Source organism: Petromyzon marinus, chromosome 2 (genome assembly GCF_048934315.1).
Source record: "Petromyzon marinus isolate PM22_M1 ecotype Great Lakes invasive population chromosome 2, UKy_Petmar_22M1.pri1.0, whole genome shotgun sequence".
Classification (NCBI taxonomy): Eukaryota; Metazoa; Chordata; class Hyperoartia; order Petromyzontiformes; family Petromyzontidae; genus Petromyzon; species Petromyzon marinus.
Genome location: NC_133668.1, coordinates 7,549,985 through 7,824,651, shown reverse-complemented (window position 1 = coordinate 7,824,651; position 274,667 = coordinate 7,549,985). Strand labels below are relative to the sequence as shown.

Genomic DNA, 274,667 nt, shown 5'->3' with positions numbered 1-274,667 from the left:
TCTCATCTATACACACACACTCACCCTCTCATCTACACACACACCCTCTCGCCGACACACAGATTCACCCTCTCATCTACCCACACACTCACCCTCTCACCTACACACACACACCCTCTCATTTACACACACTCACTCACCCTCTCACCCACACACACACACTCATCCTCTCAACCATACACACACACTCACCCTCTCATCTACACACACACACACCCGCTCGCCTACACACACACACTCACCCTCTCACCTACACACACACACACTCACCCTCTCATCTATACACACACACACTCACCCTCTCATCTACACACACACACACTCGCCGACACACAGACTCACCCTCTCATCTACCCACACACACTCACCCTCCCATCTACACACACACACTCACCCTCTCGCCTACACACACACTCACCCTCTCACTGCACACACACTCACCCTCTCATCTACACACACACACTCATCCTCTCGCCCACAAACACACTCACCATCTCACCTACACACACTCACCCTCTCACCCACACAAACTCACCCCTCATCGACACACACACTCGCCCACTCACCTATACACACACTCACCCTCTCATCTACACACACACTCACCCTCTCACCCACATACACACTCACCCTCTCACCTACAATCACACACTCACCCTCTCACCCACACACACACTCACCCTCTCACCTACACTCACACACTCACCCTCTCACCCACACACACTCACTCACCCTCTCACTACACACACACTCACCCTCTCATCTACACACACACTCACCCTCTCACCCACACACACTCACTCACCCTATCACCCACACACACTCACTCACCCTCACTCCTACACACACTCACTTACCATCTCACCCACACACACTCACTCACCCTCACTACACACACACACTCACCCTCTCATCTACACACACACTCACCCGCTCACCCACACACACACCCTCTAACCTACACACACACACACACTCACCCTCTCATCTACACACACACTCACCCTCTCACCTACACACAGACACTCACCCTCTCACCCACACACACTCACCCTCTCATCTACACATACACACTCACCCTCTCATACACACACACTCACACTCTCATTACACACACACTCACCCTCTCACCCACACAAACTCACCCCTCATCTACACACAGACACTCACCCTCTCACCCACACACACACACATTCACCCTCTCACCTACACGCACTCACTCACCCTCTCACCTACAAACACACTCACCCTCTCACCTACACACACACACTCACCCTCTCACCTACACACAGACACTCACCGTCTCACCCACACACACTCACCCTCTCACCTACACGCACACACTCACCCTCTCACCCACACACACTCACTCACCCTCTCACTACACACACACTCACCCTCTCATCTACACACACACTCACCCTCTCATCTACACACACACTCACACTCTCATCTATACACACACTCACCGTCTCACCTACACACACACACTCACCCACTCACCTACACACACACTCACCCTCTCAGCTACACACACACTCTCCCTCTCATCTACACACACACACTCACCCTCTCATCTACACACAGACACTCACCCTCTCACCTACACACACTCACCCTCTCTCCTACACACACTCACCCTCTCACCTACACACACACACTCACCCTCTCACTACACACACACTCACCCTCTCATCTACACACAGACACTCACCCTCTCACCTACACACAGACACTCACCCTCTCACCTACACACACACACTCACCCTCTCATCTACACACACACTCACCCTCTCACCTACACACACACACTCACCCTCTCACCTACACACAGACACCCACCCTCTCACCCACACACACTCACCCTCTCATCTACACACACACTCACCCTCTCATCTACACACACACACTCCCTCTCTCACCTACACACACACACTCACCCTCTCACATACACACACACTCACCCTCTCATCTACACACACACTCACCCTCTCATCTACACACACACTCACCCTCTCATCCACACACACACTCCCCTCTCATCCCCACACACACACACTCACCCTCTCACCTACACACACACTCACCCTCTCACCTACACACAGACACTCACTCTCTCATCTATCCACACACACTCACCCTCTCATCTACACTCACCCTCTCGCCGACACACAGACTCACCCTCTCATCTACAATCACACTCACCCTCTCATCCACACAGACACTCACCCTCTCGCCCACACACACACTCGCCCTCTCACCCACACACACACTCACCCTCTCACCTACACACACACACTCACCCTCTCACCCACACAAACTCACCCCTCATCTACACACACACTCGCCCTCTCACCTACACACACACACTCACCTCTCACCTACACACACACTCACCCTCTCATCTACACACACACTCACCCTCTCACCTACACACGCACTCACCCTCTCATCTACAAACACACTAACCCTCTCATTTGCACACACACTCACCCTCTCACCTACACACACACTCCCCTCTCATCCCCACACACACTCACCCTCTCACCTACACACAGACACTCACCCTCTCATCTATACACACACACTCACCCTCTCATCTACACACACACCCTCTCGCCGACACACAGACTCACCCTCTCATCTACCCACATACTCACCCTCTCACCTACACACACACACTCACCCTCTCACCTACACACACACACTCACCCTCTCATCTACACACATTCACTCACCCTCTCACCCACACACACACACTCACCCTCTCAACCATACACACACACTCACCCTCTCATCTACACACACACTTACCCTCTCGCCTACACACACACACTCACCCTCTCACCTACACACACACACTCACCCTCTCACTACACACACACTCACCCTCTCATCTACACACACACTCACCCTCTCATCTATACACACACACTCACCCTCTCATCTACACACACACCCTCTCGCCGACACACAGACTCACCCTCTCATCTACCCACACACTCACCCTCTCACCTACACACACACACTCACCCTCTCACCCACACACACACACTCACCCTCTCAACCATACACACACACTCACCCTCTCATCTACACACACACTTACCCTCTCGCCTACACACACACACTCACCCTCTCATCTACACACACACTCACCCTCTCACCTACACACACACACTCACCCTCTCACCTACACACACACACTCACCCTCTCATCTACACACACACTCACCCTCTCATCTCCACACACACACTCACCCTCTCATCTACACACACACACTCACCCTCTCGCCTACACTCACCCTCTCACTGCACACACACACTCACCCTCTCACTGCACACACTCACTCACCCTCTCAACCATACACACACACTCACCCTCTCATCTACACACACACTCACCCTCTCATCTACACACACACACTCACCCTCTCACCCACAAACACACTCACCTTCTCACCTACACACACTCACCCTCTCACCCACACAAACTCACCCCTCATCGACACACACACACTCACCCTCTCACCCACACACACACTCACCCTCTCACCAACAATCACACACTCACCCTCTCACCCACACACACACTCACCCTCTCACCTACACTCACACACTCACCCTCTCACCCACACACACTCACTCACCCTCTCACTACACACACACTCACCCTCTCATCTACACACACACTCACCCTCTCACCTACACACACTCACTCACCCTCACTCCTACACACACTCACTTACCATCTCACCCACACACTCACTCACCCTCACTACACGCACACTCACCCTCTCATCTACACACACACTCACTCTCTCACACACACCCTCTAACCTACACACACACACTCACCCTCTCACCTACACACAGACACTCACCCTCTCACCCACACACACTCACCCTCTCATCTACACACACACTCTCACGACACACACACTCACCCTCTCACCCACACAAACTCACCCCTCATCTACACACACACTCGTCCTCTCACCTACACACACACTCACCCTCTCACCTACACACACACTCACCCTCTCATCTACACACACTCATCCTCTCACCTACACACACACTCACCCTCTCATCTACACACAGACACTCACCCTCTCACCCACACACACATTCACCCTCTCACCTACACGCACTCACTCACCCTCTCACCTACAAACACACTCACCCTCTCACCTACACACACACTCACACTCTCACTACACACACACTCACCCTCTCACCCACACAAACTCACCCCTCATCTACACACACACACTCGTCCTCTCACCTACACACACATTCACCCTCTCACCTACACGCACTCACTCACCCTCTCACCTACACACAGACACTCACCCTCTCACCCACACACACTCACCCTCTCACCTACACACACACACTCACCCTCTCACCTACACACAGACACTCACCCTCTCACCCACACACACTCACCCTCTCACCTACACACACACACTCACCCTCTCACCTACACACAGACACTCACCCTCTCACCCACACACACTCACCCTCTCACCTACACGCACACACTCACCCTCTCACCCACACACACTCACTCACCCTCTCACTACACACACACTCACCCTCTCACCTACACACACACTCACCCTCTCATCTACACACACACTCACCCTCTCACCTACACAGACACTCACCCTCTCACCTACACACACACTCACCCTCTCACCCACACAAACTCACCCCTCATCTACACACACACACTCGCCCTCTCACCTACACACACACTCACCCTCTCATCTACACACTCTCATCCTCTCACCTACACACACACTCACCTTCTCATCTACACTCACCCTCTCACCCACACACACTCACCCTCTCACCTACACACACACACTCACCCTCTCACCTACACACAGACACTCACCCTCTCACACACACACACTCACCCTCTCACCTACACGCACACACTCACCCTCTCACCCACACACACTCACCCTCTCACCTACACACACACTCACCCTCTCACCTACACACACACTCACCCTCTCATCTACACACGCACACTCACCCTCTCATCTACATACACACACTCACCTACACACACACTCACCCTCTCACCTACACACACACTCACCCTCTCATCTACACACGCACACTCACCCTCTCATCTACATACACACACTCACCCTCTCACCTACACACACACTCACCCTCTCATCTACACACACACTCACCCACACACACACACTCACCCACACACACTCACCCTCTCATACACACGCACACTCACCGAGGCTGACCCGACACCAACTTGAAGCTGAGTTCACGATTTAACAAAGTCTTCGCGTTGCGGGTCGTCGTGGGTTATTTTACCACACTTCGCCACGCCGCGCAGTGCCATTTGGTGGTTGCAGAGTGCATGTGTATGCCCGGGGTCATAGCGGAACAGCACAACAACTGATGTTGGTGCGCTTTCCTGCACTGCTTCACACGACGTCGCCCCAGAGCCTATGACACCTGCAGCTGTCAGCACGTTCGAGATCGGGTGCAGCTTGGTTTTACATTCAGGGGCCGTCCATAAATGACGTCACGCACCTGGGTGTGTGTGGGGGGGGTCAGACATTTGTGACGATGTGTGACGAGGGGGGGGGGTTCTGATTGAGAAATGTGACGTCACGTAAAAATGCGCAACTTTAAATAAATATAGACAACACGTTTTACTTAATTAAATAGACTTTTTAATAAATGTTTTCTCCTACAACATCAGAGCGCAGCTCGGCACATTAAATACGCACTACAATGACAAAAGTTTAAAGCGATTTGAAGCATATTTTATATATTTTTTTTTGGGGGGGGGGGTGAGCAGAGCTTTGTGACGTCATATTTGAGGGGTGTTCTGACTTTTTGTGACGTCGTGTGACGAAGTGGGGGGGGGGGGTCAAAAATTCCAAAATCGCGTGACGTCATTTATGGACGGCCCCTCAGATAGAACGCAGTCTCTTGCTTTGCGAACACAGTTCCGTGGTGACTCCGTTAGAACTTTGCGAGTTCCTTCCCACGCCTTCACCATTAATATCATTTCATATCCGGCAGAGTTCTGCACCTTATATATATGTGCGTGTGTGTACTTAGTTAAAAACCCGTGAGAAATCTTGCATCTATGTGTGGGCGAATAATTCGATTAGCGACTCTGCTCCGTGACAGTGAATGGGTTACAAAGCACAGAGGTTGTAATCTCCACGCAAAACTCAAAAAGAGGCCACCACTTCTTCCACAATAGCATCGCCTTTTATTTCTCTCTCTCTCTCTCTGCCAAGCAGCAGATCTTTGGCTCAGACTCATTGATTCCTCCACCCGGTCGAACAGACTCTGTTCATCCACTCACTCACTCATCCTCCCACTCACTCATCCACTCACTCACGCAACCACTCACTCACCCACTCATGCACGCACGAACTCACTCAACCACTTACTCATCCACCCACTTATCTACTCACTCACACACACTCACCCACTCACTCATGCACTCACTCACGTACTCACTCACGCACCATTCGCTCACTCACTCACCCACCCACTCACGCACCCACTCACTCACGCATATACACACTCACTCATCCACCCACTCACTCATCCACCCACTCACGCAACCACTCATTCACCCACTCATGCACGCACGAACTCACTCACCCACTCACTCATCCACCCACTTATCCACTCACTCACGCACACACTCACCCACTCACTCATGCACCCACTCACGCGCCCACTCATTCACGCACCACGCACCCACTCACTCACTCATGCACCCACTCACTCACTCATGCACCCACTCACACACCCACTCATTCACGCACCACTGACCCACTCACTCACACACTCACTCACCCACTCACTCACACACCCACTCACTCACACACCCACTCACGCACCCACTTACTCACACACCCACTCACTCACACACTCACTCACCCACCCACTCACACACCCACTCACTCACACACCCACCCACTCACACACCAACTCACTCACTCACACACCCACTCACACACCCACCCACTCACACACCCACTCACTCACACACCCACTCACTCACTCACCAACTCACTCGCTCACACACCCACTCACACACCCACTCACTCACACACCCACTCACTCACACACCCACTCACACACCCACCCACTCACACACCAACTAACTCACTCACCCACCCACTCACACACCAACTCACTCGTTCACACACCCACTCACACACCCACTCACTCACACACCCACTTACTCACACACCCACTCACACACCCACTCACTCACACACCCACTCACTCACACACCCACTCACTCACACACCCACTCACTCACACACCCACTCACTCACTCACCAAACTGCGGGTCACCTCACGTCTATTTCTGTTTCTTCCCTCGCACTGTTCCACTCTGGAGTTCCCTCCTCCCGTCATCGTCTCTTTTCCCCCAGTTATTTTCACCCTGCTCAATTCAAGAAATGTATCAAGTTTTATTCATTCTAAATGTAATAGTGCTGCTTGTTGCTGGCATGCTTGGGCTGTGCTCAACGACCGTGACGACTCCATCCTGCCCCGTCCTTGAAAGTTCGTAGTGACGTTACTGTCCCTTGCCCTTTTGCACCAAATCCTTCCGGAACGTCCTTCGTCAAACTCGGAGTGTGCCCAACGCGCAGGCTTTGCCTCTTCTGTATTCCACTGTTCGTACTTCTACCCAGCTTGCATAACCATGCAACTCACTGCAACCGGCAACGCTTGAATTCATTGCAATCCGTTGTCAATTGACTGCTGTGTGAAGGCCCTGTCCCACGCCGTGTCGGCCCTGCAGGTTGATTGGCCGTACCTTCAACACGCCGGTCCGTGCGTATTCGATGAATTCCCAGGACGGGGAGGGCAAATATATCACTCGCCACTGGTGTTAGTCGTGGCTGGGAATCGAACCCAGGTGACTGAGGTCGTAATAGCAGAGCGCTAACCGTTGAGTCATCGTTACAACCCCACCACAGTCAATGATCGATATCCCATCTGCAATCCCATTACGGTGTTTATATGAATTCTGACCTCAGTCCAGACTTTAACGTGTGGAGTAAAATGCGATTTCGAGATAAACGTGTTGAGAGCGGACGAAATTATGCCGCGTATGTTTGCTCTGGGAAGGTAAACGGGGTTGAGCCTGGGTAGTTGCCTTGGATGGGTGATGACCACGCACAAACTAGTTGTTATAGGCGGCTGTTAGCGAGCACCTATTACGGTCGGCACGGCACAAAAGGGGGTAGAATTGCAAACCCCACAATCGGAAAGTGCCATCTTCCTAGTGACCAATTTTACACTAAACCGCGTACTCATTTACGGCCGAGTCGACCTAGGAGAGGACCTGGACAGGTTTAGATACAATTTGCCACTGATGTTAGTCGTGGCCGGAAATTGAACTAGGTTGGTCGGGTTCAGAGGGCAGTGCGCTAACCACACAGCGTTTTTTTCCACACACACACAAATATCTCTAATAAATCTTAATTGGAAGCTTTCGTGACTGCAGGAATCCATACTCTTTGGTTCTTTCGGTAAAGTCACGTGGGTAGAAAATAAATCACGACGTTTCGGGCGCAACAGAAGCGTCCGTCATCAGGTGGGAAAAGCATGGTTTGCTGCTGAGGCAGACTGTTTTGAAAGGTTTGAAATGGGTGTAGCCCAAGCGTCATAAAGAAGTGGGCGGGGCTAGTGATGTTAATGTGAGCAATTAGCGTGTTAATGTAAGATAGGAGAGCGGCCTCCTGGACGAGGGCACGGAAGTGGCTATGTTAATGTGAGAGATTAGCATGATGTTAATGTGAGACATTAGAGGGCACGGAAGTGGCTATGTTAATGTGAGAGATTGGCATGATGTTAATGTGAGAGATTAGAGGGCACGGAAGTGGCTATGTTAATGTGAGAGATTGGCATGATGTTAATGTGAGAGATTAGCATGATGTTAATGTGAGAGATTAGCATGTTGTTAATGTGAGATCGAAGAGCGGCCTCCACGAGGCGAGGGCGTCAACGCAAGAGAACCACCGCAACTGTGACCATTCCAGTGAGAGACACAGCCCCATAACGCAGTAAGAACCAATTATACATCGAGGCTAAGGGAGCAGAAGTGGCCATGTAAGTGAGACACCAGCCCGTTAATGCAAGGCATCCCACAGAGCAATGCAACTCAGAGAGTCGGAGATAACAGCCAAACGGCAGGAAGGATGGAAGCATCACAGCGAGTTATGACTTTACCTGGTTAATAACGTTCAGTGATTGTGAGAGATGGACTGTAGGGCATGTGAGCATGAGAGTGCAATCCAAAGGACATGTGAGTGCAATCCAAAGGACATGTGAGTATGAGAGTGCAATCCAAAGGACTTGTGAGCATGAGAGTGCAATCCAAAGGCATGCGAGTGAAATCCAAAGGACATATGAGCATGAAAGTGCAATCCAAAGGCATGCGAGTGAAATCCAAAGGACATGTGAGCATGAGAGTGCAATCCAAAAGACATGTGAGCATGAGAGTGCAATCCAAAAGACATGTGAGCATGAGAGTGCAATCCAAAGGACATGTGAGCATGCGAGTGAAATCCAAAGGCATGAGAGTGCAAAGCAAAGGACATGTGAGCATGATAAATCTAAGAGAGAGGCATAGAGAGAGACAGAGTCGGAAATAACAGCTGACATAGGCAGGTAGGATGGAAACATTACAGTCAGTTAATACTTTACCTGGTTAATAACGTCATTTCAATGATTGCTCAGTTTGTACCCATCATCTCGGTTGAAGTTGTGTCTGTGTTTATATATCTGGATGGCTTCATGAACAAATCTCTGAAGCTAGCCGGTAGGTTTGCAGAGTACCTCCGTCTTGGAAAAATCAATTTAGTGTGAGCCCACAGCGTTAAAACAATTATCAGCAACGTCAGAGGTATTGGTCCTACCGTGTTTCAGACCTGCCTTGTGTTCACGAACGCGGTCCGAGACATGTCGTTTCGTTTCCACAATGTAACTGCTGCCGCAGCCACAACTTAGTTTGTAGACACCAGGGTATATTGCATGTCAGGAATCACATCCTTTACAGATGGGATTAAATCACGGAGTTTGTGTACTATGTTGAAACGAACCTAGATCTTGTGTTTGTTTAAGATTTTGGAAATCTTTTTGGTAACCCCTGCTATGTATGGTAAAGTGATGGTTTTGGTTGGATCCTCAGAAGGTTGTCTCCCCATGGCTGGGGAGACAGCTTTGCAGATTGTACGGTCAGAGTATCCGTTCATCCTGAGGGCTTGGTGTACGTGCTCCAGCTCACTGGCTAGGTGGTGCTGGTCGGAGATGCAACGGGCCCTATGGTGTAGTGTTTTGATGAGGGAATTCTTCTGGGCTGGATGGTGGTGGGAGTCAGGCTTTAGATAGGCATCCGTGTGGGTGGCTTTCCTGTAGACAGAGTGTCCCAACGAGCCATCAGGTCTCTTCTCAATCAAAACATCCAGGAATGGTAGCCTGCCATCCTTTTCCACTTCCATGGTGATTTTGATATACGGGTGTATGGAATTGATGTGGTTGAGAAATTGGTTCAGTGCTGGCAGGCTATGTGGTCAGATGACGAACGTGTCATCTACATATCTCTTCCACAAGAAAGGACGTAGGGTGGATGTCTGGATGGCATCTGTCTCAAATTTCTCCATGAAAACATTCGCTACCACTGGCGATAAGGGAGAACCCATTGGGGTACTCTAATTTTGTTTGTAGAATGTACCATTCCAGGTGAAGTGTGTGTTGGTAAGGCAGTGCCTTACCAAAGTTGGTACATCTGGATTCAGTCCTTGTTAGACCAAGTCTTCAATGATTGCAATGGTGTCAGGTACAGGTACATTGGTGAACAAAGAGACTACATCGAAACTGATAAGCAATTCATCTGGAGACAGTGAGATGTCCTTGATTAGAGAAACCAAGTGAGCTGAGTTAAGTACAGCTGAGGTGGACTTGCCGGTGAAAGGAAGCAGGGTCTCAGACAGAAATCGGGCCAGTTTGTAGGTGGGTGAGTTAATGGTGGAGACCATAGGACGGAGCGGGGTACCTACTTTGTGGATTTTAGGAAGGCCATTTGGCTTTTATCTCCGACTCTCTGAGTTGCATTGCCCTTTGGGATGCCTTTGCATTAACGGGCTGGGGTCTCACTAACATGGCCACTTCTACTCCCTTAGCCTTGATGTATCATTGGTTCTTACTGTGTTATGGGCTGTGTCTCTCACTGGCATGGCCACTGTTGCGGTGGTTCTCTTGCGTTGACGCTCTCGCCTCGTGGAGGCCGCTCTTAGATCTCACATTAAGATCATGCTAATCTCTCACATTAACATCATGCTAATCTCTCACATTAACATAGCCACTTCCGTGCCCTCTAATGTCTCACATTAACATCATCCTAATCTCTCACATTAACATAGCCACTTCCGTGCCCTCTAATGTCTCACATTAACATCATGCTAATCTCTCACATTAACATAGCCACTTCCGTGCCCTCGTCGAGGAGGCCGCTCTCCTATCTTACAGTTACACGCTAATTGCTAACATTAACATAACTAGCACCGCCCACTTCTTTATGACCCTTGGGCTACACCCATTTCAAACCTTTTAAGACAGTCTGCCTCAGCAGCAGACCATGCTTTTCCCACCTGATGATGGACGCTTGTGTTGCGCCCGAAACGTCGTGATTTATTTTATTTTATACCCACGTGACTTTACCGAAAGAACTCTTGGGGTAAGATGCTGTTAGCGGTTACCTATGAAGGCCGGCACAGTACGAGGGGGTGGGTGGCCAGCACCACGCCCGGACGCCTTTGTCTCCCCAGGGCTGATGTTTACACACTGCACCAGGTACTCATCTGAGGCTGAGTCGAGCTAGGGGAGGCCCATGACCGGTTCAGATAATCGTCACTGGTGTTGGCTGTGAGCGGTAATCGAACTCGGATTGCCTGGTTCGTAGCACAACGCAGTAACCGCTGCACTATCACTAATGCATGTGGCTAAGATCTCTCAACTTGTTAAGCTTAATTACACATTCATAATATAACGCACCAACTCCATCTCTTCGCCCTGAAGAAAGGCCGTTGCCTACCACGTCAGCCAACTATGTGCGCTCGTTCATCCGACTTAAATGTGCTTTCGTCAAATTATTGGACGCTACGCCACACCACCCTACGCCACCCGTGCCATGCCACCCATCCCGTGTCACTGAAGCTGTACCCACACCACCCAAAGCCAGCATGCCACCCATGCCGTGCCACTAAAGCTGTGCCACACCACCCAGAGCCACGAGTTTTGGCTCCCCCTTTTTTCTGAGTGGGAGCAACACCACCACGGCCATCCCGTTTGTCAAAGAGACGTTCGGTCTCGCCGGGCACTCAGCTGCTTCTAAAGGAGCCGGATTGAGTGATTGGAAGGAGCTGCTCCAACTTTGCCTCTTCATCTCCCCCCACGATCACGGTCGGAAACAAACGCGCTCTTTCACACCTCTGCTGTTCTGGATTCTTTATTAGCACTTTACCCCCAGGGGCAGCGGCCAAGACGCGAACAAACGGAGCCACACACGACTGCCGTTCTTCCGCCTAATAACGCCATCTGTCATACCCTCACATTTTGTCTCTCCCTCCACTTCACCAGCTGCCCTCTTCTCTCATCTTATTCCATCCCCTTCTTCCTCCATCCCCCCCCCCCCCCAACCTCCCACAGTCCCACAGGGACTCGCGCCATGATATAATTTAATGCTCTTACAGGAGCGAATATTACTTATTAAAGCAACCATGGGAGAGATCACCCGCGGCGAGAGTCGATGCAGTCTCGACCGCGGACTCTCAATGGTAATCTCCTCTTAACATTCAGGGGTATTGCCACACGAACCGGCGAGGCTTACGGAGGCTTTTGATGGAATTTAGGCGATTTTTTTTAATAGCCAATTAATACGCTATATTTTTAGATGGGAGATTTAATGTGGATCAGATATTATAGGTTCGCTTGGCTGCCAATCAAGAGGCGCCGGAAAAGTGGCCACAGATGAGCCCCTTCCATAAGAATGCAAAAATTTCGCTCATCCTGCACGCGGCCTTGCGCAGAGCAGCCCAGGGCCACTGCTTCAGACTTCGGGTTAGCCCGCCACATTGGCTAAGTTCAGCCCACTTCTACACGCACACATCCCCTTGTAGCAACAATCCACTGCTGGATTATAAGCCTCCCCACGCCAGAGGATGAGAGGACAGTTATTAACAACCCACCCAGCAGCCAGTCCCGGATATCGCCCTCCTCTTATGTATATAGCTGTCCTACTCCCCCCTACTTAACCAGGTAAAGTGCCCCCCCCCCACCACCCCATACGAACGCATTCCCTAGAGGGAGAGTCACGAAGCCAGAGGACACAATTCGCACGCCGTCTCCCGCCGCGTGTCTTCTCGCCTATAACCGTCGGACATGCAATGGGGTTCGATATATATATGTTTTTTTAAAGACGTCTCCCAACGCCGTGCGGGTCACAGGCGCGTTACTTGACTGTCATTTCACACACGACAAAGGATGGATAATGAACACCACCCTGTTAGCAGTCTAACAACACCCGTTATTCGCGGCGGTCGCACCGCCCCACGTCGAAGCTCTGCGAGATGTGGAGATGAGGTATCGATGCAGCTGTAAACACGCAATCCCGGCCCGGCTGTATTCCCCACGCTGCATTTAAACTGCTGTCCGCTAGACGCCCCCCCCCGGTATTGGCGGATAAGCCACGCGTGCTAATAATGCCCCTTCGCGGGCCGCGACGGAGACACGGAGGGCAGAGCACCGAATGTATTTTGGTGTTGATTCATTTTTAAAGCTAGGGTCACACACGCGGACGGGATTATAAGAAGACGCGTCCTCATATTATGCGTTGAAATAAAGGAGAGGGGAAAGTGCGTCTCATAATCCGGAGATTACGGTAGCAACCGACGCTATATGTATATACATATATGGGACAATGCAACAATAGACATGTCGGGGCAAGTGGTGTTCGCGAGTGCCTTTTAAGGTCAGCACGGCACACGGATGAGTGCTGGGCGTCAGCACCGTGTCACCTACTCACCTTTGTTTCTCCTGCCGTGCGTATAGGGCTGACTACATCGCGCCTGTTGCTCGTTAAGACGCAGGATAATTCACCCAATTATGCGAAGCATGGCCAGAAACTGCCCCCGGAATTGCCAGGATCGCAGTTCGTTCAGCGCAACAACACCGACTCCCCCTCCAACCAACAAAACACCCCACCCGCCTGCCTACTCCACCCCTCTCCCCACCGGCCCTCCGGCCTTCAATCTTAGAGCCCGTAGCTCAGTGTGCTTCATTGCAAGGCCCGCGCGCCACTGGCAGCCCCTGGTGGCCTTTAGTGTGACCCCTGACGTGTGGCACCAGACAATAAACGAATGTGAAAACACCTCCCATCATCATCGAGCTGGCTAAACCCCCAATGGTTTCAGACGTGTGGCGGAACCTCACACTGGTGATATCTTATCGGCAAAAGTGGCCCCCCTTCTAAAAAATTGTGACAAAAATAAATGTATCTTCTTGTTGTTTTGGTTGCCGACCTCTGACCCCTTCCGCCCCCCACCCCCCCCCCCCCCCCCCCCACGTGCGCCGTGCAGCAGGTGGAGCGCTCTCTTCACGAGAGTCTGGCACGCCTCGCCAAGCGCTCCTGGAGGAGGAAGCCTCACCCCAAGGAGTTCGTGGCCCTCATGGGGAGGCGGGCTGTGGGTACGTCAAGAGCACTCGCTCGCCCGCTCACTCGCTCACCCGCTCACTCACCCGCTCGCTCACCCGCTCGCCCGCTCGCCTGCTCGCTCGCCCGCTCGCCCGCTCGCTCGCCCGCTCGCCCGCTCGCTCGCCCGCTCGCTCACCTACTCACTCGCTCGCCCGCTCGCTCGCTCACTGACTCACCTGCTCGCTCGCCCGCTCGCTCACCCGCTCACTCACCCGCTCGCTCGCCCGCTCGCCCGCTCGCTCGCCCGCTCGCCCGCTCGCTCGCCCGCTCGCTCACCTACTCACTCGCTCGCTCACTCGCTCACCCGCTCGCTCACTCACCTGCACACTCGCTCACTCACCTACTCAGTCGCTCACCTGCTCACTCGCTCACCCGCTCGCTCACTCACCTACTCAGTCGCTTGCTCATTGATGTACTCAATCGCTCGCTCGCTCATTCATTCACTCACGTATTCGCGCGCTCACCTACTACTCAGTCGCTCACTCATTCAGTCGCTCACGTACTCGCTTGCTCGCTAACCTACTCATCCGCTCGCTCATGCATGCATTAATTCACTCACCCTACCCAATCACTCACTTGCTGACGTACTCGCTCATTCATTCACTCACTCAAGTGCTCACCTATTTGCTCACTCAGTGACGTGCTCACTCAGTGACGTGTTCACTCGCGTACTTGTTCGCTTACGTACTCACGCGCGTGCCCATTCACTCGCTCGCAGTACTCACCCGCGTGCTCAAACATCGATGCTTATGCTCACGACAGAACGCCCGTCGAATCGTGCGTGCACGAATCTATCATTTTCAACGCGTGCATGCCGTGTGTCGGCGTGGTGAAGTATGGTCAAACAACCCCCTCATCCAGCAGTGGATCTAGAGTGCTGTGCACGTAGACATGCACGTATGCTGCGTGCAATCAGATCAGCTGAGCCCTGTAGCAAGGAGAGGCACGACTACAGTCGCCACGATGTAATGTAAGTATTGCGGGAGTAGATGCGTTCCAAAAAAAAAGGGGGCTGCACAATGCGAAACCGCACAAGACACTTGCCTGCCGAGCAGCCCTTACAATGTTGCCCCCACGTGCGACCGCACAGCCGCATATCAGTGAATGAAAACCGCATATGGCGAATTTAGGAAGAAATAGGTTAGCCGCGTGTACGCGAAATCGCACGGACCGAAGCCGCATAAAGCGAGGGAGACCTGTGTCTAATCGATTATTGATATCGTGTCGCGAACAAACCATGGGACTCACGACGGCGAATGGTTACGGGCACCGTGTTTAATAAGCGGCGGGCATCTCTAATAGACAGAGTAGGTGTGATGACGCATTGAGGGTGCTGGTGTGTCATGCCCACCACGTGCACCATCAAGCAAAGGCACAGGTGTTGCCTGCGATACTGAAGGGCGGATAGGTACCAAATGCACCTTTCGATTAACACGGTTGGCTACGTACGGTGCGAAGAAAGTTCAACATACATACAGGGGCGCCACGGAGGCAAGATGTTAACTACCTCGCCGAGTATGCAGGAGGTCGTTGGTTCGATCTCGACCTGACGCCTGTATATTTGGAATTTGCGTGTCTCTCACCCCGTGGACGCATCGATTTTTCTCCGGGTCGTCCGGTTTTTCCCCCTCCACATTTATCATCAACGTGCGTTTCGAGTATTTGGCTGCTATAAATGGCCACGTGATAAGCCACTTCGTTGAGCTATCATTTGTGGCCAGGTCGCTTCTGAAAAAAGACATATATAGCTCAGTGGGCCTTACCTGGCAATTTTTTTTTTTTACAAATTGTTGAGTTAAACAGTTAGTTACTGCAGCCTCGCCGAGTCTCAAGGGGGCTGTTTGTTTTCAGGAGGCTGCTGCATTGGGCCAATCGAATCGATGTTCAGCTTCGTGTTTGGGGGTGGCTGGGGGGCTGACGCTCCATTCAACCCATTGTTGTGGCTGACATTTGCTGGCCACCTCGCAATGCAGTAACCCAAGCCTACAACACGGTGTTAAGACACCGTAGGCTTCCGCCAAACAATGCTGCACGGTTGCCCCCTAAAGCAGCCAGTCGCCCATCCAAGTCGTAACCACACTCAATCTCGCTTAGCAGTCAGGCGACGAAACGAGATCGGGCGCATTCAGTGTGAGCTTTTCGGACTGTACCACAAAGAGGAGTGCGGAGGGGGTGTAAACTTCCACGTGATAGCCCTGTCCTGGAGGATATTGCACCATGTCGGCGGGGCCAGGGTGAGTTACTAGCGTCACCTGGAGGGAAATGGTCTGATCCGCTTTTTGTGGCTACGGTTGCGCAAGTTAAATAAACCCAGCACCTGGCACCTTGATGAAAGTCAAATAAACGCACAATAACATTCGTTGTTCCCCGACTGTGCTCCTCAGGCTTTCAGAATCTCATGGAGGGACAGTATGACGGTGAGTGTCAACATACCCATCCACACACCCCCCCACCTCCCCCGGCACCTGTAACTCTTGTGTCCACACATGACACGCGTGTATACACACAGGAGTAAGAACGCGACACGCAACGGTGAAAAACCCACAGGCCAGAGTTTCTCAAACTCCGGTCCTTGCGGCCCACTCGGCACGGCTAGCGTCGTCCGCGTGTACCGGTCTTCTCCGTGCAGGTGCAAGTTAAGTCGCGTCACACGCGCTGCACGTGCCCGATGATTTGTAAACACGCCCCTCGTGATTTTAATGAAACGGCGTTTTCTATTAGTCACGTGGGACAACGCACGCACGGACAACAAAGACGACGATTCCCCGCGTAGCCTGTACACAGACTGATAATAGGGGGTTTCCCTCCTTTTTTCTGGCAACAAAACAGGTGTTAAGATGTTAAAACACCAAACTGAAACCTTTTACAAGGAATCATGTCTGCATTAACCACAATACTTGTGATCAGAATGCAAACATATTATCAGAGAATGCAAACCAAAAACATGCTCTGATAAATTTTGATTTAAAGCTTTCGTGACTGCAGAGATTCATATTCTTGGTTCTTTCGGTAAAGTCACGTAGAAGGGAAACAATAAAATAATAAAAATATACAACAATAAAATTCTCACGACGTTTCGACTGCAACACAAGCAATCATCATCAGGTGTGAAAACCACAACAAGAAAATGTGAAAGAAAAAAGAAAAGCTGTCTCTGGTGTGGACCAATCAGTTTCAAGGACAATGCATAAATGATCAGAGTATTGTTTTTTTGTTTGCATTTGACTGCAAGTATTGTGGTTAATGTAAACATGATTCCTTGCAAAAGGTGTCAGTTTTGTTGCCAGAAAAAAGGGGAAAACCCCTATTAGTAGGGGAAAACCCTATTATTATATGTTGGTACTGGCGAAGGAGGTCCCATGATGTACATAGACTGTTGGGGCGAGTCGTGTTAGCGAGCACCCGTTAAGGTCGGGAAAGCGCACGAGTGGTTGAGGGTGGTCAACAACACGCGCGGCTGTCTCCACCTTCCCGGTTATGTTTTGCACAGCGCAAATGGTGCTCATTTAAGGCTCAGTCGACCGAGGAGGGGGCCAGAATCGGTTCAGATATCACTCACCACCACCGCCCACCACTCCCCAACACAGAGACAGAGATCCCCCGTATAACCTTTAACAACCTGTTGGGGCAAGTGTTGTTAGCGAGTAACACATATTAAGGCCAACGCAACACATGAAGGGGTTGCGTGGTGAGCACCTACGCCCGGAAGCCTTTGTCTCCCCAGTGGTGATCTTTACACACCGCAGCAGGAACTCAATTAAGGCTGAGTCGAACTAGAGGAGGCCCAGCACCGGTTCAAATATTTGCCATTGATGTTGACCATCAGTGTAAATCGAACGCGCGTACGCAGGCGCACACAGTAACAGGCATATGGCCCCATTTGCCTTCCCGGCCGACGACTGCTACATTAACGTTCGGCTCAATCCTATCTGCATCGCATCGTAGGTCTGGCGCACAACGCGCGCGCTTTTATCTGGAATGTTAATGTAAGTTGTCTGGTGGTTGTTGTTGTTGTTGTTTGACTTGCATCCCACTGGGAATTTTGCACAGCGTTGGTGTACGGTGCTTTTTCAGGAATATGTTGCTGTTTTTTTTTTACTGGATGTTCTGTTTGCACAAAGTCACGTAGTCACTTTAAGATGTTTTCTTGTTCATGTTTTTTGTTTGTTGTTTGTTGTGGTTGCACCCGATTCAAGAGCCGAATGGCTCACAGGGCTATACCAAATAAATGAAACTGAAAACTGAAACTGAACCACGCATGTATTCCGGGTCAGTGCCGGATTAAGCTAGTGCGGGGCCTATAGCATATGTTATAAAGGTGCCCTAAATAAATAAACCGTAAATATTAAAACACACATTTTTTAAATCTAGATTTGAAGTTTTCGTGGCTGCAGGGATCCATACTCTTTGGTTCTTTCGGTAAAGTCACGTGGGTATAAAATAACATGAATGAAATTAAATCAGATACAGCAGTTCCACCTGATGACGGTCGCTTGTGTTGCGATCGAAACGTCGTGATTTATTTTATCTTATACCTACGTGACTTTACCGACAGAACCAAAGAGTACACATTTTTAACTTGCATAGTAAAGTAATTGTCAGATAATACGACAAATCGCGGACCTTAAACACCCAGTCGTTCATAAAAGTTGAAGGCAGTATAGTACTATAGTAATAGAGCAAGTGCAGAATCACTGAACCGGAATTGATGGCTTGAAAGCATTTAGCACGGGGCCCTTGAAAGTGCTGAGCCCGTGGCTACTACTACATATGTAGCTACTTTTGCTACTTGGATAATCCGGCACTGCTCCGGGGGGGGGGGGGGGGGGGTGGAGTCCCACAATATTGACAACGATTTCGGAAAATGATGGTAATCTAACACTGTGCTTCATAATTCATGAGCGTCGCCGTCAGCCGCGATCATCCCAGGGCTGGGTGGTGAAGGCCGCCTTCCCAAGGCATCGCCATCGCGCCGCGGTCCAGCGATGCAAACAACCAAACCAGATACTCAATCTGCACACGCACTGATGTGCAGGTTTCATTATTAAACACGTGTGTGTGTGTATACATACGTAGAGCAATGAATAACAATCCTAATAATAATAATGGGTGATTTACATATGTTGTCAATTACACTGCTTCATGAAGGCTGCTAGCAAAAAAATACATATAAACTAAATAAAATGTGGAATAGGTTTTTTTGTAATTTTAATTAAACTAAATAAAATGTGCGTGCAAACGAGATTTGTTTTTGTTATATATTTCAGTTCTTTTTACAATTACGCTTGGGCATAATCTCATGAGGCCAAATACCCATTCTGTACTCCTGCATAACAGCATACATCACCCAAGGAATTCGAGAGCTGTCCGTGGAAGGCGATATCCCAGAACTACTTCTGAGATCCTAAGTGACATTTTCATCCACTCTCTAGGCGGCGATACGATTTCCCACAAGCCCCTGCCTTGCTACAGAGGATGGTAGTCAACCCTGTATGATATAATTCTCAGGGCTGGAACTTAGGGAAAATTAAGTAAAAATATTAATTTGATGTGCTGTGTGTGTAGTGAGTGTACTCAAGTACTGTGACTCTCTCATGAGGTGGCCGTGTGGCTCAGAGGTCAAAGCACGGAGCTGGAACCACCGAAGGTCAATGTCACGAATTGATGCAGTTGCCTGTGATTAAACCGGGTTCTCAAGTCTCCAGCGAGTCGGTGGTTTCAGCCCGATCACCAATTACTTAACAAAAAACACCCATCACTTTAAATGCAGTGTTGCAATTAATTTAGCCAATTGTCAGCTCCGATCATTCAAAATGTCAGTTTGTCATGCGATAGACAAGCAATAACTCTCTGCAGCAGGGCAGATGGGAGATATCGTGCTGCTGTTCGGACGAGAGGTCACCTGAAGGATTCCCAGATATTAGCTCTGTCATATTGTATACGCGGTATGTTGAACTTCTGTTGCACCGCACGTAGTCAATCGTGCTGATCGGAGGTGCGCGGGGAGGACAACAAACTAAACACAAAAATCAGTTCGAAAAAAAATGAGTTTTCAATTTAGATTATTTAAAAGTGCATAGCTCCAGTGGCTTCCTAATATCGGAAGGAAGAGCGTTCCAGACGGCCGGCAGAAGCGCACCTTAAAGTGCGCGATGCGGTGACCATCGTCTTTGTGCGATTGGCCGGCCCAAAGCCGCTGCTGTGGCGAGGATGATGACCGGAGTTCGGATGATGACCGAAGTTCGCGTGATGGCTTATGCTCCTTGACGATAGCAGCGAAGTATTTCGCTTCCGTGGGCCATTCTCCAACGCGAAAAATGTTTTCACTGCCTCTGCTCGCGAAATGCGAACGGATTCATCGACGTTCTCGTGACGCGACACCGGTGGCGGACATCGGGATGACTAAATGAGAAACAAGACGGATAACATCGTTGAGAATGGCAACTCATCCGTGCTTGTGTGTGTGTGTCTGTCTCTCTCTTTCCACAACCTTCGCCAATTACCCCCCCCCCCCCCTTCCCTCCGCCATGCAGGTGACGAGACATCGCCCATGTACTGAGAAATGCCCAACCAGCGCGTGCTCACCAAGACCGCTCTCACATATTACACAAAGAAGACCGAAACCCCGCCACACTGTATGTGTTAAAAGCTTATTTTTAAACGAAACAAAATGTTAGACAAAGCGTGATTGCCGTTGTTCGTGTCCACGTTATTGCATGCCGCCATTCGAAGCGCCATAGACGTTACACAGGTAGAATGCTGTAGATGTCACCTCCTCTCCACGATGCAGTGGTGTTTGTACCCAGCCAGAAACACACATTCCCCACCCATCCACTCACAATACGCAGAGCAGAGCAGCGATGCTGTTGACCGTGTAACTTATTCGATGTGTAATGGAACTTGGTTGTACTTCGTGTCCTCTCTCACAGACATGTCACTCATGATATTTTCATATTTAATGTAATAAAGGCCATTTGTATAATGCGCAGACGTTTGCTATTTTTTTCCTCCTCTAAAAGGGCGTTACTTTGTTTTGTAATTGAAAGGAAACCCACGAAACAAACCCCGCTTATATCAAATAATGCTCCTATGTCCGTTGCAAGTGTCAAGATTAAAATCATAAACTTTACTTTGAACGAACGCCGAGTTTTGTCACTTCATACCTCTGGGACCGGGTGGCAGTGATTCTCCCATCTCGCTACAAACCTGGTGATCCGAGTTGGATCCCCGATCACGGCTGACGTTGGTGGCGAGTAACATCTTAACCGGTCTCCCTTCCCCCACCCCTGCCTCCGTCGTCATAGCCCCCCCCCCTTCCCCGCCGGCAAACCCCTTCACCAAGCCACACGATCAAGTATGGTCAAACACCACCCCACCCCAATGACCCTTGAGAGCGACGTACACGGTACGACCACGTTGTAACCGACTTCGGACCACCAGATGACTCTAACTCAGTGTCACCGGCGGCCCCTTGGTGGCCTTTAGCGCGTGGCCGAACGTGCGGCTCCCGACAATACACCAATGGTGAAACACCCCCACCCCATCCCCCATCATCATCGTGCTGCTGTCAAACCACCAATGGTTTCAAATGTGTGGCGGCCCTGACACCGATGATGTCTTTTTGGCGAAAAGTGCACCGTGCTCCCCCACCACCCTTCTGAAAAATGTGTGAAGAACACTGATATCGCTTCTCAAAAACGTATGTGTCTACAGACGGGCTGAATGATTCTATGTCATAAACGATGATCTCTTCATACCAAAAAAAAACTCTATTGCACTCGTGGCCTAACTTGTGCACATCCAGAGCAGAAATTAATGCCACAAAAATGTAGGGAAAATTGAATACTGCGGTACAGACTTATATTCAAATGGCCAATAATAGTAAACTACAGTACTGTGCTTGATAACACCCAAATGGTTCAAGTGTTTTGCCCACAATCTCTGTTATTGGCCAATTAATGCTGTACACGGCTAAGCCGATTACAATTAAGACCGAGATCTGTGTGCGCGTGCACGTGTTCCACGTGCGCGTGTTCCACGTGCGCGTGTTCCACGTGCGCGTGTTCCACGTGCGCGTGTTCCACGTGCGCGTGTTCCACGTGCGCGTGTTCCACGTGCGCGTGTTCCACGTGCGCGTGTTCCACGTGCGCGTGTTCCACGTGCGCGTGTTCCACGTGCGCGTGTTCCACGTGCGCGTGTTCCACGTGCGCGTGTTCCACGTGCGCGTGTTCCACGTGCGCGTGTTCCGTGTGACGTTAATTGCTTAGCACGTGGAGACGTGTCTCACAATCATTGTGCGCGTGCAGGGTGGTACAAAATAATTTGTATTTAAAAGGATAAGGCGTAGCGTGGTGGGGGTCGCGAGCAGGGCGCCACGGTGGCGAGATGTTCACTACCTCACCGCGTATACCAGACGTCGTGGGTTTGATCCCGACCCTGACGCGTGTATATTTGGAGTCTGCATGTTCTCCCCGCGGTCGCGTGGATTTTTCTCCGGGTTCTCCCTCCAAATTTAGAAACATGCGTTGAGAGTAGTCTGCTATAAATCCCCACATGACAAGCCACTTCGTTGAGCTATCGTTTGTGGCCAGGTACCTCTGGAAAAAAAAGCAATATAGCTCGGTGGGCTTTACCTGGGAGAAAAAAAAGTAATAGTTTAACTGGAGTTTGGGAAACCTTAACTTGGACGTTCGTTATCCGTCAGCCCGTACAACCCAGCGCATAGTGCAATGTTCGAGGCTGTATTGCTCTCTAGTGGCGAACAGTAGGCGATGCACCCACGTGTTCACGTTTGCCCCAATTCGCTGGATCTTCCAAGAATTTGCCTTGATGGATGTTCTACGACTGCGTTTCATTCTCAAACACACACGCCACGTGCCACGTGCCACGCTTACTTCCGCCACCCTTTCGACGTCATCGCCAGCCGCTATCTGGGTGAAGGCCTCGCCACGCCATCCCTCGCGGTCCTACGATACAAATCCATTTCGCTCATGCGCACGAGCGGATTGATCCGCATCGCTCCGTCACCTGACATGGACGGCGGACCCCCAGCAACCCCTTGCGAGAGTCATTCCTTCACCAGTCTCGAACCAACGGCCAGCCTTCATCCCTTCCGGCGATGTGTCCAACTCGAGCACACTTACTTTTATGAACTACCTCTCCTGCCTCTAGATGGCGTGAAGTTAGTTGCATTGCCCAAAATGTCACCTATTCATCATTACGATCCATGGGCAGATCAGCCCGTAGATGCCCACTACGCATTTCGTAATGTTTCCACTTTGCTCCGTCTTTGTGCCAATATACTCAAGTTGTGCCACATATTTCTGGCACCAATAATCGATATCAAGGCATTCTGTTAGGTCTATTTTTTTACTGTACCTTATACCTTGCTAGAAACACACACTTCGTGTGTTAAATAACACGCCTAAATTATTTAGATAATGTACCATGGTTTAATTTCCTAATGAGTATTTGGTTAAGGTGAGGGTCAGAAGAAAGAGGGCTAGATCTCGTGGCTGTTTGGCTAGTCTTATGATGCAAGTTAGGGTTATAGGTAAGGCATGTGAGTAACGAGTGAGCACATGGCTTAATTGCCCACTGACCATTTACCAGATAGCTGGTATACTGCTCAAGGCACATGCCAGTCAATAAAACTCAACACCATTGGTGGACGAGCTTTCTCATGCGCAGCCCCTACAGTCGAGTACAGTATAGCCTCCCACTCCACATCCCATAAACAAAAAATGTCCAGGCATATGCCGAGGAATATAACATTTGGACGTTTGACCGATTGGCCTCAATTGGCCATTACTTTTTGGCATTCTACCACCTCTCTTGTTACGGTTTGCTGGCTGTTGAGAAGTTGGGATTGTGCTCTGGAATGTCACTTAGTAGACAAATTGCTCTGTTGTGATACATTTGTGTATACCATGTTGTTATTTTTCTTATTTTGGCGTTTCATTTACTTGTTATACGTAGGATGAAGCCCTTATATATCATGATTGTACAGCATTGCGACATGCAATTGGCATGAATTACACCATGTTAAATTAAAATATACATTTCCAATAAATTAATTGCACAATTACTTGTACGATCAGGAGCACCATGGTGGCGAGATGTTAACTCTCCTGGTATTTAAGAGGTCGTGGGTTCGATCCCAACCCTGACGCCTGTATATTTGGAGTTTGCATGTTCTCCCCGTGGTCACGTGGATTTTTCTCCAGGTCCTCCGCTTTTTCCCTGCACATTTAGTCAACATGCGTTGAGCGTTTGTCTGCTATAAATTTCCACGTGATAAGCCACTTCGTTGAGCTATCATTTGTGAGTCAGTTCGATTCGGGGGAAAAGAGCTATAGAGCTCAGTGGGCCTTACATGGTAAAATGAAAAGTGAAAGTACTTTGTTTATAAGATAACACATTGCAATCAAACTCATAACACAGATAATATAATCTGGATTTATATAGCGTCTAACTGCAACATGAACGTTCTGGGCATACTTCTGTTGCTGACATTAACCCTATGGCTCAAAGCTTTAGTGAGATGTGATGTTGCAGCAACAGGATTTTGAGTAACTTCATTCCACTTTCCTCTCACTGGTAAGTTTTACGGAAAAATTACCTTCATTTACGCATACATCCCAAATGAAACCGAACAGAAGTTTCTAGCTTTGGGATTATTTGGCCAATTCCATCAATGAGTGTTTTATGTGAGTGGGTGATAAAACCAGGTGGTCCGGAGAAGACTCAAGCAAAAAGCGATACCCCGCTTAATGTTCCGAAAGAGGTGCATCCATGGACGCATTGCTGTAGTGCCATCTTCTGGTCATCAACGAGCACACCCTTGCAACAACAGCAATGAATCTCCCATCTAAGTACAGGGTTAAAAATAGAGGGTATTTTTGGGATTAGATCGCGTAAAAATGCGGCGTTAAACCGCACCACCACCCGACAACCAATTAATTAGGTTTGTCACATAAACAAAACGTGCCAATTCCGTTACTAGTTCAGCACACCGGTGTGTTGGAGAAAAAACCTACATCTACAATTCGAGTACTGTTTCACGGGTTTAACGACATATATATACGCGGTCAAACAAAAAAAAACCTCCATTATTGGTCGCGAAAGCCAACGTGTTAAACTAAGTACAGGCTGTTAACCAATCCACCCTGCCTAGGTTTAGCGATCTGACAATACCAGGCACATTGAAGAACATTTTACGACAGACAAAGTGTTGTTGATTGCATAATAATAATGCACAAATGTTTGTTGAGACACTTTATTTTTGAACAAGGGCAACTTGTAACTACAAGCCACTAGTCTGCAATTCCTGGTAGTGGACGCAGCATATGAAACAAGCGTGTTGAAGTTCCGAGTCCATTTCTGTGGCACGAGTCAGGAGCGACAGGATTTTAACACGTTTTTGATGTAAAATGTAATACGTTTTGCAAAACGTTACTCGACCCAGTATGCAAGCATCTAAAAAAAACCCACACGAACGCTTTCAACATCATTCAGTGCCTATGACAATACTCGTTTAGAGTAAAGGTTACATTTTCGTAAGGAGTTAAAGCCCGATCTTTACGAGGGACATCTAGGCAAAGCACTTCACGCCCATTTCACAGTCTGACATCATCTATCGCTAATGGAGTGTAAATCTGGCTGCACAGTTCTGATACCAACTGCCAGATAAGTGTGAGAGAAATCATTAACACGTAAAAAAAAGTGAATGGCTCGCAGGCTTCGAAGGGTTAATCGTTCCGTACAAAAAAACGTGCAACCACAAACATAAAAAACCCCTACACGACCACAGTACGTATACGCAGGTTTGTAGTTTTACACGGTGACAGAAACCCGAGTCCGTGACTTGGTAAAGCCGCGGTCTGTGTAGGCGATGGCACCACGCCCGCCGGAGGCCTCTTAGATGCTCATGGTGCACTGGATGAACTGCGGGGGAGAGAAACGCGGCACAACGCGGTTAGTGTCGGCGACAGAGTGGGCGTCTGTACATGTATTTGTATACGTATGTATGTAGAAATTATTTCGCACCGTACATTAGCCAACCGTGCTGATTGGAGGTGTGGGGGAATGACAACAAACTAAACACAAAAAGCAGTTCGAAATATATTATTTTCAATCAAGATTTCAAAGTACATAGCTCCAGTGGCTTCCACAATCGGAAGGAAGAGCGGGGCGTTCCAGACGGCCACAGAAGCGCATCTGAACCAGTGACCGTCTTTGCTCGATGGCTAGCCAAAATCTGCTGCGAGGATGACCAGAGTTCGCGTGATGGTTTATGTTCCTTGACCAGTTCAACAAGGAGCAAGCCAAAAGACTTTTCAAGATAAAACGTCATCAGCGTCTCCCGTTACTCATGCACCGCTGGATGAGATGCCTCGCTCAGGCCTGCGATACAATAATTTAAGTAGCACCTCCACACTGGGGCTTGATTTTAATCGCAACATCGAAATAGATAGAGGTGGATATGCTCACGGGCGCATTTCCTGCTTTGGTTGGCCACTCCTATCATAAGTCCTGACCACCGGACATCAACCCTTCAAGTGACGTATTCTGACCAAGCCCACATTACGTCTCTTAACAGTCAATCATGTTCCTAACTAGTGTATGTTCTCAGAACTATGCGTTCCTCTTCGTGCCTCTCGGTATAATTCCAAGACACTGTTTTCTCTACTCAACTACACTGTTGCTTGCTACATGAAAACCGGTTCTAGTCTGTGACACTTATACGGGAGAACTACATTTACACCATGTATGTCTCTTGGCAGAAGCATGCAAAAATATAGTTCCGAATTCGTCGCAAAATGTGCAACCCCAAAAGGGGCAGCTTAACATCTGTCGGCGCCAAACGCTTGGTAGCCTCTCGAGTTTCCAGGGATAATTGGGAGGATGGCCACGATAAAATGAAAACGTGAATAACGCAACCGTATTTATTGTTTTGATTGTTTATATTTGTTGTTTACCTATATAGAATGGTGTGCGGGGGGGGGTCAAAACGTAGAATGCTTAGTCTGATATTATTGTTTCTAATATAAATCGGTCATCAAGCGAGTAGCTACTAGGGTCGCCACAGGCGCGTTGGTCCTCCGACGTGCGCGTGGTACACCACTTTTATCTATTTCGCTTCCTTTTTCGCGAGCACAGCTAATCTGCAACTTGGATAATCGAGACCAAACTGTATAAAGGAGAAACGCAAAACAAATTAAAGAGAACCCCAAGCGGCTGCTGTATACTCACACCCTCGGGGGCAGTGAGATATAACCAAAACAAGTGCACTACTTCGTAACGTAGCACATTCACAGTTCTTGCCGATGTTCAAAATTAATTTAAAACAGCCCCGCCACCAACTACTTGAGTCAATTTCATATCGGGCCCATTGAGCTAAGCAGTTCAATTCCAATTGTAATCCAGCCAACACAGACTTTTAAGCACCATATAGTTTTTGTTATGCAGATAGAATTAATAATACGCAACAATTATACGCAAGTATGTCAGTGTTATTTGGTGATTTTAAAAAAATACCAACTCTAAGTATGAACACAGTATAACGTTGACCCGCAAAAACCTTAACAGCACCAGGGCAAAACGCCGGCACTCACATCATCGTAGGCAAAGTTGACGTATCCCTGCTGGGCAGTGTCCCGCCGCCGGAAGGCATCTGTGGGCAAGAGGTATCTCTCGTCAGTGACTGCTCGCACGCCGCCTGCACCCCCCTGCGGCCATAAGGTCTCCCTGGAGGATTTGGCAGCAGCAAGATCACAACCAGGCTTACCAAGAAGTTAAAAGAGGTTGAATGATAATGCAAAAAAAATCAAATGGGGCCAAACACACCGAAGTCGAACCCTTCTGAAAATGTAATAATACAATTGTAATGTACAGCCCCTGCTCATCCACTGCTGAGTGAAGGCCTCCTCCCAAGGCGTATCGGTCATACGGGTTGTTTGACCACACTTCACAACAGCAGATTGGTGAAGACGGGACCCATAACTGGCTCAGATACCACTTGACACTGAAGTCCACAGTGGCCAGGGACGAACTCGGGTAGCTGGGTTCGTAGCGCAGTGCACCTGCTACTGTGCCTGCCTGAAAGGAAATTTGCAATTCAGCGATGCTTCCTGGGTGAATAAAGAATATCATTACAGCAGTCTGAAAATCTTATGGCGTAAGTGTATTTTTATTACTAGCCAAAATTCCATTTGAAATTATTTTGAAAACATCTTTAAAGATCAGAAAATATAAATGAACACATTTAAATGCATGCACTCTAACACAACACTCCAGGGAAATTCCGTATAATTGATCACTCATGAATATTAAGGAGGCAAATTATGCTAATTAAGACATTCCTGTTGTATTACAATTAGGTAATTTTGAAAATAGAACAAGCACAAACGATCACCACAGTATGAATGTCAACATCTCGTAAAACCCACAGACAACGAGGGAGCAGAGATTACCAACAGTAACAATGATGCACGCAAAAATGTGATCTCAGATTTTATGAGTCTACGGTGAGGAAGGGGGCATAGAAGATGTGGGGCATTGCTCAAAGCCAAGAACATTAGGTGAACAAATTAACCACCAGCAGCAACAACTGTATGGGAAAAAGCCAAGGGTGAAAGATCATGGTAACATCATTTAAACTAAACTATTTGTATTTTACCAGGTAAGGCCGACTGAGCTATATAGCTATTTATTAGAAGCGACCTGGCCACAAATTATAGCTCAACGATAGTAGCCAAATACTCTAAACGCATGTTTTTAAATGGCGAGGGAAAAACCGAAGGACTGAGAAAAATCCACGTGACCACGGGGAGAAATTGCAAACTCCAAATATATAGGCGACAGGGTCGGGATCGGACCCACGTCCCTCCTGAATACCAGGCGAGGTAGTTAACATCTCGTCACTGTGGCACCCAATAATCACTGCAGCAGACCTTGACATCTGGGTTAGCTCCACAGAATAGGAGCACAATGTACAGATCCAGCAGCCAGAGCCTCGAGCAATGCTGCTGAAACGTACAAGGGCTGTATGGAAGAGAGTGGCCATCGTATACACATACAGCCCTTCATCAATACACTTCCAAATGAGGGCCCCCCCTCGTGCAGCGTAGGTCATAAGATTTACTTACTGACGCTGGTTAGTAAGGGCTCGGCAAAGCTGAAGAGCATAGACGTGAGAGCCAGAGTACATAAATTTATATTTCTGCGCTGGGGTCGGCACGCCCACAACGTAGCCCCCCCCCCCCCCCCCACAAGTCTACATGTTGTTATCCATGGCGGTACACCATTCAAAAACCCCTCCGTCGGGCTCAGGCCCGCTTAAGCCTCCGAGATCTGACGAGATCAGGTGCCCTCCCAAACGATACGGTCCATAGTCACTGCCATCAACCCCGTAAGCTTGCGCGATTGCACCGCTCTGTCAGCGTCCTCCTGTATTCCGCCATTAACCGCAGCCTACCTCGCCATCGCGCAAGCACGACGATCCACTCTCTCATTGGCCTCCTCCTTTTAAGCAGGCCCTCTCTTTTTGGAAGGTTTGCATTACCTCAATGTTTAGTCGAGAGCGGTGTTGCATGCTACGAAAAGGTTAAAACAAAAAAATTCGCTCCCTGGCACTCCCAGGAGGGTTGCCCTAATTGAAACAGAAAAACACCGTAGCAAAAACGGCCACTCAGCCCATCGAGCGCTCAACACTGTGGATTAGGAAACTGGATTCAGCCAGTGTGCAGGCCTCCCCGCTGTTAGCCCTTCTCTTAGCCAATATCTCATCGGGATGACAGATCATTTCTCTCCGAATGTCTCCCAAAAGAGGCTCGCAACATAACCTCTCTGAGCGAAGCCACACACTCCCCTACATACACATTAGCCACTGTGCTAAAAACGGTAAGCTTGGTTCTGCACTAAATTTGGCTAAATCTCAGCTCTGAAAATTACAATTATCAGTTTGAATCTCAAACGATAAACAATAGCCTCAATGGCATAGTGGGTAAGAAAAGGCTGACCCTGACTTGTGCGGAATAGAAGTCATTTGAAGAGATTTCTGGAGGTAGCTCTGTGGTGTCCTTTTACGCAGGCCAATCTCTAACATGAAGGGTTGCTGCTCTATGAGAGATGCAAACGGATACCTCTTCATGGCATCGCATCGAGAGCAACCTCATATTGGAATAATCCAAAATGAAAAGCTAAAAAGCTACTCAAACGTAACCCCGAAGTTTAAATGAAGCGACACTACACGTTAGCCACGGTGTGCTGGTTTTCAAACACCACAGCTGTAGTGGTAAGGCAGAACAGCAGGATTGTGTCGCAATTAAAATGTTTACACAACCAGTTGAAATGATAATGGTGAAATATGGTCAAGTAACTCCCACTAGCAAAACTGCATAGGGGGAGGGGCCCTTCAATCCAGCAGTGGAATTATGCAAGGGCGGTACATGTTTGCTTAAAGGCAGAGGCTGGAATGGTTAGAACGATAAAAAAATATTACATTGCAATTTCCACTACCGTTTTAGTACCTCTGACTAATTAAGAAACGCAAGGCCGAAAATTCCATCGTCTGCTGTTGCCGGAAAGGATGTCATTGGTGGTTGGCCCCCTTCTGACATGAGAGCAGTGCATTAGCCTTGAGCTGGCACGAAAAAAAGCACTTGTTTTATGACCACTTTGCACATTGCCACGATTTATTATCCTACATTCCCTATGCTCATGAGCTGAACATTTTGAAATTTCCCAACTCAAGAGTGCATACTAAAAAGTGGAAGTATTTGAACTCCCTCCTGGCAGTCCATTATCAAATCCCAACACACTGCGCTTTTCATGAATTCTTTAAACTAACACAGCATTAAGTATTTCTTTTACAAGCCATCGGGATAACTACAGCTTTAACCTGGTGTCTGTGCGTTCAACGAACAAGCTATCTATTGCAACCAGTTTTCATTAACAGGTAGGCCAGAGATCTTCATCTAGATTTTCCAGCAAACCGCATATCATAAATAGCGTGCGCCAACGGACAAGGTGACATAGTTGTACGTTACCGCAATGCATGCGCAACATCACGGTGTCGCGCGTACAGGTGACACATTATGTCATACGGCGTCATATCTCTACATGTGACCACTAATTCGTATCACTTGCCTCCAGGTCACTTGCCTCTTTTGTTTTATCTCACTTATCCCTCACTAGTCTCTCTTTGAATCTCAGCACGCATGTCCAGAAGTGAACCAGATGTGGGCCCCCAGGCGTACACAGTTAAAAACACATCTAATGTAGGCCAAATATTTTTCATTACGCCAATAAAGGGATATACCGTACAATGCCTCTGAAACAAACTCCGCCAAACAAAGATAGCTGAACACCAATTAAATCGATTAAAGTTAAAATTATTATAACAATATGAATGTGAAAATCGCTTTTGATTAAAGCTGATGGAAGAAAAGTCGACGGAACATACGACGATATTAGAAATGTGGCAGCGCGAACGGGACAATAAATCGATATTGAATCCAACCGTCACTTCAAATGATGACAACGAATTGTAACGCAGTGGAGGTACGAACTCCTTTTCACGCCTCACCAAAAGCCACCGAGTTCCACAGTCCGAATGCCGAGGAGTTGAGCACCAGCCGAACGAACATTCCAAAGACCTCATTTAACCGCAAGTGGGTTTCCCCGTGGCGAGCCGTACCGGTGAGCGCACGCAGCTTGACGCAGCAAGCCACGTAGTCATCGAAGAAGATCTTGCAGTCACGGCTGAACCGCTTGACGATGTTGTTGATCGCCTGTGGGCTCAGCCGGTAACCTGCAGCAACACGGCCGAGACTCTCGTCGAGGGGACTCGGCAATGGTGCCGCGGTGCACCAGAGAACAACGCGTGGACTCATGGGCAAACAGGCGGGACCCCTGCGTTATGGATGCGGGGGGGGGGGGGTTACTCGTATGGGTTAATGTTTTAAAAATTATCGAAAATTGTTAATAATGTAAAAAAATAGCATCTGGTCAGTTAGTTATGGTGAAAAGGCATTAATAACCAATGTTAAAGAAGCAGTTTTATTGTTTTCACATCAGCCACTTTTTTTCATGAAAATAAACGATTTTAGGGAACCATTTTAAACCACTCATTGCCGTCAATTATAACGTTGCGACTGTTTTGGGAAGTTAAATGCTTCATCTTATTTTAAATGTAAGGATTTTGTCAAAATTGGAAGCACAAAGCCGATTTGTTTCATTTCATGCAAAAAAGGGCCATGCAATTGTGCGAGGCGTTAGTCATCCGAGCAAGCCACAAAAACAAGGGGAAATTGAAAAAAACACTCCACATTTCAATTAGCCACGTGCCAGATCGCATGCCCGCCCCTCAACCCCTTGGACACAGAGTGTCAGCCGTGGACCAAAACCAAATCCACGCAATCGTTTTGGAAAGGTGGCGTCCAGCTCCTCATTCTCGGCACATGACGGTGCAACACTCCGTCCCCGAGGGAGGTCTGTTCCCCGTATTCCACTTGCCATTGCGGCTTGTTCGACCGGCCGTGCTCATGTGGTGAGGGTCGCGCGCGCGCATCGTGCAGTCCTTTTTGCGGGTACGCAACCGTTACCCATTGACGCGAGGGCCTGCGACAGCTCCCCAGGATCCACCGTGCCGCTCATGTCCCGGTCAAACGCCATGAAGTTCTGCTTCCAGCCGTTGAGTGCCGTCCACAGCTCCTTGAATTCGTTGAAACCCATCTTACCGGACATGTCGCGCTGCGCCCGTCAGTGAGTGGCAAATCAAGGAAAACATTGAAAAGACACCCGTACTTTCATTTGTGGGGCACCAGGGTGGTGAGATGTTAACTACCTCTCCTGGTATGTAGGTCGACATGGGTTCGATCCCGACCTCGACGCCTGTTTATTTGGAGTTTGGATGTTCTCCCTGTAGTAGTGTGGATTTTTCTCCAGGTCCTCCAGATTTGCACTCCACATTAAGAAACATGCATTTAGAGTATTTGGCTGCTATAAATGTCCACAAGATAAGGCCAGATCGCTTCTGGTAAAAAGAGCTATATAGCTCAGTGGGACTTACCTGGTAATTTTTTTTAAAATACTGCTCACAATCCTCTTGCCTCTACATCACCATCAGCCTTGATCCATCCACTGCTGGATAAACGCTTTCCCCTCCCCCCTAAGCTGTCGACCGATCTCACAGGGTTGGGATGTAATAAGCCATCAAAGCACCTGGACACGAGTGGATTTAATCGCAGCGAACGCCTCTCAAAAGCGTTCCTTCCTTTACTCGCTACTCCGCAGTTGGTCTCCAACAGCAGCAATAATCTCTTTTGGTGACGTGTTCTAATCAAAGCCCTGGCCCTACATACAGCCTGTGCTCTAATCTATGCCAATTGTTATTGCTCACAAGCTTTTATATACAAGGATTTTTTTGAGAGCATTTCTCTATACATCAAGCCATGAACACTTACATCAATACAAATATATATTTGCCAAGCAAAGATAAATACAGAGAGGATACATCCAACATGGAAATCATGATCTTGCAGGTCTCAAAGCTGAAAGCTGTAATGACAATGGGACAACAGTAAACATCAATTTCAATCCGCACAACATAAGATTTTGAATTAAATTCGCTGTTCAGAAGCAACACTGCACAAAATGTTAACCTACCGTAAATATTCAGTTACAAAGCAGTGTTACTAACAAAGGCAATAAAGTGTCGTTTTCCCTTTGAAATTGAAATATCTTAAGTAAATTACTGCAGCGTAAAAAGGACTTACAGCTGTCGATATGTTTATTATAAATAACATAGGACGGCAAACATACAAATGAAGGTGAAAATATAGCAATAAACAACAGCACATGGGTATCTGAAACAGCTGTAAGTAAATGAGCAAAATAACCGTCGCATAAAACATCAACCAGCTTACAATAACAATCTCGTACACACGCGAAGGGACTTCAAATTAACGGCAGTTACTCATACAAGCGGATCGGCTGTGCGGCACGTACGCTGATAGGTGCCGCTGATGCCCGACTGGGTCAGACACCGCTGGAGTTCCTCCGCATCAATTTGACCATCCTGTTGAAAAACCCACGCGCACTCACCTCTATAGAACCACACGTTACGGCCCACCCACAACAACTTTGGCCACGAATGTGTTAAAAGTGCGCACATACACAAATACAAAGACACCCCCCCCCCCCCCCCCCGTATATCCTTTAACAGACTGTCGGGGCAAGTGCCGTTAGCGAGCCCTTATGAAGGCCAGTAAGGCACACGAGGGGGTGGGTGGCCAACAACACGCCCGGTCGCCATTGTCTCCCTAGTGGCGATGTTTACACACCACGCCAAGTACTCATTTGAGGCCGAGTCAACTTAGGGGAGTTCCCAGATCAGTTCAGATACTGATCATTTGCGTTGACCGAGAGTGGGAATGGAACCCGAGACAGAGCAGGTTTGCAACGTGCTAACTGCTGCACTACCACTCCCCACGCACACACACGCACAAACACATTGGGAAAGGACATGTATTAAACCTCTGCAGAAATCAATCATAATTCAATTTAGTGCCCAATGTAGCTCGGAATGCAAGCTTCCACGTCAGCATGAGCAACCGCAGGCGAGGGGCTAGACGAGAACGTTTAGGGAACTAATGTATCACGTTGTGGAACAAAGCCAGTAAATTACACAGGTGCTCAGGTTCCAGGATAAGAACCAAATAAAGAGTTAGTATTTATATCTATAATGTCAAACCCTTGTGTAAATCCACTGCTGGATGAAGGCCTTCCTACACTGTCACTCAAGGGGGTTGTTTGAGCACACTGTGCTTCACCACGCTGGGCAGTGCCGGATGGTGAAGGGAGGTGGGGGGTGGGAGCACTGATCAGATATCACTCGCCACCGATTTTAGTCGTGCCCACAAACTGAACTCAGGTGACCGGCTTCATAGGGCAGTGGCCTAAGCACTACCACCACTGCAGGTCGGTTAGCTCTTGAACTCCATAAACGTAATCATAGCCAAGTCACCTTCAACGTAATGGACAAAATGAAAATATTAAATCAAGTAAAAACTCATCAACTTATATATAAACTTTCATCTCAAACAAAGGCAGCATCTGTAGCAAAAAGGGACAGTCATGTATTATTTTACCAAAGACAAATTTCAGGACAGATCCCTACAGGGCATCTTTTTACTGGCGCCGGTGATGATATCAAAATGTGGACACTTCCATCCGCCCGAGTGACGGCTGGCATGATTTATGCCGCTGGTGGAAGAACCAGCCTTTCGGGAACTAAACGCCCATCCACATTTTTTTTATTAACACCCCTTCAGTCAAGCTGCACATGAGTTATAATTTCTGGTATAAATAACAGCATAACTCCCTTTATTTATCCAGAAAAGCCTCCCCCGAGCCTCATTTCCTGATTTTCTTCAGAATTTGCTTGGTTTGTTTGATCCGTCTCTATTGTGTGTTGGGGACAACCAGAACACCCGGAGATAATTCAAGCAAATGAGAGAAAAACACTCGAACTCCAGATAGATGGTCGGCAACCTGCTGGATGTATTACCCCAAAGCAGGCACCTCAGTACCTGCAGATGTGAATCTCACACACCACCAGACAAAGCTTTATCTCAGCATGATTCACCAACCCCACCTCCAAATCACGGGTTTATAGGTGTGTGCATTGGCACTACTTTAAGTGCCTGAATTGCATAGCATTTGATAAATCCACTGCTGGATGAATGGGAGGGGGTTGTTTGACTATGCTTCACCAAGCTGTTCAGTGTGGGTTGGCAAAGGGAGGCCTAGGAGAACCGGGTCAGATGTCACTCTTCACTAGTGTTAGCCGTGGCCGGAAATCAAAAGCGCAGGGTTCATAGCGTGACACCACCCCATAAGCGGATTTAATTTTAAATGCTCATGTGAGCCAATTTAAGGCAGGGCTTCACAAACTCTATCGAGGCTAGCATGAGCATGAAATGACAGTGGAAGTTGGCCTTCCAGATCACCGGGTGAGATAATAGGGACGGGGCATACGCACCTGCCCGGCAACTGCCGAGAAGTAGCCGAAAAGCGGATCCTGTTGCGGGAAGCCCCCAGGGAATCCACCAGGGTACTGGCCAGGAGCACCGCCCGGCGCTCCGTACCCGGAGAACTGCTGCTCCCAGTGCACGTGGACAGAGACACACACACAGATGCGCGCACACACACACAAACACCCACACGAGTTCTACATGAGCACCAGTTTCGGTACGCAAGTACAAAAAAGGAATAAACACAAGATCACACGTGTGCACCTGTGTGGGTACATAAACTGACAAAGATTCCCCCTAGAGCCTTAAACAGACTGCTGGGGCAATTGCTGTTAGCGAGCACCTTTGAAGGCCATCGCGGCGCACGAGGAGGAAGTGTTGTAGCTAATACCACACCCAGCCAATTTCGTCTCCCAGTGGTGATAAATCAGGTACTCTTTTAAGGCCCAGTCGACCTAGGGGAGGCCCAGAACTGGTTCAGATAATCGTCACTGGTGTTGACCAGGAATTGAACCAGGGTTGCTGGATTCGCAGCACAGCAAGATAACCACTGCACTACCGCTCTCCACAGGCACAATGTTACACATATGTATATGTAGCGACATAGAATGGGTCATTACAGCGCATAGCGCTAGTTACTGGCAGAGAGGGGAATTGTGGGCACAACAGCCGACCTGCCAGCAGAGCAGGGTGTAGCAGCCGCTCTGCCAGCAGAGCATGCAATGCCAGGGAATGGGTCACTGGGGTGCGTAGCGCTTGTTGCTGGCAGAAAGGGGCATATGAGGACGTAGCAGCCCGGCCAGCTAACAGGGCACGTGATAGGCCAGGGTAAGGGGATGTGGGTTAAAGGTGACCAAGGGGACACGTGGGGTATAGCCCAGAGCCTTCTGGTAGGTTCCAGGAGGGGGCGTGGCCGAGGGCGGAGCTAGGCCATGCCGGGGGGCATAAAAGGGAAGTCCTGAGGCTGTATAAGGGCTGTCTGTCATTGGAATGGAACACGTCGAGCTAGGTATTCGTCTCCGGCGTCGTGGGTCAGGCAGCGTGCCGGCTGCCCTGACCCGGTTGTAGTTGTCCCGTGTGTGAACAAGTGTCTAAAGTGTAGAATAAACGTGCTGTCTCTCAAGTCACCCACTACACATGGATAAACATTGAAGCACATAGGCACACACACAGGAGCAAACATTGATGCACATAGGCACACACACAGGAGCAAACAGCGTTTCGCAGTTCAGCACACAGATGAGTACACATACTGATGAACAGCGGCAGACGTCGTGGGTGGACACAGGAACATGCGCTTAGAGTAATTTGGCTGCTATAAATTTCATCGTAATAAGTCACTTCGTTGAGCTATTATTTGTGGCCAGGTCGCCTCTGAAAAATAGCTATATACAGTGAGGGAAAAAAGTATTTGATCCCCTGCTGATTTTGTACGTTTGCCCACTGACAAAGAAATGATCAGTCTATAATTTTAATGGTAGGTTTATTTGAACAGTGAGAGACAGAATAACAACAGAATTCCAGAAAAACGCATGTCGAAAATGTTATAAATTGATTTGCATTTTAATGAGGGATATAAGTATTTGACCCCCTCTCAATCAGAAAGATTTCCGGCTCCCAGGTGTCTTTTATACAGGTAACGAGCTGAGATTAGGAGCACACTCTTAAAGGGACTGCTCCTAATCTCAGCTTGTTACCTGTATAAAAGACACCTGTCCACAGAAGCAATCAATCAGATTCCAAACTCTCCACCATGGCCAAGACCAAAGAGCTCTCCAAGTATGTCAGGGACAAGATTGTAGACCTACACATGGCTGGAATGGGCTACAAGACCATTGCCAAGCAGCTTGGTGAGAAGGTGACAACAGTTGGTGTGATCATTCGCAAATGGAAGAAACACAAAAGAACTGCCAATCTCCCTCGGCCTGGGGCTCCATGCAAGATCTCACCTCGTGGAGTTACAATGATCATGAGAACGGTGAGGAATCAGCCCAGAACTACACAGGAGGATCTTGTCAATGATCTCAAGGCAGCTGAGACCATAGTCACCAAGACAACAATTGGTAAGACACTACACCGTGAAGGACTGAAATCCTGCAGCACCCGCAAGGTCCCCCTACTCAAGAAAGCACATATACATGCCCGTCTGAAGTTTGCCAATGAACATCTGAATGATTCAGAGGACAACTGGGTGAAAATGTTGTGGTCAAATGAGACCAAAATGGAGCTCTTTGGCAACATCTCAACTTCGCCGTGTTAAGGAGGAGGAATGCTGCCTATGACCCCAAGAACACCATCCCCACCGTCAAACATGGAGGTGGAAACATTATGCTTTGGGGGTGCTTTCTGCTAAGGGGACAGGACAACTTCACCGCATCAAAGGGACGATGGACGGGGCCATGTACCGTCAAATCTTGGGTGAGAACCTCCTTCCCTCAGCCAGGGCATTGAAAATGGGTCGTGGATGGGTATTCCAGCATGACAATGACCCAAAACACACGGCCAAGGCAACAAAGGAGTGGCTCAAGAAGAAGCACATTAAGGTCCTGGAGTGGCCTAGCCAGTCTCCAGACCTTAATCCCATAGAAAATATGTGGAGTGAGCTGAAGGTTCGAGTTGCCAAACGTCAGCCTCGAAACCTTAATGACTTGGAGAATATCTGCAAGAGGAGTGGGACAAAATCCCTCCTGAGATGTGTGCAAACTTGGTGGCCAACTACAAGAAACGTCTGACCTCTGTGATTGCCAACAAGGATTTTGCCACCAAGTACTAAGTCATGTTTTGCAGAGGGGTCAAATACTTATTTCCCTCATTAAAATGCAAATCAATTTATAACATTTTTACATGCGTTTTTCTGGATTTTTTTGTTGTTATTCTGTCTCTCACTGTTCAAATAAACCTACCATTAAAATTATAGACTGATCATTTCTTTGTCAGTGGGCAAACGTACAAAATCAGCAGGGAATCAAATACTTTTTTTCCCTCACTGTAGCTCAGTGGGCCTTACCTGCTGACGTAAAAATTGTTTAAAGTGAGTAGTTATATGCAGACATCTGTACACAAATGGCGAGCATGTAAATTACTGAGATCACATACTGTATACAGATCAATCTTGATTTGAAGCTTTTGTGACTGCAGCAATCCATACTCTTTGGTTTTTTCGGTAAAGTCACGTAGGTAGAAATAAAATAATAAAACAAATCACGACGTTTCGATTCCTGACATGCAATACCCTGAAGTCAACAAACTAAGTTGTACCTGCGGTAGCAGTCGCATTGGGGAAACGAAAATACATGTCTCGAACCGTGTTCGTGAACACAAGGCAGATCTTAAACATGGCAGAACCAATACCTCTGCCGTAGCTGACCATTGTTATAACGCTGTGGGCTCGCATGATATTGTTTTTTTCCGAGACCAAGGTACTCTGCAAACCTTCGGGCTACTATCAAAGGTCTGTTCATGAAGCCATCCAAATATATAAACAGACAAAACTTCAACCGATAAAATGGATACAAACTGAACAATCATTGGAAGGATGTTATCAACCAGGTAATGCCTTAACTGGTTGTTGTTTCCATTGTACCTGCCGGTTTACTAGCACATTTGTATCTGTTCTTCCCCAGCTTCCCACTTCTAGCCCCGCCCACTTCCCCCCCCCCCCCCGTCTCACGTCTTCTTCCCCTAGCGCTCACGCACCCCACACCCCCCTCTCTCTCTCCCCCCTTGCCTCCTCCCCCCTTTCTCACCTATATAACCTCTTGCCACGGCAGCTCTCCCGCCGACTTCAGCATTTTCTTGCTGTGGTTGTCCCACCTGATGAGGATCGCTTGTGTTGCGATCGAAACGTCGTGATTTGTTTTATTTTATTTATACCTACGTGACTTTACCGAAAGTACCAAAGAGTATTATACAGATCAATCAGTCAATACACTGCAATCCTGTGTTTCAAGACAGATGGGAAATGTGTTGAGATAATATGCTGCTTGGCAGCGGGGGACCTAAAAAAATAACGAGATTAACAGCTATCAGAACATTTAAAAAAGCATTAAATTGTGACATTTATAGGTAGCCGTGCTTGAAATAATGCAAGCATAATAACCTTGACAATTATGAACGGAAATATATGGATAGTTTACCATCTCTCACCTAGAGTCGACAGTGAATGCACCGAAACATCCAATCCACCCCCCAAAGGAAGAATAAAACAGTGCTGTGGTTACACGTGTTTATGACAATGTTACACTTAAAGAAGCAATTTATTTAAAAGCATTACTCTCAATTGTTAAGAGCAATGTATGAGATACGGTAGCAGACCTGCAGTGTGTGGCAATTTTATAAACCACAACTCTTCAGTCAATTTTACGCATACTACGCCTGACAAAGCAGTAAGCTTCGGCAAAGACGTACCATTACTATTAAATTCTCATCTCCCAATATAAATGTGTGACTGCTGTCAATTTCATTAGATTTAAAGGTACCGTTAAATGGAGTCTTATTCGGTCGTCTTCAAGGTCCAACCAAATTGAGGCACTTAAACCAGGAGCAGTGGTGAACACAGTAGTAAAGTCCACAACATCATCACTGTCTTTGCGAGTTTACCAGCATACATTATGGGTTGTGTAAGCACTACTTGTATTTTTTATGCAGAGAGACAGATATATTAAAGAGACTGTCTTACACATGCCGAGGTCAACTTCCGCAATAACGTCAAACATAGCGAAGAGGTCATCAAACCTCACAAGGCACAATGTACAAAAGTATGACTAACTTGTCACAACACGCATACATAGGTGTAGCTAACAGGTGACTACAAAGACAAATATCGCCCTTAGAGCCTGAACAGACTTTTGGGGCAAGTGCTGTTAGAAAGCACCTACAATGGTTAGCACTGCACATCAGGGGGTGGGTGGGCAGCACCACGGCTGGCCGCCTTTGTCCCCCTCGTGGAAATGTGTATACACCAGGTACTCATTTGAGGTTGAATCGACCTAGGGGAGGCCCAAGATCGGTTCCGATAATCACTAGTGTTGGCCAAGAGCAGGAATCGAACTCGGGTCGCCGGGCTCGTTGCGCAGCGTGCTAACCACTGCGCCACCACTCCCCACTAATTTGTTCTCCCGCACCTCCGATTAGTGCGGTTGGCTACGTATGGTGCGATAGACGTTCAACATATGTACGTTCAACATCCACACCAACATGGCAGGATGACACAAGCACAAGATGGCCTATTTTTTAAAATGATACATCAGCTGCTTTCTAACATCTGCATTGTATTTTTTTATTTAAAGCTTTCGTGACTGCAGTGATTCATATTATTGGTTCTTTCGGTAAAGTCACGTTAATTTTTCGTCTCCCCCCTCCTCTTTTCCGAACATAGATGGACTCGTCCATCTAAACAAACTGTCAAATCGCTATCCGTGCTAACGTTTTAAAAATAAAGAAATAAACACAAACCGCCACTTCTTTCAAATGTTTCTTGCCGTTGGTTTTTCACACCTGATGATGCCTGCTTGTGTTGCAGTCGAAACGTCGTGAGAATGTTATTGTTATATATTTTATTGTTTCCCTACAACGTGACTTTACCGAAAGAACCAAGAATATGAACATCTGCATTGCAGTCGAAGGTCAACTTTGGCAGTGACACTTCGTAACCTCACCTCGGCAAAAGCTAGTCAAACCGTGAACCGTGTACAAGTGGACATTGTGATGAGAACTCATGGTTGGGCCGACCGACCACTGGCAATGCAACACCTACTCTAGCACAAGTGGGAACCGGACAGACACATGGCAACGAGTAGTGGCTCCACGCTTGCCAAGATCGTTGCTGTGCTGCATTTTATTTGGTTTGCTTTTGTCATTTGTGGTGGCCCAGCTCACTCTTGCAAATGAGACCCATCCTGGTCTCTTAAGTTCTCATCCGGTTAAAAAAAAGTGTCACTTCAACTTGTTGAATAAACGTGTGTATGTACAGCCCTTTTAGACATACAACCGCCATGTTGGTTATGGGAGTTAATTCACCATCATTCAAGCAAAGCTGGTCAGTGTTGGTTAGTTAAATGCGGGGAACATTGGGACCATTGTAAGTACAGTAAATCAAATGCCATTTTCTGTACTGTCTGCGGCCCGCCACGTAGGCCCGCAACAGAATACAACGACCAGACATTTGTGGTGGTCGCCCGCCCAAGCACTAGCCAGGCTTAAACCTGCTTGGCTTCCAGGATCTAACGAGGTCATTGGCAGCAACAGCATGGCACAGTGTTAATGAGTTTCAATTACCAACCGTCTACACAAAAAGGCTATTGAGTCTGATTTAGGTGGTAATTTCAGGAGATCTTCATACCGTGTCTTACACGTGCATGTTTAAATGTCCTGCAGTACTCACAATAACAAGTGTTCCGTTGTGGCCACTGCACAGCTAATGAAACTTTAATTACACGCATCCATTTATGCTGAAATTGTAATTCACTAGTCACACCGTTGTGTACAAACGGCTCATTAAAAAAACATATGAACATCTGCACAGCCACGTTGGAGTTCCTGTTAATAATGAGTCTACACGCAGAGCACAAACACAACAGAATTGCATGTTACAGTGTTACATTGACATGGCAATCTGTTAAATATGAGCTCAAGTTTCGGCAGCAGCATATTCCGCGCGGCCATTATTCATTCTAGGAGCTACATATTGAAATGTAAAAATGTCACATCCAACTAAACATCCGTAATATTTTGATCTCCACTTCAACGCTTCAATTACTGTATGTCAATAGGGTTGAGCATAAAAAAGAAAGCCTCTGCATGTACTTTTAACACCCCATTTTCCACAGAAATAGCCGAGCGACTTATCCAGAACACTGCAGGAATTACCAAAGTATCCACAAGTTTCGGAAATGTCCCCGAGTCGAGAGAGACGGCAAACATGAGCTGAAAGGGGATATACTGTGGCTGTGTGCAGTGCAGTGTTCAGCATGTTTTCCCCAAGCAGGCATCCACCAACAAGGGGATTGACGTTTCAAAACTCACCTCTGCCCCATAACGCTGTGGGGCAGTAATCACAGCATGTTTGGCACTGCTATGAAATTACCTTTAAAAATATTACCTTGCATCTTTTGCAACGGATAAGCCACTATATTTTACTTACTACTGGCGTGACCAAAATTTCGCTCAAATTGAAAAGTGCTCATGATCACTTAATTTGAAAAGCCAACTCAAACCCCCTTTTGCGATCTTGCCAAACCTGCGAGGGAGCCAATGCGTGCATCTCTGTAGACCCGTCCATAATAATTGTGCCGAGTAAATGCGTTCTAGAAAGTTAACCCCCGACCTTTGTCTGTTACATATTCGCTGCTTTCAGCCAAGCGAAAACTGGTGCAATCTGTTTTTTTTCTTATGCAATGCGCGAAGCAGGAAGAGCCCCAACCGCCGTTTGTTTGTCTTAGGGGGGCGTAGCAAATGGCACACACGCCAAAAGCACACACCACACAGTAAACGCGCGCGCACACACACACTTCAGTCTTTGAACGTTCACCATGGCTACGGCAGTTATATTTCAATTCCAAGGGTTTGTGTTTAGTCACGTATCTGCATAGGCATTTAACCCCTTAGGCATCGCTCACTGAAGTCACACCAAGCATGCGAGAACTTAAGTGTAAATGTCACCTGGGCTGGCTCAGCACTGACCCATCAACCGTGGGTTCATAGGTCATGGCCAGGGTGTTTATTGGCAGGCAACAGGGTCACTAAACTGTACCGATCCATCATTGAGGACTCCTAAAGCAGGATAAAATAGATGTCACACGACATGCAAGGCATGGGAGGAATGATTCAATAGTTACACGCCATCTACAAACCAACTTTTGCGTGGATTTGCAGTCCTAAAAATGGTCAGAAACCTGACGGCGTGCTTGAGCAATCTGAACATGAAATGTGGAGTAACACTTGAAGCAGCTAAAATTAAAATTTACAACGTAAATTCTAAAGTTATGTGTGCGAGGTTGACAGTAGTTGTGTAATCTTAATCCGAGCTACAGAGTTAAAAATATTCGGCACGTCACTCCACAGCCTAACCAACAGGCCATTTTGTCCATCCCCCTGGTGCGTAAAGGCATCGCAACGTTGTTGCGGGTCAATGGGGTTATTCAACCACAACGGACAGTTCAGTTTTGTTAAGGTAGAGAGCATAGGAGTACCGTACAACAATAGATGTTGCTGCATTGCCCTCCGCTGTCCACCATGCAGCCCCTTCAGTCTAAAGCCTACAACACCTGTCATCCATCTCGTCATCCATCTGGTCAGCCAGCTGACAGATCGGGCACATTCTGATTCTGGACGACTTGGCCATAGACTTTAACAGACCCCGCCTAATACCAATCATTTTTGTGCAATGTAACTTGACATCAGCACAGGATTACTGTGTTACCATATTTATATGAATCAGCAGAGTTTAGCCTGTGGGTCGTTTCAGTACAAACAACATTGGTCAAATTGTACAATTTTCTCTTATACTCAGTAAAATGCTCTGCTTGGGCTCATCTGCACTTGACCAATTTATTCTTGATTAGCCAACCAGCCAATAACCACACCCATAATTGTGTCCAAGGGCATAAATAGGACATGGCATCTAAATGGGCCCAATCGACCAACACGTGATGTACACTGCACAAGGTATTAAAGGCTGGGTGGACCGATGGCGCACTGCACCACAAACCCAGCGACACAAATTCAATTCGCGACCATGGTTAACCAAAGTGACAAATGATGATAGATCCAGTGTTGAGCTCCCCCCTTTCACCATACTTCACCAGAGTGGTGAAGTATGGTGAAACAACCCACACGACTAGGTGGAGGTCTTCATCCAAGCTATACAGTATATCACATTAGCTTTACTACCCGGCTTCGCCCGGGACTTGGATTCACCACGACCGGCCGCCTTTGTCTCCCCAGTGGCGATGTTCACACACCACACCAGTTACTCGTTTGAGGCTGAGTCGACCTAGGGGAGGCCCAGGACCGGTTCACAGAATCGTCACCGGTGGTGGCCGTGAGCAGGAATCGAACTCGGGTCGGCGGGTTCGTAGCACAGCGCGCTAACCGCTACACCACCGCTCCCCCCACACACACACGCGTGCGTCCATAGGTACACATAGACGCGCTTGCTGCAGACAACGTTTAGGGTGCGTACGGCAGTAAACGACTGAAATAATAAACCAATGCTGCACGAAGAACGCCTTGGACCTGCAACACAATTGTATGGCACTTTACTCGCAGAGGGTTGCGGGGGGGGGGGGATTGACATCAGCAGGCACACTCCGTTACGCTTCCGCATAGGGGTCACATGACAAGTGACGTCACAGCTCACTTGCCGTGCGAAAAATAAATGCATTATTGAGCTCCCCCCCCCAAAAAGTGTATTTTTATAATTTTTGCATGGTGTACAGTCTGGAAAGTACCCACATGGCAAATTTCAAGTTTGTTGCATGTCGGAAAGTACGCTAAACATTTTGAACAGACACATTCACAACTTTGCCTTTTATATATATGGAGATGACCGTGTGTCCATCCGAAACGCACCGTAAAATAGAGGAAAAGAAGATAAAACAGGTTTGGCTGGGTGGGGAGGTGGGGGTTATATGTGAGGGGTAGGGGAGGGGGTTAATTGAGCTGAGGTGGAGGGGAAGTGCTGATGACCTCAGAGAAACTGGGCTGTTGAGAGTAGTACAGTACACCGACGTCACGCCAGTTTGGGGTGAGGCTGTGAAAAAGGCGGAAGATGACGTCACGACACGTTGAGCGTGTTGGAGGAGAGGGAGTGATGACGTCCAGAGACGCAGGAGTGGTGAGGACGGGCAGGGGGGGGGGGATCATGACGTCAGGCGACACTGGTCAGGTGAGAGGGAGTGATGACGCCAAGTGGAAAACACTAATTGCAAAAACATACTAAAATAAAAATGTTAAAATAACATGAAGACTAAAAAAACTAACTTTTAAATTAAGATACTAAAATATTCCAATGTCTAAAACATCAAAACCAAATGATAAAACGTACATATTCACCATTCCTTTTACAGGGGAAGTTCCACGGGTTCCTGCCTAGTCAGAGTATCAAAGGAAGCCAAGAGGCTTAACAGGTCCCTGCAGGGTGGGCTGGTAGGAACATTGGAACTTTGCGCAATTTTATTTTTACACCCCAACAGCACGAGATTTCACTTCGTTAAAGTATTGAAAGGGGACGGACGGACACATTAATCTATTGCAGGCTGGTACACTCAGTTTACAACTTCGTTCCTACCAGTATAAACGAAACTTTCAGTAGTATACTTGGTGCTACCACTGCGGTAGCTTACGCCGTCTGAACTAATAAAGTAATGGTGCAAGGTCCATTTCAAATGCAATAAAATGACAAGTGGCTTCTGCATGAACAGATAAAAGAGATGCCTCCGTCCAACCTTTGGGCTTTTGTCAACTGTAATTTACATGCCATTTGTCAATCCACTACTGGATAAAGACCTCCCTCCCCCCATTCCATAGGAGTCATGAGGGCCGTTTGACCATACTTCGCCATCATATGATGATCAGTTCGGGTTCAATAAGGTTTCAGACCCCCAACACTTGGTTCATACAAAATCGCTCGCCATTGATATCAACCATAACCAGGAATCACACTCAGGACAACCGCTCTCACAGCACGGTGCGCTAACCGTCGCGCCACTCACCACCCCCCTCCACCCCCTTTGTCCAAATCAGTGAAATGAATCACTCGTCACCTGCGGCCCCTGACCCCACTCCGCTCTCGTGGCCACCGATGCCGTTGGCAATCTCGCACGTGCACGCCATTCTAATGGGGGCGGCTTCTCCTCCTGATCTACCCGGTCGTTAAAAGTAGTCCGCGGAGCGCGGCAGGCTCAAAGCGGCGGGCCCCGTGCCACGCGGCGTGGCGCGGGGTTGCGCGCGCTCCGCCTTATCCTGACGGCGGGAAAACAACCGTGGCGACGCATCGTCCTGTCGCCAGCAAGCCAACAGGGATGGGAGCCAAGCGGGCGATGTGTGATCGGTAATTAGCGGCATGCACGATGGATGGGTTGGCATGTACACCGAGCGGAGGCTGACAATTGTCATTGCTAGTTGGCCAATTCAAGCATGCTCCAGGAGCATATTTAGGTCAAACAGCTGCTGCACTGAGTATTCTGGCAATTGAGATACTGTGGGGTGCAAGCCAAAGGATGTAATGCACACAAGAGGACCCCGTCCACAGCCGAGACGGAACAGTGAAATCGGCTAGCGTGCCAGGTGCTACATGGAATGTTGCGCGTCACAAGATCGTGAAAGATGGAAATGGCTTGGGAAGGTCTTCAGCCAGGAGTGAATAGAGATCATCGTTGAGGATGATTACGGAATCTATTAAGTGTTGCTATTTATAGACGTTATGAGCAATGGAGTACAACTGCGGAGGTCACATTTAAAACACAAATGCCAAACATGAAAATTAAAAACAACTAAATTATACAAGACATTGAATGTCAATAGCATATCACTGGGCTAAATACGTATTGATTTATTGATTCATCAATTATTTCAATAGAACAGACTTATACATTGCACTTAATCCAGTTAAAACGCAAGATTCCTTTATGCACTTCAAATACATCACCGTGGAATAAAGTTGACGCATATGCGCACTTTAAAATGAAACATTCGATTAATTTTGAAAACCCAACTGATGGGATGTTGTTCTCTGGTAAGTCACAGTTAACTTTTCCCCTCATATGCCCTCTCGGATCTATTGAACCGCAAACCACACCACCCCCTCTGATGACAAATCAACCTGACAAAAGCCCCCTAAAAACACGCGACCATCAACTCTGCAGAATATATTTCACAGAAAGCTACTCAATTCATTCCGGGGTAGCTGCAGTCAGAAATATCACATCTACAGAGGTAAAAAAAAATATTTTATTCGCCATAATATTCTGCTGCGATTGACAAAATCACCCAGAATGCAGATCTCAGAAGCCAAGCAGAATCGAGACTGGACAAGCACTTGGATGGGTGCCGTCTACGCACGCCCGGTTGTCATATAGGTGGCTGTAGAGTTATAGTGGACAGCACAGTTAAATCTATTGTTGCACTGCATTTTCTATGCTCCCAGGTTACGCTCCCCATCTTCACCAAGCATGCACTTACGAGCGTGATGAATTATGGTCAAATAACCCGCCACGATGCAGTGTGGTGGCCCTCAACCAGCAGTGTATTGAAGCAAGGGCTGTAACATGCACATGCACAACATTCTGCTATCGCGACACGCTCAAGCGAGCTCTCAAGCACACTAAACTCTCGCAAACGGGACATGTGAAAAACGCCCAGGTGCACACCAATCCGTGGCCACGTATTGATTATTACATTTTAATTGAAACCTTATCGTACACAGCAGCAGCTTAGCCATGTGTGGTGCACAGCAGTTGGCCTCTAGTTCCCGCACGTCACAATTCAATCATTTCTACAGTATGTTGCTATGCAATACCTCCTGGTATCTAAGCAACTGAGAGCACTCTGCTAGCAAGCAAAGCTGACCCCTGTCATTGAGCAAGAAGCATTTGCTCTTGTGAATGCAGCGTGGTACACAATACACCCTCAGCAATAAGGACCGTGGTGCAAACACCCGTGACACGTGTATTCTCAATGTACAGAAAGGTGATTATGAATCACCATTTCCACACCAGGGGAAGGACTCTTATTCAGAATTGGCAAGCAAGTGGTGACAAATAATAAAAAATGCATTCATACAGACAATCTCCTCTGTACGCAATGGGAGCTAGAGGCATTACTCGATTAACCCCCTCCATGAAAATATGACCTAAATGACAACTGGTAGTGCGGAGACAGCACAATTCATGATCGCTTTGTCTCCTCTGTACCGTATGTACTATTTCATTCGTATCGTTTTCCCTATTATCCTGAAGCTGGCACCTGCATATAATATGCGTAAATAATCTATATATATAAAAGATACATTTGTGAATGTGTGATAGTCGAAATGTTTAGAATACTTCCCGACATGCAACAAACTTGATGGCATGTGGGTAGCTTCCAGAATGTACACAATGCAAAAAGTAAAAAAATACACTTTTGTAATTTTTTTTTTTGGGGGGGGGGGGTGCTGCAATAATGGATATATTTTGCACGGCAAGTCACATCACCCGAATGCGGCAGCGTTACGCAGTGTGCCTGCTGACGTCACGCATCCCCACCCTCCACGTAGGCCGTGTATTAAGCCAAGACAAGAATCCAAGTCTCGGGCGAAGCCGGGTAGTAAAGCTAGTTAACATATATTCTGCATGACTCAAAGCGTGTTTTATGAGTGCAAGTATTGATTTTAATCAATTAATACGTGCCAAGCGAGAACCGACAGAGCATTCTCTAAGAAATTCGTTTGATTCACAAACACGAGTTTGATTCTCACTAAAGTGCCAAGTGAAATCTGAAATAGCCATATTCCCCCCTCCCCTCATTTCACCAGCTTGCTCTAAACAGAATGAAGTATGGTCAAACTCCAAGACCACAACAGTGTGGAAAGACCATCACATCCAGTAGTGAACCTACTATGCATTATATTGTATTAAACTAAACTTTTATTTACCAGGTAAATCACACCGAGCTATTAAGCTCCATTTCCAAGGCAACCTGGCCACACATGACAGATCACCGAAGAGGCTTATCATATATGGGAATTTATAGTAGCCAAATAATCTAAACACAAATTCCTAAATCTGAATGGCAAAACCAGAACACCTGGAGAAAACCCCACGCAACCACAGGTAGAACATGCAAACTCCGAATATACAGGCGTCAGGTTCAAGATGGAACCCATGACCTGCTACATACCAGGCGAGGGATTGTACACAACATTTACAACGTGTACAAGCGTACTCTTCACTCAGTGAACATTCATGAAAATATCAATGGCACTACAAAAAATGTTGTGTATATTCTATGTCTCCGGCTTTGTTTCCCAACCTGTGCGTGGTCAGAAAGGCCACGGGAATTGGTCTGCAGAATTGCCCGTTGCACAACTACTGCCTATTGCACAACTATTTACATTGTGTTAATGATTCATCAACACAGTTGGCTATTGCCTGAATCTGTTGATTGCTAGCATTGGTTAAAGTTAGAAAACATTTTACTGGTGCTCCACAAAGTATTAGGGGTTGACAGTAGTCCACTGGGATCTAGAAACATTGAGATGCCTTGCTTTTACAGGTTTTATTAGATTGATTGCAATGAGTCGTGGAAAGGCTGTATTTGGTACTTTTCATTTTAACGGGTCCTAATGTGGCTCAAAGGGAACTTATGAACCACATTACGGACACTGGTTGATATAAGCTACTACGCCACAGCCAGTGGCATATCACAGTTGGTATAGGCCCTACTGAAATAAGTGTTTATACACGTGGGAGAAAATCAGAGCACGCGGAGAAGAGCTACGCATGCGAGGGGACAACACGATCCCATACATAAGGGGGCAGATGATGCATTCTGCTGTCAAGCGAGGGTATGGCACCTCGATGTCCACAGCAAGGGAATTTTTGCAACATTTGTCCGATCCACTAACCCTCACCTCCACAATGTCGGATTCCAGACACGCACCATTACTGCCCATGTTAATGTAGCACGCTTTTTTTGAGCTACAATCTACAGGAGTTGGCAGAGTTTTAGCATATCATTTAACATTCCAACACTAGGGTCTATTTTTTATCCCCGAGCTCATCTTCTCCTTTATTATATTGTAAAATCGTGCAGAACCACGTAGTTATGCTGGTTCAGACGCCTCCAGAGATCGAGGTGTAATGTGTATTACACACACCTGCCTTTTAATTACAGTGAGGGAAAAAAGTATTTGATCCCCTTCTGATTTTGTACGTTTGCCCACTGACAAAGAAATGATCAGTCTATAATTTTATCGGTAGGTTAATTTGAACAGTGAGAGACAGAATAACAAAAAAACGCATGTCAAAAATGTTATAAATTGATTTGCATTTTAATGAGGGAAATAAGTATTTGACCCCCTCTCAATCAGAAAGATTTCCGGCTCCCAGGTGCCTTTTATACAGGTAACGAGCTGAGATTAGGAGCACACTCTTTAAAGGGAGTGCTCCTAATCTCAGCTTGTTACCTGTATAAAAGACACCTGTCCACAGAAGCAATCAATCAATCAGATTCCAAACTCTCCACCATGGGCAAGACCAAAGAGCTATCCAAGGATGTCAGGGACAAGATTGTAGACCTACACAAGGCTGGAATGGGCTACAAGACCATTGCCAAGCAGTTTGGTGAGAAGGTGACAACAGTTGGTGCGATTATTCGCAAATGGAAGAAACACAAAAGAATTGTCAATCTCCCTCGGCCTGGGGTTCCATGCAAGATCTCACCTCGTGGAGTTGCAATGATCATGATAATGGTGAGGAATCAGCCCAGAACTACACGGGAGGATCTTGTCAATGATCTCAAGGCAGCTGGGACCATAGTCACCAAGAAAACAATTGGTAACACACTACGCCGTGAAGGACTGAAATCTTGCAGCGCCCGCAAGGTCCCCCTGCTCAAGAAAGCACATATACATGCCCGTCTGAAGATTGCCAATGAACATCTGAATGATTCAGAGGACAACTTGGTGAAAGTGTTGCGGTCAGATGAGGCCAAAATGGAGCTCTTTGGCATCAACTCAACTCGCCGTGTTTGGAGGAGGAAGAATGCTGCCTATGACCCCAAGAACACCATCCCCACCGTCAAACATGGAGGTGGAAACATTATGCTTTGGGGGTGTTTTTCTGCTAAGGGGACAGGACAACTTCACCGCATCAAAGGGACGATGGACGGGGCCATGTACCATCAAATCTTGGGCGAGAACCTCCTTCCCTCAGCCAGGGCATTGAAAATGGGTCGTGGATGGGTATTCCAGCATGACAATGACCCAAAACACACGGCCAAGGCAACAAAGGAGTGCCTCAAGAAGAAGCACATTAAGGTCCTGGAGTGGCCTAGCCAGTCTCCAGACCTTAATCCCATATAAAATCTATGGAGGGAGCTGAAGGTTCGAGTTACCAAATGTCAGCCTCGAAACCTTAATGACTTGGAGAAGATCTGCAAAGAGGAGTGGGACAAAATCCCTCCTGAGATGTGTGCAAACCTGGTGACCAACTACAAGAAACGTCTGACCTCTGTGATTGCCAACAAGGGTTTTGCCACCAAGTACTAAGTCATTTTTTGCAGAGGGGGTCAAATACTTATTTCCGTCATTAAAATGCAAAGCAAATTATAACATTTTTGAGATGCGTTTTTCTGGATTTTTGTTGTTGTTATTTTGTCTCTCACTGTTCAAATAGCCCTACCATTAAAATTAGAGACTGATCATTTCTTTGTCAGTGGGCAAACGTACAAAATCAGCAGGGAATTAAATACTTTTTTTCCTTCACTGTATAGTCACGTGAATGGGACCTCTGGGATTCACACTTATGCTGAAAAAGCAGCTTTATAATCAAATCAGTCATTTACAGCTCTATGACAATCCAATGCTGGATGAAGGCCTTCATTTGAAATGCCTGCTATGTGGGTTGTTTGACTGTACAGTCCTACTCCCTGGTGGTTTACTGCAGATCGGCCAAGGTGGGGCCATGACCACGCCAGATGGAATCTTGCCATTGATGTTAGCCACGGTCAGGAACCAAATTCAGATTTCTGGTTTCACAGTACAGTGCGCCAAACGCTGCGACAGCGTTTTATTTCTGTTCAAAAAAACCATTACAGTTGTTCTCAGATTAAATATACCCATACCTGTCAACCCCTTATCACTGCCCTATCTTATTACAGCCCAATTCAGACCTTATTGGTCACCCCGTGCCCTTATAAATCTAAACGTTCATCCTACAAAGTCCCATCACAAGGGAGAAACAAAGACAAAAATTATGTTACGAAACAAAAACTGTTTTATCTGTTAATTTTGATTATTTATGTTAATGATGCTACTTATTATGCTGTCTGTGATCTGGCATACTGATGCTTGCTTGATATGTGGATGCGCACACACACTCATGTTGTAAATGTACAAAGTAAACAGAAAATGACGGGTTAAACAATACACTTTTTATTATTTGGCCGCATTTTTTTGCCCATATTTGAAACGGCTGTATGCCACGTGGTCCTGAAAACAAAATTTTCCTGTACAATAATACGGGTAAACCGTATATGTTGGCAGGTATGTATAACCATTACAAAAGATTAAATACAATTCTCACTTATGAAAGTGGTAAAATATGACTCACTCATATTGGTTAAAAAAAAACCTTAAGCCTCAAGGACTCGCTCAACGTACCTGGTCCCACAACACGTCGGGATCAATTGCAAAACTAAAATTACTGAGCCTACAACAAAACTGATAGTTGGGACAAATAAATGTGTACTTCTATCGTGTTTAACTGTACCTATTTTGTTGATAGATGCAGTCAAGCAGAGAGAAAGAGAGAAAGAAAACAAATTAAGGTTTGAAGCCTGGGCCTTAACCAAAATAGGAATAAATCGTGACTTAAAGCTTTCGTGACTGCAGGAATTCAAATTATTTGGGTCTTTCGGTAAAGTCACGTAGATAGGTTCAAAGAAAATAACAAAAAAAACACGACGTTTCGACCGCAACACAAGCGATCTTAACGTCGTAGGGTTTTTGTTATTTTATTTGAACCTATCCACGTGATTTTACCGATAGACCAAAATAATACAAAATAGGAATACGACTTGGTGGGGGGTACATCCAATGGCGTGAAATACTCCAATGCCGTCGGTCCCACACAAACCATCAACTCCACAAAAACACGAGAAAGCGATGTCAGGAGGATAGAGGGGACTTGGCATGCCACCCCTCCCCATCACCACTGCAACATGGCTCCTGACCCTCCCCCCCCACAGTACGTGCTTCATCAGTGCTGAATACTGTATACATAGTGGAAAGAAAACCTACATCTTCCCCTGCACACTCCTCCCGACCCCCCCCTCCCCCACAATCGTGGCCATATTCATTCCTGGCTTTACACGTCCGGCTGCGCTTGGGGGCCAATGTGGTGTTGAATGCAGAAAAACCAGTGAATCCACTTCACGCACTAAAGGGCGTTCGTTGCAACGGCCAGTTGGCTTGCCGGTTCGCAAAGCACACGTGTCCACGGAGTGGCCGGTCCAAAGGGTGGCGGGGCTCTAGGAGCCCTGACATTTTGTGGAAAGGATCTCATGCAGTGTCAGCGTTTTTATTTTAGTCTCGTCAATGACAACTTGTGGGATTTTAAATCAAAGCTGTAAATTCATGTAGTCACTCCGAGTCCAGTGTACCAAAAGCATCCCAAAACATTAGCACCACTTCGTTTATAAATGTCGGGTGTTGTGTGAGGCATGCCATTTTCCCCAAAACTCCCAAATATTTTGAGGTCAGCCAATCCAGAAACACAAAATAATTTCACTATATACATAAATAGCCGGTTTTACATCAATTGGCATTCTCCAGTACATAGCAGTATCTAATAACGTGACCGAATTATCTTGCATTTTAATTCAGACTATTGTAGTTAATGTTGTCTCGTTGTTGTGACGCTTTGGTGGGCAGTGGCAGAGCCACCATTACGCTTTAATGATTTTTTTTGTCCAACCGGCAGTACAAGTAAAACGCTTTGATTTACACATTTTCGTCCCGTTAACAAGATTAACGCTGTGGCACCACGTTCAACGCATGCATGAATCACGGAGAGTTACTCAACACAGGATGTCGGTGAAGGCGCCCAGCAGAATCGCTGGAATACCACAGCGGTCTGGCTCCCCTTATGCACTGGGGCCACACCCAGCCGAGCTAAACCCAGCCCAGTCCAACCGAACACAACGTCAACCCCACTGCTGGACGAGGTCCTCCCTCGCACCGTGTGGATCTGTGGGTGGTATTTTTTTTTGGGATCATATTTCACCATGCTATTCAGTGTAGGTTGGCGAAGGCGGAGGGAATTGGATCGACAGTACAATGGGGTTTGCTGCACTTGCCCCTCTGGCTTCCCACACCTCCATCGCAGCCTATGACACACCTGTGTTACACAATGTTGTGGCAAATCCAAGCACGTCAGGCGTCAATAGCTTGGCTACCGACATCTGATGCGGCGCATTCCAGGATTGTTTGACTATAGGCTAACCCGAATAACTTATCAGGCCTCCCCCACGCAGTGTCAAACTCTGAGGCTTGGTTTGACCATACTTCACCAAGCTGGTCATTCAGGCGTTGAACGGTTCAGATACCACTGATAAAACTCCTTTTTTCGGGTTCATACTCCATAGCGCAGTGCGGTAACCACTGCACTACTCGTCCAATACACAGGACTAACATAACCCAGCAAAACCCAACACGTGTACAACTCACAAGTTCAGCCCTGTTTTACGAAACTAACCAAGCACTAACGCAGCCACCCATTTACCCGTACCCAGAGAGAGTGAGAGAGAAGAAAAAAAACCCAATTTGATGACGAAGGTTGACCACGAAGTCGGGCACTGAGTCAGCATCAAAGGGAAGAGGGAGAGAGCGCGCTTTGACAAGAAGGCGGCCATTACAAAACCCCCTAATTAAAACAAACACGCGTACTGCAACGAAGACAACCCCCACCCACAGCAACCGATCCCAAAAAAATCACTACAATAGCGGAAACATCACTGCTTTCTTGCAAAGGACCGCATACGTTCAACATTCACGCGCGCGCACACACACACACCTGTCCGTAGCCTGGATACGCCATGAGTATATCAGTGATCGCCGCCGTTCGAGTTCGACTTCGAAGTCCGACTAGCCGCCGCTGTTGCTGCTGCCGCTGCTTGGGGTGGATTCTGAAGCGGGGGGGGGGGGAAGCAACACGGAAGCGTCAGCCAATGACGCGAGGCGACACCCCTCCGCGTGACGTCACTGCGATCGGAGCCAATGGGCAAAGCGTCGTAGCTGCGTAGAAACGCGCCCATCGGTGAGAGGACACGCCCACAACTCTATATTAGGGAGCCGCTTGTTTGACATCGGTGGTGGTGGGGTTATTTGACACAATTGCTGGGTACGGCTGGTGGTACATCTACCGGTGCATTTACCGGTCATCTCAGTCCGCAAAACAGACACATAAGTAGAGAGAGAGAGAGAAAACAAACTGCAGGAAATACTAGAGAGAGAAAACACACTTGATATAAACAAACTTAGTAAAATTATATTTCTAAGTTTACTAGGTTTATATTCTTGGTTCTTTCGGTAAAGTCACGTTGAAGGGAAACAATAAAATACTAATATATATAAAACAATAAAATTCTCACGACGTTTCGACTGTAACGGAAACAGTCATCATCAGGTGTGAAAAACCAACGGCACACCTGATGATGACTGTTTGCGTTACAGTCGAAACGTGAGAATTTTATTGTTTCATATATATTATTATTTTATTGTTTCCCTTCAACGTGACTTTACCGAAAGAACCAAGAATATGAATCACTGCAGTCACGAAAGCTTTAAATCAAAACTTACTAGGTTTATTTTCTCATTCATTCGGACCTGATGATGATTGCTTGTGTTGCAATCAAAACGTCGAGGGAGTTGTGTGGAATTCCACACAATTCCCCCTCCCCAGCCTCTCTCTCTCTATTTAAGACCTCGACACAGAGACGTTGTCTTTCTGTGTGCCTATGTGTCTCTCTCTGTTTGTCTCTGTGTGAGTCTCTATCTGCTTGTGTGTCTGTCTGTTTGTCTCCGTGTCTGTGTTTTGTCTCTCAAATTTAGCAAGAAGAACGTTAATCAACCAGGTGGGATATTGACTGCTTTGATAGCCGACTCTCTGTGTTGTATTACATTATATTTCCAAGTTTACTAGGTTCGTTTTCTCATTCATTTATACCTGACTAGCTGGACTACCCCGGCTTCGCCCGGAACTTGGATTCACCACGCCCGGCCGCCTTTGTCCCGCCAGTGGCGATGTTGACACACCACACTACTTACTCGTTTGAGGCTGAGTCGACCTAAGGGAGGCCCAGGAGCGGTTAAAATAATCGTCACCGGTGGTGGCCGTGAGCGGGAATCGAACTCGGGTCGCCGGGTTCGTAGCGCGGCGCGCTAACCACTACACTACAATGCGTTACGCTTCCACACACACACAGACACACACACAGACACATACATACACACACAGACACATACAGAGCGTGCTAACCACTACACTACAATGCGTTACGCTTCCACACACACAGACACACATATTTTCAACTTTGCCTTTTATATATATGGAGATGATGGTTGCTTGTGTTGTAATCAAAATGTCGTATTCTATTATTATTTTGTCTTTCTACGTGACTTTACCTAAAGAACCAAAGAGTAATTCCTGCATTCACGAAAGATTGGAATCTAGTTTATCTGTGAAAACTACTGGACATCTGTGGAAAAAGAGCTTTTTAGCTCATCAGATTCCTCCAGCATAAATAAATATCATGGTTCTGTACAATATAAATAGCGATTAATAGGTTTTTTTTCGGGTTGCCACCCGTTTCCGCACGCGAATCCAGGAAATGTGCAACACAATGTCCCCACATTTCGGGTATAAATCAACTCTTGCCGCTGAAACGGATGCCAAATCCGGGACCGTCTGGGTCAAATCCGGACAGGTGGCAACCCATGCATGCGTTAAATAGAAACGTTACATAATCGAGTTCTTTTTACGTTAGATCGCGTAAATATAAATGTGTGGTTAAACCCGCTACCACCCGACACAACTAGATTAGGAAGGATTGTCACGAAAAAAAAGTGCCAATGAGTTGCTACTTCAGCACACCAGTGTGTTGGAGTACATACCTTATCAGTGCCTAGCTTATTACAGACCAATTAAGACCTTATTGGTCACCCCGTGCCCTTATAAATCACAACGTTGATCCTACGAAGTCCTATCACAAGGAAAAAACATTTAAAAAAAATAGACAAAAACAATTGTTATTCTTTGGATCTTTCGGTAAAGCCACGTAGATAGAAAACTGGGTGGGGATGGTGGGGCAGGGTGGGGAGGGGAGGGTGGGGAGGGTAGGGAGGGGCTGGGTGGGGAGGGTGGGGAGGGGCTGGGTGGGGAGGGTGGGGCAGAGTGGGGAGGGTGGGGAGGGGCTGTGTGGGTAGGGGCTGGGTGGGGAGGGTAGGGAGGGGCTGGGTGGGGATGGTGGGGTTGGGTGGGGGGTGGGAGGGGTGGGGCTGAGTGGGGAGGGGCTGGGTGGGGAGGGTGGGGAGGGGAGGGGCTGGGTGGGGAGGGTGGGGAGGGGCTGGGTGGGGAGGGTGGGGAGGGGCTGGGTGGGGAGTGGGGCTGGGTGGGGGGTGGGAGGGGTGGGGCTGGGTGGGGAGGGTGGGGCTGGGTGGAGAGGGGAGGGTGGGGAGGGGCTGGGTGGGGAGGGTGAAGAGGGGCTGGGTGGGGAGGGTGGGGCTGGGTGGGGGGTGGGAGGGGTGGGGCTGGGTGGGGAGGGGCTGGTCACCCCGTGGTGCCCTTATAAAACTCAACGTTTAACCTACTCACGCCGGCTTGTGCCCGCCCTCACAGTCGGGCATATTGTGCGGAATACACCACGTGGTGCCGCCGTTGACCCTGGACATTGACCGAGCAACCCAACGTTCCTACCAGCCCCCTCCGCAGGAATGTGTTAAAGGTTTGAGATGGGTGTAGCCCAAGGGTCAGTGGGCGGGGCTAGAGATGAAATTTGCATGTAAATGTAAGATAGGGGAAATCTTGATAAACGAAGCTGTGGGGGTGGCCATTGTTGTATTGTGAGAGATTAGCATGTCAATGTAAGATATTTGCTTGTCAATGTAAGAGATTAGCATGTCAATGTAATAAATTTGCTTGTCAATGTTAGAGATTTGCTTGTCAATGTAAGAGAGTAGCATATCAATGTAAGAAATTTGCTTGCCAATGTAAGAGATTAGCATGTCAATGTAAGAAATTTGCTTGTCAATGTAAGAGATTAGCATGTCAATGTAAGAGATTTGCTTGTCAATGTAAGAGATTAGCATGTCTATGTAAGAAATTTGCTTGTCAATGTAAGAAATTTGCTTGTCAATGTAAGCTCGGAGAGAGCTCGGAAAGGAACGTCGCCACATGGAGGTGGAAAAGGACGGCAAGCCGCCATTTACTAACACAGCTAACGGTGGCTGTGTTAGTGAATGTAACTCAGAGAGTCGAAAATTAACTGCTAACAAAAACAATTGTTGCCCGTATTGAAACGGCTGTACGCCGTATGGACCTGAATGGGTTGACAGGTACGAGAGTAAACCCCCAAAACATTTACAATTTTAGTCCGGTACCGCACGACGTTTTGCCGGTAATTACAGATTGTTATATATTTTTTGGATATCAGAAGCGTGAAGAAACACAAATTTTGGCGGGAAAAATACAGAGCGGTGACGTCACGCGCGGCTTCAAGCCGAGCAAAAGCGCGCGAAAATGACGTCACCGCCACGCAGCCCCTCCCCGTGACGTCACCACCCCCGCCCATACCCCACTGTTAACCGCAGACGAAACAGACCTTGGGCTTCCCGTCACAGCGTGAAGATAATTTTTGTTATAAATTTTGACTTAACTAAACTGAGTGCTGCTCTTATAATTACAATTACACTGTTGGTGGTTGTGAGTTGTTTTGCTTTTGATAGTTGATAAACAGGTGACGCGTAATTTTTTTTGCCTCACCTTTGCCCGTCTGGGATATTTTTCCCCTCACGACGTGGGATGAGGTGTGTCGTTGTTTTTTTTATGTTGACCTCGGACATTTAAAATGATGCTTAACATTGTATATAATCAAATGCCTTCCTTCAGTAAGTAAAAATGGCAATTGGGTGTCTGATTAAAGTAAATTAAATGATTGGATTCGAAGAAGCGTTTTTTTTTGTTACCTCCTGAGGCAGATTTTAATTGTGACCTGTTAGAAAGTTAGAATGTTTTAAACTATCAAACCTTGCAAGATTAACTCAAATAATGTCCTTCCGAATGAGGCGTCAGGCCTAAGAGACGTATCAAAATGTTACAATTGCAGTGTGTTAAAGTTTTTCATTCCTTGCAAGTTACCCTCGCTACCAGTAATTTTATTAACGCGGTCTTTTTCCTCAGATGGAGAAAACATTAAGCTGTGTCGGCTTGACAAACTCGCAATATGAAGACATATTTAAGGCTGCAATTAATGGTGAGAAAAATTACGAGATTTTTTTTTTTAAAAAAATAAGAGTTAATATGCAAACATTTCACTTACAAGTCAAGGGCTGCTTTTCACCAAACCACAATGAGTCACTTGAATTTTATTTATCTCATAAAGGTGATCAAAAAGAAGTTACAACGGATGATCCTGTGTTGGATGGTACAACGGTGGTGGTTGAAGCTAACCCTAAAGCTGACTTTGAAACAGACGAGGCGAAGCTTTGCACTGCTGCTTTAAAAGTTGACCACTCAGAGTCGAGTAAAAGAAAGCAAAAAAAATCTAAGGTCAGTACGATTGTAATGTCAACTCTTCATTGCCTGCAAATAAATAACAAGTTCGTAACTCGGTTCCATCTACAGGACGCAAAACAAACATTGTTCATCTTTTTTGCAATGGTAAATTTCCCCCAGTTTTGATCGGAATCTGAATATTTACTTAAACTGCGGGAGGAATTCGATGAGCTATAAAGCTTTTTAAATTTTGATTTAAAGCTTTCGTGACTGCAGTAATTCATATTCTTGGTTCTTTCGGTAAAGTCACGTTGAAGGGAAACAATAAAATATATGTAAAAGTATATAAAACAATATATTTTATTGTTTCCCTTCAACGTGATTTCACCGAAAGAACCAAGAATATAAAGCTCTTGTTTTTTCACAGATGCCCATTAAAGGGCCACGGGGTAAGAACGTAACAAGCACAATACAAATACACGATATCTTCTTGGTTCTTTCGGTAAAGTCACGTAGAATGAGAATAAAACAAAATAAGACGATAAAATTAATGCCTCTCACACCACGGTTAATGGTATGGTTTATAACATGGAGTATAACAGCGCATCGTGGCTGGTTTTCCCCCCTCCTCCGTTCCGAGCATAGATGGACTCGTCCGTCTGAACAAAGCTCGCCGTCGTCCGTGGTGCTAACGTTGAAAAATAAAAAACCGCCACCCATTTTTTTCGCCATATGGCATTGTAATGTATAACGACTTATTGTTAGTAGCTCAGCTGATTGGAGAGTATATAGAGTTTATTGATAACATTGATGTATATACTTAGTTTTTTCGGTAAAGTCACGTTGAAGAGAAACACCTGAAGATGACCGTTTGAGTTATGGTCGAAACGTCGTGAGAATTTTTTATTGTTATATATATTTTATTATTTTGTTGTTTCTCTTCAACGTGACTTTACCGAAAAAACTAAGAATATGAATTACTGCAGTCACGAAAGCTTTAAATCAAAACATTGATGTAGTTTATATTTTTTTTATTAGTTTACTATATGGTATTCAATATATAGTGTAGTGTGTACCCAGTTACTTTATATTAATAGCTCAACTTATTGAAGAATATATTGAGTACATTTATTATATTGATGGAGTTTATACTTAGTTTTTTCACATCGGTTTATTGTATGATAGTTGGGTCGTTGCAGTCCTTTAGCGTCCATATACTAAATGCCTCTGTTCATATGTAAACTTTGACTTTAACATAGCTATTTTCGTGACCAGTCACATGCTAATCCCTCACATTAACATCATGCTAATCTCCCTGCTGATCCAACACTTTAACACAGATATTTCAATGCTAAATTCTCCTGTTTGATATGTAAACTCCTTTGTCAAGGCGCTTTACTTCTCCCACCTAGCTTAAAAGACGCTGCGAATCTTAGCGTTCATTGAAGCGCTGTCGTCCCGACAGTTCTGTTCCTTCACCTGAAGAAGGCTACTTGTGTTGTGGCCGAAACGCCGTGAGAATTTTATTGTCTTATTTTGTTTTATTGTTTTATTCTCATTCTACGTGACTTTACCGAAAGAACCAAGAAGATGAATCCTTGCAGTCACGAAAGCTTTAAATTGCAATTAATTTAGTTACGTGTTGGATCTTTCGCTTTGTTACAGAGCCTAACGTGACTTTTCGTTGTTTTTTTATCGCAATTATCCTGCGTGCAGGCTGAACGTCTCAATATCAGTGATGCACTGTTTAAGCGTAACGCTACCCCTAAGTTGAAAAATTGTGACATGAAAGGTAAGAACAAACATTTTCTGAACTGGGACTCTTTTTGCACTAGAAATATATTGTGAAGAAAGCAGTGTAGAATGAAGAAATACATTTGACAATATACCTTTTGACATGCGATACCTTTAAATTGCTCACAGCCACTGTATTCTTTGATAAATATAAATGTGTCATTAACCCTCCACCACCCGACACAGCCAGTATGGTTTATCACGTTAATAAAACGTGCCAATTAGTCACTACTTCAGCCCACCTGTGTGTTGGAGAAGTAACTAATTGGCACGATTTATCACATTAACATCACTAGCCCTGGCCACTTATTTATGACCCTTGAGCTACACCCATTTAAAACCTTTTAAAACAGTCTGCCTCAGCAGCAGACCATGCTTTCCCACCTGATGATGAACGCTTGTGTTGCACCCGAAACGTCGTGATTTCTTTTATTTTATACCTACGTGACTTTACCGAAAGAACCAAAGAGTATGGATTCCTGAAGTCACGAAAGCTTCAAATCAAGAATCAACTTACAACCCTCACAACAAAGGCAGCACCCTCACGTCACGCGATCTCCATAACGCTGTTGAAACATCAAAGTAAAAAGGACGTCATGATGAACATGGGATTATAACCTTAAAATTAAATAGGTCTGTGTCACCGTGCCCTTACAAATTGCACATGAATGGATGCAATGAATATCACGTCGCGGTCTGCTTTTCGCTTGCAAGTTTAAGATTTACTGCAATACACCCATACTTGGACGGGCAAAAGGCTAGTCACTTTATAGTTACCCCATGGCGTGCGTGCGTGTGGGTTGATACGGGGCGCGGTGGTGTAGCGGTTAGCGCTATCCTGCGCTGCGAACCCGGCTATGACCCGAGTTCGATTCCTCCTCATGGCCACCAACACCGGTGACTGATTATCTGCACCGGTCCACAGGGCCCCTCCCCTAGGTCTACTCAGCCTCAAATGAGTACCTGGTGCGGTGTGTTAAACATCGCCACTTTGGGGGGAGACAAAGGCGGCCGGGCGTGGTGATGGCCACCCACCCCCTCGTGTGCCACCATACCAGTCTTCATAGGTGCTGCTACTCACTAACAGCACTTGCCCTGACAGTCTGTTTAGGCTATACGGGGGATCTTTGTCTTTGTGGGTTGATGCAAAAAAAACCTGACTGCACGAATGTTGATGTTGCCAATCTCGGTTGTTGAGAAACATGCATTGAGATGAATTACTACGATACTGAGCCAACACTCCACATGGGGGGGCGAGGCGCCTCCTCCCCCCTCCTCAGCGTCAACTTATAACCCTTACTACAAAGGCAGAACCCTCACGTCACGCGATCTCCGTAACGCTATTAAGACATCGAAGTAAAAAGGACGTCATGATGAACAAGGGATTTTAACCTTTAAATGAATTAAGTCTGTGTCACCGCAGCCTTACAAATTACACACGAATGGATGCAATGAATATCACGTCGCGGTCTGCGTTTCGCTTGCAAGTTTCAGATTTACTGCAATACATCTGCCCTTGGACGGACAAAAGGCTAGTTTAGAATATTTGGCTACTATTAATTTTCACGCAATAACCCACTTTGTTGAACTCTCATTTGTGGCCAGGCTGCTTCTGGGAAATAAGTTAATACCTCCAATGGGCTTTGCGTGCTTGGATGGTTTCGTTTTATTTATACGTGTTTGAGTGATTTGTTTACATTTCCTGTACTTGGCACTCCTATCGTCTCTTTGTATTGTGTTTGTTGTAACGTTCTTACCCCGTGGCCCCTACTGGGTATCTGAAAAAAAGAGCTTTATAGCTCATCAGATTCCTCCTCGGCAGTATAACATAAATATGCTGATTCTGAAGTGAAATGGGTTTTTTTTTCATTTGGTTGATTTCAGAGTATGGATATGAAATATGGGTGCAGTGCAGCAACCAAGCATGCAGCAAATGGAGACGTCTCCATAATGCCTCGGATACCTCGGTGCTCGTTGACGTGTGGACGTGTGACATGAACAAGGGTATCGACGAGTCGAACTCACACCCTTACCACCATTTTATAATCTACAGAGCATATACTCCTACGTACGGCCACAATATGTTTCAAACTGAATCTTACATATTTATTTTGGTTTACCACATCACTGTACTCGATATATTTCAAATTAATTAAATGCAAACTATTGCAATGCTTCTCAGAACAACAGGCGTTTCCATAGTTCTAGGAAATGTGCTTTCAAAAAATGTACAAATATACCACACCAGCTTGCATAATTACACACATTTTATGCTGTGTTTGTGGTATTTTTCTTTAATTTTCCATATGTTTAATTGAATCCATTTCCCCCTCTATCCCCTAGATACAATGTACAACTCATGCAGCACCGCAGAGGAGGACTGTAGCTATGAGAGTGATGTGGAGACAGACTTGCAACCTGGTTCCCTCGTGTGGGCAAAGCAGTTTGGTTATCCTTGGTGTGTCACTATGAAATAACACGTCTAAGTAGAATTTTAACTTAAAACTTTCATGACTGCAGGAATTAATATTCTTTGGCTCTTTCGGTAAAGTCACTGAGATCGAAAAAAATAATAATAAAAATTAAAGTGAATAAAAATTTAAGTAAAATCATAAAAAAACACTAATGTAGACTGTAGCCTGGTTCTTAAGTTTGGTGAGTTGTACTGGCAGTCTATAATGTAGACTGTAGCAATGGTTATTAATCTGAGTGAGTGTACTGGCAGTCTATAATGTAGACGTTCGCCTTGTTCTTAACCTCGTTGAGCGTACTGGCAGTCTACAATGTAAACTGTAGCCTTTTTTTATTTTTCACATTTTTTTACGTGACTTTACCGTAAGAACCAAAGAATACGTCTAGGTAGACTGAATGTTTGAGAACATGAAGCGTGGTTCATGTTTGAGAACATGAAGTGTGGTTCATGTGTATCAAATGAGATGATTCATAACTATCATGTTCCAGACATTGCTATTTTTTTTCAGAACGATTAGACACGGAAATACTGTAACATACAAATTGAAATATGACCTCTGTGTAAAATGTTCATTACATATGTTAAAATACCGAATGTCGTAAATACAGTGTGCCATCTAAAACTTAATCAATTGTTTTAAGGTGGCCGGGTATGGTAGAAAATGATCCAGAGACGGAAAAGTATTTTCTTGCCTCCAAGAAAAAGGGTGTGGTAAGTGATATCACAATTTTGATTTTAATACCTGCTTAATGTATTTTTTCACTTACTCTTTCTTAACTATTTTTGGATTACATTAACAATGGATAGTTATAAACTGTGAATATATTGAATGTGCAATAGTTACGAAATTGGTGTCAGCTTTCAAATAAAATGGCCAAGCCGGAGCGCATTTGCCACTTGTTGCAGAAGTTGGTGATTCGAGCCCTGTGGCTGCCCTAGTTAATACACATGTTGGCGTCACGTTCTAAATTTGAAATCAGTAGAATGCCTTATTTGGATAACATAGCAATGTCACCTGCTCCTGACAAACTATACTCAAAATGGGACCTTTGTGCCAGTATCAAAATATGAATAAATAAGAATAGGTTTTACCCTTTCTAGCAATTAAATAGGTGTTAAGATGTTCAAACACCAAATAGAAACCTTTTGCAAGCACCTGTTTTCACCTGTTTTGTTGCCAGAAAGGGTAAAACCTATAATTTTTTCAAACTTTATACATTCGTGAAACAGCGCCTTTTTGATAGCCATGCGCAATAAGAATGGTATGAATATAAAATGTACTGTTATGAGTTGATTTAACAATACAAATCTAACATCAAGTGAAACCTGTGCCTTGTCAAGGTTGATATGAGGAAAATTAGTTAAATGCTTTTCTTCGTGTATGTAAGGCTGCATTTTACACAATCCAATTTATTTTTACAAAAATCAGAGGCAGATATTTGATTATTGATGATGTTAGGAATGTTTTGTAACGTTAACATGTGGTTAATCTAATAGGTTGTCTTTGCTGACCGTATTGTTTTGTGTGGTTATGTAAAAACAATTACTTGTAAAAATTAAGTCACTGCACTTGATGGATTTCTTATTTTCTCAATTACAAATTCAAACCTATTACACTTATACAATTGGAAATATTGTGCATTCAAATAATTTACCGTTTCCATATTTACTGGACAATGTGTGCAGATGAAATACCACGTGACATTTTTCGACAACGTAAGTTCTCGATCATGGATCCCCACCTACTTCATCAAACCATTTGAAAACTCCATGGAGAATATGTTTTCCACGAAGGTTGGTGGCATACAAGCATGAAATGTATTGTTTGTAATAAATATTCACATTTGAGAGAGTACGTGCCTGTGCTCCGATTTTCTAACAACTTCCACATATCGATGTACATACTGTATGTGGCTACATTACCTTACATGTTATTTCCAGGGTCAAAATGGTCGATATTTCACAAAAAGGATTGCTGATGCTGTACGGAAAGCAAACTGCGCCACGAAGATGAGTATGCAGGTGAGGTTCCCTTTGTTTTTGTTCCGGCTTCATTACATATACGCTATATTATTAATAAGTATAACTCATTAGCTTATGCTGTTGTTATTCCCAGAAACGCCTGGATGAGTTTGGATTTTCAGAAACGTATAACCAAGATGCAGAAATGGAATACAAAGATACCGATAGTTCCCAAGGTACTCAACTATGGTTCAAGTATCTTGTAGAGTGTTGGTGAATCTTCCATTGCAGCTGAATAAAGGGTAAACATGTGTAGTGGGTTCTACGGAGGCACACTTGAACTTGGAGGCAACACGTTTATTACACAACCCCAACAGGGTAACTACATAACGTAACAACGGTTAACTATACCACGACGAGGTAAATACAGAACTGGGTCAGTCAGCCAACACACTGCCTGACCCACGATGCCGAACGTGATGACCGAGGATCGAAGAGACGTAGCACCGACGGGTTCCATTCCAGCAGACAGCAGTGATTGCTCTCGGAACCTCCCTCTTATGCTCCCGAGTGTGGCCTCGCTCTGCCTTCGGCCACGCTACCTTCTGGATCTCACCAGAAAGTTCTCGACCGAGCATCACGTGTCCATCATGCCACCCTTTGGGCCCCCTCGCTACCCTGTCCCGGTCACGTGCCCTCTCGGGTTCACCCAGACTGTCACATCCTTACTTGCCCTCTCTCTGACCGTCACCAGAACCATGCCCCCTAGGGCCCGCTTCCATGCCATACCTACTCTGGTGCCAGAGAGAGGCTCAAGATGCACAGTTCCACTCTTGTGACAGTAGCTGGCGCTAAACTCCATAGTGACTCCATTTACGTCACTACACATTTAATGATTCAGCCACTTGCAGTTTGATGAATTCTCACAATGTGGAGTTGCAATTCAATTCCATAATGAATTTTGCCATTCCTGTATTGGCTTTGAAGTTTTTATAAACCAATTACACGCAAAATTTACTAATGTTTTCATTTTTAAGGGATGTTTAGATATATAATAGTATGTCTCATCAAAAATCTACATTTTCCATTCACACTTCATTGCAAGGTAAGAGGGCAGAACGATTACATAGCACCACTCAAAAAATCCAATAGTTTTTGTATGGTAATGAAAAGTACTTTTCTGAAAACGAAAATCGATAAATAAACAATTTTATCTGAGGTAAACTTGAGTAGACTAAAACACATGTTTTGACTTTTCTGAAACAACCCGAAATCAACTGGTGTATGAAGTTACTGTATCAATGTTTGAAATCTACTTAGACTCTGAAGGTGAACTTTCACGTAAAAGGAAGACATCAAAGGAGCTCAATCAGAAGGCCAAACGGGGAAAGGTAAAATGTTTAGTTTTTTACTTTTGTATTGAATGATGTATGAAATATATTAGGGGCCGTCCATAAATGACGTCACGCGATTTTGGCCGATTTTTGACCCCCCCCTCGTCACACGGCGTCACAAAAAGTTAGACCCCCCTACAAATAAGACGTCACAAAGCTCTGCCCCCCCCCCCCCCAAAAACCATATTGCCATTTTGAAAATAAAACATGCTTCAAATCACTTTAAACTATTGTCATTGTAGTGCGTATTTAATGTGGCGCTGCACTCTGATGTTGTTGGAAAGCTGAAATTTAGCATAAAATTCACTTGAAAATATTGAACGTCTAACTAAAACTGCAGATGTTCAGAATATAATTAAATTCTCTTATAATTATAAAATATTAAAAGTAATTATAACTATAAAAAATACCTTAAACTTTAGTAGAACAAAGCAAAATGGAGAGTCAATTATAACAATCACATTAATTCCACAGAATGAAAAGCCCTGGTAGAATCATTAGAATCTAAATGTTTAATAACAATCATTCAAAAAAATTACAAAAATGTATGCTTCTCCATTCTCCCATGGAGAAGCAAAATGCTCCTTCATGGAATAAATAACAGGTGACTTTAGTACATTTAAATAATAAAATCGTTAATAATGAAAATTAATCCAAATTTGTGTTATCACAGTTCTATCTAATTAATAGTTATTTAAGGTTGCGCATTTTGATATGACGTTACATTTCTCAAATCCCCCCTCGTCACACATCGTCACAAATGTCTGACTCCCCTCCCCCCCTCGGTGCGTGACATCATTTATGGATGGCCCCTTATATAGATAATAGATGATGGCATTTTATTTTAAAGGAATACATAAAGCTGACTGTAAATGTTACTTTTAATTGATAGATTTTGTACACTGTAAATCATCAGTTGGTTTGTGGTTATATATTGATTCCTCGTCGCATAAATTTGCTAAACTGTCTTAGATTTTTGATAATGAGAAAACAATTTGACGTAAGATTAGACAATGTTCCTTTGGTACAGAAAACAGCTAAGGAGAGCACTGAGGAGGAAGAGCCTTGTAAGAAACCACCACGCAAACGTAAGTGTTACTGTGGCCTGGGCACACGGGCGTTCATAACATTTCCCCCAACACCTTCCGACGATGTATTTTTTAAGCTCTTCCCAGGAGACCCATGATTATTCTTATTTAAGAAATGGAGAAAAAAAGTAAAAATTACTAAATAATGCCATGACATTTGGAAAATGAATTCAATATACGCAATACAAATCTATTCAAATAAAGCCGCATCATTTTATGCTTTTGCAAGGAATCAAGTCTGCACTTTTGTCATACATTTGAAAGTAACTTCTATTGGGTTGCATTAATCTTCCACAGGAAAGAAGGCATTAGATAAATCAAATAAAGATGACATACAAAACAAACAGCAGGCTAAACCTACATACATGAAAGAGGAATCTGCTGAAGAGAATTTTAATAGAGGCCAGGAGACTCCTAATTCAAATGCAGATATGAAACATGTTGAGGATGAAAAGGATACAAGTAATATTCTTCAGTGCACCACCAGTAAACATATAAGCCCCATAAACAGGGATATTATCTTTGATAAGAAAGCAGAGAAAACAAAGAAAACAGCTAAAGAAGGCAAGTGTTTTACTCAACAACAAAAAATATATATTGTTTATGAATTAAATGTTATATATTTTTAAAACTGTTAGGTGTTTCTGTTGAAATTCGAGAATATTTTTATCCACGTTTTACATGTCTATTGTGGTCATAGTAATGCACTATATATGAAGATCCGTTTTATAATTGTAATTGAATACATTTAAATCCGTTATTATGCACACAAACAGTATTCAATGGCATGCATAACAGGTTATGAACACCAACTAATTTTATATTTAACAACACAAAGGTTTGCTCACAAACAGCAGGATGGCACAACCTTGATCATGCCTTGTACGCATGTCATGTGACCACCACATTGCATGCATAATGCTCTCAGCTTTGTGGAAGCAATGCTCGGTAAAGGTTTGGCCATGCTGCCCAATGGGCAGCAGGAAAACAGACAACTATAGACTGGCTTCGCACTCATTAGGACTTATCAGTACGGTATTGTAATAAATGTTCACTGCTGCCTTTTGTCTTTGGAGCCTAAATATGGATAGACCACTAATAGTACTTGCCTGCCATCTGTTGTGATGGCTTTATTATAATTAACAAATGTGCTGGAATTAAAAAAAAATACTTTCGTAGTCTGTAAGTGCTTAAGGCTCGCTGTTGTGCAATGTTTCACAAATGTACTTTACTTCCATACAAAATGTGACATTTAGTTGTAAAAACTAGTGAAATATGACTAGTAATTGGTGAATCAATATTTATTCCCAGATGAAAAAGATGAACATATTACATCTCGGTATAATGCTGACAAAACACTAAGCCATGATAAGAGTAGCAATGACATTCATAAAGATACTGATTTCAACAATACGAATAAAATGAAATGCATTGTGGTCAAAGAAATAGATGAACCTTCTGAAATTAATACAGATGCTCGTATATGCATAAAGAACAAACTTAGCAGATCAGCTAAATACAATAGAACTGATATTGCGAATAAGACGAAATCAGTTTTTGCCAAGGAAAGTGGAAATGTTAAAAACGTCAAAGCCATGGAAGGAAAAAAGATGAATTGTAAGTTGTAACAATTACAATCGTTCTTCATAACAAGTGTTTCTTACACATGATTTACAACAACAAAAAGTTCCCCATTGCGTAATTGTGTTCTGAGATTACAGGAGGCTAGACACCAGACATTTTTGCCAGATTTTGTTGTTTAAGGTCATGTCTTTTTTGGTGTAAATGTTCAGTTTTGTAAAATATTTTCACATTTCAGCTTTAAACCAGACCTAAATGGGTTGTTGCTAATTAATCATCCTGATATTTTGACGTGGCTGCGCTGACGTGAAAACAAGTTACAGTATTGTTATGTTCCATACAATGTTGAACATGAATGTATACAACACTCAGTACAGTAGAAGCTGGATACAGTCTTTGGGAGCAGGTCTATGTTTGTTTTATACCTGTATCAGAAATTGACCATTGCCTTTGCCCCCAGAACTATGCTTACACACAATAAGGTATACTTACATCCAGTTTCCACTGTATAGCATTGTATTAAAATGTTGTCTACTGTACGTTTTCTTTCACAGTAAAGAAATAATATTGTTTTTAAACCAGGTGACACATTCAAGAAGAAAGGCGTTCCTGCAGATTTGGAAAAAGGAAACAAAGAGAAGACCTTTGGGGAAAAAGTAACCACACTTCAATTTCCCAGCGCAAAAGCAACATCTGTTGATGTAAAGTTTGTGATGTCTAAACTGGAAAATGAAGCACCAGATGGAGTGGACATTGCAATGAACTGTGAGTCTTATAAATAACAATTTAGAATGATGAGTATATATTAAACATGTCATAAAAATGTATATTTGGTAATTTCATACCTGTCAACCCATACGGTTTACCCGTGTTCTTGTACAGGGAAATTGACTTTTCAGGTCCATACGGTGTACAGCCATTTCAATACGAGCAAAAAAAAGTGTATTTGTGTTTCTCCCTTGTGAGGGGACTTTGTAGGATGACCGTTGAGATTTATAAGGGCACGGAGTGACTAATACGGTCTGAATTGGTCTATAATAGGGTAAGCACTGATAAGAGGTTGACAGGTATGAAATCTATTCGTCTTGGCCTACAGTTATAATTACTGTAAACACTGGTTCTACCCATAACCTTTAAAAAAAAAAAACCTCCACAGATTATGCATAAAGACCATAAATTATTATAATTTCAGTTATTTTTCTTTTCATCTGTGAAATGGGCTCAGATAGGCGCACACAACTTCTTGGGAGGCAACACTTTATTAACACCAACACGTTACACTTAACATCACTCGCTAACATGGACTCTCGGATACACTAGCGTGACCCAGCCAGGTGGGCTACTGGCGGGTCCGCTGACTGGAGGCTTGACTTTTCTTAGGAGACGTCTTCACGATGCATCTTCATTCTTGACACGGGCAGCCTCGAGTCCCGTGAGGAGGCCGCTTATATCGGCCTCGGCGTGTCCGGGCCCCACCCCGGTCACGCCTTCCTTCCAGAACCCTCTCGAAGCTGTCCGGCTTGATCCGGTCACGTGTCCAGCCGGGTTCACTCAGAGTGCCACGGCCTTACACAACCTCCGTGGCCTCACCCACGTCCTCCCGATCACACATCCGGCCCTGACGTCATTCCCGCCTCCAGACGGGATGACGTCATGTGTGTGTTTAGACCCGCGGGGTAGTGACGCTCCCCCGCATAGTGACGTCAGTGTATGTAGCCAGTAGTGACACTGCAAGTCACTACATTTGTATACTGAGTATACTGTAATATTGTTTCTGTTGGATATTGAATGGTACAAGCATTATAGATGTTACACGTTCAACTATTAAAATTGCTTATGCTAATGATGTGATATGGGTCTATTGAAACTTGCAAGTTATAATTAGGTCTAATGCTGTAAATGTAAATATTTGTATACCGCTATGAATTATTTATATTCATACAATTATATATGTTAAATGTACCACCAGACATGAATTGCGAAGCAGAATTGATTCATGATTGAACCACACCTGTGACAGTTCGTAGAATCATAGAAGAGGTGAATTCATATATGCCTACTAAGCAGTTTGGTTTATTTTGGCACAGGTAAAAACCCATTGAGCAATGAATGCCCATTTTTGATGGGGACCTGGTTACACAATTATACCTGAACAATTGTATTCAATGAACAATTGTATTCTATTGTACTGTATTCTCTTACGTAAAGTATTTTTCATTTTGGAATTTGCACATTATTTTCCTGTTAGGTAACAAAACTGAAAACACAACATCTGCACAGATGACAAAACCAAGAAAAAATAGAAAATTTCAAATTCCTGTTTCGAAGCCAAAGAACAACAGCAACAATGAAAACAATTCAGTCAAAGCTAGAGACAGCAAGCGTGATAAGGAAACTACCAACATTGTAAAAAAGGACATACTTGATGTTTTAATGCCACAGTTAGGCAAACAAGTCGAAGAGAATGACAGCTCCAGTCAATCCACTGTACAGAGTGGAGAGGTGGTTAATGTAAATGATTACACCAACGCTTTGGAAAGTAATTCAAGTGAAAATGAATATGTCAACTATATTGACTTGGCTTCTGTCACTAATCTTGTAGAAAAGCCCAATTATGAGGGTATGGTTGTGACCAATGAGAAAAATAAGACGTTCAGCAGAAGCAGCAATACGATGCAAAGAAAATCTATATGTGCGACAGAACTGTATCAAGCTGAATTGTGCAAAGGGCCTTATGAGAACCTGGAAAAAGTTCCAATCGGAGACAAAGTGGAAGAACGTGCTTGGAACAAGAAGGAGTCAATGAACAATGCGGATAGTTCTGACTTTGAGTTTAATTTAAACGATTCTGACATTAACAATGAACATGAGATAGAAGCATCACGTTCCCCATCATTTATATTTAAAGAATGACCAATATACTGGGGGTTTTCAACATCTTAAAAAGTTACAAATGTACATACCTAAAATGTATTAAAATAAAAGCTACATTGATATAATTATTTTAAAAGTTAGTTTTAAGTAGTTTAATGTTCATTCGAGGTTTGCCCTCGAGATGTTTAGGATAACATCTAAATAGTTAATCCGACTTGAATTTGTACAGCCACTATTTAAGGCTGTTTGGAAACCTGCATTCTATTGCAATTTAGAATCTTGACTTAAAGCTTTCGTGACTGCAGGAATTCATATTCTAGATTTGAAGTTTTCGTGGCTGCAAGAATCCACGTAGGTAAAAAATAAAATTAAATAAAAATGCATTTTTATTTTATTTTTTACCTACGTGACTTCACCGAATGAAACCAAAGAGTATAGGAATTCATATTCTTTGGGTCTTTCGGTAAAGTCACGTAGATAGGTTCAAAAGACCCAAGGAATATTACAATTTTAATCACATATATTTGGACGTTGTGTTGTACATTTTACAATGGTTCAAACAAATTATAAAATGTTTGCCCCGTAACATGGTACATTGTTATATGCAGTGATACATTGACAATTATATTTCTCATGTCAGATTAAGTAAAAAATATACTTAAACAGTTATGTCTGCAATGAACTACATTTTTCGTTACACATTCATGTTGAACCATGAGTTCGAAATGAATAAATAAAAAATGTATGCTTATATGCAACATTTATACTTCGTCGTGTCATTTTCCACGTGTGCATATTACTGAGAACTACACAAGACGGCTTTTCCAAATGTGCGTAAGCTTCATTAAGCATCATGTACTGTAAAGGGTTCAAATCAATTTCACAATTCTCGTGAGATTTTTACAAATATTTTTGTGTCTCGTATATGTTTTATATCTAATCTCAATGAACATTCGTTTATAAGGTTCCACTTATTACATCCATCGCAAAGGCCGTGCTGTACTCTACAATATTTCCACAAAGGACAATTCGATCCACGTATAACGCCAACGTGGTAATCGATTAGGATCTGAATCGTTACGCCCACTGCCGTTCAGTCGAGGCATGAGATTCAATTTGCCGCGTCTCTCTTTATCGTTGGCACCGGGTGAACTATGGGACGCAAGAAAGGTGGGCAAAAAGAAATCACTTGTGATGTAATTAATAATAATGCAGTATTAGTTTGTTTGTATTGTTTGCTGACTCGGCCTGGCTGGCGGGGCCAACAGGCTTTACGACTACAACACGTGGTTTCCACGAGGGCCGCAGGATGGGACACGCGGTTTACCCCTTTTTTTTTTTAGCGAAATCACTTTGGTAACTTCAGAAGAACAAAACCCACGGGCATTTAAGGTGTATCTTGTAAATGGGGTGAGTTGCTTGATTTTTGTTTTTTTATGGGTTGTATTTTATTGAGGAACTTCGTTTCCCCGTTTCTGCGGCCTGCAGCACAGAGTGATACCGGCGTTTCCTAGATTCCACCGGCCTAATGGCCTTGGGCGACTAGCTGCTGCGCGCATTGGGACCCGGTCCGTACGAACACGGAACAGGCATTTATGGAGAGGATGGGCCTCGTGGCAATGTTCATGGTCAAGTGAAGCTCCCTGTGCATACGGTGATATCCAGAGCCAGTCATGGAAATGCCATGCACATGGCAGGGGCCGGCGTTCTCGGTTAGAACAACCAATCACTGTCTTATGTATTCAATCGTTGAAAATAATGCCACGTTCAGTCCACTGCTGATGAAGGCCTCCCAAAGGCGGTGCCATCTCAGGGTCCTGTGGAACCAACAGTCCACCAAGCAAGTGGTGGACTTGTTGGACATTTGTGGAGGGGGGGGGGAGGAAGAGCTTTACGGCTCATCGGATTTCCTCCAGCGTGAATAAATATTCTGATTGTGAAGTGTGATCGGTCTGGTCGACTAAATCGCTGCGCCACTGCTCATGCAAGTCGACGTTTCTCCTCCAGCAGGGAACAACAGGCCGCCGCAGCAGATGAGCACGAGGGAGCGGCTGCAGTATAAGGTGAAACAGAAGGGCAAGAAGAGAGACGAGAGCAAGTACACGGTGGAGCAGCTGCTGGAAAAGGTGCGGATTTACAAGAGTTATGGAATACGTTTTTTAAAATATGTAGAAATGTATGAGGCTGAAACCGCGGTCTTTATTTTCACACCGGCTGCTTTTTTTGTGGTCGGAATCGCCAACTTTTACCATGAGCGCTCACTTCGAATTGTATTTATGTTTTGTTAAACTTCTTTCGCACCGTACGTAGCCAACCCGCAGATCGGAGGTGCGGGGGAAGGACAAACTAAACACAACATTGTTATAAAGAAATTCGATTTCAATCTGGATTTCAAAGTACAAAGCTCCTGTGGCTTCCTAACAGAAGGAAGAGAATTCCAGACGGCCGCAGGAGCGCATTGTTTAGCACGCGATGCAGTGGACGTCTTTAGTTCGATGGCTAGCCAAAGACAGAAAGGGACTTACGTGTCCATTAGAGTCGGACTTGTATATTTTCCGTGGTAATTGAATGCACGGCCGAATGCTGTTCAGGCCTGCTGTGGCCTGGACATCCAGACACCGTGCCAGAATATCGTTCTACCGCCCCCTGGGTCAGTAACTACGGGTGGAGTTTGCTCATAGCCTCACCTGCTGTTGGCACAGTGCTGGGACAAAACATCTTCACTGGCGACATAGATCCTTTGTATTGATGTTGAAGTTATTTCGCACCGTGTGTAGCCAACCGTGCTAATTGGAGGTGGCTAACATTCCGTGAAAGAATATTTTTTGACCCCAGAATGAATTTGTTGAATGATTGGGTGGATTTGCTTATGCAAATATTAGCTTGGAAGTGATTATGCCCTTACAATGAAACCTAATTTTAAGGAAGACCCAATGTTTGAAATTTGTGTGAGAGAAAAAAATCGTGTTTTTTATTACAAACATGTTTTTTTATTAATCTGTCAAACGCATTCAATCTTGCCAAGTAAAACGTATTAGAGCTGGAGCAGTGGTTAACGTATTACGTCATGAACCTGGCCACTTCGAATTAGATACCTGGCCACTTCGAATTAGATACCTGGCCAAGGATAATGCCGGTGGTGCATAATACCTTAACTAGTCGTGGACACCCCCTACATCATCCCACACTGACCAACTTTGTGCAGTATGCTTGCACAACACTCCACAACCGACGTGGTGTGGAGAGGCCAACGTCCAGCAGGGGATTAGCCAGTGGGCTGTAAATGATAATATAAAAAAAAACAGATGGACCTTTCTTACATATAAACACATTACAATATCTCTCGAGACATGTAAGCCTATAGGCACACATCCTTTGTCATTGCCCTGCTGTTGTAGCCTTTGGCGTGCGTGTGCTGGCTGCGCCGGTCCGGCTGTGTGCAGTACAGGCGGGCGAGTGTGCCGACAGCTGCAATGTGGAGCTGGCCGCCATGTTCTGCCAACGAGCGCTGGAGATGGAGCCCGACCATTTGCAGGGGCTGGACATGGCAGGCAGCCTCCAGGCCGAGCTAGGCAACGTGGACAAGGCGCAACGCATATCCTCTCACCTCGCCGCCCACACTGGTGTAACCAGAGTCTTTTTTTTCCCCCGAATTTTTTTCGGGTCAATTGGTGCCCTGGAGTGGGTGGCATGTGTGAACACTCAATTTTAAGAAACATTTCCATTGATTCAGCTGCCATGCTAAGAATTTGAACCGGCAACCTCTGGATTACAGTTCTGTTGTGCTAATAAGTATTACTTTCTGGCAGCATCATATGAAGCGTAATTATTACCAAGTGATGGAGACGGTTGAGTGCAACGGTGTCTTCCTTGACTGCGTGGTCCACTGCCTCCTGCGTGCCGTGGAGTTGAGCCCTGACGAGGGCCACGCCAAGTACATGTACCTGGGCCAACTGAGCACCGGCGCAGATGCCGTCGGCTTCTTCAGCAAGGGTGTGGAGATCATGGCACGCACGCTGCAGGCGCAGCCCGCACAGGCTGCTGTGAGTTTATATATAAGAACCAAACCCTCATATGGAAACTTGAATTTAATCAAAATATGATGAATACGTGTCCACCGATTACCCCGTGAACATTTCAATCTTATAACCGCTGTTTGCATGGCCGAATGCTGCGCAGGTCTGCGGTGGCCTGAGCATCCAGACACCATGCCAGAGTAACATCTCACCCACGCCAGTGTGTGATTCCTGTGTGCTGGGCGTGACTCAGCCCAGCACCTGTCTGCACATACAGTGGGACATGCATCCTTCCTCTAGAGCGGTGATGGGCAACCCATACGAGTTGGTGGGCCACTTGAGCGGCCCTCCTGCACCTCAGTGGGCCGCAAGTGTGACATCATGCTTGTGCACTAATCATGATCCCACACACCACCCTGGACACATTTAGAGCAGGCCACCACAAGGGGCTTCGCGGCCGCATGAGGCCCGCGGGCCGTAGGTTACCCACCACTCGTTCTAGAGGCTCCTGTGCATCGCGCACTATTAGGAATAATTATTACGACTTAGAATATTTTTACATTTCATGACTTAATTCTGAAGGATACTTTTTGTGTAATATTAGACAAGCGATTACACCAAATGATCTGTGTGTATTATGTATGAGAACAGAGGTTTCCACATACCTCCATGCCAATCCATACTTGTTTGTAATTATTCTTTGCTAATTTTGTTCTCTTTCACTTAGTTTTTTCAAAATATCCATTAGCATCTCTCACAGAGCAGTGCAAATGCTCCATGTCAATGAATCCCCCGTGAAGCAAATATCACAGAACTGCTTCTGAGGTGACTTGAAGTGATCTCTATTCCACACAGTCGGGGCCAGCACTTTCCCACCAGCATAGCCACATTCAGTAATATTTGTCACCTGATTGCCAAACAAACATTCTCAGAACTGGAATATAGCCCAAGTAAGTGTAGAATCCAATAACTTGTTTTGGTGTTTTTTTTATGCATTCACTGGTGTCCAAACAGAAACTGTGAGCTCGCTGCACTTGAGAACCCCGTTTAATCACGGTTGGTTGTCAGGTTTTGAATTAAATCTTAGTGGTGCCAACTCTGCTGTGAACTGGCACCACTTAGCCACCATGCCACTTTTCCTGCCGACCCAGTTCCCTCGTGGTGCTGTACCCATTTAGTTTCCTGTTTTAATCCTCAAGCGGTCAGCTGCCTGTGCTCTTTCTGGCCTAAACTGTAAGAGGTACACGCACAACGCTTCATTTATGCCACTTCCACCATCGTCTGTCTGCTTCCAGGCTGCCAGCCTGGATGATGGAGCCGAGGTCACTCCCAGGGACGTGTCTGCTGCTTACTGCTCCATCGCTGAGATTTATCTCACAGACCTGTGGTGAGTCCTTGCATCGACACTGCTACGGTGGCAAGATGTGTGAAGTACCTCGCCTGGTATACAGGAAGTCGTGGTTTCGATCCCGATCCTGACGCCTATAAATTTGGAGTTTGAACGCTCTCACCGGGTCGTCCGGTTATTCCTTTCACATTTAGAATCAACTCGCGTTGAGATTATTTGGCTGCTTCTGTAAAATTCCTCATTTGCCCAGATCTCTTCTAAAAAAGATCAATAGCTCAGTGGGCCTTGCCTGATCAAATAAAATGCATAGTTTAGTTTGCTACCCTAAGAGACGCGCACCCAGCTGCAGAGCATGGCACCATGGATGCGCGTGCTGCGGAAAGGTCATGCATGTCTTTTCTGTAGATTGAAAACAGCTTCCTGATCAATGTGTTCTGTAGTACACGGGCTATTGCTGATATTAGAGCCTTTGACTCGCCTTCGAAAGGTTGCGAGTTCAAATCGTGGTCGGGGAGTTTCCTTTTTTCCGTGGCGCAGACGAAATGTACCGATTTGCGGGAAGTCACCAATAGTTCTGGACATCCCTGAACAATAGCTCATCGGATTATTTCAGGATAAATAAAGATTCTGAATCTGTGTGCATAAAAATAGTTTTCCTAACTTGCTCTGGGGAGATGAGCACCCCTCTCTACTGATTTGAGTTGGAAAACACCTTGAGTTTTATGTACAATTCTGAAAGTATTTTTTTAAATTAATTATGCCCTCATTGCATGTATCAATTCCTGGACACAACGTCTGTCGCCAGTGATACGTCAACTGGTCCTAGCCCCTTCGCCAACCTTCATTGATCAGAATTGTCGATTTATTATTAGACAAACCCCATGACCATCAGTGGAGTACTGTAACTTAACACATCACCGTAATGTATGAAGTCACCAAGCGAATACAAGAACACAGTGTTTCATTTAGCTATTGTTTATGTAAACGCTTACTGCCCTACAAACACAGGGTGTGGTCCTATGAATTTGCACAATAACAAGTGCAACTAGTTCTGAACAATAATTAGGGAGAAGTTGCACCTCATGCCAACTTAACATTTAATCAAACTACATCTAAAGCCAAAATTGTATGTGCTCTTCCGCCAGAGTACAAAAGGCCACTAACGCATCAGTTCTGCTCAAAATTATTTGTCATAAATGCTCACACCCGTTTTGTTTAAAGTGTTGTGAGTAAAGGCGTTGTGGCTTGCTTACATGCGCTTACAGCATGGAGGAGGGGAATCTACGACAGGTTACGTAATTTCATATGGCCAGTGGCCACATGCAGCCAGCAAACGAAATGTATCCCATCACTGCACGTATCTCGGCTGCACTAATCGGGTACTAGAGAGGAATATTTCCATCCAGGCAACACTGTTTCCAAGTCTAGCGTGGCGAGTCACATCTATCGCTGCGAGGGCCCCCCTGTACACTGGGACATCACGCACGCTGTTTTCGCGTCATTGTTAGAAAGCTTGAAGGTGTGCGTTAATTGTATTGTCCCGCAACATTTTTGAAAGTGCTTTTTGGCCCTGGGTAAGGAAAATGTTGCCCCCCCCCCCCACCTCTGCTGTGCAGCATGGAGGAGGGGTCGTCCGAACGGTGCAAGCAGACCCTGGGACAGGCCCTGGAGGCCGACTCCAGCAACCCCGAGGCCCTGCAGCTCATGGCCAGCTACCTCTTCAGCACTGAGCAGCCACAGGTTCGTGCTTTGCCTCCCCCCCCTCTGCCTTTACTGGGTAAACAAATCAAAGCTATAACAAATAAAAAATACCAGGTTAGGCCCACTGTGCTATTTAGGTATTTTTTTTCCCATAAGCGACCTGGCCCACAAATGATAGCTCAACGAAGTGGCTTATTTCGAAATTTATACTCTTTAATGCATGTTGATTATAAATGTGAAGGGGAAAAACCGGAGGACCCAGAGAAAAATCCACGCAACCACAGGAAGAACATGCTAACTCCAAATATACAAGCGTCAGGTTCAGGATCGAACCCACAACATCCTGTAAACCATGCGAGGTAGTTAACATCTCACCACCGTCACAATGATAATTACTTACGATGATAATTATTTATCATCGTACCATGGCTGGGGCTTAATTTTTCACCAATTATTTTATCGCTGCGTCCACCGCTCCACCCATTTAAGATCTGATGGGATGGGGACACGTAGGTGATTTGTTCGTTGGCTTGTTCTAATCAAACACAAAGAAAACGTTCACCCTGTGATTGTTCACTTGATTAATCGCTCACACTGAGCGACGCTGCTTTCACCCCCTGCTGTTGCCCCTCGCATGACGCAGGAAGGGAAGGTTTACCTGCTCCAGTCTCTCTCTGCCTGGCTGCCCAGCCGGCAGCAAGGCCAAGAAGCAGAGAACCGGACAGAGGCACCAGACGATGCCACGGAGATGCTGGTGAGTAGTTCTCTCCCAGTTCCAGGTCTACCAAACACTGGTCTCCATGTCTCCCCCACAGTCACTGTTGCACGTTCACCAGGCTTGTTTACATTTACCCATTTAAGGGACGGAGATAATATTTCACGCCAGGAATATTTTCGACTACATACTGGGGTAATGCAGGCATTTTAAAATCAAGGTTATAACCCCCTTTGGCTGATTGGCCTCTAATTTGTTACATTTTTGGTACCCAATGAACTTGAATAATTCACTGGATGCTAATAGGTCTGTGATTCTTCAAGTCAGTTTTGTCTCCAAATATGAATAGAAGAATGACTGAGGCATGATTCCATAATTGAGGTATTTAATGTGTTTAATACCATCCACCAATAGTTTTTTTACATGAAATCATCTTTCGCATAGTACCGAATGTAGCCAAACATGCTAATTGGAGGTGCATATTATTACTATTATTTTTGCATGGCCGAATGCTGCACAGGTCTGCGGTGGCCTGGGCATCCAGACACCATGCCAGAGTAATATCTCACCCACGCAAGTGTGCACCTCCTGTGTGCTGGGCGTGACCCAACCCAGCACCTGTCTGCACACACAGTGGGACACGCCCCTTCCTGGAGAGGTTTCTGTCTATCGCACAATATTCAGACTTGACAAGTTAATTTGTTTCTTAGCATTTTCGAAAGGACACTTTACAAATGGTTGTCTAAAGCTTTCTACACATTCTAACGCATTTTAAGTGTGAATTTATAAACAAGAAAACAGGTTAATCCACCCTGACTCATCAGCCATCATCAACCCACTGCTAAAGGCCTCTCCAAGCCATCGCCAATACTCAATCCTGAAATGGAACGATCTACCTAACACCTGCACACCCTGGCTGATTTCATTGCTCCGTCGCCGTGATTTACATACTCTCGGGCTGCAGTCCCTGCTTTGGCGCTGCCACTCCATTGTTAGACTCAACCACCAGCCATCCCTTCAGGTGATGCATTCTGTCCAAGGCTACTGTTCTTAACATTCACTAAGATGTCTCTGATCTGCCTCGTGTCTACGTACCTGATTGCACTGGTCACTTCATCTTGCTCCCGGAGCACCCTTGCGATGTACTGCGATATTATTGTCTTCTTTACCGATTCCATCTTTCTGTAGGCCCAACTCCCTCCCTATGAGAGCAGAATATCAACAGCGAAACTCCTCTCCGAGGTTGAAGAGTATGAGGTAAAGGAGTGATATTTTTACCTTTCACCATGTATGAACTCTCGTTTATTGGCTCAAAACATTTTAATCTGTGCGCCTCCATGTTTGCGGATTGTGAAGCGTGTGATACGGTTACATGAATGACTATAAAAACTTATTTCATTACCTTATCCACAGTCACACCCACGGGCGCTAATCATATTTGGTAACATGATTAGTTTGTATGCCCTGTGTGGATCCACTTCTGAATTAAGGGGCTCCTAAAGCAGTGGAGTTCGCTGTGGTTTTGACCATACCTCATCAAGCTGGCGAATGCGGATTGGTGAAGGCGGAGAGCCCGGGTATATATTTGGAAAATGCATTTAGCTGGTGTCCGCATCTTACGCAAACGATGGAATCGTTATTTCAGCACAGGCGTTATTATTCAGTGTGTTACAAAAGAGTTGCCGAAAAATAAACCCCTCTCCTTGGTCCTGTGCTCATCATCCTCTTAAGACCACGTGATCCATGACCAAACACAAATGTCATGTCACCCCCTATAGTTGGCGTCCGACGTGCTGGAGGGCTTGCTGGAGGAGGACGACGAGGTTGTGCAGGTTGGTGCTTGCGTCTCGTTCTTTGCCACTCACAAGGGAACGTCTTTTCATCTTGAGGAGGGGCGCGGTTGGGGGGGGGGGAAGTCGTGATCAATGCAACGTTCGATGATGCAGGCCGGTTTGCTCGGCAGTTTAGTCTCGTTTGCAGTGGTGGAAATTGGCCGGAATGCCGTGATGGGAGTGACATTTTTAACCCGGACTGCGTTCCGCAAGGAATCCAGGATTCATCTTTTTTTTATTTGACTAGCAAGACAGCTATACTAACAGAGAGATTCACAGACACGCATAGATACTCGCACAAGAAGCAAAGCTCCGCTTCGTCTTCCTCAGATCTAGTGGGGATCTGGGGAACTATTTGAGTTACCCCAGTAATTTCCCATTTCCAGCCCTGCTCGTGTGAGATACAAAGAAATTCATTATCCTTGAAACGATATGGATTATACATTGCAGAGTTGCCCAGGTCGAAGCAGCATTGGGGGTGGCGCTCCTCTTCATTGGCGGCACTGAACCAGTGGTGGTAATTCCACTTCATTATGGCAGGGGTCGGTCTCACTGGAGGTTGATTTTAATTAACATTCTCTCTACCCTGAAGAGATGATTGGCCGAGTTGATGCCCAACCCAGATTTTTACAAGATTGACAACCTTACAATTATAAGTCAAGTACTGTACTGGTAACCAGTTTAATCTGGCCATATATTAACATTCATCCCTGTTGGTAATATCGTCATCATATATTAACGAGTTTCATGTTACCGTAAGACCTCGGTGTCAAAACTACGAACGTAATTTGGTCAAGATAAATTATACGAGGATCAGCATTACGGGGACGGGTGCTAGTTCCGTGTGTGGTTGCGGTATTTTGACTGGCTGTCGGCCCTGCACAGGTGTGGTACCTGCTGGGGTGGGTGAGCTACCTGCAGGCCAAGTGTGCGCCTCCAGATGAGGCCGCGGGACAACAGGACTCGGCCAGGACGTGTTTGCACAAGGCCAAGAAGGTAGCCACCCACACGCCTTGAACACCGCGACTTGAGTGCGGCCGCAAACGTTTCCCTTGCCTGAAGTCCAGAGCACGCAAGGGAAATATGAGTCCTTTAGAAGGATGTGGATGTTTTCATTACTTTTTTTTTCCTTCAAAAACGATCAGCACACATTGTTGGGAAACTTTTTAGAGCAGTAGTCACATGATCGATGACTCGGGCTTGGAGTCAATCCTGAGATTGGTTACCTAAATAAAAGGCCTGTCTACTCTGGGGAACATGTTTTGTTTATAGAAACGTTGAAGCCCAGAAAACTCGAGAAAAATATTTGACCTGGAATCTCGTGTCTCCCGTGTATTTTGGGATTTGACCTCTTATAAACTCCCAACTGGGCCGTACTGAGGCAACATGGTGTTACTTTGTAGGTGCCAGGCCTTTTTTCCACTGCAGAAGTTGAGCTGTGCCGAGTTGACGTCCTTGTCAAAACGTTCGGGGGTGTACCTGGCTGGTGCAATGTATGATGACAATTATTAACCTTGCCCCCTGGCCTTGTTTGGCCTGAGTAAAGTTCACCTGTCTTGTGGGAGCCAGAGGTTTCACGGTTTGGTTCCAGGTTGACAGGCAAATAGCCATAAAAAAACACCCATACCATGAGGAGGCCCCATAAGTACTGGCGCACCTCGGATATGCCGTTAAATGATGGTTATTTGTCAAACGCCAGCTAGGTGATTTCACCCAGCAAGAGTAGCGAATCTGAACGTCACTAACCGCATGCCCACCCTGCGCGCCCCCCACCCCGTGCCATCCCCTTTTTGGTCTTCCTCTGCATCCGTTCAAAGCTTGCCGCCAAACTGGGGTGCGACGACGAGGCCATGATGGCCCACGTGGAGGAGGTCATGGCGGAGCTGGGGCCCGGCGACGGGCCCCCAGACAGTGAGGACGATGACGCGGCACCCATGGAGGACGGTGTCGATGATGAGGAGGAACTGCTGCAGAGCAGCGATGAGGAGGAGGTGACCAAGGAAGATGAGCACATGGAACAGTGAACCTGGGGAGATGGAACATATGGGGGCTTGGCTTGGTCGTCTGAGCGAGCTTTCTGAAGTGGAAGAATGGTGTATCTGTTTGGCTCGCTTTTGGTATAAAGCAACTCTGATATATTTCATAAGAGGAGTGGTTTTCCAAGCCGTACCTCTGCTGTACTTTTTGTAAATATGAATGAATTTGCACTGCATGAACAGGTATTTGTACATGTTGTGGTGATTGGCATCCATATGTAACATTTTTATAAGCTTGGTTCATTTTGATGCGTAATTATATGATCTTTGTTGATATGTTTTTGTTATTATTTATCGCATATATTAAGCAGGAATTTCAAGAATAGTTTCTATGCATGTGTGCTAGTGGCATGGTCAAAAAAATTGGTTCCGCCTGATGTTTTCATTTCGTTATTAAACAGAATTTCTGTTTATGAATTGTACAGCTTTGGGGCATCTATGAAAAAAGCTTTATCGCTCTTTGGATTCCTCCAGTATAAATGAATATTCTGAATTTGGGGACATAGACGTTTTAGGGAGAAGAGGGGGGTAGGTGACGAGCACGTTAGTAGCAGAGAACTGGTGGAGGGTGTAAGCGGATTTGGGTAGCTGGAGAGGAACCAGGGCCCAGAGGGAAGATATGAGGCGTGTAAGGCGATTGGTGGAGATAGTCTCAAAAGTAAAAAAAGTAATACTGTTTCGGACTTTCGTTTGCGTTTTTTTTATTTTGCTTGGGCGTGCAACTCCGTTAATAAATTGTTGAACGTCAAGATTCTTGCCTCTCGTGCGGTCACGACACCTGCAGCGGCTGTGTTGGACGACTCCTGTGCTGTGCACTATATCCGATTTCAATTTTCATTTTTCCTAAAGTGTTAGCTTTGTGTTTCAATAAAGTTTTAATTGTATACAATTTTACTTGCTTTTTTGCAATTATAATGGCAGATGAGTGTGGACGAGGCCAAAATGTGTCCATGACCAACGCGGAGTTATGCTCCAAGCTAAAGGAACAAATCTGAGATTTCACTTTAATAAAAGTTGGTGTTGAAAGATGCATCACAATAAAGCAGTGGTGTTTACCCTTTACTGCAGTCTTGCACCATTTCGGTTCTCAATCGTAAAAACATGTCTCATGGTAATGAATACATAGGTTTGATGAAACGAAGCAGTTGTACTTGTGTACCCATGCTGACTTTGTATTTCGATCATTTACCTTCTAAAACATCTGGCTTGTCTTGCACCCCCATAAAGGGCATCTCGGACCCCTAGGAGGTTGAGAAGCGCTGCAATATAGGATGTTGGCTGATGGACGAGGCTGATGATGGAAGGGCAGCTCATGGAGAATGCATCCCAAGAAAGCAACCAGCCCATTCTGCGACTCTTACCCCCCAGCTCCGACCAGGCCCCAACCCCTTTTGATTAAATGAGCAATGTAACGGAGTTGACATGCATGGGCATCTACAGAGGACCAGGGAGGGGTTCTTGTGGAAGATGTCTCATGATGTTGCCCCGGAATGCCGTGGTGGGAGTGAGGATTTGAACCCCCGACTGCGTCTTGTGGATAACTTCGGCTCAACAGATTTAGACTGGCAAATATATTATTATCAGGCTTCAGTGTTGATGTTTAAGACAGGGTTGTAAGCTTTTCCACTTTTGACCAAAATTCAGACATTTTATTTATCGGTCAACCGCAGTCTGTCTAAACGCCAGCATACTATAATAAAGTTACTTTATATATTAGTACAGTACCATATCTTGTTGCAAATCAATTCCTGCCAACAGAACCACTGGCAATTATCGGACAGATGGCATCCCTAACCTTCAGACTTGGAACCAAATGAAGACAACCTTTAGGATTCTCAGGGCTCATGACTTCCAAGAGGGTCTTGCCAAGTTTCTGTGTGCTGTTCAGTATAATCCCAATTGAGTTATTTGCCCAAAGCGTCACCCAATTTTATATACATTTGTAGTATTTTAAGGTAGTGAGATTTACGAATGACTTGAGTTTCTTGTTTATAGTATACATCGATGATTTCAAAAAAACATCGAGGGTTTTATATGTGGATGTGTTTTCTTTTGATATTCCTACCCAAGACCAACAGGGACATCAGATGCGCCTCTGTGGCCGTCTAGAACGCTCTCCTTCCGAAGCCCCTAGGAGCTATGCACATCCAAATATAGATTGAAACCCATCTCTCTGGAACTGTTTTTTTTATGTTTAGCACGGTTGGCTACGTACGTTTGCGAAAGAAGTTCAACATACGAAAGTACGTACGGTACATCTGGGGAATGTGGTTTTAGTGTCTAACTCATACCTGTCAACCCATTCAGTTTACCCGTATTCTTGAACAGAGAAATTTAGTTTTCAGGCCCATACGGTGTACAGCCGTTTCAATACGGGCAAAAAAAACCGTTTGTCTTTTTGTTTGTGTTTCTCCCTTGTGATGGGACTTTGTAGGGTGACCGTTGAGATTTATAAGGGCACGGGGTGACCAACAAGGTCATCTGTAATAAGGTAGGACACTGATAAGGGGCCGTCCATAAATGACGTCACGCACCTGGGGAGGGGGCAAACATTTGTGACGATGTGTGACGAGAGGGGGGGGGGATGTTTGAGAAATGTGACGTCACATCAAAATGCGCAACTTTAAATAAATATAGACAACACGTTCAACTTAATGAAATATACTTTTTTATAAATGTTTTCTCCTACAACATCAGAGTGCAGCGCCACATTAAATACGCACTACAATGACAATAGTTTAAAGCGATTTGAAGCATGTTTTATTTTTGGGGTGGGGGGGGCAGAGCTTTGTGACGTCATATTTGAAGGGGGGAGGTCCAAAATTGCGTGACGTCATTTATGCACGGCCCCTAAGGTGTTGACAGCTCTGCCAACTAAGGACTCACAGACACAAGCATTGACCCCCCCCCCTCCTCCTCCTCGAGAGGTCGAGAGCCGCGCGTGTTGACGTCGCGTCGTGCGTGATGACGTCGCAGGGCGCGTGCAACGTCACCGCGCTGCCGGGGGTAAAAAGACGAGTCGGGGTTCAGGGGTCACCGCGGTTCTCGTTCAAAATCGGTGCCTGGGCGGGAAAAAAAAAAGAGGCGAGATTTGAGAGGCTCGTGTCTGCCCCGAGTTTTGTGTGAGAGAATATTTTCGTTGAAGTCGTTCTATTTCCTTTTACCCCCTCCTCCCACCCACCACCCTCACTTTTCAATCCTTCAAGGTGCGGACGGTCGTACAAACAAGACGCCATGGAGTTTGCGGGTGAGCCCCGGGCGATGTTTAAAGTGAGGGCGAGGCGAGTAGGCCCGAGGGTTCGGGCCTACTCTCCTTGCGCGGAGTGCTTTTTATATTTAACTCGATGTAATTATTAGCTGCGTTCTAGTTTGTTTTATTGCAACGGGGTGACGGCTTCCAAGGACCGAGATGGTCTCATTCGCAGGAGTGATTTGGGGCACGAGGCAATTGTCATTCGTGTTATTGTACTCGTAGACTAGGAATCGTGCCCGAGTACCATGATCTTAAGAACATTTTCTTGCTGTGGTTTTCACACCTTATGATGACGATGATTGCTGGTGTTGCAGTCGAAACGTCGTGAGAATTGTATTGTTTTATATATATTTTTATTTTATTGTTTCCCTTCTACGCGGTGACTTTACCGATAGAACAAAGAATATGATGCAGAAGATGTTCGGCCACCTCCCATCAGTCAGGAACATTGGGGTTGCCGTCTTAATTGTGACTGCCGTGAATTTGCAGTCCCTCACCCACATCACCAATCATTACCAAATACATTAAAGGAGGTACAAATGGAAAGCACCTTGTAACCGCAGACGCCATCAAATATCTTTTCAAACTTGGCATGCAAACTTGATTTGAAGCTTTAGTGACTGCAGGAATTACTCTTTGGTTCTTTCGGTAAAGTCACGTAGAAAGAACATAAATTGGATAATAGAATACGACGTTTCGATTGCAACACAAGCAATCGTCATCAGGTAGAAAACAAACCTAGTAAACTTAGAAATATAATGCAATACAACACAGACAGTCGGCTAACAACAGTTAACACCCTACCTGGTTGATTACGTTCTTCCAAAGATTGCTAAATTTGAGAGAGACAAAAGAGAGACACGGAGACACACAGGCAGTCATAAGCAGAGAGAGACAACACAGAGACACACGTTGTACCTGATGACACATGTGTGTCTCTCTCTGTGTCACTGTGTTGTCTCTCTCTGCTTGTGTGTCTGTCTGTGTGTCTCCGTGTCTGTGTTTTGTCTCTCAAATTTAGCAATCTTTGGAAGAACGTAATCAACCAGGTAAGGTGCTCACTGTTGTGTTAGCTGACTCGCTGTGTTGTATTGCATTATATTTCTAAGTTCACTAGGTTTGTTTTCTACCTGATGACGATTAATTGTGTTGTAATCGAAATGTCGTATTCTATTATTTAATTGATTTTCTTTCTATGTGACTTGACCAAACGAACCAAAGAGTACTCATTGTTTTTTGTTTAATATAATTTTATTGTATTTCTACATACGTGACTTTACCAAAAAAAACAATGAGTAATTTTATGCAGTCACGAAAGCTTTAATACTTTATTAACCAAAGAGTACTCAGCATACAGTTATAAACACGTCCATTTTTTTCCGACATACGAAAGAAAGAACTTATTACCCACCCTGACCACCAATGTCCATGCTTCAGTCGCTCTCATTTTGCACGTGCAGGAGCAGAACCGATGACACTGGGCTCCCCCACGTCTCCCAAGACCGTGGTGGGAACACAGTTCCTTCCAGGCTTCCTCCTGGGGGACCTCCCGTCCCCGGCCACTGGGCAGCCGCGCTCACACCACACCCCCACCACCGGCCTGGAGTTGCGTTCCTCTCCCTTCACAGGTGCGTACGGAGGATGGCATGCTACAGCAGCAGAGGATTTACACAGCTTTCTGAAACCGGGATTTCGAAGCCAGGATCTCGGTGGGTCCAGCTCGGCGCTGTGACCAACAAATACCCGGCCACTTTCGGTAGACTGCATTTGGATGCCATGCTGGCGAGATGCTAATTAACTCGCCTGCTGTGCAGGAGGTCGTGGGTTCGATACCGACCGTGATGCCTGTTTATTTGGAGTTTGCATATTCTCCCTGTGGTTCGTGTGGATTTTTCTCCAGGACCTCCAGTATTACCCTACACATTTAGAAATGTGCGTTTAGAGTATTTGGCTGCGAGACATCTGCACATGATTCGTCAAGTTATCATTTGTGGCCAGGTCGCTTCTGAAAAAGAGCTCTATAGCTCAGTGGGCCTTAACTGGTAAAATAAAAATAGTTTAGTAAATATGTACTGGGAGCGATGCACATGAATCGGCCGCTGATGCTCTTGTTCTGTTCACAGGTCGCTCCACCCCACAAGCAGCTCTGCCTGTGACTAAGGACAAGAGTGGTGCCCCTCCTGTGCGCAGCCTGTATGATGACGTGCAGCCCTCGCCCCTGCAGGCTCGCAACAGGGTACGGGCACATCACTCTGCGTGCGATAAAGTATGCTATGAACATGCCCTTCAGTTCGTAACATACCCTTTAGAAAGTGGTTTGGAAGGAAAATGCAGTATCACCTACTCAGAGGAACTGCATACAACAACGACAATGTGGATTCATATATATTCAATCGTTTCTCAAGTCCCTCTACAGAAATACTCAAATTAGAAAAAACTTTGCCGTGAAAACTAGTTTTAGTTTTGAAATGGAAGTAATACTTTTGTCCGTAGCACTTGTATTTAGCTGCTGAACACAGTGGAAGCATCAACTAACATTATAAACGTCTACTATATCTATTGGTTTCACATTTAATACCACTTTCTTTTGTTACTTGGACAACTATTTGTTTTCCCCAGAAATAAATGACAAACTAACATTTTCTATTATCACAAATTATGTTCCAAGGATTTTAAGTATCCTCTTAGTTGGAAACGAGATTTTGAATCATTAGATTTTATTTATCTTTAAAAGTATAGAAAATGGGTGTTATAAGTTAAAGTCTATATTAACCGTACGCTTAATACAACTCGTTTTGCATTATTCCAGTCCTGTGTATATTTCAGCATCGAGGTAGGCATGTGTCTGAGATACTGCCTGTGGGATAAAGAATTTGTACAAAAAAGTACACCTTTCCGGACAAGCTGTGTTTTACTTTGCAGATGAACACTTCGTTGCATCACACGCCGCTTTCTGGGAGTGTGGTCAGGACTCCGGGCTCCAACAAGACAGCTCTCGGTCTGAAAAAGTCACACTTGCAATTCACGCGAGGGCCATGTATAATTTATTTAAATCCTGACTGGGAACACTTGTTATTTTCAAGCTGTGAGAGATAGCTGACAATAACTCTTGTGTTTCTCTTACATCGTTTATTTTCTTTAGCTGCTGCGGGAGTTCAGCAACGGGAAAACTGCGTGTTTAGCAAAAACATAATGTGCTAAAATATATGGCAAATAAATGAAAAAAAAAACTTTTTTTGAGCATGGATTTTTTTTTTATGTGGATGAAATGTGAATCAACAAATAAACTCTTAATTTTCTCTGTAGCACAAACACACATGTACTGTGCATTGTCCATTTAATTAAATGCGTCGAAAAACTGAACATTGCTGAGAGGCCGCTGAATGGCTCAAGGCAATTTGTCTGTATTTTTGTATTTGATGTCATCTGTTGTTTGTCTTGCCCACGTGCAATCGCTGTATATATATAAAATGGGTCTTACTGGATTCCACGTTGATTGCTTTGCATAAGGGCAAGTAGAGATCCCCCGTTGCCATGTTTGGGTTCTTGCTGCACAGGTTCAAGCAGCCTCTTCAGTCCTGGAACATTGCCCTTGTCACAGCCGCGCGCAACACCTCCTTCGCCAGCCCAGCTGGATCCGTTCTACACACAGGGCGAGAGTCTGGTCTCCAGCGACACACTGGACCACACCTGGGTTACTGTCTTTGGGTGCGTCTTGCCTGCTCTGCCTCATATGGGCACCACGGATGGCGAGATGTAACTGCCTCGTCTGGTATGCATGGGGTCGTGGGTTCGATCCTGACCCTCGCACCTGTATATTTGGAGTTTGCGTGTTCTCCCCGTGGTCATGTGGATTTTTATCCAGGACCTCCAGTTTTTCCCTCCATATTTAGAAACGTGTTTTAAAGCATTTGGTTGCAATACATTTCCAGATGATGAACCACTTCGTTGAGCTATTAGTTGTGGCCAGGTCACTTCTGAAAAAAGAGCTATATAAGCTCGGTTGACCTTACCAGGTAAAATAAAAAGGTTAGTTTAGTAATATGTGGAACATTGTTAGAGCTCCTGTCACTGCTGCTGTGGTCACACTCGAAGGGTTTACATCTGCACATTCACGGATGCATCTTACCTAAGCTTAAATTGGTTTAAGTGGGCTGGAAGGGATGATGGCCATTGGGCGAATGTCAGCCAAGGGAGGGAACTCTCGTCTGAGAGCCTGTCCACCGTGGAGATGGGTCGATTGAAATCGTCCCATGCGTTGGTGCTAGGTGAATTGTTATGCAGGACCAATGTAGGTGACAGCTGCTTAAGGAGGCCTTTGTTTATTGGTAGATAGCGCCCTTTGAATGTGTGGCCTTGTTTATCGTTGCTTTTTTTTTGGTAGAGAACACCAATGACAACATTACAACTGATACGTGGTCACTGAGGCTTTGACTCTTAAGCACGTGCTGTTTTCTTTTCACAGGTTCCCACCTGCATCTGCCTCTTACATTCTCATGCAGTTTGCTCAGTATGGGAACATCCTCAAGCATGTGGTGAGCTGATTTAAGTGATTGTTCACTCCTAACCCTATTTCCAGTGATGTTGGTTGCCAACTCTGTGATCCCAGCCTGAGGAGCTAATTTAGCTAACAGAGGGTTTGTTTTCATTATTATTTCTTATGATGATGGTTGCAACTTTTCAACTTAATACGTTGGTTCCTCATTTGGATGGCTAGTTTGTATTTCTCTGGATTTCAGCTAGCTGACGTCAAGAGAAATTAGCAAAGTAGGACCGCAGACAGGGCAGGCACCAGCTATCACCCACAGACAACAACTAACAGAGATTAACAGCCACTAGATGGAGAATCTGCAGCTAAAGGGAATGCGCAGCAGTCCTTTGAGATAACGTGTCCTTTTTAGATATTATTTTGCTGCAGCCAATACAGCCTGTTAAGTTTTATATTTCCTCATAACAGCATTTTACCTATTCAAACAAACCCCCAGAGGCATGTGGTTAATGGGGTCGTGTGAACGTATGCAGATGTCGAGCAGCGGGAACTGGATGCACATTCAGTACCAGTCGGCCCTGCAGGCGCGGAAGGCACTAAGCAAAGACGGAAAGGTCTTTGGGGAATGCATCATGGTGGGAGTGAAGCCGTGCATAGAGAAGGTACGGCGGAGTGCGGCATCTTGAGTGTCAATGGCAGTCGCGTGCTTTGTTGCTCCTATGCTGGGTGTGGCTTTAGCCAGTGATTCAGTGGCCTTTAGCAAGCTAAGAGCCTTCTGATCTGAGCCGTAATGCAATTTGACGGCAGTATTTTATCGTTTCACTTTTAATACGAACTAATTTATTTAGTTTTGCCTTTGAATGATTGAAGGTTTTGTCTGTTACTCAATAGCTACTAATGGATAAAATATTAATGTCAATTAAAAAATTGGTCATCAGTATTTTCTTAAATGTAATTATTACTAGGGTCCATGATGTCAAGTGCATATTCTAACTCTTAGGAAGAAGGTCCATTGCCAATTATATATATTTTTTAAGGCAATGTGTTGCATTCTCTTGAGATGATTCTGATTATCATTCGCGACCAATAACAGTGGCGATTATTTGAACTAGTCCTGGGCCTCCCCTAGGTCGACTCAGTCTGAAATGAGTACCTGGTATGGTGTGTAAACATCAGACTGGAAAGACAAAGGTGACCAAGTATGGTGTTGGCCAGCCACCCCCTGGTGTGCCACAGTGCCGGCCTTCATAGCTGCTCGCTAACAGCACTTGCCCCAACAGTGTGTTCGAGGCTATGTGGGGGAGGATCTTCGCTGTTGTGTGCTCGGACACTGTATGCGTTGGGTGTCTCAGAACGTGATGGAGAATGGAGAGGCACACGGCTACCCGCCTCTCTCGGGCTTCACCACCCCCGTGCAACCCCACGCAGCCACCCCCGCCGTCCCCATCGCGTCTACGACACCGCGGCCCTCCACCATGCGTCCCATGACCGGGCGAATCACCACGAACGACCTGCAGGTGACGCCGCAAGTACACGAACACGTGGGAGTTTTGCACAAACATGCTCTTAGTGTCCAATAGGGTTGGGCTCGTTGGAATGTTTCTTCAGGCTGTGGCAAGTGAAAGTATATCTGTGGCACATTCCTTAGGTAGGTTTTAAAAATATATATATATTTTGTTTACAGCCGTGTCTGTTTCCCCCCCCCTGCATTTTCCATTTAATCCAGCCAAGTCTCACATGCAAAGCCGATTTATTGTCACGATGGGATCATTTCTAATGAATGTGTTGGAGAAATACTCTAGCAGTAATCCATTCCTGCTTGCATCTTTTTACTCTATTTGTAGCGTGTTGTTCGTGCACATTAACATTTCAAGAATTTTTTATTTTATTTTAAAGAACAGCAAATAAAAATCTACTTCGGAATATTTTTTTCTGATGGATTTTAAGCTGCTCCGTTTTTACAGAGTAGCCTGCTCTCGTGAATACTCTACCTTGGCGTCATGTGATCACGATCTTGGTACCCCAATTGTGAAATTATTTCTGAGCTTCGGTTTATAGATCTGTCATCGTTAATAATGCATTGTGTATGATATCCCCTGATCAGCTCTACATGGGCTAGTTTTTGTCACTTTGAGCTGGAGATGTAACAGGTTTAACGTGAACGTCTTTCGTGTGCTTTGTTGCTGCACAGGTGGTGAACGACAAGCAGGTGCTCAGCAAGGATGATGGCATTCTCTCCAAGGCACTGGAGTATGTCTTTGGCTGGTGACCCTTGACCTTTCAGTAGCCAAAACTGCAGCCGTGGTTCGCATTCATTTTAAAAACATGAACAGACGCGTCGCGCACGCACACAAACGTACAACTACATACATACACAGACATCGATGTTGATACTGGTCCGTTTGAGGAGGGAATCCTACCTTCTCATACCTATCGTGAGCTGGATTAATTGAGTTACTTCCCAAATACTTGGACCCATGTTGTAACATAGCCTGTTTTTTTACTATTACACTGTACTCACAATATAAACTTTGCAAAACTAATAACTTTTACTGGAGCTCATAGCTGCTGGAGGGTTATGGGGGGGGGAGGGGTTCAGAAATTTTGTGAAAGGCTTGATAAGATTGTCCCAAAATGACGTCCGGTCGAGCATCTTGTTTCCTGCTTATCATTGCAATTTATATTTTTCTGTCCCTATTTACAATAATGGACAAGAGGTCGCACACAACCCTGAGTTTATCGTTGAGCAGATAACAACTGCTGCCTCTGCAAAGTTGGATGGACATGCGTGCCGGTGGGTGTATTAATCGGTGTTCTCGTCCAGACAAAGCGGACACTGGGAAGGAAGTGAAAACCTTACTGTCTGCTCACCCACTGGGGCATATGGGTGAGGGGTTGCAGCTGCATTTATTTGGTTGTCAAGAACCAAAATGTAGGTTAATTTTCATAGTTGTTGGCCACTATCATTGCCATTGTAAGTGAAATCCACACATGTTGTTTTGCATGAGAAAGAGACAATGATGATTGAGGCAGGCCAGGTGCAATTATGGGATGCTCCAAGATCACTTGGCTGCAATAGGCATAATTGGCTGCGTACATAATGTTTTTTTATATGGTTATGTTATTGACAAGCCTGTTTTGTGACATGGATTTGAATGACAAGTGGAATTCTCAGAAATCGAATTTAAACCACACGAAGTATACGTTGGTTCGAGAGCATCCCGTACATGTGTAATTGTAAAATTGTATTTTTGCAACACAGAAAAATATAACACCTCTCCATTAGTCAAGTTTATTGTCTTCTATCCCTATAAGTTTGCTCTAGGCCAGTGTAACTTAGGCCACTGAATTGTCCACTCATCTTGAGCTTTGTCTCCCAATTTCTCAGTATTTGTTTAAACTTCAGAAAAGTGTCTTCAGTGTGCCTTCTCTAAACCATTTCTCAAAGACCTATTCCGAAATCCGTCTGTTAAAACTGAAAGCACTGCTGGACACTCGCTTTAGCAGTGTTTATACAGCTTAGGAATCCTGTTTATAGAGGCAGCAGTTATTGTTTTTGTGACCGCCAGAATTCGAATATTTGAAACTACTGCTGATTTCCCGAGGCTTGCGCCGCTGAAACAAAACTTTGAGCTTTATCTCGGTCCCATTGTCTGTGGAGAACACTACAGCCTTTGTTATGCCATACAGCTTGTGGCAGCACTCGTGCTATCTGCTTAGGTTAACTACCCGAAAGCAACACATCCCCTAAGCTGCATTAAAGTAATGGGAGTTTTTAAAATTATCTTGTAATATTGTGAAAGAAGCCGATGGATAGTAACAAACTACGCTCCCACTTACGTACCGCCTTATCTCCGCTTATGTGCAGCGGCAAATGTTACCGTGTTGCGTTGGATACGAGGGAGTGTTTTTCCATGCTGGAGGATGTGGGTCTGATGCGATACAACAGAGCTGTCGGCTGAATGTTTCTATACTTAATTCGGGGAAAGCTTTTCTATGTTTATGCCTTTGTGAGTGCTAACAAACGGTTGTTTAAATCGACATCTTCAGCTCAACAGTATACATGTTTGTGTAAATACAATTATGTTATTAAGCTTAAACATGCCCAACAACCACACTCACAGCTGGCATTCTGGAGGCAGCTGTGGATGGGGACGACCTGCGCATGCTTTCTAGAGCATTTATTTTCCCACACGAACGCCATTACCTCCGTTGAGAATGAACCATGTGAATATAACTTTAGGTTTATAATCAAAATGGCCTGTTTTAAAATGCATACTTAGTAAAATATGTGGGGGGGGGGAGTTTGAATCTTGGAAAAACATGAATTAAAAACATGCATGAGTGAATTTGTTAATTCAATTTAACAGTGAGATTGGATTGGTAATATGGTATGGGTAGGTAGACATTGCTCTGTATATGGACATCATGTGAGATGGTTCTCGTGCTACTTTTCTGGACAAACCAGATCAATATTGCCACACATCCTCCCCATGCAATACAGATGTGTGGTTTCTAAGTGAACATTCACGATCCCATTCTTTTTACAAAGGCTATTTTATCAATTCGAAGCATAATTAATCGTGTATCTATAAACTGGCACGTGCTAAAGCGGCGTCGATTCATCTGCCCAGTGACTTGAGCAGCATCCAACGTTGACGGGGATTTACAGGAATACGTTTACATTTCACTGTGATGCTGCAAGCCACCTGTGTTTCTGTTGTAATCGCCCAAGTGTTTACGTCAATATCGGAACACTGTCTAGACTTGGCATAGAGGGTCCGAGAGAAACTTGATTGTAATGCCTTCATCTTTACCGTCCCCACTGTACATGTGGTCAGATTCTGCTGGAGGGCGCGGGAGTTTTTAATTGCACAATGTATATTTATGTTACGTCAACATTAAATATTGATTGACTTCAGTCGGTGGTGATTACTTTTGGGATTTATTGTGTGGGTTTTATACGACTGTTTTTAGGGGCTTATCAGTGTTTGCATTTGTGCTTGAGACCTAACGTTTATCTTTAACGTGGTGCATTACAGTCACGTGTGAGGTAGACAGAGCCACCCACACGCATAATAAATAATGGACAGATATTTATCTTTCGTAAGCACTTAATACCTTAAATTCTTAGGTTTCTAAATTGTGTATTTGGTCTTACAGAACTTTGTCGCTATTACAAAGTATATGTCACGTGAGAGACCTGAACATTTATCAACTATTCTACAAATTAAAGTTTATCTGATTTACTTTAAATGGGGACATGCAGAGAATATTTTTTTTCTTTTTTCAATAATGTCAAAGCTGCGCCGTAACATCATCCAGGATCAATCCGGTGATACCGCCCAGCTGCAGCACGGGTGCACAGTTCGAATCTTGCGGCCACCCTGGTTACTTCTGCGGCGTGTAATAACCATTCAACGAAACAAAAACACGCCACCCGTTTCACAGTGGACGTTAAAGATGCCGTGACGTAATTCGCAAGCGTAGGCCACTGCTGGCGCCATGGTCCATATTAGAAAATTACCTGCAAATTATTCTTATTTGAATCTACGCCGCGGCAATTATCGCCCCTTGTTGCCAAAACTTGACAAGATACCTGAAAAAGACGTGACTTGGTGAGGCTTTCTTGGCGAAACAAGCGTTATATATAACGAATCTACTGCTTACTGTTGGATGACTCAAACTCGGGTCGCCGGGTTCATAACCACTGCGCCATCGCTCTCCACACACTTCACACAAAACACACGATGCCTCGTGAAAGACCCTACGCAGGAGATCTTTCGGCTTTGGTCTTCCACGAAGCTCATGGTCCATCCTAAATCGCATCCGCACAAACTATAGCAGATGCGGAAACATGATGCACAAATGGAAAATAAAATTAAAAACTCTCCAGTATGCGACTGTGTTCATTCAAAAACAGACCGTGTACAATTTCGATTTAAACCTTTCATGACTGCAAGGATTCATCTTCTTTGGTTCTTTCGGTAAAGTCACGTAGAATGAGAATACAATAATAAATTGATAAAATAAAATAACAATAATATTCTCACGACGTTTCGGCCACAACACAAGCGGCCGCTTGTGTTGTGGCCAAAACGTCGTGAGAATATTGTGTTATTTTATTTTATCAATTTATTATTTTATTCTCATTCTACGTGACTACCGAAAGAACCAAAAAAAAAGATCGTGTACAACATATAACGGTTCAATGCCCGAGCCACAATTACGAAGAAGACATCATAGCGATGATACAACTCTGCTGTTCCTGGCAGCGGTTATCTGGGCTCGACCACCTGAATGTGAAATTGTAGTCGTTGCTCTGCATCTACATCGGCCGTGCGAAAGAAGAAGTTGAAGATTGCACACATCCTGCCAAAGCCTTCAAGCACTACTAACTCAAAAGAAGAAGTGCTCACGTCAATGACCGCGCGCGCTGGTGTCTCGTTTTAAAACATTCCTGCGGAGGGGGCTGGTAGGAACGTTGGGTTGCTCGGTCAATGGCCAGGGTCACAGGCCGGAACCACGTGGTGTATTCCGCACAATAAGCCCGAGTGTGAGGGCGGGCACAAGCCGGCGTGAGTAGGTTAAACGTTGAGATTTATAAGGGCACCACGGGGTGACCAGCCCCTCCCCACCCAGCCCCACCCCTCCCACCCGCTACCCAGCCCCACCCAGCCCCTCCCCACCCAGCCCCTCCCCACCCAGCCCCTCCCCTCTCCACCCAGCGTGTGTGTGTCCACGTGTGTGTGCGCGTGCACGTGTGTGTGTGTGCACGCGTGTGTATGTGTGCACGTGTGTGTGTGCGCGTGCACGTGTGTGTGTGCGCGTGCACGTGTGTGTGCGCGTGCACGTGTGTGTGTGCGCGTGCACGTGTGTGTGTGCGCGTGCACGTGTGTGTGTGCGCGTGTGTGCACGTGTGTGTGTGCGCGTGTGTGCACGTGTGTGTACGTGTGTGTGTGTGCACGTGTGTGTGTGTGCGCGTGCACGTGTGTATGTGCACGTGTGTGTGTGTGTGCACTTGTGTGCGAGCGCAATGAACACGGCCACCCGAGTTCGATATCCCGCTCACGGCCACCAACACCGGTGACGATTATCAGAACCGGTGCTGGACATCTCCTAAGTCGACTCAGCCTCAACTCAGTAACCTGATGCGATGCGTAAGGAAAAGACAAAGGCGGTCGGACGTGGTTCTGGCCAGGCCCCCCACACCCCCCCCCCTCCCACACCCCCTTCGTGTGCCGTTCCGGCCTTCACAGGGCGCTCTCCACGCTCACCCAACGCCAGTACTTTGTCAAAGGTTATCCCGGGGATCTTCGTCTTTTGTGTGGTCCCGTGTGTGGTGTGAGACAAACTGATTGGCGACGTCGCCGAGTGCAGGAGGAGAGATCGTGACGATCAGGGGTGAGGGGGTGTGTGTGTGTGGGGGGGGGGGGGTAGCTGGATGGATGGAGGTGGTGGTGGTGGTGGGGGGCGCCGCGCGATGGGGAGGGACGCTAAGCCGGAGCGAAGGTTAAGAAACCCTCGGCGCTGAGACAATTATCGTAGCGGCCGTGACGAGAAGGAGGAGGAGGAGTGGAGTAGGGGGGGGGGGTGGTGCCAAGAGTTGCAGTCAACGAGAGACCACTCGGGGAAGACGGCACAGCCGAGCGAACGGAGGGGGTGGTGGGAAGAGCGCAGCAGAGGCGTGCAGGTGACGTGAAGCCTGCACGCGAGAGAGCTCAAAGGTGAGAAGGATACAGGGAGGGCTTGCAGCGGTTTAGCGCGCAGGTAAAGTGTACAGGTGAGAACACACAGCGTGGAGTGTACAGGTGAGAACACACAGGGTGGAGTGTACAGGTGAGAACACACAGGGTGGAGTGTACAGGTGAGAACACACAGGGTGGAGTGTTCAGGTGAGAACACACAGGGTGGAGTGTACAGGTGAGAACACACAGGGTGGAGTGTACAGGTGAGAACACAGGGTGGCATGTACAGGTAAGAACACAGGGTGGAGTGTTCAGGTGAGAACACACAGGGTGGAGTGTTCAGGTGAGAACACAGCTTGGAGTGTACAGGTGAGAACACACAGGGTGGAGTGTACAGGTGAGAACACACAGGGTGGAGTGTACAGGTGAGAACACACAGGGTGGAGTGTACAGGTGAGAACACACAGGGTGGAGTGTACAGGTGAGAACACACAGGGTGGAGTGTACAGGTGAGAACACACAGGGTGGAGTGTACAGGTGAGAACACAGGGTGGAGTGTACAGGTGAGGACACACAGGGTGGAGTGTACAGGTGAGAACACAGGGTGGAGTGTACAGGTGAGAACACACAGGGTGGAGTGTACAGGTGAGAACACACAGGGTGGAGTGTACAGGTGAGAACACACAGGGTGGAGTGTACAGGTGAGGACACACAGGGTATCACGTACAGGTGAGAACACAGGGTGGAGTGTACAGGTGAGAACACAGGGTGGAGTGTACAGGTGAGAACACACAGGGTGGAGTGTACAGGTGAGGACACACAGGGTGGAGTGTACAGGTGAGAACACACAGGGTGGAGTGTACAGGTGAGGACACACAGGGTGGAGTGTACAGGTGAGAACACAGGGTATCACGTACAGGTGAGAACACAGGGTGGAGTATACAGGTGAGGACACACAGGGTGTCACGTACAGGTGAGAACACAGGTGGAGTGTACAGGTGAGAACACACAGGGTGGAATGTACAGGTGAGGACACAGGTGGAGTGTACAGGTGAGGACACACAGGGTGTCACGTACAGGTGAGAACACACAGGGTGAAGTGTACGGGTAAAAGAACACACAGGGTGGAATGTACAGGTGAGAACACACAGGTGGAGTGTACAGGTAAAAGAACACATGGTGCATTGTACAAGTAAAAACACAGGTAGAGTGTACAGATGAAAACACACAAGGTGGAATGCACAGGTGAGAATACACAGATAAGAACCCGCAGGTAAAATCAAGCATCGGCCCGGCGTTAGTTGTAGGGTTGCAGTTCCTGTCAGATGTGTTCGATCACTGAATATATGAGTGAGTGTGTGTGTGTTTGAGTGAATGTAGCACAGTCTCAGCGGTTTGCATTGCTTATGCGCCCACCATGCATTGCTTTTAGTTGTTGCGAGTTCAGTTCGTCGACACGTGGAGGAAGGAGGCAGTGAGCTCAGCGCAGGCGCCACGAGCTATAAGCGGCTGCACACGCAGTACGGGGCGAACCCAGACTACTGCAGGAGCCTCATAGGCTACTTTATACATCAACCATTCTGGACAAACAATAGCTACACCCAGGCTATGGAGTAGAGGATCTGCCGGGCTACTGATGCCACAAATGGGCTACCTTCTCTCCGCAGATGCAGAACCAGCTCCAGCCCAGGTACTGAAGAAACGGACCCGGTTCGATCCAGTTCAAGACTAGGTGCTGGAGGAAAGTAACCAGTTCGAGAGCCGGTGCTGGAAAGACGGACCGGGTTCCGGACCAGTTGGGAACCGCGTGCTGGAGATCAAGGGATCAGGGGCGCAGCCCGTCATGCGCACCGCAAACTCCTTACCACATCCTGCAGGTAATGCAACAACCTCAACGTGGATGAATTTTGACTTAAAACTTTCGTAACTGCAGGAATTAATATTCTTGGTTCTTTCGGGTAAAGGCACGTATATAAAGTTTATTTTCAATGTATTATTTTAATTTTTTTATTTAGTTATATGTTTATTTTATTTTATTTTCTATCTACGTGAGTTTACCGAAATAATCAAGAATATCAATGTGGATGACATTGAGTTCATCGTTTTGTGGGAAAAGGTAAGTAAATTCTGTGAGAGAGAGAGTCTTTTGAGTTCTTGGTGGACGTGCGCTTGCTTGTGAAGTTTTAACGAATTCCAAAGTAGGCATTTGATCACCAGACAAGGCGGGACCATATTCGCGGTTGCTAACACACAGCTGTAATTTCATAACGATGTAATTACATAACGATGTACTTACTGTACGGTGATGCGTGACTATTCATGCCTCGAGTCTTTTCAGTCACAACCCACGAATCTGACCTCGATCATAGGAAATATTTGACAGCGCTTTTGTCAATCCACTGTTGTATGAAATGCATCAAGGCCGTAATTATAATATATATTGGAGGGGACACATCCCCCCCCCCAATATTTAAATATGCTCAAAATGTCCCCCCCCCCAATATATAGCTATAAAAAAATTGCTATCTTATGTAAATAAAAACAACAATTTGCTAAAGCTTGACCACAATATCTAGACTTGTCTTCATATAAATCAACGCATAGATTTCTGTTTATATGATTGTGGTAATGGTTGTAATTATTAATCCCTAATCTCTGCCATTACATACAATGAAACAAGAAATGGTAAAAAAAGTAAAAACAGAGCAATGTAATACAACACACTATTAGACATTGTAAAAATATATAATTAAAAGTCCATCCCATGTGTTAGTGAATTTTTTGTAATATTTTAGGCAGAAAATTAGTTTTGAAATTTTGATTTTTTTCTGGGTTGGGACCCCCAGACACCCAGGAAGATTTGGTCCCCCCCAATGTTGACTCCATGGCTATGGCCTTGAAAGCATCACCCAAGGCCAGGCAAGACCGGTTCTAACTTTTAATGTCACTCGCGGCTGCTGCCAGTTAGCCGTGGTCGGGACTTGAACTCGGGGTGGCGGGTTCACGGCGCTGTTGTTTGACCAGCAAACAAAATGTACATCGCGTCTGTGCCGAAATTGTTCTGTGAAACGTGAAATTAGAATGTTGGTGTGCTGCTGCGTGCTATGTGTGTGTGTGGAAGTGACGTTGTGCTGTTGTGTCTGGAGGGAAGGTGTGCGGAGTGGTAGTGTAACGGTTAGCCACTCGGGGGGACAAAGGCGGCCGGGCGTGGTGCTGGCCACCCACCCCCTCGTGTGCCGTTCCGGCCTTAATTGGTTCTCGCTAACAGCACTTGCCCCATCAGTCTGTTAAGGCTATACGGGGGCATCTTGGTCTTCGGAGGGGAGGTGTGACGCTGTGTTTCGGGGTGTGTGGAGGTGTGACGCTGAGGTGTGTTGCTCGGTGTGATTCACGGGTGAACCGCAGTGTCCCTCTGTAACGACGGGTGGGGAAGGGTGTCAGGTGGTGGTGTGGGTTGCATTGTGCATCGCGCAGAGGCAAGAGTCATCCCGACCCAAACGCAGCACACACACAGAGACACGCCTTTCCCCGGGTCACGGCGTGCCGCCACCGTCGGGCTCGCTATCCCCTTTGTTTGTGCAACATTGTTCTCAGGAAACGTGTCACCTCCTCTCGCCAGCGCTGTTCGCTTCACAGCCGCGACAGTGGAGGCCCCAAAGCTGCCAAGCTTTCAAGGGATGGCCGTGCACGTGCGATCTCCGTAAGGCGTGCACAGGGGGATGCACAAATTGAAACTTATAAACTTTCCAGTTGGTAGTGTGCGACTGTGTTTTGGTCGTGTGCGACTGTGGTCATCCGGATCAGACCGTACAGCGTACAGCGACGAAACGCCCGATCCACAAATGTGAAATCGTAGTTGTTGCTCTGCATCTCCATCAAGTTTCAAGTTTCATTTATTAGGTATAGCCCTGTGAGCCATGCGGCTCTTAAGTCGGGTGCAACCGCAACAAAACAAAATTTGAACACAGAGCATCTTAAAGCGACAACGCGTAACAGAAACATTCTGTAATAACCAGCAAATATTTCACACAAAAAAATATTAAACGCTGTGTGCAAAATCACAATGTGGTGCAAGCCAACAACAACAACCATAAGACAATTTAGATTAACCATGTTTTCGAATCACCAAAATAAAGCTATCAAAACAATGGAACAACAGTAATCATAGGAACTGTGATTTTAAATTTAACAATAAACGATATACATAAAACGTACGACAAAACCTGCAGCCATAGCTGGCAGCACGACACTCCCAGTGTATGATGTGTGAGTGAGTCAGCAGCAGCGTGAGTGAGTGTATGATGTGCGAATGAGCCAGCACACGATGAGTGAACCTGTGTATAATGGGTGAATGGGTCAGTGGTTGTGCGAGTGTATGTGTGAGTGAGTAAGGGCATGATGAGCGAGTCAGTGCATGATGTGTGAGTGAGTCAGTGCATGGTGTGAGTGAGTCAGTGCATGGTGTGAGTGAGTCAGTGCATGGTGTGAGTGAGTCAGTGTATGATGTGTGAGTGAGTCAGTGCATGGTGTGAGTGAGTCAGTGTATGATGTGTGAGTGAGTCAGTGCATGGTGTGAGTGAGTCAGTGTATGATGTGTGAATGAGTCAGCGCATGGTGTGAGTGAGTCAGTGCATGATGTGTGAGTGAGTCAGTGCATGGTGTGAGTCAGTGTATGATGTGTGAGTGAGTCAGTGCATGGTGTGAGTGAGTCAGTGTATGCTGTGTGAGTGAGTCAGTGTATGATGTGTGAGTGAGTCAGTGCATGGTGTGAGTGAGTCAGTGTATGATGTGTTAGTGAGTCAGTGCATGGTGTGAGTGAGTCAGTGCATGGTGTGAGTGAGTCAGTGTATGATGTGTGAGTGAGTCAGTGCATGGTGTGAGTGAGTCAGTGTATGATGTGTGAGTGAGTCAGTGCATGGTGTGAGTGAGTCAGTGTATGATGTGTGAGTGAGTCAGTGCATGGTGTGAGTGAGTCAGTGTATGATGTGTGAGTGAGTCAGTGTCGGCTCCCTCTGCTCGCGCCGTCGGCCCCCCCCGGCTCCGTCGCCTCCCCCCCCCGGCTCTGTCGCAACCCCCCCCCCACCGTCCGAAAGAAGAAGTGCAGCCCTGCAATGGCACGCTTCACGCCACTGCTTGTGGAAGGTATTCCACACTCCAGGTAGCTGTAGGGGGTATTTTGGTCAATTCTTCCATGTTGGCCCAGACTTCTTGGAAGAAATGGGAGTACCCATACAGAGGCATTGTGTGTGAACTGCCGCTCCGGGAGATCGAATCGAACTGTCGATCTCTGGATTTGTAAGTTCAGAGAGCTCACCATTTCACTCCACCGCGGTAGCATCGCCGTAAAAGAGCAAATGTAAATACTGTTCAGGTTTCCCTCGCTTTATGCGGTAGTGGTAGTAGTAGTAGATGCATTCAAAGAAAAGGGCGCACAAAACGAAACCAACCGCATGATAAAACAGCTGCCTGCTGAGTAGCGCACACAGTACACACAGTACACACAGGACACACACACATAGCCGCATCTGAGTGAATTCAAACCGCATAGAGCGAATTTTGGGTGGAAATAGGTCGATCAGATATACGCGAAATCCCACAAACCCGCATAAAGCGAGGGAAACCTGCTTGTTATTCGTTAATTGTCCACTTCAAAGACCACACAGTTAAAATGCAGGGTTAATTTTAACGTTTCAGACTAAGCGACCGTAAAATTTTTTTTATAGATCGCTTGCTTTACGTCACGTATTTCCAAAAAGTCTGTGGAGGGACAGGGTTAGCAGCAACATCTGGCAAAAAAAACCTCGCGCTAACGGCCACGTCGCATTGTGCTGGAGAACCTTTACTCTGCGGCGTTTACGGTCAAGGCAAAGCGTCCAATAAAATTGAATTTTTTGTTCAACAAGATGTTGGTTGTCAAGAAACTTGGCTCTAAATAAGGCCGCTGTCTCTGATGTAGGCCAATCGGTTTCAAATACAATGCCATAGATATTATCAGAGCCGTGTTCGTTTGCATGTTCACCACAGATACCGTGTGTGGTTCATGCAGTACTTGATCCCTTGCAAAAGGTTACTATTTGGTGTTTGAACATCTTAACACCTCTTGCTTTATTGCCAGAAAGGGTAAAACCTACTCTTATATATATTTTTACAAGCAGTTGGTTCTCTGTCCAGTTGGATAACGCGTGTTTGTCACGCACAAGTGCCGTTTGAGTGCGGCGAGCAGTTGAACTGGGAATGCGAGTCGCTAATGACAATTTCAAAAAAAATGTAAGGAAGATGTGCTGGAGAGATGTACGCAGGGGCGGAGCCAGGGGGGGGGGGGTGACAGGGGTGACATTCTGCGTGTAAGTGTACGACGCTCCGTCTGGCGGACTCCGTGCAACTGCATTGTCAGAGCGTGTCGCCAACCGATGGCGTCAGTTCAACAGCCCGACTCTCTAAATCATTCTTGAAATTAACATTTGTTGAATGTCACCCCGGGCTGAAAATCCTGGCTCCGCCCCTGGATGTACGGCATGAGATTTGTCAGTATTGTGTGATTCATTTATATGCGTGCACTAGCTGTACTACCCGGCTTCGCCCGGGTCTTGGATTCACCACCACGCCCGGCCGCCTTTGTCTCCCCAGTGGCGATGTTCACACAGCAGAGCAGTTACTCGTTTGATGCTGAGTCGACCTAGAGGAGGCCCAGAAGCGGTTGAAATAATCGTCACAGGTGGTGGCCGTGAGCAGGAATCGAACTCGGGTCGCCGGGTTCGTAGCGCGGCGCGCTAACCGCTACACTCCAATGCATTACACTTCCACGTGTGTGGGTCACGTGACAGATTTGACATCACAGCTCACTTGCCGTGCAAAAAATAGATGCATTATTGAGCTCCCCCCCCCCCAAAACAAAAGTGTATTTTTATATTTTTTGCATGGTGTACAGTCTGGAAAGCTCCCTAAATGGCAAACTTCAAGTTTGTTCGTTTAACACGTAGGCTTGTTGTATGTCGGGAAGTACGCTAAACATTTTGAACAAACACACATATTCACAACTTTGTCTTTTATATATATGGAGATAAACGGACAACACGTTTCCTGACCTTAATATATCCTCAAGTAACGACAACATGTTAAACAGATTAATTAATGTCCTCATTTTATGGACAGCCTTAAATTATTTTCAAGAATTACAAATATTTAGTTTGTTGTACATGTAAAAATAGCTAAGAAATTTTAGGTTTGATAATCGCGGACACATTAAATCAACAGATATTGAACATGTAATTTTTTTATAAACATGCTGCATTTAAATATGTTTTCGATTATCAAACATAAATACCGTATGTTGCATTTAGATATAATAGCAACAAATCTCGTGCCAGGCATATGTCCTAAAATGGCTGTGTACAACGTGGTCCAGATATCTTGTGACCCCCGATTAATTGACCCCTAAACTAACTTCCCTTTGCGTATTTATTTATGTTTAAAATAAATCTTACTTTAAAAAAAGTTTTGGATGATTAAATGTGTCACGAGACATCTGGACCAATCTGTACATTTACCTAAAATGATTATGACTCTCACGCCGAGTGGGACAAACGCCTATGCGTAGCACGGTAATCAGGTGCGGTTTAATGGGATGCGCAAACAGAGGTGAGCTTCGTCCAACCTTAAAATACACGTTAACCCGGGATTATCCTCGCAAGATGCTGATCACGTGCACCAGTGCCAGGTGGTATCTTATTCTGGCCTGCCCTTCATTTCTGTTCCGCTCGGCATTCACGATGTTGCAATGCTTACAATCCCTCTCTCGCATCAGCACACGAGCCGATCTCATTGCTCCATCTCCGCAGTGAATGCATTTTCTAACGCGCTCCCTCCACTGGTCGATATTCCATAGTTAGTCTCGACCAGCTGATCATCATGCCTTCAGGCGGCACGTCCCGCTGGGCCCAAGCCCACTTACTCTTAACATTCAATTCGAAAGGAATATTTGTTGTCTTGAAATCAAGATGAACAGAGCAATGAGGAATCCTGTCCGACCACCTCACTGGGAGTCGCCATTCCTTTGTTATGCTCTCAAAGATGGCAAATGGGTGGATACCTCGGGTAGTTTTGAAAGTCGAGACTTACAGTGGCAACCTCTTTCAATCGCCGCCAGCCAATCCAGAATTAGTTTGCTTTGTCCTTGTCCAGGGGCAAGTGGACCCGCTTCCAACTCCATTGCGAAGCACGTACGTATTAACCAAGGCTGTAAGAATAACAATACAAATGGTATAATTATTATAATTAATACACGTTGGATTTACGTAAAGGGGAGCAGAGTGGTGGCACGTTGGTGAACAAGAATGATTTGTTTTTGATAGAGCGCCCTGTACGCTGGGACATCTCGGACACTTCTGTGGTAGCTGTCCCTGTGTGGGACAAGGTGAACGCAGCACCTTGAAACTATTTTTTTTTATCTTACCAGATAAGGCGATCTGGCCACAAATGATAGTTCAACGAAGTGCCTTATCACGTGCAAATTTACAACAGTCATATACTTTCAACGCATGTTTCTAAATGTGGAGGGAAATCCCGGAGGACCCGGAGAAAATGTGACGCTACCACGGGGAAAACATGCACACTCCAAATATACAGGCGTCAGGGTCTCCATGAGAGGAAACTCCATAGAGAACCCCTCTAGAGGAATGTATTTGCCTACTCTTCCACGCTTGGTGAAACATCACCACGTGACCTGCAAATCGACTACCGCTGCTTCCACTAAATGTATAGTATTCAACTACTGCCCGTGATATCAATGTATGTTAGGGATTGATCATTTATAATGATCAGTGTGTATGTGGTTATATTGTTTAGGAAATGTATGGAGTTCTTTTAAGGATAATACTGTATTATGAGACCTTCTTTGCCAGTAGCAAGATATAGTAATAGGTTTTTACCCTTTTATCTGGCACCAAAACTGACACGTTTATACAAGGGATCATGTTTGCAATAACCACAATACAAGCAGTCAAAATGCAAACAAAAAAGACAACTCTGATAATGATATGCACTGTCCTTGAAATTGATTGGTCCACACCCAAGACGGCTTTTCTTAGAGCCTAGTCTCCACTGGTGTTGGACCAGATGACGCCAAAAGGCGTACAACTCAAAAACAGCGCACTATCAGAGTATTGAGAGCTCGGGGTAAGCATTTAGACTGAGACCTCCTTTGCCTTGAGTTGTATGCCTTTTGGCGTCATCTGGTCCAACACCAGTGGAGACTAGGCTCTAAGAAAGCCGTCTTGGGTGTGGACCAATACATTTCAAGGACAGTGCAAATTATTATCAGAGTTGTCTCTTTTGTTTGCATTTTGACTGCTTGTGTTGTGGTTATTGCAAACATGATCCCTTGTATAAAGGTGTCAGTTTTGGTGCCAGATAAAAGGGTAAAAACCTATTACGATAATACTGTAATAATTACTATATAACAATTTGTAGGACTTTGTCAATTCACTGCTAGATAAGGGTTTCTCCACACCGTGTCAGTCGTGGGCGTTGTTGTAACCATACTTTACCACGCTGGGCAGTGCGTGTTGATGAAAGGGGCGGTGGGTCCAGGACCAATTCAGGTATCACTCGCCGCTCATGGTAACTGTGGCCGGGAATCTAACTTTAGTCACTCGCTTCTTCGTGCAGCGTGAGAACCACTCAGCTGCTGCTCCATCCCCTTTTTGAGGATTAGAGTTTGCACCAGAAGCGTGCTAGAAAAAATTGCACAACACAAGGAATGGATAACAACAACAATAATAATGGATTTGAGAGAGGAAAAAAAACGCGTTAAAAATGAACAACACTGGAACTCCGCGCATCATCTTCACAATCCACGGGAACAAAGGGGCTAGCTCAGGATTAAAGTTTCATGTTTGTTTTGTTGAACATGGTAAGCACTCAGGAGACAAGGATGAGTCGCATGTGGAAGGGTTGTCTCAGAGTCGCCAAAATGGCAAAAGAAAAGCAAATTCAAATGAAGTGCAGCAAAGAATTAATTTTATTATAAAAAAAAAACAAATTGGTTTCTCAGAAGAAAAAAAAGTCTCAGAAATGAGATCGCAATGACGTATTTTAGGCTCGTACTTTAATTGTTGTGAATGTCTGCATCAATGAACTGGCTAATATTTAACAGGCGCTGTCGCGTTGTCTCCTAGTCCCAAGCTTGTCTGTTCGAGACACCCCCTCCACCCATCTCATCCGCACTAATAATTTGTTTTAGAATGTAATTTACGAATGTGAATCGTTATCCAGAAGATAACGCGGCGCGAGAGCATGAGGCAATGCCTCTGGCTAAGTGGAATTTGGTGTTTTGGCCGTGTGAGAATTCCGAGAATGCGAAAATGGTTGCGCCTCTTATCTCGTGGATGCTTGTAATACATCACAACGAGAAACGGGACCCCAATAAATAACTAATCGGAATTGTCAATAATTAAGCGCGGCAACGAAAAACCAAGCGATCAATTACAACTCACGGAACTGTCCATTGAATCGCTGATCTCTCTTCCAGACACGTCCCGGCATTTCTCACAGTGCCCTCGATTGTCGTCCCTCTGTGCTCTTTGCGACGAATCGTTTTGTCCGAAACGCTTTGTAGTCCGTATCTCGCCACGGGTGCTGTTGGCCTTGGCGCACGAACGGCACACGAGGGAAGGGGGAAGGGACTGGCCCGCGAGTTTGGCTCGGCGTGAGGTCCCGCAGAAGGGAAGATGCAGGCTCAGCATTTTCCATCAGCAAAAAAAACCAAGGGGGAGGTAACGAACTTAATTTTTGTACCGAGTGGAAGTGGACTTTTGATCCATCGGGAGAGGGAGGGGGAAAGCATTGCTGCCACTGAGATTATCTTTTGCGTGGCAAACCGATGATGTTGTTTTATTTTAACAGTCGTCAGTTACTTAAATAATTATACTCATGTAAGTCAATAATTACTCTAGATTTTTTTCGTGATAAAATTCAGAGGGGAGGAATAATTGGGGTGGGAATTCTTCTTCACAAAGGAAGGCCGGGCCAGAGATTATATATATATTTTAACTTTTTAAAATATTTTTTTGTATCTGATGGGAATAATTTACGTTGACAGTGTAATATTATTTTGAAGGCAATCCCATAAGTGACACTTAACTGCGGCCAATAATGACAGAATCCAGCCCGGGTGGGAGTGTGAGAGCACCTGTCTCACAATAGAAAAGTAACAACGTTAAAATGATGCTCAACTTTAATCCATCATCCAACCATTTGTTCAATGAATATACTTGCCCTTGTCAAATTTGAAGTGCAATTGTATTGAGGGACGACTGTGTGTTGTTGTCTTGGTGTGATATGGTACTGTTCTTGCTGTTGTTTTGCTGTCTGGACCAAGCTTGGTAATTGGTGTACTTATGCAATGTGAACTTATTATATACTTTATCTATTGTACGTATTTATTTTTAGTGATCTGCTTACCTTTTCTATACTTTGCATTCGTATCGTTTATTGTATTATTTGTTGATGTAACGTTCTGACCCCATCCCCCTACTGGACCTCAGTGAAAAAGAGCATCATAGCTCATCGGATTTCTCCAGGAAATATAAAGATTTTGATTCTAAGAATGTGGAAATTCCACCGCTGGTGCAGGATCACCAAATACATGTAACTTTTTTTAAAACAATTACAGTGATTATGTAATTCACGGTCGTCATGTTTCATCAGATATATCCCTTGACCGATTGATCACTGACGTAGCTATCGAGTGTGCAGGAGGTACAACTGCACCGTGGCACCAGAGGTCAGAAGGGGCCCAGGCTCTGGGGCTACAAAGACGGCGGTGGGGGGGGATTGGGCCGGGAGCCCCAATTCCTTGTAGCAGGGCCCATGCCAACCGCCACTGCGCCACCGCTATTGTCTGTTCGATGTATTGGTTTGCCCGGACCACAGGATTGCTTGGCGGGACAGAGGGGCTCGTGACCGGCAAGCTGTTCCTGCTGTTGTGCACGTTCCTGCTGGAGGCGATGTACGTGGCGGGGCTGCTGGTGTTCCGCGTCACCAGGCTGCACGGCAAGCACTCGGAGGGTGAGCACAGAGTAGGCGGAGGCTAAAACTTGACTATTTTCTACTTGACCAGGTAAGGCCCACTGAGCCCGCTGAGCTGTATAGCTCTTTTTCAGAAGCGACCTGGCTATCACAAATGATAGCTCAAACGAAGTGGCCTATCATCGTGTGGAAATTTACAGCAGCCGAAATACTCGAAATGCGTGTTGGTTCTGAACGTGGAGGGAAAAACCGAAGGAATCGAAGAAAAATCCATGCGACCACGGGGAGAACATGAAAACTCCAAATACACAGCAGGCACCGTCAGGCTCTGGATTGAACCCCTGACCTCCTGCATACTAGGCGGGGTAATTAACATCTCGCCACCTTGGAGGTTCTCCAAACAAACCAAGCAGATGCATAGAGTCCCAAGCAGCTCAGGACCCCTCCCCGAAAGTCATGAAAAAAATATGGGTACATCAAACATCAACTTAGATACCTTATACACATACCAAGCTAATTACAGTATCATAAATAGCCATTTAATCTTTCTCACATCTCTCTTGTCTGATCTCGCCTCTCTCATCTCACCGCATTACTATATTTGTGTCTACATTTCTCTCATACAAATCGGTGAAAGACGAGGAGAGCAAACGGAACAAAAACGTGAGTGCAGGGCCCGAAAATTTAAAGTTTCGACAGCACAGGCCTAACGTGCGTCGAGGCAGCCTTGGCAGCAGCGAGCATTGGCGACTGTGCAGTATACGTGAGTCCTCATTAGTACGACACCAGTATGCAGCGATGTTTTCGTCTCACTGCTACCTGTTGGTCTGCCACATTTGCTCAATTTGTTGATGGTGATGAAGACAAGATCACCACAATGCAGTTCTTCAGGAACTGGTGGTTTTGCGTAATAATCGTTAGGGTTGTGAGAGCTTCTTTGGTTCACGGAGTGCAACGTGTTGTGTCGTTGTGACGTGCGGCAGGAGGGAGGGGGGGGGGCAATGTGGTGGGGGTGGGGGGAGTCGGGTAGTTTTGAGAGGAGGGCCCTCCGTTTGATAATCGCACGGACGGATACAACTTTCTGCTGGGCCTCTGCGAAGAGGGAACGGTTTTGGCAGATGCTCTGCGGAAATGTGGAGGAATGAGAACCCTGACGGGTTAGCCGCAGGGCGGTGTGTTTGGGAAAACCGGTTACCGGTTACCGCCATCCTGTCCATGCGTGCGCGTGTGTGAATCTGTCAGTCATCTCAGTCAGTTCATCCCGCAGCACCTGCGGTCTGTCCAGACGCCTCCTCCTGCCAGTGAGTTATCGACACTTTACCTGGCCTCAAAGTGTACCCAGCTTGGCACAATCCACTCTGGCTGACGAACAGCATTACTGAGTGGAGAATGGTAGCTGTTGTTGTTGCGCAGGTGGATTGGTGGCGCAATGGTTAGGGAGCTGGGCCTCAGAATCCGGTGACCTAAGTTCGATTTCTGGCCATAGCTCACATCAGCGGCAAGTTATAACGAATTCTGGGATGCCGTTAGGTTTGCTCGGCCTTAAATAATGAGTGCCCGGTGTGTTGTATTAACATCAGCACTTGGGAAGGCAAAGGTGGCCGGGCATGGCACTGCCCACACCACCCCCTCGTGCAATATGTCGACTTTCATAGGTGCTCACCAGAAGCACTTTCAAAAACATTATAATTTACAGCCCTTTAGCAATTCACTGCTGGATGAGAGTTTTCTCAAGCTTTGCCGGTCATGGGGACTTGTTAACCGTACGTACTTCACCACGTTGGTCAGTGTGCGTGGGTTAAGGGTTGGGTGATCGACCAAGACCGGTTCAGATATCACCCGGGAATCAAGCTCACCGGGTTCAGAGTGCATTGTGCTAACCACTGTGCCACCACTCCAACTCTCGTCAGCACAATCGCATTGACACGCACCCTCACTTATATTCCCCGCACAACAATAAACGTCGATAGATCTTTAAGAAAGGGTCATTTCCAAGATATTTATAATTGCATAGACCTTGGTGAATACGTGCCCCTGCCAATAATTTATTTGTCGTATTTACTATAAAAAATAGCATTTAAAAGCCAACACATAACTGAGGGGGACATGGCAAACTGGGATTCTATTTTCACTGGCGAGCCATATCTGAAACAGTCCTGGAAACTCTCCCCTCCCTTCAGCAACCTTGCACCGACCAGCAAACAATCCTTGTGACACAACATGGCGAGGCCTTCATCCAACAGCGGATTTGCAAAGTGCTGTAAAATATGAATTCAATTAATTATTTATAATATATGAATGGCCGCTGGTAGAACAGCTTATTTCTTTATTATGTTTATGATTTATGGCCTTTACGCAAGTGTACTGAGTCATTCAGAGACACTATTTAGGAGGCAACAACTTTATTCTACACTTTACGCAACACCGTTACACACGGGACTAAATACACCTATTCTCACTCTTGTTACGCATAAAACCACAATACACCTATTTGTATGTTCGTGTGTGCCAGTCCATGCGTGCGTCACTAAAATTCCACTGGAAACGATAAACGGTTCCCTACTTTGCTACGGTCATTTATCAATACATACATTAATAGGCAGTCCCTAAGTGTCACTGTGTTAGAGAGCTCATCACGATCAGAAGGTTGTGAATTCAGTGCGTGAGAAACATCACCCATTTGGGGTCAATGATATGAGTACCACTTCATGGCAGTCGAATTGTTGATGATTTATGGCACTGTAATGTAGACACGGACATCGTCTCTGACCCGATCACCCAGAATGCACCCGATCTAGTCAGATTCCATCAGCTTAGCAGGATGGGGCCTGGAAATAGTCCTTTGGCGGGTGACCACAATGCTTAACAGGTGTTGTAGGCTTCTGCTAGACTCTATTATCAACAAAGGGCAGTGCAATAACATCCTATTTTTATCATTATTACACGCTTTTTATTAACTCTGTCTGTTATAGGAATAGGTTTTACCCTTTTAACTGGCACAAAAACTGACACCTTTATTCAAGGCATCATGTTTGCAATGACCACAACACAACTCTTATTATCAGAGTTGTCTTTTTTGTTTGCATTTTGACTGCTTGTGTTGTGGTCATTGCAAACATGATGCCTTGAATAAAGGTGTCAGTTTTTGTGCCAGTTAAAAGGGTAAAACCTATTCCTATATCTTGTTTCTGGCAAAGAAGGTCTCATAATCACTGTCTGTTGTTGTATCCTCAAATCTTCCAACTCAATTTTTACCCACTTCCCAATGTGGTATCGACTACAATCTTGGTATACTCATGTCAATACTATAGTCTATCATAAAAAAAACATATATTTTAAAACATAATTTTTTTATGTTATGTTTCGGCTTGGCTCTAATTGTTCACGCTCAACTGACCTTGGCTGTAATTGGCCACGGTCCCCCTTTACGTCGTGGCAAGCTTCGGGGCCACTTCCTGGAGTCGTGGAGTTCTTCCATTGCAAGTACGGTACATTTCATTAAAGCGTGTTTCTAAAAAAAAGTTTAAAAATATATTTATATTATTTATTGTACGGTACTTTCTTGTTGTCAACTTTATTCTCCCCGCCTTCACCAACCTGCACTGACCGGAGTGGTGAAGTTTTTTTTATTTGAATCAAATAACCCCAACCGACCCAAGCAGTGGAATATCAACAAGGGGTTCTGCACGTAGCCGTGTACAATAAGACTGCCCCACACCATAGAGGAGCGCCACAAACTGGTGTCCACACAGAGCCGGCGAAGTGGAACCGATGTACGAGTCAGCTGCCGTGCTGTGTCGCACGAGCAGGGGGACAACCAGAGCTCACGGCGCTCGGGCACGGTAGAGGTAGAAGCTGAATAATGTACAGCCCTGTGGTTCCTGGCTGGCCGAAGGGCCCTCCACTCGATGGGGCTCACGACTGGCATGGCACGGACATAACTTTCACCCAGCGGTGCACTGACAAGGGCATATAATTGAATATTGCCGTTATTATCATCTTCTTCTTCTTTCATATGGTTGACGTAGATGCAGATCAACGACTACAATTTCACATTCAGGTGGTCGAGCCCAGATAAACGCTGCCAGGAGCAGCAGAGTTGTATCATCGCTATGATGGCTTCTTCGTATTTGTGGCTCGTGCATTGAACCGTTATACGTTGTACACGGTCCGTTCTGGATGAACACAGTCGCATACTGATAGCCGTGTCAGGATCAGTGGAGTGTATCCCCCGTGATGTCTCCTTCACATTTGCGGAGTGGGCATTGCGTCGTTACGTGCTGTATAGGTCTGTATAATTACACCAAAAATTATCGTCCGCTGCACTCCAGCCAGAGCTCTGCCTCGTCTGCCTGCCCGTGTCGCCCTGCCCCCCCGCCCCCCCCCCCACCGCTCGTGCACAACAGCGTGGCTGTCGCTGCTCGTGTGCTCCGGCGTCTGCTGCGTCTACTGCGGCGCGTGCGGCATCAGCGCGCTGGTGGCCGCGCTCGACGAGCCGCTGCCCCCGCCGCCGCTCTCCCGGCTACAGCCACCGCCACCGCCGCCGCCACCGCCGCCGCCGCAGCAGCATCCACCGCCAGTGCCGCTGGCCGCCCTCGGAATGCAGCCCGGCCTCCCGGAGCCCGTGCCGCAGCAGGGCCCCCCGGATCCCGCGGCACACCCCGGCCACCCGGATCCCACGCTGGCTCTGGCCCTGCACGTGCTGCCCGTGCTGACCAAGACGTTGGCGGCGCTGGCCGGGTGCCGCATGTGCGCCGAGTTCTGGTTCGTGCGAACGAAGCTGACGCTGCCCACGAGGCGCAGCAGGGTGCGCGACCCCGGCGAGGACCCCTTCGTCATCGACGCCGCCACCTACACAGGTGTCACCCCCCCCCACCACCCACCACCACCTCCCCCCCCACCACCACCACCACCCCCGTCACTGAAGTTAGCGAGACTTCGTTAGGCCTCGCGTGTGCCCAGCCCTGCCACATTCCATCGTTTTGCCTTACTGTATATGTGTGTGTGTGTGTTGCGGGGAGAAGTATCACACCGGTCAGCGCGCTGCACTACGAACCCGGCGACCCAAGTTCGATTCCTGCTCACGGCCAACACCAGTGACTATTATCTGAGCCTCCCCTAGGTCGACTCAGCTTCAAATGAGTACCTGCGGCGATGTGTAAACATTAACAATAAGGAGACAAAGGCGGCCGGGCGTGGTGCTGGCCACCCACCCCCTCGTGTGCTGTGCGGCCTTCATAGGTGCTCGCTAACAGCGCTTGCCCAAACAGTCTGTTACAGGCTATACGGGGGATCTTTGTCCTTGTTGAACTTCTTCCACACTATACGTAGCCAACCATGCTAATCGGAGGTGTGTGTGTGTGTGTCCGTTTTGATGTTACGCTTTACAACTAAGGTTGAAAGCGTCTGTAACGTGGAGGTTTGGGGGTGCTGTAAAGACGATCCAATATGAATTAAACATGAGTATAACGCAGTGCTGCTAATATGAACTTCCCAGAGAGAGTGAAAACTAGACAAATCTGTCAGAGTTTTGCAACACTTGGAGGGCATAAACCAGAGGCAAAAGGTATTTGAAAATATGAAAGCGCGTGTTTCCGTGACAGCTACCCTCAGTACTACAAATATAAGGACAAATGCACCTTGCAAAGTGTTACATAATCCATGCAAATGTTATGGATTTTTTTGTCCACTTTTATTCAAACGGCCGTTGCCATAACGTCACGTGACAAAGTGTCCATTTGAAATTCTCACAGCGAGCAGTGCATCACCCCGTGCCTTTGAGAATGGTCAGCGGAAGGATATATCACAGAGCTACTTCTGAGATTGATGAAATTGGACAAATGTCCCAACGCAGGATCCTTCTGAAAAAGAGTCTTCAGATTTATTTTGCCTTCCCTCGATAAATAAATCTCACATTTTAACTCTAACCTGTTCACAACCCTAACCCTGATAATAGCTTCCACTTTCATGCCTTGCCATTGCACGTTCGCAAAACTACAAGGCAAACCGTCACTCCACTGAAACTATAGCAGTGCCATTAAACGTAACGTGACCATTCGTTACATCCTTCATGCAAACGCGTGCTCTTAAAATACCAGCCCAAATATGTCGGCCCCCTGAACCTGCCCTCAAATTTTCCATTAAGCTACAAAACTTGCAAGTATTGCTTCATTTTCTCGGAAGCATGTAGCAAGCGTGTATTTTTACCTGCATTTAAAGGCAATGATGCACATGGCCGTAGCATCGGGTCATCGTGTGGCTTTAGGCAAACTTTGGCCTTAAAGCAACTTGCAAAATCTTAAATACGACATTGGAAATTTGGCTCTGGATGGGCAGTTGAGCGTGCGACAGCATTCGTGGTGATGTACGGTAATTGAGCTTGGATTGCAATTGATCCAGGGTTGAGCCTGACCGGTGCTTGGATGGGTGACCGTCACAAATTATCATCAGTACGCTGTAGGCTGTTCAGCTGTCTCGTGGGCAGCAAGAGGGCAGTGCACTTCTTTCGCACCGTACGTATCCAACCATGCTCACCGGAGGTGCGGGAAAAAAAACATTGTCATAATGTCCTTCTGTGTTCCTGCATCTATGCTACCTACCTTCAGGCTGCGCTCACACCACCGTGGTGCGAAACGCAATCAAAATAACTCGCGTGACCCGCACGGCATGGGAAGACCCACATCCAGCAGTGGATTGGCAATAGGGCTGCACTAGTAGTATGTGCATTGTGAATGTCGCATTCACGATGCGAGCGCAGTCTTCAAGTGCGCATCGTGCCCGTCCAGCACCCGCCTGCCCAGAATCCACACGTAAAAATATCAGAGACTGAACCAATAGCCGACCACAACATTGTGCCGTTGTGTGCCGGCGTACAAACAGGGCTTCTCTCGCCGGAGGGGTACTCCCCGTGCTTTCCCTTGAGAAATTACATAGTCACCGACCGGATGACGTGATGCAGATTTATCGAGAGCTGAATGACTTCTCTGTGACAGGTGTGAGTGAGCGATTCCAACCGGTGGTGAAAATGTCAAATGAAGCGGAGTAATTCACACAATGGCAAAGAAGACAAAGGTCCCCCGTGTAACCTTAACAGACTGCTGGGGCAAGTGTTGTTAGCATGCACCTATGAAGGCCGGCACGGCATACAAGGGGGTGGGCGGCCATCAATTACAAAGAAGACAAAGATCCCCCGTATAGCCTAGACAGACTATTGGGACAAGTGCTGTTAGCAAGCACTTATTCAGGCCGGCGAAGCACACAAGGTGGTGTTTGGCCAGCACCACGCCCGACTGCCTTTATCTCCCAAGTGGCGATGTTTACGCAGTGCACCATGTACTCATTTGAGTTGACCTAGGGGAGGCCCAGACACAGTTTCAGATAATCGTCACTTGTATTGACCGTGAGGAGTAATCGAACCCTGGTCGCTGGATTCGTAGCGCAGCGCACTAATGCTGCACTACCACTCGCCATAAATGACACACAAGCACACTTAGGCAAATAATTCACACGTAGCTATGTACGGATACACAACAAAATGCACGCTGTTAAACCCCATTCGAGTTTCAACTGTGAACGGTGTCGCCGTGCAGCATCGTGCAGTATCCTGCGTGGTTCTTGCCTTGAGGATACTGGACCAGAAAGGTCAAACATTTAAAAAAAAAAATTCTCAAAATCGTCCAAAATTATTTTTTTCAATCAGTAAAAAAAAGCCAGCAGGCCTATTCAGTAAAAATTTTCGTGAGACATTTTATGATTCAATTTATGAATGGGAGAATGTAAACTTCGACGCCAAGATGATTTTAGAATGTCTTCATGAACTTGAATCCAGCGTTTCTCCTGTTCGTGAATACAATAATAGGAGCCTATTCAGGGATTTAAATGTTTGACCTAACAGCTGTGTGTGTGTGTGTTATAATAGTCAGTTTATTTACCTTCATGAACTTGAATCCAGCGTTTCTCCTGTTCGTGAATACAATAATAGGAGCCTATTCAGGGATTTAAATGTTTGACCTAACAGCTGTGTGTGTGTGTGTTATAATAGTCAGCTGTTTATTTACCGACAAGAAGCCTCATTGTGGACTAATCTATGGGAAGCTCCCGATTGAGATTGTTTGGGCAGTTAGCATATTACAGTACTATTTTTCCACGGTGAGAGATAACCTAAATGCTCAGAGAAAACCCATACATACATACTTACATACAAAGAAAAAAATATTACCACCGGTGGCGTAGTGTGGTTGACATGGGTCCGAGTGTAATTCCCCCTCCCTTCATAGGCCCGGGGCACCTCTGGGACCTTCGTTGCCCAGTTGCCCTGTCCCCCCCCCCCCCCCACTCAATGCCTACGCCACCAAACAACCCTCGACGTGAGGGCCGGCACCCCATTTGCGCCGCTGCCTTTAACACGAACAGCATCGTGACCTGAATGGTTGAGCTGGTCGGTGGCGCCGTGCGTGCTGTCGAGACCACTTGCGCATCTGTCGCTGGGTGCCCCGCAGCCGGAATCGCAGGCAGCTGCGGCTACTCGGCGCTGGCCTTCACGGCGTACGCGGCCGGCGGGCTGGTGATGGCCGGACGCGGCGCCGGCGACACCGTGTACCTGTGCACCCTCACGCTGCTGCTGCTGTGCCGAGCCATCCTCCTCGTCCAGTTATTCATGCAGGTTGGCGCACGCACGCGTACACGCACGCACGCACGCACGCACGCACGCGCCCGCGAGCACCGCTGACGCTTACGCACGCGTGCGCGCACGGATGCAAGACAAAGGCAGCGGTCGCCCTGTGTGTAGCCTTCAACAGACTGTTGGGGAAAGTGCTGTTAGCAAGCACCAGTGAAGGCCAGGATGTTACACGAAGGAGTCGGTAGCCAAGACCACTCCCAGCCGGCTTAGCCTCCCCAGTGCTGATGTTTTACACACTGCACCAGGTACTCATTTAAGGTTGAGTCGACCTTGGGGGAAGCCCAGGACAGGTTCAGATAATTGCCACTGATGTTGGCCGTCAGCAGGAATCTAAATCGCGTCGCCAGATTCGTAGCGCAGTGCGCTAACCACTGTCCCACCGCCCCCCACATGCACACACATGCACGCATGTATACACATTTTGACACACACTTGTGTGTAAAGGCACATAGGCAAGCATCACTACACACGTGCGCGCACACACGTGTGCCCACGAGCCCACGTGCGTATGCGCTCGCACGTACGCACGTACAATTACAACATCAGCTCCTCTTTTGTAAGAAATAAACATTAAGCCGCGGGTATGATAAGGCCAAGTTCAAATGCCAGTTGCCTATAGTCTTCTGCGTGGCCCGAAGTTCAAGCTTGGTCACTGGGCTCACACCGTACACAAGTGCAGGTCTGCTTTCCCCAGGTAGCTCCCTCACTTCTCCCACCTCACCGGACGACTGATGCCGAGGGATGTGGCATTGGTTACGCCGGCGGGGCTGCTGCACACTTGCTGACCTGCAAGATGCTTGAAATGTTTTCCATCACGGTCGGCTACATACCTGCTTGTGTTTTTTTGGCCCTGTCGAAATTGTTTTTGTCGAATCGGAGGTTCTGCCCCCTGGAATTATTTCCATGTCTGCTTCAGGAGGCCATACTGGAAACCTCCCACACCCTTCTCCGCTCTGTTTCAGTCTATGAAGATGCTTGAAGCACTGCACGGACTGTGTTGTTTTTTTAACAGAAAAAAAAGTGCTGAAATGAAACACGTACGTGTCAGGGATTTTTCTCACGTTGAGATTAGATTAAGATCTGCAATCTCATCGTTGTGCGTGCGTGCTGTCTTTCGCGGTACATTGCCCGTTTTGTCAGCTGTTTCATTTTTTCTCCTTGCAAAACTGATGGCAAAGCACAATTTAATCGTGACTAAAACAAACTCTCTGCCAAGGATGCATCGAATTCATACCTCGAGGCTCTTGTGGACTTGGCATCAACAATCGACATCAACTGATCGTTTAAAATAAATCACGAGCATTGTTTTCGGACTTCAACAGGTTTCTGCTTATAAGTATTAACTACTCTGCTTGTTCACCCAGGAAAGCCTCACTGAGCCTCAAGATCCTTGTTCAGGAGGGTCCTGCAAGGTTGTTTTTTTTACACGGGAGGGGGCGATGTTGCTGCGTGTAATCCCAATTAAGTAATTTGCAGATGTACAATTTTTCGGTCTTGCGATGTTTTGGCCAATACCAGTTGCATTGTATGAATAGTTGTAGCTATGGGAGGACACCGGAGGAAACCCACACAGAACATCGTGGAAGCACAAACAAATGCAGAAAGGGGCACCAAGTTGGGAATCGAACCCAGGCTCTTCTTCCTGTGAGGCACACATGTTACCACTGCGCCACCTCTGCTCCTGTCTTGTGTACAGTTCCACACGGGCTGTAACACTAACTTACTTCCACTACAAATCGGTTGCACGTGCGTATAGGCCCCAGATAGCCCGATTGGCTTGCATCAGGCTTAGGCTGGGGCCTGGCTATGTACGTATGTTCAACCTTTTTTCTGCACCGTGCATAGCCAACCGTGCTAGCCAGAGGTGCGGGGGAAGGACAACAAACCAAACACAATAAGCAGTTCTAAATAAATTAGCTTTCAATGCAGATTATGAAGATTTAAAAGGTTATGGTTGATTTGGCCCGCTGATTTGCTAACCCGTCCATAATAAAGGTTTTTTTGGGTTAGATCGCGTGAATATAAATGTGTCGTTCAACCCGCCACCACCTGACACAGCCCATTAGTAAGCTTTGCCACGTAAACAAAACGTGCCAATTAGTTACTACTTCAGCGACCAATATAATTTCTTATGGATAATATTGGTCCCGCGAAAGCCGATGTGTTAAACCTACTACACATGGCTGCGGTGCTGCCCACCCAAACAGCCGGCCACTTTGTTGAGGTCTGCCCCTGGCGGTGGCGACGGCTCGAAGGTGGACTTGGCAGGTGTGATTGAACTCGACGACGTGCCAATCGAGCGATCGAGCGACATCGGGCATCGACCTGCGACAGCAAAATGCTGGGATAAAGAGTTACCCTGGTTCACAGAACGCTCCGTCCGCTCTCTGCGCGTGCTCGCAGGCGGCGAGGATACACCACGTGAGGAAAAAGCGAGGACTCGACGTCCCCAAGGTGAAGCTCGTCGGGGACTCCGTGCCATAGAGGCGGCCTCTCCGCCGGTGCCGGCTGACTTGCGGGAGGCGGTGCGGCTGCGGCACCATCAGCCCGGGGCGTAGCAGCGCTCCGCTTGTGTGTCTGAGCCGCGTGCGACGGCAGCAGCTCGCCGGAAACGAACTTTGTGTTGCGCTCGAATTCTGGAGTTTTTGTAAATAGATTTTTTTTTTTTTATCTCAGATCTAACGCGTGTTCAAAGACAGTAAGATGCTGAGGATAGATTCTGCACTGACTTAAAATGGCTCGTTTGTTTGGATTTCTTTAAAAAAAATAGATATATATAAATGAGCGTGATGGTTGCACTGCCAGGCGGCTTGGATGTGAAGTTGATGTTGAATTGATCGACCTTCAGTGAGCGATGGCCGCACACCAGCTATCCGTAAGGTGCCCAATGGTGGAGGGGTTCAACACAATTATTCCGAGTTACTAATGAGATGTTTAGGTGCAATGTTGCCGTAATAAGCGGTAAAGACATTACGTCACAAAAGGAGGCAAGGAGATGACACCGGGAGCTGAACATACGGTAGCTCCGTCTAGGGTTGCCATCTCCAGGGCTTCAAAATAACTAAATATTATGGCAAGAAGAATATTTTACAGTATCGGCAGAGGTGAACGACATGTAAGTGTGAGTTGTGTATTTTTTTATGCAATTTACAAGACCGGGACTTTTAATGTTCTCGGAAGACTCACATATTTCCCAGGACGGGTAGTTCACAACAAGGACGATACTGGGACAACCGGCACAGGTGGCAAGGGCCTCCTTCCATTCCCTCTGACTGAAATGGTGAAAGATTCCAGACCTGGGTGTCTGCCTATGCGAAAACTGGTTTTAAACGTATATGGCGTCATGAACGCCGTGTTTTAGTCTACAAAACCGATATCGGCCAGTAACCACCTGAAACAGGAGCACCAAAAGTTCGTGTTATTCTGAGTATCCAAAATAGTTCACACCGACAAAACCGGAATAAAAGTTCGAAAATGCAATGGGCAGCTGTGGGGAATGAGGGTGAACCAGTGGACACTTCACTCCGTATTTGCTCCAGTGATTTTTGTTTTGTTTTGAAACTTTCCCGATGAAAGGCATTTAAGTATTCAACAATTAGTGGATGCAGAATATAAACACATCCAGGGCTTGCGTAAGACATCTTTGCCCACAGGACACCAGCGAGGAAAAGACCCCCCCCCCCTCCCGGCCCCCTCCCTTACACAAATCCCTAACCCTTGCTGCTGGAACACACTCCAATGCAATATGTGGCAGTTGGGGAAAAAATTGAGGATTCAATTAAAATAGCCTAATGAAGGTAGCATTACGGTCGTATTGTTTGTATTGTTCATCTTAAAATTATAATATTAATTAAGAGTCTGACTTTTTTATTATTATAATAAATACATATGTTTTATTTCTCTTTTTGGGCCTCTGGTAATTTGGGCCCTCAACGAATGCATCCCCCCTCTCGCACTAAATCCGGGCTCGCTGCCATGCATGGAGAGCTGCGTGCACTTCTAACCCAGTGGGAAATATGAATCGCCAATTTGTATGCGGAGGTCAGTGTAAGGGGCATTCCACTAATGGGGATGAGTGGGGCGGTGTGCACACACCTGCCCTGTTCACATTGTTTTCCCCAATACCAGTGTGTAAAATGACATTAAAGAATGACGTTCTCAAACGTTGCTTTTGCAATTAAGAGGTTTTTTTTAGACATGGTATGCTTTTTGTATAAAATGTAGAGTGCAAAAACTCTGCATAGCGGTGCTATTATGGTCAGTATAAGTGCTTTGAACAGCACTAATTTACGAAGTATTTTAATACTCAACGCAGAGTCACCCAATTATGTTTTACTTCTCTGTCTTTGTGAGTGAACCCAGCCCCAGGTGAAACGCTGCTTTAACAATTAACATGGTTACACCCCACTCGCCAAACCCTGGTCAGATAATTATTCTCATGCGATTCAGGTCCACCAGATACTGTAAGCCATGCGTAAGGATGGCTTCTAAAATGCTTTCCAACGTGCTCCTGTCATTGAAAGTATGAATGAAAGTACAATGATGAATTTCAGAACTACCTGCTCTGACATAGATCAGAAACATTGACATTAATGAAATGTAAAAGTGTGCAAATCTTGGAAAGTTTCAAGAGAGAGAGAGAGTGTGCAAGACGCATGGAATTACATTGCGAGACAGAAAGAGGAACCCATGGATCCTAAGACATACCCAGATTAAAGACATGATTTTGATTGATCAGTAAAATAAGTGGGCTTGTGCAGGACACATCGCTGTAAGAGATGATGACCAGTGGTCGGACATTGACGGAGTGGCAGCCAAGAGATGAAACACATCCAAGAGGGAATTCATGATGGAGACGGAGCGATTAAATGAGATCATGCAGCTACTCGGTGAATCGTTACATTGCAGAATCCGAGGGGATGGCGGCAGCTTAGAGATGTATTCGTCCAACAGTGAATTGATCATGGATGATGATGGTACTGTTATATTTCAAGCCGCAAAGAGATGATGTTGTAAGATGACATCACAATCAATACTATCAACGAGAAGCACGCACTTTTCGTTGTGACACTATTGCATTGGCCAATAATACTTCTTTATTTAGCGCTGAATTGTTTGTTGCCACCGTTGGCGAGATGTTGACTACCTCACCTGGTATACAGGAGGTCGTGGATTCGATCCCGAACCTGACGCCTGCATATATGGAGTTTGCGTGTCTCTCTCCCTGAGGTCGCGTGGATTTTTATCCGGATCCTTCGGCTTTTTCTTCCACATATAGAAACATGCGTTTAGAATGTTTGGCCGCTATACATTTCCACATGATAAGCCACTTTCGTTGAGCTATCAGTTGTGGTCAGGTCTCTTCTGAAAAAGAGCTATAGAGCTCAGTGTCAAAAAGTATACGTGCGAACGGACGAACACATTGACAAGAGTTCAATGATTTCACGCTGTAACGCCTTCAACCTTGGTAGGCAAGCTGCAATAATGTCAAGGTCTTACTGTCAAAGGCAGGTATGTACTTGACAATCTCCAGCTATTTGAAGGCGTTCCCAAGATGTTGGCCATGAGACTTGGCCATACTTCACAACGCTGACGAGCGCTTTTGTTGGTGAAGGGGGTGTGCAGAGGAAGTTCAGAAATCACTTTCCACTGATGCAGTCCGTGGCCAACAATCAAATTCAGGTTGCTGGATTAATTAATACCGCAGTGCAGTGCGCTCTCCACTGCGCCCGAGAACTCCAGCCCCTTTCGTATTATAATTAATTTATGTGTTTTGGTGTATTGACTCACGTATGTAACTTGAGCTTTTATGGTTTACCTTTCCAAATGGTAGTTTAACTGTTGTGCCAATTTTGTGAGACTATTTTCCAGGAGGTGTGCCAATAAGGGCGCACGCTTGTGTGTCTGCTTCGCAGTAATGCACAGTGATGAAGTTACCTTTGTAATAATGCCTGAATTAAGTACTCTTGTCAACAAAGGCAACAATTTAAAGACCACGGCTCTGTTCACGGTTGTGGATACGGATTAACATAAATAAGCACTCTCCGATTAGCACGGTTGGCTACGTACGGTGCGAAATAAGTTCAAAATACATACATAATGATTGACCCCTCAGCCAGTGCCGGATTGAGCTAGTGCGGGGCTTGTAGTATATGTTATAAAGGGGCCCTACATTAAAAACACGTACATATTAAAACACAAATTTTGTACTTGCATAGTAAAGTAATTGTATTTTTTCATTTGCTATACGGCCAGATAATACGAAAAATCGCTAACCTTAAACACCCAGTTGTGCATAAAAGTTGAAGGCAGTATAGTACTATAATAATCGAGCAAGTGCAGAATCACTGAACCGGAATTGATAGCTTGAAAACATTTCGCGCGGGGCCCTTGAAAGTGCGGGAAACGTAGCATATGTAGCTACTTTTGCTACGAGGATAATCCAGCCCTGCCCTCAGCGATGTCATCGGCTGTCACAAGTATGTTCAAGAAGTACACTTTCTTGCTACCATCTCGTTTGTATTGTTTCTTATGCCGTGTCTCGTTTGTTCTGGTCTATTTGCTCCTTTCTCCTGGATATAACATTGGCACACACCATGTCTTGGGCAGGCTCCCCCTAACTCTTCGTCCCTTAAGTACTGCTACCAGTCTCTCCTGAATTCGTAAGGGCCCAGCTCTGGTTGCTGGGCAAGGACGCCGTGAGGGGAAGAGCTTCACCCCGCCTCTGGATTTCTCATGATTGCACAGGTCCATTGATTTCACTATGTAACACAATTTTTGTTCCTGGGTAGTAAGTGCTATTTCGTAATTGCTTATGCCTAAAAAGTATAGAAAATGGCTATTATTCCCCACAAACTTTGCTTTTATGACCCGGACAGTGATATTTTGAAATGTACCTATTTTCAATGAGAAAACGGGCGAATTTGGGTCTTTTCGTTCACATAAAGTCAGAAAAAAACATATGAATCAAAATTAACATGTATTTATATTAAAGTTTTCTACAAAAATTACTACAAAAGATTTAGAAGTGAGTCGTTTTTCGAGATTTACGATTATACTGTAAATCAAATTCACGAATCAGCCCCCAAATGTAGTCTCCCATCATGTTCTCGTTATACTGTCCTTGGTAGCGGCGTTCACAGTCCAGTATATCATGGTGGAAGCGCTCGCCTTGCTCCTCCGAGTATGCTCCCATGTTCTCCTTGAATTTATCAAGATGAGCATCAAGGATATGGACTTTGAGGGGCATCCTACAGCCCATTGTGCCGTAGTTCTTCACCAAAGTCCCAACCAGCTCCATATAGTTTTCGACCTTGTGATTGCCCAGGAAGCTACGAACCACTGCGACAAAGCTGTTCCAAGCCGCTTTCTCCTTACTAGTGAGCTTCTTGGGGAATTCATTGCACTCCAGGATCTTCTTTATCTGTGGTCCGACGAAGACACCGGCTTTGACCTTTGCCTCAGACAGCTTAGGGAAGAAGTCTTGAAGGTACTTTAAGGCTGCCGACTCCTTATCTACAGCTCTGACAAATTGTTTCACAAGGCCCAATTTGATGTGCAGTGGTGGCATCAGCACCTTCCGGGGGTCCACCAGTGGCTCCCACTTGACGTTGTTCCTCCCCACAGAGAACTAGGTCCGCTGTGGCCAGTCCCTTCTGTGGTAGTGCGCCTTGGTGTCCCTGCTGTCCCAAAGGCAAAGATAGCAGGGAAACTTGGTAAAACCGCCTTGGAGACCCATCAGGAATGCCACCATTTTGAAGTCTCCGATGACCTCCCAGCCGTACTCATTATACTTTAAGGCGTCTAGCAAGGTCTTGATGCTGTTGTAATACTCTTTGAGATGCACCGAGTGAGCCAGGGGAAGAGACGGGTACTTGTTACCATCATGGAGCAGCACGGCTTTGAGGCTCCTGGATGAGCTGTCAATGAAGAGGCGCCACTCATTTTGGTTCCAGGCAATTCCGATTGCCTCGAACAGACTGGTCACATTGCAGCAGAAGCAGAGCCCATCTTGACGGGTGAACAAGCTGCAAAAATGTTGGTGACGCTTCCTCTGATCTGCGACTTGCACACTTTCATCCAACAAGTTCCACTGCTTGAGCCTCGATGACAAAAGCTCGGCATTGGACTGGGTGAGACCAAGATCTCTGATCAAGTCGTTGAGGTCTTTTTTGGTTGGGGTAGTATGGGTTTCTCTCCTCAGCTCCACCTCTGAAATTGTCATCTGGATCTACAAAGTCTTCCTCGCTCTCTGACTTGCTGCTCTCTTCTAAAGATGGCTGCTCTCTCTCCGGAAAAGTAGATACAGGGAACTCATGGCAGTGTGGCACCGGGGCGATGGATGAAGGAAGGTCCGGATACGTGATAGCAGGTGCATTCCTGCCAGTCTGACGTTTGTAAGGGTCCACCATGCAGACGCAGCAGCTGCTTGAGTGGTCAGTGGGTTCCCGCCAAATTCTTGGGAAGCGAACTTCATGGCTCTCTTTTCCCCTCTGTACCATCCAACAAAAATACATTTATTTCACCGATGATTAATGTGTAAGAGATTTTTGCAAAAAATTTCATATATGATATATTTTTTCAATAACATTGGAAATTGTCAAACATTTTAAAATTAAAAACTTTAACAATTTAAATTTTTTAAACACATTTTATTACATAAAATTCCGAGCAACATCTTACCTTCCAGAGTTTTTTGCATTGCTCGCAGGTGAAATGAGGTTCCCAGGGTTTGTCTTGATCCCCGACAGGCATGCCAAAATATGCCTTGTAGGCCTCACACATCTTAGCAGATGCTTCCACAGAGTATTTTTTCGCTTTTGTCTTGATAAATTGGCCGCAGACACAGCACAATGCGTCTGCCGGATGCTTGCAGCCTCTTGATGCCATCTCAGAAAAATGCAGATATGTATCCACTTAGGCAGCTGGAACTAAACTGAACTGGTGGGCTTAATGCCCCTGTATTCATACTACTATTTATATTAATGGAAAGTTCTAGAATGTTCTAGAAGTTACTTCAAGTTTACTCAGCACTGAATCTATCTGGAATGTTCTGGAAAATAGGTAAATTAAAATATATCACTGTCCTGACTTTACCGAACAAACCAAAGAGTATGGATTCCTGGTCACAAAAGCAAAGTTTGTAGGGAATAATAGCCATTTTCTGTACTTTTGAGGCATAAGAAATTAGGAAATAACACTTACTACCCAGGAATAAAAAATAAAAATTTGTTACAGTTACAGTGTTTTCAATTTGAACGATAAACAGCATCTTCCCACAGACATTGATTAGCGCACGATACGAACATCCCTATTGTCAATCCACTGCTGGATGTGGGCCTCCCCATGCGATGCAGGTTGAAGTTGAGAAGCATAGATGCTAAATGCGGATCTTGTAATGGTATGCATGAGTATGGTGTGAAGAGATAGTCCAATCTTTACTGTTCAAAAGGAGATTCTGTCACGTGATATTTGGTTTCTCATTCCGCATTGATCTGTCCACTGCTGGATGTAGGCCTCTCCAAATCGTCGCCATCTCTTATTTTGTCTTGCGATGTAACGCTCCATACAGCTCCTGCACGAGAGCTACGCGAGCTGATGTCAATGCCCCATGTCTGCGGTGGACGTCACTCAGACCCATGGGCCCCAGTGCAAGTTGCACCGCCTGCACACTAGATAGCCACACCAACTGTTTGATCCTTATCGGCTCTATCGCTCAGGCTCTGCTGCCCCCCCCCCATACCCAGTAGGCACTCGTACCCACTGTGTAATTGTCCAAAAGATAATTCAATCTATGGCCCTCCTCCCTCTACCGCAGGCTCAGATAAGTAAGGAATGCTGCTGCTGAGGAATCTCTGAGCCGTTTGAGCCTTATGCAAAACACCACCAACAATTCCTGAATAACTGCATTGTGGTCTTCTTTGTCTTAGGTCATGAAATAAATGTATTTCATGGTGACCTTAGACAGTAAACACAAATACCACAATGCAATTATTCAGGAACTGATGATGGTTTCTGTATAATGCACAGAATGTCGAGTGCGTTATGTACAGTTTAACGAGATGTTAACTACCTCGCCTGGTATCCATGAGGTCGTGGGTTTGATCCCGACTCTGACGCCTGCTGTAAATTTGTAGTTTGCATGTCTTATCCATCATCGCGTGGATTTTTCTCCGGATTTTCCTTCCACATTTAGAACCAACGCGCATTTCGGGTATTTGGCTGCTATACATTTCCACGTGATAAGCCGCTTCGTTGAGCTATCATTTGTGGCCAGGTCGTTTCTGAACACGACCTACATCATAGCTCAGTGGGCTTTACCTGGTAAAATATTAAAAAAATGTGTATAGTATGGTTTTCCGGCTTGTACCACATGACTGCTGTGATGGAGACGTCTCGTCATGTCCAGATTTAAATCTTGGGAGTCTGTCTCCCCCTTGTGTTCAGTACATAAATAACATCTCGCTGCAGTCGTAAATGTCACTGGTGCCGCCTCGTGGCAACACCCATCAGCAGCAGCAGCAGCAGCTAAATGTCCACTCTCCTGCAAATAAGACACGTGCTTTACAATTGTTTTGCGCTTTATTCATTCACTCCCTGGAGCGAAACGTCGGACGTCGTGCCGGCACAACCCGAAAACGCATCGCAAGAGCCGTGGTGAAAACCTTGAAACCGCTCCTACACATGGCCCATGGGCGAGAACAAGATGTAGGTGCCGCCAAAGTTAGGGGCCGTCCATAAATGACGTCACGCGATTTTGGACGATTTTTGACCCCCCCCCCCCACCTCGTCACACGGCGTCACAAAAAGTCAGACCCCCCCCCCCTCAAATGACGTCACAAAGCTCTGCCCACCCCCCCCCCCAAAATAAATATATAAAACATGCTTCAAATCGCTTTAAACTATTGTCATTGTAGTGCGTATTTAAAGTGCCGCTGCACTCTGATGTTGTAGGAGAAAACATGTATTAAAAAGTCTATTTAATTAAGTAGAACGTATTCTTGGTTCTTTCGGTAAAGTCACGTTGAAGGGAAACAATAAAATAATATAAAATATATAAAACAATAAAATTCTCACGACGTTTCGACTGCAATAAATAAATAAATGCAAACCTCCACTTCTTTTCAAATGTTCTTGCTGTGGTCTTCACACCTGATGATGACTGCTTGTGTTGCAGTCGAAACGTCGTGAGAATTTAATTATTTTATATATTTTTTATTGTTTCCCTTCTACGTGGTGACTTTACCGAAAGAACCAAGAATATGAATCACTGCAGTCACGAAAGCTTTAAATAAAAATTTAAGTAGAACGTGTCGTCTATATTAATTTAAAGTTGCGCATTTTGATGTGACGTCACATTTCTCACCCCTCCCCCCCCCCAGGTGCGTGACGTCATTTATGGACGGCCCCTTAGCAAACAAAAGCAGCTTTAGTATCGATTTATTTGCATTTTCAAATAAGAGCGAATTTTTCGATTAACCCACTCATTTCAGACGGCAATCACTCGATTCACTATCGGCCACGTAAATTTAAAGTGGGACCACGAAAGTTTTGCCTCCTAAGGTGGTGCCGACAAGGGAACGAACTATAGTAGCCGTGCATTCATTCATTCATTCCTCAAGGGCGTTTAATGCAACTAACTGCTCGCCGCAAATGATATGAAAATAATTCTGGGAGTGTAAAAAAAACGGAATACTGCGCGTACCGCAAAGAAGAAGAAGAAAAAAAAACCCCATCTCTGCTAATAAACACAAATTTCTGAACGGCATTGTTTAAAACTCTCATTAAAATATAACAGCACTACGGAGAACGCATGCCAAAGTAATTCAGAAGCATAGAGTAAACGCCAACTCATCAATTTCTCATTTCGCAAGCGTGCACATTCGGCCTTATATAATAATTGACAACTTAAATCCCCCCCCTCCGCTCCCTTACTAAAAATCATAATCCTATAAAATCACCGATATTTTTTTTACCAATCTTGCTTTTATTCATTTGAATCGCAGATTTTTTTTTCTAAATATAAAACACGTTTCCACTAAAACCACGATTCAGTATCCGCCGACAAAAAAAAACCAGCTGCCGCGTTTACCACGGGATTTCATCAGCCGCTGCTTCCGCCGAGCGTCTCGTGAGCCAATGCGAAGCTCGCGCCGCCATCTTGCTCAGGGGGGTGGTGGTGGTGGGGAAGCCCTCGGCAGTGTAGGGGCGGGTGGAGTGGGAGAGAGAGCGCGCGCGCGCGGTGATGTCACCGCGCTGCGACTCCCAGCAACGTTGGGGGAGAGGGGCGGGGGAACGGGGGACTCGTTTACACGACCCCACCCCCCACCAAAGATGGCGGCCGAGTAGCCAAGCCCCGTGACGCGCACAGGCGATCTGGCCATACAGACGGGCGCACATGTTGCCGCTGCTGCTGCCCCGGCTGAGTTGCTGCTGCTGCCGCCCCCGGCTGCCGCTGTTGCCGCTGCTGCTGCTGCCGCCTCGACCCCCCTCGCCGTCTCCTCTCGCCACTCGCTCGCACGTCAGATTCCGAGCGGGGCAGGCGGCAGGGCGGAGGCTCACGGCGACGCTCGAGGTCAAGCGGCGGTCGTCGGCGAGGGGTGGAGGCGAAGGAGCGGCGCGCGAGATGGGAGACGAGGAGGCGAGGGAAGCCGTGCTGGCCCCGCTCAGGGCGGCGGTGAAGGAGCAGGTGAGGGGGGTTAGGTGATGGTGGATAGGGGCTGGGGGTGGCTGTCCGCTTCGTGTTGAGCTACGAGACTTTTGACAAACATTCGACCAAGGCCATTGTAATTCGGCTGCCGTGTGCACCATGTCAGACTTTCGTGCAGGCTGCACAGGAGACGTTCGGCATCACACCCTGCATACCCACCATGCCGACGTAATGTATGCTTACTTCACCAGCCATGCCGTGGCACGTCAAATCAATCGCATCGTATTCACCGCACCGGCCATTCCAGATTGCATCAGCCACGTCGTATCACGCTCGCCATAGCGTGGTGGGCAGTAGATGGCAGTGTAGCGAATTCCATCGTTGGACTGTGCTTCTAATGCCTCCCTGCCTTCACGATTGACCAGCGTGAAGTATGGCCAAATAACCCCCCCCCCCACCAACTAGCACGGCGTCAAGAGGCCCCCCCTCATACATGAGTTGTTTTTTGGAAAATAAGAGGCTGCACACGTGTACACAACAACCCACAGCACATTCATCGTACCCGCCGAGCTAAATCACTACAGGCTGTTTCAAAATGATGGACCCAATTTAAAAGCAGTATATTTCACGATGCCAACATGTTACAACTACACAAAGAGTTACAAACTGTTTAATGGGTTATCAAGTCCTACTGACCATTTTGTAAATGCTCTACATGCCCTACACCTGCTGTACGGACAACATCGAGACGATACTCTTTGATTTGTTTCGGTAGAGTCACGGAGGTAAAATAAAATGAGTGAAAACAACTAAATTAAATCACGACGTTTCGGAGGCAACACAAGCTTTCGTCTTCAGGTGGAACAGTCAAAGCAAAATAGCTGTATCAAGTGATACAGCAAAATAGCTGCATCACTTGATACAGCAAAATAGCTGTATCAAGTGATACCTCAAAATAGCTGTATCAAGTGATACAGCTAAACAGCTGTATCAAGTGATACAGCAAAATAGCTGTATCACTTGATACAGCAAAATAGCTGTGTCACTTGATACAGCTGTTTTGATGTATCAAGTGATAGCTGTTTAGCTGTATCACTTGATACAGCTATTTTGCTGTATCAAGTGATAGCTGTTTAGCTGTATCACTTGATACAGCTATTTTGCTGTATCACTTGATGCAGCTATTTTGCTGTGACTGTTCCACCTGAAGACGGAAGCTTGTGTTGCCTCCGAAACGTCGTGATTTAATTTTGTTGTTTTCATTTATTTTATTTTACCTACGTGACTTTACCGAAACAAATCAAAGAGTATGAATCCTTGCAGTCACGAAAGCTTCAAATCTAGAATCGAGACGATAGTTGAATTCGTCCCAAACGCCTCTCTTCTCACGTTTTCCTCTGAGGTGCGTGGTCGCCCTGTGCTCTACCCCTTACAATAAACAGCAGCCCGTTTCCTCCCTCAAATTGTCGATACCATTGACGAATTCTCTTTGACGTTGGCGGATCAATGCCAAAACGCCGTAGAAACGCAACGCTGCGCCGCAACTACGGATTCAGTTTTGCTGAACTGCAGAACGCAAAACGCCCCTTGTGTCGCGGTGGGGTCATCGTCTTGCCAATGACTGAGGCTAGGGGCTGTTTGTGCACTGGGAGAGGCATCTAGCGGTCATCAATTGAAACTCTATGCCCCGCCCTCTCTATGCCCCGCCCTTTCGAGTGGTAAGAGTTTCATTCATGGGCGGTTTGTGGTTGCAGAGATATAGCGATTTCAAATCGAGTCCATCCTTTTTGAAACACCCTGTGTATAGGCGACACCATATGAATCGGCACATCCAATGTACTGTATGGTGGGTGACGAGCTTGTTAACTACCTCGCTGCCGCCGCCGCGACCCTTGACTCCTGCCGTCTATTTGGAGTTTGCGAGTTCTCCCCGTGGTCGCGTGGATTTCTCCCCTCCACACATTTAGAATCGTCTTGCGTTTTTGGCTGCTGCTGCTGCTGCTGCTGCTATACATTTGCACGTGACAAGCCACGTCGTCAAGTTATCATTTGTGATAGCTAGGTCATTTCTGAACTCAGTGGGCCTTACCTGGTAAAATAAAAATAATGTTTAGTTTCAGATGGTTTTGATTTCTGTATAATGACCCACAGCGACCATACTTGCACCGCCCATGCCACATCACCAAATACATCATACACACACACACGCACCCCTCTGACCCTGTACTCCCAACTACACTTTACATGTATACAGTGTGCCTGGTCGCACAGCGGCCTTGACAACTACGCCCTCTGACTCCACCACTACACGTCGAGGCGACCTTCTTGGTTTCAGTTTTAATGCACGTTGGGATTTAGCACAAACTTGCACAGACCGGCGACGACGCTTGTCGATATCTTTGGAATGTAGCACACCACGTGCACTGACCAGCGAGATCAAATTAGGTCAAATCGGTCCAGTGACCCATACCAGGTGGGTAGGCCCTCATCCAGAACTGGATTGGCAAAGAAATCTGTACGTCTAGCGCATATTTTAGTGGAGTAAACTGTTGTTAAATCTCAAACATCCAATTGCGACGATGCAATGATGTAATTAGATGATAAGTCAAATTGCCCAAGCCAATTAAAGTACGGTAATTTACTGAGATACATTTTGTGTGTGATGTTCATGGCATTATTTCATACAGCGAAAATGGGACAGTTTCCAATCGCTTTTTTTAATGACACAGCTTGGGACAAATTGAGACAGAAAGAAAAAAGGAGCGCTTTTGATGTTATCCAGGCCGACTCACTGACATCTGTGTTTGGCGATAGCTGTTGTGTGGGTGTTTTTAGATGATTTTGTTGCGTGGCTATCGGCCGCCGCAGCTGTGGTTAGGAAATTGTCTTACGAACCTGGCGCCCTGAGTGCGATTCCACGTGGCTAACATCAGTCGAGAGCACCATCAGAACTAGTCTAAGGTCTTCTGGACCTTAAATGAGTTTCGGTTGCTGTGTTGTAAACAGTGCTGGCAAAATAGATGGCTGGGCGTGGTTCTAGCAGCTATTGCACCAACGGTCTGTTAAAAGTTACACGGGTTATCCTTTTTTATATTTTTATGTATGGCGACGGTACTTTCTATGTGAGAGTGCAACGCTTATATGTGGTAATTTAGTCTGGACTGCATTTTCAGTGATTTATATGCCACTTCTTTGACGTGAAATGTGAATTTAATTAACAAGGCCACATACATTGCTGAGCGTGGTCCAAGAAGCTCTGTGGACCAGATGTAGTTTGCATTTCCCAGAGTGCACCTCTGGGAGCCCCATTTCTGCAAGGGCCTGTATTTGTGAGTTCATCAACATTGGCTATTCACATTCCACTGCTGAATGAAGGTCTCCTAAAGTAAACGCCATCCCTCATGGTTTTCCGCGGTTTAATAATCCACCAAGCACCTCAACGCAAACTTATTTCATCGCTCCACCCCTGCGGGGGCGGTGGGTAGGCCCTCATCCAGCAGTGGTTTGACAAAAGAGTTGTCTGTTTCGAATACATAACAGAACATGGTTACTTGTAAACCTACACATTTGTGTGTGCAGGGTGAGCTGGTAAGAAATTTAAAGGTGGATGGAGCCCCCAAGGTGGACGTGGATAAAGCCGTGACAGAACTGAAGAATCGCAAGAGGATATTGGAGGCTAAGGTGAGAGAAGCCCATTTTGTCCTGGAACAGTGTTCTTCACTAATTTTTAGAGGGAGGGCCACTTTTGCCAATAAGACATATCGGTGTGAAGGCCGCCATACAGTCTGCAAGGGGTGTTTTCACAGCTGTGTATTATTGGGGGCCGCACGTCAGGGGCCGCACTAAAGGCCACCAGGGGCCGCTAGTGACTCGCGGGCCTTGCAATGGAGAACACTGTCCTGGGTGTGGTTTCCCCCACCTCCAAATCAATCTCTATTTCTGAGAATGCATGTAACACGTACTGAATAGTTAAATTAATTGTAGTGTTTGAACCAAGATCAAACACATTCTCAAGTAGTACACAAGTACTTAAAGTGGTGTCATCTTCCAAGCACATTTTGGCGTGCAGTGCGTCATGGAAAATACAAAAAAGCAGTTAACAACCGTGCTTGCGAGCAGTGGTGCACAACTACAAATTAAAAAAAAATCAATACATTCATGAATAACACTGCCTAAAGAGGAAAAATATGTAATATGTGATGTTTCAGGCAATTGCCCTTCTTGATGTGTTATGAAGAGGGACTATAGCCAAAAATGTTGCCTATTACATATACGCATACACACGTGTGTCCTTTTAACGCAGTGTTATTGATGAACATGAGTGTTTTGCCACTTGCGAGCGTATCGCACGTTTTCTCTCTGATGTGCACAATGGTGACGTGGCCTCCACACAGGTTCTCGCTTTGGAGCCAAAGGACGACATCATCGACCGGGCCAAGATGGAGGACACCCTCAAGAGGCGGTTCTTCTACGACCAGGCCTTCGCCATCTATGGAGGTGGGCTCGGCTCCGTGGGCTCCATTTAATTGGCCATTCCTAATTTGGCCTCTGTGTGGGGCTGCCTGGTAGTGGATCTTGGTAGGGGGTGTGGTTTTGCCACTGCTGTTTCACACTGCGGTCGGCAGTGTCAAGCTATTGGTTAAGGACAAGAACGAGATTTGAGACTCATTTTCCAAGTAAGCCCTTATCTCAAGAACTGAAACAGCATACAAACGTAAAACAAAAGGAAGAGGAACTAATCGAAACATGTGCTTTGAAAGACTACATATCCTTGATGTGTGTAGCATTACCACCATCATAATGGCTCAAATCTGTAGGTGCTGAAGACCTGACAGGGCCCCAATCGTTTGTGCTGCAGGTGTGAGTGGCCTCTTTGACTTTGGGCCGGTGGGCTGCGCCCTCAAAAACAACATAATCCAGCAGTGGAGGCAGCACTTCATCCAGGAGGAGCAGATCCTGGAGATTGACTGTACCATGCTGACGCCTGAGCCCGTCCTCAAGTAAGTCACAGTGGCGAGGATGTGTTAACTCCCTCGCCTGGTATACAGGGGGTCGTGGGTTCGACCCTGACCCTGACGCGTGTATATTTGTAGTTTGCGTGTAATCTCTCCCCATGGACGCATGGATTTTTCTCCGGGTCCTCCGGTTTTTCCGTTCAGATTTAGAATCAACCTGTGTTTTAGAGTATTTGGCTGCTATAAATTTTCCACGTGATGAGCCACTTTGTTGAGCTATCATTTGTGGTCAGGTCGCTTATGAAAAAGAGCTGTATAGCTGGATGAGCTTAGTAAAATAAAAAATAGTTTAGTTTATAGTTTTAAGTCCCCGTGCGGCATAGAGAGTGCATGCTGCTCTGAAATCCGTGCTTGCTAAGAAAAATGTGGTGCCATGTCATAGTTTTTTTAAGCTCTCCCAATAAGGTTGAAAGCGTTTTTGCATTAGTTTATTTTGTTTAATCGGGTGAGAACTCAAGAGACCTAGGTTCGTCTCATTTGCAAGCATGATCCTGGGTCACTAAAATGACAAAAAAAAGTACAGCAATAAAGTGAAAAATGAAAAAAAATACACAAACTCTGCATCACTGAGAGAAAACATAAATCAATGTAAAATCAAAGTGTACATATAAAATTATATGCAGGGCAAATCATGCAAATCGGCTCTGTCCATCCATCTACAATGGGGGGGGGGGGAACACTCTTAACTCTCGTAAAGATGATTCAGTGTGAATGAACATGCAGTATAAAGTTGCATTGCTATTCGCGTTTGATAAATAATTAGCAGTTCAGCAACATAAGCCACCATGTAGTTCTCTAAAACGCTGATTATTTGATTCAAACGAGTTGTAAAATCTCTAGTATAATCCACCGCATTAATTGCATGTACTTTGGAGGTAGAGATTCAGCTTTGCAACAACTTCAGGATATTGCAGGATTGAAGTGATGGCGAAATTTGATGACATTCTATGACCGCACCTCCGATTAGCACAGTTGGCTATGTACATTGTGAAAGACGTTCAACATATATATGTATATGTTGTGGTTCACATACACATAGGGCAGGGGTGGGGAATGACCGGCCCACAAAATCATTTCGTCTGGCCCTGCCAAGGCAACTGCAGGCGGGACTCGAAATTCAATAAATCTAGGAGCAAACCTGGAAAAGCAGTTGCGAATAGCAACATCATCAATACCAGCGAACATCATCAATACCAGCTAACATCATCAATACCAGCTAACATCATCAATACCAGCTAACATCATCAATACTAGCTAACATCATCAATACCAGCTAACATCGTCAATACCAGCTAACATCATCACACTCCTCACCAAAGAGAAGCAGTTCCAGCCATCGCATTAGGGGTGAGTGAATTTAATGTTTGACCAAATATAACAGGCTAATTTTTAAGTTGATAATATTGTATGGCCCGCGAATGATGTTATAAATATCCAAATGGCCCTTGGCAGAAAAAAGGTTCCCCACCCCTGACACAGGGAGACGAAGGCTTCTTCGGAGGCAACACGTTTATTATACAACAAGCCCTAACACAGAGAGGTTAACACGTTTATTATACAACAAGCCCTAACACAGAGGGACAACACGTTTATTATGCAACAATCCCTAACACAGAGGGACAACACGTTTATTATACAACAATCCCTAACACAGAGGGACAACACGTTTATTATACAACAAGCCCTAACACAAAGGGGCAACACGTTTATTATACAACAAGCCCTAACACAGAGGGGTTAACACGTTTATTATACAACAAGCCCTAACACAGAGGGACAACACGTTTATTATACAAGCCCTAACACAGAGGGACAACACGTTTATTATACAACAAGCCCTAACACAGAGGGACAACACGTTTATTATACAACAAGCCCTAACACAGAAGGGCAACACTTTTATTATACAACAAGCCCTAACACAGAGGGACAACACGTTTATTATACAACAAGCCCTAACAGAGGGACAACACGTTTATTATACAACAAGCCCTAACACAGAAGGGCAACACGTTTATTATACAACAAGCCCTAACACAGAGGGACAACACGTTTATTATACAACAAGCCCTAACACAGAGGTGCAACACGTTTATTATACAACAAGCCCTAACACAGAGGGACAACACGTTTATTATACAACAAGCCCTAACACAGAGGGACAACACGTTTATTATACAACAAGCCCTAACACAGAGGGGTTAACACGTTTCTTATACAACAAGCCCTAACACAGAGGGGTATCTGCCCCTTCCACCAGATAACCTAGGGAGGTAGTCCTTCAGGACTAGCGAGCCCTAACACAGACTGGGGAGGCTATCGGGTCCGTCCGGGTCTTGTCTTCGAGCTTTTCTTCTAAGCGACGACTTTGCGTCTTCATTCATACAACAGCAGCCGGCCCCGTTCAGAGCTCCGGCTTATATTATCCGTGGCTGGCTCGTTCCGCCCCGAGCCACCCCCCCCCCCACCTTCTGGAAGCTCCCAGAAGGATCTCGCTGGGACCTGTGTTCCCCCAGCCCCCTCTTTGGGGGCCCCCCCAGTCGGTACCTCCGGTCACGTGTGCCGCGGGTTCACCCAGAGTGCCATGGCCGCATGTGACTCCCGCACCGTGCCCGACCCTCTCGCCCCCTAACCTCTGGGGGCTGACACTGCACGTGCAGTGCAGTGACATCCATACCTGACAAGTCATCTCCGATTGGCCCCCGCTAGGGCCGGTACTGCATCCACATTGCAAGGCTGACAGTGGTGTGCACGCCGTATACCGTGCCTCACACAGGCCGGCTCACACCACATGCAGTGGCATCCCACGATGCCACTGCACATACATGACATTGTGTAGACAGCACGATTACGGTTGTGTATATGAACATGTCTTCAGGAGTAGAACTTATCCATTTTGTTTAATTTAAATGTGGTGAAAACGCTTTGGTTTGTGTGTGTGTGTGTGTACCTTACTTTAGAGCGTCAGGGCACGTGGATAAGTTTGCTGACTTCATGGTGAAGGACCTAAAAAATGGGGAGTGCTTCCGTGCTGACCACCTACTCAAAGGTGGGTTATCGCATTGCAAACCAAGTAGTGCTGTGTGTTTGTACACCTTTATTCTGGAATGAAGGACCATTGCTCCTAATTATATAACAAATCATGAAAAATATTTGTTATTCTTTTCAAAAAAGTTAATGGTTTCCTGCTCAAATGAGCATTAAGGCAGTGCCCAAATGAGCATTGAGGCCGTGAAAATTCCAACATTCCTGTGACAGGAACGTGCATATCCATAAGACAACCACTCTTTGGCTTGCCCACACAAGTGATGCTAATTATGGCACTGTGAACGACTAACGTGTCGAGTTTATTGCATGCTTGTGCACCTTTTCCAACACAGTATCACAAATTATGTTTTGGTTAATTGGGCAACATTTTAGTACCTGCGAAATCGGTCAATGCACAGTTCAAGTTGATGGAGTCTTCCAGCGTCAGCCTTTCAAGGCGGAGGAAAGGGAGTGTCTGTAATGTGGTTCTGAATGGTGGTGAGGGTGATGGTGGTACTTTGATTGTCCCTCAGCTCACCTGGAGAAGCTCATGTCCGATAAGAAGTGCTCGGAGGAGAAGAAGGCTGAGATGAAGAACGTCATCACACAGGTGTGTGTCCCTGTCGTGCGCAAACGGCTCAATGTTACTCCCCGGCGCGTGCCTGTCCGTACCGCTGGCATCGTTCTTAGTATGGGGCCATGCAGTGGAGATGTGTCGTGTTGGTTAGCAAGGTTTGACAGAGTTAGGAGCCGGTTGAATTCCTTGAGTGCATACCGTTAGCATACCAGGCATATGTATATGTATGTTGAACTTCTTTCGCACCGTACGTAGCCAACCGTGATAATCGGAGGTGCGGGGGAAGGGTAGGCTAAAGGTGGAACTGATTTTTACCATTCAGAAAGCTGTTGTCCCCCAAGCAGAAGTATAATTTCACTGAGCCCCATGTTCCTCTAGATGTGTTACGTCTGTTGATAAAAGAACCGTAATCCGCTCCTCTAATGATGTGCGCACGCTCAAACACGGCCCCACTTTTAAATCCACCACCTGATGAGAGCCTCCCCATGCATTACCATCTTTCATAGCGGTTATTTGGCCATACTTCACACTGATCAGTGTGGGCTGGAAAAGGTGGGGGGCATAGATGTTGGAGCAGAGTAGAATAAAATCGATTTTACTGCAGTGACCCATACTGGTAAAGTAGACCTGCAGCAGCCTCTACCACCCGTGCAATACATTATGACCTAAACAAATATTGTGTTTTGATTCAAAGCTTTCGTGACTGCAGGGATTCATATCCTTGGTTCTAGATTTAAAGCTTTCGTGACTGCAAGGATCCATACTCTTTGGTTCTATTCGGTAAAGTCACGTGACTTTACCGAATAGAACCAAAGAGTATTCTTGGTTCTTTCGGTAAAGTCACGTAGAAGGGAAACAATAAAATAATAAAAATATAAAACAATAAAATTCTCACGACGTTTCGACTGCGACACAAGCAATCATCATCAGGTGTGAAAACGACAGCAAGAAAATTTGAAAAAATAACCGCCACTTTTTTCAAATTTTCTTGCTGTGGTTTTCACACCTGATGATGATTGCTTGTGTTGCAGTCGAAACGTCGTGATAATTTTATTGTTTTATATTTTTATTATTTTATTGTTTCCCTTCTACGTGACTTTACCGAAAGAACCAAGAATATAAATATCGTGTTATTCAGTTTTTCACTTTTGATTTTGTCTCGGGCCTTTTGACTCAGAAATGGTAGCATCCCATCTGAAAACCCCATGCCTTTGCAGTATTTAGAATGATTCATTTACCACTTCCTACCTTCGATGATTTGCCCCCTAGATGGACAATTACGGACAGTCGCAGCTGGCAGGTCTGTTCACCGACTACGCCGTGAAGTCGCCTGTCACAGGAAACGACCTCTCGCCTCCCCTGGCCTTCAACCTCATGTTCCAGACGTCCATTGGGCCGGGCGGGCAGACTCCCGGGTGAGGCGGGCGGGAGCCCTGGAGTGACCGAGCGTTGCGACGTTGCAAATTTTCCCCCTGCTAGCGCGGCTAAGGATGCTGTTGTGGGCCATTACCGATGCGGTAGGGCTTATGTGGCCATGAGCCGTATGAAATGTCGTGTTATAAAGTTCTTCATTTTCACTGGGGCCTTTCGACTCAGAAATGTTAACGTCCCATTTGAAAACCCGATGCCATGCAGTATTTAGAATGATTCGTTGACCGCCACCTGGCTTTGACCCTTTGCCCCTGTTGGTGTAATACATTTCCAGTTGATAGGGCACTTTGTTGAGCTATCATTTGTCGCCAGGTCGCTTCTGAAAAATAAATTAATACCTCGGTGAGCTTTGCCTGGTAAATTAAATAATTGTTGAGTTTTATTTGTGTATTTTTAAGTGATTTGTTTACCTTTTCTATACGTTGCACTCCTATTGTGTTTTTGTATCGTTGGTTTTTGTAATGTCCTAACCCCATGCCCCTGGTTTTTGTAATGTCCTAACCTGTAACAAAAGAGCTTTATATCTCATCGTATTCCTTCAGTATAAATCAATATATCTGATTCTGCGATATTCTGATTCTGAAATGAAGTCGCGCCACCGAGGTCTCCCCGCACCCGCTCTAACCTGTAAGAGTGACGTCCCGTCGACTGATGAGGCACAGCGACGAGGAGGGTGGACCCCGTTGCACGCGGTGCGAGTGACGCCGACGTGCGGCGCGTTCCACCCCGTAGGTACCTGCGGCCCGAGACGGCCCAGGGCATCTTCCTCAACTACAAGCGGCTGCTGGAGTTCAACCAGGGCAAGCTGCCATTCGCTGCCGCTCAGATCGGGAACTCCTTCCGCAATGAGATCTCTCCGCGCTCCGGGCTCATCCGCGTCAGGTGCGGTGCCCACGCCACTCTCCGAGCGCGCAAACCGCAACCCGTCTTGAATACTCCCATGGTCGCCTAGCAACGTGCGGAGAGATGGTTCTGCATTTTAGCGAACCTGTTCAGTTTGTTGTCCTTCCCCTGTACCTGCGGTGAGCACGGTTGGCCATGTACGGTGTAAAGAGATGTTCAGCATGCGTACATGCATAAGGGGCGAGGGAACCTGTCTTGGAAGACTTCATCGCGGAGATGGGGCTACGAAATCGGATCTTGGGCAGGAGCTAAGTGGATCGTTTCGTCACGAGACCGTGATCACTGGCGGCGACAGCTTCGGGAGACCCGCAGTGGATAGATCGTGGCTGATGTAAGGGTTGGTGTTGTGCAACTCGGTGGAGGTTTGTAACAAAAGACGGTTGAACTGAGCATGCGTAGAGCTTGGGTCAGGGGTGGTCCTATCCTCTGTTGGCATGGAGGTTTTGTGACACGTGTGTTGTGTAAACTGACAGAGCCATGCTGACGAAAGTAGCGCTGTGTGCGAGTTCTTCTAACGCGTCATCGGGACACAACTGTTTCTTTCACTAAGATTGACTTGCAGTCCGATGCTGCGTCTTTCAACTGAGAGCTTCTAGTCAGACCGTGGCCTTCCTTGCCGAACCGCCCACCTCCCCCCTTCCCCGAGTTACAATTGCCGCTGCGGCTTCATCGAGAGTCGCTGTGGTGTGCGCAGGGAGTTCACGATGGCAGAGATCGAGCACTTTGTGGACCCCACCGACAAGCAGCACCCCAAGTTTGAGAACATGGCTGACCTGGAGCTGTCCCTCTACTCGGGCCAAGCGCAGACGAGCGGGCGCTCGCCGCAGCGCATGCGCCTCGGCGACGCCGTGCAGCAGGTGCCAATTTGCTGTGCCGTAGTGACGAGGAAAATCGCACCGCACCGCACCGCATGCACTGTGCTCCTCGGTGCGGCGCGAGTACCGAACGGCACTTGTCGCCGGTGTTGTGATTGCCGACGAGAACTGGAAATCTCCTTTTGGTTCTTTCGGTAAAGTCACGTAGAATGAGAATAAAATAATAAGTTAATAAAATAAAATAACACAATAAAATTCTCACGACGTTTCGGCCACAGCACCTGATGAAGGCCACTTGTGTTGTGGCCGAAACGTCGTGAGAATTTTATTGTGTTATTTTATTAATTTATTATTTTATTCTCATTCTACGTGGTGACTTTACCGAAAGAACCAAAGAAGATGAATCCTTGCAGTCACGAAAGCTTTAAATCGAGAACTGGAAAGCGTGCTGGAATCTCTACGTTTTGTCAACGGGAGCTAGAAGGAGAAAGACGTGTGTTTTGGCGGAACTATAGTCGAAGTGGAACGGTGGGAAGTCTACCCATGCGTGGTGAATGGGATGGGAATGTAATCCAAAATCGGTCCAGAGTCGAGGTTTAACTTAACCTTGTACTGTACAAAGTCCGTACAATTTGTCTGACTTTTTTGTATTGGCAAATATACAAAAAAACGCCTACATACTGTCTTGCACTAAATTTATGTCAGGCTTACTCAATCTTTATTATAAATAATGTTTCGAAATAGGTTGAACTCCTTTTGATTGGTTGTTCAAAGACTCTTCAACTACACTATGTTTTCACTCGGAACTAAACTTGTGATAAAGTCTTTCATATGAGGAATAGAATACCAACTGGATGTATCCTATTATAATTATGACGCAATTCACGTAAACGTTTGCCCATCGCCTCCAACGTGCTCCGTCCGAGCACGGCTTGCACGTGACGGCAAGCAGTGTGATCACGTGTCGGCACGAGGAGTTGTTGTGCAAATGCTGCTGGATCCCCCTTGACAACCGTGCGCTCGTGTGCACCTGTGCAGGGCATCATAAACAACACGGTGCTCGGGTACTTCATCGGCCGCATCTACCAGTTCCTGGTGAAGGTCGGCGTCAAGGATGAGCACCTGCGCTTCCGCCAGCATATGGACAATGAGATGGCGCACTATGCCTGCGACTGCTGGGACGCCGAGACGAAGACCTCATACGTGCGTGCCCAAACTTGCGTAACGCACGCGCGCTTTCTAAATGACATGCGGGTGTAGAGCCGAATCGTTATGACCAGGGGTGAGGGGTGTACGGCCTGTGGGCCCGATATGGCCCGTGGCTTAATTTCACACTGACTGCAGCCGCACGAGGTCTACCGCGTCGAAACGGCCGGCATGCTTTTGTCCGTCACTGAAACATTAGCTGCACTAATGGAGTACTAGAGGGGGGAACATTTTTTGATCTGAGCAGACTGTTTCAAGTTTGAACGCACCCAAGTCACTACTGCCACCGCGAGAAGCTCTTCGCACTTGGTCGACACGCCCATTATTTTTTATTTTTTGGACGACGCTAAGGTGTGAATGCGGTTCCCGCCAAAATTATTTGAAAGTCCTTTTTAAGCCCACGGTTGGGAAAAGGATTCCCCACCCCTGGTATATAAACGCTCAACACGGTGACTCCGCGGATGGACAGGTGGACTGCGGCATAACTCTGCGTGTGTCGACACACACTTCTTCGGTGGGTGTTTTAGTCAATGTAATGGCGCGTGTGTGGCTGGCCGATTGCCGGCACGCGTTGGCGGTGCAGTGACGCCGTGCTGCGTGTGTCTTCTCACCAGGGATGGATCGAGGTGGTGGGCTGCGCCGACCGCTCGTGCTTTGACCTCCAGTGCCACTCCCGTGCTACCAAGGTGCCACTGGTGGCCGAGAAGCCTCTCAAAGAGCCCATATCCTTCATGGTGGTGGGGTGGGGGGGAGAGGTGCGAGAGTTGTTATTGTATGAGGGGTCAACTTTACGTTCCATTGGAAGACATCTCTCCGATGCGTTTTTTGGTTCGGCGTTATGTCTGACGTTTAGCTTCATGTGCTGGGAGCTGTCGAGCACATTCGCGACAATCCTATTTAAGGGGGATGTTAACTTTGAGAAGCTTTCCTTGATATGAACGCGTGGTTAGGTCCGCGTTGACAGGCTTACTCGCATTTAACACAGCACGTAGAGTGACCCGCATTGAGAGAAGCCCATGATGAGAGAGGCTGTTGTTGAAGGGGTTTTGCTGTCCTTGACCGATCAGCTCACAAGGTGGTGGAGGTGGTGCAGCTGGAAGCTAACAAGGGCATCGTTGGAAAGGCCTTCAAGAAAGATGCACGGCTGGTGAACAAGTTTCTGGAAGATTGCGACAGCTTCTATATCGAATCGGTGGAGAAGCAGCTTGCAGAGAAGGGGTAAGAGCAGTTGCTGGGTGAGCAAAGTTCATCAACGGCCAAGTAATGTGTATAACATAGCGTATGTAAGTATCAGATGCTAACTAATAACAGGATCACAGAATGCATTGCGAGGTGTGATCATCTTGCGGAGTGTTCATGTTCTGCTGTCTGGCTGTGCTGCCTATTGATATGTATTGGCGAACACCTTTGATCCAGCGCTTTGGTAGCAAAGTTTGGTGGATCGCCTAAATATGAGAAACATAAAAATCTATTGGGATGAAAAGTGGCCACTGGAAGACCAGCAAAAACCCATCTGTGTATAGGACAATCCTGAAAAATAGTTGTTGATGATTTCCAGAATAAATATTGTATAATAATCCAGACAATCCTCACGACTGGACACAGCATGGGGAGGCTTTCATCCAAACTGATAAATTATAACGTCGCACTCATTACACACAAAGTGCTGTCTGCAAAGGAACCACAATACCTCGCTGATCTCGTCAAGGAGCATAAACCATCACACAAACTCCGGTCATCCTCGCAGTGGCTTTTGGCTTACCATCGAATAAAGACGGTCACTGCATCGAACGCTTTCAGATGCACTTCTGTGGCCGTCTGGAAACACTCTTCCGATATTAGGAAGTCACTGGAGCTTTGCACTTTTAAATCATCGAGTTAAAAAAAATAATTTCTCTAGAACTGCTGTTTGTGTTTAGTTTGTTGTCCTTCCCCCGCACCTTCGATTAGCACGGTTGGCTTTGTACAGTGCGAAACTATTGTTGTTCGATGGGCAAGCCAAAAATAAAAACCGGAAACGCATCGCAGGGCCATACAGCAATAACAACCACTTAAACATGAAATCATCGCGAATGCCTGGTCTCCCCGTTCTCGCAGAGCGTTCAACTTTGAGGTGGAAGGGAAGAGCTTCACTCTGTCCAAGGACATGGTGACTGTCAAGCGTTTTCAGAAGACGCTGTTCGGTGAGTGGCGGCAGTGAGGTTCTTGTGTGCGTCTCTGGCTGGCGTTGTAATCCGTCAGATGTTAGCGTCCTCGGGTTGGGGAAGTGGAGTTGCGGGGTTCTGGCGTGAGAGGCATGTTCGGTCACAGTCGCCGTGACCAAATCAGCCAGAATGCTCCTGATGTCATCAGATCCGAAGCCAAGCAGGATTTTTGCCTGCATAAATGCTCGGATGGGAGACCACCATGCACACCGGGTTGTCATGAGCAGCTGCGTGGCTGTGCTATGCGGCGATCAACAAGAGGGCAGTGCAAGTCCATTGTTGTACTGTGCTTCTGTGCTCCCGTATATCTATGCTCCCCACCTTCAATCTAAACTGATAAACATAGTAAAGCATTTCAAAATAACCCCTATAACCCGCAACTTACCTCAGTGGGTGAAGCCGCGGGACAATCGTCGCCACCTACTGTGAAACCCCTGCAGAATATAGTGCTTGAAACGTGGCACCTTTGTGATCCCGCATCTCCGATTAGCGTGGTGTCTATGTACGGTTTGAAAGAAGTTCAACATACATACATGAGAGTAATGGCACAAATACCAAATGTTCTCGTGATTTGATGCTTTGTTGAAAACGCACCATGGGCAGCGGTGTTTACGGTGCAAGCGTCTAAGCTCGTTGCTGCTTTCTTCCCCCAGTGGAGGAGGTGGTGCCCAACGTGATTGAGCCATCGTTTGGAATCGGCCGCATCATGTACACCATCCTCGAGCACAGCTTCCGCGTGCGGGAGGGTGACGAACAGAGGACGGTACGCGTCTCCGATTAGCACGGTTGGCCACGTGCGGTGGCGAAAGAAGTTGAGCACATACAACGCACATGCGAGGCGCGCGTGGGGTCGCTCCGCTGGGAGAAACGCACACGCGCTCGGCGGTGCAAGCGTTTTGGTGGATGAGATGTTTACAATCGGTCGAGTAAGCGTCGCTTGAACGGATTGTCGCGTAGTTACTTTCCTAGTGTTTTGTAACACAACGGTATAAAATGCCAGCGACTTCCGTTCTCGGAAGCTAAGCTGCGTTGAGCCCGTGTAGTAGTGCTTCGTATGGGTTGACCACCGTGCGCAAAAGGGTTATTGCAGCACTGTGGGGCTACGTCGTGGGCAGTGGAGGGCAATACATCAATTAAGTTTTTTTTATGTACTGCTCTGCTCTCACGTTATAGCCTCTCTCCACCTTCGTCCACTCGCACTGACCCACATGGCCTGGGGATGTCCTCATCCAGCAGTCGATTGACAAGTGTCCGCATCTCCAATTAGCGCGGTTGGCTACGTACGGTGCGGAAGAAGTTCAACATGCACAAGCGTGCATGTGTACACCAAATATAACCGGAAATTGTGAAGAGGTACACAGAGCCTCATAGACCAATGACTGTGACGGTAGCTTCGAACCTTGTAGAGCTGGAAATGTTTCACCTGGCGACGTTGCAGCCAAGAATAGAAGTGCTGAACGAGTTTCCGTTCCACCAGAGGTGCAGACAGAGCTGGGGGGGGGAGGTGGTACCGCGTTGGCCGAGATGTTAACTTTATCACCTGGTATGCAGTAGGTCGTGGGTTCGATCCCGACCCTGACGCCTGCATATTTGGAGTTTGCATGTTCTCCCCGTGGTCGCGTGGAATTTTTCCCTCCACACTTTTTAGAATCGACGTGCATTAGTATTTGGCTGCTGTAAATTTCCACATGATAAGCCACTTCCTTAAGGTCTCTTCTGAAAAAGAGCTATTTCCCTCAGTGGGCCTTACCTGGTGAAGAAAATAACGTCGTTTATAACAGTTAAATTTTTGTAATAGTTTGATGTTGCCCCCCCAACCCCCCCCCAACCAACCCCAATGTGACCTCCTTGTTCCTTGCAGTATTTCTCCTTCCCGCCCACCGTCGCTCCCTACAAGTGCTCCGTGCTGCCTCTCAGCCAGAACCCGGAGTTTGCGCCCTTCGTCAAGATGCTGTGTGAGTGGGCGTGTGCTGCGCCTCGCGCGTCTCGTCATGTGGGTGGCCGCCCCCCCGAGCACACAGGCACCATCGCGCTGGAATGCACGCGCGCCCGTGCATTTGTGTTGTGAGCGACGGCGCGCGATCATGCCAACGCACCCGAGCGCCTGCGCATGTGGCGTCGATAGCCTGCAGGTGGCTCTCATGTCCATGTTAACAATTCACTTTGGCATCATACATACAGAGGAATGAAGTTACATTTAACCGAATTAATAAACGTCGCTAGGGTGGGGCGGTGACGCAGTGTTTTGCGCACCGCGCTATGAACCTGGCGACCTGAGTTCAGTTCCCAGCCTCGACTAACATCAGTGGCGAGGGATATCTGGACCGGTCCTTAGCCTCCGTCCCGATGCCAATTGGCAACGACCAGCCTGGTAAAGTACGAGCAACAAAACCCACACAACTGACGCCGCGTGGGGAGGCTGTCATCCAGCAGTGGATTGACAAAAGGCTTGTCAATGATTATTATTATTACGACACTTGATGGTAAATTGGGAAGAAATAAGATCGGAATTTAAATGTTTTTCAGAAATTAATAACCCTGTACAGGAACCATTATTAGTGGTCCATTCATAGACCAAAGGTTCACTCAAATTGCAGTCCCGTTACATAATCGTTACCCAATGACTGTTTAATCAGCAGGGGGAAAGAGGGGAGGACAGTGTATTTATGTATTTATTTTTAAATTCTTTCGCACCGTACGTAGCCAAACCCTGCTAATCGGAGGTGCAACACGTGTGCCACACATGTGTGACACATGACACTGTCACCCGCGTGAGACGTGGGACACTGCCCGCTTCCCCCTCTTTGGTCTCGACGAATACATTGTCAGGTGACGAGACAAAGATCCCCCGTATAGCCTTAACAAACTATTTGGGCAAGTGCTGTTAGCAAGCACCTATGAAGGCACACGAGGTGAATATGGTTGGTCAACAACCACGCCTTTGTCTTCCCAGCGGCGATGTTTACACACTGCACCAGGTGCTAGTTTGAAGCTGAGTCGTCCTACGGGAGGCTCGGGACCGGTTAAGATCATCGTCACTGGTGTTGGCCGTGAGTGGGAATTAAACTCGGCTCACCGGATTCGTCGCGCAGCACGCTGTAACTGCTACACTACCGCTCCCCAAACGCGTGACACACCATGCGTGACACGCTCCACGCGTGACGCACACCCCTCACGTGTGACGCACACCCCTCACGCGTGACGCACACCCCTCACGCGTGACACACACCCCTCACACGTGACACACACCCCTCACGTGTGACGCACACCCCTCACGCGTGACGCACACCCCTCACACGTGACGCACACCCCTCACGTGTGACGCACACCCCTCACGCGTGACGCACACCCCTCACGCGTGACGCACACCCCTCACGTGTGACGCACACCCCTCACGCGTGACGCACACCCCTCACGCGTGACGCACACCCCTCACGCGTGACGCACACCCCTCACGCGTGACACACACCGCTCACACGTGACACACCATACGTGACACCCCTCACACGTGACGCACACCCCTCACGCGTGACGCACACCCCTCACACGTGACACACCATACGTGACACGCTCCACGCGTGACGCACACCCCTCACGCGTGACGCACACCCCTCACGCGTGACGCACACCCCTCACGCGTGACGCACACCCCTCACGCGTGACGCACACCCCTCACGCGTGACACACACCCCTCACGCGTGACGCACACCCCTCACACGTGACACACCATGCGTGACACGCTCCACGCGTGACACACACCCCTCACGCGTGACACACACCCCTCACACGTGACGCACACCCCTCACGCGTGACGCACACCCCTCACACGTGACACACACCCCTCACACGTGACGCACACCCCTCACACGTGACGCACACCCCTCACGCGTGACACACACCCCTCACACGTGACACACACCCCTCACACGTGACACACCATACGTGACACCCCTCACACGTGACGCACACCCCTCACACGTGACACACCATACGTGACACGCTCCACGCGTGACGCACACCCCTCACGCGTGACGCACACCCCTCACGCGTGACGCACACCCCTCACACGTGACGCACACCCCTCACACGTGACACACACCCCTCACACGTGACACACACCCCTCACACGTGACACACCATACGTTACACCCCTCACGCGTGACGCACACCCCTCACGCGTGACGCACACCCCTCACACGTGACGCACACCCCTCACACGTGACGCACACCCCTCACACGTGACACACACCCCTCACACGTGACACACCATACGTGACACCCCTCACACGTGACACACACCCCTCACGCGTGACGCACACCCCTCACACGTGACACACACCCCTCACACGTGACGCACACCCCTCACGCGTGACGCACACCCCTCACACGTGACACACCATACGTGACACCCCTCACGCGTGACGCGCGTGCCGTTTTGCCCGCAGCGGAGGCGCTGACGCGGAACGGAGTGTCGCACAAGGTGGACGACTCGTCAGGGTCGATCGGGCGCCGCTACGCGCGCACCGACGAGATCGGAATCTCGTTCGGCATCACCGTCGACTTCGACACCGTCAACCGACAGCCCCACACCGCCACGCTGCGCGAGCGCGACTCCATGCGCCAGATTCGCGCCGAAGTGAGTGCGTGGTCAGGGGCTCTTCCTCATTTTGTCACAGGAAGGCAAGGGGTAAAGGATAAATGGTTCTTGTCGTCGTCATCTTAAGCCATCGTCGATCGTCGCCGGCTACGGACGAAGGATTCTCCAATTTGTTGCCTACATATTTTTTTTACAGTCTTATAACCCGAGAAATGATTCACCGTCTTGAGATTTGCTCATGACTTGGTCGTTATAGCGTCCACTGGAAATCAACTGCACGAAATTATACTTTGTTCAAAGGCTGCAGAATGAGACAAATTGATCTACCTTGTACAACACTAATAATGCGTTGTTACTGACAATTACTTAAATTAATAGACCAGAGTGTTTCGCCACGTTAAAAAGACATTCACTCCATATTTCTTGTAAATTCCTAGGCTGTGCGACAAAGTTTTAGCTTGTCATTAATAAAAATAAGGGTCTTTAAAGTTACTATCAGTCGTGTAATAATGGTGTTCTTTGGCATCAGAACACCATTATTTCATGACTGCCTTTTATTTAACAAGTTGGAATGTTGTGTATGACACAGGTGGCAGGTGTATCGGGTTTGCTGGGCCATGTTACTCCACCTGTGTCACTCACCTCTCCTGTCTCATTACACACCCCACTCATTTTGACTTCCCACTTATCTAAACGATGTCGTCAAATTGCCAAACCCTTCACCACCTCATGCCCACATGTTCCTACTTTCGTGACGAAGAAAAAATACCTACGACTGACGCCCCGCTTCCATCTCCGGGGCTCCACTCCGCACCCCTCCCCCGTCATCTCCGTGTCCTTCTGCCCCTCTCCTGGATCAGGTGGACGAGCTGCCGGGCCTGGTGCGGGACCTGTCCAACGGTGTTCTCGCGTGGGCCGAGGTGGAGGCCCGCCACCCGCTTTTCGAGGGCCAGGAGACAGGCAAGAAGGATGTGGAGGAGTGAGAGGGCATGAGGGGGGCACAGCAGAAGCTTCCTCCTCGGGCGCCCGCTCGTTGTCACGTTCAGCCGCCACCCCCCCTCCCTCCCTACCCCCCGCTTCCTCTCGCCCACAGCCCCGCAGCGTGACCCTGTTTACAAGGGATGGCCGTTAAACAACTCAGGGGGACGCACGACACGGTCAACGTTAAACAAACTTCAAACGATTGAGCGCCGAACGCACTGAGTGGTGGCGTTATCTGACTTCGCCCATCATGCATTGTGTTCTCTTACTCGTGCATATCATGAAGTCGACTTGGCACGTCGTTTACTTTTGCCCAACTGCGTCACCTATTGCAAGTCATCAAATCTGCATTGACGGGGCAGAATTGTGTTAACATGCAAACAAATATGCTTCTTTCGTTGTCAGCATTTTGACAGTTGTGGCACCACGGTGGCGAGGTATTAACTCCCTCACCTGGTATGCAGGATGTCGTGGATTCGATCCCGACCCTGACAATGCCTGTTGTATGTTTGGAGTTTGCATGTTTTACCCGTGGTCGCATGTATCTCTCTCTGGTTCCTCCAGTTATTCCCTCCCACGTTTAGAATCGACGTGCGTTTAAGAGTGTTTGGCTGCTTCTATTAATTTCCACATGATGAATAGTCACTTTGTTGAGCTACCATTTGTGGCCAGGTCGTTTATGAAAAATAGCTAATAGCTTAGTGGGCCTTACCTGGTAAAATAAAAAGTGTTAGTAAATGATTGTGCAGCTCTCTCCCCCTGCTGTTGTGCCATCGGCATGGGGGGGGGGGTGGGCTGTCTCGCACTTCTGTTGACGTGACCATGGTTTTCCTGCCAGGGCCTTGATCAACTGCGGGTGCAAAGCGACCTTTTCCGTGTTTTCCGTTGGCACGTGTAATTCCCTTGGTGAAAATTCCCCGTCCGCCTCTCGCGCGAATTTCAAAATAATACTTTTACATTATTATTTTTAATGGAGTGGAGGGGGGGTGGTGGTGGCGGGAAATTACGTCATCAACTATTCCCTTCACGTTTGTGTATCGCATTGTTTAAATGACTGTTTTTACGGAGGAAATTAATTGGTGTCTCGTGGGGAGATGGTTGAAAGTGCAATGTCGACGGTCCGTGTTCTGCCATTTTTGACCTCCGCCTCTTTGCTCTGTGTATCAAAAGCGCTCCGTTTCCTGCTGGCTGAATTCCCGGGCACGCACAAAACCCCGAAATGGTTTCTCTGTATTGGTGTTGAGGTGCTGAAATTATGCGTTTTGAATGATTTGGGCTCATTCCATTTTATGCCGATTGTTCATAAATAAAAACGGCACGTGGTTTGCTCGGGCTGCTGTCGCCGTGTTTGAGAATCGATCGTTTTCGTGAACACAAGTCCTGCCGTCCATGTAAGAGATTTTAAGTAATTTTGGATCTAATTCTGCACCGGGTTGTCAAGCGTCTGTCAAATAGGGAAACCGTTACATTTAAATGGTAGAAGGCTGATGACCCCCCTTCTTGGCAACTGGCCACCCTTTGCATATTCTAACATTGCTGGTTTAGAGGGCCGGTTTGCATGTCCTGTTGTGTAGACTGCTCATGGCTTTTAATACACCGGTCAGCTTCGCTGCTGATTGCATTTACTCTGATCTTGAGTTCACTTGGATTTTTAGAAGCGATCGCATCCACAAGCCGAGTGGGACACTACAGCAGTTTAGGGATCATGCAACTCGCCCTCAGGTCACAAGGTCCACTGCAGAATCGAGGGTATTTTTTGACCCTTCATGATCAAGGTTACAAGCGTGAGTTCTGTCCGCCTGGAACAGGAACATAACTCATGAAGATGATCCAATACTATTGAAACGTTGTATAAAGCAGTGTTGCTAATAAGGGCTCTGCAGAAAACTGGCCAAACTGATTAAAGATGCCCTCACACTCCCTGGCAGAGGCTCTGTTCGAGGCACGTTAGCTCATGTGGGGTGCTGAATGGAATGCGTCCTTCAACATTTTCTGCGCTCCAATAATTATAATCATTTACTTCACCGAATAACTGAAGGCCAGATGAACATGCTGTGTGTAAAAGCGTGCTTCACCGTGCTTCACCGTGCAAACCACGCAGATTCGCAGCTGCACTCAGCGAGTACTGACCAGGCTGACCAGGCAAAGACAACACTCAGAGTACAGCGTGTAACATTACTGTTGCCAAACAGCCAGCACAAGCCTCTCACGCAACCACATGTTACAACTCGGCTGCGGCTTTCCGCGTGTTCCATATTTGTGGTAGACTGATCACGGCCTTGTTTTTCTATTCCGAGGCAACTTGCTATTGAAGTTGTGGATATTTTGACTTCGATTCTACGATGCGATGTCCACCAAGTGTGAAGTGAGTGGTGACTTTAAATGCTGCTTTTAAAACTGATGCGAGTTTTCTACATTTTAAGAAGAGAACTTGTGGTACCAGGAGGTAGCTCAAATTGCGCAGCACTTGAGCTGGGCAACACAGATCCCGAGTTGGAATCCAGGCAGCCGTCTGTGATTAAAAGTGGGTCCTCAAGTAGAGTGAGTTGATGGTCTCAGCCCGATCGCCAATGAAAAAAGAACCCATCACGTGAAATTTGGTTCTGTACTAAGTTTGGCGAAATTCCACCCTCTTGAGAATTTAATCTATTCACCCGACTGTTATCGAAGCGATCTCAGTGGTAGCTCTGTGATATTTGCTTCTGTGGACTGGTCTCATCCAAATAGATACTGATGGCATGATCAAGATTAAACTTGGGGGGGCATTTACAGAAAAGAAAGCAAAGAAGTAGTGTCAGATGAAACGTGGCCATTCTAGAGTACACTACGAGGGCCTTGAGTTGTGGATTCATCACCTTTCTGCTGGTGGTATTTATTACGGACATGATCATCCTCTGTATGAATGTATGTTGAACTTATTTTGCACCGTATGTAGCCAACCGTGCTAATCTGAGGTGCAGGAGAAGGACAAGCTAAACATAAAAATAAATTAGATTCGAAGCTTTCGTGACTGCAGGAATTACTCTGGTTCTTTCGGTAAAGTCACAGAAATAAATAAAATAATAGAATACGACGTTTCGATTGCAACACAAGCAACCATCATCAGGTACAAATGAAAAAAACAAACATAGTAAACTTGGAAATATAATAAAATACAACACAGAGTCGGCCAACACAACAGTCAACCCCCCACCTGGTTGATGACGTTCTTTCAAAGATTGCTAAAATTGAGAGAGACAAAACAGAGACACAAGCAGAGAGACACACACATAGGCACACAGAAAAACAACGTCTCTGTGTCGAGGCCTTAAATAGAGAGAGAGGGGGGGGGGGTGGGGCAGAGGGGGAGTTGTGTGGAATTCCTGCCCATAGCGGCCGGAGGAGAGAATGGACTTTTCAACAAGCACGGTAGAAAGCACATTTAGTAAAATTAGGAAGTGTAATGCAATCCAACACAGAGAGTCGGTTAGCACACAGTTAACGCATAGCCTGGTTGATTACGTTCTTCCAAAGATTGCTAAATTAGAAGTTAAGTGTGAAACAAGGAAGCACGGCAAACCCTCCCCGTAGAGGTGGTTCAAACCAGATTCGAAGCGTTCGTGGCTGCAGGAATTACTCGTTGGTTCTTTCGTTAAAGTCGCGTAGAAAGAAGTTAAATTAAATAATAGAATACGACGTTTCGATTGCAACACCAGCAACCATCGTCTCTGTGTTGTATTGCATTATATTTACACGTTTTACTCTGATTTTTCATTTGTACCTGATGATGGTTGCTTGTGTTGCAATCGAAACGTCGTATTCTATTATTATTTAATTTCTTTCTACGTGACTTTACCGAAAGAACCAAATGATAAAAATAAATTCTGAAGCCATTTGTTTTCAATCTCGATTGAAAAGTGCATAGCTCCGGTGCCTTCCTAATATCGGAAGGAAGAGCGTTCCAGACGGCCGCAGAAGCGCATCTGGAAGCGCCGCGCGATGCGGTGACCACCGTCTTTGTTTGATGGTCAGCCATAAACCGCTGCTGTGAAGATGACCGGAGTTTGCGTCATGGTTTAGGGGCCGTCCGTAAATGACGTCACGCACCTGGGGGGGGGGGTCAGACATTTGTGACGATGTGTGACGAGGAGGGGGGGGGGGCGGTGAGAAATGTGACGTCACATCAAAATGCGCAACTTTAAGTAAATATAGAATTGTTACAACAACACTAATTGTTATAACAACACTCCTACAACATCAGAGTGCAGCGCCACATTACATACGCACTACAATGACAATAGTTTAAAGCGATTTGAAGCATGTTTTATTTTCAAAATGGAAATATGGTTTTGGGGGGAGGGGGGAGGCAGAGCTTTGTGACGTCATATTTGAGGGGTGGAGGGTCTCACTTTTTGTGACGCCGTGTGACGAGGAGGAGGAGGGGGGTCAAAAATCGTCCAAAATCGCGTGACGTCATTTATGGACGGCCCCTTATAGCTCCTTGACGAGATGGGCAAGGTAGTTTGTGGTTCATTTGTGGCAAGCACTCTGCTCGTCGTGCCTCACAAAAAAAACATATAGGTGAGACCTATGTGGCTCGTTGTGCCTCACTAAAAACACATAGGTGTGAAACTATGAGACTCGCCGTGCCTCACTAAAAACACGTAGGTGAGACCTATGAGGCTTACCGTGCCTCACTAAAAAACACGTAGGTGTGACCTATGAGGCTCGTTGTGCCTCACTAAAAAACACGTAGGTGTGAAACTATGAGACTCGCCGTGCCTCACTAAAAAACACGTAGGTGTCACCTTCGTTGTGCCTCACTAAAAACACATAGGTGTGAAACTATGAGACTCGCCGTGCCTCACTAAAACACATAGGTGAGACCTATGTGGCTCACCGTGGCTCACTAAAAAAACACGTAGGTGTGAAACTATGAGACTCACCGTGCCTCACTAAAAAACACATAGGTGAGACCTATGAGGCTGGCCGTGCTTCACTAAAAACACGTAGGTGAGACCTATGTGGCTCGTCGTGCCTCACTAAAAACACATAGGTGTCACCTATGAGGCTCGTTGTGCCTCACTAAAAACACATAGGTGTGAAACTATGAGACTCGCCGTGCCTCACTAAAAACACATAGGTGAGACCTATGAGACTCACCGTGCCTCACTAAAAAACACGTAGGTGTGAAACTATGAGACTCACCGTGCCTCACTAAAAAACACGTAGGTGTGACCTATGAGGCTCGTTGTGCCTCACTAAAAAAACACGTAGGTGTGAAACTATGAGGCTTGCCGTGCCTCACTAAAAAACACGTAGGTGTGAAACTATGAGGCTTGCCGTGCCTCACTAAAAAACACTTAGGTGTCACCTATGTGGCTCGCCGTGCCTCACGAAAAAACACGTAGGTGTGAAACTATGAGACTCGCCGTGCCTCACAAAAAACACTTAGGTGAGACCTATGAGGCTTGGGAGAATTTAATATGACTATTCCAGTTTTCATGCAGAATGGAAAAGGTAACTAGCGCAAGGCAGTAACTTGGCAGTGCGGAATAACTGGGGAGGAAGGGGGGGGGGGGTTCATCGTCACTGTGGAAACACAGTTTGTATTATTATTATTACACGCTTTTATTTAACTCTGTTATTGTTGTTGTATCTTCCAAATCTTGTATCTCAATTTTAACCCACTTCACAATGTCGTATCGACTGCAAACTTGGTATACTGATGCCAATACTACATTCTATCAACAAAAAAATAAAAGTATTTTTAAACATTAATTTTTATATGTTATGTTTCGGCTTGGGTCTAACTTGTCCACGGCCAACTAACGTTGGCTGTAAATCACCACCGGTCCCCTTACGTTATGGCAAGCTTCGGGGCCACTTCCTGGAGTCGTGGACTTCTGCCATTACGAGTACGGTACATTTCATTAGAGCGTGTTTTTTTTTTAAGTCTCTTTAAATATTACTTATCGTAAAGACAATTCGGCTTTGTGAAGATTCCTCATCGATCTCTTTGGCGTTTGTCACTTTCTGTGAAGTAACATTGCACAATACAATCACGCGTGCGTGCGTGCGTCGAAATCACATATCTTGCCAGACTCTCATGTGGCATTCGTGTATCGATGTGTTCATGCGTACACGGCTGGCCTGCCCCTCCACCTTCCCAAATGCAGAACTTGCAGTTAAGCCATTAGCATTAAAACATTTCTAAGCCGGACAAGTTTGTTGGAGCTGCATCGGTTGTCCTCCCAACGTTTTGTTTTCACGGTTGGGCCAGAGACGTCATGCGCTTGCAACGTTTGTTGTCAAGGGAGTGGATTATTATATTTCTTTGAATCAACAGCGGTGACTGCTCAGTGACAACGCCTGTGGTGCACGCACATCCCCAGGAGCACATTCGACTCCTCGTTTCCCGGTGCCGTGACGACGTTTGAAGGGGGGGAGGTGGGCAGTGCGTTTGTCGGGTTGTGGGGGGGTGAGTGAAGTAACTTTAACTTCAATTGTGCCTGGAATTATCCGGCAGCTGATAATTGCAGACATTTAACCCCCACAGATCCACACAACCGCCCCGAGTTCCCGCAGCTCCAATTTATGCGTTAGTCACCGACTGGCGGGGCATTGAACGTGTAAACAAAAACGCAGTAGCAGGAACATTTTTTTTTCACCGACAATATTTGATTCTCGTATATGAATAGTATAACAATTCTAATCATACCGTAACACCACTGACGCTTCTTGTTTGATTCTCCCTCTTGAGACCAGTGATCATTCATGATTTTAATCACTCTGCTCATCAATTACAACGGGAGTGATTTCAATAACTGTCTGCATTTGGCCAAGTGGCTCGAGAAGACAGAATCCTGTCTGGTAGGTGAATGTAATGGCCACTGCTTGCGGTGTCAAAGCAAAGAGAAAACGGCAATAAAAATCGTAATTATTTTAATGAAAGTGCACACCTTTACAGGGCCACGTGATACAAAATGCACACACGTACAGCGGACACCAGCGAAATACCGGGCCATTCAAATTGAGAGCAGATAACCACTTACCGAAGGGTTGTTGGTGGGGTCCCTTGGTGGGGTGGGTCGTGTGCCAATGAACGTGAGGCCACAGCGATCGTGTATTTAACGTGTTCAGCCATAGTAACCGTGCACGAACGTCCGTTATAGTAACCCTGTATGGATGTCGATTAAGTCATTTTGGCACGCAGGCGTTCGCGAACAATATCCATAATAACCATCCTACACAGCCAATTTGTAAGGTTTATCACTTAAACGAAATGTGCCAATTAGTACTTTAGCACTAACTGGTGTGTTGGAGAGTAAACCCGCAACATGTACATGCCGATTAAGTGGTTGGGTCATTTCTGGAGCAATTGAAAAGTCCAGAGTCGACAATCCAACCCTCCGGATACTATTGCAAAAACAGTTCCATTCCCTGAAGTGATCTTTTTTTTAAATGGAAAAAAGTTGCATCGGTTGTTGGTAACCACACGGGGTTTTTTTCTTCAATATTTTTCACGATATAAAACCCGGCAAGGGTGACTTTCAGACGCGTTTTCCCCAGGCACACACCGCGCGCTGTTTGGCATTGTTTGCCATATTGCTCCGCGCGCATTAGGAGCGAAACGTCACGGGCATCGTGCTGAACAACACACAGCGGTACCAACCCGGAAAACCCATTAGAGAGTCGTAACAGCACAACCGAGAAGACCTGCACAGTCGGTGGGATTCTTGGCAAATGCGTGATGCAGCCGACGCGAGACAGCAGCGCTCTGTTTCTCAGCTCATCCGAGGTAGGTCGTTAGATATCACGATTATTTTAGCGAGTGAGCCGCGCAAAATTGCGTTCCATACAAATATAGCGACCGATAATATAATAAGAGGCGAGTGTGAGTAATAAGGGATAATGGCCCGGTGTGTCGGCAAATCACGGAGGGAGAGTTGTAGGGCGCGTGGAAAAAAAAAAGTGTAGAATGTACGTATGTTGAACTTCTTTCCCACACATACGCAGCCAACCGTGTTAATCGGAGGTGCGGAATGATGGGTGAGGGGGATAAATAATAACTGCACGGATGTATGTAGTCAATTAACAAAGAGGTACCAGGTGGGGGAAGAACAACAACAATAATAATAATACTGGGACAATTGCGGAGGGTTCTAAAAATGAGAAGAAAATCCAGCTGGAGTTGGAACGGGAATGTGTTGAGCCGAGCAGCTGGGGGAAGGCCCAGGGAAGGGACGGACGTTGTTGGCACGTGTAAAGTCCGCACACGCGCACACGCAGGCGCGCACACTCGCGGAGTGCGGTCACATTCTGACATTGTTTTACCCGCGCCAAGGTGGAATGTGTGTTTGACAATAGGAGTAAGACGGAGATTATTTCGGCTGGGGAGTGTCCCGCTGCACGTGGGGCGGCCACTGAGCCAGCGTGCGTCGCTGTTGCGTAATCGCCCTGTCGCAGGCCCGAGGCAGCTCTGGGCTTGGTGATTTGGGCTGCTGCTGCTGCTGTCAATCTTGCGAGAAGTCGTAATATTCTGAAATGGCAAAAAAAAAACAGTTTGATGAAAGAAAAAAAATCTACGCGTAATAGACTGTGGGTACACGTGTGGTAATTTGTCAAATCTGGTGTTGTGCGTCAGGGGTTTCTCTGCTGCGTGCAGGGGATGTGTGACAGGTTAATATGTGCAGCTTGCATATATTATTTGCCAGATGTATGTCCTAAAGGAGTGCGTTTCCGTTATATCGCTGCCGGTGATAGCGATGTATGCTGTGTGGCCAGGCATTGGTTGTGTATGGCTAAGGCTAGCTAGTTGTCTTTGTGTGCACCGGCTGTATGTCGCTGCATGTGGCGGTGGTGCGGTGGTTCGCATAATGCACTAAGAACCCGGTGATCCCCGTTCGAGTCCCGCTCATAAGCAACATCACTGGTCAGAAACTGAACCAGTCCTGGGCTTCTCCTAGGTCGACTCGGCCTTTACATGAGTACATGGTGCAGTGTGTCAACATCAGCGGCTGGGCGTGGTGCTGGCCACCGACCCCCCTCGTGTGCAGTAGCGGCCTTCATTGGTGCTCGCTACAACAACACTTTGCCCCAATAGTCTGCTAAGGCTATACGGGGGATCTTTGTCTTGTCTTTATCCTGGCTGTGTTGCTCGTCACTTGCCTGCTTGAGCTGTTCCACTCTAACCCGTCACTCACCTTGTGCCGGCAAGACGTTGGCACCTACAGTCCCAGTGGCGCTTGGTGGTGGAGGTGGTGGGATGGCCTGGCGTCTACTACACTTAAAAACAACACACGCACGTGTAAAGCTCTGCCAAGATCAGCCATTGACGTTGGCACCTACAGTCCCAGTGGCGCTTGGTGGTGGAGGTGGTGGGATGGCCTCGCGTCTACTACACTTAAAAACAACAAACGCACGTGTAATGCTCTGCCAAGACCAGCCATTGAACGGCGGTGACTTCTACCGCAATAGTCCATCCTGTACAGCTGGCTGGTGCCTTATGGGCACTCGACAGGGATCGCCACTGATCGAGTACACACACCCTGGACGCGTTGTTTTGGAGCATAAATGGCAAAAGCAAACAAAAGCAGAACTCCATTATAAATTAAATGTGTGTACATATGTTGAACTTATTTTGCACCATAGGTAGCCAACCGTGCTAATCGGAGGTGATGGGGGCGGGGCAACAAACGACACTCAAAAAGAAGCAAATGGGTTTTTAAAGTCCATCAGCCTATTGGCTTTCCAGAGCAATATCCCCGGCAGCATTTGTTTAACAAGCCTGCGTTTTTTGTTTGGTTTCCGGGCAGCAAAGGGGCTGTAAACACAGCTGACGCTTTGATGCGCTGTGATGGTGAACTTTGATAACCGAGTGTCTTGTATAATCACTCGTGGCAACACTACGGCCACTGGTACAATATAGTGAATTCCGTCAAGTCAATGGCACGGTGTGGTTGACATGGGCCCTGGTTCAAATAATAAAATGGGACCCCCAATTCCCTCCCCCAGTGTGTAGCCTGGGACCGTCTGGCCCATGAGCAACCGGTGCAGTTGCACCACGTGCGCACTCGATAGTTACACCACTGGATGCAGTGCAAAGGACGCACAAGGCATACGCATGCATTGATATCCAATTTGAATCAACCAGATTGGGAATTAATCGTTATCCATCGTCTACACCTCTTTCATCTCTATGTACCCATGACTCTGCAAGCAATGAGTCGACGGGCCATAGCTCAGCAGCCCAATCCAAGAGCCTTTGGCGGACCATATTTTAGCCCATGGGCCACCAGGTGAAGAATCCCGATTTGCGCCATCGCTCCAACAAACGTGCCGACTGTTTGGGTGGCTGTGACGGCCCACACCATCGTCTCCAGGCACGAGGGCCAGGGGTCAGGGCTGGTCCCCTCTGTTCCTCCCCACGCTGGGATAGCGGTTGCAGTGCGGTGCTTACGTATGCGTCGGGGCCACATTGCGCGTCGCGCCCATCGTGTGGTGGATTATCGGTGGGAGATTCGCCGACGGAGGCCGGGGCGGTGGCTGTGGTGGTGGTGGCAGTGGGGCCATGGGTGGCGCCGGCCACATGGGCATCGGAGGCATCGCGGGCAGCGGCGGCAACATCGGCGGCGGGTAGTGGTGGTGGTGGACCGACGACTGCCTCTGCTTGTCGAACCTCATTGCCGGCACGGCGGGCTCCTGCGCATCGATGACAGAAGGGACAAAGCGAGGAAGCGATCGCAGATGAATGCCTGCACCCTGGTGAACGATTTTGCAAATCTACAGCGGCGCAGCGTGGGTGGCACGTGCCCTGGTGCACGGAATGAAATGAGGGCACTCCCCTCTCCAAAATCCCATCCCTGTCTTTATAGCCCAACGCCTGTGGCCTGTCTGCCCTGGTGCTGTGCCAAAGCCGGCTCAGTGGATAGCGATGCCACAGCTTTTCTAGTATGTGTAGGGACATCGGGGATGTCACTGTATGGTGCCGGCCTGAGAGGGCCAGGGCACGCGATGCACCGTCATCGCGTGCACCCCGTGGGCGGGTGTGGTACCAGCCCTAGTGGGGCTTGGTGAGCGCTGGGATAGCGCGAGCACCACGCATAGCGTGTAGTGGCGGGCTCCCACCAGGGGGAGTGGGAGAGTGTCAGCCCAGGGGCAGGGTTGCCCCGGGCCATGGCACTCTGGTTGACCCCGTAGACACGTGATCTACAGTGTCCACAGAGAGGCCCCCAGGTGGGGGGGGGGCTAGGGGGGATCACGTGTCCAGGGAGAGCTCTCGAGAGGGATGGAGAGGGAGCTGGAAGGCTCGAGAAGGCAGGCTGGGCCAAGGGCGGAGCGGCCCCGACCCGGGGGGGATATAAGGTGGGTCCCTGAGAGGGACCGGGGTCGCTGCATTCTACAAGCTGAAGCTCCACGTCTACAAGCTGGAAGCTCCACGTCTAGAAGCTGAAGCTCCACGTCTACAAGCTGGAAGCTCTACGTCCTACGAGGCATCAACACGTGGGCGGGGACCCGAGTGAGGGTCTGACCCTTCGTAGCTGTAACTCCTCAGTATAGAGTAGTTTGCTGGGTGGTCACCACCCTAGGCTGTATCTGGTGAAGGGGCAGTTACCCCTTTGTGTTAACGGGTTGATGTTACAATAAAAGTGTTGCCTCTAAAGAACAACGTCTGCGACTCAGTTAAACACAAAGAGCAGTTCTAAAGAAATACGTTTTCAGCAATGCCAGGGAGGGCGCCATCTCGCAGAGGGCCACTCGATAGCATGTAAGTTTTTCCCACTCGAGCCGAGCGAGTTTCGATTCTCGCAGACGCGCAGCACGGTCGGGCGAGCGAGTAGATCCACGTCCGTGCTCCGGCCGTCTCACCTGCGCGGCAGTCGGTGTCGAAGGGGGGCCCAGGCCGTGCGGCTGAAAGGCGTTGAGCATCATGTTGTGCATGATTATCTGGTGCATCTGCACGTTCTGGAACATCATCATCTCCACCATGTCTGCGGCAGAGGGAGGGAAGAATGAGGAAGTGAAGGAGGAGGTACACGCTGTGTGTGATTCAGTGGAGCCCCGTGTATCGAGGGCACTTCTTACCATTACACCGCATTCAAGGAATGAACACAGGGGATCTCGGCCATAAACGGACCCAACAGGAATCCCCGATGGGCTTTGTGCTGACGACCACCACAACAAAAGCGCTAAAGCTGCCTTGCAGAGAGAGAGCACGCAGGGAGAGAGCGATGTGCTTCCTACTCAAGAGCAGAGTTGCGCAATGCGCCGCGACTCCACGCACGTGTCCTTTTTTTCTGCTGCTCAGCAACGGAGTGTTTGTGTGCCTCTATGCTCGCGCAGTGCCGCCATCCACGAGGGTAACGAATAATGATAATACCGTCGTGATAATTATCATTACACGTGATTGTTATGGAACTGGGCTGGGGAACCTTTTCTTTACCGAGGGCCAAAATTTATTTTAGAATACCTATAAATTGCACGCGACAAGCCACTTGGTTGAGCCTGGTTGCTTCTAAAAAATAAGTTAGTACCTCCAGTGGGCTTTACCTGGTAAGATTTTTTAAAAAGTTCAGTTTTAATTTTATATATATCTTTTAAAGTGATTGTTTTACCTTTCCTATACTTTGCACTCATAGCTCATCGGATTCCTCCAGTATAAATACATATTCTGATTGGTGGGCCACACGTTAACACAGTTGCTCATCAGGCATGAGTTCTTAGAAAATACATTTTGCTATTGAGTAACAAGGAAAGTTTTGTTTCAATAAGTTACGTTTCTTGGTTTGTATGTATGGCATCATTCCAGAGGCTCTCTTTTTATTCACAGGAAATGCAGAGATGCTGGCGTGTGCACGATCGTACAAAATACACCCTACCGAATGATTGTTTTTAAAAAATCCACTCCTGTGCACATGTACGTGCATGTAAACATCTACATGTGCATATGCACAAAACGTATACCTATAAATATAAAAAAAATTGTATCCACGTTACACTCGCCTAGAAATACTGAGTAGACACAATGACCAACTCAACCAAAGATCCCCCCGTGTAGCCTTAACACATTTTTGGGGCAAGTCATGTTAGTGACCACCTATGAAAGCCGGAACGGCACACGAGATGGTTGGTAGCCAACACCACGCCCTGCCGCCTTCGTCTCCCTCATGGCGATGTTTACACGTCGCACCAGGCACTAATTTGAGGCTGAGTCGACCTAGGGATGGCCCAGGACCGGTTACGATAATCGTCACTGGTGTTGGCCGTTTGCGGGAATCGAAATCGGCTCGCCGGGTTCGTAGCGCGGCCCCGCTAACCGCTACCGTACCGATCCCCAGGCACATATCCACGCGCGCACGATAACGTCTTGCACAAACATCCCGTCCGTCGTGAGGCATCGCCTGTCTCCACAGCAGTCTCAGTATTTGCAGCCTATTTGCACTGTGACAGTGCCCTCTTATAAACGAGACGCCTCGCTATTATCCAGATGGAGGTTTGCCACTCAGAAGCTCAAGAGCGGTGAACACAATAGCCCGAAGGGGAAGCTGTCGTGAGCGCTCATGCGTACAACCGGCACGATTCCCAACAACGCGCGGCGGGTGCCTGGCGCACATTTTTTGGGGTCCAAAAAAAAAAAATCCGGCATCGTTGTCAGCCTCATCTCACTTGCCTGTACCGCCACCCGAGCCAGAAAGAAACTTCGGTGTTGCCGATTTCTTTATCCGGCCAATGCATGCGAACGGTTGCAGTCGCCCTCTTCACGCGGATTTCTTGTCACAGAGCTGAAGGTGCAGCCCTGAAATTGCTCGCTCCACGCCATTGCTGGCGGAAGGGCCTCCACGATAGGGAGATTTAGAGAACCCCTCTACTGGAGACTATTGTCTAGCCTAGGGGTCGGCAACCAAAATAACAATACGATTTAAAAAAATCGAATTCGGTAAAAAAACCCCGCAATATTTCAAGAGTCGCAATGCATGAGAATAACATCACGAAGCAGTCCTTAAAGAGCCACACGCGGCTCCGGAGCCGGAGTTGCCGACCCCTGGTATCACCAAACCCTAAATCTGCCACGCTAGCCTGCAAACGTTTTTGGAAGGAATGCGATTACCTACATATTACCCGACCCCACGTGACCTGTGGTTTAATACCCCCCCCCCCTTACCTCCTTGGTGGATAGCGGCAGGGGTGGGGGCAGGTGGGAGGCGGGGGCAGGGGGTGGAATAACGAAACGGTGGTGCAGCTTGCCGCTACCTTCCTTGATGCTGCCGCGCTGTTGTGGTGGGGCCTGTGCCGGAAGGGCGGCTGGGATGTGGTGGATGAGCGGCTGCTGCGGTGGGAGCTGCTGGATGATTGTGGCTGGAGGTCCGGGCATCTGCGGGCAACGACCACAAACGTGCAATGTCCAATCACGACAGTGTGTGTGTGTTAACAAATAGCAGCATCTACATGCGACTGCATCTCAAGACGATGTCCAGAAAAGGTAGCAAAAAATCAATAACTCTTTTCATGCCTTTCACAAAGAGGGGGAAGAGAATAGTCACTCTTCCATCAATGTAGTGCGTAGTGTATGCGCAGTTTTACACCGGTGCACATGGTATAATCGACATACCCCTAACAAGTCAAGTTTATCTGTATACGGTATGTCCACACTGGTACTCGTCTCAAACGTTTCTTAAACATTTCGTATATGCCATCGTCTCATCACGCCTCACAAATGTGAAAAACTTTCCCAGCTCTCTCACAGCCCCTCAGTGTGAAGTGCGATCTACAACTATGAGTCTGTCCCCTCTCTCTTTCTCTGCGATGAAGGAGGGCCGTTTCCACAAACATCGGCCTGATATATTTTTCTGTTAAGGGGCGGTGTTTATGACGATTTAAAATATATATAGATACTCGTGAGCCACTTGCAACGTTAAAACAAATATTTGCTGTCCTCTGTCAATCCACTGCTGTATGAAGGCCTCCACACAATGTGCGTGGTGAGGACCGTTGGTCCATACTTCACCACCCTGCTCAGCGAGGGTTGACGAAGGTGGAGTGGGGCACTCAGCGTTGATATTAGCCACGACCAGTTATTGAATTCGGGACGCCAGGTTGGTTGCGAGCAATCCACCGGTCACTACCGTCAGACATGACGTGGTTGTCTGGCTTGACCACCTGAATGTGAAATTGTAGTTGTTGCTCTGCATCTACATCAGCCGTAGAAAAGCAGAAGACGTACCGTCACTGGCTCACCACAATCCACTTCAGTTATTGTTTTGACTCCCTAGCACAGTGTAAGTAAGCACCCACCCACACACAGACATCCACGCATAAAGTCTTGGTTGAAGCATGACCGCCACCACGCTGGCACTGGGGTGGCGAGATCTTAACTCCCTCGCCTGGTATGCAGGAGGTCGTGAGTTCGATCCGGACTCTGATGATGCCTGTATATTTGGTGTTTGCATGTTCTCCCCGTGGTTGCGTGGATTTTTCTCCGGGTCCTCCAGTCTTTCCCCCCACATTTAGAAGCAACATGCGTTTAGAGTATTCGGCTGCTATAAATTTAAACGTGATAAGCCACTTAGTTGAGATATAATTTGTGGCCTCTGAAAAAACAGCTACATAGCTCAGTGGGCCATTCCTGGTAAAGGTAAAAAAAAGTAAAATTGCACATTGGGTCACACAGCTGAGTGGTTCCAGATCAAAGCCCTTCTCAGCTCATTGCTGGGCCAAGCAAATACTGGCCACACACAAGAGCTCTCTCCTTCACGGCACTCGGGGAGTGAATTCCGAACACTTCCTGAGCACCTCTCTTGACCCAGAGCTGTGTTGCTCTGCGCAGAGCTGGCTCCCCCACGCCTAAGCGGACTTGTGTTCTCCAAGGAGTAAATGTGGCGGGCGAACGTGAGCGGGTGTGTGTCGGTACTGCGCGCAAACTGTGGCAGCCTCGGTCAGTTTGTTTGTACATAAATGGGAGCCAGCGTTTTTGAGGTTTCTAAACGTGACAATCTTGTTGGGTGCTTGAGGGTTAATGATAGGATTTTTTTCCATAAAATCACCATGTGGCCTGAATTAATAAAAAATGTATACGGATCATGGACCAAGTGGTTTCTCTATAAATAGAGAACATATTTTGTCCTCTTCCCAGCAACACTTTCGCTATTTTATCTCAAAATAATTTTTCGGGAATGTCCCGCTCAGAATGCTTGGCCAAATTTTTTTTTACCAAAGACATTTGTTAAATGTATTAGATTCTGCTTGAAAAATGTGTATTTATTTTGAGAAAAGACATTTGGCTCAAAGACAATAAAGTAAAATATTCCTCTGTTCATTCCCAATCTTTCCCCGTCACCTTAGTGCCACGAACATAATTCAATCATTCCAGTTACCGAGAAAATATTAGGACCCAAATCTTACAAATTGCTGATTGAACATAAAACCCATCATTCGCCATGACCAATCCACTGCTGGATGAAGGCTTTCCCACGCTGTTACCATCTCTCACCATCCCGCGTTGCTATAATCCACCCAGCGCCTGCACACTAGCCGACTTCAACGCTAAAAGCACGAACCATCTCATTTACAGCCCACGGGTAACAAAACTGGCATCTGGGACAAAACATAATTTCCCGCAGGGCTATGCACCGTCCGGCAGGTTTCGTGAGGGCTATAAGCAACACCCCCAGGGCAGCTCTCCCGTGCGTTTTTGTGTTGGACACCACGCGTTATTCAACAACAAACCCAGAACATCACCCAGATTAACATGGCTTTTTTTCTCATCCCCTTGAGCTTATTTCGTTGTCTGGGGATTAAACATGAGCCAGCTCAGGCCCGCTCAGCTTGCGTGCAACTGCCTTCACAAAGGATGTAGGTGGGATACAGGTGTGGCCGAGGTGTACGAGCCCCCTCCGCCCACCCGTCCCACCCCACAGCCTCCCCTCCGCCAAGCGCCGTTCTCCTAGGCAACGTCAGGGGTGTGAAAACACCTTTTGAGTGCTGAAGCTACAAGCCGCGGGGAGTTCTTCTTTCAAACTGAGCCCCATAACCCACAGCCGACTCTGAGTCTGTTCACCAGCACTAAGCCGCTCACTTGACGCAGATTCCGTCGTTGTATTCCTATATTAAGGAATGTATATTCCTACGTGCTGCTTTGTTTAGATGTAAGGCTTTGTATTGTTGAACGCTTTTATGGTACATGCCCCACTTTGTAGTCATTATCAAATTGCACGCAGCTATATTTTCGGTGTGCAATTATTGTGGACTATGATATCTGAAAGTGTGTACCTGGAGGGATCGTGCCGTGTCGTGGTTAGCGTGCTGGGCTACGAACCCTGCGACCTGAGTTCGATTCCCGCTCACGGCCGATACCGCTGACGATTATCTGAACCAGTTATGGGCCTCCCCTAGGTCGACTCAGCCTCAAATAAATACCTGGTATGGTGTTAAAAAATGTATATGTATATAATTTGTATGCGACCTGTTGCAAACGTGTTTTTTGTATTTTACAGTTTTTCTGTTTTGTTGATGAAACCCGATTCAAGAGCTTCTTAGCTCACAGGGCAATTCTAAATAAACTGTTCAAACTGTTCAAACTGTGTGTAAACATCGCCGCTAGGGAGACAAAGGCGGCCAGGTGTGGTGCTGGCCAGCCCAAAAGTCTGTTAAGGCTATACGGGGGATCTGTATATTTTCACAATACCATTACCTGTGAATGGGAGCTGGGACAATTAGTCCCTCAAGTCGATTAAATCACAACATTTTTTTTTAGTCGATTACAACACATGCTCTTCCTTCCGATACGAGGAAGTCAGTCACTGGAGCTATGCAGTTTTAATTAATTTATATTGAAAACGAATTTCTTTATAACTGATTTTTTGTGTTGAGTTTGTTGTCCTTCCCCCGCACCTCCGATTAGCACTGTTGGCTACGCACGGTGCGAAAGTTGTTCAACATACACATATACATCCTGTCTGCAAAGGCCACGCCTAGCATGCCACTGTTGATTATGCCAATTAAGTCGTCAAGCCTGCCAAATGCCTTTTTGTTATACTATCAGTCGAGTAATTGAGCCGACAGAATATATAAATAGATATCCCAGCTCTACACACGTTTATCAATTCGCCAACTATTTGCTGTGCATTAGTGTTGGGCACCACGTTGGTGAGATGTTAACTACCTCGCCTGGTATGAAGGAGGTCATGGGTTCGATCCAGACCCTGACGCCTGTATATTTGGAGTTTGCGTGTCTCTCTCCCCGTGGTCACGTGGATTTTTGTCTGGGTCCTCTGGTTTTTCCCTCCAAATTTGGAATCAATATGCATTTGAAGTATTTGGCTGCTATCGATTTCCACATGATAAGCCACTTTGTTGAGATATCATTTATGGCCAGGTCGCTTCTGAAAAAGAGTTATATAGCTCAGTGGGCCCTATCTGGATGAATAAAAATAGTTTTAGTTTACAATTAGTTGTGTAAAACTGGTAAATACGCAATGCAAACTGTGAGAAATACAGGAATACAGTAATAGCAACACATCCATTGCTTGCTCAGGAAGGCCTCACTGACTCTCAAGCCTGTTTTGGAGTTTCTACACCAGGTCTTTGAATATGTTTTATAAATCGGGATTAGGGAACCAAAGCACCTTACGATAACTGATGCATACGAGCGGATACGCCTCAAACTATCCCACATGTACAGCCCCCTATCAATCCACTGCTCGATGAAGACCTCCCCCACGCCGTGCCGGTCGTGTGGATTATTTTACCATACTTCACAACTCTGGTTAGTGTGGGTTGGCAAAGTTGGGAGCATGGTTGCTTTACCGCCCTCTGCTACCCAGCCCTCTGCTACCCAGCAGCTTACAACACCTGCTTTTTACGTGCGGTGGTCGCCCATCCAAGCACTTATCCGGGCTCAACTCCACTCAGCTTCTGAGATCGAGTGCATCCCAAGTGATTTGGTCAAAGGCCCCATCCCTATAATGTCACTTCTTGTAAGCCTGGTCTTCAATCAAATATATTAGACTTGCACCGCACCGCTACTGCAGGTTCAACTCCACTTAGCTTCTGAGATCGGATGAGATTGTGTGCGTTCCAAGTGATTTGGTCAGCCGGTGCACGCTCGCCGCCGAGACAGTGGCAGAAGCCGGCGGACGCACTCACCGTTTGGTGAATGATGCGTGGCTGCTGATGCTCAGGAGGCATCGACTCCTGCGTGTGATGGTACAGGATCTGCTGCTGCTGCGGCTGCTGCTGCTGCTGCGGTGGAGGGTGGTAGCCCATATGCTCGTGAGCCTCCATCGGATGGAACTGGGAGTAGGGCATCTCCAGCGGCTCCAGGCTGCGGTAGCGCCGGTAGCCAGAGCCTCCGCCCCACGTGCGTGGCCGGGGCATCTCCCGCAGCATCTCGTGCTCCTGTACAGCAGGTGCACGTACAAACAAACGCACGCACGAACAAACGCACGCACGGACAAACGCACGCACACACGTGGATTACTTCAAACTCCAAGCCTCTCGCCCAGCTCCACAGAGGGCCTCGGGTCGTGCGCAGGGATTGACACGTCTGCTTTTTGTGTTTAGTTTGTCATCCTTCCCCCCGCACCTCCAATTAGCACGGTCGGCTACGTACAACGCGAAAGAAGTTCAACAACATACATACATATAAGTCAGCGTTTATATAGCATTTTTAAAGCCCCTATAGACAGGAAGAGGAGACATGAGTGCCAGCAGAAGGAGGGAACACGCCCGAGCAGATGCCCACCGCGGAGTTGACACGATGGATTCGGCAGATATGCAGGGGCGAGGTGGAGGTGATGTATGGCGAGGCTGTGAGGTGGCAATGGCTTGGAGAAACCTTCATCCATCAATTAATAGATTATATGGCTGTTGAATGAGAAGATGATGATTTAGACAAACCACTTGCTCCGTGATTCATATTTGTGTTTATTTTAGGTCACGTGGTGGTTTCATGGAGATAAATAAAATCTTGTCATTAACCTATATTATATATTCTTAGCTCTTTTGGTAAAGTCATGTTGAAGGGAAGCAATAAAATAATAAAATATATAAAACAATTTTTATATTTTATTGTTTCCCTTCAACGTGACTTTACCGAAAGAGCTAAGAATATGAATTACTGCAGTCACGAAAGCTTTAAATCAAAATTTACTTGTCATTAACCGTCAACCACCCGACAAGATCGTCACGTGTACAGAGATATTAATTATAGCGTGCCAATGTGTTGATTAAAACTATGACCGGTAAAGTCCACCGCTGACTTAAAACTTTCAATGATCGAGTTTAACATCAGCATACAATATTTAACTCAAACTACGTTGCGCCTCATCGGGTTAGCGAACTCAGAACCCGAGTTAATTACCTGATGAAGGTGAAAGGTTTTAAAATTAGTATTATTATACAAGTTGTATGTGTATTCACAACAGAGAACACCGTACTTATTAATTTACGTCAATGTTACGTCGACACGCGCTCGTCAAAATGTCAAGCCGCATTTAGCAAATAGTTTTGCCCTCGTTATTTTCACACATTTGAGGACGATCTATGATCCTGTATATAAAAAAAAACTGGTCTTTATTCACGCATCAAACTGTTTAGTTTGTTGTCCTTCCCCCGCACCTCAGATTAGCACGCTTTGCTACGTACGGTGTGAAAAAAGTTCAACATACATACATCTCTCCATGCTTAGCTGAAAATATTTTATTTTAAATTAACGGTTATTATTTTTTTTTAAAACATGTATTATTAACACTATGTAAATGAAAAGTCATACTTTTTCTAATTATTATATTACGTCGCAGAAAAAGCAATGGATAAGCACGTGATTGTTTTTTTTTGCGAGTCCAATGCCAGAGCAGTATTCCTCTATTTGCTGTGATAGAAATTTGACGCAATTTTATGTTTTCTCGGGTTTGCGAAATTGTGTGAATCTATGACTGTTGACCTTTAGGCCTACGGATGGGACCGTAAGAAGGGCTCACCGTTATCGCAAGTTACATACATAAACAATGAAAGAGTAAAACACTGCATCGTACAAAATGTTGTTCTTTTCGCGTGTGATTTGCTCTAAATACTTCCCCATACGCAGCCTAGCCACGCAAAACACTGACGCGCATTTCGATTGTCGAGAAAAAATAACCACTGTTTGCATTAAAAGCATATCATCTTTTAAGAATATTAACGTCAATACTGGCAACACATAGCCAACGATGGGAATTCGACGGGACAGCGGAAGGCACCCATCTCAAAGCCGCACGCATGATAGAGGTGTCGCCAGGAGGTGCCTGGAATGACGACCCTCTCGCGGGACACGAACGCGTGACTCACGGGGCATCAAACGCGAGCCTCAACCCCAGGGTCACCGCGAACCCTCTGTGATCTTTGTGGTCGTGGCTCCACGTCGAGGGAATGTTAATTGATGCACGCGCGCGTGCATCAAATAACACACTATCGCAGCGCTGATCGTTTACCAGAGGGGCGCCTGGTTTGCGTGGAGCGGCAGTGCGACAAAACGACACGCGTGTTTTGTTCGCTCCGCGGTGCGCGTCTTTTTTTATGGTCGGGCTGTACCGCGTTGTTGTTGTTTTTCGGCAGGAACTTAGTTCCCAAACAAAGCTCCCGCCACGTGGAGCGAAACGTCGGACATCGTACCGAACAACACCACGTAGCGGCACAAGCCGAACACACATCGGAGAGCCATACAATCGCGAAAACATACTTCAGGAGATAAGCGCGTATATGTCCGTCCGTACACAGAAGACGGTCAGTAACACAACGTGAGAATGATAAACTAATAAGCGAATTGTGTATTCAACCGTGCTTGTGCACATGGACAGCCCTTTGTCATTCCGCTGCTGGATGAGAGCCTCCCCACGGCGTGTGGGCCATTCGCCACAGCGAGTGTGTTGAGTGTTTTGTTGTTGTTATTGTTGTTGTTAATTGTGCTTCTTCACCGCAAACGCAGCAGCAGCAGCGGCGGCGGCATCGTCAGCAAACAATTAGTTTAGATTTGAAGGCCGGGCTAACCAGTGCGGGTTGGTGAAGGCGGGATTTGCAGTACAGCAATGCACTCTGCTGCGCTACGTAGCCCCGACACAGCCTATAACACCTGCTTCATGTGTGCTTTCCAATTCAAGCGCAGTTGGAATGGCTCCTCGTACGACGAATATATTAGCCCCCCCCCCCCTGTTCAATTTTCCCACCTTCGTAACCCCGTGCCAGGGCCCCCTCCATCCTGTGGGCACCGGTGCAGTTGCACCGCCTGCGCGATCGATAGCCACGACAACACCGCGTGCCTCCACCATTTCAATCGCTGCTGCCCTTTCGCTTTTAATGTTCGAAAATTCTTCCAAAGCGACAGGTCCTCTACCGCTTGCTTCGATATCTTCCACTCAGTGGACCCCTTTTCTTCGAAAAATGTCTTCACCACAACACTTCCCAAAAGCCTCATTAAAGGATGAAAACTATGACCCTTCAATTAAAACCAAGCACCGTGACAGGAACACCCGTCAATAGCAAAAGTGATGCGAGGCGCTGCATTCATTAATCGATGACGGTCGTTTTTTAACGAGCCAGCCGCCTTAACAGGACAAAGGACACTTTTTTGGGGGAGAATTTACAGCGAGGTCCTTGCAATCTTCACAAACTACAGCTGTTCTACTACACATTCTATAACACTAATATAATTAAAGTTTTATAGTGTCATTCATGTTCATTGCATCTCACCAAACGGCACAACAATTATTACAGGCGTAATCACGTGAAGGTTTCGATGTGTTTCCTATGCACTCGTTATTCACGGCAAGTGTGCACGTGGTGAGTCGCAGTTCGATATCTGTCAGACTCTTGAGAGTCTCGGGACGCCCACGCGATGTTTCTTTTGTTATTGTTTTATCATTTCCATTACTTGTCATCAAATATCAGAGCCCATCGTACGACAACCTGCCGCCACAAGGCGCGTTGCATGCCCAGTCTTAGAAACTGCGAACATGTTTCTCTCTAAGCCTCATCATCAGCAGCCATGATGAATCCACTGCTGTATGAAGACATCCATATAAGTCTTATCAAGATATTGCATTCCTTGAACTGAACTAAACCATGTTTTTGTTTGACCAGGTAAGGCCCACCTTGCCACAAATTAACGCTCAACGAAGCGGCTCATCATGTAGAAATTTAGGGTAGCCAAATGCTCTCAACACATTTTTATTCCACATGTGGAGGGAAAAACCGGAGGACCCGGAGAAAAATCCACGTGACCAAGGGGAGGGAGAATACGCAAACTAAAAATATACAATAATTTTAATTAGATCAAAACATGGGTTTTGTAACATTTGCCAGATTAAAGCATTCTGAGATTACGTATTTTGAAAATATGACATCTTGTTTAACCATAGTTACCATGCATATACGTATCCGTTATTCATGTTTAATCATGAGGAAAGGACTGATTTTATTGCGACAGTAACACACGCATGCTGGCCTAGTTTTAAATGCCTAACGGGGTGTTTAGGTCTAATTAACATGCCGCGTGTTGAATCAAATATAGGTAACTTACTGCAGCCGAGATATTGTGCAGTAAAACACAGAGTGCTGTACTTCTAATTACAAATTCTCTCTTGCGTCGCCTCTTGGCCTCGTAACTTTGTCTCCATTCCACGTCTCATCTTAAACCTCAAACTCCTACGGAAGCTCGGCCTTTGAGACTATCTTCACTATCCTCGCCCTTCCTCACTCTCACAGTGCCCCCCCCCCCCCCCTCTGCAGAACGTACTTAAAATCACTCCCTCGGAAGGCAATCACGAAGGCAGTAGGATCAGCACAAGTAAGGCGGAAACCTCTCTTACCCCTCTCTCACCTGCTGTGTGGTTCCGCGCGGTTTTGATTGTCCTTGTGCAGCGGCGGGGAGGGGGGGGAGGCAAGATTTGATGGAAAAACAATACCGAATAAAAGGGTTCTAAAGTGATGTAAAGTAAAGAAAAAAAATCGCCTGCAAAAATGTACGCAGAAGTTGAAGCGAAATGTTTAGTCGTGTTCAATGACTGGAGCGCTTCAGTTGAATCATCGGCTCGGGGGAAAATATCATTGGCTATGTGATTGATTAGATAATATGGCGATCGATTGTCTTATCGACAGAGCTGACGAAGGGTAGCAGCAACGTGTGTGTTGCCCTGCCAAGACATGATGACACAAGTGCTTTCACCTGGACCCACGCAGAATCCACCCACTCAGTAGCCTGCGCCCACCTACCCACGCCTACCAATCACCTACCCGCACCCACCTATAGACAACACCGAGCCTCCCACCTACACTGACCCTCAATCACCTGTGTACACACTACACACATACATCTGCAGAAAGACAACGACCCCCCGTATATGCAACCAGAGTGTTTGGGCAAGTGCTGTTAGCAAGGACCTCTTAAGGCCGCGACGAAAGTACGAAGGAGTGGGGTGGCCAGAACAACTTCACCCGCGGGCAAACATTTGACCTTTTCAGTGGCGATATGTACACACCACACCAAGTATTCGTTCTGATATCGCCACTGATTGTTAACCACCGCTCCACTCCGCCTGTGCAGTGATATCATATACACAGATACACCTCAACGCACACCCAGCACCCACTTAAATCAGTCAGCGGCACGCACACCTACCTACCTATGCACACACAAAATACAAAGATTCCCTTGATAGCCTTACCAGACTTATTGTGGAAAGTGCTTTTCGCGAACGCCTAGAGAAGGTCTTTATCTCCCTAGTGGTGATTTTCACACGCCACACCAGGTACTCATTTGATGCTGAGTCGACTTTGGGGAAGCCCAGGTCCGTTTCAAATAATCGAACTCGGGTCGCCGGGTTGGTAGCAAAAGCGAGCTAACCACTGCGCCACCGCTCCCCACATACACACGCACGCGCGCACGCGTACACCTACGCACGCGTCACCGGTGGTGTTTGCACGAGTTGCCAGGCGTTCCGACACAAACTGGCAAACAAATCGCTAACTATTGTCTATGCTTATACATACACGGCTTCAATAGGTACTCGCCAACCGCACTTTAACTTTGTCTAATACGTATCGCGTGTGACTGGTGTAACTGGCTATCAATCCGGAATTTGGCCCACGCTATAAAATACACACAGTCGTTGATTTAAATTTTAACATGACAAACATAAATTACTCACGTTCTTGTCTGATATTTACGAGCATGATTGAACTGATTTAAATTCGAGCGTTACTCGAGAAGGTAGAAATCTCTAATTTGGCACAAGTATACAGCTTTCGAGTCGATCTATAAAACAGAAATTATTTGAAAACCAGCATTTTGGAATTTGGGAACGGTTTCACCTATGGGGCAGGCTTATTCAAAAGTTATAATATTACGTAGCTTGATTTTAGTATACTCTAAGCTTACAAAGTCAGTCGACTAAGTAATTCGCCTCCTGTGGAGTGCGACGCTAAAGCAGTGTTCTTTATTGCAAGGCCCGCTGGCCACTGGCGGGCCACTGGCGGGCCACTGGCGGGCCACTGGCGGGCCACTGGCGGGCCACTGGCGGGCCACTGGTGGCCTTTAGCACTGGCCCCCGACAATACACAGCATATGACACCACACCTTGCAGGCGGTGTGGCGGCCCCTCACATTATCAGTGAAAGTGCCCCCCCCCCCTCCCTCTGAAAATTAGTAAAGAACAACACTGCGCTAAATGGAGTATAAATCACGATATCATGATATTCTTTGGGTCTTTCGGTAAAGCCACGTAGATAGGAAAAAATAATAAAAATGATATTTTTTTCTATCTACGTGGCTTTACCGAAAGACCAAAAGAATATGAATTCCTGCAGTCACGAAAGCTGTAAGTCAAGATTCATATCATGATATTTGTTTACTCAAGGAAGCCTCACAAAACCTATTCTCAGGAGAGTCCTGCAGAATTTCCGCAGTAGCGGACGATGTTGCTGCTTACTCTTTGGTTCTATTGGGTAAAGTCAAGTAGGTAAAAAATAAAATAACAAAAATCACAACGTTTCGGCCACAACACAAGCGGCCTTCATCAGGTGAAGGGACGAGACTGTCTGGAGGACAGCGCTGGAGTGAAAAAAGCCACACTCAGATCACGACCTTTAAGCTGTGTGAGAAGAAACAAAGCGCCTTGACAAAGGAATTAGCATATAATTTAGCATTGAAATGGCTGAGTGATTAGCTTGTGACTGGTCACAGAAATGGCTATGTTAAAGTTAAAGCATACGCACCCCTTTGTCAAGGGGTGCCTTTGCAGATGTGTATGCTTCAACTTTAACATAGCCATTTCTGTGAGCAGTCACAAGCTAATCACTCAGCCATTTCAATGCTAAATTATATGCTAATTCCTTTGTCAAGGCGCTTTGGTTCTTCTCACACAGCTTAAAGGTCGTGATCTGAGCGTGGCTTTTTCACTCTAGCGCTGTCCTCCAGACAGTCTCGTCCCTTCAGCTGATGAAGGCCGCTTGTGTTGTGGCCGAAACGTCGTGATTTTTGTTATTTTATTTTTTTACCTACGTGACTTTACCCAATAGAACCAAGGATCCTTGCAGTCACGAAAGCTTTAAATCTAGAATTGATGTTGCTGCTGTGTAATCTCATGTAGTTGAGTTAATTGCTGGTACAGTATTTGTTTCAGCATTGGGGTGGTTTGACCGGTGCCAGTTACGTTGTGTGTATGTGTGTGTGTGCTTTTTGTTAGCTATGGCATGATACCAAGAGGAAACTCATGCAGAACATGGGAGAGAATATACAAACTCCACACAGAAAAGCGCCCGAGTCGGGAATCGAACCCAGGCAGTTCTTGCTATGAGGCACACGTGTTGCCACTGTACTAGCCTTCTACCCTACAGCAATAAAAGCCCAATCCCAACATCGGATTATTAAGTTATAGCACATTACGGATAGCGTTACCAACTTTTAAAACCACCTGTGTTATTGCATCAAGATGAACATACTACGTACTGTAATATGCTTATCCTTCACTTGTTCTCCCACCTACAGGACAAGTGTTTGTGGGGGGTTAATACTTGCTTTGGTAATCTTAGCACCGTACATGCAAGTCTTGTAATCCGATAAACTATCAAGGTACCTGATTAGATGTTCGATAACTTCATGTCACATGTTAACTTGATCAAATACCGCGTAACAAATCACCATTGTTAGACACTCTTTGGTTCTTTCGGTAAAGTCACGTAGGTATAAAATAAAATAAATCACGACGTTTCGATCGCAACACAAGCGGTCGTCCTCAGGCGGAAAAAATATAATCCAGCAGTGAAACTGCTGAACCTGCGAGAGAGCTGTTACAACAAAGTTTATATACGTGGCGATGGGCAAGCAAGCGGGGTCTGAGCTGGAAAGCAATTCCACCCCCGGACCCAAGCACGCCAGTTGTGTTAATGGGGGAGATTAGCGAGAGAGGGATTCGTTTCCCCAATGTAACTGCTGCCACAACCACAACTCCACCTGCCTATGTCAGCTGTTATTTACGACTCTCTGTGTGTCTCTCTCCATGCCTCTCTCTGAGATCTCTCGCGTGTCCTTTGGATTGCACTCTCATGCTCAAATGCCCTTTAGATTTCACTCTCATGCTCACATGTCCTTTGGATTGCACTCTCATGCTCACATGTCCTTTGGATTGCACTCTCATGCTCACATGCCCTTTAGATTTCACTCTCATGCTCACATGTCCTTTGGATTGCACCTCTCATCGTGCTAATCTCTCATTAACACTGCTGTTGTGCGCATATGCGGGCATGATACTCTTATGCGGCGACGGAAGCTCATTCATGCTAATCTGCCTCCCTAATCCCTCTCTCCCTAATCTCCCCCATTAACACAACTGGCGTGCTTGCGTCCGTGGATGGAATTGCTTTCCAGCTCAGACCCCGCTTGCTTGCCCATCGCCACGTATATAAACCTTGTTGTAACAGCCCTGTCGCTGGTTCAGCAATTGACTGTTGGATTATATTTTTTTCCGCCTGAGGACGACCGCTTGTGTTGCGATCGAAACGTCGTGATTTATTTTATCTCACACCTACGTGCTGACTTTACCGAAAGAACCAAAGAGTATGGATTCCTGCAGTCACGAAAGCTTCAAATCGAGATTGTTAGAGTTTCAGGGTCTTTTTTTGTTGAACCAGGTGACAACTCAGAGACGCGACATTTGACATCAAAAGCTTGGCGCCAACGAAACTGATATAGGGTCCTGTTCTTTTACAGCGACACGTGGGGCAGTGAGTGGTTATTTGCGTGAAACCGAGGTTCGATTCCCAGCCACGGCTGAACATCAGTGGTGAGTGATATCTGAACGAGCTTTGGGGCTCTCCTTAATGAACCGGAACTTCTTATTCTTCTTCTGCTGATGTAGATGCACAGCAACGACTACAATTTCACATTCAGGCGGTAAAGCCCAGACAACCGCGTCAGGAGCACCGGAGTTGTATCATCGCTGTGATGTCTCCTTCGTCGTATTTGTGGATCAACCAGCAATGACCACTGTGGTGAAGTATGGTGCAAAAAAACCCTCCCCCCCCCCCACCACCATGATCGACACCGCGTGGTAAGGCTCTCATCCAGCAGTGGATAGTTCATTGCTGATTTTGATGATGATGTGCCGGTGCTTACGCCGACGATGAATCGACCTAGGGCGGGCATCAATGGTTCTGCGAGTATCGTCGGCTCCACGCTTCCGTTGTGTGATCGAGAGTCGCCCTCTGCCGACCAGCCCCGGGGATGGACAGCAGTGATCAATACTGGACGTGTCATTCGATTTTAGTCGTCCACATTCGTGTGGTGGCCATTCCATTTCAAGATCGATTCTGTTTAACATTTAGTTAAACGTAACGCCTCGAGAGGTAAACACATTATACTTACATTGTTGGGTGATGCTGCTGCTGCATTGGCAGCTGTGCACAAGACCAATTAATAATAACAGCAAAAAACACTCAACACATTCGTCAATAACACTGCCTTGAAATAAAAATATATATGAGCAACGTTTCGGGCAATTACCCTTCTTAATAGCAAATAAGATGGGCCGCTGTGCAAAATGTGTTGTAAAGTAGCGTTATTGAATAAATGTGTTGGCCTTTTCATTGCATATAATATTTTACAATCACGGTTTGATGCATGTATCCTGAGCATACGAATTGATTTGAATTAATTCGATTAATTGTTTCATTGCAATTTTTTGCTCAAATCACGAACAGCAGAACGGGTGAAATGAAAGTGCGCTCACAGCGGTGAGCGCACCGTTAACCCAATGACTTGAGTTCGATTTCTTATCAAGGCTAGAACACCAGCGATGGGTATTCTAACCAAGCTGCCCTGACCAGTGTGGTGAAGTATGCTCAATCAACCCCCAATGACCGACACCAGCATGCGGAGGACCTTCATCCAACGGTGGATTGATTCATTTACAAATACATCATTTTTTTTATTACACAACATGTGTTGCGACGTGATGTAGTGGTGAATTGTAACTAATACAGTACAATAATTGACAATGGTCTATTTCTCCACGTAAAACTAAAATAACATTGAATCCAGCAGCCTACATGCCTTCCAGATCGATTGCTTTCCAGTGGAGTTGGCTCAAGCATGCGAGCTCGGGTCAAATCTCAACTTTGTGAGCCTCATCAGCGGCGTGTGACCAGTTTAAATAAATGTTATGCCGGGTTGCCCGATGCTTAGTGTGCTGTCCTTCCCCCGTGCCTCCGATTAGTACGGTTGGCTACGTATGGTGCAAACGAAGTTCAACATACGGTACATACATACACGTTAAAGGTAATAGCTTCCCCATGAAAACATGGGGCACGGTGAGTGGTGAGCGTAGTAGTACAGTACAGAAATATTAATGCAAACTCTTCCGCTGACCAGTCGAACCATATGCATGATACACACATTTGGTGCTGAGTGACAGCACACTTAAAACCTGTGTTACATTCACAAGCTCGTATAAGTCATTGTTCCCAGTGTCCCTGCGTGGTAGGTAGTGTGTATGTAGTAACGTAATATTGGCATTGCATCTGAGTAGCATTCTAGTTGTGCACGGGGCCGACTGCGTGACATGATTTTGTATTGTACGGGTGGCAGAGACGAATGTGAGACGGCATGTATGTATGGTCTGGCTTGTTTTTGTGGAATTGTGTGCGAGGTTTTGAGTGATGCGATATTTTGAGGAAGGTGCAGCTGCAATTGTATGTAAGGTTTGCGTGCTATTGTATTGTGTATAAAATGTCCTGGTGCTATTGTGTTGTGCCTGTGTAACATGTGGTGTGATAGTGTACGGTCTGGGTAGTACAGCGTTATGTATTCAAGGTCTGTGGAGCATTGTATTGCATGCCTAACATCTGCGTGGTATTGTGTTGCATGTGTAAAGTCTGGCTGGTATGCCAGTGGGGATGCACATGGGCTTACTCGCAAGTCACGGAGGAGCTCGGAACGCCGCTGTAGTGCACTGTGCAGTGCCCTTCGTGCCACCGGGGCTCCTGCCCGTGTCATGGGCAACAACAACAACACAAACCACATTATCCTCATCGATAATAATCATTGCCACAAATCGTCATCATCATCATCACCATTCGTCATCATCGTCATCATCATCCCGCACCTCCGATTAGCACGGTTGGCTACGTATGGTTGCGAAAGAAGTTCAACATACATACATAATCCTTTACCTCTCCACTGATATATCCAAGATTTTCATGGCATATTTTACAGACTGCTGGTAAACTTTAGAGTAGGCACGATGCTAATGTTGTGACTGACTTGGAGACGTAAGTTCTTGGAGGCAATTATTTAATTAAACACCGAGCACCCTACACTGTGACACACTCTCCGTATCTCGCTTATACGCAGCTCTACACTGGTTGCTAGCCTACAACACGACGCTAGCCGTCTGAACACGAACAGCGCTGAACTAAGACAGCCAACTACGTCTAGCAGCGCAATTATGGAGACGACAGCGACGAAGGCACGAGACGACAGCGGCGATGGCGACGATCTTCAGCAGCAACGACGACGGGGATCCCATACCAAACAACAGCCCCGAGCTCCCGCTCGGGGTCCCCTTTTATCCTGTTAGCGTGGCCTCGCTCCGCCCCAGCCACGCCCCCCTTCTGGAACCTACTAGCGGGCTCTCGACGTGTCCCTTCCGTAACCTTTCCCCTAGATCCCTCTCTGGTCTATCACGTGGCCTGCTGTCAGGCAGGGCTGCTTCAAGCTGCAGATCCCCTTCCCTGCCAGCAGCCAGCGCCATGCTGCGTAGTGACCAATTCTATGTCACTACCCTAGTAAGCCACAGTCATCTCGAGAGGTATACTGAACGTTGGAAATGTTTTCTGGGTCACCGGACCGGACATACCCAACTGAAATGACGCCCTGACTTTTATCAAGGGCTACCACTCCTCTTTGACAGAACTTAACTCTGCTTCTGTTCAGCGACAATGCACGTGACTCCAATGCCAAATAAGAAGTGCGGGATGGCCCTTGCACACATCGGCTCCATGCATTGTCACAGGGCAGACGTCAGTACCTGGCTCTGGGCTTTCGGGTCGACTTGAATCATCAGGAATATCGTCCTCATCTTGTGCTTCTTGCTCCAACCTCTTTGCACACAGACATATACAAGGGATCCTTCATTTAACCTTATAGGCCATTGGTGAAGCTGATGTTATTAGGAACAATAATAGTTATGTTATTTACACCAATAATTTCCAGCTCTTCGCGTAATACACTGCTGGATTAAGGTATCCCCAGACAGTGCTGATCGTGAAAGCTACTTGAACCACACTTCACGTTGGTCAGTGTGGAATTGTGTGTTGGTGAAGAGGAACAGACAGGGTCAGGGAGCAGAACCAGTTCATGTTAAATGTTGAACTTCTTTCGCACCGTACATAGCCAACCGTGTTAGTCGGAGTTCAGATATCACTCTTGCCACTGATGTTGGAGGTGGGCCGGGTTCGAACCCAGGTGGTCAGGTTCTATTGTAGAATGTTAATTTTAATAATCGATAATATATTCATAGAGGTAGTCGTATTTTCTAGGTTCCATCATGGAAAGCCTTCTTGTGTTATGTACGTTTGTATAGACCAAGATCAAATGGCAACACACACTGCCCTCAACCTTTTTTCCATGATGTCAGAGAAGGGAGGGGGTATGACTTGAATGGCTTCAAGTGACGTTGCAGTTTTGAAGTAACAGTTTTGTGATTAACTTTCAAAATTGATGTCTGGATATGGTCTGAAATAAAGTTGAGCATTGTTGGTTGCTGTCATTTAAAGCCAGAACTAAGTGTTGGGTTCAATATTCACTCCTGCAATCTTGCCTTGACAACTGAATATCATGCAAGGTATCTCGCCAAGAGTTGATTGCTGGGTAGCTGGGCTCTGACAAATAGGGCTCTGGCTGCTGGGTAGCTGGGCTCTGACAAATAGGGCTCACTCGGTCTCAGTCTGGCTCCTGGAGTTATCCTCATCCACCTTCTCCACCTCCTTACCTTCCTCCTCCTCATCATCACCACCACCACCATTATCATCGTTATCACCATTGTACCATCATTATAGTGAGAAATGGAGGATAAGTTTGACCACGTTTTTTTTCCCTTCGATTTCACGTCAGTTTCAGTTGACCTGGGGGGGGAGGTTCAGACCTGTTCATTCAGGTCGAGTTGGGCAGACAGAGGAGATTCGTAATTGGGTGAGCCTCTCAGGCTGAGCAACCCTAAGTGTGCACCCACAAGGCCGTGGATTTCCTGTGATCACGGTTACCGTGGTCACGCGCGAAGACATCAATGGACGGAGCTGCGAGCAAACCATTGATCAAAGCTCGAATTAGATGTTTGCTTTGATCGTGAGCCATTAGCAGCCGGGATTCGTAGGACTGAGAACGTGCGAACCAAAGGTCAACCATGCGACGATTGTTGCACTGGTCGATATGGCATGGCGCGCTCCCTCAGGACCTCATTGAACTAATGACAAGTTACGTCAAGCATTTTCCCACCCCACCCTCCCTATCTCAGCTGGAGGAGCTCATATTAATTCTAGATTTGAAGCTTTCGTGACTGCAAGGATTCATACTCTTTGTTTTTTTCCGGTAAAGTCACGTAGGTAAAATAAAATAAATGAAAACAACTAAATTAAATCACGACGTTTCGGAGGCAACACAAGCTTCCGTCTTCAGGTGGAACAGTCACAGCAGAATAGCTATATCACGTGACTGTTCCACCTGAAGACGGAAGCTTGTGTTGCCTCCGAAACGTCGTGATTTAATTTAGTTGTTTTCATTTATTTTATTTTTATTTTACCTACGTGACTTTACCGAAAAAAACAAAGAGTATGAGCTCATATTAGTATGTTAGCGGTGCACTGCTGAGACCATTGGTTCGATCTGGGATGTGGCAGATGACTCATCCACATTCTCGCTGGGGAGCCGTGATGCATTTGTTAGCGTGACGAACCTAGTTCGAGTTCGATCCCTAGCCATGGCTAACATCAGCGGTGAGTGACATCTTCACTGGACCAGGGCCACCCTGCCCTTCACCAACCCCCAATAACCAGTGAAGTATGGTCAAATAACCATAACGCCGTCCACGGCATGGGGAGGCCTGCATCCAGCAGTAGATTGACTCAGGGATGCATGTTTACTAACTATGGACTATGGTACTAGTACACGATGACTCACTCTTGCACATGATGCTGTTTTGCAACAGTGTGGTCAATGTAAAGGATGAATTAATGGGTAATTATATAAAGTGTGTATACAGTCATTTTCATTATTGAAGCCAGCCTCTTGTTGCTGTCTGTACATTGTGTATGTCTCTACACCAGTACCTATGGACGGACCGCCCGGTCAAACCAGGAGAGGTAGCAACCCTAGTAGGGTAGCCGCTGCCGCTATGCTTTTAGACAGTAAGTGGAAGCCGCATGCTTGTATCTTTGAAAAATCCCTCAAGGGCCCACTTGGTTACTCAACATGGACCCACATTGGCTACATATCCTGCCAGTTTCAATATCATTCACAAGGACCTAGCAATACAAATGTGTGTGTGTGTGTCATGGAGGCTACTGCTGTCAGTCAGGGCCATAGAGAGGAGGGCTGGTGGGGCATTTTGTTTCGGGCCTCAGGTCCAAGGGGGCTTCAAAATGGGCAGAAAGGCCGAGGATCGGGCCTCATCTGGCATTTTCCCCCGGGTCTCCAAAAACCTTTCGGCAGCTGTGACAATCGGTGCTCTTAAGACATTTATTTTCTCTCCTGTTGTTTAGTAACAAAATGTATCTGTGCCACCCGCGTTTCCGTCTCAGATTTTTTTGTAATATTTACGTGTTACAAATCTTGGATTGATTGATGGGCAGAACCTGCTATCACATTAGACTCCTGATATTGAGCTGTATTATTGTTCGTATGGCACCTACTTGACATTGGGAAACGCGAGGTAAGGTGAGGCACTCCCTCACCTTACCTCACGTTCCCCTTCCCTCACCTTCTCGAGGAATCGGAGCTGCAGCCTCGCCATGTCGTCCAGCATCGAGTTTCCCACCTCCATGTCTTCCCTCAGCTTCAGCGTGCTTCCCAGGTCAGAGTAATGCCAGCTTCCCACAGGTGTGCCACCAACCAGGTGCATATACCTGTGCGACAGGTGTATAGCATGCAAGTGAGTAACGTTTTAATACAGCAATAATCGTTTTACATAATAATGCCCTTTATTTAGCAAGGAAAGCCTGTGACTTTAAAACTGTTATTCAGGAGCATCGTCCACATTGGAATGTTTGAGTGTTTAGTGTTTTCCACGTGTAAGGGAAGTTGAGCAGCTGAAGAAAATGCATGCAAACGAAGACAACTCTCAAAGGTCCACACAGATGGGATAATTAATTCATTGTCTGTACTGCCATCTCCTGGTCAACTCATTTGGAGTTCAATGTATGATCTGAAGCCAATTAACATGTGTAAGGCAGTCCACATATGTGCTAGGTTTACCGTGTGAAAATTAATTGTGGAATGTACAGTAATTTAGCCAGATTTTCTATGCTCTTATAGGTGTGTTTAGATGTACACCAGGTTGAGGGCCATGTTTTTAAGACAGGCATACATATCTATACACTGCTTGTAGTATATGCAATTTACCCAGGTGTACTGTAAGGCAGATGTGACCACGAGTACATTGAGTGTGCCTTACATAGTTAAGCCAAGATTGTTATAAGCCAGGTGTGCTTGTATATTGCGTGTCCTTGTATGTACGAGCTAGGTGTACTGTGAAATTACGTGTGTATTCCTGTACACTGGCTGAGTTATAAGTAATTGAGCCAGCCGTATATTAAGTCGGGTGTGTTGTGATCCATGTCTACTGTGATAACTAGATGTGTGGTCAGCCAGGTGTGCTGTGAAAACCAAATGTGATCACCTGGAAACTCCGTGTGTTCCTCATGTAGTTTAGCCAGGTGTACTGTAAGAAGAGGTGTGCCTACCTGTACGATATACTAGGTGTGCTTTATGAAATATAGGTTTACGTGCTTGAATCCACGTGTGCTGTGACCAGGCGTCCTTCGAGAATCAGGTGTGCTGTAAGCCAGGTGTGCTTACCTGTACACTGGGTGTGTTGTAAGCCAGGTGAGCGTGCTGTGTGTGTGTGTGTGTGGTAGGCGCTATGTTTTTCCTGGAGACGGTCGTTACCTGTGCGGCTGATAGTGGGGCGGGGCGGGGGGGGGCATACTTGATCACGTGTCACATCTCATCTAGACCGGCCCCTGTAATGTTCGGATTTTACTGTTAAGCAACAAAGGCACGGTTCGAACCCTGGCACAGTCCAGTAGAGTATTTTGTGCTTGCTCTTATAGCTTTTATTTTACTTTGCAGTATTAGAGCGTTAGCTGTAAATCTGAGTTTAAATCCTAGTCAGCCAGCCCATCTGCCCTCGATAAAATTAGTATAATCTTGGGGGGTAGACTTGCGCCCCAAGATGGGAATGTTAATATTTCAAACATTGGTGATAAGCAAGCATTCTGCCTGGTATATAATGGACCTTAGCTGAAGATCATGTGTGTAATGATGTAATCATTATTATTATTCGTAAGAGTGTAATTGTGCACTGTACAAGTATTGTAACTTCCTCCAAATCACAAATATTTACTCACCTGGGAAATTGGAAAATTCACAGATGTGCTCAGAATGATCTACCGTTATGGAATATCATCAATGAGCTTTCAGCTGGTCAGGTAAAGCTAGGTTAATGAGCCCAAAAATGTATTATGCATAATATTGGTCGCGACAGCCTACGTGTTAAATAGTTTAATTGAAACTTTAAAAGTCCAGATTTTAACTTAGGCACTGAATTCAATCAACAACTGTGGTATCACGTAGAAACCAATCAACGAATCTATCAATTCAAATATCAATTTGAAACAATATTGTAGTACTGCATTGCAAATACAGCGTCGTTTGCAAGAGTGAGTCAAAGTACCGTACATGTACAGGGCGGGCCAAATGCCATGTGACCCCCATTTAATTGACCCCTAAACTATTTGTTCCTTTGCTTATCGATTTCTGTTTTAAGTAAACTTTTTCTTCACAAAGATAACGTTTCAGATCATTAAATATGAGTCACAAGATATCTGGACTACCCTGTAAAATCCACTGCTTGATATGAAGCCCTACTCATGGCATGCGATATGGGTTGGGGACTACATCGCTGTCAACCCATACGCTTTACCCCGTATTCTTGTACAGGGGAATTAAGTTTTCAAGCCCAAACGGCGTAAAGTCGTTTCAAAACCATTTTTTCCGTCTATTTGTGTTTCTCCCTTGTGATGGGGCTTTGTAGGATGTACGTTGTGATTTATAGGGGCACTGGGTGACCAATAAGGTCTGAATTTGGTCTGTAATAAGGTAGGCACTGATAAGGGGTTGACAGGTATGGGATTATCCGACCATACTTCACCACGCTGATCAGCGTGGCTTGGTGATGGCAAGGAGCTTAGACGCACAGTACAATGATGGATTTTGCTTCACGTTACTCTCTGATAACCACCGCTTAACATTATTACACAGCACTACAATCCTAAAACACATAGCCTCTATTGAACCATGAACTCGTTTAGGGGTGAAACTTTATGGCGGCTTATAGGGTTTACTGACTTTATTTACAATAAATTGATAAAATAATATAACACAATAATATTCTCAGAATATTCTCAGAATATTATTGTGTTATTTTATTTTATCAATTTATTATTTTATTCTCATTCTACGTGACTTTACCGAAAGAACCAAAGAAGATGAATCCTTGCAGTCACGAAAGCTTTAAATTGAAATTTATTTACAATAGTCGCAGGTGTATACTGTGTGCCATAGAAGTGTGCTGTAGGGGTATTGCTGTGTGATGTTAAAAACGTCACATGACGTGGGAATTACGTCTTTGTGTGATTTTATGAATCTATATTCTTCTAAAGCAGTGCTTCTTCTTCACCTGGGGTGCACGCACCCCCTGGTTGATGCGAGATGCCCTTTCTGGGGATGCGAGACATGGCTCAGATTTGTTTAGAAGGTAAATCATCGAAACACAAATTAGTTTCATCAAACCCTCGATGTATTTATTAACATATTGTTTTTACGACTGAGAACCAAATGAGTGCAAGGGTGCAGTAAAGGTTAAGAATCACTGTTCTAGAACATGTGTGCGTGTGTGTACTATGTGCTGTAGACTCATGATGTATATTGTTTTGGCGTGTGATGTACGTGTGTGCTGTATACTGTAGCTGTATGCTGTGTAGTCTGTGTGCTGTGTATTGTGTGTACTGTAGGTGTGCGCTGTTTAGTTTGTGTGTGCTATAAGTGTGTGCTGTGTGTACTGTGTAGTCTGTGTGTGTGCTGTGTAGTGTGCATGCGATGTGTAGTGTGTGTGCAGTGTAGTATGTGTGTGTGCTGTGTAGTCTGTGTGTGTGTAGTCTGTGTGTGTGCTGTGTGTCTGCTGTGTGTAGTCTGTGTGTGTGTGCTGTGTGTGTGCTGTGTGTTTGCTGTGTGTGTGTAGTCTGTGTGTGTGCTGTGTGTGTAGTGTGTAGTCTGTGTGTGTGCTGTGTGTGTGTGGTGTGCTGTATGTGTGCTGTGTAGTGTGTAGTCTGTGTGTGTGTGTGCTGTATGTAGTCTGTGTGTGCTGTGTGTATTCTGTGTGTGCTGTGTGTAGTATGTGTGTTATGTGTAGTATGTGTGTGTGCTGTGTGTAGCCTGTGTGTGTGCTGTGTAGTCTGTGTGTGCTGTGTAGTATGTGTGTGTGCTGTGTGTAGTCTGTGTGTGTGCTGTGTGTGTGCTGTGTGCGTGTGTGTGCTGTGTGCGTGTGTGCTGTGTGTGCTGTGTGTAGTCTGTGTGTGTGCTGTGTGTAGTGTGTGCTGTGTGTAGTCTGTGTGTGTGTGCTGTGTGTGTGCTGTGTGTGTAGTCGTGTCCTGTGTGTGTGCTATGTGCTGTGTGTAGTCTATGTGTGTGCTGTGTGTGTGTAGTGTGTGCTGTGTCTGTGTAGTGTGTGCTGTGTGTACTGTCTGTGTTTGTAGTGTATGTGTGTGTGCTGTGTATGTGCTGTGTGCGTGTGTGTACTGTGTGTGTGTAGCGTGCTGTGTGCTGTGTGTACTGTGTGTGTAGTGTGTACTGTGTGTATAGTGTGTACTGTGTGTGTAGTGTCTAGTCTGTATGTGCTGTGTGTGTGCTGTGTCTGTGTGTAGTGTGTGTATGTGCTGTATGTGTGTGTGGTGTGTGTGTGTAGTGTGTACTGTGTGTGTGCTGTGTGTAGTGTGTAGTCTGTATGTGCTGTGTGTGTAGTGGGCTGTGTGTATGTGTGTACTGTGTGTGTGTAGTGTGTGTGTAGTGTGTATGTGCTGTGTGTGCTGTGTGTATGTGTGTGTACTGTGTGTATGTGCTGTGTGTAGCGTGCTGTGTGTTTGCTGTGTGTGTACTGTCTGTGTGTAGTGTGTGTGTGTAGTGTGTGTATGTACTGTGTATGTGTGCTGTGTGTGTGCTGTATGTGTGCTGTGTGTGTGTACTGTGTAGTGTGTGTGTAGTGTGCTGTGTATGTGTGTACTGTGTGTGTAGTGTGTGTGTATGTGCTGTGTGTGCTGTGTGTACTGTGTATGTGTGCTGTGTGTGTGTACTGTGTACTGTGTGTAGCGTGCTGTGTGTACTGTGTGTGTGTGCTGTGTGTACTGTGTATGTGTACTGTGTGTGTGTGCTGTGTGTATGTGCTGTGTGTGCTGTGTGTGTGTAGCGTGCTGTGTGTACTGTGTATGTGTGTACTGTGTGTGTAGTGTGTGTGTAGTATGTGCTGTGTGTGTAGTCTGTATGTGTGCTGTGTGTGTGTACTGTGTGTAGCGTGCTGTGTGTACTGTGTGTGTGTGCTGTCTCTCCGCGTCTCGCCATAGCCGCACTCCGCGTCGCGTAGCAACGAAACGCGCGGCACCACTGACCACCGACTCCAGCACTGTACACTACAGCGCAGTACCAGCGACTCGCACACTATAGATTAAAACACATATATACATAATACTCGCGTCTCGTATCGTGTAGACTCTAGCATCAATATTGCTAGCGACTCGTATACTGGACACTGTGACCTCCCTAGATGTACGGTAACAGCGAATTCGCACTTTCGTCAACGTAGCGGTTGCGCCGTATTATATAAACTTCGACGGGACAGCATTGCCGGAGCACAATGCTTCCTCACAAGTCGGCCTAACTACTCAGTACGATGTAAGATGCGAGACGAAGCGCGTTCCAACGCGTGTGTTACAGCACACCACAAGCCGCGCGTGTTCCGCGCGTAGCGCATTCGCTCGTTGTTGTTGTAACGCAGTGCCTCGTTTGACAATAGCGACGATCAAAATAGCCTCTGGACAACGAGTTACGACACCCTTACCACCCCCTTTTCCCCTCCGTGAGTACATCAATTTTTACGATGTTTAAAATCATTGTATGACAGTGCACAATGATGCACGGCGGTGCGCGCGTGAGTGTGATGAATGTACCCGCGCAGGGAATGAACAACATTGTCGCCGCGCACGAAAGTAGCAAGACAGTCGTTTTGTGTGTGCAGAGGACGGTGATAACATAATAATAATATTGTTGTTGTGGTGGTGGTGGTGTTGTACGGTACTAATATGCTTCGCGATATAGGTGAGGGGAGGGGGGTGGGGGGGGCGTTGGGAGAGAGGAGGTTGGCGTTATATCGCGTAAATATATAGATGTGACACTCTCTGATTCTTTCGGTAAAATAACATTGAATGCAGCACAAGCAAGCGTCATCACGGTCATCGTCGCGTAGAAAATAAAATAATAATAAAATACGACGTTTCCATTGCAACACAAGCAAGCGTCATCACGGTCATCATCATTGTGTTGCAATCGAAACGTCGTATTCTATTATTATTTTATTTTCTACGTGACTTTACCGAAGGAAACCAAAGAGTAATTCCTGCAGTCACGAAAGCTTCGAATCTAGTTAATAGATGTGTCGTTAAACCCCGCCACCACCCGACACGGCCAATTGGTAAGGGTTTGTAACGTAAACAAAACGTGGCCAGTTAGTTACAATCACGGCACATCGGTTGTGTGTTGAAGAGAGTAAACACACAGCAACATTTACAATTCGAGTACAGTGACGTTTCGCCGGTAACAACAACAGCAGCCAGCATCATCAGGCAGGGCAGCCAGCATCATCAGGCAGGGCAGCCAGCATCATCAGGCAAGGCAGCCAGCATCATCAGGCAGGGCAGCCAGCATCATCAGGCAAGGCAGCCAGCATTATCAGGCAGGGCAGCCAGCATCATCAGGTAGGGCAGCCAGCATCATCAGGCAGGGCAGCCAGCATCATCATGCAGGGCAGCCAGCATCATCAGGCAGGGCAGCCAGCATCATCATGCAGGGCAGCCAGCATCATCAGGCAGGGCAGCCAGCATCATCATGCAGGGCAGCCAGCATCATGCAGAGCAGCCAGCATCATCAGGCAGGGCAGCCAGCATCATCATGCAGGGCAGCCAGCATCGTCAGGCAGGGCAGCCAGCATCATCAGGCAGGGCAGCCAGCATCGTCAGGCAGGGCAGCCAGCATCGTCAGGCAGGGCAGCACCAGAGGCAGCACCAGAGTTGTGGACGAGAAATCCTCCTCCTGTTTCGTTCTTAACTAGATGGGGGGAGGGGGTAAATGTGATATCGTCAGTTTTGGGTCAATCAGGTGCGAAGTTCCAAAAGGGGGGGTTGAGGAAGAGGTTAATGTGAGCATATAAATTATATATATTACACTTCTATGCTGTCAGATGCATGCGGTACACAACCTCCCCCTTCACCCGCTGTTTTTTTAGGATTGCACGACTACACGCCACGTAATGTGACCTTTTTGTCAGCATCAAAGTAAAATATCACCATTTTGTAGCTGCTCACCCAGAGCTATAATTGCTCTGTGATACGTGTGGCATTGTCTTTGTACTGTTCGCCTTTAGGCGTTGTTCTCTGGTCTGACACTGGCGGTGAGCCTAGGCCATACAGAAGGCTGCTGTCCAATCAGTTTCAAAGACAATGCATCATTTTATCAGAGCATGTTTTGTTTGCATGTTCACCACAAAGTACGTGTGGTTAATGCAGTACTTGATTCCTTGCGAAAATGTTTCTCTATTTGGTGTTTGAACATCTTAACACCTATTTTCTTGGTTCTTTCGGTAAAGTCACGTAGAAGGGAAACAATAAAATAATAATAATATAAAACAATAAAATTCTAACGACGTTTCGACTGAAACACAAGCAATCATCATCAGGTGTGAAAACCACAGCAAGAAAATTTGAAAAAAGTGGCGTTTTTTTACGTTAGCACCACGGAGAGCGATTTGGCAGTTATTCAGATGGACGAGTCCATCTATATTCGGAAAAGAGGAGGGGGGAGACGAAAATAATGGATGCGGTCTGAAAGCCACCGTAAGCATGAACAATCAATTAAGACCCAAAATGGTTTATCAAATCCTTCCAATGATTGCTAAGCCAGAATCCATCTTCTCTGTTGAAATTGTCTCTCTGTATATGTGGATAGCCTCATGAACGAATCTCTCATGGTAGCCAGATGGCTTGCAAAGAACCTCTGTCTTGGAGAAGTCAATGTCATGTGAGCCTATTGAATTATAACAGTGATCTGCCACAGCCGAGGTGTTGGTCCTACCGTATTTTAGGTCTGCTTTGTGTTCACAAATGCGGTCCAAGACATGTCGTTTGGTTTCTCCAATCTAACTACTACCACAGAGGCAACTTAGTTTGTAGACGCCAGGGTACTGTATTTCCGGAATCACATCTTTTACAGACGGAACCAGATCACGGATTTTATGTAATGTGTTGAATCGGACCTGGATCTTGTGTTTATTCAAGATTTTGGAGATCTTTTTTGTGATCCCCGCAATGTAGGGTATTGTTTCCCTTCTACGTGACTTTACCGAAAGAACCAAGAATATGAATCCCTGCAGTCACGAAAGCTTTAAATCAAAATCTTAACACCTGTTATATTACCAGAAAGGGTCAAACCTATTCTTATATTTGTTTTACACGCCACGTGTTGACACTGGACACAACAGCGACTCACTTCATTTCGGATCACGGCCACGAGTGCCTTGCAAGCTCTGCAAATTGCCCACATTCGGCACAACAGCAACGAAGGGCAGCATTCGGGCATCGGGTTCGGCTCTGAGTATATGACTGCAGTTTAATTGCAACATACACATCCAAAGAGTACTGCATTTACTGAATTGCTTTACTGCTGTTACCTCTGTTCTGTGTGTACATTCACTACAGTACAGTATTTCCGTACTGCACGTACAGGACTCTGTGCGATATGTATCTGCACATAGCATCCCCCACCTGTATCATAGGCTTGTATATGCTGTCATGTATGTGCTGCAGTGTTATGTCCGTGTATAGACATGAGGTGTGTAACGTGGCCATAATTTCGCCATAAACATTCCCAATAAAGAGGCTTTAGTGCATGCAGACGGCCGTCATGAATGTGTAATGAGCGACTTCCGCGACATGTCGTGTTGAGGGTACTTCTTCCTTTATTACTCACACTGGGCACAACACTGACCAACACTTATTATTCTTCCTCCCACTGAGTACAACACGCGATATTAACGTCTCTACTGGCTACAAACAGCCGATCGCTCGGCGTGGTCCCCACGCCCTCACTCGGCCACGCCGCTGGCTGGCGGTGTGACGATGACGGCGATGAAAACCATGCAGGAGATCTTCCACGTGGAGAGAGATGTCGGTGAACAGCGACACAGCCAGGACCCAACACACGAGCCACAAGCTCGGGATCCGCTCCCCCTTATATTCCCCGAGGCGTGGCTAGGCCCCGCCTCCAGCCACGCTCTGCCTCCGGCCACGCCCTCTCGTGGAACCTTCGAGCAGTTTTCCCGGAGTAATCTCGGCTAACCCCACCTGTTACCTTTGCCCCAGATACACCTCCTTCCCTGATTGGTTGTTACCTCTGTGCCCGTACCCGTGAATCCCTTCCCAGGCCAGCAGGTGTCACCCTGTCATGCCAGCAGGTGTTACCCTGTCATGACAAATGTAAGCAACATGGGCAATATTGCTAACAGGATAAATAAACATTCCGATTCTGTAATTACATCTGTGAATGAGGTAGCCATTTCGTTATTATATTCATTTGTGTTTTCGTCTTTATCCTTAAGGAAAATATCCCTGATTGCATACTGTGCTATGAATGTAAATATCGTACAACTTATTGATCCACCTTTGTTGCAAGGCTTTTGTGAACTAGACATTTCCCAAAAAATAATTTGTTTGGACGTACTCTTAACGTACACATTAAAAATTCACACACACACTCTGTTTAAGTTGGCTTTATATTGTGACAGAATGTATTTGCTTATGTACATTGTTGATGTCTGTATAAGTTGCACATTTGTTGTATTAAGTTGCACACTTGATGTATCTTTGTAGGAAAATGAGCAGAGTGGAAAAGGAGGAGGCTTCTACGAAATATGACGGTCCATCTCACGGCCAAGTGGATTTGCGCCCAACAAAAGGTAATGCAGTATTTTATGTGGTATGCAAGTATTTTGAAAAAAGAATAGTATTCACAAAGTGACACTGCTGAAAACCTCACTTGCACAAAACGCGTCTTGGCCTGGTAAGTCAGAGGTTAAGGACAGATAGTGATGTGATGGCATTTATTTAAATTAGGTTGTGGAGTTACCTACAGTGTGCATTGTCATTTTAGAATTTGTTCTCTTTTTTCACGATAATTTTTTTGCCTTTTCCCTTCGTTCTATCCCTATTGTGCCATGAGAAAACGCATCCATTTGGATCTCTCGCAGAGAGCAGTGCAACTTCCGTGTTAGAGAACAGCCCACAGAAATGGATTTAATAACTAATTTTGAAATCCCTTCAAAGTGACATTTTGTCCACTACACATTAGGGGGGAGCACTTTCCCACCCGTCCTGCTACAGAAATTAATGTGTATCATACGAGTGTTAAAAGTGCAATGTATTATTCTCATTGCCAGAATTTTGCCAAATCAAGTGCACATAAAATTGAATGTGATGGTTTATTTTTTGCCATCGTTGGTGAGTGGCGCTGTTACTATTCAACTTACAGCACTGGAGAATCACAGGCGCCTGCCTGGATTATTAGAACGAAGTCCTCAGTGGTGCTCAGCATTCTGACCTCTGTGCCATCCAGTCTTTTCGTTTGAAGTCTGTTGTGATGCATGCATTGATTAATCTGTAAAATAATCCATTTTACCGATATGTGTCTGTGTTTATGCCACGATTTTCTTCCATCCCTTTGCCAATCCACTGCTTAACGAGAGTCTCGTCATGTCATGTTAGTCATTGGTGTTGTTTGACCATACTTCACCATTCTGATCATTGTGGATTGGTGAAGGAGGACCAAGAGACCAATTCAGATATCACTTGCCACTTATGTTAGTCATAACTGGGAATCAAACTTAGGTCACTGGATTTATATTACGGTGTGCTAACCACTGCACCACTGCTCCCTGTTATACTGCAATACATTCTATATAGTACACTCTTACCACAAAATATGATAAATACGCCACGAAGGCAAAAAATAATATTTCTCAATATAATGGTCATTATTCATCAAATTGTGGAAGTGGTGAATTGTTACGTCCCTAATGACGATTGCAGGTACTTTACTGTAATGACTATTGTGTTTTTGTCACCAGGTGGTGATGTTTTGGCAAAGCGGTTTGTGGTGGAGTGTGCGGCTGACGATCCTGACAGCTGGTTCAACCCGCGGCCCGTCACGCTCGGCTCACTGCAGACCTCCGTGGGCGTGGTGGGCATGGAGGCCGCTCGTGCCGAGGCTGTGTGGCAGGGCAGCCCGGGGCTCATGGCGGCCGCCTTCAACGTGCAGCTGCCTCCGCCGCCGAAGGCTCCTCCTGTGACTGTGGATGTGCCCAAACCTCCAGCTGAGAGGTTCTTATGAGACGGGCTAGCATCCTACACACAATGGTGGACTTGTTAACAGGATGGATTTATTTATGAGAAAAGGAGGAATTAGAAATGCCAAAATATGCATCATGAAAGTTAAAAAGTTACACATTTGTAATGCGAAAGGTGTTCTTTAGCTGCAGTGTCGCAGGAAGGCAGCCAGAATCGGAATCGATAATTGCACAATTTTTGTAGCCCTAATTTGAGATGTTTGCCAACTCAATTCATAAGCGATTTTACACGTGGGAGGAAACCAGGGTACCCAGAGAAAACTCACACGTGCGAGGGGGCAATACTCAATCTCAGTACAGATGGAAACAGATGGAGATTAAGATATCTGCTTTACTACCATCTCTGAGTGAGCCAGTGTATTGAGAAGAAAACGTCGCTAGAAGAGATAGTGGTTGATAGTCGACACTAATTATTAAGTGGCAGCCAAAGGTAGGAACCATATGCAGGTGCTAGATGGTTTGTTACAGCACAAGACTGTGAGTGATGGTGATGGCTTGATAATGGCTGATAATGATGTACCGTACCATACATATTGGAGTTGTGGGCATGAGCATCGGATTCATTGTACATGTGCCAGAGTGCTCGTATGTCTGTTTGCGTGGTGTGTACATGTGCAGCGCACCTATCCTAACAGATGGAGCCAAGCGTTCCAATACGCGTACAACTAAGCGGTTGGATCAGGAACATCTCTCCGGTACTGAAGCTGCAGAGATCCTGGCCAGAGACGGCCACATGGGCTTGCTCAAGTTTGTTCGCTTCACTACCTCCCCCGACAGGTGTGACCTTGTCTGGATGCTATACCCTTAAAGAGCTCCTGATCATCACATTCGTTAGAAATGTCTTTCCCATACAAGCTATGTACAGCTAGACTTTGTACCAAAGCATACCTGACATAGGCAATACAAGAAACATAATTATGGATAAATGACATGTAGAACATCGCCTACGTCTATATAAGCTCGCCTATGAACAAATCACCCAGAATGCACATGATATCGTACCGTACCATAATCCGGTGTTCATGTTCCCTGCCTTCACCAACCCACATTGACCAGCATGGTTTAAGTATGATCAAATAATCCCCATGACCCACACATTGTGGGGAGGCCCTCATCTAGCAGTGAATTGACAAAAGGGCCATACATTTACATATTATCTCAGACTGGTGTAGTTGTCAGAGCCACCACTGGGAAGACAAAGGTGGCTGGGCTTGGTTGCACCCTCTTCAGTCATATACTGGCCTAATGAAGTTCGCTAATGGCATTTGTCTAACAAGTACGTTCAGTAAAGTAACGTAGAAGCGAAACAATAAAATTATAAAAATATTAAACAATAAAATTCTCATGACGTTTCGACTGCAACACAAGCAATCATCATCAGGTGTGAAAACCACAGCGAGAACATTTTTGTGGTTTTCACTCCTGATGATGTATGTTACATACTCTTTGGTTCTATTCGGTAAAGTCACATAAAAGTATAAAACAACAAAAATAAAAAATACAAAATTCACGTTGTTTCGGCCACAACACAAGTGGCCTTCATCAGGTGAAGGGACCAGACTGTCTCGAGGACAGCGCTGGAGTGAACACAGCCAAGCTCAGACCACGACCTTTAAGCTGTGTTTTATATTTTTATTATTTTATTGTTTCCCTTCTACGAGACTTTACCGAAAGAACCAAGAATATGAATCCCTGCTGTCACGAAAGCTTTAAATAAAAATTTAAGTACGTTCAGGCGAAAAATAGAATTTTTGCATGTGCACGTGTCTTACCTGGCAATTAATGGTCTTGCATATGAGCATCACTTTCTCAAGCAGTCCTTGTCACTGTGCTGCGCGGTGTCTGTGACTACGCTCAGGCCTTACGAGCTGCAGCCTATGCACGCTGGGCAGAGCCACCAGGAGCACTGGGTGCTGTCGCCGCTGGGTGCTCTGCACGTGCAGGCGGATGGCATCGCTGAGAGCCAGCCTCTGGCTGAGTGGTGTGAGCATGCTGATCTCTGCAGAGCCGTCCAATCCATCCCTTACTTTCGCCATTTCCTATTGCGCAAGGCCTTTCACAGGTAGAACACATTTGACAGAGTCGACCGTATTCTTTACATTAGTATTTTTAGCAAGCACTGGTCCTCGCTAATTCCACTCGGTCCAGATTTCTGTGATTACTGATGTCATCCGTACCATACCATACAGCACTTTGTCAATCCACTACTAGATGAAGGCATCCCCATGCAATGTACTTCACCGCACCGATCAGTGTGGATTGGTGACCGGTGGAGTGAAGTTTTTATTCAGTTGAATACTATACCTTTAAGTGTATTAAAGTGCCGAAACATATTAAAGGTACTTTAGCAAAACAATGATTCGATATTTTTGTTATACAAGTGATTGTTGACCTTTTGCTTTGCAGGTGGTACAGAAATGTGCGATGGGTGCAGTTTCACCGGAGGAAGGAGCACCTGGAGTGTACTCTGCTGCATGGAGTTGGTCACTTTAGCACTGCGCTGCTGCAGATTTCTAGGTGGAGGATCCTTCCCACTCACGCTGTGTCACACACATCTTATAGCGCATTGACGTCTTACTCTAACCTTTTGGGAATCGTATAAGACATCTCAACCTGTTCATTATCTGTGCAGAGAATGGGACAATTGGGCCAGAGTGTGAACAGTGACATAGATCATTGTGATCTATATAAAGTAGAACATGGTACCTATTAGTGCTCACCAAAGCCTTAACTGATATGGAATTTAAAAAGTGCTGAATGTTAATTTTTTACTGACCAAGTCACTGGAAATGCACCCAATCTCATCAGGTCTCGGAAACTAAGAAAAATTGGGCTTGCATACTGCTCAGCTCGGTGAATACCGTGCATAACAGATGTTACAAGCTGAACAGGCACCAGGGCAGTGCAGAAACATACATTGTTATATTGTACTTCTATGCTCCTAAGTATGTGGTCCCCACCTTCACCTGACCATACTTCAACACTATTACCAGTGTGGTGTGTTATATGCTGGTTCTGTATGGTGCCCCATGGTTCTCTTGCTTTGTTAGGCTGTTGGAGGAGCTGGACCAGGTCCCGTTTTTGCCATGGGATCTGCACCGGTCGTACACTCTGACTCAGTTCCAGCAGACGCTTGCAGACACCATGGCTGAGGCTCGGGAGAGAGTCATCCAGTTCTTCCACTGTCGTGAAGTCATCTTCCGTATGGTGAGGCCCAGAATATCAGCCGTGGAGATATTAACAACTGCCACAGAACTGGTATTTAAGAGAAAGCATGCCACAATCATGCGGCAACCTTTGAAACCTCTTTTACAAACATAAGTTTGCTTCCCGGCCACGACTACCATCAGTGGCGAGTGATCAGAGCTGGTTCTGGGCTCCCCCTTCAGCAACCTGCACGGACCAGCGTGGTGAAGTATGGTCAAACAACCCCCATGACCGCAACAGATTCCCAATTTATTTCCCAAAGAAGCTCCCAGCACGCGCGTTGATACATCAGATATTATGGGGAGCAACACGCGGTACGACGCAAAGACACATCAGAGAGAGATATATTACGAGTTGCTTGATTGTTCCAAGCATCTCACGCTTTGGGCCGCGTGCACGACAGGTGCATGCAGAGACGTACCGCCAACTGGAGGTGTGCGAGGTGCGCTGTGCCGAGGCGGAGCGGTCGGATCCTCGGGAGGGTCTGGCCGAGCGGCGTGAGCTGCTGCGCCTCGCGGCGCACGATCGGAGCGCAGCTGAGGGGGCGGTGCGCCGCCTAGGCCGTCTCGCTCACCTGATGGACGCCCTCGTCCTGCAGCGACTGCGCGGCAAGATGCAGTGCGAGGCGACACGCTTCACACGCGGCGTTGTGCAGGCGAGTACAAGAGGTGGCCGTAACAAAAATAAACTATGATGCACTTTTTTCAAGGACCAGCACTGGGAGGCAGTGCTTGCCAGTACATTACACATGTGTAGAGGAGTAGTGGGATGACGTGATGTCACGGAGGCTGTAAGGGGGTACACCTTCGGGAACAAGGGCGGGTCCGAGCTAAGGGGAGGAGCCGCCAAGGGGTACTTAAGGGGGACCCCGTGACGACGGCGAGGTCGCCGTGGGGAGAGTCAGGTGGTCGCCGTGGGAGAGAGTGAGGTGGTCGCCGTGGGGGAGAGTGAGAGAGAGAGAGGAACGAGAGCCTGTGTGGAAGACATCCCAGCCACCGCCGAAGAACGGCTAGAGATGTAGAGGTCTCACCTCGTCGCTGGGCGGTGATGGGTGAGCCCCCGCCCGGGGCAGACGAGGGGGTAGACTTAAGGGAAGCTGTACCGGGGCGTAGATAGCTGAGGGATGTCCGCATAGAGGACAGAGTTCTAACGTGCGCCATAACGGGTGTAAGCGTCAAGTGTAGAGATGGTAACAGAGTGTATAAAAGTGTGTAACAGATGTGAATAAACGGCGTAAGCCCTGACATGAGTTTCGTCTCCGTCTTGCTCTACAAGTCTCCTGGGTGTCAAGATGTACTATACAACACATGCATGCCACGGTGGCGAGATGTTAACTACCTCGCCTGGTATACAGGAGGTTGTGGGTTTGATCCAGACCCTTACAGCTATATGTTTTGAGTTTATTCTCCCCATGGTCGTGTGGATGTTTGATTGGGTCATCTGATTTTTCCCTCCACATTTAGAATCAACGTGCGTTTGGAGTATTTGGCTGATAGAAATTTCCACGTGATGAGGCACTTCATTGGGTTATTATTTGTGGCCAAATCGCTTCTGAAAAAGAGCTTTATAGTTCAGTGAGGCTTACCTGAATGCATGCCTTTTTATCCCAATTAGGCCTGTAATGTGAAATATTCATAAAATCTGTGAAATACTTTGAAACTAAAACTTATACTATTTTTATTTTACCAGGTACGGCTCACTGAGCTATATTGCTCTTTTTCAGAAGCCACCTGGCCACAAACAACAGCACAACGAAGTGGCTTATCACGTGTGGAAATTTATAGCGGCCAAATATACATTAGCCATTTGCTATTTAACTTCTGTTACTGCAATGCACGCCTTTTCTTACGTGAGAAGACCATAATATTTACAATTTCAATCTTGATATGAAGCTTTCGTGACTGCAGGAATCCATACTCTTTGGTTCTTTCGGTAAAGTCACGTAAGAACCAAAGAGTATTTACATTTTCCTTTGATGTTAAATCTCGCTGTAATCATGCAGCAGCAGTGGTTACTATCGTTTTGCAATCGAGTTGTGGAGTCGTTTTCAAACTTTGTGTTTGGCCCATGTTTATTGTATTGGGCTATGTCCCAGCATACATATTTGCAGGGAGTGTTATGAAGATAGTCCTTGTGTCCCATCCAGGGAAGAACCTCAGGACAGACTCCCTTATTCCACGCCGTGCTGGAATTTGATGCGGAGGGGCACTTACAGCTCACACCTACAGGGGGGCTCTTCGTGGACGCACTGGAAACCGCCGTGGAGAACATGACCCAAACTGTGCTGCAGGTACAAAAGAGGTTTCAGATTCTATATTTATCCTGGAGGGATCCAATGAGCTATAAAGCTCTTTTTCACAGATATCCAGTAGTGTTTGGGTCAGATAGTTACAACAACAAACAATATGAAAACACGATAGGAGTGCAGGTGAAGCCGACTGAGCTGTTCGCTTATTTTTTAGAAGCGACCTGGCCACAAATGATAGCTCAATGAAGTGGCTTATGTGGAAATGTATAGCAACCAAACAATACAAATAATCTAAACGCATGTTTTTAAATGTTTGCGGAATGCTCACGCCTCTCTAACGGCATTCTTCATATTGGTGCCTCCTCTTATCAGGGCCCAGTGTCTCACGGTCAAGGGTTATGTTACTGTTTGCAAGTGTGCGAACAGCTGATCTGTTAGATTGAGTTCATAGCCAATCCAAGCCTGTTCGACAAAGGAGGGCATTGAGCGCATAGCACTTGCAAAGTTTCATAGATTTTATTTTACAATTGTGCTTTCTTCGTGTGACTACATTTTTTTTTCTCCAAGGAATCGCTTAAATAGTTCCATTTGAGCAAAGGGAGAATTACGTGAAACATGTGCATTATCCATATAGATAATATGTTCTAACTATCTAAAGGTAAAACGTCAATGTCTAGTTCACCTGGTTAGTGCATCTTGGTAGCATAAATGGGTTTAAAATTATAAGGAAAAAAAATCGGACTCGCGTGTCAATTCTCAATGTAGGTGGCCACTTGCATGACCAAAGACACCGAGTCACCTGATTCCACGGGCAATGCTGATGAGATGGGGGAAGATGAACTTGCCAACCTGTCGGTCACCGGCCACTTGGGTGAGTCAGCAGAGATACCAGGAGTGTCTCTACTAATGATAGTTACCATGAATTTTATTTTCTTTTATATATAAATTCAATTTATTTTTAGGAAACACCAAAAGTATATTCTAGATTTGAAGCTTTCGTGACTGCAAGGATCCATACTCTTTGGTTCTATTCGGTAAAGTCATGTAGGTAAAAAACAAAACAACAAAAAATCACGACGTTTTGGCCAACCTGTCGAGGTTGGTCCCTTCACCTGATGAAGGCCACTTGTGTTGTGGCCGAAATGTCGTGATTTTTTGTTGTTTTGTTTTTTACCTACGTGACTTTACCGAATAGAACCAAAGAGTACCAAAAGTATAATATTACAATGAGCCTCTGCCTGTGCAGTTTGTCTAGGGATACAATGCAGTCATGGAAAGCTATGAGGAGAGTAAAGGAGAGCTTTGAGAAAATAGATTGTTTATTGCTATAGGGGCTTTTGAGTCTCACCAATCTCCTTCGATGAATACGAAGTTCACATAGCATTGGTTTATCTGAAGCAAATAGTAATATTCCTCTGTTGCTTCTTTCTGACTGTGCTCATGGGAGTGAACATGACTCGATTATTGCAAATCCCAGTTTGTGTGTGATTTTCATTTTTATATTCACTTTGAACCAATCAAACTTGGTATTTTAATCTAAACACATAGGGACACTGCTGTGTTATAATGGTCAGGACATTCGGCTTGCAATCAAGCTGTTATTGGTATGATCTCCTGGCGCGGCAGTTGAAACAATGGTGCAAGTTTCTTTAATATCTCCTCCTCTGCCCGTCCAGTCGTATAAATGGGTTCAACACTACAGTCGATCGGCAGGACGTCTGTCAAGGCGCAAAGTGTGTGTGTACTCCCACCTCTTGCAAGACATCTGGCCAGTGTGGAAGTGGAGGCCAAATACCCTTTAGAGGGGCTATTTCAAGCTTCCTCGACTGGAGGTCCTTCCATCAGCAGTGACATGAGCAAGCAATTGCAAGGCTGCACTTTTACCTTCATGTTTTTTTATATATATATATATTGCTATGTGATTGGTTTCCAGGAGGTAGTGCAGCACTGTTAACCCTGGCTGAGACGAGCGAGCTGTCAGTGCGAGGAACGCGCGTCAGGGCTCGTTTCTGCCCCCTCTCCCCGCACCGCCTGCAAGTCTCGCTGCAGGGCGACGGAACCGTCTCCCGGGCTCGTAGCGAGCAGATGGACGTCGTGCACGTGAGCATTCACGCCAGCCATGCACTGCAACGGCTCGTCAATGGTTCCGTCCATTTGTGATGCAGCGTGTGTCTCAGTGGACGCTGCGGTGACAGTTCAGATGTTGCACCCAGATGTTACCTGTTTACTGGTCCTACCAACCGGAGATGATGAAATTGTTCTGAGAACAATCCTTTTAAAAAAAGAAAGTCGAACAAGTGTAAAGTTTGACTCATCTTAAAGCTGCATTTTAAAGTATCATCTTAGCACAACAAATACGTGAATTGATGTTTGACGTTGATATATTGTGAGACAATGATGATTGTATTTCATATCTCATTCTCAAACCCTTTGATTTCCTCTTATTCATCTTAAAGCAGCATCCTCACGTCAATGAATAATCACATTTGATGTTACAAATTACCATATTGCGAGACAAAGTGCTCTACTGAGTACATTTCACAAGCCATTTTCAATACCCTTTGATTTCCTCTTTTGTGAGGACACATAGGTGATGTCATATTGTTGAGCCTTACATTGATACTCATGAAGTAATGTTTGTTCATTTTGTTAACTGAGAGCCAACAGCTTTGAGAGTCAGTGGGAATGCAACTTGACCAAGGCTGTGCGTCACGTTAATACAAAGCTCCTGTAACAATCCACACCTCGACACAAGGACATTCAGGCGCAGACACAGCAGAGAGCATTAATCCTTATACTATTATAAAGACAGATAAGAGTGGCCACCACATTCAATTTCTCTGCAGAATAGGACGGCATGTGCATTGTAAAAGTATCTCTGACAGTTAACGCTAGGAAACCGGTGGACTGACAGGAATTAAAAGTCTCATGATTGGCTGTTGAGGTGTCTTAAGATGAAATTACCCCAGTTGGAGTTGCATCTTCTTGGGGGAAATGTTTCCTTACCTAGAGTTGTTTAGATGCAACAACCACGTTAGTTTTACTCGCTTCGATGGACAAATCATCACACCAGGCGATTCCTCTCCTCCCTCTTTTGCTTCAGCAGTGCTGTCTGAGCCACGTGACAGAGTTTTGCCGGGAGCACCATTGGTTGTGTGAGCCGCACCGTGTGGCCCAGGCCTGGGACGGTGCAGCCCTGGCAGGAGCCACTCCTGAGCAGCTTTGTGGGGATGTGGAAGAGTTGCGGGCCTGGGTCCAGAAGGCCTCCCTTGTTCCGGGCTCCTTCCTCACCCCGAAGAACACCTTCCACGTCGACTGCTCCGTCGTACGGCGTGAAATAGGTGTGCTTGTGTGGGCAATAGCAGCCGTGTGGCGACGGATTGGGGAGGCCTTTCAACCAGCAGTGGATTGATTATGGCTGATGATGATGAGTGGCCAGTGCCCGTGATGTCACACTGCCGGGCAGTACCTGCGGTTATCTTCTTATCCGTAGCCCACGATACCAGGATTGGTGAAACTTCTAGGTATTGTGATACCAACATCATTATCTCAGAAGCGCTGCAAACATAATATTATTTGAGTAAAAATACCTTGATATGAAGGAAACTTGTAAAGGTCGTTAATTATGTGCAATGTAATAGCGTTGTTTTAAATATTAAAACCATTCCAAATCTTCAAGGTAGTGTCATCACTGCATAGCTCTGTGTACACCTAAAAATATGTTTCCGGGTAGTCACCTCCAATTAGCACAGTTGGCTACGTACGGTGCGAAAGAAGTTCAACATACGTACATACAGGTCGCTAAGTGTGTGCAATGAACGCTGTAGGTGCGTGCTCGCTGTCCGACGGGTGCAGTATCCCCACTGAGGCGAGCGGAGCAGGAGGTGCTGGTGTGTCTGGAGGAGAGGTGCAGAGATGGCGCTGAGCGTTCGCTGAGTGATCTTCAGCGAGCCACACACTCGCTCCTCCGCAGGGACACGGACTGCGTTGCGTTTGCTAGATATGTGGAACAGGTGCTCGACGCACGCATTTTCCATTGTGGCTACAACTTTCTACGCGTACAGTTTTACATGCACTACGTTATATTATCTTAAGAAGGGCTACGGAGATGGTGGTGCAGGGCAGAACTGCTTTTTGTGTTTCGTTTGTTGTCCTTCCCGTGCACCTCCGATTAGCACGGTTGGCTACGTGTGGTGCGAAATAAGTTCAACATACGTACATAAGGAGTAGTGAGATGTAAGGATGTGGTGGAACCAGATATGAGGATATTGGAGATGACTACAGAAGAGACACAGAACAAACACCCGAGCAGCCAACCCCAATGCAATCATGGGAGTTTGGGCTTAATAGAAGTCATCTCTAAATGAGTGCCCCCGCCGTAGGAATGTGGAATTCTCAACCACTACCTAATTTTTCAAATTTTTATTTAAAGCTTTTGTGACTGCAGGGATTCATATTCTTGGTTCTTTCGGTAAAGTCACGTAGAAGGGAAACAATAAAATAATAAAAATATAAAACAATAAAATTATCACGACGTTTCGACTGCAACACAAGCAATCATCATCAAGTGTGATGATGATTGCTTGATGATTGCTTGTGTTGCAGTCGAAACGTCGTGAGAATTTAATTGTTTTATATTTTTATTATTTTATTGTTTCCCTTATACGTGACTTTACCAAAAGAACCAATAATGTGAACACTACCTACAGTGAGGGAAAAAAATATTTGATCCCCTGCTGATTTTGTACGTTTGCCCACTGACAAAGAAATGATCAGTCTATAATTTTAATGGTAGGTTTATTTGAACAGTGAGAGACAGAATAACAACAAAAAAATCCAGAAAAACGCATGTCAAAAATGTTATGAATTGATTCGCATTTTAATGAGGAAAATAAGTATTTGACCCCTCTGCAAAACATGACTTAGTACTTGGTGGCAAAAACCCTTGTTGCCAATCACAGAGGTCAGACGTTTCTTGTAGTTGGCCACCAGGTTTGCACACATCTCAGGAGGGATTTTGTCCCACTCCTCTTTGCAGATCTTCTCCAAGTCATTAAGGTTTCGAGGCTGACGTTTGGCAACTCGAACCGTCAGCTCCCTCCACAGATTTTCTATGGGATTAAGGTCTGGAGACTGGCTAGGCCACTCCAGGACCTTAATGTGCTTCTTACTGAGCCACTCCTTTGTTACCTTGGCCGTGTGTTTTGGGTCATTGTCATGCTGGAATACCCATCCACGACCCATTTTCAATGCCCTGGCTGAGGGAAGGAGGTTCTCATCCAAGATTTGACGGTACATGGCCCCGTCCATCGTCCCTTTGATGCGGTGAAGTTGTCCTGTCCCCTTGGCAGAAAAACACCCCCAAAGCATAATGTTTCCACCTCCATGTTTGACGGTGGGGATGGTGTTCTTGGGGTCATAGACAGCATTCCTCCTCCTCCAAACACGGCGAGTTGAGTTGATTCCAAAGAGCTCCATTTTGGTCTCATCTGACCACAACACTTTCACCCAGTTGTCCTCTGAATCATTCAGATGTTCATTGGCAAACTTCAGACGGGCATGTATATGTGCTTTCTTGAGCAGGGGGACCTTGCGGGTGCTGCAGGATTTCAGTCCTTCATGGCGTAGTGTTACCAATTGTTTTCTTGGTGACAATGGTCCCAGCTGCCTTGAGATCATTGACAAGATTCTCCCGTGTAGTTCTGGGCTGATTCCTCACCGTTCTCATGATCATTGCAACTCCACGAGGTGAGATCTTGCATGGAGCCCCAGGCCGAGGGAGATTGACAGTTCTTTTGTGTTTCTCCATTTGCGAATAATCGCACCAACTGTTGTCACCTTCTCACCAAGCTGCTTGGCAATTGTCTTGTAGCCCATTCCAGCCTTGTGTAGGTCTACAATCTTGTCCCTGACATCCTTGGAGAGCTCTTTGGTCTTGGCCATGGTGGAGAGTTTGGAATCTGATTGCTTGATTGCTTCTGTGGACAGGTGTCTTTTATACAGGTAACAAGCTGAGATTAGGAGCACTCCCTTTAAGAGTGTGCTCCTAATCTCAGCTCATTACCTGTATAAAAGACACTTGGGAGCCAGAAATCTTCCTGATTGAGAGGGGGTCAGATACTTATTTCCCTCATTAAAATGCAAATAAATGTATAACATTTTTGACACGCGTTTTTCTGGATTTTGTTGTTGTTATTCTGTCTCTCACTGTTCAAATAAACCTACCATTAAAATGATAGACTGATCATTTCTTCGTCAGTGGGCAAATGTATAAAATCAGCAGGGGATCAAATACTTTTTTCCCTCACTGTAAGTGTTGCAAACAGGAGATGAACACTACCTCGATGCTCATTTGAGCAGGAAATCGCTTTTAATATTTTTGACTTTTACCGGCACCACTTTCCTCCCCTCTCTGTGTGCTTGCACACGGCTCTCCATATGTTTACAGATGTTGTCACTCACGGTTTTGCTTGTGCTTAAATTGATATTATAATCTCATCATAAACATACCGTGTGTGTAGTGAGTTACAGTCAACTACACATACCATTTTCCTTCCCTTCCTGCAATGTAACAATGCGACGAGCTGCTTTGGTCGTGAATAACAAACAAGACCCTGATTACAGCCCTCGACAACAATGCCCCCGTTGAACTCTTTTACAGTTGCATGAGTTCAAGAAGTGCTCGGGAGGCTTTAAGGCGCAGCTGCAGAACGTGAACGCCCTGCATGAAGTCTTGAGAGTTACCTTCCGGCCTCTGTCTAATGAAGAGGAGGAAAGGGAGAGGCAGGTGAGATAAGGGACACGCAGCTGAATGAGCAACTCTGCCTCAAATTCAAAGCTTGGTCAGGAGGTTTTGACGCAAATTAGCTTTCCAATGTGTTTTTGGGTTGTACCGCGAGTTGTTTATCATGATGTACGACTCTTCGCTTCACCCGCTGGGAGTTTCTTCAGAGGCTATATTGAATATATCAGCACATCTGGTCAAACAACACAGAGTATACAACTTGAAGTACCACTCAGCCTCAAAACTGACACAACAGCATCCACTCCTCCACGCCTCTCTTCACTGCCCTGCCGCTTCTGTGACACCTGCGTTCCCACTCTGGCAACCAGACAACGACCGCATGGGAGGGTTTCCTGCGTGTACTTGAGGATGGCGAAAACTTCGTCCTGGCGATGAGGGCGGCCGCCGTGCGGGATGCGGACACGTCCTTGTCCCGTCTGATGGCCCACGCGGAGGCAGTGGCGGCTGAGGCGGCCACTCCTCCGTACACGGTGCCCGTGGCTCTGTTTGCGGCCGAGCTCGCGCGCTTGAGCTCGCTCGGCTCTGAGATTGACTCCATCGCCAACACCGTGGATGAGCTAAGCCGGGCCAAAGCCTTCATTACCGGTTTGTTTTATTATCGCAGAGCAGGGCGTGTGTTAACGTTAGTGCTCATGCATGAATGTCAAAACCATTAAAATACATCCATTATACCTCTCGTTATGGCTATGACTACTAATCACGTGCCTACTCTATTCTACCAATAATCTGGAAAATATTCAGTAAGGAATTAAGCTCTGGGCAGTTCCTTTTGCATTGAGTGTACAAGACAATTTACATAAGTTTATTTTGTTAAATTTTTGTTTCATGCATATTTTTGTATCCAAATAAGCATTTAACATGAATGCAGCTTTTTTTTGTAATTTATATGTTCCATTACAGGGGAGCCAGTGAGTTTATTTGCAGTACAAACCCACCAGAAGGTGGTCAGTGCGAGGCTGCTTCTGTGGAAAGTGTTTCACCACAGCTCTGAGTCCATCAGGGACTGGACAGCCCAGCCGTTTTCCCAGGTTGGTTTGTTTACCTTGATAAATCACTGCTCTCCAAAGAGCTGTGAAGTATGGATGTATTTGTAGTGACGCAGACCGGAAACAGTAATACTTGGAGGCACCTCTTTATTCTTTACTCACAATGGGGGCTATGCACACTCTACGTGTTTGCACACTTTTATATGAATCTGTACACACACAACAGTCTATTGTCGGCGGCACTATCTAACTAAACAGTTGGCAGGCTGTCTAGCTAGCGGCGACCATTGATGGTGAAGACGGCGGGCGGTGGTGGTGATGAACAGCAGCTCGGCAAAGGGGATCCATATCCAGCAACGGCCTTGAGCTCTCGGTCAGGGTCCCCTCTTATCCTCCCGGCGTGGCCTTGATTTGCCCTCACCACGCCCCCCTTCTGGAACCTACTAGCAGGTTCCCGGGGCTTCCAGATGGCCCCCTCCATGAACTTTCCCTAGATGTTTTATTCCCCGTATGTACGGTCGTCTCTTGACGTGTGTACTGCCGTATATTGTAGTTACACTTTGTACAGTTTACATATTGACGAAGAAGGCACATTTTTGAAAACCATTTTAACAGTTATAATAACACATCACCTATCCTTCCCAGTTTTCTGTTGGCTCTGCAAAGGACGAAGTTGAGCGCTGGAAGGCTGCGCTGCTGCACGTTGAAGGCTCTCTGGTGTCGGACGACGCGGTGTTAATTGCATGCCAAAGCCTTCTTGGAGAACTCGCTCACAACCTGCAGCTTCTGGAGAAACTCGGCAGCACTTTCTTCAAGGACCGGCACTGGGAGGCAGTGCTTGCCAGTACGTTACACATGCACGCCACGGTGGCGAGATGTTAACTACCTCACCTGGTATACAAGAGGTCGTGGGTTCGATCTCGATCCTGACGCCTGTGTATTTGGAGTTTGCATGCTCTCCCCGTGGTCACGTGGATATTTCTTCGGGTCCTCGGGTTTTTACCTCTGTTTTGGCTGTCTTCTATGGTGTGTCTGATTCATTCCATATTGTTTATTATCCTAAATGTATTTAATTATGTCACTTTCATATATTTTGCATAAACATACATAGTGTCATCAATTCTTACAGGATTCTCGGTGCATATATTGTGAGAGCAAGAATCAATACAATGGATGAATGTATACATCTATGAGGTTATTTCAGCAGTGGCTGGAAGTTTTGCATTTTTCATTCTGTATAAACACATTAATTAAAAACACACAATTGTATGCTTTGTTACCTAAACAAATGCGATGTATATCATTTGTATGATTTACAACTCTCTCCTTTTACGATGTGATGTACATGCAGTATGTTTGGCAAAGGCTAGGGTAAGATCCACAAAGGCAAATTATCCCAGGTCATTTGCGTGCACATGCGTGCATGTTTTTGCAGGAATGGGACAGCGCGGTGATTTTGCCGCAGACTTCACCATCGCACAACTTCTTTCCCTTAACCTGGTTCACCATCATAATTCTATTGTGCAGGTGAGTTGCTTAAAAAAGTATGTGTGCAGACGTGATTTACTATCAAATCAATTGAAGCACTTCACACATGGAAACAATTCTCTCTTAGTGCTTCAGCTGGTGCCAGGCGATGATCACCGGCCACGAAATTCAGAAATGTCGAAATTCAATGATGAGCAATTTGTAACGTGGATCAAAGGCCCGCACAGAATTTTCGTTTTAAATCAACACTCTACTTCGTCTTACTCTGTTATGGGCGGAAGACGTTTGATATCGGCATGCTGATAACTATTTTGGAAAAGAGGGATGTTAACTTTGTAACAGTGAGGGAATAGTCCAGGGATTGCTGTGAAGCATTTTCCAATTCCTGACAAGAACTCTGCAATTTTGATTGTGATTTAGGGTTTTCAGTAATTATTTATCAAATTGAATATTGTTTCAAAAAGCCATGATATCGATACTCGAGTTCAATTCACTTTTAGTGACAATCGAAGGTTTAAATCGCATGGCACATTCAACTACGATTGGTCATGTGACAGGCCACTGCACACAAACTACATCTAAACAAAAATGTACTTTTCAGTCCAGTACTGGATGAAGGCCTCCCCCGGCTAGTGTCAGTCATCAGGGTTGTTAGATCATACTTTCACCATGCTGGTCAGTGCCGGTTGGTGATGTTGGTAACCGAAAACGCAAAAAAAATTCACAATCGGATTGTTTTTTTTATTTTTCCGTTGTTCCAGGTGTGGCGGATGGCGTGTGCGGAGCATGCCCTGGACATGGAGCTGAGGCGGCAGCACGCTGCCTGGGCCCAGCGAGATCTGGTGCTTGCCGCGCACATGTGGTTCCTGCCACCGACGGAACCGCACGGCAACTCTCCTGGAGGGCAACAACACCAGCGCTTGGCCACCCCCAGTGGCACATTCATTTTCGCCGGTTTGTCTTCAATAAATTAAAATATAATGCCATACATCTGGAGTGACTAACTCGGAGACAGTAAGACTTGGAGGCACTTCTTTATCTAGCAAGCTCCATCGAGATAACACACTATTATTAAGACCGCCTATTGTCGGCGGCACTACTTAGAACAGTTGGTAGGCTGTCTGACTAGTGGTGCCTCGAGTTGGTGAAGACGGAGACGACGACGAGAAGAATGGTGACGACGACGAGAAGAATGGTGACGATGGATTTGAGCAGCACGACGGGGATTTCACTTCCAGCAACAGCCACGAGGTCCCCCACAGGGGCCCCTCTTATACTCTCAGTGTGGCCTTGCTCCGCCCCGGCCACGCCCCCTTTCTGGAACCTACTAGCGGGTTCCCGAGGCTTCCCGATGGGCCCCTTCTGTGACCTTTCCCCTAGATCCCCCTCTCGTGTATATCATGGCCTGCTGACGTCAGTACTGCCGTACACCGCATATTCCCTTTTTCGCCAGCAGCCAGCGCTATGCCACTACACATCCCTTTCCTCTCAGCTGCCGGTGCTATTCATGGGGGTTGTTTACTATTCTTCATGGTGAACAGTGCGGAGGGTTGAAGATGAGGGACACAGATGTGAACATACAGTGAGGGAAAAAAGTATTTGATCCCCTGCTGATTTTATACGTTTGCCCACCTACAAAGAAATGATCAGTCTATAATTTTAATGGTAGGTTTATTTGAACAGTGAGAGACAGAATAACAACAACAAAATCCAGAAAAACGCATGTCAAAAATGTTATAAATTGATTTGCATTTTAATGAGGGAAATACGTATTTGACCCCCTCTCAATCAGAAAGCTTTCTGGCTCCCAGGTGTCTTTTATACAGATAACGAGCTGAGATTATGAGCACACTCTTAAAGGGAGTGCTCCTAATCTCAGCTTGTTACCTGTATAAAAGACACCTGTCCACAGAAGCAATCAATCAATCAGATTCCAAACTCTCCACCATTGCCAAGACCAAAGAGCTCTCCAAGGATGTCAGGGACAAGATTGTAGACCTACACAAGGCTGGAATGGGCTACAAGACCATTGCCAATCAGCTTGGTGAGAAGGTGACAGTAGTTGGTGCGATTATTCGCAAATGGAAGAAACACAAAAGAACTGTCAATCTCCCTCGGCCTGGGGCTCCATGCAAGATCTCACCTCGTGGAGTTGCAATGATCATGAGAACGGTGAGGAATCAGCCCAGAACTACACGGGAGAATCTTGTCAATGATCTCAAGGCAGCTGGGACCATAGTCACCAAGAAAACAATTGGTAACACACTACGCCATGAAGGACTGAAATCCTGCAGCGCCCGCAAGGTCCCCCTGCTCAAGAAAGCACATATACATGCCCGTCTGAAATTTGCCAATGAACATTTGTATGATTCAGAGGACAACTGGGTGAAAGTGTTGTGGTCAGATGAGACCAAAATAGTGCTCTTTGGCATCAACTCAACTCGCCGTGTTTGGAGGAGGAATGCTGCCTATGACCCCAAGAACACCATCCCCACCGTCAAACATGGAGGTGGAAACATTATGCTTTGGGGGTGTTTTTCTGCTAAGGGGACAGGACAACTTCACCGCATCAAAGGGACGATGGACGGGGCCATGTACCGTCAAATCTTGGGAGAGAACCTCCTTCCCTCAGCCAGGGCATTGAATATGGGTCATGGATGGGTATTTCAGCATGACAATGGCCCAAAACACACGGCCAAGGCAACGAAGGAGTGGCTCAAGAAGAAGCACACTAAGGTCCTGGAGTGGCCTAGCCAGTCTCCAGACCTTAATCCCATAGAAAATCAGTATAGGGAGCTGAAGGTTCGAGTTGCCAAACGTCAGCCTCGAAACCTTAATGACTTGGAGAAGATCTGCAAAGAGGAGTGAGACAAAATTCCTCCTGAGATGTGTGCAAACCTGGTGGCCAACTACAAGAAACGTCTGACCTCTGTGAATGCCAGCAAGGGTTTTGCCACCTAGTACTAAGTCATGTTTTGCAGAGGGGTCAAATACTTATTTCCCTCATTAAAATGCAAATCAATTTATAACATATTTGACATGCGTTTTTCTGGATGTTTTTGTAGTTATTCTGTCTCTCACTGTTCAAATAAACCTACCATGAAAATTATAGACTGATCATTTCTTTTGTCAGTGGGCAAACGTACAAAATCAGCAGGGGATCAAATACTTTTTCCCTCACTGTAGTACAGTAAAATAATGGTTTCTGCTGCACTGCCCTCTGCCACAAAGCAGTTTCTGCAGCAGATTACAATGCTTGTACTGTGTTATGCATATCGGTGACTCATTGATGTGCTATCCGGGCTCAAACCTGCTTATTTCCCGGGATCTGACGAGGTCAGACACATCTCTATATGCTAATTGTAATTGAATGCATGATTTTTCCCTTGTCATCAGCATGCCTGTAGGTCATGAGAATATATGTCCGTGTATATGGGATCTTGAGTCAATAGTCTGAGGTCACACGTTCCCCGGTGCCTCTAGCATTTCACTCATCTTCACGGGGGCCAAGCCCTTTGTTACTCATTAGCTCGCATTCGTTATCAGCTTCTTGAGCGCTGACGGTGAGTTTGTTGCCGCGATGGTGTCCACAGACATAGACGAATTGAGGGCTCTGATTGAGGACGACACGATGGCACTGCGTACGCTGACACCGCCCGTGCACGAAGAGGAGCTGCAAGGGCGGGCGGAGACCTGGATCGACGTGCTTCACCACCTGGGTAACGGGGCGGGTTTACTCAGGGTGTGATAATGCGTCACTTAATATTTATTCTTAAGCTCGCTGTACCTGCGTTGAATCAGGCGTGTGTAAAATGCGATGTTTTTCGATTTTGTGTATTTTGTATGCAATGAGGTGACATGACCCCTGCAGCCGCCGGAGACTGCTACATTCATCGCATTGTTAAAATATAGATAATTTTTAATCGAATTGAAACCGTTAATTGTGCAAATTCATGAAGTCTCTGGAGGGGGTGAATATATTCCCAGTGTGTGCACAGCCTCCCACGCTACATGCCCACATGTGACCATAGCAGCAGAACTCACGTGAATTCGGTTGTCCTGTGACTCGACGTCTCCGTATCCGGCAACACCACCGTAGGGCCAAGGCACATGGTCTCTGTGCTCCAGAAAGACATTTTTATTGACTAAAAGGTGACCTCGTCCGATGAAGAGACTTCCCCCAGTCTATTGTATTGTGGTGTTCCATCGGTCAAAGAAGGTTACTGCATCGCACACTTTCAGATGCGCTTCTGCGGCCGTCGGCAACACTCAACCTTATGATATTAGGAATCCACTGGAGCTATGCACTTTTAATTCTAGATTGAAAACTAATTTCTTTAGAACTGCTTTTTGTATTTAGTTTTTTGTCCTACCCCCGCACCTACGATTAGCACGTTTGGCTACGTACAGTGTGAAAGAAGTTCAACCTACATACACGCAGCTATGATGCACAAGCACAAATAAAAAGAAAGGCCATTGCCTGATACGTTACCTATTCATGTATTACTTTACATTGAAGGCAGTGTTATTGGTGAACGTGTTGTTTTTTTTTGTTATTTGAACGTGGAATTTCCACCGATGGCTCAGGGCTACCAATGGAGATGAGTATCTCCCCACTGCTCGTTTGAGCAAATTAAAACTTTGACTCTTAAAGGAGCTGAAAGATATGTGGTGTGGTGTGTACCATTGCCGCTTGACTCTCACTGCAGCTTGTAAGGTGTTGCTTAGCTGATAACATGTGGTACATTTTTGCAGTAAGGCACTCTTGGTAGGAAAGAGTCTGTGAATTCTTCTCTGTCCTAAGCTTTGTTTTGTTAAACTGAGGAAGGATCTGTACATGATCTTTCATGTGTCCTGCAGATTGAAAAGAGATCGCATTTGATGGTTGACATTGCAGTGTGACCTCACATCTCTGCTGTTAGAAGGGATGCCGGGCTGCCTCCCAGATGACAAAAATAACGAGGGACATTACTTGCAATGTTTATGTTTGAAATCATTTGGTTTTGTAATCGAATGAGACTATGTTTTGTACAGTTGTATATAAGTTATTTAACCAATAATGGATGAATATGCAAGTTTACCTTTGAATGTCGTGCTATTCGGCAGATGATATGCTGGATCTGTGGGTCACTCTTCAGGCAAAGTGGCTCTTTCTCAGCAAAGTCTTCAATGAGATGGGCCTTCAGAGAGACCATCCTCAACTCGTAAGTTTCGAATTAAGTTAAATTACGAATGCACACTTATTCGTGTACGTTTAAACCGCAGTTCATGTTAACGAGCCAATATACATGCTGACGTCATACAAATATAATCAAGAAGATGTGTGCTATCGTTATCTCACAGTTTCTTGTTTGTATACAAATCTACAGCTTTTCATCTGCCCCCTTGCTCAGTGTATGAAACACCTCTGGCTATGTTGTGTTTTTGATTCTTGCAGGCGCAGAAGTTTCACAGCGAGGTGGACAAAGTTTACCGGGATGTGGTGCAGGCCGCTCTGGACGACCCCTCCGTGTTGTCGGTGCTGGGCCACCGGCGAGAGTACGCGACTCAGCGCGACCAGTGGGGACTCGCGCTCCGCACGATGCTCGCGAGCAGCATATCCACCGCAGAACAAGTCTTCGGCGAGTTGACGCGGCTGACCGACTCTTCCAGGGAGCGGTTCGCTCGGCTGTTCTTCCTCCCAGACGAAGACATCATGGGTCTGCTCTCCTGCGCTTTTAATGCTCACAGGCTGCTGCCGTTTGTGACGCGGTGCTTTCCCGGCGTGGTTGGCTTGGGCTTTGACGCGTCTCCACCACCCAGCGCTGGCGATGGCTCTGAGGCTGCTGACCCAGCGTTACGCGCCTGTGCGGATCCTCTCTCCATTGTCGCGGCTCACGGGGAGGTGGGGGAAGTCGTACGCTTGCGAGAAGACGTTCGGCCGCGGTACTGCCCAATTGCTTGGCTGCAGGACTTTGAAAGGTCCCTCGCATCCACTGGCTGCCATCAGTTGGCTGAATGTGTTGCGTTCATGTCAGGCGAGCCCTTTCTCGACCCATCAGAGATAGCAAACAGTTGCATTGTCAGGCGATGTAATTTTGGCATTTGGAATGGACCGGAGGAGGACATCACGGAGTTTTTGATTAAATGGAATGCTTTGTTGGCAACATTTTCAGTGCAGTACATAGTTGTAGCATCTGAGGTCTTGTGGACCAAATTTATCATTCTTACCTTGAGGGAAAATGGAAACCAAATCCAAAAAGCAAAAGACGTCTGTAACACGCAACTCGGTCGCCTGGTTTTTGCTCTGAGATGGCACATGAGCCAAGGTTCAACATCAAAAGATGCTACCAGGCTGCACCTCCTTTTGAGTTGCCTCATTACAAGGACCTGCAACCAGAGGGACAGCCTTGCCTCCGTCCGTTCGGAGGGCAGCTTTGAGTGGCAGAAGCTGATGAAGTATTACCTTGGCTCCGATGTTGACGCCGATGTCAAGCACGTTAGAGGAGTCTACGGTGGCGGAGCGGAGGGGCCGGGGTGCCGCCCGTCTTCGACCATGTCTTCTGAGTCACAGTGGAGCTGCTGGGTGGAGCAGCTGGGATTCCGTTTCTCGTACGAGCACGAATACCTGGGGCCGTGCGCCACTCGCCTCGTCATGACCCCCATGACGGAGCGCTGCCTCCTCGGCCTGGTGCTGGCCCTCAACGACTGTGCGACTGCCGCTCTCTTTGGGCGCGCAGGGGTGGGGAAGTCAGCGATCGCCTCGGAGCTGGCGTTCGCCTTTGGCAGGCTCCTGGTGAGCGCACAGTGCTCCCAGCAGCTTCTTCCCGGTGATGTCTCGCGCCTTGTTCGTGGAGCGGCGAGGTGCGGCGCCCTGCTCGTGTTGGAGCATGCCGACCAGCTACCGGCCGGCACTCTGTCCATCCTATCACAGCAGATCCTGGAGCTGCAGGCAGTTCTGAAGCAGGCGTGGCCTTTTAGGCGCGACAACAGCAGCGCACACTCACACACAAGCCATTGTGTAGACAAGAATACCGTACCAAGCAACGTTGACCATGATTTACGAAACTGCGTTTGTGGAACTCATGACGCACAAGACAAAAGTTCAATTTCTGAGTCATTCAGACTAGTGAACTTTGAGGACACCTGTCTTCATGTAAATCCAAGCTTTGGTTTTATCCTCACGTTCATTGAAAGCCCCGCTAACTCTGGGTTCCCTGGGAGCCTCATGAGCTCAGCTTTCCGGTCGGTTTCCGTACTGACGCCCAGCATCCACGTCATTGTCGAGGTCCTCCTACTGGCGGAAGGATTTTGCGACTCGTTCTCACTCGCAGCCAAAGTTTCGTCTTTTTGTCAGGCTGCAGATAGGTGCGGGTTCCTCCGCCCTGTGGGTAAAATGTGCCACCTGCTAGCCATTAAGTGCATTCTTAAGGAAGCCTCCAAAATTTATCACGCCAGAATTCTTGCCGATAATATCGAGGATGGCAACGGGAGCGCAACCAAAGGTGACAGCACGGATTCCTACCCCTGCAGCCCTCGGCATCCCCCGCTGTCGACCAACTCAGGGCTCTCCTACAGGAAGAGCCTACACGAGGAGAGTGCCGTGTGCGCTGCATTCCACAGAGTGAACGTGCTCTTCAGGGCAGACTCCCTGCGGGAGGCGCAGCACCTGCTCGGGGAGTTCATGCCGTCGTTCATTAATGCACGTGAAGGACGTTCCTCCGAGTCATGCCTGGAGTTTCAGAGCGCGGTCCATAACCAAATCCGCGAGGACAACTTGCAGGTGACGGCGAGCGGTGTTCTGAGCGTGCAACAGCTGCATCAGTCACTGCAGGCGGCCCCCGGGGTCATCTTACTGGGACGTCCGGGGAGTGGCAAGACCACGGCGTACCAGACGCTCGCAAAAGTTATCAACCGACTGCACGGTTCTGGACTTAAAACAGTGGGGTGCTCTTCTGCTGGCTTTCGGGGTGAGAGTGATGAGCTTGAGAATGCTGGCGGTCATGGCATGGAGGATGTTGAAAGTCCTGACGGTATTTTGGTCAGAACTTCAGTGATTTTCCCAAATTGTCTGTCACTTGAAGACCTTGTAGGCAGCGGTTATAACAACAAAGTTGGGCAGCAGGGAATTGTGCAAAAACTATTACGAAGTGCAGGTGTGGAGGAAGAATATGATGCAGGCTTAGCTGCTCCAGGAAACACCTTGAATATATCGTTGGCCAACAAGCCCATGCCTAACAAAACCAGGAGCTTCAGACAGACGTGGATCGTGTTCGATGGAAACTTTCGTCAGGACCTGACAGAAGCACTGGCCACGTATTTTAAGCTCGCTTGTGGCTCTTCCTCCACCCTGAGTGACTGGCCAAAGGCTCAAGGCTTCAACAAGGTCTCATTCATCTTTGAGACGAGCGACTTGGCCCACGCGTCCCCTGCGGCTCTCGCTTGGCTGCCTCTTGTCAGCTGCTGCGGGGAAGACCAGTGGAGGAACATCCTGGAGGTGAGCACAAGCTTTCTCTTGACGCAATTCCTGGTCCATTTGAATTCTCGCATCATTCTTCAATTGACAGCCGAATGACCCAGGCAACATTTCACATATTCCATGGTTCGCATTATGAAAGTTTTTTTTTACGTTGTTGCACTGTACTATCTGTGCCCCCATGTCTATGCTCGCCGCCTTCACCAACCCGCACTGACTCGCATGGTGAAGTACGGTCCAATAACCCCCAAGACCTACAAGGCGTGGGGAGGCCCTCATCCAGCAGTGGAATGACAAAAAGGGCTGTACATGCAGGTGTAGAATTCACTTTACTGATGTGTTTTATAAGTCGTGAATGTCTCCTCCCAGTCATGGCTGGAGGGGGAGTCCATTAAGCTCGGTGTGACTCACGGAGAGGCGCAAGCCTGGAGGTCTCTGGCTGAAGACGTGTTCCCACCGACGCTCGCGTTCTTGCGGAGGAACCCGCTGGCCCTGGCTCCGTGTGGTGGCAGCGCCGCGCCGGACGGCGTGCAGGAGGTCGCGTCGTTCCTCGGCTTCATCACCGCCCTCTTGGAGACGTTTCCCATCGCACCGCGGCAAGAGGAGTGTGGCACCAAGGATGGGCAGGGCCTTGCTGGAGGTGAGCCCGACGCTTCGGCTGTTAGTGAAATTACTTGCCCAGAAATGTTTAATTGTTTAATGTTTACTTCGGTGGAATGGTGGTGCATTGGTTAGTGCATTGCGGATTTAACCTGGCGGCCTGAGTTTGATTTCCATCGACGCTTAAAATCAGCGGTGAGTGATATCTTAAACAGTACTGGGAGTGCCCGCATCACTCCTTCACCACCTCCACTAATCAGTGTGCTGAATTACGGTCAAACAACACATTCATTTTAAGGGGAGTCAAATTGACAAAGGCCTGTAAATAATAAAGCAATTTACTTTTCATTTATTCAGCAAAGCATCCATTTATTTTACAACTCTGAGTTCTGATTAGAATGATAGGCTTATTCCATGTGTTATTCCTTTTGAATATGGGTAGGCACTAGAATGCCAGGAGACACCCAGCATATGAGTAGAGAATACTCACACCTTACACAGTTCAAATTTCACACTGCACATCATCTCTACGTGATCCACAAACCCTTCCTCCAAATCATTAGACGACAATCACGCATCGCTTCTCTTCAAACCCATTAATGTCAATCAATGAAGTGGAGGCATCTCCCTATGATGCACCGGCTAGATTGTCAATCCTAACGAAGAGGTCACATCATGTTATGCTGAGCAGAGAAGACACGGCTGAATTTATACGAGTGAACATGATTTATTTTATGTGCCCCCATCTCTGTCAGATGACTAACTCAATATACACCCACAGCTCCATTTTCCAATTACCCCGCATGCTGTAGGATGGGCACGTGAACTGCATTTACTGTGATATCCAATCAGTCAGAGTAGAATATCCTGCCATCCATCTTGAGTGGACATTTCAGCCAAGGTGATGGTTAAATGTTTGTGATATCTGTGTGTAATTGGCAGTTAATTGCAAATGTATTTTTTTTCTGAATATGTTCTTGGATGAGATCCAGCCTCTTAAAAGTGGTTTTATATATACATATATAGAACTGAAAATGTGTCTTATTTTTTATCCTGGCAAAATTGTATGGTGCTCTCTTTAAATGGGGGTGCAATAGAGGGTTACAACAGTTGACCTCCATCTAAAATGACACAATATTTTGATGGGTCGTTTTATTTTTTATTTGACATCAACAACTTCCATGCTAATTGGTATATTTGCGTATTCTGCACCAGTAAACATGGGTTGCTATTCTTGCTAGCTGAATAAAAAATGCTAAATGTAACAAATTTAATTGAATCTTGGACATTGATCACGAAGTTTAACGACATCGATCTTTCTTAATTTGCTCTGTTTCATTTGCGTGTGTTTTTTTTTGTGGTGGTGGTGGGGGGGGGGTGGAAATGACTTTCTTATGTAATTAGCTTCACTGCCACAAGACGTTCCTGGGTGGTCATGCGGCGCCGAACGGGCCGTCGCGCTGTTCCTATTCTCCTACGTGTGGGGCTTCGGAGGACGCCTGGAGACAAGGTCAGCAGGAAGCCCCTCCTGTGATTTGTCCCTAACAGAGCATTCATTATCAGAGGCACTGCGGCTCACCGATTCCGCACGCAGGAGTGGAACCACACAATGACGCTCGCCCCTTTGGAAAGGAAATTGTGTTCTGTGAATCCGAGCTCTTGAACACATTGCATGGAAATAAAGACCCAGTTGTTTACGCATTGAGTCCATTCGTTGTGTAACCGGAAGCGGCGTGTGTTTTGTTGAGGTGCTAAGGTACATGCCGGGAATATAATTGGCTGATACAATATTTCAGCTGATTAGCTTTTTTGTTCCCTTTTTTGCTTGGCCACTACCGTTTGCAACAGCCTGCCATGTGAAGCGAGTGATGTTCAAAGTCTTACAGCAGATGGGCACGTGTTTTTGTGTGTGGGGGGGCAATGAGGGGGCTGACATGGGGGTAGGGGGGGCACGCGTGACGAAATACACTCGCAATAATATAATTTATTCACATTGAATCTCATGAGTATGGATACATGTTCATTAATTACGTGAAAAAAGAATCCCTATCTGTCAATTAGGTTTCATTTGAGTATTTGACCACAGGTTACTTTTCCCTTACACAGAATAGGGGCTTGTTTAATTTAATCAATTATGTATATTTCATTTATTTCATATATCTTTTTAATAAACCTTTACCAAAAATCTATTTTAAACAAATATTTTTGATGCAAAATAAATCCACATTTATTCAACCACAAAGCCCTCTTCCACCGACTCGGTCACGGCTCATTTGCCTGTTTCCCTCCTCGCACTGCATTTAAATGTTCACTCGTATGTAGGCATTGTGTGCACGAATCTCTTATTGTTGCATGTGATTGCATAACAACCCAATTCGTTTACCATTCATTTGTATCAAAACAACAATTTGAATCTTTGAACAAATATAGATAAAATTGCTTAGTTTCATCGCTGTTAGCGACCCAGGCATGATGTTAACTTTAAAAGTGGCCTTAATTTAAACCCGAAAAACAAAATGTCCTGTGTGTGTGTCTGTGTGCGTCATGCGGTGGCAGGCACTGGGGCGAGTTTGACTCGGTGGCCCGGCGTGTTTTGAGCACGAGCCGGCATGGAGTCACGCTGCCGGAATGTGGAACGGTGTTTGAGCTGTGGCCTGAACCACCCGAGGGCCGCCTTGCCGTTTGGGAAGTCTCGCAGGCGTCGGCCACAAGCAACCCCAGGGATGGATTCGCTAACTTTCCACAGGTACAGCACCTGGTCCAGTGATACTCCTCCAGTGCCGATGTGAAAATCCATCCCGAGGTTTCCAGCTTCTCCACATTATTTGGTTTATTGATTTCAACTTATTTCAGCCGCTCTGTTAAGTAGCATAATGCCACCTTTGGGGCTAATTTACGCTTCTTAAAGATCTTGGGCTGCCTACAAACTTTTAAAACGCACAGTAATTAATGGCTATTTGGATACGGCACAGAATGACTCCAGGACACGAACCAGAGCTCTTTCAAACTAAATTTAAGACACTCAATGTTAAACTAGGACTTGAATATGAGTGCATTTCACAAAGTCTAAAATGTGCTTGTGGTAGTGATCGAGTTAATCAATATGCTGCTAACCATGGAATCAAAATCAAAATAAGTACTCTTTGGTTCTATTGGGTAAAGTCACGTAGGTGAAAATAAAATAAGAAAAATCACGACGTTTCGGCCACAACACAAGCAGCCTTCATCAGGTGAAGGGACGAGACTGTCTGGAGGACAGCGCTAGAATCAATCAGCGCTAGAATCAAAATAAGTGTTCACATGCGTACTCATTACGAAGCATGACATGTACTTTCTGTGCTTCACAGCATCTTGCTATGGTAGGCTCTTCGTAAATAAAGATTATGATTACAGTAAGTCATGCATGTCTGTCTCTTAGTTGTGTGATAAATCACCTCTCCCAAAGCAATTCTACAAAATGTCACTGTTTGGGGTTGTGATTTAAATCTATACTATTTTGTTTTGTTTCTGTCTCGTTTGTATTGTTTTATTTGTATTATTTATCATAATTTTTTTTGTCTTATTTGTATGGTTTGTGTTCTTGATGAGCAAGAGCCTAACTTTTTTCTAAGTTGTTGATTGCTCTTTCTCCACTGCTATCCCCAAAGACTTTAACTCCCTTTCCCCAGCCATCTGTGCTATTGACGCTCCCCCAATTTAAGTTCCGACTCAAGAACGTTTTTTCCCTGCCTACAAAACAAATATGCCCACTGTTTCTATACAGTGGGCATATATGACATGACCAGTAACATGGTCATGTCATTGCAATCACATTTGCTTATATCTGAATCAATTGCCTTTTACACACACACACATATCAATGCATGTACCCTGAGCATAGGAATTTGTTTAAATGAACAGCGCGATGCACTGTTACATGCTACTATCTTATTCCACCTCCCACAGCACAAGCGGTACGCGCGACTCGTGGAGATGCTGGCGTCGGCAGGTTCCCCGTGCCTCCTGCTGTCTCAGTCGGGCAGCCTCAACAAGGAGCCGGCTGCCACGTGGCTCTTCCGGTCACTCTGCACTCCAGGGAGGGCCTTGTTTGGCCAGGGCGGCGAGCGGCACCGTGTGGCCGTGTCGCCCTGCCTGGAGGCGTCGCGCCTCCGTCAGGTTCTCCGGGAGAAATTGTCCCTCAGCCGCGTGGTGAATTTGAGCGCCAAAGGAGAAAACGTTTTGGGCTCTGGGTCTAGAGCAGAGCGAGCACCCTTCCTGGTTTTTCTGGATGATCTCCACCTGGCTGAAGTTGGTACGTAATTATGTTATGTTTTGAAATCATTGTAGAATTTCCACGGGATTTGTGGTTATAAAGATAAGAAGTGTATTCCTAAATTGGCTGTGGTAGGAGTCTGAGCAGAGCAGAAAACAACGATGACATATTAACATAGGATATGTCCAACAAGGATCAAATGATAGCATTGTGTGTTAAAGACCATTTGGCTGGAATTACGTTAGTCTTCAGTTGCATGATTCTTGGAGCTTTGCACTTTTCACAAATTGATTACTCGTTACATCTATTTTGAGAAAAATGTTTCGTCATGAAAGACATGCGATATTATCTGGTCTGTTCCCTAGTCAATATTTGCCAAGGTACAAACACGGTGCCCCATGGTCACAACATTATGGTGCTCATCCTCAGTGTATTGTGATGCATGACTGTGTGCATCGTGGGAGTCAAATATTTGATGTTCTGCAGATGTCAAGTCTAGCAGCCAGCCTCTGGTAGAAGTTACCCGGCAGCTGCTGTCGATGAACTCTGTGTACGACCCTGAACGCATGCAGTCTGCGAGTTTCTATTCAGCTCCTTTAAATATCCTGGCGTCGTGGGTGAACATTGGGGAGCAGAGCCGGGCCGTGCCAGCACGTCTCGCCCGCCTCTTCACAACGCTCACCTTGCCGGCGGTGACAGAGGAGCACATTTTCACGGTCTGCGTTCCATCGCTACTAGTCTGGCTGCAGGAACTTCCGACCAATGCTTTGGTTCACCCCGAGCGCCTGGCCGATGCCCTGGTCAGAGCTACATGGGAGGTGATCTCGCAGATGAGAGAACGGCTAAAGCTCTCCCAAGCTGAAGTGTGCTGTCCATTCTCTCTGAGCTCCGTTGGGGAGATTTTGAGCAGCCTGCTTTCGGTGTCGCCAAAGTCATGCGTGCGAGGTTCGGAGAGCCCTTCTGCAGTTGCCTGTCGCCTCGTCCGCCTGTGGAGCCACGAGGCATGGCGCACGCTTGGAGACGGCCTCTGCACGGCAGAGGGGGAGGATGCTTTCCAGGGCATCCTGCTCGGAGCAGTGCAGAAAAATGTAATTGTTGGGCTTTCATCAATGAGTGGGGAGTTCTCAACTGAGTCTCTGAACCAGCGACCCCGACACCACAGAAGAGCAGCGCTGAGTTTAGATACTGGGATTGCATTTTCTGCAGCGGCTTCTTCCAGCACTCTGCAAGCCAACATGTCCACATATTTGCATCTTTCTTCTATGTCTGGCAGCGAAGCTGCAGATGATGATTATAATGATGATGGAAAGAGCCATTTGTTCCGGGCTGCCCACTCTTTGGCCGCTCAAGATGAACGAGCAAAACCAGCATCGGCTGATGCGCAGTGTGCTGAAAGAATAACCGCCAGGGTGACAACTCCACGTTTAACAGGGTGGTCCGTGCGGAGCAGTTACGACTCCTGTACGAGCGGCAACAAATCAGACGTGAATATGGCCCACTCACGATCAGGCAAGAGAAGCGGTAAAAAAAAGCCGGCCGACGAGCCACCGACCGGCAGCAAAGAGTTGCCACTAACGATGGGAGACATCCTCCACCACGGCGAGCAGTTCAGGGACATCCTCTACTGCAACAGCAGTGTCCTTGCACCCACCCTCACGGGGTTGCTGCCGTACAGGGGAAGAGCTCATCACAGAGAGGTTGGGTGGCAGGAGCTGGCCCATGTGCTGGAGAAGCGTTCCGGCGACGACGGGGTGACGGAGGAGAGCACCCGCCGTGCGGCCGCGTTGTGCCGCGCGCTCTGCCGCCCAGCCTCCCACGCTCTGCTGATCGGCCTCGGCCCCTGCACTGGCCGTCGGGCGCTGGTGAGGCTAGCCGCCGGCGCTTGCCGGGCCAGCGTATTTGAACTCGCGGAGGGCGCGAGCACTGGGGGTGGTGCAACCATAGATGAATCTCTGAGGCAGCAAATCAAGATGGCCTGCTGGCATGCTGGCGCCGAGGCTAAACCAGCCGTCTTGTTGGCGACAAACTGGGTGGTTCGGCGGTGGCACGCACAGCTTGTCGCGCTGGCAAGGGAAGGGATGTTCCCGGAGTTATACTCGAGTGCCGACCTGAAAGAGATTTCGGAAAAGCTGTCTGGCAGCTCTGTGAGCAAAGACCGGCTGGCGAAGGTCGATAGAAGATCACAGGGCTCTGTGGAAAGGTGAGCTGACCGTGCGTGCAACTCAGACTCATTCTATCCAGCATCCAAATGACAAAAATTGTCTGATCTCGGAGAGCACATACATAGTCATCGTCATCATCTGCAATGATCATTCCACTGCATATGAGGAACGCCTTCCCAAGCTGTCACCATCATTCCATCTAGGACATGCACACGAGCTGATTTCATTTCTCCTTCTCCGTGGTTGATGTACTCTCAGGCGTCTTCCCTTTTTTGGCTGCCACTCCATCGTTAGTTTCGACCACCGGTCATCATCCCTTGTAGCGTCTTTGGCTGCTCAAGCTCACTTACCTTCTGAACACGGCAATATGATGTCTTTAACTTGCGTATGCTCTCGAACTCCAGTATTGCTATTCGGTTTCAGTGTAATTCCAAGCATGCATCTCTACACGCTTTGCACATTTTTCAAAATTTCACTTCATTGTTTTAGTCAATGCCCACATTGAACCGTTGTCTCACCCCGCAAGGTTCTTTCGGCGTGTGAGAAACCACCTGCACGTCGTGACCCTGGTGGACGCGTGGCAGAGCGGGGACGAGGAGGAGGCTGAGCTCACGCGGGGACGTAACTTCGCGTCCCTCGTGACGATGGCCACCTCTGTGAGCGTGCATTCTCGCTGGGGGCGCCGCACGCTCGTTCACGTGGCGCGTCGCCGACTTGAGTTCCTGCACGCGACCGTCAAAGGTGGGTCGCCACTTCGTTTAAAATCACTGCCATGAATGAGGCTGAATGTCCATTACAAACTATATATATATATTTTTTTTTACTATTGTAGAGTAATAGCGCTGGCTGCTGACAGAAAGTGGTAACTGCAGTGTACGGCAGTACACACGTCAGCAGGTGACAGTATACACGGGGGGAAGATAACTAGGGCAGAGTTCATGGAGGGGTCCATCTGGAAGCCCCAGGAACCTGCTAGTAGGTTCCAGAAGGGGGGCGTGGCCAGGGCGGAGCAAGGCCACGCCGGGAGCATAAGAGGGAGTCCTGAGCGAGAGCTCGGGGCTGTTGCTGGAAGTGGATCCCCTCGCCGTGCTGTTATTTCGCCACCATTGTTGCCGCCGTCTTCACCATCACTGGGCACCGGTAGCTAGACAGCCTGCCAACTGTTCTAGCTAGATAGTGTCGCCGACAATAGATGGTTGTGTGTGTACAATATATAGTGTACACCCACGTAGGGTGCGTATAGTCGCCATTGTGTGCAAGAATCAAAGAAGGTGCCTCCCCACTACTACTGTCTCCGAACTATGTCACTACACAATTTTAAACTAAACTATTTTTTTATTTTACCAGATAAGGCCCACTGAGCCGTATAGCTCTTTTTCAGAACTGACCTAACCACAAATGACAGCTAAATGAATTGGCTTATCACGTGGAAAATTATAGCAGCCAAATACTCGACACGCATTTTTCTAAATGTGGAGGGAAATACCAGAGGACCTGCAGAAATATCCACGTGATCACAGGGAGAACAATGCAAACTCCATATATACAGGCGTCGGGTCGGGATTGAACTCACGATCTCCTATATACCAGGCAAGGTAGTTAACATCTCGCCACCACCATGCTACCATTCAGCGATCCAACCATCTGTCGGTCAACTCCAAGTTCGGAGGTTGACGTTTAATTTAGGCCAACATTTTCTCTCAGTGCAAGTCCTTACCATGTTCCTTCCCCATGCTGAACTCGCTAGGTGCACTCCTTGTTGTCATTCCACCCTTGTTCATCTTTGTCTTTTGCCCTTCTACTTTCAATGCTTCCACGGAGATGGCGAGGTGATAGGGCCCCCTGTGAGACTCGCACTACATGACCGCAGTACGTGCTGTCTTTCTCTGACTAAATCCAAAAAACATTCTTCGGCATCCTTGAACACAGATCCCTAATAACTATCGTCAAGAGTCAATTGTAAGTACACAGAAGACTGCTTCGCATTTACTAATCAAATCAAATTGTGGGAGCATTTACTATTTACATTTGATCTAATTATCAGGGAAAGTATATGCTGTTATATTTAGGCTAATGGTGGAGACAGAGTGATACTTGATGTAATTTATTTATTTTATCTAATCTTGAATGGAATTGCAACCCCCAATTCTGATCATGAATTTAATCATAAGGGATGAATTGCTATATGCCTGAAAGACACGGTGACAATTTTTATTTGTAGCTGACATTGGCCTCTCTGCCGTGCTATATAATTCCCTTATTTAGCACCCATGGAGAGACAATGATGAGCAGGTGTGGTATTGGCCCCTTCCTTTTCCCTGCTTAAAATAAATCGGTCGTAACATTATATATGTGCATGTGCAGAGAAGTATTGTAGTGTTTCGATTTAAAGCTTTCGTGACTGCAAGGATTCATCTCCTTTGGTTCTTTCGGTAAAGTCACGTAGAATGAGAATAAAATAATAAATTAATAAAATTAAATAACACAATAAAATTCTCACGACGTTTCGGCCACAACACAAGCGCTGGAGCGCTGTCCTCCAGACAGTCTCGTCCCTTCACCTGATGAAGGCTGCTTGTGTTGTGGCCGAAACGTCGTGAGAATGTTATTGTGTTATTTTATTTTATCAATTTATTATTTTATTCGCATTCTACGTGACTTTACCGAAAGAACCGAAGAAGAAGTATTGTAGTGGTTAGCGTACTGTGTTGCAGTTTTTGGAATCGAGGTTTGATCGTTCGAACACATAGCAGTTAGCATCTGGAAGCTAACTCAGTCTAACGTGAATATCTCGTATGGTGTGGTCATCATTAGTGCTGCAGATCTAAAGGTTGGCCACTCCTCCCACTCGGTGCTTCGGCTGCCTTGATGTAAATACTCACTGACATCACTTACCCCTGCATCCAGCAATGTTAAATTGGGAACCTTTGTGCAAGTATGTCATCGTCATCTTCAGCCATGATCTATCTGCTGTTGGATGAAGGTCTCCCCAAGCTGCCGCCAGCTCATGGTCTCACAATGTAATAATCCATCTAGCTTCTGCACACAAGTTTATTTCATTGCTCCGTCTCCATGGTGGTTGGATTTCTTGGGCATGTTTCCCTCCTTCGTTTGCAACTCAGTAGTTCGTCTCTACAACATCTCTTCCAACGATGCCTCCTACCAGAGTGCACTTAACAGTCAGATGGCTCCAACTTGCGTACGCTCTCTTAATCCACATGTCCTGCTTCCCGTCTCAGTCTAATTACAAGAATGCACCTTTCCACGCATCCTTGTCCACTTTTCAGCTTTTTGTTCGGTTTCCTTTGTCAGTGTCCACATCGTCAGTGTCCACATCCGTATGGTAATCACCGTTTACGTTGTGTGTGCAGTACACGTCTCCGCGTATGATCAGCACAGGATTTGCGCCGCGCTGGCGAGCGTTCACCAGTCGGCAGAGACTCTCGCGTTGGAGTCGCTCGGAAACTGGGCTCAGGCCCTCTTCCCGCCCGAGGCATTTTTGGACGCGGTCGACCTCTTCTTCTCTCTGCACAACCAAATCGACAGGCACCGGCACGAGCGCATTCATCGGTAACTTCTGCTTTTTAGTAAAAACAAAACTTTAAATATGCATGCTTTCAAATGATGATCTTAAAAGTTCAAATATAAACTGCAAACCACCTCAGGAATTGGTATTTTCTTTTAAAATGCATGCGATTTACCACTGAGCAAACGATGCTTCCCATTTGTCGCTTATCATTGGTTTTTATTCCTTCATATACATTAATTTATTGAAACATTAAAAAAGTCGTACAGTACATCCAACTTTCACAATCGCTGAGCTGTGTTGTGTATTGGTGGTTGAAATGTCGTACTATTCTACGAGTCAGTATTAACAGAAAACCGTTTCAAACTAGTCACTGAAAAGAACTGGTATAATTGGGAAGAAAAGAAAGAGAGTAGAGGAGAAGGTCCTGAGGACAGTTACTGATAAAGACGCTCCCAGGTCACCATGTTTGTTATCGAAGGGGACTCGCCATCGGAGCCCAGATCTGCCAATATTAGGAAGCCATTCAAGCTATGCATTTTAAAATCTCGATTGAAAACTAATTTCTTTAGAACTGCTTTTTGTGTTTAGTTTGTTGTCCTTCCCCCGCGCCTCCGATTAGCACGGTTGGTTACGTACGGTGCGAAAGGAGTTCAACGTACATGCATACGTCCATATCACCGCTTGTTTTAATCCACAGGCTCGGCACTGCCTTGAGCCGAGTACAGGAGGTGGAGCGGACTGTCGAGGAGTGGGAGGAGCAGATGGTCGAGCTGAAGTCCGAGCTGGAATCATCTCAGGAGGTGACACACGTCCCACAGGACACCAACTTGTACTGACTGACCGATTAATGCTCATTTGTTTAACCAATTGAGAGCTCATTGGGAGCCATTATCACCTGTGCGAGGTATACCTGCTCGATTTTTGCAGAGTGTTGTTGAAGCTGATTTTCAAATTTAGAATTTCGGTTATGGCACTGTTGGTATGCAACTACCGACTACAAATGGCGATGCCGCATAGTCTATAATCTTTACTTGGTGACAGGGGTGCTTTGTTCATTTTCTGGAGACGTCAGTGGATGACTGAAACCAAACATTAATTCTGCGAAAATGACTTATCAACCAGTGCACCGACCTCTGCACTGTGTTATGCCGGGTGCACATTTAAACTGGAACAAACTACAGTGAGGGAACAAAGTATTTGATCCCCTGCTGATTTAGTACGTTTGCCCACTGACAAAGAAGTGATCAGTCTATAATTTTAATGGTAGGTTTATTTGAACAGTGAGAGACAGAATAACAACAAAAAAATCCAGAAAAACGCATGTCAAAAATGTTATGAATTGATTTGCATTTTAATGAGGGAAATAAGTATTTGACCCCTCTGCAAAACATGACTTAGTACTTGGTGGCAAAACCCTTGTTGGCAATCACAGAGGTCAGACGTTTCTTGTAGTTGGCCACCAGGTTTACACACATCTCAGGAGGGATTTTGTCCCACTCCTCTTTGCAGATCTTTTCCAAGTCATTAAGGTTTCGAGGCTGACGTTTGGCAACTCGAACCTTCAACTCCCTCCATAGATTTTCTATGGGATTAAGGTCTGGAGACTGGCTAGGCCACTCCAGGACCTTAATGTGCTTCTTCTTGAGCCACTCCTTTGTTGCCTTGGACGTGTGTTTTGGGTCATTGTCATGCTGGAATACCCATCCACGACCCATTTTCAATGCCCTGGCTGAGGGAAGGAGGTTCTCACCCAAGATTTGACGGCACATGGCCCCGCCCATCGTCCCTTTGATGCGGTGAAGTTGTCCTGTCCCCTTAGCAGAAAAACACCCCCAAAGCATAATGTTTCCACCTCCATGTTTGACGGTGGGGATGGTGTTCTTGGGGTCATAGGCAGCATTCCTCCTCCAAACACGGCGAGTTGAGTTGATGCCAAAGAGCTCCATTTTGGTCTCATCTAACCACAACACTTTCACCCAGTTGTCCTCTGAATCATTCAGATGTTCATTGGCAAACGTCAGACGGGCATGTATATGTGCTTTCTTGAGCAGGGGGACCTTGCGGGCGCTGCAGGATTTCCGTCCTTCACGGCGTAGTGTGTTACCAATTGTTTTCTTGGTGACTATGGTCCCAGCTGCCTTGAGATCATTGACAAGATCCTCCCGTGTAGTTCTGGGCTGATTCCTCACCGTTCTCATGATCATTGCAACTCCACGAGGTGAGATCTTGCATGGAGCCCCAGGCCGAGGGAGATTGACAGTTATTTTGTGTTTCTTCCATTTGCGAATAATCGCACCAACTGTTGTCACCTTCTCACCAAGCTGCTTGGCAATTGTCTTGTAGCCCATTCCAGCCTTGTGTAGGTCTACAATCTTGTCCCTGACATCCTTGGAGAGCTCTTTGGTCTTGGCCATGGTGGAGAGTTTGGAATCTGATTGATTGATTGCTTCTGTGGACAGGTGTATTTTATACAGGTAACAACGTGAGATTAGGAGCACTCCCTTTAAGAGTGTGCTCCTAAACTCAGCTCGTTACCTGTATAAAAGACACCTGGGAGCCAGAAATCTTTCTGATTGAGAGAGGGTCAAATACTTATTTCCCTCATTAAAATGCAAATAAATTTATAACATTTTTGACATGCGTTTTTCTGGATTTACATAGACCTACCATTAAAATTATAGACTGACAATTTCTTTGTCAGTGGGCAAACGTACGAAATCAGCAGGGGATCAAATACTTTGTTCCCTCACTCTACATGACCTTGTCCTGTCTGCACGATTTTTTTTTCTTTACAAGCGTTGTTAATGAGCTCTAATTTTGTGATTCCAGACAAAAGAGGTCAGTGATAAACACCCCACCTCATTGCTCAAATTGCCCGTGTCCTCCCCAGCGCTGACTCATGTGCATTAAGTCATACCAGTTTGTTCCAGTCACCAAGGCCAAATCAATTCTACAAAATGTTACGTATGGATTTATGATTGCCATGAAAAGTTAATTGTCTATTACAGGCATGTCTTGTAGATACAATGTACATCTCAGCAAGCTCTCGCCATGTTTGTGCGTGGTTGTTAAAGTTAATGTATGTGTATGCAGTATTTATATGCTTTAGCAAGGTGTTAATGTACGTGCAAAATATTTCTGCAGAGATTGGAGTGCGTTTTTCCACGAATGCATTGAATAGCATTGACAAACCAGTGGAAACTTCTGCAAGCAGTGCTTCTGCTGAGTTGGTTGTTTTCAGCGTTTACACATGAAAAATCCCGTTTGGTCAGCTGGATTGACTGTCATCTCGGCGATTTTAAGTGGCACACCCACAGCCTTTGTCTCCTGGGTGCTGGGTTTCGTTACGCAACAAAATACATTCATGAAAACAAATCAACGATCATCGATGGAACCTTTACACACTAAAGAGCCCTTATATAGGCCGGAACAGTGTAAAAGGTCTGGCATGGCCAGGTCCACGCCCGACCGCCTTTGCCTCCCCAGTGCCGAATTTTTAAAACCACACCAGGTTCCGAAAATGTGCTCGCAACTGATGTTGATGTTTGCCGTAGTCAGGACACACGCAGGACACAAAACACTGCGCCACCACTCTCCACAAAATCTCGCATGCACATACATGCAAAGACAAAGATCCCTCCTTATAGCCTGAACAAACTGTTGCGGCAAGTGCTGTTAGCGAGCACCTATGAAGGCCGCCACGGCACACGAGGGAGAGGATGGCCAGCTTCACCCCCTGGCCGCCTTTGTCTCCCAAGTGGCGATGTTTACACACTGCACCAGGTACCCATTTGGAGCTGAGTCGACCTAGGGAAGGCCCAGGACAGATTCAGATGATCGTCACTGGTGTTGGCCATGAGCGGGAATCGAATTCGGGTCGCCAGGTTCATAGCGCAGCGCGCTAACCACTGCACTCCCGCTCCCCGTACGTGCACCTGCATACACACAGCTGGTGCAGCAGCTGCAGAGCACCTCGGACCGCAAGCACCGTGAGCTCGAGGAGGCCCTGGAGCGATGCCGGCAGACAGAGGAGCACATCTCAGCACTGCTCGAGCAGCTGGAAGCACTGCGCAAGAAGATGCGAGCTCAACTCAACCAGGTTGGCCACGTAGCATCACACAGGCTGGCACGCATGCTCATGCCTTGTTGATCACACACACATAAGATAAATTTAGCGACAGTTTCATCCTCTCTGGTTTGGTGTGTGCTAGATTTCACTGGTCCAGCTGCTGGGTTTTTGCTCTTGGGTGAGTGTGGTTTGTTCCCGAGTGAGCCAGTGAATCAGAATCTTTATTTATCCTGGAGAAATCTGATGAGCTATGAAGTTCTCTTTTACAGATGTCCAGTAGGGGCAGTTCGGAAAGTTACAATAACATACAACAGTGTTTTGTTCCTAGGTGAGCCCATTTTGCCTGCAGATGAGCCAAATTTCCGATCTACCCCACGTGAGTACCGTCGCCGGTTTGCCTCCAGGTGAGCCTGCCATATGAGGCAGTTAGAGGCATGTGTCGCTCCCAGCTGAGCCGTGTGATGTTGTGTCTCTCCTTCCCCCTTATTCCTTTTCAGGTGAGCCCGGTGTACGAGGCGGCCCTGCGGGCCCTGCGCGCACTGCGTCCGCGCGACGTGGAGGAGCTGCGTTCGTACCGCGCTCCGCCACCCCCTGTAGTTGCTGTGGCGGACGCCGTGGGCCTCCTCTTTGGATGCCACGCCGGCTGGGAGGACGCGCGCATACTCATGCTGCGCCCAAACTTCCTGCAGGTGCGTGCCCATGTTAGCTTGCGTGAGTGCGCCCGTGTGTGCGAGTGGGGAGTGGTAGTGTAGCGGTTAGCTCGCTGCACTATGAACCTGGCGACCCGAGTTCGATTCCCACTCACGGCCAACACCAGTGATGAAAATCTGAACTGGTCGTGGGCCTCCCCTAGATCGACTCAGCCTCAAATCTGTACCTTGTGCGGTGTGTAAAAACATCACCACCAGGGAGACAGAGGCGGTCGGGCGTGGTGCTGGCCACCCACCCCCCGTGTGCTGTGCCGGCCTTCATAGGTGCTCGCTAACAGCACTTGTCCCAACAGTCTATTCAGGTTATACGGAGGATTTTTGTCTTTGTTCGTGCGCGCATGTGTGCGAGTGCGCTCCTGAGTAAGGAGGTGAGTGCTCGCATGAAAGCACATCTCGTCCTCTAATCCACCTCTCTCTCCCATTGTTCACACTGTTGACATTTTCCTCTTGCCATGTTGAGGTGTTGTGTCCGGCGATGTTAATTTTAGTTTAACAGTCATCATTTCTTTCAATGTTCCAATCAGACACTTAAAATGCTGTTTCCCCTCAGAGAATCTATGAATTTCATTATCTGCGGTCACAATTCAATCCAATAATCTTTTTTGTCTTGGTTTTACTGCATAATTTGTATTGTTTCTAATTTTTGTCTGTCAGGTTTATACAGTTTTGTTCACTCTATGAGCACGAACCTAACCCAAGAGTGTGCCTTTCATGTCATTTACATAAAATACTATATTTGTCAACTCTCACACGATTCTATTCATGTGTCATTAATCGATTATATAAGTAATTTTTATTCATGAAGTAGGAACCAGAGTTTCCATAGGATCACCAATACTGACCACCAGCAAAGTGATGCGGTCTTAACAGATAGTGCTGTTATTACTGAGCTCTCAGGGTATAATCAAGAAGATGATGACGATGATAATGACGATGATGACAATGATAATGACAATGATGGGAGGCTTGCTGCTTAACTTTTATTTACAAATGCTGAGAGATAGAGATTTTATTTTCTTGGCGAATTCATTACTCCGATGTATTTCTTTATCATTTAACTGCCCATTATATTTATAGAATAAAACTTAGATACAATGTTTTCTTTGGTTCTTTCGGTAAGTCACGTAATATTCTCACTGTGTGAGAATATTATTGTGTTATTTTATTTTATCAATTTATTATTTTATTATCATTCTACGTGACTTTACCGAAAGAACCAAAGAAGATGAATCATTGCAGTCACGAAAGCTTTAAATCGAAATTTAGATACAATGAACGTGGAGTCTTTCCTTCATGAATTAGGTCCAATTATTGGAGTTATGCAACATTTAAACCGTGTTTTGCATGATGCTTATGAATACATTACGTTATAACTCTTAACCTGTACGTAATATCTACAAGCCCACTATCGAAACGTCATACCCCATGCCTCTTTTTAAATACCTAAACCCGTGTAAGTTACAAATATTAAAGCCAACTGATGGGTTTTAAAGAAAAGTTTAGAGCATAAGGAAATAGCCACCGTTTTAATAACGAAATTAGCATGGAGTCATGGCTACGAACCCAGAGACCTGAGTCAATTTCCAGCCACTTTTAACATCAGTGGCGAGTGATACCTGATCCGGTCCTGGGGCCCCTCCTTCACCAACCAGCACTTACCAGCGTGGTCAAGTACTGTCAAACAACTTCCTGACCACCAAGGCGTGGAGAGCACTGGCGGAGGGGGGGGGGGGGTGGCACGTGCCCCCCCAATTATCCGATCAAAATCCCTAATTTCGATCGGATCATTGGGGTTTATTAGTAAGAAATCGGCATTTTGCGACCCCCCACTGCCACTGCGTAGCATATTATTACGTGCCAAGGACTCTATGAGATGATAGGACAATAGTCTGAGTCCATAATTGGCAATAAGTAACGGCAAAGCAGTTATAAGTGACTCACAGAATTGTGCGCAGTTGCGTATACAGTACACGACTTCCCTGAAGGCATTCACCTTCAGCGAGCACGATGCTGATCACACGCGGTTAGAGTTCGACCCTCGATCGATGGCTGCGCCATCCCTGCACACGCGTCAAATAAAAAGCAAGGGACAAGTCCTTACTTACTAACAACTATCATTTTTATTTACTGGAGGGGTTGCCCCCCCTACCTGAAAATCCTGGCTCCGCCATTGGTGGGGAGGCCACCATACAGCAGTGGATTCACAAAGGGTTGGTAGTATATAAAAGGCAGCGATAATCATGATATTGTTGAGTTGTTTTGACTGAATGTTTTTCTTGAAAGATTTCTCTTTTGCAATCACCCAAGGACCTGGAGTTCTTAGACAAGGACGGCATCACAGACGAGACATTCGAGCGGCTGGAGGCGGCTGTGCTCGACCCGGGCCTCTCGCCGGCGCTAGTGCGGGAGTCGAGCCGTGCCGCCGACTCGCTGTGCTCGTGGCTCCGCGCCGTCTACGCCTACGGCCGCACGCGCCGCCTCCTACGCCCCGCCGAGCTGGAGGCCGCCGCCCTCGAGGCCGCACTGGCCACGGCCCGGCGCTCGCTGGGCCGCCGGCGCCTCCACGCCGAGCAGTTGAGCGGCGAGCGGCGGCACGCAGTCGAGGAGCTGGAAGGCGCCGCGCTGGCCCGGGACGGGCTGCTTGCCCGCATCCACGATGCTCGGTTGCGCCTGCAAGAGGGCGCGCACCTGCGGGCCGCGCTATTGAGGCAAAAGGGCGGCTGGGAGTCGCTGAACCGAGAAGCGCGGGCGCTGTTGAGCGCCGCTGCCGGGGACGCCCTCTTGGCGTCGGCCAGCGCGGTGTATGCGGCGCCCTTCGACGGTGCTTCCCGCCGGCGGCTTCTGGTGGCGTGGCTTCGACTTTGCCTCGATGGCGATGGCAAGGACGGAGACTCCACGCCGGCTCCTCCCAGCAGAGCCCAGCAGGTGACATGTGACGGCGACCCAAAAGAAAACGTCACGTCAGACGTGGGCGAGGGAGATTCGACGACGGGACCGGGCGCCGTCATCCCCGTGCGGACGCCGTTCTCGCTGCGAGACGCACTGGGTTCGGAGGAGGAGGATGAGAGATGGCATCAGGAAGATCTGCCGTCATATGCTGGCGCCAGGGAGGCGTTCCTGATGGCACACGTGTGCGCGCGACATGTGAGACGGCGGCGATGCCTGTTCTTTCTGGACCCTGACGGGCAGGCGGCGACCTGGGTGCGGCTCATCGAGCGAGAAGTGGCCTCGGAGAGAAACGCAGCAGATCAACAGCGGGGTGCAAGCGCAGGTAAATTTGTTTATGTGTATATATGTATGTATGTTGAATTTCTTTCGACTGTGCTAATCAGAGGTGCGGGGGAAGGACGACAAACTAAACACAAAAAAGTATTGTAAAAAATTTAGTTTTCAATCTAGATTTAAAAGTGCATAGTTACAGTGGCTTCCTGATATTACAAAGACAGAATAATGGTAGGTTTATATCTCCTGGGGAAGTCATAATTATCACTCAATTACTAGAAGTAATTTCTGTTAAAACGGCATTGTTTTTAATCTCCACCAAAACATGTTTTGAGTTTTTATGATGTTTTCAACAGTTGCTCACATTTGCAGACACTTTACTAAATTAAATAGGAGTGGGTGAACCTTACAACACACAAAAGTCTAAGATATTTTGATTAGGACATATGTCTCTATTATACACAACTCGCTGTGGAATGGCAGCCAAAAACAGGAAAATGCATGATGGTATAACTTAATAGCAGATGGATGAATTAAATCGGAGCAAGAATAACATCTATTATAAACCCACAGAAGCAGACCTGATGGGTTGCTTTCAGACATGAGGCCGCACATGGTTAATAATTATGATGCTGCTGTGATATGTGATTTGAAGCTTAGCCACTTCTCTTTATTGGGTGCTTATATGCACTTTGTACATGTGCACAGCAGCTACCAGTGTGAGCGGTGAGGAGCAGCAAGGCAGTGATCTGCAGGTGCTCATGGTTACAGATCCAGCACTGGAGCAGAGGCTTGTGGGAGCTGCAGAGAGAGGTGAACTTGTGTGCATGCATGTGGATGTGCATCGACATTTAGAGATGAACATTGTTTCTGCTCTCTGTACACCAAAATATAATTATTGTCGCACTTTACTAAGTCCTTTGATCATATGACCAAATCACCGAGAGTGCACACGAGCTCATAAAATTTTAGAACGTAAGAAGGGGTCCCTGAATAGAGTTTTCATGGGTGATAATCGGCTGTGGCGTTACATTGTGGGCAGCAGAGGGCAGTGCAGCAGAAACCATTATTTTACTCTACTACAGTGAGGGAAAACAATATTTGATCCCCTGCTGATTTTGTACGTTTGCCCACTGACAAAGAAATGATCAGTCTATAATTTTAATGGTAGGTTTATTTGAACAGTGAGAGACAGAATAACAACAACAAAATCCAGAAAAACGAATGTCAACAATGTTATAAATTGATTTGCATTTTAATGAGGGAAATAAGTATTTGACCCCTCTGCAAAACATGACTTAGTACTTGGTGGCAAAAACCCTTGTTGTCAATCACAGAGGTCAGACGTTCCTTGTAGTTGGCCACCAGGTTTGCACACATCTCAGGAGGGATTTTGTCCCACTCCTTTTTGCAGATCTTCTCCAAGTCATTAAGGTTTCGAGGCTGACGTTTGGCAACTCGAACCTTCAGCTCCCTCCACAGATTTTCTATGGGATTAAGGTCTGGAGACTGGCTAGGCCACTCCAGGACCTTAATGTGCTTCTTCTTGAGCCACTCCTTTGTTGCCTTGGCTGTGTGTTTTGGGTCATTGTCATGCTGGAATACCCATCCACGACCCATTTTCAATGCCCTGGCTGATTTGACGGTACATGGCCCCGCCCATCGTCCCTTTGATGCGGTGAAGTTGTCCTGTCCCCTTAGCAGAAAAACACCCCCAAAGCATAATGTTTCCACCTCCATGTTTGACGGTGGGAATGGTGTTCTTGGGGTCATAGGCAGCATTCCTCCTCCTCCAAACACGGCGAGTTGAGTTGATGCCAAAGAGCTCCATTTTGGTCTCATCTGACCACAACACTTTCACCCAGTTGTCCTCTGAATCATTCAGATGTTCATTGGCAAACTTCAGACGGGCATGTATATGTGCTTTCTTGAAAAGGGGGACCTTGCGGGTGCTGCAGGATTTCAGTCCTTCACGGCATAGTGTGTTACCAATTGTTTTCTTTGTGACTATGGTCGCAGCTGCCTTGAGATCATTGATAAGATCCTCCCGTGTAGTTCTGGGCTGATTCCTCACCGTTCTCATGATCATTGCAACTCCACGAGGTGAGATCTTGCATGGAGCCCCAGGCCGAGGGAGATTGACAGTTCTTTTGTGTTTCTTCCATTTGCGAATAATCACACCAACTGTTGTCACCTTCTCACCAAGCTGCTTGGCAATGGTCTTGTAGCCCATCCAGCCTTGTGTAGGTCTACAATCTTGTCCCTGACATCCTTGGAGAGCTCTTTGGTCTCGGCCATGGTGGAGAGTTTGGAATCTGATTGATTGATTACTTCTGTGGACAGGTGTCTTTTATACAGGTAACAAGCTGAGATCAGGAGCACTCCCTTTAAGAGTGTGCTCCTAATCTCAGCTCGTTACCTGTATAAAAGACACCTGGGAGCAATACATCTTTCTGATTGAGAGGGGGTGAAATACTTATTTCCCTCATTAAAATGCAAATCAATATATAACATTTTTGACATGCGTTTTTCCGGTTTTTTGTTGTTGTTATTCTGTCTCTCACTGTTCAAATAAACCTACCATTAAAATTATAGACTGATCATTTCTTTGTCAGTGGGCAAACGTACAAAATCAGCAGGGGATCAAATTATTTTTTCCCTCACTGTATGTCCCTATGTCTATGCTCCCCGCCTTCACTAACCCGCACTGACCAGCGTATTTCAGTGTAGTCAAATAACCCGCATGATCCGCATGGCGTAGGGAGGCCCTATCCACCAGTGGATTGACGAAATAGTTGCACCATGTACACTTAAGTCATTTGGCACACTGTTCACACGGGTTCGCATCCCTTGCGGCAGGGCATAGTTTTGCCAGCAAAGTGGTTGACATCACCTTGAATGCGTGCATAGTACAGCCTGTCCATTATAACTTTGGATCGTAAAAGATGTAAACGATTGACGTGCAACTTCACAGGGGTTCTCTTATAAATTGCCACTTTATTCAGCTACCAATTACATTGTATTTTTTGTGTACGCATGCACTCCAGGAGCTACTGTGCTGATAACCCACGTGGAGAGGGAGGATATCACGTCCTGGCTGAAGGACCTCCTGTCGCAAGAGAGGCCGTGGGGCGCGACCGAGGACGAGCGCAGCTTTACACTCGGGGGCCAGGTGGTCACAGCCCGCCATGGTTTTAGGCTCTACTTAGCCACTTCGCTGCCGTTGGCACTGCATGCTGCTCGTGGAGGTAAGCCTGGGCATTTTGTTGCCGTCATCGTTATAATCCCATCGTAATAAATATAATTATTTATGATCTATCCATTACTGAATGAGGGCATCCACAAGCTGTCACCATCCATTATAGACTTGCAATACAACAATCTGTCGAGCACCTGCACACAAGCTGATTGCATCCCTTCACTTACGTGGGGAACGGTGTTCTCGGGCATGTTCCCTCCTTTGCCTGCCACTCTGTGATTAGTCTCGACCACCGGCCGTTATCCCTTCTCGCAATGTGTCAGGTCCAAAGCTCACTTTTCTTAACAGTCTCAGTCAGTCCGTTGTCTCTGGCTCACTGCCAGCGCCAGAGACCCTGCGTCTGGACCCGGCAGCGTTGAATGGAGAAACATTGAGATGGGCAAGTGTATAACAAGGCCGCAGACATAGTCCCCTTAAAAAAAAATGCAGGGGACTGCATTAGTGGTCAGAGTTGGCAGAGGGGCCATTGCCTGAAACAGCCGATTATATATTATTCTGTTATAAGGCATTGTTAATGATGACCGGGGGGAGTGCCATGTTGTATTGGTTAGTGCATAGGTCGACTATCCCTTAATTGAGTACCTGGTGTGGTGTGCAAACATCTACACTGGGAAGACAAAGGCGGCCCGGGCACGGTGCAGGCCACACCACCCCTTTCGTATGCCATGCCGTACTTCATGAGCGCTCACGAACAGCACTCGCCCCAACCGTCTATTACACGCTATACGGGGGATCTCTGTCTTTGTGCACGTGTGTGTGTGTGTGTGCCTGCAGCGGGATTCCTGGAGACGCTGCTGGAGGTGACGAGCGTGCTGGACGTGTCCGTGGAGGCCGAGGGGCTGCACGACCTCGTCCTGCAGGAGCTGCTCCGCACCGAGCGGCCACGCTACTCTGGGGAGCAGCACACGCTCACGCGCGACCTCCTCTTCCTGAACAAGCAGGCGTGCGTTCAGCAGGTGACCACTACATGCGCTCGAGCATTCTCGATCCACCGCTAAGTGATGGCCTGTTGTCGACATCGCTGTCAGATATTCACCAGACAGTTATATTTGCCTTGTTGGTGTAACCAGGCCAACTTCTTGCTGCGATGCTGGTTTGTCCAGTATTTGTCAAATGTTTTCATGCCGCTTACGAGCTTCTTTTATTAATTCCATAATTGTTTGTTGTTTTAAATAAATAGAGAAATAAAGCTGGAAAGCAACAGGCATATTTAGAACCTGCTTTTTGAGTTCAGTTTGTTGTCCTTCTCCCACACCTCCGATTAGCACGGTTGGCTACATACAGTGTGAAAGAAGTTCAACATACATACATATATACCATAAGAAAACTATTTCTGTTGCAGATAGAATGGTGTATACTTTTCAAAAAAAAATTCCCTTTGCATTTCAGGACAATTTGATCGGAGAAATAGCAGATTCGCCAACGAGCCTCATCGAAAACAAATCGCTTGTGCCATTTATAGAATCAACAGAGAAAAACTCGGCTCAGACTCGTGACGATCGGTCCGACACGGAGTTGCTTTGCGCGAGGCACGAGGCGACGCGTCGCCCGTACCAGCCGATCGCCCGGCGATGCGTTGCCATTTTCACGGCGCTTCGTCGCACCGCCCACTTGAACGCTCTGTACTTCATGCCGGCAGCGGAGTTTTTGAGCTCCGTGAAGCGGGCGTTACCGGCGCGCGATTCGCGCGTGTTCGCCGACGGCACCGCGCTGTCGGTGCCTGAAGTGAGAGCGCTGGAGCTCATCCACACGCTAACAGAGAAGCTGTACGCGCAAGTCGCGCCTGGCATGCTGCACGCGCACGCCAGAATGCTCGCGTTCCTGATCGCAGCCGAAGACTTGAATGCGAGCGCTGCAGAGCTGACGTCATTCGCTCGAATGTTGGCCGATGAGGATCGCAGTGAAGTGGAGGGCGATGAGAAGGAAGAGGGCTTTGGAAGGGAGGGCGAGGAAGGGGCGGTGCCATCGGACCACAGGGAGCGGCCAGGATGGATTCCCCGTGAGCTGTGGCAGACGTGCTATGAGTTGGAGAAACGCCTGCCGCACTTCCACGATCTCCGACGGTGCCTGGCCCAGGACGAGCGAGCGTGGCGCGAGTATTTCGGCCACAGCGGTGGCGTTCGCCGGGGTGGCTGCACGACCCTCCTGGGCCCCCTCCCTTCCCGTGAGCTTGAGCATCTTGACATCTTCCAGAGAGCTGTACTGTGGACAGCGTTCCGCCCCGACAGTGTTGCCGACGTGATTTCGGCCGTGGCCGTGAGCCGGCTGGGCGGGGACGTGGCAGAGCGGAATGTGCCAAGTCTGGCAGAGATGCTGGCTGCGGCACCGTCGAACCGTTCTCGGGCTGTTCTACTGCTGGTGGAGGAGGTGGACACCGCGGATGTTGGGCCGATGCAGCTCCTTCAGGAACTTAGTGGCAGTGCACAGGTGAGGAGCAGAATGACGCATGGGAAGGCGACAATTTTGAGGCGAGCGTTTACTTATTTTGCATTTTCCACACTGGTATAACTCGCATAGGTTTACTCTGCGTTGTTTTAGTTTTTAATTCAAAAAAAGAATTGTGTAATAGCACCTGCATCCAGAGGAGAGCCATGTGGCTCAACCATCAACTTCTCTCTGTGTTTGTCTTATTTCAAATATTGTCTCTGGGGCAGCAACAGTGTCACTTTAAAAATAATTTACATTTGTAAGGCCCATTTCATCCTTAGATCCCAATGCGCCCTGTGTATGGAAAGCAGTGAATAAAGATAACCAGGGTAAACGGCCAGGACTAGGGGTAAAGGCTAGTTTAAAGAGGTGAGTTTTCAAGACAGACATTAATATGCACAGTGTACTTGATTTGGGAGAAACACAGCAGTCTGTATTGATGAGCAACAGAATGTTGATGACATTGGTAGCACACAATGCGGTTGAAATAGAAAATCTAATAGGACAAGTGTAAAGGCATTGAGGTGAGCTCTCCAGGCCGCTTGAGGGCAGCTTGTCCAATTAAGAAGGAGTAAAACCACATCATCAGCCACCTATGAACACGCCTTGAAAAGAACCTCTCCCTCGATTGTAACGTTGGTTCAGTATTGCCCCTTCAAAAATAATATAATTGGGGCATGGGATCCAACTGATCCCATGCCCCATCTCCAGCACGCAACTCCATGCCTCATCTATGTGTCTTGAACCAGAATTGGAGAGGGATAGTTGCCATTAATTGTTGCTCCCTTCCTCAACAATATTTTTGAGGTGCACCATTACTGTATATGGTTTAACATCACACGCAAGGCATCCTAACACAATTTCAATTAACTCGTACTTAATAGCTGAGGCAGAAACATATACGTTGCTGTGGTGATGATTCATAGCCTGGTGCGTATAAGTACCTTCACCAATCAGGCAGTGTTGCAGTGTCCTAGTGGTGTGAATCCTGTCGTCTGATTACGTTGCTGAGCCTTGACAGTGTGTCCTTTTCTGCTGAACTGATGTTAAAGATCCTGGGATGTAATTTACAAAGGCGACCATGTGTTCAAATTCCAAGTCGGAAAATTTTCCACAACTATTTCATGATATGTTTTCACTCTATTGCTTTCCCTTGCACACTTCCCCGTTGGTAGAAGATACTGCACTGATTTAATATTACTATGATTCCCCACAAGTCACAATAATAGTTGTCTATTTTTTTTTCATGATAGCCAAATAATCCCAACGCCTCTAATCCAGTTTAACACCAAATCAAATAACACGAGCATTGAAACCGTTCAAGCAATTAAAACGATCAAAATACCGTACATTGCGGGAGTAAATGATAATCTAGCCAGATGTTTGGGAAAAAAATATCCGAGTCAGATTTGCCACGGTACATAGAATACAGAAATGTATATCTGGTACAAAAGATGTATTACCGAAGCTATCAACAGAAGGTGTGTACAGGATTAACTGCACTTGTGGCAAATGCTATGTAGGGCAAACAGGACGAATGATCAGCACGAGACTAATGGAACATCAGAGAAATATACGCGTGTCAACAAGGACACTAAATTGATTTTTATGATGTTGAAGTTCTGTGCAAAACTAGCTACTACTGGCCAAGACTAATTAGAGAATCTATCGAAATTGAAAGAAATAAAAAATATTTTAACCGTTCGGATAGCTATCGACTTAGTGCTGCGTGGAAAGCGAATCATCAAATAATACATTGTTGAAATGCACGCCGATACAGGCCACCATACTTCAATAGGTATTACCGTTGGTACGGCTATTTTAGTACACACAATGGACAGGAAGGACAAGATCAAACGGCACGCATAATGCACATGCATAATGTTAACTCATTAATCCCCCCCCCCCCCACTTTGCGCAAGAGCGCAGAAGCGTGGTCACCACATCTACGCCTCTATATAAGGAACGAAACAGGTGGACTTCTCCACAAATCTGGCTGTTCGCCTGATGAAGCTAGTTGTAATTACTGGCGAAACGTCGTACTCAGATTGTAAATGTTGTGGCTTGGCTCTCCAACACACCGGTGTGCTGTACTAGTGACGAATTGGCATGTTCTGTTTACATGACAACCCTTACTAGTTGGCTGTGTCGGGTGGTGGCGGGTTTTAATGACACATTTATATATTTACGCGATTTAACCCAAAAAAAACCCTCTATTATGGTCTCTAATCCAGCTTGATAGTGGAGTGGTTTGGTGAATCGGTCATAGGTGGGAGTCTTATATGTGAAACATCCATCTACAGTGCAAAGAGGTGGTGCTTACAGAAGGCAGTACAGGAAGTAGGTTTCTGACTGTCTACTGGCGCTGAGTTTTTATATCTCAATTTTATTTATATATATTTCACTTGGGAAATCCATTCAGATGGAATATTTTATTTTCAAGGGTGTCCAGGGTGTCGATGAACCACATACATAATGATAAATTAGACTCGTATAGTGCCCTTCATCCATGGAACGCAGAGCCCTGTACACAATATGCATAAAACAAACAGTAAGAATAAAAAGCTATAAATCGCATTTACAAATGGTAATAATAAAAGGAGGGAAAGAGCCTGAATATAAAATTAGGTGAAAGTTTTCTGAAATAGGAATGTTTTAAGTTGAGACTTAAAAATCTCAATTGAAGCCAAATCCCGAATGTCTTTTAACAACGTGCATAATGACCCGAGTACAAACAACAACTTTACTCTCGTTCCATTATATGTGGCGGTATTCTCAGAGCCATTCCCGGCTTTTTCCCACGTGATGAAAAAACATCTAAATACTAATTGCCAAAAAAAATCTATATAGTGTCAAAATGTATAGATATGACTTAGACGTCTAACAGCGTTGTACAAAGGCAGTGAGAAAAATACATAATACCTTTGTTGGAGCCACAGCAGATGCCTGGGAGAGTATAGTATTAGGTTTTTATAGGATCTCTTAGGGCCTATAACTGTCCTCACCAATGTAATATCCCATGCCCCTAACTGCTACCCACTTACCTTAAACCCTTATGCATAACCTTGAACCGCACCCCCTTAACCGAACCCTAACTCCTCACCCTAACCCCGGGGCTACAACTAAGTAGCAGGGAGGAAAGAAAACGATGCTTTTGAATGGTGAGCAGCGCACGGTGAGGATGCTGTCGCTGGGGTGGAGAGGTGAGCGGCTCGCGGAGCGGCTGGCAGAGGAGGTGAACCTCTGCGCCGAGCGGGGCCTGTGGCTCGTTCTGCACGGCCTGTGCCACGCACCGCGGGACTGGCCGCCACGCGCCGCGTCGCTGCTGCAGCGAGTGCTCACCCACGGAGGTGCGGTGCGCGGCAATGCCAGCGGTAACGTGCGGTTACGGCCGCGATATTCACAGCCAGCGCGTAGCGTACGCTTAGCGATGTGAGAGTTTTCACATCAGTGCACGTTAGTCGCCACGACATACAGGTTGGAAACACGGTCGCCGGCAAAGAGAATGGAACAATGTGACACGTGCTCAAAGAAGCGTGGAGAGGTATGCTCGTGTAGAGTTGCATTAGAGACGGGGAGAGAAGCGCATGGATTGGCGCGCAAACACAATTGAGAGACGTATTGACTGTGAAGAAAATGAAGTGGGCTTGGGCAGGACACGTCGCTTGAAGGGATGATGGCCAGCCCTCAATCAAGGCTAATGTCGAGTAGTAGCCAAAGAAAGGAACACGCCAGAGAGGACCACCACCAAGGAGATGGAGAAGAGGATCAGCTGATATGCAGGCGCAAGCCAGATTTTGTTGTATCACGAAACGGCTTAGGGAGACCTTCATCCAGCGGTGAAGTAGATAGATCGAAGCTCATGATAATTGTTTAACCTGCAGGTGGCTCACGACTGTGAATAGCTGGCGTGAAAGGATGAAGCGATTCATCAATTAAAAGAAATATTTACACTCAAGGTGCATGCATAGAATTGCATGTATAAGAATGCATAATTTATGCAAATGATGTCCGAATGATATTCTAATGTTACATTTAGGCGAATGGGGGGGGGGATACAAAGCTGTAGCAATGTGCCAGGAACTGCGATAAACAATACAGGTGATTGGTTAAAATGAGGCAGAAGAAAACAATTGATTCTTGAAACAAATCATGTTGGTGAATTATGACGATTCATCAAATCCACGTGGCAGGGGGTGAAGACTGTGACCTGGCAGTTCACAGCAGCGGTCACGATGTTGCCGTTAGTTTTGACGCTACTGGTTGGAGATTGTGAGTGAAATGACACTGTTTGATTGTCACCGAGGTATTTGCGATAATGTCATCGGGGTAGATGATGCGCGAGCCGTGTGTTTATGTTGGCAGAAGACGAGACCGTGCTGGGACAGGAAGATGCTCGTGTCCACCCTGACTTCAGGCTGTGGCTCGTTGCCACAATGGACAGCGCCGCACGTCTGCCAGGTGCTTGGTATCTCTGCGCACTTCCTTGACAGCCATGGAATATTGCAGTCTATTCCATGTATAGATACCCCATTAATTTATAATGGCTCTCTTTCTTCTCAATAGGCCATTGAATACTGTGAAAGTGACAGCTCCATATCTTACAGCATAGAGTATGTTCAAAGATTTAACAAGTGAATTGTGATTGGTGGGAGACACATAGAGGCTTAGAAATAAAACGTCTTCTCTCTCAAAGGTGTATTTTATTGAATTAATTGGTGATTGGTCTGAGCCCATGAACTTGCCATGCTTTAGAACCAATTTTAACTATGGGTAACTGAAATCAGGTCCAGGATCTCAGCAGTGCTGGGCTTAGCACTCTGACCTCTTGGCCACTCGGCCACTTCAAATTACTTGTTAATCAATGGAATGTTAGTAACATGCTGGCTTGCTGTATGTATGTTGAACGTCTTTCACACCGTACGTAGTCAACCGTGCTCATCGGAGGTGCGGACCAAAAGTCATCCTCGCACTGGTGGTGGTTGACATGGCATATTTTTTGACACCCTTGGAAAATTTTGCATATTTGCCTGAAACATTGCTTTGCTTTTCCTTGGAACACATTTCACCGCCACAGGCATCGTGTTGGAGCGAGCACTTAGGTTCGTGTGCCGTGCGCAGCCACGTTTCGCGAGCAAGCTGGCAAGCTGCCTTTCTTGCGTCGAGACCAGCGAGCCGAGCAACATAGGCGTCGCGAGGGCGGTCAGCTCGGAGGAACGGAGGGTGACAGCGGCACAGGCGACAGGGGGGACCGGGCATGCTGCGCACCCTCGTGACTGGTCAACGGCACTGGCCCGCCTGCACGCCGTGCTACTGCACAGGCGAGGCTACGGACGCCCGGCGGTCGTGCGCCCGTATTCGTGGTGCGTCTCTCACACCATACATATCAAGTAACGCACAAACCCGTGTACAATAAGCTCAGCCTCTTACATTATGTAAAAGCCATTAACACCGTTCCTGAAGCATTGCATTGTGGTTCTCTTGTCTTAGGTCACCATAAAATACATTTGGCTAAATCTGACTCAATGACAGACAGCAGTGACAGAGAGAGACAACTTCAGACTAGTTTTGTCCTTATTAGGACTCAAGAGTATAATATAGTTGCTGATGCTAACTGAGATCAGTGTTTTTTAGTTTTAAAACACCAAACTCTATGGAAGACAGGACATTTTTTAAACCGGATCTTCTGAATCTTTTACCAAATCCCAGGGATAAGGATGTTGAATGTTGGAGTGGTGAAATTGAGTAATTTATAACTGTTTCCTGAACTTTTTAAGTGATTTCTTGGCTTGAGATGAAAATGTGCAACTTGTTTTTAAATCCATAAGAGGTTTTTTTTTGTCACGTAAACAGAACATGCCAATTCTGCACAAAGTACAGCACACCGGTGTGTTGGAGAGCCAACCCTTACTAGTTGGCTGTGTCGGGTGCTGGCGGGTTTTAACGGCACATTTATATATTTACGCGATCTAACCCAAAAACCTCTATTATGGATAATATTGGTCGCGAAAGCCTACGTGTTAAATTGTTTTTAAATGTCATCTGAAAAACCTTGGAAAATCTTGTAATGCTACATTTATCTATAACTGCTCTCTAAATATGCATTATATTTGCATTGGGATTTCATATACCTTGTATTTAGTATGTAGGTATCATTTTATGTGTTTAAAATTGTTATGCATGTTTGTAATGTGTAATTCTGTGTACTGTTGTGTGTATTTATTGTGGGTGAGGTGAGTGGTGGCGCAGTGGTTATTGCACTGCGCTAAAAAACCCATTGATTCTAGAACATGGCTAACATCAGTGTCGAGTGATATCTGAACTGGGTCTGGGCCTCCCCCTTCAACAACGCACACTGACCAACACGTATGGTCAAACCATCACCATGACCAACACGGCATTAGGAGACCTTCATCCAAACAGTGTATTGACAAAGGGCTCTAATGGAACGATATAGTAGGCCTTCTCTTCCACATTTCACTAATGTTTAAAATGTATTGGCACCTAATGCACATAACAATTCTCTTTTTCTAGTAATACTATTTGTTAATCACTTGTATTTTGTTCCCAACTAAGGTCACGGTCAGATCTGATCATGGCGCTGAATCTATTCACTCACCTTAACGAAACATGTCAGGATTTTTCTGCGGCACTGGAGTATCTCTTGGGTAAGTGGTCATCATTGCTGAAATATACGTGAGCCTCAGCTGGAGAAATGTGACTTTATTCAACCGAGTTTCTCTTTCACTATGAAGGGCGTTTGTATATGTGTACTTGCATGCTCGCAAATAAGTTCTATGCTCTTTAAAATCATTTTCAAGTATCTAGGCTTAAAAAAATGACCATTACTATCTCAGCCCACCTTCCTATTCACCTCGGTCGATGCAAACCAATATAAGTATATTTTGCAGTGTGGTGAACAGCGTATGCAATGGAGAGAAAAAAAATGACTGCTGGGTGTGGTGCTGGACACATCCTTCCAATGATTGCTCAGTTTGTACCCATCTTCTCGGTTGAAATTGTGTCTGTGTTTATATATCTGGATGGCTTGATGGACAAATCTTTGATGGTAGCCCGAAGGTTTGCAGAGTACCTTGGTCTCGGAAAAAAACAATATCGTGTGAACCCACCGCGTTAAAACAGTGATCAGCCACGGCAGAGGTATTGGTTCTGCCATGTTTCAAATCTGCCTTGTGTTCGCGAACACGGTCCGAGACATGTCGTTTTGTTTCCCCAATGTAACTGCTACCACAGACACAACTTAGTCAGTAGACACCAGGGTATTGCATGTCATGAATCACATCCTTCACGGATGGGATCAAATCACGGATTTTGTGTACTGTGTTGAATCGAACCTGGATCTTGTTTGTTCAAGATTTTGGAAATATTTTTGGTAACACCTGCTATGTATGGCAAGGTGATGGTTTTGATTGGGTCCTCAGAAGGTTTTCTCCCCATGGTTGGGGATACAGCTTCATCTTGAGGGCTTGGGTACAAACCGAGCAATCATTGGAAGGATGTTATCAACCAGTTTAAATCATAACTGGCTATGATGTTCCCATCCTACCACCTTCCGATGTTAGTTGTGCTTTACGCCCATTTCAAACTTGCGCTTTCACAGGATTCACACCAACACAACCACTTCGCGCGCCGACTACCCCTCAGTTGCGGCTCTGCGATTTCCCATTAACATGCTAATCTCTCATTAACATGCTAATTTTCACCTGGCAGCCCTTTGATTGGTGGAAAACCAACCACCGTCGGGTTGGCTGCCCACAATTTGCATGAACATTGGCTGCTGACATTTGGGCTACGCCCATTTCAAACCCGTATAAAGTTTGCCTTTGGAAGCTAACCCCCCTTTTCCTGAAGACGACCGCTTGTGTTGCGATCGAAACGTCGTAGTTTTTTGTTATTTTCTTTGAACCTATCGACCTGACTTTACCGAAAGACCCAAGGAATATAAGAATAAATAAACAAAACTATCTTCTTGGTTCTTTCGGTAAAGTCACGTGACTTTACCGAAAGAACCAAGAAGATGAATCCCTGCAGTCACGAAAGCTTTAAATCGAAAATTAAACAAAACTAAATGAGCACAAAATAGTATTTCACAGTAATCACAAAAATAAGCACAGTATGAATACTGTACACGTGTTTTATAATCACGAAAATAACTATGAACACTGTAGTATTATACTGTTATCACAAAAATAACTATGAATTGTTTACAGTATAATCACAGAAATAAGTACAGTATATATACCTACTATAATCACCCAGGAATGTCCTTAACTCTCGTGACCTCACTCGACATCGACCAGCCCCCCTCATTAATCATTATAAGGTGACGTCCTCCAAATGGACACCCCCCCCCCCATTCATAATAATTAGCGGCTGACGTCACTCCACATGGGAGGCCGAGGCGTCTCCTCCCCCCTCCTCGGCGTCAACTTACAACCCTCACTACAAAGCCAGAACATGATCACATGATCTCCGTAACGCTACTGAGACATGGAAGTAAAAAGGACGTCATGATGAACAAGGGATTATAACCTTAAAATGAAATGTTTGTGTCACCGCGCCCTTACAAATTGCACACGCATTGATGCAATGAATATATCACGTCGTGGTCTGCTTTTTGCTTGCAAGTTTCAGATTTACTGCAATACACCTGTCCTTGGATGGGCAAAAGCCTAATTAATAATATACGCATAAACACAAATATAAGAGATGCTCGCTGAACGAATTCTATTCAAAGATTGAACAAAAAATGGCGCGTGGCACAAACATCGTGGAAGGTTGGATAAAATCGGACGAAAGAGGAAATTTGAAACGTTATAATTGAAAACAGCCGAAAGAGCGGAGCGAAGAAAGTCAAGTGGACGAGAAAGTCGAGGTATCGCTGTACTGGCTCTGGATACAATCGGTAGATTGTTGGAAGGGCCCGTAGAACGCGACGGTTTGTTGTCGTGAGTTGAGTAAATAGGGTGGAGAGGTATGAGGGGAGACCTCGAAAGAGAGTTCAGTGGCACAGGATGGCGATTGGTTACTGTATTTGTGTCTGTGTAGGGAGTGGCAGTGTAGTAGTTGACTCACTGTGCTATGAATTTGTCCATCATCAGCGGTGAATATCTGAACCAGGCCTGGGCCTCCCCCTATCCTCAAATTGGTACCTGGTGCAGTGTAGAAACATAAGCACTGGGGAGACAAACGTGGTCACCGCACCACTCCCTCTTCTCCCGTGTCGGCCTTCATAAATACAGATTTTGATTACGATTGGTGCTCGCTAACAGTAGTTGCCCAAAAAGCCTGTTAAAGCTATACGGGGGATCTTTGTTGTCTGTTCAGTCACATCTTGCTGTGCCCAGGCTCGGTCGTGTATGGAGGGTACATCACACACCGGCAAGACTTGGAGGTGGTTGAGAGCATCGTAAAGCACTGCCTGCCAAGTTACAGACCGGGCGGTGCCTTGCATGCTGGTGGGGTGTACGCGTTCGTCCGTGCACTCACGGCCGCAGCAGGTAGCTCTTGACAGACACCCATGTCAAACTCGTATATATGGCACGTTTTCCAAATTGGAATATATTCCACAACTAAATGACAAGACAATGTCTAATTATAGGATCCTAGGTCTGCACACAAGGATAATGAATATCGAGCCCTCACCTGGCTAGAGGGCATCAGTCAATGGATGTCATTATTATTGTTTTCATCATTGTCTTCACCATTATTATCATCCAGATAAAATGTTTTCTTTTATTAGTTTTTTTCCCAGAGAACACCCTCCATTTACTATAGGAGCATTTTTTTCTGAAGCTAATTGTAATTGCTGGCGAAACGTCATACTCAGTTTGTAAATGGTGGTTTGACTCTCCAACACAACGGTGTGCTGTACTAGTGATGAATTGGCACGTTCTGTTTACGTGACAACCCTTTACGAGAACTAACCCAAAAACCTCTATTAAGGATAATTTTTGTGTTTTAAATGAAGGACCAATTTGCTAATTGAAGCACAGCAAAACACACAATGCCCTCATCTGAACAATCCTGATCAATGTACAATAATAAAATTCACGTGAACTACCAGACATAAAGCTAAACATTTATTGTGTTGGTGATATCAAATATATTAACTTGTTCCAGATACATTTTTTTACTGAATTGGCTTAAATTTGTCTTAAGTGACAGCGTGGATCAAGTCAGTGGACAGGCATTGATTTTATGGTGTACTACAGTTAAACAATTGTTGTTATTTTTCTTTCTTCGTCACTCCCAGGATCATCGTCGTTCTCTACCTCTGAGCTGGGCTTCTTTACTGAGCCAGAGCCGTCCAATTTCGGACTGTGCGATGGCACAAAGGAGAAGGTTGCCAGGCAACGCAGCCACCAAGCAAAGGAACAACTCCGCTTGTGCACTTCTGACAACTGGCCCACGCCAGCCTCCCACCCGGGGCCGAAACGTCGGTGGCTGCCGAGGCTGGCCGTGGACAGCCACTCAGAGTATTTAGGAGGCCACGCGTGCATGGCCAAAGAACCTGGGCAAACAGAGGACGAAACGCACACAGGCCTTGCATCCTCTGTGGAGGGAACTCGGCCTTCGTTGAAGTCATTCTTCCGATCGCAGCTCGAAGATTTTCGTTTGCACGCGATGGCGCCGTTCCAAGGAGCGTGGTCACTGCGGTCAGAAGATGGATGGAAACGGTCAGTGTGTCCGCTTGTGGAAGAAGACGACGAAGAGGATGAGGAGGATGAGGCGGCTCCATCCTGGGCCCTGGGCGGCTGTCGCGAGTCAGACACAGAGCCTGTGGTGCGGCTGCTTAGCCGGCAGTCGGAATTGCTGAGCGCGTACGCAGCCACGGACCACGTGGTCTCGTACAACCTCGCCGCGCTCTCCAGACCGGAGACGTTCCTGATCTCCTTGATGAGAATTGCGGCGTACAAGGAGAAAACACTTCCGCATCGATGCGTGCTTCATGCACAGGTGAGACTAAATACAGTAGTAGTAATAGTTGTAGTCCACTACTAAATGAGGGCTACCCAACATGGAGCAGGTTGTTGAGGTTGTTTTGACCATACTTTACCACGCTGGTCAGTGTGGGTTGTTGAAGCTGAGCATAGATATTTGGAGCATAGAAGTTGAGTATAACAATGGATTGTGCTGCAGTCCTTTGCTGTCCACAATTTAGCCCTACATTGTGTAACACCTGCTGTGCATGAGGCTTCTCTATCCTAGCACCATCCAGGCTCAACCCTGTGAAGGTTCCAAAATCTGACGATTTTGATTGATTTGTTCAGTCACTTCAGACAAGCATGCAAATGATGTCATGTCATTATTTTATTTAACTTAGCTGAAAAAATTAAACAGCGATGAAATATGGTTGTCACTGATGAAATCTGCTCATAAAACTGAAAACTATGTTTCGGAAAGTGGACCCGTTTCCATACCACATCCAAAAAAGGTAGCGACAATTATTATTGTATGTAGAACTGTATTTAGAATTTCTTTCGCACCATATGTAATCAACCGTGCTCATACGAGGTGCAGGGGAAGGACAACAAACTAATCACAACAAAGCACTGCTTTGACCGTTTCACATAAGCCCACTTAGTTAATAAAAAAAAGACCGAGATGTCTTGGAGAACTCGTTCATAGCGGTAGCAGAGTGGATCTTGGTGATTGTGCGTTGGCTTGTGATTTACCGTGACGTGCGTCTTTGAAATAAAAGTGGTCAACTAAAAAATCATTCATTGTAAATTGCACGTGTATGATGTTACGCTAAAAGCTTGGACATGACCGCAGTTATTTGTATGTTCATTCGAAACAGTGAACTTATTTTTTGCCAAATGAATTATAATGTACGATTTTTTTGAGTGATGCTGTATTGTTGGTCGTGCACAAACGCAAATAACAAAAATAGCTGTCTCCTCTTTCTCCGATGTGTTATTGACGTAGTGTTGAATTATATTTTAATTAAATTTACTGGTGTGTGCTATGCAGTTGTACCTGTATTTTCTTTTATGACGTGAGAATACAATCTTTTGGGATATAAAAAAACCCCAAGTTATCAGTGGTGTACCTCAGCTGACTTAATGCATGATCCTTAATATGTACAGAAATTAGAACTATTTGTGCTATGGAATGTGTGCATCATCTGAGTGTTAAGCTGCCCCAGTGTTGCCCATTAAACCGTATCTGCTTTTTGAGACATTACCTCTACTTTTGCATAAGACAGTGCATCAAAACAGGTGGTTAATTCAATTAACCATCCATACACAAATGGACCGCAGTATTGCTTTATTTTATCTCCTGAACGGAAGCCAGGCCTGTGGGCTAATAATGAAGTGTCTACCAAGGTCACAATGCAATATGCCAGTACTTTTCATAAATTACGATTATTTAGATACTGCACCTACATTATCTGGTCGAGCACCAATTGGGTCGAGGCTCAAAAGAAAGCCGTCCCTTGGTATGGACCAACCAGTTTCAAGAACAATGCATATATTATCAGTGTGTTTTTGGTTTGCATTTTGACTGCAGGTATTGTGGTTACAGACATGAATCCTTGTAAAAAGGTTTGTTTTGTTGCCAGAAAAAAGGGGAAAACCCCTATTATTATTATAACAAATGTTTATTGAATGCATAGGCCTGATAATAAATGTAAAGACCTCAACACATTTATCATTAAGTCTTTTACCTGCGAGGCCAACACTGGATGTGGTCCTTCCCTTGTGCTCTCCCAGAGGGTCATTTGCCATAACTTTAGTTATAAGGCAGCGATAATGAATAATCGATTTTTTTCATTTGTGCACCACTTGATGCAGTCCCTTTGTTGATCATTAATGCCATTTGTTTTTCCTGTTGGGTACAGGTTCTGAGTGGGTTTGTTGCACCAGACGCTGCCCCTGCAGAAGGAGTTTATCTGACGGGGCTGCACCTGCACAACGCTCTGTGGGATACACGACTCGGTGCGCTTCAAGAGACCGTTTCCGCACAACCCTGCACCATGCCCCTTGTATGGCTACGCTGCGCCACGCTCACACAAGCGAAAAGCAACAGCAGTGGTGGCAGCTGGACAGTAGGGGCAGCGTGGAAAACAAGGGCGGAGGTAGACGCACTGATCGTCAAGGCCTGGTCGGATGGGACCCAAGAATCGCGCCACCATCAAGACCCCTGGGCAGGTACACTGCACGCGACGACGGCCACAGCCTCAGACACGAGCATGGAACTGCCGGAGGGAAGGCGCGCACAGTCAACCAAATGCCACAGGCAAAGGATGGAAGGCAGGTTCCAGAATAACCAACGGCCGATGGAGAGGACGACCTCCAGAAGCGCCGGTTCACTCGGGAGGAAGGGAACTGCTTGCAGCAGGGAAGCGGCCACGGCTCGTCTCTTCCCGGTCTACGGCTGCCCTCTGCACGTGCTCTCGCCGTGCCGAGGCAGCCCTGCGAGGTCTCACGTCGTCGCCTATGTTGAGCTGCCGTCGATGGTCGATCCCACAGTGTGCGCCCAGAGGAGGGTTCATCTTACCTGCTCCCTTGAATGAACCCACGCTTGGTGAACGTGCAGCGCTGCATGCATTTACAGCTTTAATGCAGCAAATTGCAGCCATCAGAGCACGTGCTGTACCGCTTGTCAATCTGCCTCAGGTTGGCTGGCTAATACTATTTGAAGAGGTTGACTGAAGAGCCAAACCGAGGCCATCAGAATTTATATTTAAACCTGTTTAAACGAGTGACTAAGGTGTGCGTTTGAGAAAAGCCCACCAGCTAGTATTGCTAGAGCTGTAATTTGAGTAATTAGTGTAATCTTTACCCCTAAGTGCTGTCTGTAATTTAAAAGTAACGGGCCCACACAGCCAATGCAAACATTATTGCGGACCACCCAGCCCCCCTCACCCCTGGTGACAAAACGCATTCACTTCTTTCTTAAAATACCAGTGATACAAAATTATTCATATCACCGGAACATAAAAACATTTTTTTAGACAGTTATACAGGTTTTTTAGGGGGGGGCATTTAAACTTAGAGTCGTTTAATCATGGTAGGTTACCTAACTTTATATTTTTTATTAAGTTTGAGTAAAAATTTTACTTAAAGCTTTCGTGACTGCAGGAATTCATATTCTCTGGGTCTTTCGGTAAAGCCACGTAGATAGAAAAAAATAATCAAAATAATAATCACGACGTTTCGATCGCAACACAAGCAATCGTCTTCAGGTGAAAAAAGAGGGGAAAATCTGCCGAGGCAGGCTGTTTATAAAGGTTTAGAGATGGGCGGGGCAGCTAATGTTAATGTGGGAGAGGTCTCCGTAACCTGCAGTCGGTCTACACCAATCAAAGAGCTGTTTATAGATGTTTAGAGATGGGCGGGGCAGCGAATGCCAATGTGGGAGAGGCACTTAAACGGAGCTATGGGGGTGACCATTGTATTGTAAGAGATTAGCATGTCAATGTGACACAGCCACCGTTAGCTGTGTTAGTAAATGGCGGCTTGCCATTCTTTTCCACCTCCATGTGGCCATTGTATTGAGAAATTAGCATGTTAATGTGACACGGCCACCGTTAGCTGTGTTAGTAAATTGATTCTTTTCCACCTCCATGTGGCCATTGCACTGTCCGAGCTCTCGCCGAGCGTCAAATTTCTTACATTGACATTCTCATCTCTCACAATACAATGGCCACCCCCCACGGCTCGTTTACCTCTCCCACATTGGCATTAGCTGCCCTGCCCATCTCTAAACCATTTGTAAACAGCTCTTTGGTGTAGACCGACTGAAGGTTACGAAGACCTCTCCTACATTAACATTAGCTGCCCCGCCCATCTCTAAACCTTTATAAACAGCCTGCCTCGGCAGATTTTCCCCTCTTTTTTCACCTGAAGATGATTGCTTGTGTTGCGATCGAAACGTCGTGATATTGTTATAATTTTGATTATTTTTTTCTATCTACGTTTCTTTACCGAAAGACCCAGAGAATATAAGTAAAACAGTGTCATCAATTCTGCATTTGCATCACAGCCTGTGGGCCACATGGAGGCCATCGGAGACCACTCACTGGTGGTTCGGGGATCACACTTAGAGAACCACCGCTCTAGGGCTGTTCTCAGAAAAGATGCATTGCTTTTCTCTCATTCAATAGCCTGTACATCAACACCAGCGGTAAACAAAATGGAATGTATTATCATACTAATAGACTACAATGATTCAATTACATCAATGCAGACCAATTAAAACTTATAATAATCAGTTAATTTGATGTGTGCACCAATTAATTAGACAGCCATTTTGTATTGCTCATGTGGCTGCTTTCCAATCTGCCATGTAGTGGGAACATTTGAATGTGGAGTTTAGAATGCTCATTATTATTATCAGGGGCAATCAAAAAGAACACCAACACAAATAAATCACGTCATCTTTGTACCGTTGTGTGCGAATTCGTCCACACCACCGCTCTCCATTTGGCGTTGTCTTTTGTGCTCATAAAATAATTATTTCATGACCCCTTTTTTTCATTGCTTCATACAAATCTACGACTGACACTCAGTATTAATGTACTTAGATATTAACAGTTCATTGTTGGTAATGCACAAAGCATGTACCAGCACTTTGGCATTGAGGCAATTTGTGCCATTGTTGCCGCTGAATGGTCTTTATTTAGAAAATCGAATGTGTTGATGATCCATTTTCCCAGTGCTCGAAGTGTTGGTCAATGTCTACTGTAATTGTGCTGTAAACAGTTTGGAAGGAAATTCGTTTCCACGAGAGTGGTATAGTGTTTGTAATATGCACAGGAAAATGTGTAAGCTCTTTACATTACAATAAAATAACATTTATTTAGGGTTTACATATCAAACGGGCTCAAAAAAAATTACACGTATATGTGTAACATACTGTAATACAAAATACAAATAAATATATCAACTGTTATCAGCTCCATTAAAACTTAGAATCCCTCTGGGCAATATATTCACTTTTGCAAAGATACATTTTTGGGACAATACTTCGCCGATTCACACACTTTTTCGTATTTTTTCTATTGTGTAATGCACAGTTCTGAAGGGTGATATTTTTTCCAGAGATAACAAAAAGCTCTTGACCTCTTTTACTCTTGTCACAGTCCACTCATTGCAGAAAAATAAAATTTCATGAAGACGTAGCAGTAATCGACACACGATAAAGAGCTTCACTCATCATGCACTGTTGCATGGCGAGCCACTGGAAAAAAAAACACATACAGGCATACATCACCACGCTAACCCTTAAGTTACATCTACTCCCCAGGTAGCGGCTTAGCCAGTAGTATTAGGAAGTGGACATGTGGCGTAAGAGGTTACCAGAGATTGAGGAACTGTCAATTTGACCCAGAGGACTCGGAGCAGTGCAGCACAATGCACTGACTCCATATGTGGGAGGACGCTTTCATATCATCCACTGATCCTGGTCTTCATTCCCTTCCATGTCGACCTTTGGACAACAAAGTATTACGTTAAAGGCCATGTGACACAACTCCAAACTACACGCTACTGTGAGCTGTATTTTATCACAAATGTGAATACTTTTCCACAGCTATAATACAATTCGAAAGGTTCACTATTAATTTGCAAACTACATTTCCCTTGCAAATAATTATCAATGGTCTCTTTATAAAACAGTGAATTGATGTGCAACAGGAAATTAATTAACTTTATGTAGCCAGGTTTTGTTTATATTTATGCTGTGATGATGAAGAAAATCCAGCATTCAAAAACACATCCCATTCTCTGCACCTCGTTGATCTCTGCATCATCTGGGGAGTCTGTGTAGCCGTTGACTTCGTCCATGTCGTCTATCTCCGCCTCCTCGTCAGAGTCTTCCTCACTGTCTTCATCCTCCTCCTCCTCTTCTTCCTCTTCCTCGTAATGCTTTCGCACACATGGCGAGGTATCAAAGTAGTTCAGATTAAACCCATCCCCGTGCTGTCTGCAGTATGAGAGGGGAAAATCCACCTCGGAGTTACTACCTATGGCCAAATCACCTTGAATGCATCCGATCTCATCAGATCCCGGGAACTAAGCAGAGTTAAGCCTGGTTATTAAGAAGAAAGGAGGCTGCATGGGAATATAAAGTGTTAAGAGAGTTGGGTGTGAGTTGGACGATAAATGTAAAGTGATAAGATTATTGAAACTATTTGTGTGAAGATGTGCATGTTTCCCCCTCACATGCATGGGATTTTTATTTAGATTACCCCTGTTTCTTCCCAGAAGCCAAAAACTAATTCATGAAATTGGTCAAACATAACACAACCCATACCATGGGACACTGTTATATAAAGATGTTTTTTTTTAAATCAAATCTTGAACACAATTCAGTATGCTGTGTGCAAACACGTAGAGTACCTCCGAGGCTGTTTTACCAATTGGCACCAAATTGCTGTTACATTCCGCGATGCCACGGAGCTGCAACCACAAAAAAACAGCCTTTCAGAATATTGTGGAAAAATTATGTAATAAATAGGAGATTGAGAGATATACATGTTGACACTTAACACTCAAAGTAACCTTCCTTTCTTCATTCATGGTATCCACTATCCAGGTCTGCCACACACTCCAAAAAGGTAACATAGGCATATGCTGTGGGCATCAGATGGCAGTGAGTGAAATTTATTGTTGTAAAGTACATGTAGGCTACTGAATAGGACCTTTTTGCCAGTATCAAAGTATGAAAAAATAAGAATAGGTTTTACCCTTTCTGGCAATAAACAGGTGTTAAGACCTTATTGGTTCTTTCGGTAAAGTCACGTAGAATGAGAATAAAACAATAACACGTGACTTTACCAAAAGAAACGAGAAGATGAACCAAGAAGATGAATCCTTGCAGTCACGAAAGCTTTAAATCGAGGTGTTAAGATGTTCAAACAGCAAATAGAAAACCTGTTTTATTTCCATAAATGGTAGAACCTATTCTTATTTTTTCACACTTTGATACGGGCAAAAAGGTCCCATTTCGTAGCTGCTCACCCCAAGCAATAAATGCTGTGATAGTGCATTGTCTTTGTACTGTCCGCCTTTTGGCGATCTCTGGCCTGAAACTGGTGAGACTAGGCTCTAAAGAAGACTCTCTGGTGTAGACCAATCAGTTTAAAAAACAATGCATATATCAGATCATGTTTGCATGTTCACCACAAGTACGTGTGGTTAATGCAGACTTCATTCCTTGCAAAAGGTTTATATTTGGTGTCTGAACATCTTAACACCTGTTTTATTGGCAGAAAAGGTAAAACCTATTCTTATTTTTTCATACATGTATGCTCTCCGCCTTTACCAACCTGCACGGACCAGCGTGGTGAAATATGGCAAAATCAACCCGCGAGAATGGCACGTGTTGGAGAGGTCATCGTCCAGTGGTTGATTGACAAAACGGTTGTCTGTGCGACTATGACTCGACATGTCCTGGGTTACCCGGACCTACTCCTTGCCACACACAGGGCTATGCCCCCTGCTGGTTATCTCTATGCCTAACCCCGTGTACCCATGCCCTCTGGATACCCTATCACCCATGATTTTTCTGAGTAAGCCACCCCAGAAACCCAATGCCACTGACTGCCCCACCCACCGCTTCCCTCTCCAAGTTACCACTGCCCCCTGAATGCCATGCTCATGTCACCCATGCCCTCTGCCCATGCTCCTGGTGCTCGTGGCCCCTGATTTCCCTACCCATGCTCCTGGTATCCATGGCACCTGATTTCCCTACCCACGCCACCTAAATTCCCTGCCCATATTCCCGGTACCCATGACCCACGAACGCCCTGCCTATACCCACGGTACCCATGCCTCCTGAATGTCTTGCCCATGGCCCCAGGACCAATGCCCCCTGATTGATCTGCCAATGCCCCCGGTACCCGTGCCCCACGAATGCCCCGGGTGGTGCCCCGAGTGGTGCCCCGGGTGGTGACCCGTGTCCCCACGCCGCCCGCCCGCCCGCCCGCCCGCCCCGGGTACCCATGCGTGGTGCTGCGCCTCCCGCTTGAGGAGATCGCTCTCGTCCTCGCAGAGCGCGTCCGCGGAGAATCCCAGCGCCTCCACCAGGCGCGGCTCCAGCGACGGGAACAGGGTGGACATTGCCCGACCTATAACCGATAAATAAACTCCTAACAATGACTCGCCTTCCCCCACCAAGTAAAACAACAAACAAGCAATCCCAGCCTGGCAGCCCCCACCGCGCGCTGCTAGCACAACGCCGAATTCAAACCGCGCCGGACGTCGATTGGCAACCTTTTGGCCGCGCAATGCGCCTCCAGGGCGGCTTCGACGGTCGACTCGGACGCCGCCGCAACGGGGAAGTTTGCCCTCAGGGCGTCTCGACGAAACCAAAACGTTTCTCTCGTACGGAAAGCCGATTGCGCAAAATCTTCGGTTTTTTTTTAAACATAATAACCCCCCTCCCCCCCCCCAAAATGACAAAACGCGATTTGTAAATAGGTAAGCGGCTTAGGATGTAAAACAACGTTCACTTTTCGATTTAAAGCTTTCGTGACTGACGTTCACTTTAACGCGTTGTCGTTAGGGCTTTCGCGATCCATTATTATCCTCAATAGAGCTTTTGTCTTTTTTTAGTTTTGTTGCTGTAAAATCGCGTAAAATATAATTAAATAAATACACCTGATTTGGTCGCTTGTGAGACCCCTTCAGCTGCGAAGGCCAATGGGCTCACGAGTGACGTCATCACATCTATACGCCTGCATCGACATCTGGCTCTCGCCTGATGCTGCCGGTTGTTGTAATTACTGGCGAAACGTCGCGCTCAGAGTTCAAAATGTTGTGGATTTACTCTCCAACACACCGGTGTGCTGTACTCGTAACGAATTGGCACGTTCTGTTTACGTGACAAGCAATTGCTAAATTGGCTGTCTTCTTTGGTTCTTTCGGTAAAGTCACGTAGAATGAGAATAAAATAATAAAATAAAATAAGACAATAAAATTCTCACGACGTTTCGGCCACAACACAAGCGGCCTTCCTCAGGTGAAGAAACAGGTCTAGCCAGGAGACAGAGCCCGAGTGGACCCCGTCACGTCAGCACTGAGTCTTATTTTATTATTTTATTCTCATTCTACGTGACTTTACCGAAAGAACCAAAGAAGATGAATCCTTGCAGTCACGAAAGCTTTAAATCGAAATTTAAATTGGCTGTGTCGGGTGGTGGCGGGTTAAAGCTTTCGTGACTGCAGGAATTCACACTCTTTGGGTCTTTCGGTAAAGTCACGTAGGTAGAAAAATAATAAAAGAAAAAAATCACTACGTTTCGATCGCAACACAAGCAATCGTCTTCAGGTGAACAAATACAGCAGGCGGACTGCCGAGGCAGGAAGAAATATAGCGAGAGAAGAAATATGCCCTTATTACATCTGACAGTTCACCCGGCATTGATTCAAGTTAGCCTCACTCTGTTGATGAGACACTGAAGTTGGAAACCAGTCCACAGTTGTTCTTGTGAATTTGAATCGATGGCGGTGAGATGTTATACGCTCTTCAGGAAGTGTTCATGGTTTTTGAATAATAATGTACACGAGAGTTGAGTGTGTTGGTTTACACGTGTTTGTGTGTAAGTCGGGGTGGGGGGGGGGGGAGCGGTAGCACAGCGGTTAGCGCTACGCCGCGCTACGAACCCGGCTCTGACCCGAGTTCGATATTTCGCCCTTTTGGTTGGTCGACTTTGTTTTAAGTTCAAACTATTTGCGCTGAATTTTGTACAAAAAATATTTTTCAAACAAATTTACTCTGTATTCTCCCTTGCAAAATAAAGTACTGAATAAATATAATTTAAAGCCCATTTGTCAACACACTGCTGGATTAATGCCTCTTCACGCTACACCGGTAGTGAGCATTGACCATGCCTTACCAGGCTGGCCTGTCATTGGGGGCTGGTGAAGGCGGCGCTTGCAATATACTTTTTCGTCTGTTGATTCATCCGTCACTTGGTTCTATTCTAAGTAAGGTTCATTGATTGAGACAGGCTAGCTGTCATTGTGTGTGCGTGTTGACCCAAGTGCACAAACACACTGGCGCCCAGGCGAAATCTTGTCAATTCACACTTTGGCACGCAGAGGCGTGAGCACAGCAACAGTTTATGTAACACCTGAGATTATCAGTGGTTATTGCTGTTGTCGTAGTTATATGCTGCGTGGTGCGTAGCAGAGGGCAATGCATCAAAGTCCATTGATTTTTCTGTACTTCTTTCCTCCCTACCTTCACCAACCAGCGTGGTGAAATATGGTAAAAAAATATAACCACCATGGAGTGACGAGGCCATCATCCAGGAGTGGATTGCAGAAGGCGCTGCTCGTGTACGTGTTAGACCAGGGGTCAGCAACCAAAACAACAAGAAGAGATTTTTTTTTCGAATTCAGTAAAACAAATATTTCAAGAGCCACAATGCATGTGAATACGAGCCACATGCGACTCTGGAGCTGCAGGTTGCCGACCCCTGTCCATGGTAAAACTGGACTTCTATGCTCCATAGCTGTCAACCCCTTAGCAGTTCCTACCATATTACAGACAAATTCAGACCTTAGTGGTTACCCCGTGCCCTTATAAATCTCAACGTTCATCCTATAAAGTCCCATCACAAGGGAGAAACACACAAAAATAGTGTTTTACTCAATTTCCCTGTACAAGCATACGGGTAAATCGTATGGGTTGACAAGTATGACGGCCAGGGGTCAGCAACCAAAATAACAAAAAGAGCAATTAATTTCGAATATCAAGAGCCGCACTCCAGTCCTTAAAGAGCCGCATGCGGCTCCAGAGTCGCAGGTTACCGACCCCTGTATTAGACGATCAGAGAGAAGGCCCCTATTATTTGCACGTCATTGCGGTTAGAGGAGTTGTACTCTGTGTAATGCGTGCGTGTACTCAGGCCCATTCTGCGAGCGCACTGACAAATGCAGTTACGTACACGATCAGATGCAAGAAGACACTGGAGTTACCTTTAAGCGTGAAACGTTGCTCACCAAATAATGTATTGTGTGCCACTACTTTTAATTATGCGTGACAAAGTGACTACCAATTCGATTGCACGTGTAGTTCCACACACACCTGTACTCATGTGCTTTGGAGGCACGGCTGTGGTGGCCTGTGAACAACAAGTTAGGTTGTTGATCTGTCTATTCAATATATTTTAAAGTGAATCCCTCACACGAGTTGCCATTCTGCGGATACTCTGATTTCACTCCAGATTCAAATCACCCAATGAGGAATCAGTCAAACTTTCGAACCATGACCCTCTTGAAAAAATAATTTCGGACACTCGGGTCAGGCTTTCGTGAGCAAATCAATGACATTACTATTGTACTCGGGGGATGGAGAGGAGGCGCGGTGGATAGCCCACTGCGCTAAGAGCCCAGGCGACCTGAGTGCGATGATTGCAGGCCACAGTTAACACCATGATCATGGGCACTAGATCTAATAATGTGTGCGGGAGCCTTTTTTATTGAGAATTCCACCAACAACGTGGGGTCAGATGGCCCTAATTGATGCTTACAACCTATCAGCTGGACTTTAATACCTCGATTACAGCGTGGCTCCGATTTCACCCCAATAACGTCTGTTTTATCATGCAAATTTCCACTTGACCTCTGCTCACCTGCTTTGCCCATTTTGTCCAACAGCCACATTTCAACATCCCGCTAGTCAACGGCAAGTTTATGAGCACGAAGTAAACATGACAGTGTGTTTCCCCTCCTAATAGGTCAAACTGAGGACAGCTCTTTGTTAGGGATATCATGTAGCCTCCAGTGAGAAAATAAAATGGGTATACTTTGCATCACGAAATACGTGCGGGTGAAACGTAATACGGTGACATGTGTCAGCGATGTTAGATGCGTAAGCGGTTCATTTTTAATGCCTCTCTGTGCGTCGTGACTCCAAAGTATAACTTCTTGTTCTTATGTTCTGTAACATCAGGAGGGGGTCAGTGAGTTCACCATGGCTCACATATTGGCAGAGATAGGATCGAGGGACCACGATGTACCTCAATGGCAGTTGCATCCTTGAATAATACATGGGAGTTATTGAGCCCAATATGTGTAAAGGTGATTCATATTTGCTTTTGGGTCAGGTCACGAAGTAGCAGGCCAGGCAATGTGCATAGAAGTTTCATGTATGTATGTTGAACTTTTTTCGCACCGTAGTTATAAAGAAATACGTTTTCAATCTCGATTTGTCCGTTTTAAGTTGCTGTAGAGATGACCTATCAGAATCATTTCTAGAATTGATAACGCTACCGATTATCGGTACGGTTACTCTACTAATCGAATAACACGAAAATCTTTGTTTTCAAAGTCTCACCTCTATTCCCACGTGTGATGTTGGGACGGGAGGTCGTGAGGACTTGACGATGTTCTCACCGGCATCGTCAGCCGCATCACGCTGGCTTATAGGGACAGCCACAATTTTTAAAGGAGCCCGAATCGATGACTTGACACTCATTGTCCCAGCCCTTTACCACATAGCTGTATGTAATTGTACTTCTGTTGTGCATTTCAGACATTGCGTTGTATGAAATGTGTATCGCTGTTTGTTGAACGCGCCTTCAACGAAATGAATTCAATAATCGTGTTGGGCAACTGTTTGCATTCATTCATCTGAAAAATAGATGCTTTATATGCACACAGATGAAAGTAAAACACGTGTCAAATAATGAACAGCTAAACGAAGGCCACTCAAAATTCAACATGCAGACTTGCAACCCAGTGAAATGAACCATTACAAATATTAACCCAAATTCACACGTTAAACATCGCTTACACAAAGTTTTTTCCCCACCCCCCACCCATCCACCTAACCTGCACTCACCACATTTCTAGATTTGTTTAGACAACTCGAGTTGGCAGCAGCCCAAAAAATATCCTCTCGGGTTGGTTTGAATCCGACGTCAGAATTGAATTTGGGCAGACGGGAAACGCATCACCAAACTTGTCGATCTAAAATGTTGTAGGTTGCAGACACGTTTAATTTTAAACTCGCACAAATTCTAGAGTAGCTCGTGCAATCACGAGAAACTCAAAGTTGTGGGAGACCTCAAGACGACGCCGGTGCACTCAGTTGGACTCGAGTTGCTTGACGATGAAAGACGAGTTATGATCGCTCCGATTAACGCTGCCGTGGGAAGGCGGGAAACCGCAATCTTTATTGTTCACGAGGAAAGCACACTTATGGATAATGCACCTGGCTTGCAGCACATTATCACAGACAGAGAGAGAGCGTAAGTGATGACCCCGAATGGAGGAATAGCAATATTGTTTCGGTATGACGTTGAATTTCCGTGTCCGGTTAAGTGTTTCAGGAGATGTGCGGAGTGATTTCAGAGATGTTTCCGGAGTACAGGAGACACTTGTTCACCATAAGAGCGTACGCGTAATCGCTGCAAGATAATCTGTAAAATCTTGGGCACATGATGCAGCCTTGTCTCCTTCCCCCCTGCTTAGGCCTACACCTCCAGTAGCAATTCCGAGGTTGCCTGGGAAACCTGCAATGTCATTACACTTTGCACGCATGGGCACACAGGGCATTGGCTATTGATCCGTTTATTCGGTGCATCGGACGCATTTGCCGGTGTAATAACCGTTCACTTGAGTGCGTGTGTTTCCCCGCAATTGGATTCGAGCTGGAACAAACAGATGAGGAAATTGTTCGCTTTGCGGTGATTCGGAGTGAGTGAGTGGAAGGGAGAGAGAGAGAGACGTAAAAGGAGACAGAAAGATCGGGGAAACGCTGGAGTCAGGAAATGGGAGAGTTTGGTGGGAAAAGGGTCATTTTCAGCGAGAGAGCAGAATGATAAACAGTGGATTTAGCTATATACATATCTGACACGCGTGTTTTCCCAGTGATGTGGCTACGTAACTTGTTATGAAAACACCAAAGCTATCTCCATGGTTGCCTACAACTCAATCACACTTCATGCGCCTGGTTCTCAGAAGCTAAGCAGGTTAACACTGGTGACAATTTGGATCGGTGAGCACCAATGCTTTCCAGGTATTATGGGAGTAGCTGGCCCGTCCTGTCTTCTCCCATGGGGCTGAAAAGCCGCAATGACAGTGCTGGATGTCACCAGCACTGCGTTTTCTCTGCTTACTCCGATTGAATCCCACACGCCAACCACTCATTAATGGTATATTGGAGGACTGCTTATAGCGTGCCATGAGACTCTGTGATTCCAGTGGTTGGTATCGTTCTGAGTTATGTGGCACGGGCCAATGAAAGAGTCTCTGTGAGATGCAGCGGCTTTTCATTCACTCACAGTAACTTTTCGCTGACCATCGAACAAAGACGGTCACCGCATCGCGCGCTTTCCGATGCGCTTCTGCGGCCGTCTGGAACTGGAGCTATGCACTTTTAAATCGAGATTGAAAACTCATTTCTTTAGAACTGCTTTTTGTGTTTAAATTGTTGTCCTTCCCCTGAACATCCGATTAGCGCGGTACGGTGCGAAAGAAGTTCAATATACAAGCACATCTGTGTTGTTCAATGTGTGTGCACAATATAAGCTACATTTGCGGATATGAAAAATCATGCCCACCAACACCCACTGTGCCCTCACCAATTTTATTTGGGGGAAACTTCTGCTCCTATGGTGCATTTCAGGACCGTAAGAGACGGCGATTTCATGAGTAGGCCTGCATTGAACAGTGGAGTGTGTAGAGGCGGTTGATTTGATACGGGGAGGGTTTCCAGTGGAGTTTGTGTTGCTGCTGATGATGTTGATGCTGCCCGTGCTAGATTAAGCTTTATAGATCGCTACTTTTAGAATTGGTCAAATATAACCGTCAGGCGTGTCTCAGTTATCTCTGAATAGCAAATCCACACCCACTATCCAGAAGAAGGGCAAGAGGTTATTTGTAGTTAAGGTGTAATGTGCATGTGGTCACTGAGCCTGCTGATGCATTTGTTTGTAGATGGTTCAGGGACGACCTCAAGATGTGTATGTGGGATCTTCATGATAGATTGCATTTAATATATAGGGGACTCCAGAGCTTAGACTAATGTTGGCACCGGCTCACCTTTTAGCTGCTACCTTTCAGCTTGTCTGTGGTTCTTCAGCGATTTGTGAAATGCAATTTTCATGAA

At 46.5% G+C, this 274,667-nt stretch overlaps 8 protein-coding genes and 1 long non-coding RNA gene across 23 annotated transcripts; 5 read left to right on the top strand and 4 right to left on the bottom strand.

The window, feature by feature from the left end:
- Positions 1–26,049: 26,049 nt before the first annotated feature.
- On the bottom strand, positions 26,050–56,743 carry SRI (sorcin). Its single transcript, XM_032965042.2, has 8 exons — positions 56,601–56,743; positions 36,834–36,950; positions 34,799–34,868; positions 34,305–34,348; positions 33,394–33,541; positions 32,487–32,600; positions 28,402–28,460; positions 26,050–26,731 (listed from the first exon to the last, which is right to left on the bottom strand). The coding sequence occupies exons 1-8, from the start codon at positions 56,622–56,624 to the stop codon at positions 26,705–26,707; spliced, it is 603 nt and encodes a 200-aa protein (XP_032820933.1). The 5' UTR covers positions 56,625–56,743; the 3' UTR covers positions 26,050–26,704.
- Positions 56,744–60,362: 3,619 nt separating this feature from the next.
- Positions 60,363–87,001, top strand: LOC116948411 (uncharacterized). 7 transcript variants are annotated; one of them, XM_076069260.1, is made up of 25 exons: positions 60,373–60,610; positions 60,984–61,056; positions 61,186–61,352; positions 63,015–63,090; positions 64,977–65,096; positions 65,436–65,550; positions 66,207–66,276; positions 67,252–67,359; positions 67,507–67,587; positions 67,682–67,763; positions 68,848–68,918; positions 69,952–70,009; positions 70,307–70,573; positions 71,321–71,626; positions 72,173–72,355; positions 76,475–76,590; positions 77,913–78,059; positions 78,352–78,507; positions 79,776–79,867; positions 81,445–81,568; positions 82,173–82,283; positions 83,433–83,501; positions 84,023–84,076; positions 84,962–85,072; positions 85,894–87,001. In XM_076069260.1, the coding sequence occupies exons 2-25, from the start codon at positions 60,984–60,986 to the stop codon at positions 86,098–86,100; spliced, it is 2,964 nt and encodes a 987-aa protein (XP_075925375.1). In that variant the 5' UTR covers positions 60,373–60,610; the 3' UTR covers positions 86,101–87,001. The 7 variants fall into 7 exon arrangements, with proteins under 7 accessions (XP_075925379.1, XP_075925380.1, XP_075925376.1 ...); XM_076069259.1 differs by having other exon boundaries at positions 76,472–76,590; XM_076069263.1 differs by lacking the exon at positions 71,321–71,626 and having other exon boundaries at positions 76,472–76,590.
- A 2,062-nt stretch (positions 87,002–89,063) lies between these two features.
- Positions 89,064–98,775, top strand: NUP35 (nucleoporin 35). 2 transcript variants are annotated; one of them, XM_032965097.2, is made up of 10 exons: positions 89,064–89,359; positions 90,387–90,414; positions 90,826–90,993; positions 91,489–91,601; positions 92,288–92,363; positions 92,923–93,073; positions 93,831–93,900; positions 94,388–94,516; positions 95,207–95,371; positions 96,046–98,775. In XM_032965097.2, the coding sequence occupies exons 3-10, from the start codon at positions 90,837–90,839 to the stop codon at positions 96,121–96,123; spliced, it is 939 nt and encodes a 312-aa protein (XP_032820988.1). In that variant the 5' UTR covers positions 89,064–89,359; positions 90,387–90,414; positions 90,826–90,836; the 3' UTR covers positions 96,124–98,775. The 2 variants fall into 2 exon arrangements, with proteins under 2 accessions (XP_032820988.1, XP_032820978.1); XM_032965087.2 differs by lacking the exon at positions 90,387–90,414 and having other exon boundaries at positions 89,066–89,359.
- Positions 98,776–101,434: 2,659 nt separating this feature from the next.
- Positions 101,435–126,430, top strand: LOC116948431 (uncharacterized). 2 transcript variants are annotated; one of them, XM_032965111.2, is made up of 6 exons: positions 101,435–101,581; positions 103,210–103,419; positions 113,474–113,608; positions 117,976–118,428; positions 122,068–122,231; positions 124,653–126,430. In XM_032965111.2, exons 2-6 carry the CDS (start codon positions 103,386–103,388, stop codon positions 124,731–124,733), a joined length of 867 nt encoding a protein of 288 aa, XP_032821002.1. In that variant the 5' UTR covers positions 101,435–101,581; positions 103,210–103,385; the 3' UTR covers positions 124,734–126,430. The 2 variants fall into 2 exon arrangements, with proteins under 2 accessions (XP_032821002.1, XP_075925373.1); XM_076069258.1 differs by lacking the exon at positions 101,435–101,581 and adding an exon at positions 101,586–101,637.
- Positions 106,633–112,369, bottom strand: LOC116948444 (uncharacterized). 2 transcript variants are annotated; one of them, XR_012944934.1, is made up of 3 exons: positions 112,036–112,369; positions 109,661–111,273; positions 106,633–108,218 (listed from the first exon to the last, which is right to left on the bottom strand). It is a non-coding gene; the product is annotated as an uncharacterized LOC116948444 (long non-coding RNA). The 2 variants fall into 2 exon arrangements; XR_004403805.2 differs by lacking the exon at positions 112,036–112,369 and having other exon boundaries at positions 109,661–109,778; positions 111,088–111,886.
- Positions 126,431–134,593: 8,163 nt separating the features above from the next.
- Positions 134,594–156,986, top strand: GARS1 (glycyl-tRNA synthetase 1). Its single transcript, XM_032965139.2, has 17 exons — positions 134,594–134,937; positions 138,478–138,579; positions 139,293–139,395; positions 139,757–139,898; positions 142,874–142,962; positions 143,474–143,550; positions 144,787–144,932; positions 145,681–145,830; positions 146,546–146,708; positions 147,705–147,869; positions 148,487–148,594; positions 148,945–149,090; positions 149,970–150,055; positions 150,730–150,839; positions 151,938–152,031; positions 154,522–154,712; positions 155,534–156,986. Exons 1-17 carry the CDS (start codon positions 134,647–134,649, stop codon positions 155,654–155,656), a joined length of 2,286 nt encoding a protein of 761 aa, XP_032821030.2. The 5' UTR covers positions 134,594–134,646; the 3' UTR covers positions 155,657–156,986.
- A 5,575-nt stretch (positions 156,987–162,561) lies between these two features.
- Positions 162,562–192,685, bottom strand: LOC116948476 (uncharacterized protein C21orf58-like). Of its 2 annotated transcripts, none has more exons than XM_032965182.2 (10): positions 191,230–192,685; positions 190,133–190,277; positions 187,187–187,259; positions 186,070–186,140; positions 174,777–175,028; positions 169,887–170,007; positions 167,505–167,626; positions 166,096–166,337; positions 164,840–164,916; positions 162,562–164,175 (listed from the first exon to the last, which is right to left on the bottom strand). In XM_032965182.2, the coding sequence occupies exons 2-10, from the start codon at positions 190,271–190,273 to the stop codon at positions 164,150–164,152; spliced, it is 1,125 nt and encodes a 374-aa protein (XP_032821073.2). In that variant the 5' UTR covers positions 190,274–190,277; positions 191,230–192,685; the 3' UTR covers positions 162,562–164,149. The 2 variants fall into 2 exon arrangements, with proteins under 2 accessions (XP_032821073.2, XP_032821082.2); XM_032965191.2 differs by having other exon boundaries at positions 164,840–164,921; positions 191,230–192,681.
- On the top strand, positions 163,298–264,420 carry DNHD1 (dynein heavy chain domain 1). Of its 4 annotated transcripts, none has more exons than XM_076069257.1 (44): positions 163,298–163,434; positions 199,620–199,705; positions 200,873–201,125; positions 201,770–201,928; positions 203,010–203,213; positions 203,558–203,668; positions 204,202–204,358; positions 204,762–205,013; positions 206,505–206,648; positions 207,372–207,477; positions 208,540–208,706; positions 209,713–209,947; positions 210,462–210,619; positions 213,268–213,393; positions 213,720–213,996; positions 214,312–214,439; positions 215,043–215,241; positions 215,833–215,924; positions 216,647–216,839; positions 219,479–219,604; positions 220,992–221,089; positions 221,323–224,361; positions 224,710–224,980; positions 226,345–226,450; positions 227,497–227,686; positions 228,886–229,231; positions 229,679–231,392; positions 231,881–232,095; positions 234,726–234,924; positions 235,581–235,683; positions 238,833–238,982; positions 239,450–239,641; positions 241,970–242,933; positions 243,593–243,697; positions 245,932–246,132; positions 246,918–247,099; positions 247,533–248,570; positions 251,740–251,920; positions 252,936–253,031; positions 253,648–253,933; positions 255,147–255,238; positions 257,939–258,091; positions 258,847–259,550; positions 261,439–264,420. In XM_076069257.1, exons 2-44 carry the CDS (start codon positions 199,624–199,626, stop codon positions 262,111–262,113), a joined length of 14,469 nt encoding a protein of 4,822 aa, XP_075925372.1. In that variant the 5' UTR covers positions 163,298–163,434; positions 199,620–199,623; the 3' UTR covers positions 262,114–264,420. The 4 variants fall into 4 exon arrangements, with proteins under 4 accessions (XP_075925372.1, XP_032821050.2, XP_032821041.2 ...); XM_032965159.2 differs by lacking the exon at positions 163,298–163,434 and adding an exon at positions 195,023–195,375 and having other exon boundaries at positions 243,596–243,697; XM_032965150.2 differs by lacking the exon at positions 163,298–163,434 and adding an exon at positions 195,023–195,375.
- LOC116948489 (anaphase-promoting complex subunit 15-like) lies at positions 264,375–267,833 on the bottom strand. 2 transcript variants are annotated; one of them, XM_032965214.2, is made up of 4 exons: positions 267,545–267,829; positions 265,943–266,002; positions 265,334–265,468; positions 264,375–265,031 (listed from the first exon to the last, which is right to left on the bottom strand). In XM_032965214.2, exons 1-4 carry the CDS (start codon positions 267,662–267,664, stop codon positions 264,987–264,989), a joined length of 360 nt encoding a protein of 119 aa, XP_032821105.1. In that variant the 5' UTR covers positions 267,665–267,829; the 3' UTR covers positions 264,375–264,986. The 2 variants fall into 2 exon arrangements, with proteins under 2 accessions (XP_032821105.1, XP_032821114.1); XM_032965223.2 differs by lacking the exon at positions 265,943–266,002 and having other exon boundaries at positions 267,545–267,833.
- Between the last annotated feature and the right edge of the window lie 6,834 nt (positions 267,834–274,667).

Coding starts and splice junctions, on each gene's coding strand:
- SRI (XM_032965042.2), bottom strand. CDS start 56,624: ATGGCGTATCCAGGCTACGGACAG. Junction 32,601..33,393: donor GCAGGCCCTCGCGTCAATGG/GTAACGGTTGCG, acceptor GTGTTGCTGCAG/GTTACCGGCTGAGCCCACAG. Junction 28,461..32,486: donor CAAGCTGCGTGCGCTCACCG/GTACGGCTCGCC, acceptor TCTTGCCCACAG/ATGCCTTCCGGCGGCGGGAC.
- LOC116948411 (XM_076069259.1), top strand. CDS start 60,984: ATGGAGAAAACATTAAGCTGTGTCGGCTTGACAAACTCGCAATATGAA. Junction 67,764..68,847: donor AGATACCGATAGTTCCCAAG/GTACTCAACTAT, acceptor AAATCTACTTAG/ACTCTGAAGGTGAACTTTCA. Junction 71,627..72,172: donor GGAAGGAAAAAAGATGAATT/GTAAGTTGTAAC, acceptor TTTTTAAACCAG/GTGACACATTCAAGAAGAAA.
- NUP35 (XM_032965087.2), top strand. Junction 90,994..91,488: donor GCGTTCCTCTCCCTTCACAG/GTGCGTACGGAG, acceptor TTCTGTTCACAG/GTCGCTCCACCCCACAAGCA. Junction 91,602..92,287: donor CCCTGCAGGCTCGCAACAGG/GTACGGGCACAT, acceptor TTTACTTTGCAG/ATGAACACTTCGTTGCATCA.
- LOC116948431 (XM_032965111.2), top strand. CDS start 103,386: ATGCGCACCGCAAACTCCTTACCACATCCTGCAG. Junction 103,420..113,473: donor CTCCTTACCACATCCTGCAG/GTAATGCAACAA, acceptor CCCGGACCACAG/GATTGCTTGGCGGGACAGAG. Junction 118,429..122,067: donor CGACGCCGCCACCTACACAG/GTGTCACCCCCC, acceptor GGTGCCCCGCAG/CCGGAATCGCAGGCAGCTGC.
- GARS1 (XM_032965139.2), top strand. CDS start 134,647: ATGTTGCCGCTGCTGCTGCCCCGGCTGAGTTGCTGCTGCTGCCGCCCC. Junction 144,933..145,680: donor CCGGGCGGGCAGACTCCCGG/GTGAGGCGGGCG, acceptor TCCACCCCGTAG/GTACCTGCGGCCCGAGACGG. Junction 150,840..151,937: donor AGGGTGACGAACAGAGGACG/GTACGCGTCTCC, acceptor TGTTCCTTGCAG/TATTTCTCCTTCCCGCCCAC.
- LOC116948476 (XM_032965182.2), bottom strand. CDS start 190,273: ATGCACCTGGTTGGTGGCACACCTGTGGGAAGCTGGCATTACTCTGAC. Junction 166,338..167,504: donor CGACACCGACTGCCGCGCAG/GTGAGACGGCCG, acceptor ATCGATGCGCAG/GAGCCCGCCGTGCCGGCAAT. Junction 164,176..164,839: donor CAACGTCTTGCCGGCACAAG/GTGAGTGACGGG, acceptor TTGCCATTTCAG/AATATTACGACTTCTCGCAA.
- DNHD1 (XM_032965150.2), top strand. Junction 204,359..204,761: donor GTGAAGTCATCTTCCGTATG/GTGAGGCCCAGA, acceptor CGTGCACGACAG/GTGCATGCAGAGACGTACCG. Junction 210,620..213,267: donor TTGCTAGATATGTGGAACAG/GTGCTCGACGCA, acceptor ACTCTTTTACAG/TTGCATGAGTTCAAGAAGTG.
- LOC116948489 (XM_032965214.2), bottom strand. CDS start 267,664: ATGTCCACCCTGTTCCCGTCGCTGGAGCCGCGCCTGGTGGAGGCGCTG. Junction 266,003..267,544: donor AGGCGCAGCACCACGCATGG/GTACCCGGGGCG, acceptor TTGTGGTTGCAG/CTCCGTGGCATCGCGGAATG. Junction 265,469..265,942: donor TTGGTAAAACAGCCTCGGAG/GTACTCTACGTG, acceptor TGTGTGCGAAAG/CATTACGAGGAAGAGGAAGA.